General features: G+C 32.3%; 7 protein-coding genes across 17 annotated transcripts in view; 5 read left to right on the top strand and 2 right to left on the bottom strand.

Annotated features, from left to right (window-relative positions):
* Positions 1 to 60,506: 60,506 nt before the first annotated feature.
* Positions 60,507 to 179,963, top strand: LOC143085318 (protocadherin Fat 1-like). Of its 10 annotated transcripts, XM_076261598.1 has the most exons (39): positions 60,507 to 60,631; positions 66,770 to 70,122; positions 80,519 to 80,542; positions 82,883 to 83,197; positions 106,443 to 106,507; positions 132,276 to 132,581; positions 133,406 to 133,619; positions 134,150 to 134,289; positions 140,639 to 140,849; positions 141,579 to 141,854; positions 145,930 to 147,425; positions 149,177 to 149,351; positions 150,080 to 150,301; positions 152,145 to 152,165; positions 154,966 to 155,087; positions 155,497 to 156,316; positions 156,623 to 156,831; positions 157,114 to 157,243; positions 157,532 to 158,583; positions 158,992 to 159,154; positions 159,580 to 159,813; positions 160,302 to 160,450; positions 160,728 to 160,965; positions 161,338 to 161,552; positions 162,026 to 162,157; positions 162,443 to 162,577; positions 163,351 to 163,368; positions 164,441 to 165,491; positions 166,020 to 166,193; positions 166,571 to 166,734; positions 167,672 to 168,074; positions 169,535 to 169,681; positions 170,038 to 170,214; positions 170,724 to 170,921; positions 171,646 to 172,146; positions 172,706 to 172,819; positions 173,871 to 173,897; positions 174,751 to 174,786; positions 176,708 to 176,762. In XM_076261598.1, exons 2-37 carry the CDS (start codon positions 66,780 to 66,782, stop codon positions 173,888 to 173,890), a joined length of 13,374 nt encoding a protein of 4,457 aa, XP_076117713.1. In that variant the 5' UTR covers positions 60,507 to 60,631; positions 66,770 to 66,779; the 3' UTR covers positions 173,891 to 173,897; positions 174,751 to 174,786; positions 176,708 to 176,762. The 10 variants fall into 10 exon arrangements, with proteins under 10 accessions (XP_076117713.1, XP_076117712.1, XP_076117708.1 ...); XM_076261597.1 differs by lacking the exon at positions 174,751 to 174,786 and having other exon boundaries at positions 176,708 to 176,841; XM_076261593.1 differs by lacking the exon at positions 173,871 to 173,897 and having other exon boundaries at positions 60,508 to 60,631; positions 174,751 to 174,765; positions 176,708 to 179,963.
* A 17,478-nt stretch (positions 179,964 to 197,441) lies between these two features.
* Positions 197,442 to 213,944, bottom strand: LOC143085317 (small ribosomal subunit protein uS3). The gene is made up of 6 exons (XM_076261588.1): positions 213,821 to 213,944; positions 210,552 to 210,776; positions 209,857 to 209,951; positions 208,929 to 209,116; positions 206,441 to 206,630; positions 197,442 to 197,490 (listed from the first exon to the last, which is right to left on the bottom strand). The coding sequence occupies exons 1-5, from the start codon at positions 213,848 to 213,850 to the stop codon at positions 206,443 to 206,445; spliced, it is 726 nt and encodes a 241-aa protein (XP_076117703.1). The 5' UTR covers positions 213,851 to 213,944; the 3' UTR covers positions 197,442 to 197,490; positions 206,441 to 206,442.
* A 156-nt stretch (positions 213,945 to 214,100) lies between these two features.
* LOC143085316 (cathepsin O-like) lies at positions 214,101 to 224,454 on the top strand. Its single transcript, XM_076261587.1, has 9 exons — positions 214,101 to 214,280; positions 216,051 to 216,153; positions 218,019 to 218,127; positions 219,674 to 219,739; positions 220,362 to 220,518; positions 221,342 to 221,457; positions 222,867 to 223,030; positions 223,577 to 223,669; positions 224,008 to 224,454. Exons 1-9 carry the CDS (start codon positions 214,122 to 214,124, stop codon positions 224,043 to 224,045), a joined length of 1,005 nt encoding a protein of 334 aa, XP_076117702.1. The 5' UTR covers positions 214,101 to 214,121; the 3' UTR covers positions 224,046 to 224,454.
* A 7,342-nt stretch (positions 224,455 to 231,796) lies between these two features.
* Positions 231,797 to 237,820, bottom strand: LOC143085315 (uncharacterized). Its single transcript, XM_076261586.1, has 2 exons — positions 237,379 to 237,820; positions 231,797 to 235,270 (listed from the first exon to the last, which is right to left on the bottom strand). The coding sequence occupies exons 1-2, from the start codon at positions 237,784 to 237,786 to the stop codon at positions 231,812 to 231,814; spliced, it is 3,867 nt and encodes a 1,288-aa protein (XP_076117701.1). The 5' UTR covers positions 237,787 to 237,820; the 3' UTR covers positions 231,797 to 231,811.
* Positions 237,821 to 243,016: 5,196 nt separating this feature from the next.
* Positions 243,017 to 260,374, top strand: LOC143085314 (MSL complex subunit 3-like). The gene is made up of 11 exons (XM_076261585.1): positions 243,017 to 243,218; positions 245,073 to 245,155; positions 245,990 to 246,082; positions 246,773 to 247,007; positions 247,479 to 247,532; positions 250,603 to 250,689; positions 252,461 to 252,603; positions 253,869 to 254,012; positions 258,055 to 258,674; positions 259,724 to 259,808; positions 260,292 to 260,374. Exons 1-11 carry the CDS (start codon positions 243,120 to 243,122, stop codon positions 260,347 to 260,349), a joined length of 1,701 nt encoding a protein of 566 aa, XP_076117700.1. The 5' UTR covers positions 243,017 to 243,119; the 3' UTR covers positions 260,350 to 260,374.
* A 10,342-nt stretch (positions 260,375 to 270,716) lies between these two features.
* On the top strand, positions 270,717 to 274,104 carry LOC143085313 (ankyrin repeat domain-containing protein 16-like). Its single transcript, XM_076261584.1, is given in 3 exon segments — positions 270,717 to 270,790; positions 272,196 to 272,664; positions 272,667 to 274,104. Coding segments are annotated over 2 exon segments (1,179 nt in total). The 5' UTR covers positions 270,717 to 270,790; positions 272,196 to 272,199; the 3' UTR covers positions 273,381 to 274,104.
* Positions 274,105 to 275,149: 1,045 nt separating this feature from the next.
* Positions 275,150 to 283,207, top strand: part of LOC143085312 (glutaredoxin domain-containing cysteine-rich protein CG31559-like) — a 15,866-nt gene continuing 7,808 nt past the window's right edge. Inside the window, exons 1-2 of one of the 2 annotated variants that reach the window (XM_076261582.1) lie at positions 275,150 to 275,359; positions 277,101 to 277,524. In XM_076261582.1, coding sequence (XP_076117697.1) covers positions 277,105 to 277,524 — 420 coding nt within the window. In that variant the 5' untranslated portion in view covers positions 275,150 to 275,359; positions 277,101 to 277,104. Of the gene's footprint in view, positions 275,360 to 276,893; positions 277,525 to 283,207 lie in introns of those variants that run through there. The other variant, XM_076261583.1, reaches the window with a different exon arrangement.

Raw genomic sequence — 283,207 nt, 5'->3', positions numbered from 1 at the left:
TCGCACTAACCTGAAGGCCTGAGAGTAACTTTTTACAGTTTACCTTTATCGCACTAACCTGGAGGCCTGAGAGTAACTTTTTACAGTTTACCTTAAGCGCATTAACCTGAAGGCATGAGAGTAACTTTTTACACTTTACCTTTATCGCACTAACCTGGAGGCCTGAGAGTAACTTTGTACAGTTTACCTTAAACGCACTAACCTGAAGGCCTGAGAGTAACTTTTTACAGTTTACCTTTATCGCACTAATCTGAAGGCCTGAGAGTAACTTTTTACAGTTTACCTTTATCGCAATAACCCAAAGGCATAAGAGTAACTTTTTACAGTTTACCTTTATTGCACTAACCTGAAGGCCTGATAGTAATTTTTACACTTTACCTTTATCGCACTAATCTGAAAGCCTGATAGTAACTTTTTACAGTTTACCTTTATCGCACTAACCTGAAGGCCTGAGAGTAACTTTTTACAGTTTACCTTTATCGCACTAACCTGAAGGCCTGAGAGTAACTTGTTACAGTTTAGCTTTATTGCACTAACCTGAAGGCCTGAAAGTAATTTTTTACAGTTTACCTTAATCGCACTAACCTGAAGGCCTGAGAGTAAGTTTGTACAGTTTACTTTAATCGCACTAACCTGAAGGCCTGAGAGTAACTTTTTACAGTTTACCTTTATCGCACTAACCTGAAGGGCTGAGAGTAACTTGTTACAGTTTAACTTTATCGCACTAACTTGAAGGCCTGAGAGTAACTTTTTACAATTTACCTTAATCGCACTAACCTGAAGGCCTGAGAGTAAGTTTGTACAGTTTACTTTAATCGCACTAACCTGAAGGTCTGAGAGTAACTTTTTACAGTTTACCTTTATCGCACTAACCTGAACGCCTGATAGTAACTTTTTACGGTTTACCTTTATCGCACTAACCTGAAGGCCTGAGAGTAACTTTTTACAGTTTACCTTAATCGCACTAACCTGAAGGCCTGAGAGTAAGTTTGTACAGTTTACTTAAATCGCACTAACCTGAAGGCCTGAGAGTAACTTTTTACAGTTTACCTTTATCGCACTAACCTGAAGGCCTGAGAGTAACTTGTTACAGTTTAGCTTTATCGCACTAACCTGAAGGCCTGAGAGTAACTTTTTACAGTTTACTTTAATCGCACTAACCTGAAGCCCTGAGAGTAACTTTTTACAGTTTACCTTTATCGTACTAATCTGAAGGCCTGATAGTAACTTTTTACGGTTTACCTTTATCGCACTAACCTGAAGGCCTGAGAGTAACTTTTTACAGTTTACCTTTATCGCAATAACCCAAAGGCATAAGAGTAACTTTTTACAGTTTAGCTTTATCGCACTTACCTGAAGGCCTGAGAGTAACTTTTTACAGTTAACCTTAATCGCACTAACCTGAAGGCCTGAGAGTAACTTTGTACAGTTTACCTTAATCTCACTAACCTGAAGGCCTGACAGTAACTTTTTACAGTTTACCTTTATCGCACTAATCTGAATGCCTGATAGTAACTTTTTTACGGTTTACTTTTGTCGCACTAACCTGAAGGCCTGAGAGTAGCTTTTTACAGTTTACCTTTATCGCACCAACATGAAGGCCTGAGAGTAACTTTTTACAGTTTACCTTTATCGCAATAACCCAAAGGCATAAGAGTAACTTTTTACAGTTTACCTTTATTGCACTAACCTGAAGGCCTGATAGTAATTTTTACACTTTACCTTTATCGCACTAATCTGAAGGCCTGATAGTAACTTTTTACAGTTTACCTTTATCGCACTAACCTGAAGGCCTGAGAGTAACTTTTTACAGTTTACCTTTATCGCACTAACCTGGAGGCCTGAGAGTAACTTTTTACAGTTTACCTTAAGCGCACTAACCTGAAGGCATGAGAGTAACTTTTTACACTTTACCTTTATCGCACTAACCTGGAGGCCTGAGAGTAACTTTGTACAGTTTACCTTAATCGCACTAACCTGAAGGCCTGAGAGTAACTTTTTACAATTTACCTTAATCGCACTAACCTGAAGGCCTGAGAGTAAGTTTGTACAGTTTACTTTAATCGCACTAACCTGAAGGTCTAAGAGTAACTTTTTACAGTTTACCTTTATCGCACTAACCTGAACGCCTGATAGTAACTTTTTACGGTTTACCTTTATCGCACTAACCTGAAGGCCTGAGAGTAACTTTTTACAGTTTACCTTAATCGCACTAACCTGAAGGCCTGAGAGTAAGTTTGTACAGTTTACTTAAATCGCACTAACCTGAAGGCCTGAGAGTAACTTTTTACAGTTTACCTTTATCGCACTAACCTGAAGGCCTGAGAGTAACTTGTTACAGTTTAGCTTTATCGCACTAACCTGAAGGCCTGAGAGTAACTTTTTACAGTTTACTTTAATCGCACTAATCTGAAGGCCTGATAGTAACTTTTTACGGTTTACCTTTATCGCACTAACCTGAAGGCCTGAGAGTAACTTTTTACAGTTTACCTTTATCGCAATAACCCAAAGGCATAAGAGTAACTTTTTACAGTTTAGCTTTATCGCACTTACCTGAAGGCCTGAGAGTAACTTTTTACAGTTAACCTTAATCGCACTAACCTGAAGGCCTGAGAGTAACTTTGTACAGTTTACCTTAATCTCACTAACCTGAAGGCCTGACAGAAACTTTTTACAGTTTACCTTTATCGCACTAATCTGAATGCCTGATAGTAACTTTTTTACGGTTTACTTTTGTCGCACTAACCTGAAGGCCTGAGAGTAGCTTTTTACAGTTTACCTTTATCGCACCAACATGAAGGCCTGAGAGTAACTTTTTACAGTTTACCTTTATCGCAATAACCCAAAGGCATAAGAGTAACTTTTTACAGTTTACCTTTATTGCACTAACCTGAAGGCCTGATAGTAATTTTTACACTTTACCTTTATCGCACTAATCTGAAGGCCTGATAGTAACTTTTTACAGTTTACCTTTATCGCACTAACCTGAAGGCCTGAGAGTAACTTTGTACAGTTTACCTTTATCGCACTAACCTGGAGGCCTGAGAGTAACTTTTTACAGTTTACCTTAAGCGCACTAACCTGAAGGCATGAGAGTAACTTTTTACACTTTACCTTTATCGCACTAACCTGGAGGCCTGAGAGTAACTTTGTACAGTTTACCTTAATCGCACTAACCTGAAGGCCTGAGAGTAACTTTTTACAGTTTACCTTTATCGCACTAACCTGAAGGCCTGAGAGTAACTTTTTACAGTTTACCTTAATCGCACTAACCTGAAGGCCTGAGAGTAACTTTTTACAGTTTACCTTTATCGCACTAACCTGGAGGCCTGAGAGTAACTTTTTACAGTTTACCTTAAGCGCATTAACCTGAAGGCATGAGAGTAACTTTTTACACTTTACCTTTATCGCACTAACCTGGAGGCCTGAGAGTAACTTTGTACAGTTTACCTTAAACGCACTAACCTGAAGGCCTGAGAGTAACTTTTTACAGTTTACCTTAATCGCACTAACCTGAAGGCCTGAGAGTAACTTTTTACAGTTTACCTTTATCGCACTAACCTGGAGGCCTGAGAGTAACTTTTTACAGTTTACCTGAAGCGCATTAACCTGAAGGCATGAGAGTAACTTTTTACACTTTACCTTTATCGCACTAACCTGGAGGCCTGAGAGTAACTTTGTACAGTTTACCTTAAACGCACTAACCTGAAGGCCTGAGAGTAACTTTTTACAGTTTACCTTTATCGCACTAATCTGAAGGCCTGAGAGTAACTTTTTACAGTTTACCTTTATCGCAATAACCCAAAGGCATAAGAGTAACTTTTTACAGTTTACCTTTATTGCACTAACCTGAAGGCCTGATAGTAATTTTTACACTTTACCTTTATCGCACTAATCTGAAGGCCTGATAGTAACTTTTTACAGTTTACCTTTATCGCACTAACCTGAAGGCCTGAGAGTAACTTTTTACAGTTTACCTTTATCGCACTAACCTGAAGGCCTGAGAGTAACTTGTTACAGTTTAGCTTTATTGCACTAACCTGAAGGCCTGAAAGTAATTTTTTACAGTTTACCTTAATCGCACTAACCTGAAGGCCTGAGAGTAAGTTTGTACAGTTTACTTTAATCGCACTAACCTGAAGGCCTGAGAGTAACTTTTTACAGTTTACCTTTATCGCACTAACCTGAAGGGCTGAGAGTAACTTGTTACAGTTTAACTTTATCGCACTAACTTGAAGGCCTGAGAGTAACTTTTTACAATTTACCTTAATCGCACTAACCTGAAGGCCTGAGAGTAAGTTTGTACAGTTTACTTTAATCGCACTAACCTGAAGGTCTGAGAGTAACTTTTTACAGTTTACCTTTATCGCACTAACCTGAACGCCTGATAGTAACTTTTTACGGTTTACCTTTATCGCACTAACCTGAAGGCCTGAGAGTAACTTTTTACAGTTTACCTTTATCGCACTAACCTGAAGGCCTGAGAGTAAGTTTGTACAGTTTACTTAAATCGCACTAACCTGAAGGCCTGAGAGTAACTTTTTACAGTTTACCTTTATCGCACTAACCTGAAGGCCTGAGAGTAACTTGTTACAGTTTAGCTTTATCGCACTAACCTGAAGGCCTGAGAGTAACTTTTTACAGTTTACTTTAATCGCACTAACCTGAAGCCCTGAGAGTAACTTTTTACAGTTTACCTTTATCGTACTAATCTGAAGGCCTGATAGTAACTTTTTACGGTTAACCTTTATCGCACTAACCTGAAGGCCTGAGAGTAACTTTTTACAGTTTACCTTTATCGCAATAACCCAAAGGCATAAGAGTAACTTTTTACAGTTTAGCTTTATCGTACTTACCTGAAGGCCTGAGAGTAGCTTTTTACAGTTTACCTTAATCGCACTAACCTGAAGGCCTGAGAGTAACTTTGTACAGTTTACCTTAATCTCACTAACCTGAAGGCCTGACAGTAACTTTTTACAGTTTACCTTTATCGCACTAATCTGAATGCCTGATAGTAACTTTTTTACGGTTTACTTTTGTCGCACTAACCTGAAGGCCTGAGAGTAGCTTTTTACAGTTTACCTTTATCGCACCAACATGAAGGCCTGAGAGTAACTTTTTACAGTTTACCTTTATCGCAATAACCCAAAGGCATAAGAGTAACTTTTTACAGTTTACCTTTATTGCACTAACCTGAAGGCCTGATAGTAATTTTTACACTTTACCTTTATCGCACTAATCTGAAGGCCTGATAGTAACTTTTTACAGTTTACCTTTATCGCACTAACCTGAAGGCCTGAGAGTAACTTTTTACAGTTTACCTTTATCGCACTAACCTGAAGGCCTGAGAGTAACTTGTTACAGTTTAGCTTTATTGCACTAACCTGAAGGCCTGATAGTAATTTTTACAGTTTACCTTTATCGCACTAATCTGAAGGCCTGATAGTAACTTTTTACAGTTTACCTTTATCGCACTAACCTGAAGGCCTGAGAGTAACTTTTTACAGTTTACCTTCATCGCACTAACCTGAAGGCCTGAGAGTAACTTGTTACAGTTTAGCCTTATCGCACTTACCTGAAGGCCTGAGAGTAACTTTTTACAGTTTACCTTAATCGCACTAACCTTAAGGCCTGAGAGTAACTTTGTACAGTTCACCTTAATCGCACTAACCTGAAGGCCTGAGAGTAACTTTTTACAGTTTACCTTTATCGCACTAATCTGAAGGCCTGATAGTAACTTTTTACGGTTTACCTTTATCGCACTAACCTGAAGGCCTGAGAGTAACTTTTTACAGTTTACCTTTATCGCAATAACCCAAAGGCATAAGAGTAACTTTTTACAGTTTAGCTTTATCGTACTTACCTGAAGGCCTGAGAGTAACTTTTTACAGTTTACCTTAATCGCACTAACCTGAAGGCCTGAGAGTAACTTTGTACAGTTTACCTTAATCTCACTAACCTGAAGGCCTGACAGTAACTTTTTACAGTTTACCTTTATCGCACTAATCTGAATGCCTGATAGTAACTTTTTTACGGTTTACTTTTGTCGCACTAACCTGAAGGCCTGAGAGTAGCTTTTTACAGTTTACCTTTATCGCACCAACATGAAGGCCTGAGAGTAACTTTTTACAGTTTACCTTTATCGCAATAACCCAAAGGCATAAGAGTAACTTTTTACAGTTTACCTTTATTGCACTAACCTGAAGGCCTGATAGTAATTTTTACACTTTACCTTTATCGCACTAATCTGAAGGCCTGATAGTAACTTTTTACAGTTTACCTTTATCGCACTAACCTGAAGGCCTGAGAGTAACTTTTTACAGTTTACCTTTATCGCACTAACCTGAAGGCCTGAGAGTAACTTGTTACAGTTTAGCTTTATTGCACTAACCTGAAGGCCTGATAGTAATTTTTACAGTTTACCTTTATCGCACTAATCTGAAGGCCTGATAGTAACTTTTTACAGTTTACCTTTATCGCACTAACCTGAAGGCCTGAGAGTAACTTTTTACAGTTTACCTTCATCGCACTAACCTGAAGGCCTGAGAGTAACTTGTTACAGTTTAGCCTTATCGCACTTACCTGAAGGCCTGAGAGTAACTTTTTACAGTTTACCTTAATCGCACTAACCTTAAGGCCTGAGAGTAACTTTGTACAGTTTACCTTAATCGCACTAACCTGAAGGCCTGAGAGTAACTTTTTACAGTTTACCTTTATCGCACTAATCTGAAGGCCTGATAGTAACTTTTTACGGTTTACCTTTATCGCACTAACCTGTAGGCCTGAGAGTAACTTTTTACAGTTTACCTCTATCGCACCTACATGAAGGCCTGAGAGTAACATTTTACAGTTTACCTTAAGCGCACTAACCTGAAGGCCTGGGAGTATTTTGTTACAGTTTAGCTTTATCGCACCAACATGAAGGACTGATAGTAACTTTTTACAGTTTACCTTTATCGCACCAACATGAAGGCCTGAGAGTCACTTTTTACAGTTTACCTTTATCACACCAACATGAAGGCCTGAGAGTCACTTTTTACAGTTTACCTTTATCGCACTAACCTGAAGGCCTGAGAGTAACTTTTTACAGTTTACCTTAATCGCACTAACCTGAAGGCCTGAGAGTAACTTTTTACAGTTTACCTTAATCGCACTAACCTGAAGTCCTGACATAAAGCATTGTTTTATTATTGACATTTTAAAGATAAATATATAAAGTGATTATCCAAGAATTATAATTTATATTTGTATTACTCTTAAAGCTTTTAAATTTGATGGATTTATATAGTGTCCTTTTTGTACTGTGCTTTTATTTTAATGTGTAGAGGCAGGTGATCTTCGTGGAACGGAAACAATTTGAAATACGATCCTTTAATGAAATGAAACAACACTGCTACATGTTTGATGTGTCACAAAATGTGACATATTCCTAAATTTTCTTAGTCGGTCCTGCATTTCCAATGAGTGTGAGAATGAAATATTCACTCTGCAAAAAAAACAGAAATTAACCTCTATTATTGATCAACCTGTGTTGTGCTTTGTTGATGGTGGTTTATAAGTACTTTTGCTTTAATCAAAACTGTACTGATTGACGCTTTTTCAGTGATGTTCTGTTTCCTATTGTTTTTCAATATTCAGGCTTTGTTTGTTTAGAGCAACCGACTGACATCCAATATTTACAATTGTAGAAATCAATCGACGCAACCTATTTCAATTCTAATATAAAAAAAAAGCAAATTTCCCGAGTAAGAATCTGTATCCACATGTATGAACACATTCGTGAGTTTAATTGACCTGGATTTAGAAAAGTATTTTCGTACTAAGATTGACGAAAGTTGATTCAAATGAATAGTATTGTAATGGCGATCATCAAAGAATATTCATGTCGAAATCTGTGATTGGAATTTCAAGTTCAGCATGTAAATTCTTAACTTAATTTACTTTATTGGTCTTTCATTTTCAGTACTAACTAGAACAAACACGCGAAATCCCGGGCATTCAGAGCGTGGTTGAAAGTATGAAAGAGTTATAGGAAGAATTTTGTAAAAGATTTAATGACTGTAGAATTTCAGGAAAAGTATCAAAAGTCATGAGTCTTATGTAGCCGAAACGCGCGTCTGGCGTACTTAATTATAATCCTTGTACCTTTGATAACTATTAACACCACTGGGTCGATGCCACTGCTGGTGGACGTTTCGTACTCGAGGGTATCACCAGCCCAGAAGTCAGCACTTCGGTGTTGACATGAATATCAGTTATGTGGTCATTTTTATAAATTTTCTGTTTACAAAACATTGAACTTTTCGAAAAACTAAAGATTTTCTTATCCCAGGAATAGTTAATCTTAGCCGTATTTGGCACAACTTTTTGTAATTTTGGATCCTCAATGCTCTTCAACTTTGTACTTGTTTTGCTGTTTAACTATTTTGATATGAGCGTCACTGATGAGTCGTATGAAGAAGAAACGCGCGCCTGGCGTAAAATTTATCTTCAGACTTTTTGCGAAAAGGGCTACTGGTACATTTGATAAATATATAGGTACTTTGGGACAGGAAAATGTTTTTTTTTTTCATTCCTCCTCCTTTATTTCTAAAATTCCCATTTTTTTGTTTTCTATTAATTTCAGTATGAAAATACATTTAGTATGTTATGAACATACAAGACAGGAGCCTGTAATTCGGTGGTTGCTATTTGTTTATGTGTTAAATATTTGTTTTTCGTTAATTTTTTTTACATAAATAAGTCCGCTAGTTTTCTCGTTTGAATTGTTTTACATTGTCATTTCGGGCCTTTTATAACTGTATGTTGTATCAATTATATATGTTATGTGTATATGCTCCCCTGGGGACCTAATTTGGAAAATAAAATTTATCTTATCTTATCTTATCTTATCTTATCTTATCTTATAACTGACTATGCGGTATGGGCTTTGTTCATTGTTTAAGGCTGTACAGAGACTATAGTTGTTAATTTCTGTGTCATTTTGGTCTCTTGTGGAGAATTTTCTCATTTGCAATAATACCACTTCTTTTTTTGTAATCAATGAATTTTTGTATAAGATTTAATGACTGAAAAATTTCAAAAAAGGTATCAAAAGTCATAGGTGATCATAGATACTTTGGGACAGTACAATTATTTTTCTAGCCGGGCTCCTCCCTTTTCCCCCCTAATTACCATTTTTTTCTAATAATTTTAATATTACATGAATAATTTTCGTACTTATCTGTATATCATGACATAAAGTGTAGTTGCTTTTTACTATCAATTCTCAGTTTATTAATCGATCCACGGCGGTCATTGATATATAATTCAGACCCTCTCTATTCAATAAACTCTGTGACTGCCGTGGATAGTAAACTTGAAAATGATAGCAGATAGAAAATACACTTCATTCGAAGTATATGTATGTTAAAGGTATACAGAAAAAGGCTAAACCGGAAGTATAATCTGACTTAAAATTTCGTCCAATGACGGAACAATATCCAGATGCTTTTTTTTGTTTTTCTCCCAAAATAACTCAATCTGAATAATCATATGAATGGAGGACAAATGTGACTATGCACTGTACCTATATGACACAGAGGCATAATAATTAATTTATTGTGGAAAGAGGGGAAGTGACACACAAAATGAGGTCTTCTCGTTTAATAGTATAGATCACAAAAGACATTTACATTTTGATATTGAAACTATTCATGTATATCATTGCTAAAACCCCACTGGCCTGTTACATTTCTGCTCTTAAAGTGCGACCAGGTTAATTGATTCCCATTAAAGTATATGGCAATCTGAATAAGTGGTTTTGATAAATTACGATTCACGGTTCATTGCTATGTTTAGAAGTTTATTAAACAATGCCTAAGGCCCTTTTTATTTAAAAAAAATAAAATAACAAAAATACCGAATTCCGAGGGAAATTCTAAGCGGAAAGTCCGTTATTAATTTCATTATCAAATAGCAATATCAAAAACTCAAACACATCAAACCAATGGATAACAACTGTCATATTCCTGAATTGGTACAGGCATTTGGTCCGAGACCACAATTATTTCGTAGTGCATTTCTTTTAGAAGATAAATGAAAATTTAAAAAATCCCACCTGCGCTTTCTCAATGAAATTTACAGTGTGTTGTACTACTTTTGGGACAAATTATATCAACATTATAGAAAACTGCATCGGCTCTAACTCAAAATATGGACAATTTTATGTTTAGGGCGTCTTGAAATCTTTTGACAGCTTCCGAAGTGCTATTTTTCAACCTTTTGCAGCTGGACCAAATCACTACTTTCCTTTAAAATTCTGAACCCAAATTTTTTTACAGTGTAATTTCACCCCATTCTTGCAATTTGAGGCATTAAACATGGAGAAATAAATTTGGAAGAGGTATAAAAATTAATGGCAAGTAACCCATTGTCAACACTAGGGACTATATTTGTGAACAACGAAAATCAAGGGACGACAATTGTGGTCTCGCACCATTTTCTTTTGTAGAAAAATGTGGATTAAACATGGTTTCGCTGCTAGGCAAACTTCTCTCTTGTATAAATATTATAAGGTGTTTAAGGCTAAAATACCACATGTTTACCTTGTATTAATTGAATTATTATTTTTTTTTTTATATTTTAATTTATTTAAGTCAATGTGAAGTGTAGATAGAAGATTTCGCAAGCTATCAAAATTAGTTATAAGACCACATCAAGTTCATTAATAATTATTTGGTTTTCCCTCCCACATGTGACTTACAATAAAAACAAAAGTACATTCCAAGAGTTCCAACGTTCGAGACCAAGGTTGTGATTTAGTTTGTAATTTGTATGTTCATACAAGTTAGGGATGCATAATTGGTTCAATCACTTCCAGTCATTCTGAACAGTTTTAAGTGCATTGCAGCTTTCAGGAGCAAAAGAAAAAATACTGGTGAATGTGGTGACAGGTATTTGAAGGAAATATTTTTATGGTATTTTTTGTATCATTATTTTTCGTTTTTGCTAATGTGCTTTTTCTATATGAATTTTTATGTCTCTTTGTTATATAGTTGTTTGTTGTAATAATGATTAAGATTATAACAAAATGTTGACTCCTGTGCCTTTATTTTTGACATTTGTACCTTTTATGTCATTTTGTTTTGATGAGGTTTAGTTATCTATAAAAGCAGGTTTAATCCACCATTTTTCTACATTTGAAAATGCCTGTAAAAGTCAGGAATATTACAGTTGTTGTTCATTCGTTTGATGTGCTTTATATTTTGATTTTGCCATTTTATATAGGACTTTCAGTTTTGAATTTTCCTCGGAGTTCAGTATTTTTGTGATTTTACTTATTACATCGGTGTCTTGTTTTTCATTGACTTTCATAATCCTAACTTATTTTGTTCAGACCAACCGACTACGCAGGCAATATTTTACAATGTACACAAGGTAGCAGACATCAATCAATTAAAAAATCTTTTGAAGTTCAAGAAAAAAAAAGGAAGTATCAACAAGTATGAACACCTTCCTGAATTCAATTGCCCAGGACTAGAAAATGCACCCACGTATATGTACTAAGATTGACAACAGATTATTCTTGTTAATAGTATTTCAAATACGATCACTAAGGATTATCCATTTTGAAATCTGTGATTAAAATTGCAAGTTCAGCATATAAATTCTTAACTTAATTTACTTTATTGTTCTACCCTTTTCATTATCAAACACAAAAGATATTTCCATTTTGATATTTACATATGCATTATCATTGTTGAGAAGTCACTGGCTTGTTAAGTTCCTTCTAATTAAGTACGACCAGTCTTATAGATCTCCATAACATCCAAATAACAACATTAAAAGGTAATTTTGAAAAATTACGATTGACGTTTCATTGCCATGTATATAAGATTACTACCATATAATGCAATATGTTATGCATTTAAGCTATGTCTTCTATTTAGCACATATTTACATCTCCTCGTCCAATCATACTGCTTAAATTACACTCTAAGTTTTTAGTACATTCTTATTCCATGTACTAAATAACTATGCTTGAATAATCACAAGAATACGATTCTGTTGTATTGCAACCGGTTATATGAAGAGCAATTAGTACAACTAGCAATTTCGGAATGAAACTATGTTTTCCAGATTACATTAGTCTAATTTGTTTTCACAATTACTTTAAAATGTCTTACTGTTTAAATCGTTAATTTTCAAAACCCATTTTACAAACAAAGTACTGTTGCATACAATTGCTTTCTTCCACTACATTTTAAATTTGGTGGATAGTTCATAAGACACTAAATGACAGAGAAATTAACATCTATAGGTTACCGTACGATCTTTAACAATGAGCAAAGCCCATACCACATTGTCAGCTATAAAAGGCCATGAGATCATAAATGTTAAACAATTCAAACGAGAAAACTAACGTTCTAATGAATATACAAATAAAAAATGAACGAAAAAAATATATAACAGTAAATGACAACCACTGAATTACAGACTCCTGACTTGGGACTCGTCACTACTTTATATATCCTGTGGTGTTTATCGCTGATGGAATAAGTTCGTTGTTGTTCTGAGGTTTGCATATTGTATCGACTACTGTATTATTTGTGTATGTGTTTCTCTGCTTTTCATGTTCTTTTGTATGGTTGTGCTGTATTTCTGTCATGTAGTGTTTCAAACTTTTTAACTTTTTCATAAAGCGGAAGGGTTTGCATGCCATTAACCAAGGTTTCAACCACCCTTTTTTCTTAAAATGGCCTGTACCATATCAGGGTTATGGCAGTTGTTATCAAATAGATTGTTTTTATATGTGCTGGCGTTTGATTTTGTTTCGCTTCTGTTGTGCCTTAGTTCCCTCTAATAGTTGATGTGTTTCTCTCCATTTTGGTTTGTTATCCGGATTTGTTTATTCTCAATAAATCGATTAATGACTTTTGAACACCGGTAAACTAATGTTGTCTTGATTAACATACATACTGAACATGGTGGGGTTACCGGTTCTGTGATAATGTCTGAAAACATGTAATTTTATAATAAATTTATTGATAGTCGAGTCTTGAATGCCTTTGTCACTATCTATGAACGTCATCACGAGTTGGTTGACCGTTATGGAATTACCGTTTCACAAATGATATCGGATATGTTCCTTACGTCGTAACTACAATCCCCTTCCCTTTTATGAATGTGACCTACCGAATTAGACTGTTTATCGGATGTGTTATCATATAAGCAACACGATGGGTGCCACGTGTGGAGCAGGATCTGCTTACCCTTTCGGAGCGCCTGGGATCACCCCTAGTTTTTGGTGGGGTTCGTGTTGCTTATTCTTTAGTTTTCTATGCTGTGTCATGTGTACTATTGTTTGTCTGTTTGTCTTTTTCGTTTTTAGCCATGGCGTTGTCAGATTATTTTCGATTTATGAGTTTGATTAGTTTTCTCGTTTGAATTGTTTTACATTGTCTTATCGGGGCCTTTTATAGCTGACTATGCGGTATGGGCTTTGCTCATTGTTGAAGGCCGTACGGTGACCTATAGTTGTTAATGTCTGTGTCGTTTTGGTCTTTTGTGGATAGTTGTCTCATTGGCAAACATACCACATCTTCTTGTTTATATTGACTGTCCCTTATCTTTCGTCCCTCTTTTATATATGATGATATATCAATTTTCTGCGAAATATTTATTGACAAGGTCTTGATAGTTTTCAATTAACTGGGTTGTTTTTAGAAAAAGGACGCGACGTTCTTTGACATACCCCTGGTTCACCAACTTTCTGCTCAGACTGCACTGGTGAATTTGTACACAGTTTGGGTAGCAGCTGCAAGCTATTGAATACCGAATGAGTTCAGAAATGTATATCCCTTATGCAGGTGAACTGTGTATATTGCTGGTAAGGCCCCAGTCACACCTGATCGGATTGCGCCAACGGACGGTTAATGTATAACGTTCTTCTCAATTCATTCATGTCCGTCAGATGTACCACCCTGCTGTTAGATGTCCATCCATATAATTTCATATCCGTTCAGCGTCCGTTTTATCCGTCGACATTCGTTCTGTCCGGTGGTAAATTTTGAGCATGTTAAAATTTCGAACGGACATTCAGCGGATGAAGAGTACGTTGAACGTCCAGTAGGTGTTCGATGGGCGTCTGTTTTACAGTACTCGGTCGTTTTGTAATCGTTATTTGGCCGTTGTATATCTGTTGGAGGTCCGGTAGACCAATTCACCAACGGACTTTTACCGGACGTTTAACGGATAAACGAATGATGAAGGGATGTGAAACGGACATGAACGGAAGGATAACGGACAAAACAGATAAGTACCGTATGTTAAATGCTTAAAAGACATTTTAAAATGTTGCGTCAGAAACACCAATAATTGGTAGTTCAAATTTTTTGGGTCATGAATTTATCAGACATTTATGATGGAACTTTGAGTATAAGCACTTTGAATAATAAACTAAAACCAGTTATTCGGAAACTCATTAATAATTTTAAGGTCACCGACAGACTGCAAACGGATAAATTATTGTCAAATGATTCTTTGTTTGTCCATTCAGCGTCCGTTCGAGCTATCATGTAAGGTGTACCCACAGCTTAACGTGTGGGAAATTGATAATTTTAAAATTAAAATCGTCTCATTCAGATGATCCCTTACTAAGAAAATGGTGTATCTTTATGCTTGATAATCAAGAAAAAAAAGATCGCACAATTGCATTGATCGAAAGCACTTTACCATACTCTAAATAACAAAGATCAAGATAACTTTATAGATTTAAATCATCAAACAATATGAACTAATTTAATTTACAAATAAAGAAGTAATCTATGCTGTTCTTCATAGATCCAAAATTGATTGATGCATCAAATGCAAAATGAATCCGTTTTGATGTTCCTATTGTCAGAGTTATTTTGACCTCTTCTTATTCATTATCGAACCCTTAACATTTGCTCTCTACTATCAATATTAAGCTGTTATTTATCAAAAACAATGAAACGAACAGAAAGCAATACTTGTATCGAATTGTTTTCACATTTTTAAAACATCCAATACTTGATTATTTTACTTCTTTAATATTGCAGCATTCAAGCTGTTTTTATCTGTACAATAATGAGGTTAAATATACAATTAAAGCTGTACGGGCAGATTATTTTTAGAATTGGAGGGGATATAGAGATCATTTTACTTTTGGACAATTGTCTAGTGTACCTTCAATATGAATACAGATAATGTTGTTCTACAGTCAAATGCATTCATATTTTTTCCAATTGTTTTATTATTACTGTTTTTGAAAGAAACAATTTACCATGCAAACTGCCATTGGAAAGGTCTGTTCAGAAAATCGAAAACAACACGTTTTTTTTTTAAATTTTTTATTTCATGCGTCCGAAAGTCTTTTCTGGGTTTTCTTTCATCAGGAACGCTCAAACCAAAATATTTGAAAACCAGTCCATTTCCCATTTCGCTACTGCATGCAGATCTGCTTACAGTTTAAGGCGGCAACCCTGGGATTTCACTGGAATGTGTATGATACTGTCATCAGCAAATAATCTTAGTTTGCAATGAGTAAAAAAGGGGCAAAAGATACCAGAAGGACAGTCAAACTCATAGATTGAAAAAAAAAACTGACAACGCCATGGCTAGAAAAAAAAATGAGAAACAAACAAATAACAGTACACAAATCACAACATAGAAAACTAAAGACTTAGCAACACCAATCCCACCAAAAACTGTGGGTGATTCCAGGTGCTCCGGAAGGGTAAGCAGATCCTTATCCACATATAAGGTAGACAAGAAGGTCATAAAGATGAGTCAGGAATAGGACTGGACCTAAGACTGTTTCTTGTTGAACCCTAGAGGTGACTGGGACTGTGCTTGAGAGCAGGAAAGATCATTTTTTACTCTGACTGGCTATGAAGTCTTAACACTAAAGCCATATGATGTTGGATGTGTACTGATTGATAATTTAGTCTTAGATGCAGATATTTTTATATGTTGTTAATGGCTTTGAACTAGCTGTTGGTAACAGCGAGTACTCTCAGATCTGTACTTAATATCTTTTCGTTGTTGGGATATACAAGAACCCAGCCACGTCAACTGTGTGGTTTTGTTAGAAGTGTTTCTTTTTGTTGCTATCTTATGAGTTAAGCCTTTTTCAACTGATTTTTATAGTTCATTCTTATGTTGTATTGTTACACAACTGTCCACGATAAGGGAGGGTTGGTATCTTGCTTACATGTTTAACGCCGCCACATTATGTATGTATGTGCCTGTCCAAAGTCATGAGCCTGTAATTCAGTGGTGGTTATTTGTTGATGTGTTAAAAAAAATGGTTTTCGTTCATTGTTTAGTACATAAGTTATGCCGTTAGTTTTCTTGTTTGAAATGTTTTACATTACATTTCGGGTCCTATCATAGTTGACTATGTGGTATCAGCTTTGCTCATTGTTGAATGCCGTACGATGACCTATTATTGTTGATCTCTGTGTCTTTTGGTCTCTAGTGAAGAGTTGTCTCATTGGCAATTAAACCACATCTTCTTTTTTATACTTATAGCACGAACGCAAACTTTTAATTGAGATTTTTTAGTTCAATCAACTGTCATTTTTTGTCTCCAATTAATTTTTCACACAAAAGTAAGATAACAAATATATCAAACCCCGAGGAACATTTTAAACGGATAATCCCTAAGCAAGGGATATAATCAAAAGCTCAAACACATCAAACGAATGGATACTAAAACTATGATTTTGTGATTTTATTTGAAAACTGAGAAACATCCTTCTCGACAGTTTTTTACTCATGTAAAGATATTTTTAATAATGTAACTGTAAAATCCTAACTAAAATAAGAAATCACAAAATTTCGTAGATCGAAAGCAATTTACCAACTTATAAATAACTTAGATCACATACTGTAAGATCTCGTTTCTGATTAAAATCTTCAAACGATATGGTTTCACTTTGACCATTAAGTGAAATTTATGTTATATTTCATAGAATTATAATTAATTGATAAACCATGTTATCTGTACGAAAAAATTCGATTTACCTATTGTCATCTGAATGCAAAAAGTAATTTAAAACCATCAGCTTATCTATTATCGTAAAATAAACAATTGTCCTCCTTATGAAGATAATGATACTAACACATAAAAACCGTAACAGAAAAATAGTTGATCGAATTTCTTTTCAGATTTCAAAACATCAAATGCTGCAAATTATTTTAATATTACATCATCAAAGGTCTTATGCATGTACGAGACATTAGAGTAAGGTAAAAATTCAAAACTGTAAAACCAGGTCCGTTTTAGAATCAAAGATGTATTATATAGGTACCAGGATTATAATTTAATACGCCAGACGCGTTTTTCATCTATATAAAAAAAAGTTATGAAGCCAAACAAGTACAAAGTTCAAGAGCATTGAGGACACAAAATTCCAAAACGTTTTTGCCGAATACGGCTAAGGTAATCTATTCCTCGGATCAGAAAAAAAAATCAAAATTTGTAGCAGGAAATTTATAAAAATGACCATATAATTGATATTCATGTCAACACCGAAGTGCTGACTATTTGGCTGGTGATACCCTCGGGGACAAAACGTCCACCAGCAGTGGCATCGGCTTAGTGGCGTAAATAGTTATTAAAGGTACCAGGATTATTAAAACATTTGATAGTATGGATGAAAAGTCAAGCAAATTTAAAACGTAATTACACTTTCGGTGTTTTGCAGAATTTTGTCTCCGAATGACCTTACAGTCGGAAACCCGGTTGAAATAGAACAAAAGAATCCAAGCTCTTTGTTAGAGAAGGCGATAAATGTATACTGTATTGTTTACTGTAGTGACAAAATTTTAAAAAGTTAAAAGAAACAAACAAAATTACAATTTTCTTCTCAATTGCGAGGTGTTTTATTTTAAAAACACCATTTGCATAAGTTTCCAAAGCAGAACAATTAGATTTCAAGTCGACGACATGGGTATCTTTCAAGTTGGATGAAGAAAATGCATAACCTCCGATTTTTTTGAAAAAATTACCACGGACGGAAAACATACCAATCTATTAGTTCAAAAATTTTCGTGTCTGCCCTTCCATTATGTGACTCGAGAAAAAAATCAAAAAAATGGGTAACAATTGTATCGAAAAGAGAAAATCGAGTGCACCTTTTTATGTTAGGGCGTGTTTGAGTTGAATATTTTGTCTTGATATCGTACAAAGTAAGATTATTTCATACATCGTCTCGCTTCAGATTCTATTATTTTTATATATAAAAGCTACAGATTGACTTTATAACACAAAAAAATAACAGTACTAAAGATGAAATATATGGGTCAAGTGAAATACCTATCTAATGAGTCACAAAAACACAGAATCTGTGTTCGAATAGCTATTTTTTTACTGAAAGTACTTGACGACAGTCTTTCAAATTGGATAATGAAAATGCATATCTTTGAAAAAATATATTTTTTTGTGTGTGAAAACTAGGGTTTATAGTCTTTATACACTACTAAAAAAATCTAGTCTGCCCTTCCACGAAATTTTTAATTGGAATTTTTTTAAATATTTATGAATTTTCGAAAATTCCACCTGACAACCGATCAGACAATAGTTTTAAGTTGAATCAATGCAGACAAGATCATTAACTGATGCTCATTAGCTAGTTGATACATTTGTCTTTTAAAATACAACTGACATATAAGGATCGTAATGGTGCAATGTGGATAAGTTTATCGGTTTCCATGAGCAAAATTGGTAGCGCGTCATCCCTACAATGGCTTCCATTTCTACGATTGTGAAAATGAACTGGCGTAATGGGGAGATAATTCTGACGAAGTAGAATCCTAACTGCTTAGATCTGCCCCGAAAGACCTTCTGACGTTATGCAACAATCACTTTTTAATTGTGACCTCTATTTGATTTTTAAATTGAGATGTCATTGTTAACTGGAACTTGCGTAATTGCAGAGAAATTTGCATACAGTATAAATACATTAATTTTTTCCGTGGAACGGAAATTGGAAACCCGTAAGCGACGACACTTGATAATAGAGATATCGAAACGAAACTACTTCAATTCTTTACTAAGTAAAATTCGCTAGTGTCAAATACAACAATGCAATATGAAACAAATTTGAATCAAGAACACGTGGTATGATTGCCAACATAGGACAACCGACATACAGAGACCCATTGATGTATGGTTTTCTACTTAAATGAAAGAAACCGGCAATTCTGATTTTCAAAGTACGGTGGATTTTAATATGATAGTCGATAGATAAAGATCATCACAACGGTAGTATATCAGTGTCATAATTATAAATGTATTTGGTCGTCATCTACACATCACTACAAAATACTACTAATGGTAAGGAAACGGGAGGCCGAATAAAAAATATATCATTAGTCCTCGACATCTATTTAACCCATTTCAGGATATAGTAAAAATGGTGGATCCTCTGTGTCCCAATAATACAACTAGTTAGTCTAGAGCAACATAAAACTGCATTAACTTCGATGACTAGGGATTAAGTCACTGATTAATTCAGATAGATGACCTTTATCATACCGACCACTGTTTGATACCATGAAAGACTTTATGGAGTCAATGACTCTGTAATATAGTTACATTGTCGATATCCACAGATACTACAATATAATACGAAGGCTGCAGGGGCTCTGTGGTCAGTATAATATGCGTAGCTAACAGAAATCAGAAAAAGAATACATGTATTTGTTTGATACCAGGACATTGGTATTACAGGATATCAGGATATTGGTACGAACTCGTTATTATGTTTTTCTTTAGTTTAATGTTTCTTTTGCCTTTTGATGTGTGAAAGAGGCAGTTGGTTTCCCCCTTTGGTTTAATCTTTCCATCATTAAGAATGACATCCTATAGAAAAATGAAGTAATGTGAAATATCTGTACAAAAGATGACCATATGCAAATTTCATTTGTTGTAGCAGCTGTTCGTTTACCATAGCCAAATTTGACATTAACTATTTTTCCTGGATGACCTAGCTTATCAAACGTGCGGGGAGCATTTCATTTTAGTAGTATACAGCTGTACAAAAGTCATAAATCGATTGAGAGAAAAAAAATCCGCGTTACAAAGTAAATCCAAAGGAATCACATCAACTATAATAGGAAGACAACATAGAAAAAAAAGAAACACTGAAGTGTAACAAAATTTAAACCACAATGCAACCACACAAAAACGGACTAAAAGATAACAACTGCCATTTTTCTGACTTGGTGAAAGACAGAATTGAAGTAAAGATGAATATTGAATAGTAAGAAAATCCAAAAATTGCTTTGAACAGGGAATAGATGAAGTCTTTTTTTTTGTCAACATTGACCGATTGGGTATGCACCTTAGCATTGTTTTGGGCTACCTGTAGTGACAACTTGTAAATATTGAAGTTATACAATAAATCACTGTTCAATTACGTACATTAGCCAGAAACTTTGCAATATGAACACCTAAAATTAGAATAGCACTCTATAAATACCATCTTTCCGAAACGCTGGATTTGCCTTTCCCAGGAACGCTAAAACCTAAGCGTTTTAGCCCCGGGAAGTGTAAATACATAAAATCTATCAGGGCTATATGACCAACAGTGACTAACAGTACATACCAAAAATCACCTAAGGGCATGTGATTTATATTTCATAGTTTCGACTACTAAATGCCAATTTTACCATAATAATATATTAAATATGTTTTGGTTATTCAACCTTTTTGTCTATATAACGGAACTATTAAGAACTTGGATACAGGTGGGAGGTTGAGATAGCTATAAAAAACCGGTTTTACCCACAAATTCCCTAGGAAAATACCTATATTCCTAGTCAGCAAAAAAGGAAATTGTTTTTCACATGTTCCGATGATTGATAACGTTTGATTTTGTCTTTTTGTATTGCGTGGGTAGTTCGAATCTCAATTTTACATAATTTCTTATGCATGTTATAAACATACAATTTTAGTCTAATCAAACTCTATTAAAATCGTAATTCTTTACAATTTAATATCATCTAAATTGATTAGTATTTCCTCGTCCCGACAATTAGTTTACGTAAGACTATAATTGCAGCAAATGAAGATCCGTCTAAAAACTTTTGTTATTATACTGCAATTGTGCAATTCGTAAAGTGTCACTGTACTACATATGGAAATAATTTAATGAAAAACAACAGGTGTCGGTTAAGTATTATTTTCATGTGGAAAATGTCAAATTAATCAGTCAACAACGTGTTGGTTCTTATTGTTCTGGAAGTTGTTGTCCTAAATGAGGAAATGCATTATATACTTGACTAAACCAATTTGCATCTCATTTCAATTTGTTAAGAATATATGTTATATCGGACAGTGCAACTTAACAATTTATGAGAACCTTAATCTTTTAATATCACGCACAAAACATCGTGGAGAAAGAACTGCATACACAACCCAAACGGTTATATACAGAGTTATAAATGAATATTGGCGTAGGTACATTTCATTGTAAAGGTAATCAATCGAATAAAAGCATGTAAAAGGAAACATATGCATTATCTCAAAAACAGGACAGGCGTCTTCATAATTTTAAACTTGTTAAAAACTCCATGTATCGACATAAAAAGGGTGTTTGGTACTTAACATTAAGTCTCGTCAGGTCTTATAAAACTTGATGTAAATATCTGTATATTTTACTTTGGCGGGTAAGTGTAGTAAAAGGTAAAATAATAAAAATAAAAATAACAAACTCAGAGGAAAATTCAAAACGGAAAGTCCGTAGTCTTATGTAGAAGATGGTGGATTACACCTGGTTAAATAGAAAGCTAAATCTCTCACCTGTATGACATTTGCGTAAAATTCTATTATATTGTAAAAAAAAAAACAATATTGCATGATCATATACAATGTATTCAGTCAACACTACCCACCAAAAATACTGTTTTGTGTTGTATATCTAAACTCTATCTACAATATAAGTATAACAAAGATTAATTTTATTAACAGGAACACATCAGAAACAACTATTTAATCCATGTTCGCCGGGGAAAAAAGTTTTTCTTTTCCAAAACAAAAAAAGAAGTCTATGTTTTTGCAAATAAATCACACAAATTACCCATTTGCCCTTGTACCATAAAAAAAGATAACACATGTTGACATTTAGACAACTTTAATCTTGATATCTGACACCTGAAGATATTGGAAGGAATTTCCTACGTGTCGTATAAGTGTTCACAATGGATGGAAAACTAAAAGCAAATTCATTTTATTATTTACTTTATATCGATATCTACGTGAACCAGGACAGTTTTTATAGATAGCGATGACAAGTGACTTCAATACTTAAATATATTTATAGCAAATGGTTAAAGAGACAGATTACTTCTGGACACTTTTATTGTGTATCTCAAGTTTCTCTTTACAGCATTTTTGAGTAATATCCTTCACTGGGAAAGTTCGTCAATAAAAAGCTTTTTTGACGTTATTTACAAGATGGAGGGATCTGTCTGTATCTCTGCACTATATAAGGTCAACAAACGTCTCGCATCATATTTGTTTAATCGCTCGCTCATCATGAAAAGGAAATGACTATTCCCCTAAACGAACGAATGATGTTTACTAAGTTTTCAACGGAAATGGGCTTTTTTTGCAACTATTTTTTGTGCAGTCAGTACATTGAATTAGATTTAACACTTTTCAGCAATGGAACAGTTTATTTTTTAGAGGGATTGATAAGATATTGATTCCTCAATGGTCCAAAACAACCAAAATGGCATGTCTCTAGACCGCCTGTTCAAAATTTATACTCGAAAATATCGTAAAAAGATGTAGAAATAAATGTTATTTTTACTTAATATAAGTTCTTTAATAATTCAAAAGTATGTTTAGAGCCAACATATTTTAATAAACAGCTTTTAACATCGGATTTTTAATTTTAGAAGGTGTGTCTCTGACAAAATGTCCACTACGTAACGAAGTCATTAAAATTTGCTAATAAACAGTTTTATAGAATCAATGTAATTTTGTTTGCAAGAGAGATAAACATTAGGGTCTTTAATACAAAAGAAGTTATACTTTTATAACGGCAATTAAATTGTTGGTAAGAAAAATTGAGCACATCAAATGGACCAAAGTGTTTTTGTTAATGTCCACTACGAAACGGGTCAAATTTCCTTCAGTATCTGGTTTTAAAATTATAAAAAAAATATCAGTGTACAGCTTAATAAATGCTTTGATGAATACAATCAGTCTTGTTACTATTGCAATATAGGGATTGTTGGGAAAAAATTAAAACATGTGAATATGTTCCCTACGAAACGGTCCCCTACGAAACAAGTATGGAAGAAAAACGCTTCGTAGTGGACACTACCACTACACTGCAGTCTTTTTTACTCTTTTTTCAATTATATTCGTGCAAAACAAATAACAAGGGTTAGTTTCATGTAATTTTTATCATGTTTTTACTAACATATATAGAATAGGGTTGATGTCTACTACGAAACTTTTTGTCCACTACGAAATGGTTTTGTCAACTACGACACGCATAAAAATGTCCACTACTTAACATGAGTTGTACCCTCATATGTGAAGTACTGTTTAGTCATTGTCGATATAAAAAATGGTTCTCCAATTCAGAAAAATAATAGATTTTTCTAGTATATAAAGTAAACAAACTGGAATGTGCAATAGTATGAGTGTTTAGAAGCAGTTTCGTCCCCTACGAAACAGTACACAAATTATGAAAAAATATCATTTTAAAGAGTATTTAAGATTGCACTTTTTGTTTACAAACAGGTCTAAAATAGGGATATTCAAAATAACTCTTGAAATAGAATTTTAGACAAGTTGATTTTCCATTTTTTTTTAGGTCTAAAAGTCACGCTTTTATTGAACGCATGCAAATGACTCGAAAGTGGTATAGTGCAATACAGGAGTTTCAGTAAGTAAGTCACATATAGCTCTACATATCTTGGTTTCGATTTTCAAATGTAGTTCAACGTGTTCTAGATGCATACAAAATTTCAGGAAAATGGCCTCGAATATCACTGAAAGGACATTAATTGTCGAAATGTGCAATTGATGCAGTAAAATTTACACCGTTTATGTTGGAAATCAAATCAAGGTTTTATTTTGGTTAAATGCATGGTGAAGCATCTCAAAGCTGCGTCCTATAGCAGTTTATAAAGAACATTCACTCCTAGTATTATTATGCATTTGATATAAAACTTGAAAAATTTACATAAATTGTTCAATTCAGATTTGTTAGTGCAGACGGGTTCCGTCTAGTATATAATTCATTTCCTAATATAAAACAGCGACTGGAATAATTCAACCTATATTGCTATTTGTTAATTACTTTGATATTTTTACATGAAGTAAAGAAGGAAGTAACCAGCCCTTTTCGTAACGTATCTGTAGTCGCAATCTTGCATGAAATTATTTCAATGCGTAGAACTGTGACCTTATTGACACTATGCAACTGTAGCAGAATTTTAAATTGTTGTTGTAATTATTCTCTGAGCTAAACCAATCGAGTGCATGAAACGATACGAATTCAAACACAGTTGATGCTTAAAATGTAAAGAAGTCAATCTAATAGAATCAAATAAAACTAAAATCATAAGCTAACAAGCTCATATTGAATTATTTCTTAAATAAACTTTATAATTGTTCAGCATGCGGTTTTTACAGATGGTCACCAAATGAGAACACATAAAACTTTGAGGCTTTACCTACAAAGTCAAGTGTGCAGCTACATAAAAAGAATTTGAAATCATCCAAAACTCTTAGTTTTTATATTTTTTTATATTTATGATATAATATTCTGAAAATTTGCAAAATCATTGTCTAACGTTTCTTGACTCTTTTACAAGTAAAATGTGGTCTTCCATTCATATATACTACAATCAACTCGACTAGAACCATCTCTGAATGTATATGACCGTTTTACAGTTTGATCAAGACCAGTTAAGGAGGTAGTAAATGACAAAATGTACAGTTTACAATGGTTGTTTATGTATGATACAATTATTCATTTATCTTCAGTGACGGAACTAGAAGATTCCATCTGTTCAATATTGGATATGTGTAACTTGTCGCGAACTCTGGTGGTTTTACAACACCAGCCATTGACAATATTGCCAACAACTACGACTAGAGAATCATACACACACGTTGGACAAACATTGCCTTTACACAACTTAATCAAATACATGATGTTTTGATAAATAAAATATCTGATAGATTGTAATCACAATCGAAAGCACATAAATCACAGAGGGAATGTATAAAATTTATGTATGTCTTTTTTCCGAAATTAGCCAATTATCTTTATTGGTATGTATCAATTACATGTAGTAAAGGGTACACGATATACTCGTGGTTTAGTAGCGTATTAATAATTATGTGGAGGTCACACCAGGGTATACCTACTGGTAAATATAATATGTTTTTATTTTATAGAAAATTGTGTCATAAATATGACTTTAGTAAAATGATGTATATTTATGTCAATCTTAAAGTAAATATGAGGTGTACTATAGTTTATATATCAAAGCTAATAATATCATTAATTTGTAACTTTAATAATGGCTTTAGCAAATACAATTAATGTATGTAGTCTCAATGTAAACGGCATCGGTTCTAGGGGGAAAAGGAATAGAGTTATAGAATGGATAAAAGCACTGAAAAGTCAAATTACATTTTTACAAGAAACACATTTTGACGAAAATATCGAAAGAGAAATCAAAAATAAAACGGAATATGAAACCTTTTGCAGTAACGGTACAACAGCTAGTAGGGGTCGAGCTATTTCAATTAAAAAGTCACTGAGCTTTGAATTTATAAATAAATTTAGTGATAGTGAAGGGAGATTTGTACTTATTAATGTGCAATTAAATAATTCTATTTTCACATTTTCCAGCATATATGCACCGAACTGTAAAACTTCATTTTTAAAAAAAGTAAGCGATAGTTTGAAAGAACACAGTCTTGGTATACATTTACTAAGGGAGATTTTATTGATGCACTTAAACCAATTGATAGAAAGTTTTTATGTCCTGGTAAATTTATTCAACCTGTTAACGGATTAAAGCAATTAATAAAAACTAACAAATTAACGGATGTTTGGAGAAATTTAAACACAAATAAACAGCAATTTACTTGGAGAAGAAAGGATAAATCACAAGCTAGTAGACTAGACATGATTTTTATTGGGTCAGAATTTTTACCTCTTATAGAATGGTGTAAAATTAAACCGGCTGTTATACAGTCTACTGATCACCAAAATGTATTTTTAAAATTTAAGCCAGGGTTATCAGAAAGGGGAAATGGGTATTGGAAAATAAATAACTCAGTATTAAAAAAATAAAGATTATCAAGAACGTATAAAATGTTTAATTGATAAATATATATTTAAAAAAGACTCAGTAGATTGTAGGCTTTTATGAGATGGATTTAAAATTGAGGTAAGAGAAGTTACTACAACTTACTGTAGAAATAAAGCGAAGTTAACAAGAGAGCGAAGGCGTTGTTTAGAACAAGATCTGGAACAAAAGATGGAACTTATGGATGAGAGAAACAATAGTGAAAATCATAATTTGGAAAAAGAAATTAAAGATATAGAAAAATCATTAAGTAAAATTTATAAAGAAAAGGCAAAAGGGGCACAAATTAGATCTAGAGAAAAATGGGTTGAGTTTTGGGAAAAGAACAATTCCTACTTCCTCGGTCTAGAAAAGAAGAGGAAAGTGAAAACATCAATAAACAAACTAAAAGGAGAGAATGGGGAAGTTATTACTAATCAAGAAAATTTACTCCATAAAATAAAAAATTTCTATGAAAACTTGTATAATGTAAAATCTGCAAATAAAAATTTAACTGAAAAATATATCAATGACACAAAACAAGAAAACAAAGTAGACGAAAAGGATAAACTGATATGCGATTGAAAAGTTACAGAAGAGGAATGTACACAAGGCATCTATAAAATGAAACTAAATAAATCACCAGGGCTTGATGGTCTAACGGTTGAATTTTATAGACAATTTTGGGATAAACTTAAATTTTTAGTTGAGGATGTTCTACATACCGGCTACGATAAACAAAGGCTATCATACTCACAACGTACCAGTATATTAACTTTGATATTTAAAAAAGGATATCCTTTTCTTTTGGAAAACTATCGTCCAATTTCACTTCTAAATGTAGATTTTAAACTTTTGTCATATGTTCTAGCTTAAAGATTAAAAAAGGTACTTCCAAAAATTATTAATGAAGATCAAACCGGTTATGTTAAAAATAGATTTATTGGGTTTAATTTGAGGCAAATTCAAGATGTAATAGACTACGCAGACACATGCAATATTGAGGGGGCATCACTTTTTGTAGATTTTACAAAAGCATTCGATTCATTGGAATGAGATTTCATGTTTGTGACATTGAAATATTTTGGTTTTAACGATTCATTTATTAACTGGGTTAAAGCAATGTACACAGATATACAAACATGTGTTATGAACAATGGGTGGGTATCAGAAACTTTCAAAAATTCACGTGGAATAAGACAAGGCTGTCCTTTATCGGCTCTTTTATTTGTTTTGGCTGTTGAAATTATGGCCCAGAGATTAAGGAATAATAAAAATGTAAAAGGAATAAATATAAAATTAGATGGGAAAAGTCATAGTATCAAGATTTCACAGACGACACAACACTTTTTTTGCAAAGATAAAAACGATGTGGTAGCTGCAATGAACGAAATAGAAATTGTTGGTTCCTTTTCAGGTTTACTACTAAATAGAAATAAAACAGAGGGATTATGGATTGGGAAATTGAAATCTTGTAAAGATAAAATTGAAGGGATTAAGTGGGGAGATAAACCTATTACAGCGTTAGGGGTGTTTTTCGGACATGACAAAGAAGAATGCAAAACTTTAAACTGGAATGGTAAAATAAAAAAGACGAATAAATTATTTATGATATGGAAAAAACGAAATCTTTCAATTTTAGGAAAAATCCTAATTATAAAGACTTTAATATTGCCTTTGTTTACTTTCTTGGGAAGCGTCTGTCTAACTCCAGAAAATTATCTAAAAGAAATAGAAAACGGTAGCTACAAATATATTTGGGATGGGAAACCAAACAAGGTTTAAAGAAACATGATGATTGGTCCATATGAGAAGGGGGGGTCTAAACATGGTAGACTTTAAGAGTTATTTTGTGGCTTTAAAAGCATCATGGGTAAATAGATTGGTAAACGGTAAACTTGCGACTTGGAAGCTTATACCATTTAAATACTTAAATGTTTCAAACAATATTTTCTCAATATTTAATATGAATTTTAGTGATATTAAATCTTTAAGATATCTTAAAGATATTCCTGCGTTTTATAAAGAAGTAATACAGTCTTGGAATTTGACTGGCGGGGGCAAACAAACCAACCAGACACATTTGTCGATGTTAGAAAGCAAGTAATATGGGGAAATAAATCTATAAAATTTGGTAATAAACCAATTATATTTGAGAACTGGATTAGGAGTGATCTAATTTACATAAATGATATCTTAGATGATAAAATGTCATTATCGGAAATCTACATTCTAAACAAATTAAAGTACAAAATAAACTGGATGGCCGAATTTCAAAAATTTCAAAAATCTATACCAGCAGAATGGATTCAAGTTGTCCAAAAGGAGAATTCTGTCAAAACTACAGTTAATATTCAGAGAAATAAAATCATATGGAAAAATAATTTTATCCAGACTACATTATTAACAAATAAAATGTTATATAACTCTTTGATAAGTTTAAAACTAGAGTCGTCAATAGGCATAAACAGATGGCTTAGAATCCGACCAATACAAGAAACTCTTAATATGAATACATTGTACAAATTTATTTTTGAATATATGACTGAAAATAAATTAAAAATATTTAGATGTAAATTATTACATTATATTGTTCCGACTAAAAGACTGTTATTGCAGTGGAAAGTAACTAAGACAGATAAGTGTAATTTTTGTGAGCAAGAAGAAGTGGAAAGTAACTAAGACAGATAAGTGTAATTTTTGTGAGCAAGAAGAAGATTATGCTCACTATTTTCTGAAGTGTAGATATTTGAATAAATTTTGGCAAAAAGTCTATGAACTCTTAAAAAGAAGTAAAATAGATTTTGATATTAAATTACAACATCTGGTATTTGGATATAAAATCACAGATAGTAAATATTATTTTTTGAATTATATACTAACAGTATTAAGTTTTTCTATTTATAAGTCATACTATGTATCCGAGCAGAGAACAAAAACTGTTGATGTCTTTAGTATTTTTGAAAATGAATTTAATAAAAGAATAGATGCATATAAATCATGATGTCGAATGTTATTGTCAATTAGAAAGAATTTTTAGCATTGATAAATCTCTGCATAAGAAAACTATACATCCTTTATATTATTCTTTATAAGTTAATAAGTTGGATCAGCTGTTTATTTCCCGGATAATCAGTGGAGTATAACAGGGTAAATCAAGAGAAGCTTGGGCTCTTGGTGAAATTTGTAACATGCAAGATTAGATGAATAAATATTATTATGTTGTTAAAAAAAAAAAAAAAAAACAACAAAAATTGACTTTTTTCAGCTTTTTTCTGTCTAACTTGGATAATTCGTCTTAACCCAAATGGTTCGAAATGTTTGCATTTCTCTTATATTCTCTGATACTTTGACCAATATATAAGGTGCCAGCAGAGCTGATCGTACTATTGCTATGACATAGTAACAAGTAATATTAGCAAAGATTAAGAAATATCCTAGCACTAACCAAAATTAGCAATGCGTTTCATACTTACATCTAGTAAAACTGTTTTATGGATAGCACTCTGTCTTGCCAGAAAAACATGTATGTTAATTTGGTAAAACTAGTCAACTCTCTTTGTACATGGTATATATACACAAGTCAATAAAATGGTAACAAAGATAGGTTGAAGCAGATGGCAATGCAAATATTAAGTATGTCTTGACATCAGTCCACGCATTAAAGCCAAGACAAATAGCCATCCGCATTGAATAATGTTTCAGGAAGAGATCAAATCTGTTACTACGAATCGACATTCTCTAAATACAATCCAGCAATGTGTAAATTGTTTTCCTTGACATGTATCAATTATTATTTGTGATCAATCTTTCTTTGTTGGTGCTGATGCCAAAACGGAACAGTGGAACATGGTGAACATTTTGCTTTAGAGATATATACAGAGTAATGGCATTATTGAGAAGCTTACGTGATTTGTTAGAAAGCTGTAATTGAACATAGTTTTTCGTGAACAACAGATTCTATTCACAGGCGCTCATGCATCATGAACAAGATATATCCATGAAGTTACAGCATGTTTACTTCTCATTCTTATACGAAGATCCTCAAATAATTCTAATTGAGGAACGAGACAGTGGTAAACTATGTAACAGTCAAAGAAAAAATTAATTAGGATAAATTGAGTCCACGTCACCTCTACTGATTTGTAATATTAATTATTGAAGTAGACATTTTTACGAGCATTTTATGTTAGAAGGTTAAGATAATGTCCCTTCTAATGTATAAAAGTGTTATTATGCTGCTTATTCTTTGGTTCTTAGGATTTTCTTATCCCATTTATCATAGTGTCTATGTGATATAGTATGTGATATACCAGTAACTATACAGTTCTAGTGTTGTAAACGTCATTTGAAAAAATGGTATATGTAGATCAAGCAATGAGTTGAATTAAACACTTGTAAAACAAGAAGCCCGGGCTATCGTATTGAATGTTATTAATAATATCACACAAATACAGCACATACATAGGAAGTCTTTTACAGAAATGGATATATATCCTATTGGATATTTATCACAAAGGTATCAGCATTTTGTATGAGCTCATAAAATATGGTTGAAAGATATACTCTAGTGGTAGATAAAAATGTGGGATGATAATGATTTTATGTACATTTCTTTTTCAAATGTGGTGAAGAGTTGTGCATAGGCTAAATGGGTTGTACTTGGTACGCACTTTTAAAACTGCTGTGAAAATATGTTGTTGTTTAAATGTTAAAGAAGATGAGGAAGACACCATGAGCAACATGAACCCTCTCATAAAACTAGGGGATGAACTCAGGTGTTCAATGGACGGTCAGCATGTGTTATTGGTTAAATACCATGATGAGTCATATCCAGTAAAATCAAATTAATTTGGTATATGTTAAGTATACCAACATCTTTTTTTTATTTTTCTTATCTTATATTTGACTAAATTTGAAAGTTTGATATGAAATCATGTTTCCCATTTCCGTATGATGGATAACACTGGTTTAAAAACTCATTTGTTGACAATAAAGATATGAAAAAAATAAGGAACATATCACACCATTGACAATTTTTAAAAAAAAAGATACTATGACTCGGACAAGGAGATGTAGAACATGTGGTAGTGGCTTTACTTATTGTTAAAGGCCGTCTGGTGACTTATAGCTGTTAATTTTTGTGACATTTGGTCTCTTGTTGAGATTTGTCTCATTAGCTATCATACCACATCGTCTTTATTTAAAATCATCATTTGTGACGTAGGTGGTACACAGTCAAACAAATCATAAAGGCGTCATGAAAACGTTCGAATGTTTCCATTTTTTGAATATTTGATTAAAATATCTTCCAGCAAGGAATTATGGAAACACAATCCTTAGAACGTAGTATCAACTTTCAAATAGCAATTCGAAGAATGAAAATAATATCAACAGAGCCATGTTTTAGTTTAGATAAATTAATTTTTCACATTTTTGGCGGTCATTTTGAAATGTCCGCCATTTAAATTTTGTTTAAAGTTTAAAATACCACCATGACTTACTTTAAACGTTGAATCACATTTTGCATGCTTTAAAAATATTAGATTTAAATATTATTTGCTGTAATTTAAAAATGGTAACTGAGATTTTGACTGATTGGCAGCCATAGCTTAAATTGACTACCATGTAGATCGACCATTGTGCAAAGTCTATGCTTTTATCATCAAACCCACAATTCTTTTGAAAATATGCACGAATCAGCTGGACTATATGTTTGTATTGATGAGTCTTTTGTTTTCGTTTTGTTTCGTTTTGTGTGCTGTTGTTTTGTTTGTCTTTTTCTTTTGTAGCCATGGCGTGGTCAGCTTATTTTTGTTTGATAAGTTTGAATGTACCTTTGGTATATTTTGCCTCTTTTTCATGCCTTATCTCTTGGTGTACTTTCATGTCCAAAGCGAGAGGTAAATTTACCAACAGCCACAAAGGAAGCAAATACACCAGCAAAAATATAGCAATAGTATTTACATGTTTTAACGACTTTATCAAATTATTTGATCAGGCTTAAGAAATGCATCTACATTTTAATGGTTGGTGATAGTATTAAACCTGTTTATTTTTATCATGGTTGGTATCATACTAATTATGACCTTAATCTTGTGCATTATTATAATAATACACTGGCTTCACCCTTATGCAGATAAAAATTGCTATTAATAGCAGACTGGTTCCATACCAGACAAAATTGGCTTTTGCTAATGCAAAGGATAGCCAATTGAAAGTGGTGTGTCGGCGGTTCAACTAATATTTTACGAAAAACAATTTCTGAAGTCAAAAGTATTTACCTTAACAACAAATTAATGCAGTAATTAAAAGATTTGAAAACCTTAAAGATTACTCACATTACGCACAGGTAAATTTGCTGTTTCTGCTAGCTCCCCATTGTAAATAAAAATTAATGTCCCTCATAAGGGAGACAACTAAAAAGGGATCTCTAATAACAGGGTCAATTGACGGGAATTGGCAAATTGCCTATTGGCCTCGACGGTCTCCATATTTCCGGATTTGAACAAGTGTCCGCAATTAGGCGAATTTCCCTTATTACTCTGTATATAAACGTCTTTTCAGACCAGTACCGGTTTAGCTATCAATAATCAACTTTATTTTTATTTTGATCAACAGGATCAGAAGTCTATAATATAAAAAAATAACTCATTAAAGTAAAATCGCGTACCTAATTAAATTCTTCAAACGAAATGAATTCATAACAATGACCAATTAAGAGGAAATGTATGTTGTACTTCATGGAGTTATAATTGATTTATACACCATGTTATGTAATTACGGATCTATTTCTATTTTCAAATTGTAAGCTTAACGTCAAAAGTAATTATGACCTTAATCTTGTGCATTATTATAATAATACACTGGCTTCACCCTTATGCAGATAAAAAATGCTATTAATAAAAGAAATAGTTCCTTCAAATTACATTTCACATTTCAAAACATCCGACGTTGCAAATGATTCAGATGTTCATATGTCTTCCTTAATATTGCAACATGAAAGCTCTGATGCATGTACGAGAAGTATGAGAATGGTAATAATTAGGAAAAAATAAATGCAAATTCATTTTATAATTAAAATGGATATGGTGAAAAATCATTTTGTACCACTACCTAGTGTTTATTTAGCTTCTCCATTATGACCGTTAAACCACAACCTTCAACAGACAGTTCGATACATACGATCAACAGTTTCGTCGGTATCGTTCAGCACCAGTGGTTCGGTATACGAATTTTAGTAAACCAGAAACGATATGTGACACAGCCTCCGTCAGTGACGCTAGAGGCAAATCGATATAGATGACCTCATAATGTTCGACAGCTAATGAACAAAAACGGTTAAACAGAAAAAAAGCAAAATCCCCAAAGATAAATTCCTAGAGTTTAAATCACAGTTTATGTCGTTAAACATAAACTTTCGACCTAATTCTAATATGATGTGTATTGTTTAAATATATTAACCATCACAATGTACAGTGTTTCAAAACTATATGGAAATACTTTTAATAAAGCTAGTACCATCCGGGAAGAAGTTTAAGTTATGTCCAGCACATATCTTGACTTACATCTAGAAATTGACAATGAGGGTCGATTGAAAACAAAACTTTACGACAAAAGTGATGATTTCAGCTTTCCAATTATGAACTTTCCAAGTAGCAACATTCCAGCAGCACCTGCATACGGTGTATATATCTCACAATTGATACTATATTCCCGTGCTTGCATTTCCTGTCATGATTTTCTTGATAGAGGGTTGTTGCTTACAAGGAAGCTATTAAATCAAGAGTTCCAAATAGTGGAGTTGACTCTTCGTAAATTTTACTGACGCCATCACGAGTTGGTTGGCTGTTATGGAATAACCGTTTCACAAATGATATCGGATATGTTCCTTACGTCGTAACTACAATCCCTTTCCCTTTTATTAATGTAACCAACCAAATTAGACTATTTACCGGATTTGATATATCAAAAGCAACACGACGGGTGCCACATGTGGAGCAGGATCTGCTTAACCTTCCGGAGCACCTGCGATCACCCCTAGTTTTTGTTGGGGTTCGTGTTGTTCATTCTTTAGTTTTCTATGTTGTGTCATGTGTACTACTGTTTGTCAGTTTATTTTCGATTTATGAGTTTGACTGTCCCTCTGGAACCTATCGTCCCTCTTTTTAAGTTATTTACTGTTAACTTTGTATGAGCACATATTGTGAATGGAAGACCACATTTTACATTTAAAAGAGTCAAGAAACGTTAAATTATAGCAGGCAATGATTTTCCAAATTTTCAGAATATATAATATCATAAATATAAAAAATATAAAACTAAGAGTTTTGGATGATTTCAAATTCTTTTTATTTAGCTGCACACTTGACTTTGTAGGTAAAGCCTCAAAGTTTTATGTGTTCTCCTCATTTGGTGACCATCTGTCAAACCGCATGTTAAACAATCATTAAGTTTATTTCAGAAATAATTCAATATGAACTTGTTAGCTTATGATTTTAGTTTTATTTGATTCTATTAGATTGACTTCTTTACATTTTAAGCATCAACTGTGTTTGGATTTGTATCGGTTCATGCACTCGATTGGTTTAGCTTAGAGAATAATTACAACAACAATTTAAAATTCTGCTACAGTTGCATAGTGTCAATACGGTCACAGTGTTACGCATTGAAATAATTTCATTCAAGATTGCGACTACAGATTCGTTACGAGAAGGCCTGGTTACTTCCTTCTTTACTTCATGTAAAAATATCAAAGTAATTAACCAATAGAAATATAGGTTGAATTATTCCACAGTCGCTGTTTTATATTAGGAAATGAATTATATACTAGACGGAACCCGTCTGCACTAACAAATCTGAATTGAACAATTTATGTAAATTTTCCAAATTTTATATAAAATGCATGTAATAATACCAGGAGTGAATGTACTTTATAAACTGCAATAGGACGCAGCTTTGAGATGCTTCACCCTGCATTTAACCAAAATAAAACCTGGAATTGTTTTCCAACATAAACGGTGTAAATTTTACTGCATCAATTGCACATTTCGACAATTAATGTCCTTTCAGTGATATTCGAGGCCATTTTCCTGAAATTTTGTATGCATCTAGAACACGTTGAACTACATTTGAAAATCGAAACCAAGATATGTAGAGCTATATGTGACTTACTTACTGAAACTCCTGTACTGCACTATACCACTTTCGAGTCATTTGCATTTCAGTGTTTTTCAAAAAAAGCGTGACTTTCAGACCTACAAATAATGAAAAATCAACTTGTCTACCTCTATTAGAGACCTGTTTGTAAACAAAAAGTGCAATCTTAAATATTCTTTAAAAATGATATTATTTTCATAATTTGTTTACTGTTTCATAGGGTCGAAACTGCTTCTAAACACTCATAGTATTGCAATTTTAAATGCTCCCTATACACATTCAAGTTTGTTTACTTTATATACTAGAAAAATCTATTTGTAGAACCATTTTTATCGATAAAGATTAGACAGTACTTCACATATGAAGGTACAACTCATGTTACGACTCATGTTACGTAGTGGACATTTTGATGCGTTTCGTAGTTGACACAACCGTTTCGTAGTGGATAAAAAAGTTTCGTAGTAGACATCAATCCTATTCTATGTTAGTAAAAGCATAATAAAAATTACATGAAATTAACCCTTTTTGCACGAATATAATTGAAAAAAGAGTAGAAAAAAAGACTGCATGGTAGTGGTAGAGTCCACTACGAAACGTTTATTTCCCATACTTGTTTCGTAGGGGACCGTTCCGTAGGGCACATATTCACATGTTTTATTTTTTTCCAACAATCCCTATATTGCAATAGTAACAAGACTGATTGTATTCATCAAAGCATTTATTAAGCTGTACACTGATATTGTTTTCATAATTTTAAAACCAGATAATGAAGGAGATTTTACTCGTTTCGTAGTGGACATTAACAAAAATACGGCATCACTCTGGTCCATTTGATTTTTCTTACCAACAATTTAATTGCCGTTATAAAAGTTTAACTTCTTTTGTAAGACCCTAATGTTTATATCTCTTGCAAACGAAATTACATTGATTTTATAAAACTGTTTATTAGCAAATTTTAATGACTTCGTTTCGTAGTGGACATTTTGTTAGGGACACACCTTCTAAAATTAAAAATCCGATGTTTAAAGCTGTTTATCAAAATATGTTGGTTCTAAACATACTTTTGAATTATTAAAGAACTTATATTAAGTAAAAATAAAATTTATTTCTACATTTTGTTACGATATTTTCGAGCATAAATGTTGAACAGGCTGTCTAGGGACATGCCATTTTGGTTGTTTTGGACCATTCGGGAATCAATATCTTATCAATCCCTCTAAAAAATAAACTGTTTCTTTGCTGAAAAATGTTAAATCTAATTCAATGTACTGACTGCACAAAAACGACTTGCAAAGATCAAACACATTTTTTTAAAAGTGGCTGGGACAAGAAAGTACGTTTTTATTGGAAAACGCCAATTTCCGTTGAAAACTTAGTAAACATCATTTGTTCGTTTAGGGGAATAGTCATTTCCTTTTCATGATGATCGAGCGTTTAAAAAAATATGATGCGAGACGTTTGTTGACCTTTTATAGTGCAGGGATACAGACAGATCCCTCCATCTTGTAAATAACGTCATAAAAGCTCCCTTATTGACGAACTTACCAAGTGAAGGACATTACTCGAAAATGCTCTAAGGAGAAACTTGAGATACACAATAAAAGTGTCCAGAAGTAATTTGTCTCTTTATCCATTTGAATAATAAAATTAATTTGCTTTTAGTTTTCCATCCATTTTGAACACTTATACGACACGTAGGAAATTCCTTCCAATATCTTCAGGTGTCAGATATCAAGATTAAAGTTGTCTAAATGTCAACATGTGTAATCTTTTTTATGGTACAAGTATTATATATACCATGCTTTTTACGAGTTAACATATTTAAACAAACGAATCCGAAGGATGAGTTTGTTTAAATATGTTAATGAGTAAAACACATGATATATAAAATTTGTAATATAAATCAAATGATTGACAGCTTCAAGACCTTCAACTAATATTGGAAATTGATCACGTTACAGTTTTATCCAATTAAATGGAAGCGCGCGCAAGTCACTTTTGCGCTTCGTGTATGATCGTCTGTGTATTTCATGTAATAGAACCCCTGAATTTGCAGAAAGTAAAGAAAATGTCGGATTTTCCCGATTTTTTTTTTTAGTTTTGCGCCCCGTGTATGATTGTAGGCGTAGGTAATTTCATAATGTCATCAGACTGAGGTAAACAAAAATGTCGGATTCCAGCGACAAAGATTAAATAATTATTCTAATGACGGTAAAAATTGTTTTTTTTTTTTTTTTCAATGTATCATACAAATTAATCATATTTTACAGAATTTTCATCTAATTGAAAATGCTTTTCTTCCGTTATTTTATTAGATTATTTATTAAAACACAATTTTAATGATAAAAAAATATTTTAACAGTGGCGGATCCAGGAGCGTAGATAGTGTACGTCCCATAATCATGTTTTTTCACAGATATTTGTATTCCTTTTTGTATAGGTACCCCCCTTTTTAAATCGAAATTTAATTGAATTTTCGCAAAGGAAATGATAGTTTTACACTTTATTTTTTTCAAACTAAAAGAAGAAACATTTAGTAACTGAAGGGAATTCGTAACAATCCTATATAGTTTGAAAAGGGTTTCTTGAAATGTGGTACACATAATTTATTGCTTTTTCTTATAAAATGAAAACAAATGAAGATCTTGACCTTTTAGTACGTTTTACAGTTTCCTAAATATTTTAGAGGCGGATACATTTAAAAAAAAAAAAAGGTGGAGCTTCAGCCATGGAATAACATGAAAATGAATATGTTATACCATGGCTGAAGCTCCGCCTTTTTTCCTTTGGATTCTAGTCGAGTTGCATATTTAATTAGCAAAGTATGGTACAACATAAATTTGCATATAATATACCATGGTTTTCCCTCACCACACTTTTTAAGCAAATTATTTCATAAAAACATCAAAGGAAAAAATCTAATTTATGTTACAAGGGCAAATGGGTAATTTTCCCTCTTTGATTTTGTAAAGGAAAGGCTTATGACTATGATATGCATATGCATCAATAAATGAATAAAGGATTGATATAAGTACAACAAAACAGTTCTGTATTTGGCATTCAACAAGTTTTGTACATATCCCTGTTTATGCTTATAAATGGAAAGAATAAATATATTTCGTTTAGTCTGCACGTGAACTATGACTTCGCGTTCATTTTAGTCCAGTCTACTGTGACTTCGTGTTCAACAAGTGCTGTTTTATCAGAAATCACGCTTTCTTTTGGGATATGTATTTTATTCATAGATAATTTAATTTTGGATGTAACGCGTCTTCTGATTGGCTGACGTTATTTTGTTATGAGCCCATAGACATAATTTAGTCATGTGACCATGACGTCATCAACGTTTTTTCATGGTTTTCTACGGTTTAAAATACAATTTAGAATTAAATTATAAGAAATGACTGTAATTTTTTTTCTGTCTATTCGAAATAACATAAAAAAAAATGTGGTGCACACTGTTAAATAACCCGCTACGCGCGTTATTCAGTGTGCACCAAATTTTTTATGTTATTTCTTCATAGACAGAAAAAATATTAGTCATTCCTTAAATATTTTGTTTTTTTACGTACTGGTTTCCAGATATGATCTCTACATTTCATCTCATATGGACATGAAATGGGAATGCTAACAGTATAAATACAAATAGATAGAGGCGAAATTTGAGGGAGACCCATAGTGAAGGATATTACAAAATTTCAGTATAAGTTTAATAATTTTAAAAACAGTAGTATACCGCTGTTCGAAAGTCATAAACGGATTGAGACAAAATCAAATCCGGGTTACAAACTAGAACCGAGGGAAACACATCAACTATAAGAGGAAAACTCGTAAAAGATTGGGCAATATAAATGTTGAAAATATGCTGCTCAGCTCTGTTTTGACCTTTGAAAAAAATCTACATATCATCGTTCTATTCTAAGATATATTCTATCAACAACCTTCATTTTAAAGGAGTAGGTCCGGTCCGGTAAGTGCCGATTTTGTCCTCCAAATTCTGGTTCATCTGATGAAAGATTTTGGACACTTTTTAAACCCTTTTAGTGTTTACTTCGGTCGATTCAATTAGTCTATGTGAAATATTTTAACTGATTTGGTTATTAAAGACACTCAAATTCAAGCTTTAATAAAAAAAAAAATCTATCAAATATTGTGGCTGTATCCGTGTTCATTCTCAACCTTTATACTAGTATATGTTATAAATAATCATCAAATACTACTCACATTTCAATATTAAGAATGAACACACATGCGGCCACTTCCATTTCAGACGGAAACCGTCTAAAAATTAATCAAAATGCAAAAATTTAGGGAGATTTCAGTAATTTAGCAGGACTTAATGATGTTATTACCAGATTTATATTGTCAAAAAAACAGCCCATTTTTATGTAACAGAAGTATTCTACTTTCCGATAGATAGTTTAAAGTTTTCATTTTAACAATTTTGTAAAACTGCTATATGTTGGGGCCAAAAAGGGATCTTACTGGGTCTATTCCTTTACAGTTTTAGCCGTTAAGGGAGTTCCTATGGGAAAATAGCATTATCTGTATTTACAGAAGTGCAACCTTTAGACACGGTATGTAGTTGCTCTATTTTAACCCATGTCTTTTTTGCTCATATCCTTTTTGCGTGGCTCGGTATTTATACATCACGCCACTGTGTTATTGTGCTTTAATCATTTAAATATTCTTGTCTTTCAATTTTGCTTATGATTCGTCTATAGAGTGTCTACAAGTCATTTTAATTTTCTTTGTTGACATATAGTTGTTGGTTTTTATATTGAGTAAGATTATAACATAATGTTGACTGCTATACCTAAAACTATGACATTTTTCTGGGGTTTTTTTGTGCTCACACCCTATTTTCAGTATAATTGAAATATATGCAACTTTCATACAAGTGAGAGGTTTATCTAGTTAGAAAGTTTTAGATTTAGACATTTGTTAAGTGACTCTCCGTTTTGAATTTTTTTTGCAGATTAGTATTTTTATTTTACTTTTTAAATAAACAGAACACATTCTTTTTTTTTTTTTGAAAGAGTATAGTACAATATCAAAGATAAGTTTAGACGACTACAGTTACAGTGTGTATCTGAACGTTACGGGAGGGATTTCACTTGATATTCATAATGATGAAGACATAATATTTCAATCAGTTTAACAGAGGTCTGGAGTTGGCATGTCAATAACTGCTAGTAATCATTTGTTAATTAATGTAACATTGTCATTTTGTTTATGATATTCTCTGTTGTTACCTGTTCTGACATCGGACTCGGATTTCTTTTGAACTGAGTTTTACTGTGCGAATTGTTGTGTGTTTGGTTTTTTTCTACATTGGCTAGGGGTATAGCGGGAGGGTTGAGATCTCAAAAAACATGTTTAACCCCGTCGCATTTTTACGCCTGTCCCAAATCAGTAGCCTCTTGCCTTTGTTACTCTTGTATGATTTTTAATTCTAATTTCTTGTGTATATTTCGAAATTTAGTATGGCGTCCTTTATTACTGAATTCGTAAACATATTTGTTTAGGGCCAACTGCAGCACGCCTCTGGGTCCGGGAGTTTCTCGCTGCATTGAAGATCCATAGGTGGCCTTAGGCTGTTTGCTCTTTGGTCTCTTTGACACATTCCCCATTTCCATTCTCAATTTTATTATATGTTTTGAAATTTATGAGCTATATGAAAAAAACGTTGTATCAGACCTTCATTTTGTTTCATTTTTTTTACAAAATATAGGATTTTATTAGATTATGCATCGTTAGAAACAAAAACAACATAAATGACAACAGGCAAATACAGCACACAGTAAAATAAGTAGTGCAATTATGGCTATTAAGATAGGCGCCCACCTACAAAAGAAAACAATTATATTAATAATCTCCAAGCTATACATTCTTTTGAACAGTACATGTATATAGGTGTCATTTATAAAGTGTAAATAAATGATTCACAACAAACATAAAGTAAAGCTATAGTATTCAAATTAATCTGTTATCTTGAATCTACAATTTTCTTAACAGACGGACATTTTTTTATAGTTTGAAATATATAGCAGGTTAACGTTTGGTGTTCAAAGCATCTAGAAACACCTCTGTGGATTTGTGTTTTAAATGTGTAATGTGAATTTTGCATATAGTATAACAGGGGAGGGATGATGCATTTTATTTTGATGGGGAGGGGACCTGCACTATACTTTTTCGAGCACAGAATATTCTTTTTCGTTCTTTTTCACATAATATATACATTAAAGGATGTCGTGTATGAATTCATGACACAAATCACTTCATTGCCTTAAAAAAAAAGCATAATTAAGCGATTTAACTGGTTTTTTAAATCTCAAATTCATAGTGAGGCCATGAATATGGGATAAAAACGAGATTTTTTGATGAGTAAAAAAATGTATACGGACTTCCGAAAAGTATGCGACGTATACGGCGTTGCATGATCATTTCGTTCACCTTTAGAAAATCACTAAAACTCTCAACTCACTATACATGTATAAGTTTAAATGGCACTAGAGACTAGACTGGCCCGCTTTATCGGCTTTCATAGCTTATTCTAATACAGTGTTGTATATGAAAATTACAAATCTGCCAACAAGACTTTCGTTATGTTTTTGTATGTTTTTCTAAAGTGTTTTTATTTTTGTTGGGATTTTTTTTAAGGGTTGATCTTTTTGTAACCTCAAATCATTACAAGTCTAGCTATAAACTTTACTTAAAGGGAATTGAGCAAATGTTTTAGGAAAATAACTGATTGTGTTAGAATTGTTAGCATTGATGAATATATATATTCAGATTTGTTTAATCAAATTAATTATAGAATTATTCTTGCATGTTGATGACAATTACTTGAAACATATATTTTATTACCAGGTTTTTACTAACATGAACAACACGCAGGGTGCCATTTGTGGAGCAGGAGCAGGATCTACTTACCATTCCGAAGCACCTGTTCACCCCCATATTTTGATTGGGATTCATGTTGCTTAGTCTTTAGTAATATGTTGTGAAGTGTGTAATGTTTCTTTTTTCTTGTTTATGCATGGCTTTATTTATTTTCGACTTATGGGTTTGAATGACCATTTGTTATCCTTTGCCTCTCTTTTAAACAGATTTTAATTTGAATTTTTAGTGAAATAATCAATATTTATAAATACTTACAAGTTTGACCTGAATGTAAACCAATCTTTACAGAAAGCCGATCTGTCATGGTATGGTGCTCGTATTGTTATGTCACCACAACAGCCATAAGTCCCAGATAACCGGAAATAACAACAGTAAACTGGACACCATCTTGAGTCATGTGTCCGGCGGCCATACAAAAAACTTCGGTAACGGCAACATTCACCAGCTTCAGTTGGTGTTGCTAAACAAGAAAAGAAATGTAACAATTAAAGTGTGAAGACAATATTACGAAGAGATAGAACAATAATAGGAATATATAGTCAGGAACCTGATGTTCAGTGGTTGTCGTTTGTTGGTGTGGTTCTCTGTTCACAATTTTTATATAGATTCGACCGTTGGTTTTTCCCGTTTGAATGGTTTTACACTAGTCATTTTAGGGCCCTTCATAGCTTTCTGTTCTGTGTGAGCCAAGGTTGTAGACCGTACTTTGAATTATAATGGTTTACTTTTACTAATTATGACTTGGATGGAGAGTTGTCTCCTTGACACTCATACCACATCTTTTGATATCTATCTAATTCAAACTGAAAACTACAAATTAAAATGAGAATATGTCCATCGGATATGACGTCCAACGTTAACTTTTCAAAGCAAAATATGAATAATTACTATTTTGGAGACTTGCATTCATCATAATACTAAGGGACGACATCAAAAGATCAATGTAAGATAAAAAAAAACTTAATTCAAATAGTTTGGGGTGGGGTTGAACTGCTGCAAGATGTGGTTATCTGGCATTGGTTTATACATATATCTATATGGTTCAATCAATTTTGCACAAATTAAGTTAAGAGAGGGTTGGGGGGGGGGGGGGGGGGGTCAGTGAAAAAACTATGTGAATTAAGTTTTTTATCCTTCATTGAACTTTTGATGTCGTCCCTAAAGTCCTTTTTGTAGCCAATTTTGTTTAACTGTATGCGTATAAACTCTAACCTTTGTATAAACATTCAACTGCCAATACCTCACAAACTGTAGACGATATATCATGGAGCCAGGCAGAGCCAAAAGCTCTTACTACAACAATGGATATTAATCTTTCACATAAAATGTATCGACCGATGGTACAGTATTGCAGGTAATGTAGAGGGACATTGACAAGGCAATACAGATTCCATACGTTAGTGTTATTTGAACTTAATTAACTCATCATAGAAACCAGGATTGAAATTTTGTATTTCCGCCAGATGCGCGTTTCGTCTACAAAAGACTTATCGGTGGCGAATAAAAATTAAGTTAAAAAAGGCTTAATAAAGTACGGAGTTGAAGAGCATTGAGGACATAAAAATTCCTAAAAGTTATGCTAAATACAGCTACGGTAATCTATTCTTGAGGTAGAAAAGCTGAAGTAGTATTTCAAAATTCAAAAAAATATTCAAAACAGTTAATACATAATTATTACCAGATAAACGATAATTCATAAGTTCTGACTACTGGACTGGTGATACCTTTGGAGAATAAATATTCCACCAGCAGTGACATCGAACCAATGGTTGTAAATAACCTCATCATAGATACCAGAATTGAAATTTTGTATATGCGTCAGACGCGCGTTTCGTCTACAAATTAAATATAAGAAGGAGTGCCAATGAGACAACTCTTCATTCATGTCGCAATTAGTAAACCACTATAGGTCAAAGTACTGTCTTCAACACGGAGCTTTGGCTCACATCGAACAGCAAGCTATAAAGGGCCCCAAAAATCATTAGAATATAAACTTGATTGACTTCAAAATGAACCATAAAAGATGCAACGACAGAACAGACGATCACGATGTTCCACAACATAAACAATGATACTGCGCTACATAAAAAAAAGTTAATGAGGTTGGGCCACACACAAAAAACAAAAATAATACTGTACACCTAAAAGGAAAAGAACTGCACATAAAATTGAGAATGGAAATGGGGAATGTGTCAAAGAGACAACAACCCGACCATAGAACAGACAACAGCAGAAAGTCAATAACATGTCTTCAATACAGTGGGATATGCCGCAATACCGCAAACACACCCAGTACAGCTGATGATGATACAAACCGAAAAAGAACAGCAAAAAATTGTTATACAACAACAAAATCGAGAAGATAACGCTGTACACCAAATAAAAACAGCACACATTTTTGTACATCGAAAATAAACAGACGATAATGCTGTACATTAAAAAGGGCAAAAACGGACGATAATGCAGTACACTAAAGGGAACCGCAATGTATTAATGTATATCAAAATAAACACATGAAGTAGACTCGAGATTTCGAGTAATGTCTTTTACTGTATATTGTCCACAAACCATAGGAAAACAGCCCATGATACTGTACAATGACATTGGCAGTGCATAATGTTGAACAGCCAAACAAAACAAAAAAAAACACAAAATAGCGTGGTGTATAGCAAATAAGAAAAATAATTTAATGTTATATATCAATAAAAAAACACTTTGTTTGCTTTTTGGCCTTTAATGTTTGTCCCTAATATTTTATTAACTGTGCATTTGCATTCAGATATCGCAGATCAAATTTATTCGTTTATAGTGTATTAATGTACGTTTTTTTTATTGAGTTAAGCCTGCCAATTGATATTTTATCGTGTGTTTTTCTATGTTGTGAAGTTATGCTATTGTTTCAGAAAAAGGGTGAAGGTTTGGATCCATTAAAACGTTTAATCCCGCTGCAAATGTTTGCACCCTTCCTAAGTCAGGAATCTGATGTACAGTAGTTGTCGTTTGTTTATGTAATTTATACATGTTTCTCGTTTCTCGTGTTTTTTTTTTTTTTTTTTTTTTTTTAATTTATATAGATTAAACCGTTGGTTTTCCCGTTTGAATGGTTTTACACTAGTAATTGACCTATAATGGTTTACTTTTTTTAAATTGTTATTTGGATGGAGAGTTGTCTCATTGGCATTCACACCACATATTCCTATATCTACTAAATGATTTTTACCAGAAAGGAAATGATAGGTAAAATTAATAATGATGTATGATAAATACAGCTCACGATGTAGACCAAAAGTGAGCAGTAGGTTATGCGTTATAACCAATATAAACAATGGACACTGCTCTAGACCGAAACATGCACAAAAGATAATGATGTGGAGCAAAACATAGCGGAAGATCCTCTACAGCAACGACAATGTTACTATACACGAATATAAGCAGCAAATAATGCTGTTCACCAAATTTAAAACTAAACACGTAACTCCTAAATAATGTATCAAATACAGGGGTCGAATTTAAACTTTTTTGTGTACTGGCCAGCCGGACCAGTAGACTAATAACTCTACTGGTCCGGCTCCAAATCTACTGGTCCTTTTTTCACATGTTGTACAGTTCATTAAATTCCGAACTTCTATATAATTCAACCATTCGCGATCTTTTTCCCATGATTTTTGGTATTCGCGTTTCCTTTTGTCAATTTCATATACATGTACTTTATTTCAATCTTCCATTTGATTTTCACTTTTTTTAATTTTTTTGTCCGGCGGTTTAACTCATTCAAAGGGTTTTGTGATTTTTATCGACAAATTTCTACTGGTCCGCCGGACCACCAGCTGACAAAATCTACTGGTCCGACGCACATTCTACTGGTCCTGGACCATCGGACCAGCGCTGATTTCGACCCCTGATCAAATAGCATGGTTTTTAACCGTGAACAATTTTAACAAACAACGTGTACATATCTAGTTCTATAGGCTCTTTGATTATCCAAAATCTAATAACTGAGACATCTCTTAATTTTGGAAATCGACCAAACGATTTGATTTATCCTTTTTCTTAATAATACAAACATGCAGTAATTGTCACAAGTTCTTCGATGGAAAACAAATTGTGTGCACGTGCCTTTTATATGAGACATTTGAAACAAAAACAAGCTCATGCAATTAAAAATGATAATTAAGGTATCAAGATCAAAAATGAGTAAATTTACAGATGCAGTTGCGGAGTTGACTTTATAAACTACAAAAAAATATCCAGGTAAATTTAGGTTTCACTTTATAGGACTATAGCTTTATGATATCCTTCTCATATAAGGGCAAATAAAATTGAGAACGGAAATGGGGAATGTGCCAAAGAGACAACAACCCAACCATAGAGCAGAGAATGCAACGAGAAATTCTCGTACCCGGAGGCGTCCTTCAGCTGGCCCCTAAACAAATATATACTGGTTCAGTGATAATGAACACCATACTAGACTCCAAATTGTACACAAGAAGCTAAAAGTTAAAATAATACAAGACTAACAAAGGCCAGAGGCTCCTGACTTGGGACAGGCGCAAAAATGCGGCGGGGTTAAACATGTTTGTGAGATCTCAACCCTCCCCCTATACCTCTAGCCAATGCAGAAAAGTAAACGCATAACAATACGCACATTAAAATTCAGTTCAAGAGAAGTCCGAGTCTGCTGTCAGAAGATGTAACCAAAGAAAATAAACAAAATGACAATAATACATAAATAACATCAGACTACTAGCAGTTAACTGACATGCCAGCTCCGGACCTCAATTAAACTGATTGAAAAATTATGTCTTCATGTGAATATCAGGCACAATCCTCCCCGTGAGGGGTTTAGTATCATACCATCATAACATATATGAGAACAACATAACCCGTGTCATGCCAACAACTGATTGATTAATAATAAATGTGTTTAGTTCCGATGCAAAGACCCTATACTAGTAAGTGAATCAATATTAACGCCAAAATATGCAATCTTTAATGACCTGACAACAGTATCGTAACTATATCCCTTCTTAATAAGTCTATTTAAAGGTTTTGTTAGATTCTGAGGTGAATACTGACATTTTTGTGCTTTATAAAGAATATTTCCATAAAATATTGGATGTGAAATACCTAAACGTGTAAGAAGTCTGCATGTTGAGCTATATTTACGAATGAGGTCCTTATACCGATGATAAAATTTAGTAAATGTTTTGACTAGTTTGTGATATCGAAAACCCTGGTGTAATAATTTTTCAGTAATACATAAATTTCTCTCGTTAAAATCTAAAACATTGTTACATACACGAGCGAATCGTACAAGTTGAGATATATAAACACCGTAAAATGGTGACAAGGGAACGTCACTATCTAAAAATGGATAATTAACGGTAGGAAATGAGAAATCATCTCTTTTATCATAAATTTTAGTATTAAGCTTTCCGTTAATGATATATATATCAAGATCGAGGAAAGGGCAGTGGTCATTGTTAGTATTAGCTTTATTTAAAGTAAGTTCAACAGGATAAATTTCTTTAGTATACATACTGAAGTCGTCATTATTGAGAGCTAAAATATCATTCAAATATCTGAAAGTATTATTGAATTTGTGTATCAGATGTTGTTTCGATGAGTCTTTGCTGAATTTTGTCATAAATTGTAACTCATAGCAATACAAAAACAGGTCCGCAATAAGTGGTGCACAGTTAGTTCCCATTGGAATTCCGATAACCTGACGATATACGGAATCACCAAAGCGAACAAAAATGTTATCTAGTAATCTGTATCAAAGCATGTCCAATAGACCACTTTCGAGTTCATCCGTCACCGGAAAAAACTCGTCAATTATACGCGCCTTTATGACGTCATTTACCAGATAAAGGGGGTCGCCTGTATCCCTGCACTATTTACGTTCATCAAGCGTCTTAGTGATCGTCATTGTGCAGGATAAACAAGAAATAATGGTTGTTCTGTAGGTACTTAATGACAATTCCCTTATGACAGTAATGCTGATTGTCAATTTTGAGAATTCAATTTGCCGAATAATTCGTACAATATAGAATTATAGTTTTCCAACCACTCGCTCAGCGTTGGAACGGAAGTGACGACGCCCCTAAACGCACAAATGACGTTCACTAAAACCAGAGTTTTTGACGGAAATGCATCGAACTCGAAAGTTGTCTATTTATTTGAATAAAATATTGTTTAAACTAAAATAAAAATAAAAACTTTATCTAGTAAAAATTCAAGGGCAGATATAGTATCAAAGCATGTCCAATTGACATAGTTTTTTTGTTTATTGCTACTAAAAAATGACCTAAAAGAGTTTGAACATATATATTCACATTCTGACTTTTTAAATGCCTATTTAATTAGGTGTGTGAATTTTTTCTTAATGAGAATGTGAGGCAATGTAGTATATAGGGTAGAAAAATCAAAACTTTGAACAGATTCAAAATCACCAATATAAGCATGCAATTTATCAAGTACTTCCAACTAGTTTTTGAAAATGCATATAATGCACGTAAATCTAACAAAAAGGTTTGATTAATCCAAAACCCTCTTCTAAAGATTTCATTAAATGATATATATAAAATAGAAGATGTGGTATGATTGCCAATGAGACAACTGTCCACAAGAGACTAAAATGACACAGAAATTAACAACTATAGGTCACCGTACGGCCTTCAATAATGAGCAAATCCCATACCGCATAGTCAGCTATAAAAGGCCCCGAAATGACAATGCAAAACAATTCAGACGAGAAAACTAACTTATTTATGTACAAAAAATGAAGGAAAAAGAAATATGTTATTCCAAATATAATGTTCGTCTTACTGGGAACAAAAGATAAGTGTTGCCTGTGTAAAGAGTAAACATGTAAGAGTAATACAACTCTCATGTTTGCTTTAAAGCCTTTTTCACACTGTAAAGAGATTTTTGAATCGTTAGACTATTAAAAAGACGACAAACTTATGTTTATTAACCAGGAATCCTTTAAAAATCGTCAGCAAAAAGTAGTTATTGCAAAAACAAATTCCTTTTTTTGAAATTCAAATGAATAACCCCTTGAAAAGAAAGAAAAAAGATGACTATTTATTATTCTCATATGCAGGAATAAAGATACTTACGAAACAGAACTAAAATGGTAACGAATGAAAGAAAACATCCCAAAACTAAAGATTTAGCCTCCATAATATAAGTAATATTAAAAGCACATTATAACCAGAACGTAGAAATGATGATGTTACTGAACATGACTTAAGATACTCCCGCTAGACATGTTTGACAAGACAGTTTGTCTGACTCAATCTATGTACGCCACCGCCTTATTTATGTTTACAGGGTAAAGTGTAAGTGTTTGTTTACCTGTTTATCAATGCATAATTATTATATATGAACATCTTTTCATGCATTTAGTCCTTCGGGTGTTAGTACTTATATCTGTAAGCACTGTCATTTATTAAACGTAATTTTATAATTTGTGGTCTGCCACTATAAAGTCCACAATTATGGGACTATATGCATATTAGCTGCATAAAGAAGGATGATGATCCATTAAACACTATCCGTATCCAGATACTTCAAAGAAATGGGTTCGTGTATATGATGTAACTGGTAATATGAATACCTAGAACAAATATAACAGAAAAAATCCAGCGATTGTGAATTTATGCTTACATGTATATTAACTTTGAACTTATGATTTAATATAAATCGAAGATTATATAGTAGCACGATCAAGAACTTTATATTTAATTCCTTTGAACGTCAATGTGATAAAAAATATTAATATTACAAAGAAAATCTGAAGAAATTGAGACAAAACTCTATTTTTTTTCATAAGCCCTAATACTTGCTTTAATATATATTTGGATATATTTGCCAGCTTTTTTCCATGTAACGGGATATCCATTTTGCTCAAACGTTAGTTATTGTGAGTGGTTTTTTGCTGAAGACAGCATTCAGCAGCGCAAAGATTTCAACTGACGATAATTGAAAGGGAGCGCCACCCCTTCCCTTTTTTATTTGTTATAACTTGAATATTTGTTATGATTTCAAAGTTCATTACTTAATGCTATAAAACTTTATTATTATTTATTTAACAATTACAAGATTGATCGTTTATATAAATATACAGTGTTAATTTCCATTGTTTAACGCAAGCGTGCATTTTAGATAAATAAATTGAATGAAAACTACGGTTCCTTATTTGTGCAAATGTGATTAAAAATTCGTATGTATCATTACTTTCATTTGTTTACAACTCTGTCTTGTATTGTTCTGGTCGTACTATTGCAAATATTAAATTTCATGACTGTATCATGTGTTTCCATCAGTTTACCATAGAACTATCACATGGTTAGGTTTGAAATTAATGGTAAACCCTAGTTTTAGTGCTTACCGTTTTAATTAATTGACATAACTGCACGACTCGATTCTCAATTGATAGTGGTAAGATAATCGTAGCAAAGAATCCTGTTAAACTTTTGTGAAAGACGGTTTTAATTTTGCAGTGTTGCGAGAGTTTATGTTCTATTTTGAAGGAAATTGTAGTGACCTGCAATACAAGTACCGTTCCATTGAGTTTTGTTATATGTCTTGTGTTTCTGTCTCTGACCTAGGTTTTCTGTATTTGGCAGGTGTAGTGCATCATGACATAAGACATTGTTACGTGTACCATGATGAACTTTCGTGCATGACTCCTGTGTATATTTTTGACAGGGAACTATTGACCAGAATATGACTTTTTGACTCTTGACCTATGCACGTTAAGTGTGTCATCGGGATACACTTGTGTATATTACCTTGACCTCAAAATATAATTTTCAATTGACCTTGCTTCTGAATATGTGGCATGTAGATGTATTGTCATAAGATGGTGAGTCTAGTGGCAATAGACACTTCATGTGAGCTTGACCTTTGGCCTCAATGTACAACTTGTATATTTTGTTTGAATTAAATGAGGAATTTTCTGATTTGCACTCATACCACATCTTATTGTATCTATTTTAGATATAAAGATATATTTGTTAGTTTTGTGTAGCACGATAACCCTTTCCTCAAATCTGCTTTATGTTTTTTTATATGGACTCTTGACCAGACTATGACTTTTTGACTCTTGACCTCTGCATATTGGGTGTGTCTCTTGGTATGATTACCTTGACTAGTCAGAGTCTCTGTTTTTGTTGATCTTGTATGTTTTTAATTGTAAGTTCAGTTTTACATACTTTGTTTAGGGGCCATATGAAGCCCGCCTCTAATCGAGGGATTTTCACGCTTTGTTGAAGACCCATTGGGGATTGCTTTCAGCTCTTTTGTCATGTTACTGTCTCTTTTACACATTCCTCATTTTCATTCTCAATTTTTTAAGAATGTTAGGTTGAAATAAAAACTAAATCCTTTCCTTTCCGTGAAAAATTTGAGTGGGTCTCATTGGGGTCTAAGCGTGACGCGGGATTGTTGACTTTTTGTAAGTGTTACACGTGAAAGTCAAATTATTGTGCCTTGAAAACGGGAATTGAAGTCTAGCGGGACACGGGAATTTACAAAAAAAATGAGAATTGCTTATGTACATAGTGTAAGCGGGATACGGGAATCTGACAAAACAGTAAGCGGGTTCCGGGATCATAACCCCCAACGAGACCCCAATTAGAGAGAACATTTACTTCTTTAGTACAGTTGTGATAGATAATGCAAACTGTTTTAATCATTTTACCTTAGATTTCATTTCATTTCATGGACATGCAGATATGGATAGTCTGGTTTTACATCTTAAAAATTCACACAGAAGGTATACGCATATCAATAAACTGAACTCAATGAAAAGAACCTTTAAAGTACACTTAGACAGAGAGCTCAATCTAGTTAAACACTTTGTCATGCTGGTCACATGTAACTTAAAATTTCGTTGTCTGTTACCAAACTGCACCGAGATCCTGAAAAAATATACAAGTTAATTCTAGAAGTAGAATTCAATGGAAGTAAATAAGCTGTTTACTTAAATAAATGTAAAATATGTCAATGGGCTACAGATGCCCCTGCTTGTGAAAAAAAACATCAGTAAACTTCCACATATAGATGCAGGATTCACGTCTTGAGATAGTAAAATGTTAAATCTGTTGTTACCGTTCTTCAACTTCAGTAAGTCTTAACCAAATATTTTTAAACTTATACATAATGCTTATGGTCACAAAACGGTCAAAATAACGTGAATCCTGTTGACATTTGTATCATTGGTACTCGTACCACATTTTCTTACATATAATGACTCATGAACAGTAAAAGTGACGCCACCCAATATCGAACTTCATAGATCTGTGTTATCGGGTAATAAGCATTGAGTATAAGGTTTATAACGTTTGATTGAGTAAAACTTATTTGAGAGAACGGAAACGAAAAATTCAGCATTTTCTATGTTTTTATAGGGACACGAATTCTCATAAACGGTAAAAGTGACGCTACCAAATTTTAAATTTTATTTTGTGTTGTGTGGTAATAAGCATTGTGCCAGGTTAGGGGAATGGTGGGGATCCCGCCTTATTCGGTATGTATGTGCCTGTTGCATGTCAAAAACCTGTAATTCGGTGTTTGTCGTTTGTTTATATGTTACATATTTTGGTTCCTTTTATAGGTGACTATGAGGTATGACCTTTGCTCATTGTTGAAGACCATATTGTGACCTATAGTTGTTAATTCCTGTGCCATCTGATCTCTTGTGGAGAGTTCTCATGGCACTCAAGCCATATTAGGTAAAAGGTGGGGATCCCGTTAACAAATTTAACCCCGCCTTATTCTGTATTTATGTGCCTGTCCCAAGTCAGGAGCCTGTAATTCAGTGATTGTCGTTTGTTTATGTGTTACATTTTTGTTTTTGTACATAAATTAGGCCGTTAGTTCTCTCATTTGAATTGTTTTGCATTGTCATTTCGTAGCCTTTTATAGCTGACTATGGTGTATGGACTTTGCTCATTGTTGAAGGCCGTATGGTGACCTTTACATGTAGTTGTTAATTTCTGAGTCATTTGGTCTCTTGTGGAGAGTTCTCATTGACACTCATGTCACGTTTTCTTTTTTATATTGTGTATAAGTTTTGTAGTATTTCCCAATATTGGTTGATGCAAACTAAAGTTAGGAGAACGGGACTCATTTTTTGGGATGTTCGAGAAGTGGGTCTCATTGGGGTCTAAGCGTGACGCGGGATTGCCGATGTTTTGTAAGCGGGACACGTGAAAGTCAAATTATTGTGGCGTGAAAACGGGAAATGAGGTCTAGCGGGACCCGGGAAATGACAAAAAAAGTGAGAATTGCTTACGTATACATAGTGTAAGCGGGATACGGGAATCTGACAAAACAGTAAGCGGGATCCGGGATCGGAACCCCCCAATGAGACCCCCGAGAAGGACGGACTAGAGTAACACCTTATGCCTCTCCACTATGGCACCAACACAGAAGTTCTGACTATTGTGCAGGTAATACTCATCCCACTAGCACTGTCATTAACACACACACACACACACACACACACACACACAATTTTGTTATAAAAATATTTAATCTTAATTTTGATTTCTTTTTTGGGGGGGCGAATGATTATATGCATCCCCTTCACAAGGAGTCTCAAATTTGACAAATTTATTGTACATATACATTTTTGTAATATTTTATAGCTTATTTTTCAACTAGTTTTAAAGCTTACAAACTTAAATTGATCATCTCTTTCTTTTTATATGTCTTTTAACATTTTGTTTTGAACAAAACGATTTGTTACATATACTTCACATGTATTTCTATCAAATCTGGCATTATTACAAAGCCAATTAAAAAAAATTCAGTCGAACTTGAAAATGAATATGCAATCATTCAAATATATATGCAAGTCGTTAACTGGTCAAGTGGCTAGATGCACATATCGTCGGCCAATTGAACGACATGTCGTTTTAAAACTTCTAGAAATATTAACGGAAATAATTGATGAGTAAAGAAAAATCAATGAAAACAGTACGACTGAATTAAATAAAAGGTGTTCGATATACTGTATATTTCGGTTTATTTTTAAAATCTATACGATGCTTTATTTTTATCTAGTTTCCTAATGAAAATAATTAAAAGAGAAGATATATACCTTACAGCTTCCTTTACCGCCGATGCTGAAATGTTAATGTTATAAAACAATTTTAGCGTCTTTGACCTACTTTATCTTTTTATTCGGATACTTGCGATTATCTTCTCCAAGTTCAACGGGGACATTAGAATAATCTAGAATAGAACCCAGATGGAACCAAGAAGTTGGGTTGCTATAACCAAACAACCCGGATGTAGAACCAGTTACCATGGTTTCGAACCAAAGAACCAAGGTTCAGAACCAAAAAACCCAGATGGAACCAACTTGAAGGTTTAGAACCAGGGTGCCCGGATAGAACCTAATTGCATTCAGAATTCTCTTGACTTTTTATACCTTCAACGTATATTTATATATAATTTAAAGTATGCACTTTGAATGTCATATAAAATGTTTTGTTTTTATATTATAAAGACCTGTGTAAATTTATAGACCGTGCAAGGGCTGTATAGCCAGTCAAGGTCGTTAAAAACTTCCATTTGTTGAATTTATAGTAATTTTATTATTATTGTGAATTTGTATTGATGCGAACAAGCATACACATATGTTTCTTTATCAGAAAAATATAGGAAAACATGATACAACGAGCTAAAATCAGTGAGTGAAAATGTGAACTTTTGGAACTATTGAACAATAACTACACAACTGGATTAAGCGTAAAATGTACTGCATACTATTCAGAACTTTTGCTCCGTCAAAAGCATCACGAAAAATGGAAACTGGATACTATGAACATGCAAAAATTGCGAACTTTTAAATGTCTTGAATTTTCATTTTATTTGAAACACAGCAGTACATAACCACTAATATGACACGACAACAGAGATCGTCTTTAGCCAGAATGTGTTGTGGAACTTTTCTATTGGAATTAGAACTTGGGCGTTATCGGGGTATCCCGTCAAATAGACGTTTTTGTAAAGTTTGTGATGACAATGTATCCGTTGATAAAGCATTTTTTAGTTCAATGTCCTTTATATTTGTGTGAACAAAAACAATGCCTTTGCTGATTTTCAGCAACGTAACAACATAGACCTTTCCGTTCTTTCTGATAACGAAATAGTCATTAAATTGCTAATACTGACTGTAAACTAGTGCCAAACTATATATTCAATATTTCAAAAATCAGAGCTCAGTTACTTTCTCATCATGTCACATAAATAATCCTTTTTTTAAAGTTCTTGAAGTATAAATTTCATATTCTTAATATTAGTGCTAATTATAGATATTAAATGACAGTGCTTCGTAAGCCTTTGAAGGCTGGCTGATTGACTATTTGTGTACGTAAAAATGTTATATCAGGTTGCACTATAAATTGGCTTTTTATTCAAGAAAACCTAGAGGTATCGAAATTATTGCAATTTATATTAATAAAGGTTTTGAACTCAGAACACTTTATAATACAGATATGTTTTTATTTAACCTGTTGAGAATATTTGCCTGTTAATATTAGATATAATTGCTATGCTTTTTTTTACTAATATGTGAATGGCTCTGATCTGGCTGTGGTTATATTGATAACATATTTTTTTCGACATCCCCGGCAGAGTTAACTTCTTTTATATAGTCATGTATGTTATGGTTCTCTGTTTATAGACTTATTTCTGCTGTTTTCTGCTGTTCGGTCGGGTTGTTGTTTCACACATTTCCCGTTTTTGCTGTTTCCGCCCTTTGGCCGGGTTTTTGTCTCTTTCACACATTTCCCGTTTTTGCTGTTTCCGCCCTTTGGCCGGGTTTTTGTCTCTTTCACACATTTCCCGTTTTTGCTGTTTCTGCTCTTTGGTCGGGTTGTTGTCTCTTTCACACATTTCCCGTTTTTGCTGTTTCTGCTCTTTGTCGGGTTGTTGTCTCTTTCACACATTTCCCGTTTTTGCTGTTTCTGCTCTTAGGTTGGGTTGTTGTTTCTTTCACACATTTCCCGTTTTTCAGCTGTTTCTGCTCTTTGGTCCGGTTGTTGTTTCTTTCACGCATTTTCCGTTTTTCAGCTGTTTCTGCTCTTTGGTCGGGTTGTTGTCTCTTTCACACATTTCCCGTTTTTGCTGTTTCTGCTCTTAGGTCGGGTTGTTGTCTCTTTCACACACTTCCCGTTTTTTGCTGTTCTGCTCTTTGGTCAGGTTGTTGTTTCTTTCACACATTTCCCGTTTTTCAGCTGTTTCTGCTCTTTGGTCGGGTTGTTGTCTCTTTCACACATTTCCCGTTTTTGCTATTTCTGCTCTTTGGTCGGGTTATTGTCTCTTTCGCATATCTCCCGTTTTTGCTGTTTCTGCTCTTTGGTTGGGCTGTTGTCTCTTTCACACATTAGAACATTTCCATTCCCAAAATTCAGCTTAACCCGTGATTATGTCTTATTTATTTCTATATGAAACTATCTGAAACTTCTCATCAAAAGTTGTTCATTTAAGCTCGAAATAATTTTTATTTCCTCTATAAAGGCTCCATACAAAGCTCAACTCTTTTTTTTCTTAAATCTGTCTAAGCGGTGATAATTTATTAATGAAAAGGCAAGTAAACTTATACAAACAAATGCCAAATATATCTCTAGAATAACTGGAAAATGAACAAAATTTAAAAAAAAAATCCAGAGCTGTTATTAGGTAAAACTATGCCAACCACAAACAGTCTCAGCTATAGACCTCTAGGGGAGGGATTTTCTCGCTGTCACGGTTCAGTGGAGACCCATTGGTGGCCAACCGGGCTGTTTTCTGCTGTTTTGTCGTGTTGTTGTCTATCATTTGACACATCCTTAATTGCAATGGTGAATTTTATCTTATAGCATGTTCATAAAACAGTTACTGTGCATCTATCGAATATATGCTCGGTATCTAGAAAGTGGCGGACTACGATAATTTTATTCTATTAAAATCTAAATATTCAACGAAAGATAACTCTTAGACATAAATTGATTTTTCTAATATTTTGATTTGTCTGGAAGAGTCAGTACTCGTGAAATCGTTTTTGGCCATCAATATCTGAATGTGCCAGTCCTTATCTATGGAATCTTAAGTGTTTGTCCTTCTTGATTCGTTAAGGCTATTGTTATGTGCTTTGGCATTGTAAGGAAATAAATGGTAGCAAACAATGTTCTTGAGAACTAAAATTAAGTGATATTCATTCCTTCTTCATTTAATAATTTCCTGTAACATAAAGCCACGCACAATGTTCCTATGATGTCAATTATACAATGTAAGAATGATTTTTAAAAAGCCATGATAAAAAATACATTGTGTATATCATGGGGTTGTTTACAATTAACTGAGTGCATCTGCTGTACATGAAGGTTTATAAATAATAAATATTCCAAAAACTTCAATTTCTCATCCATAAAAATGATCCTTTTAGTTATAAATTTTGACATTGAACTTCTTTAACATCACAAAACAATGCGCAGTAAAACTAAAGCAAAAAGTCAGTGTATCATATATTTTTATTTTCTTGAATCTTAGATATTGTTTACAATTTTAATATTACTATGTAATTTTTACTCTTAAGGAAGTTCGCTACTCAGTTTCAAAATAACAAGCTTTTAATAACACTAGTACATATTGAAAGAGGATTAATGAAGGAACAAAAAAGGCAAAAGAAATGTATATACGATTCGAGATAATAGCCGTTGAAATTTTGGCGGGAAAATTTTCTCTCTTGATTTTTCTTAGCTTTTTCATTGACGGGTTTAAGTTCTCAAAAACTATTAAAAAAATAACAAGGATTTTATAAGAGTTTAACAAATGGCTAATAATTATACATGTAAAAGATTTATAAGATAAAAAGTGGGGGTCAATGGGCAATTTTTTTTAAGGCATTCAAATAGATAAAACCAGAGGATTCCAAAAATCTGACAAAAATCCCAAGCATGACAAGCGAATATCCTTAATATGCATGTTATAGAAATCTTGAGTTCTGATCGAAATCCATATATGAACAAAATATTTGTTCCGAAGAAACTGATAGTCACAAGAGCCAAAATACCGATATGAACTATATTGTATTATATTTCATCCAGTGTGTTGGACACTTTCTAATGCATGGCAATGGATAACATTATATATTGTGAGATGTCCATATATATAGAACTTTATTATGTAAGTTCTTTTGAACAGATGTATGGGGGAATATGTATTGCGTCACATATATTATTCGATAAATGTATTCCTTCCCATGATTAAGAGCTAGGCAAATTTTGCTCGTTTATTTATAATATTTTTTATGTTTTTTGGAACGATGTTGTGGCCTTGGAAAAAAATTATCATTCATATAAACACTTTTCATACTGAATGGGCAGTTCTTTTGGACGTAAGTCGTTCATCCTCAAAAACTGAATCCGCGTTTTGGTGAATATACCATTGCTTCTCCTTTAATCAACTCAAATGATCCCGATAAAGCATTTTGTCTCCATTTGGTTATAAAAAAGATGTGGTATGATTTTCCTATGAGACAACTCTTCAAAATAAACGGGCCAAATGACACAGAAATTAACAACTCAGTATATGTGACCGTACGGCATTCACCGATGAGCAAAGCCCATTCCGCACAGTGGCGGATCCAGGTGGGGGGGGGGGGTTCCGGGGGTGCGCACCCCCCCTTTATTTTTTCCGATCAATGCATTTGTATCGGGACATATGTTTTGCACCCCCCCCTTTGCCCTGGGTGCCCTGGGTTAGCACCCCCCCTTTCGAAAATTCCTGCATCCGCCCCTGCCGCATAGTCAGCTACAAAAGACCCCGAAATGACAATGTAAAACAATTCAAACGAGAAAACTAACGACCTTATATCGGTACAAAATAATTAACGAAAAATAAATATGTGACACATCAACAAACGACAACCACTGAAGTACAGGCTCCTAACTTGGGATAAGCACTTTGGTGGCACGGTAGTATTTGCATTCCAGAATTTAGGTTGCTCTTTTGTGTACCTACTTAGGTAAATGTATCTAAACAGTGTGATTGGACAAAAAATACAGTATCAACTGAACATACTTTTCCAAACTGAGGGATGAATCAGGTGTAGAAAAATATGAAATAATTTTACATACAGATGAAAATGAATTTTTGAGAATTTTTTTAAATTTTGTATTCACTGCACCATAAAATACCTAAAAGTACTAGTGACCTTAGGTTTTTAAAAATAGCAAAAAAAGTAAACGGTCATGATACATATTCAAATTTATTTCTGAATAGTAAAATGAAAGTACTTCAGTTAACTGTGAATGTAGAATTTTTTGCAGTGTTATAGAGTGGTGAAAATTCTAAAAAGGCTAGCATTATCCCTTATGGAGCAGGAAATACTACGCACGCACCCTTAATTACGTACTGAATATAAAACCTAGGTTTTAAATTTTTCAGTATACGGATATGGATAGTAAATTGCACATTGCTAGAAAAGAAAGAAATATTGATGTCATTGTCAAATACGTAAATAAAGTAATACAAATATACAGGAAATACTAAAAAATAAATAAAAAAGCAGTGATAAACAAAATTGTAATCTGTTACCGAGGCCCTATGATAATACTATAAGTAGTTCACACGCAACTCAGCGTAGAATTTTTATTTTCTACGAAAATGAGTTACCTTTCTTTGATCTTTTTTTCTCCAAAAAGTCAAGTACATTTCTTTCATTAGCACCAGATTGGAAATGTCTTATCCCTTTTATCATACACCCCCTTATATTAAAGCAACTTTCTTAGATTTATACCATCGAAAAGTCCCAGGGAGAAAAATGCACCTTTTTATAGTTAGCGGGAATTTCATTCATGAAAATAGTGCTTCCCTTTGTGGGAGGAGTCAGATATATTCATGCGAGTAAAAACGAAAGTAGCACACAAAGCCTTATTTTTTTGTAATGGAATTGAATTTCGTTATGGCAGTTTAAAATTCCTCCGTATGTAATTATAGGATAGGTAATTTTGTATTTTAAGAAACTGAACAGTGAAATCGATCAATAAAAAAGCATCAAAACATAACATACTTGGGTATATATTGCCGATTTACGTCTTCCGGAACATTGTCAGGAACATTCAATGTTATGCACAGGTGTTTGAAAGTCGGAATACACATTACAAATATAGTTATTGTTTATTTACACCAAAAATGGATTTGATTATTACTTTGAAGGGTAATGTTATTTATTTATTTTATATCTTGTATATTTATAGCAAAAGAGCATCTACCGGGATCGTTAAAACTGTCAAAACACGCTTGACGGTGACAAAAAAATCTAAACACAACAAGCTACCTTTACCGTTCAAATTTTGTCTCCGTTGAATAGGATTTATTATTAGATATTTCTTTAAGGATTTCTTTAAAAAAAAAAAACAGTAATTTTCTTTTAAATTTCGTATCCTATAATCTAGATTTTTTACAAAAAAAAAAATCGTTTTTCTAAACGCATTTTATAGTTATCCATTTCACCTAAGTTTCAAAGGTAAAATTATATAGATTATAATAAATGGAACGTTTCTTTAAGAAGGACAAAGAAGGTTAAAAGTTGTTTTATACTGTTCTTGATTTCAGAATAAATATTGTTTTGTCAGGTTTCCGATGCAGTCATTTAATTATTACTGAAATAAAATATTTCTTGAGGGAAAACAAATAATTTTACAATTGAGATTAGGACTTGTACTAAAAAAATGTATCTTAGGTTAATAAAAAATATACTAATAATAATTGGTAACATTTACATTATGATTTCCATTTTATCGATTGATTATTAATAGTTTTACTTTAAAAGTCAAACATCTTAGAAACAAGCATATATCATGTATACAGACAGACCCTTTCATTAATTTTCAATACACATTCAATAACCAGATATAAACCCTTTATTGTGTCGATTAGCTTATGAAGAGTCTAACTCAGTGGGATTTTGTTTAGGAGAAACTGGCCTGGTGAAAACCAGACCCATTATCACTTAGTTAAGATAATAATCAGTCTGTCCAGCTGATTTTTACCTGTACACTAGCCTTTTGATGTTTACCTGTGATGAAAATAAACCTTTCAAAACCTTATCTTAAAGTAGATTGTTATCTGTCTTGTGTAACACCTATATACATGTACCTGTAATGCTATGCTGTGTATCAGAGATTGTAAACATACAAGCATTTTGGTTGGTTTGACATATTTGTAAATGGATTATACAACAGTTTAATATTTTGGTAAGTTTAAAAAACCTTTTTACTAAGAAAATGGAAAAAAATGTTTTTTCACATATTTTTGCAGTGTTTTTTGAAACTGACAAATAGAAATAATATATCAGAAGTTGTGGGTTAGCCTTGTTAATAATTCAGTCAGTTAAAATCCTTTGTTAATACCGACAAAACCCTTTTGATTTTTAAACAGGCAAAAGTGAAAACCTCCCCCACCAAAAAACATGATTGGAAAGAATGCTACTTTTAAAAGATACTTTAATGGAAACTAGACCTACACATTAGAAAATATTTTTTAAGAAACATGTATTTTCCTCAATATGATATTGCATATGTATGTGACCCTTAATTGCAATACACTTGTACTTGTAATTTATATATGTAAAAAATATATGTATTTGTAATCCACCAAATTTATATTTGTTTAGTAAATTTGGTAAAGATCTCATCAAAGGAATTTTGATGCTTTTGTATATATATATATATATTTAAAAAAAAAAATGTAGGAGATAATACTTTTCACAATTGTTTGCAATCTATCTGTGAAACATATTTAATAAAGTCCTTACACTATAGTCATGAGAATAGTACATGCACTATAGTGTTAAAACAGGGTTACAACTAAATGAGGTAAGTTTGGTTAAATACAACAAATTTAAAAAAAAAACTTTCAACCTGTATTTTGTTTTTTTCTAATCCTTTAAAAACACTACCTCTAACATGTCTAAGTAAAATTTCTTACAAATTATCAAAACAAGTTTAAAGTTTTGAAAGAATCTTTCAAAAAAAACTTGATACTGTTCAACCCTGCTGTAAACGCAGAAAAGTTTGACCCAGAGTCCATTTCAAAATATATGACATAATGTTAGTTCCTAGATCTTATTCAGATATTGAGAATTAGCACGCAAACTAGATTGTTTTACTTTATACAAATAGTTTATGCTAACGCCCTAACTTGGTGAAAAAATAGTGGCAAAAATCCTGGAAAAAACAGATTTTGGAAAGGAAAGGAATCAAGTTAAACAATACAATGAAAAAAATTGTAGAAAAGGTTTTTTTTAATGATTATATTTAGAAAGTGGATTCATATATTTTATTTTATTACACAGTAAAATGATAAGAAAACCAATTAATTTCTTCAAGCTCTTAAATTTAATTGTGCAGAGTTATTCAAACCTGAATTTCGAATTTGATAACTTGTCTTCAATCAATTAGATGTACCTTTATATATATTCAGAATAGATATGTTCTTAAAAATTTGAAGGGGACAAAAAGATTGAATTGCCTTTGTAAGATTTGACCTAGACAGTTTTGAAATTGACTTTTGTTGTGTCAAAGATCTATTGATTTCTTTTACCTTTTTGACAGAAAACCTACTGACATTTTAATTAATTCACAAAGAGACAAAAACAATTATCCACTGAGTCTTAAAAGGGGAATCATACATGTAATTCTGTATAAGAAAATTGGGTCATTGTGGTTTAAATATATATTATTACATAGATTTTTTACCTAACCCTTGATGAGGAGGTACAAATGGAATATTGTAATTCTTACTGACCTACATGTAGTTTACTACATGATTTTGTTAACTAGTACATTTTTTGTACACACAATTGAATAATTACATTATATCATTAAAGATTTAGCCTGGATAAGTCCTATATAGATTTACTGGTTTCTGTTAGTACTTGTCCTCAATTTTTTACTCAGCAAATCAGAACTCGTATCAAGTATACCTACATGATAGATCAGAAGTACTGTGTTGAGAATAAGCTTAAGCAGATTGGACATGTGGTCATTCAAGTATACTATTTCTGTAAGCTAAGTTTGAACAAAAGTACAAATAGTACAGGAAATTTTTATCTCTGTGTCATGATCTTGACATTGGGGTCACTTGTTAATAATGGTTTTAGCTGACCTTGTCCAAATGCCAAAATATATCCTTTGTCAAAACTTAAAACTGTCATGCAATTGAACCTTTTCTATTTGTGATTTTAAAGCAAAAAGACCCAACTTTATACATATGTCATAGATTACACACAGGTGTAACGAAGGTCATTATCGGTGACAATCTATGGATTAAAAGAAACCTCCGTTGATAGTTATAAATGTATATAAATATGGATATATCTAGACCTTGAACAAAGCTAACTTTAATCGTTTGAATTTACTAATTTCATAGATACACAAATATGTTATTATACATTGTGAAAGAGATAAATCGTCTTTTTCAACCAGATAAAAAAATGCTTTATAATTATGGGTAAGGCTGACTACGTCATTTGGTCTCTGGTCACACTGGTGGAGATTTGTTCAATTTGGAAAATAGTCTCTTTTTTATCATGTTTATATTAATTGTAATATTGTTAGATGGAGTATGCATGAAAATATGAAATGTCCCTTTTTTATTTCTTCATTCATTTATTCAACCTATACTGCACTGTAAGGTGTAAATATCTTGTGACAAAATTTAGGAAAAATGATGTAAATTTACAGAACATGTTTTAAGGCCATGAAAGTTAAACATAACAGGAAGCAGGGGGACTGTCTAGGGTTAAATTTTAACGTTACCATAAATTATGCTGACTAAAGACATGTTTCATAATGTTATTTGTGACATAACGTAACAAACATACCTTGTATGTCTATGTAATATATAGCATTAAGGCACGCGGAAAGTATTTTAGGAAAAGTTCTTTTTGACCGATTTAAAAACTTTTTGCCAGATTGTATTCATTTATTTTCTTAAATGGGGACTTCAGACACTTACCAAGTATAAATGATAAACATAAGAATATGTACATGTAGTTATGTTGTATTTATAATTTCTGATAAGACAGGCTGGTGTATGACTAAATGAAGAACCAAAGATATCAGACACTACCAAACCAAAATGATTTCAATACAAAATTTTTTATACACAGTTTTAAAAATGGGATAGTTAGATTAAATAGGTAAAAAATGTAAACACAAATTTTTGGATTGCCAAACAAACACAGCCTCTTATCCACACCAAAATAAGTACAAACAAGACCTGACTGAATAAACTCCATAGAGGACAGAGATTAGCAAGTAATGAGGTAAAAAAGCAAAAAGGCAAGATTCGGACTTAAGATTCCTGACTAACACAAAAACACATACTACAAGACTTTTTAAGATCAGATTTGAATAAAATATATTTGTTATCTGAAATTTGAATGCAAATGCCTTTAGCTAACCGATTTACAAACTCCTGTGTAAAAAGTTGCATACAGATAATAATACTAGGAAAAGCATAATCTGTCTGACTGATCCTGCTGATAGGACTAAAAATGAATTGGAAAATCAGATTTTCATGTCATGCTCTAATACAGTTGTGATAAAATTTTTCAATGCCGTTTTTAATCGATTTTCTGTAATTATGTAATAGGTGCAGTGCATACATGAGTCATTAAATGTTAGTTGTATTATTGTCATGCCGAGTGGTTGACATGTATCAAAATGTCCGATTGTGTAGCGTTTACATTCCAAAAGGGTAACAGGTGTGCAGGATTGACAAAATAAAAGATCAAAACATCTTTTCTCCATATTTGCATTTTCAGCAAATTTATTGAATTTAACAATTGCATTCATGAAAATTCATTGTCAAAATGTCAAAATAGTCTTGGATCAGAGAATTTTTTAATTAAATGTGGTTTAATAAAAAAAAAATGTATTTTGATTTTCACTGTCTGCTTTTGAGATGATATTCCCAATCCTCTGTTTTTGTTGCATCGTTGGGTTGCTACCTCACTGACATATACCCCTCATCCCCTTTGATTAATGCTTGATGTATTATCTATACATGAACTTTAACAATTCACTGTAATAACCTGGGAACAGTATATGTTCCTGTAATAACAAATAATAAATTTTCAGACAGACAAGATGTCAACTAGTTTGGAATTTTCCTATATATACTGTTAAAAAGCGAACATCTTTTGAATAGTGTTTACATTTAAGGCTGGGTTATTTTGAATAATCCTTACAAGTCTAAAGAAATATCAATAAACTGCACCTACAGGTGTGCTCAACCTTAAAAATGTGTTACTTATTTAGGGTATACATGCAGAAAATGAAATCACAAGCTTTTAATATTGAATTAGTGGTTGTGTCTTCAGATTTTAGGACAAAAATTAGAATTAATAGGTAAATCGGATTAAACTTATGTCTGTTTCGTCACACCTGCATAAAAGGATAAATACACATAATAGGATTGGACTTAGAATAGATTATATTAATAAATACATACAGCAAACATACCCCAGACTAGCTAACATATAATATGGACGTTATTTAGTTCATCATTTTCTGGTCTGAAAATCAAACATGACCATAATTTACTGATCAAATATTTGATTACTGTCTATCGCTTAACAATATAAGATGGCAGTTTGGGGTTTGATTTTGAAGTATAGGAAATTGCTCTCTTATAATTTCAATGACATGCTCACTTATATAAGCTAATATTGTTTTGTTTGGTTTTAAATTTCTGAAGAGCAAACTCTTGAGATGATTATGACAGTTATAAGCGTTACATAACTTTATAACATGTGTGGGTCTCCCTTAAGCTATTTTTACATTTAGAATACTTGTAACACATTACCTTAATTGAAATAGCCATTAGTAGTAGATAGATAAGTCTAAAGGAGACATTGACAGGTAGAGTATGTTAATGTAATGTCTGTTTAATGCAAAAGCCTTAATTTAGTTCCAACTTCAAATAAAATCTTTACATATCCTTAAAGCTTAAACAGGCATTCTTAGATTTCATTCCAAGATCATGTATACATACAAAATAGATTGCTTGACCAACTTGTAGGGACCGTTGATAATTGGTATGATTTCTGTATTTGTTGTTCTATATAAGTGCCTACTGAAAAAAAGAAGAAATCTGTAATTGTTTGTTTGGAAACCTGCATTCTGAAATTCAAATCAAGTTTTAAAATTGATTATCTCTCACATGCAAAAAGCCTCATATGGTTCTTCCATTATTTTAACCATGTCTCCCCCTTTTTTGATAAATTTATATGAGTATTTAGATTTCCTTCTGACTAACTCATTGGTAAACTTTTATTTCTTTCCAGATATGTGACAATGGGCGAGAGATACAAGGGGGGATGGTGGAAGTCTTACCATGGCACCTGGCTGTATGTGTGGAGTCTATTCTTGCTCCAGTTGGCTTCCTCGAGCTCCGCCTTGGTTTTGAGTGACAACTTTAATTTTACACGAGACACATACAATGCAACTATCTACGAAAAAGCACCAGGAAAGACGTATGTCACGTCTTCTCATAAAATGGGAATTACTGTTTCCAACCCATGGCTATCCGTAAATTATAAAATATTTGATGGTGACAATTTAAATGTGTTCAAAGCAGAAGAATATCGGGTTGGTGATTTCTATTTTCTCAGAGTAAGGACACTTACAAGTAGTCATGGGATACTAAATAGAGAGTTGGAAAGTCGATATCATTTAAAAATTAAAGCTGTAGGTAAAATAGAGCCAGGAATAACAAAAACAGCAACATGTGATCTCATTATAAATGTTTTGGATGAGAACGATTTGCATCCATTGTTTGACAAAGAGACATATGATGTATCTGTCGGTGAAAACGCACCAGTACATTCCAGTATAGTACAGGTATCGGCCTCTGATGGAGATATCGGGATTAATGCAGAAATTTATTATAGTTTTATAAAGAAGACAGATTATTTTGCCATTCATCCAACAAGTGGAGTGATAACTGTTACTAAACAGTTGAATTATTTAGTTCAAGCTAAATATGACCTTGAAGTAGAAGCTCAAGATCGGGGACCAAAAACTTTAAGGAATGGTGATTTGAGAAAAGCTTTAGTTCGTATAACTATCACTCCTGCAAATTTCTTTGCACCCGATATAAAAGTAAAGAAATTGCCGTTTCATCATATGAAAAATATTGTTGGTACTTCTTTTGCCATTTTGACAGTGACCGATTCAGACATAGGAACAAATGGACTTATACAAAGTGTCAAAATTGTATCAGGTGACAAAGACAATCATTTTAAAATTGTTAAAAGTGCCATATCGGATGAGTATTTACTTATCTTAAATCAGTCTGTGATTATTAGTGACAATTCAGTGTCAGATTTAGACTTGACCTTGACAGTTGAAGCAACTGATACTGGTAGTCCTTCAAAAAAATCATCCAAACCAATCAAAATAAACATTGATTTAGGTCTAAATGGAGCTCCTAAATTTATCTCCGATTCTTACCAAGCATCTATTGAGGAGTCGGTACCCATTGACACATCAGTAATCCATTTAAGTGCAACAAAGGACAAATTTAACAGAAATTCGGAAATTATTTACAAAATTGTTGCAGGAAATGATGAAAATTGGTTCTCTGTCAATAAAGTAACAGGCTTAATAGAAACAAATGGAGATGTTGATGCTGAGGTCAGTTCAGAGGTCATCCTGACTATTTTAGCGAAAGATAAAATTAGTCACCAAACTTCAACGACCAATCTTACTGTTACAATACTAGATTGTAATGATAACCCACCTAAATTTGATATAAAAGAAACTGATATTTCATTTGAGGAAAATCTTACGATTGGTTCAATAGTTTACAAAGTTCATGCTATCGATCCTGACAAAGGTGACAATGGCATTGTTAGTTACTCTATCCGAAATCTCCAAAATGTTCCGTTTGAAATTGATCATTTTACGGGAGAAATAAAAACAACTAAAGTTTTAGATTATGAAACAATGAAAAGAAATTACCCAGTTTACATTGCAGCATCAGACTGGGGCAAACCATTCAAAATGGAATCTTACATCACTTTAAATTTTCATCTACGAAATATTAATGACAACAAACCACTTTTCGAAAAATCTTCATGTTCTGGTTACCTGTCCAGAGATGCACCAGTTGACACTTCTGTTACTGTTATAACTGCCGTAGACTTCGACAACAGTATAATAACATACAACATCGAAGAAGGTAATAATGATGGATGCTTTGAATTGATTCCAAGCACTGGTTTACTATCTTTGAATTGCTCCCTTTCAGATGACTCAACAGATAAACGTACTCTTAAGATAACAGCATCAGATGGAAAGTTCACATCCGAATCTGTCAAAATTGATATCACCTTGGTAAATAACAAAAGGAACTCTCAGTTAGCAAATTCTGATGCTAATATTGTTTGTGCTTCCACCAATGCCACTATGGAACTCTCAAAACTGATGCAAATCTCCCGCCTTAATAACGAAGGAATAAGTGAACAAATTATAGAAAGCCCAAATCTAAATCTTCAAAACTTTCACGCCCCAATCTTTAACTTATCAAATGTACAACATTTGAAAGTGGATGAATCTGCAGCAGTCGACACACTTTTAACACAGATTGTGGCTCATGATGACGACAAAGGATATAACGGATTGGTTGTTTATGTTATCGTTGCTGGGGACCCTTATGATCAGTTTACATTGGATTTACATAATGGAAGTTTGTTCATCAGTTCTGCTCTGGATCGTGAAAGTATTGCCAAATATGATTTAGAAATAAGAATTACTGATTCTGCCCCTTTGGAATTAAGAAAATCCGCCAGTATGAACATTACTGTAGAAATTATCGATGCAAATGATAACCCACCGGTCTTTGAAAAGGAAAAATATGAAACTGAAGTTTCTGAAAGTATTGGATTTAATGCAACTATCTTGCAAGTTTTTGCTGAAGATAAAGATGAAGGAGAAAACAGTAGAATTCAGTATTGGATAATGGCAGACATGCCTGAGTTCTTCATCAATCCTGGTAACGGAATAATCACAGTGAAAAAGTCTCTTGATAGGGAGCTTCATGATGTATATTATATCCCAGTGTTAGCTCGTGATCATGGATCACCATCCCACTCCGCTACTACAACTGTTACTTTAAATATCTTGGATGAGAATGATAATATACCAAAGTTTGTCCCAGAAAATTATGATCTGAAGGTGCGTGAGGATTTACCTGTCGGATCAGTCATTACAACGGTCAAGGCCATCGATGATGATGCTGAAGAAAATGGAAGGCTTGCCTATAAACTGGTTCACGGAACTGACGGAATGTTCGAAATAGAGGAAACAACTGGTACTGTACGTATTGCTAAACAATTGGATTTTCAGACCAAACAAGTGTATAACATCAGTGCTTTTGTTTCTGATGGTGGAAATCCACCTTTAAAATCGGCATGTTTTATAAATATAGAAGTGATGGATGTAAACGAAAATCTACAACCGCCAAAATTCAAAAATTTCTTTGAAATAGGATATATAAATGAAAATATGCCAATAAGTTCTGTTGTATTGCAAGTTAAAGCGATAGATCCTGATGCACAACCAGATGAAAGGAATCCAGTGGTGTATTCCATAAGAGATGGCAGTGGTCTTGGCAGATTTAAAATTGATTTTAATGGTAAGATAACATGATATAAAACATTATTCCTTAGTATTCAAATCAGTACTTTCAATTGCAATTATCACATGAGCACTTGTTCTTGATTAGGACATTTGTCAACTTCTTTAAACTGAGTCATTTTTACTGATACATGTACATGTATAAGACTGTATGACATAAATTTGAAGCAGTTCATCTTACATGTAGGTTAAAATTATGTAATTGGTTGGTTTATGGTATAAAGGTAACTTGATGAAGTCATCAACACTAAACTGACTTTGGTTACCATACAGTGTATCTATAAAGAAGTCATATTTTTATCATACAAGTACATCTCTTTGAAACATAACTTGTATTTTGTATTACCTCAAATCGTCATATTGAAATTTTGAGTTTTTATCTCCTGAAATTTGTTTAAGGTTTTGAATGGCACGAATATATATTAGTGAAAAAAATGTTATCTTGTTTTAAGTACATCTGACACACTTTCATATTATTGATATTTTTACATACATTTTTGTACATAATATATGGTAGATGCAGTCCTTACAAAAAGTCTACAAGCTGTTGCAGTCGGCAATAATGGATTTAAGATAAAGATACATGTACAAGAATAGAGTTAAAACTGTAAAGATATGATTGAATAAAACTTGGCAAATAAAATTGGTCAGGTTAAAAAAAAAACAAACATTTTCATGTTTTTGCAAGAAATTTTCACAAAACACTAAACAAAAAAATATGGTTAAAAAAGACTGACTGTTTGGTGAGGTCTTTGCTTTGGTTGATTTAAAAGACGCAAGGATTTACTGAGGTGAAGCTAAAAACCATAAATCACTCTCAGCATGTAAAACCAATGTATAACCACAATATCAAAGTTCTATTTATGCATGCCTAAGTTAACTGTGCTTTTCTCTGACCTCTTAAATTTTTCTATTTTATCTAGACAAAATGTAACTTTATATGGTTTTGTTTCAAGTTATAGCCCATAAGATTTGGTTTAACAGTTTTCTATTATGGAAATGACCTTTTGATGAGTCAGTTTGAGATTGATATAGTACTGTCGTTAATTAAAGTTATATGCTTGTTCTCAAGTTTTTTCTATTGAAGGGAAATTTTTACAGTTGACAGATGTTAAAAAAAATGTTTATCAAATGGTTAGCAAAGAAATCATGTAATTTCAAATTAAGGCTTTCAAAATCTTGTAAAACTATATCATGTATGTCATGTTTACATGTTTAACTGGAGAGACGAGATAAGTTGTCACAATGTTCTAGAAAAATGACCGCCATATATAGTCAAGAATTTTGTGCAAACTGTTCTTGACCAGTCTTTACACGAAACTTTTTTATTTTAATCTACAGGCCGGGAGCTAAATTTTTTTGTCAATTTTAGTTAGATTCTGTTAGCCTGTCATTTACAGGCCTGAAAGCAATGTTACAATGTTACAATCGTGAAGACTGCTTAACACAGTAAGGATACAGGAAAAAGATAAACAACAAAAGATTAATTACTTCTGATATACAATAAGGATATATAGTAAAGTTACATATCACATTTTCACTGTACCCCTGTGTTGAACATTTAGTACAAGTTTCCTGACAATGGTGGTTGTGTATTCCATTGTAAACATGAAAGTTTTAACATGAGGATGCAAAACTACAAGCTTAGCTTGACAAATGTGGCTGTGTCCTAAAATGGTAAACATTTAATTGTATGTATACCTGTATAAGTATACAATAGTAAAGAATGTGTTTATGTTGATAATAAAGAAAAGAGAAAGTTATTCCATGTAAACATTATGTAGACATGTAGATGTGACATGCCGAGACACAGGTCACCGTGCATGTTATTAGGTAGGACCTAGTGAGTACAAAGACATGTTTACTAATTAAAGGACTCATAATTAGACATCTTTACCTAAAATCTTATCATATTACAGATACACATACATTGTAAACCTTTTTTTCAGACCTTGTGTCTCAGAAAATGAAACAGAACACTCCCCATTCATAAATCTGCCCTATACTATGACGCTTGACAAGCATGGACAGAGCATGTCTCATTTACAAACCATTCATAAAAGTGTGCAGTATTGCACCATATTAGTTACATAAGTACTTTAAATATTCACAAGTTGAATGGGTTTTATATTTTATAAGTATAGATTTAAACTGTTTGTCTTAATTATAGTCATTTGGAAGATAGAACTAGTGACAAGACATTTTTGTCACTCCCAGTGGGGTTCAGTTTTCTGTGGTGTGTGTACATGTATTTTAAAGAATAGAAGGTCTCAATTTAACTAATTATTTTTTTCAATAAAAGACCTGGACATATAAATTAAAACATCAATAAAAATGAATTTTGTGAAGATACTGGTATAAGAATGATATAACATGTATATTTTTTTAATGTAAGGACTATTTAAAAAAATCAACAAGTTTTGTGACACAATTTTTTATTATTTTTTTTTAATTAGAACTTTGTCATACATTGTCATAAATTTCATTATTTTTTTGCACAATCAAGAATTTTTTGGAATAAATTAGAATTTTAAGGCACATTTATATAATTCTCAATCTCCCTTAAAGCTCTATTTTAATGGTTTTAATCTTGTACATTTATCATGTTTGTAAATTATTTATGTTTGTAAAATTTGAAAAGTGACATAAGGTAAAATGTCAACACTCTTGCTCATACATGTTTGATTAGACATGGGAAAGAGTCATTGTCTACCCTGTGGGGATTTTGTGGTAAACACTAGGGATATGATATAAAGAAAATTACCTTATTCTTGCCTACCCATGTTTAATGGTTGTTTTTTTTTTTTAAATAAGCATGGACCCTTTCCAACTTGATTTTTTTTTATGGAGATGTGACAAATTTTAATGACTATAAATTGCAATTGCTTTTTTGACTAAACCTCTGGAACCAGCAAATATGTTTTCCAATAATTCCTTGGGATAAGTAGTCAAATGTGAACAAAAAAATTATAAAGGAGACTCAACTTTCTTCACTTTCTAAGTGTTTGGAAGACTTGTCCTGCTAGAACTTGACCAATTTCGATATTTTGCGAAATGTTACTCAATATTGCCAATTTTGTCTTTCTCCAGAAAGTGAGTAATAAGACCATCACATGTATTGTCAGATCACTCGTCCATACCCTAGGATTTACTTTTTTTTATCTTCATTGTTAAGAAATCCGGCTTTAAAACCATAGAAACTATTTTCCATATAAATACAATGTATAATAGTACTCAATCATGTATAATGAGTTATTATGACAGGGTTAAATCTGAGTTCAGTTCCTCTGTGGGAAAGCAACCTTTGATTTTCTGTAGTAAAAGGACAGAGCCATTAGTAGTTAAATCATTGTATACAACTGTTTTATTGGTTATCTCTGTATAAACTTGCGTCACTATAAATTTCAGTGTATAAATCATAATTAAGTAAAGTGACAGTTACATGTATATGCAATCCTTTTTGTTTTTAGTCCTTATGAGATTAGTTAACTCAGCATTTTTTGTTGAATTGAATTTGTTGTATCTGACATTCTCTTAAACTTGTGAATGAAGAGCAATTTTAACATCTATTTCTCTTTACCACTCTTAAAATTTAGTTAAATATATATTTCTGTTAGAGTAATTAATACCAGAGTAAATTCTTTTTAATAAAAATTGTGAAAAAAGGTATTTGATCATGTTGATAGGTCAATCAGACTGTAACAGTTCCCCTTACACAATATTAAAAGAGTCCCTGCCCACAGAATTTCAATACAAAATACCCACTACCTGACTGCATAGTGTATCGATACATGCTAATCTTACAGACCATTTTTGAAGCCCTGTGCAACTTATTAATTGGGAGGGCTGCTGCTCATTGGAATTTCATCAATACAGTAAAATTGCAGCTCTATATATAAGTATATATATATAATGTATCAAGATTTTTTGCTTACATCCTCTCAGAATTATAAAGATACATGTAATGTTCAGGTTAAAAACACAGTAGAAATATTCAAAGGTTTTCTTTGTCATATTTTTAATATCTATAATATTACAATTCATTTCACTGCAATCTGCAGTGCAGTGTTAATAATTATTACAAATATGGCCATTGAAAGGCTTATGTTAGGTTTAATCTTATCACAATACCAATTTATATACCACAACTATTATATATCAGTGAAGTTAATATTAAGATTGATGTAACATATTGTTATGAAACTTCGTAAAACCACAGTCCACAGATGTGTATAACAACCAAGATTAACCGATTTATTATACGTAGGTGTTCCGATGACTGTACTGCCGAGACCCTGTTCATTAGTGTTCAGTAAAAACGTAATGCAAGGTAGAAATGAAAATGAAAGTAAACAAGGCACCAATATTTTAATCTTTTAAAGGTTACCTTTTGAAAGTAAACACCTTTGCACCAAATTAATGTTTTCTCAGGTAAAGACACATTCAAATTCATTCACGATTTTTTTACCAACTCATTTTTTAAGCAGATAATACCATTCATATGTTAATATGGTATTAATAGGTGTTTATATTAGGTTTATTTTTATTTGAACACACCAAGTATTAAAACCTTATATTTCATGTACAAATGTACCCCTCCTTTTTAAATCTAAAGGATTGCCTTCTAATTTAGAAATCATTATAAAAAAGATAAAATTGACTTGTCAGATGCGGATGTGTCTGGAGTTAGTGAATTTGTTAGTTCATCTGATAGTTTTAATCAAACATCCCTGTATACCTTCATTGGCTTCATCATTTTGGGGTTATTTTTTTAAAACTTTCAGTAAGTTTGCAAAATAAACAAAGAATTTACATTAGAACCGACTGGTCTAAAATATTACATGTCTCATTTTCCAGAGCTTAAAAAGTTACAGTCCGCTCGTTCTTCATTATTCATGCCTGGAGGTATCAAAAACTTTACTCTTCTTATTATGCTTTATGATAAGTACTTCTTGCTGTTTTGTAGGAAAGATTTTTGTAAATATAAATAAAAGGTGATGTTTAAGGTATATATATGCCAATAAGATTAAGACATTATAAATGTATAATGTAAATTACATTAAAAAAAATTCCCCAAAATGCACGCATTAGTGTCTGTAGAAATAATATGTTAAGATCTTAAAATTGCCTGAAATATAGAAAAGTTGTGAATAAATTGAAAGTAGACTATCAAACATCTGCCATCAACACCAAAATCTCCCTTAGGACAGAAAACATTTAGATATAACATAAGACAACCACTGACCAAGTTCCTTGCTAAATCGACAAGGACAGGAACATGTTTATGTGGAGAACAAACTTTTTGAGTTTTCAATCCTCCTTCACCATGATCATGTTTTAGTATTGATTTTAAAGTGAACAAACCTTAAAGGTACATTTATGAACTGTAGGCTGCCACTGGTGGATCCAGAAGTAGGGTTCCCCCTTTTTTTTGGACGATCAATGCATTTGAATTGGGACACATAGTTGGAACCCCCTTTGTTCCTGGGCAAGGAAACCCCCCCCCCCTTTCAAAATTGCTGCATCCGCCCCTGGCTGCTGAGATATTAAACATTTGTTCAGTTCTTAATACTTTACATTCAATAATTATAGACACTCTTTATTTCTTAAAATTATTTGATAAGCACCTCCTAAAATTTAAATGTAATCAACATGAAAAAAGATGAATATTATATGGACAAGATTGTATATTGTTAAGATGACCATATTTAGGTTCTAATATCATAAAATCAAGATGACCATATTTAGGTAATAAAAGTTAGTGTCAAATATCATAATCTATATCCTTTGTTAAACTTGTTAATTTTCAGCTCTAGTAATCTATGTAAATATAAGGGAAGACCTGTTTGTTTGTAGAGGGAATCGGATGTTATGTGAAACCTGAACATTGGACCGAAGGGTGACTGACTTACAATTAACAACAATTCAGATCATCATGACAAAATTTTCTACCTCAGTGAAATAACAAAAGATTTAAATTGAAGTTTTTGTACCTTAAGGAAAAGAAGTGAAAGATGTTTTAGTTTAAATTTTGTATAACTCCCTTCAGGTACAAAATTTTGGATATTCAAACCAGTGGTTTGAATGATAAATATTTCTTTAGTGTAAATTTCTCATGACTAAAACATGGAAATTTTGATAAGGATATAACAAAATGACCCAATTCCACGAAAACATTGTCCGACCAGGGGCATGAATAATTAGTTGTTAACTAATCAGTTTAATTCACCATTAACTTCCCAGCCTTGGCAGTTAATACCAACACAAATTGTACACCATTTGGTGAATACTTTTTAATTTTTATACTGCAGCAAGAATACTAAATCCTGAGATCATGTCTTTATGTACCAAAATTATTATTTTGTGCAATGTCGATTCCACGCCACATCAAATTTTATTTTTATGTAAACATTTTAATAACTTACAATAATCATGATCATGATAATTTTAGCCATTTTCAGCTGTACATCATAAGTATAAAAACATATTAGGTCAATGTCTGAAACATATCAACTTTTTGGAATTTTACATGGATCTTGAGAAGGGCTTGTTAAACACTGACCATTGATCTAATTTTGTCTATCTAAAAGCCGGCTGGCTTGTCCAGTAGGTTCTATTACAGCTATAAAAGTTCTACAAAACAAAACAAAAACATGCATGTTCATTTCAAACTCTGAGTCTTGCCTCAAATGTTTGCCATGTTTATTGCCATTCAAGGATGTGCAAGTACTAAAGGGTTAAATAAATGTATGGTTCTATATTGAATAGAAGGTGTTTGAACTTATATGTACTTCAAGTCAGTTTCTTCATCTCCATAGATTTGTGAATGAAATAAAAATCTCATTTCCACTTGAAAACTATCTTGTCATAAATCAGTTGTATTTACTCAATTTATAGAAAGATAAGTTTTTGTCATCATGTTTTAATACATTAACAGCTTTGATCCCTCACTGGACAAATTTTATGTATGATTTCATTTAAAGAAAAAATAAATTATGTATATAAAAAAGTATTTTGTAATTCAGATTAGCAGGATTAAATCTTAATGGTGAACCATATTATGTAAACATGTTTATAATTTTCTAGTGAACTTATATTTCATAATCATATAATAATTGAAAGGAGATTTAAGGTTAGATAAAAAATGCAAATTTTTTTTTTCTTCAAAAGAAAATACATGTAGCTAGGAAGTGTTAAAAAAAGTCGCTCATTGTCAATGGTCCTTGTTTCAAAACACTATTGATGTAAAGCCCACTTACACCCAGGGTATCTCGATCCAAAAACTTAGATAGATCGAAATCCTATGGAGAAATTAATGAAAAGTAGTGATATTTGCTCCGTTGAAATTGGATCTAAATTTTACCTACCCAGCTTTACAAACTTTTCATTAAGTATTCGTTTGGATTCAGATCCCTGTGCGGATTTCTAGTCTAGATCTACAGTGTTACACAATTATGAGAGCAGCTAGCTTTACATAGTTTTTACAAAGTTTGTGATTCGTGTGTGTGTCATATTTTAGACAATTCCTATGCCTAATTTAAATGCATTGCAGTTACAGGTTATTTATATTTTAAGTATGTGAGGGTTTCTTCAACATTCCAAAATTCAGATTGGTACCAAAAAAGTATAAATCAAGTCATTGTTAACAGTCGAGAGATCTGAAATCAAATTACTGATGTTTATACACATGTATGTACCGTCCTCTTAACCTTTCAGCCTTGTAAAGTTTAAACCTAAAAAAGCAGAAGCTAATTGTATTCACTGAATCAAGCATTCTTGTATTTATTTAAAAAGAAAACGATCCCCTTAGAGGTATTATATTCTGTCATTAGTTCAGATAGGTGTCTTGTAGGAAGCAAGCGTCTGTATTTATTCAAATCAGTTGTAATTTATACGTTTTTTCCTATTTGGTAGTAAAACTGTTTTATCATGGTTAAATTGATAATTAAGTCTCCCAAACAAAGTTTGGAGACTTATTGTTTTTGGTCAGTTCTTATTATTTTTATTATTCTTCCTCTTCCTCTTCTTCTTCTTCTTCCGCCACTTTAAAAATGAACTTGTCCGCAGCGGTTCTCCTAAACGGCTTGTCAGATTTACTTAGGATTTTACAATATGTTAGACTAACATGTCTAGGTGAGCCATCAATGTTTCGTTTGTGCATTGAGGTCTATTAAGGGGTATTTTGGGGGGTAGAAAGGAGGGAGGGGTTTACTATAGAACCCTATGGGATTTTATTTTTTAAAATTTTCAAATGAATATAACTTAAAAACTGTAAGTGATAGATACATGCAGTCTTCAGAAATGATTATAGGACAATAAAACAAATCACATGAAATATAGGGGGAGTCCCTGGGGGGTCATCCCCACCCCCTTCAATTTGAGAATATGCTTTTATCTTGTAAACGGTCCAGATCCCCACCCCTAAACCATATATATTCTTGAATGGGACGATAAAACAAATCAAATGAAATTAAAGGGAAGTCCCCGGGGGTCATCCCCACCCCATTCAATTTGAGAATGTGCTATTATCTTGTAAACAGTCCAGATCCCCACCCCGTAACCATATATATTCTTGTAGGGGACAATAAAACAAATGAAATGAAATAAAAGTGATGTCCCTAGGGGCTCACCCCACCCCCTCTTGTTTGAAAACTTGTAAACGGTCAACATCCCCACCCCTAAACCATGTATATTCTTGTATGGGACAATAAAACTAATCAAATGAAATTAAATGGAAGTTCCTGGGGGTCACCCCCACCCCGTTCAATTTGAGAATGTACTATTATCTTGTAAACGGTCCAGATCCCCACCCCTAAACCATATATATTCTTGTAGGGGACAATAAAAAAAATGAAATGAAATAAAAGGGAAGTCCTGAGGGAGTCACCCCACCCCCTCTTGTTTGAAAACTTTGTAAACGGTCAACATCCCCACCCCTAAACCATATATATTCTTGTGTGTAGGGGACAATAAAACAAATGAAATGAAATAAAAGTGATGTCCCTAGGGGCTCACCCCACCCCCTCTTGTTTGAAAACTTGTAAACGGTCAACATCCCCACCCCTAAACCATATATATTCTTGTATGGGACAATAAAACTAATCAAATGAAATTAAATGGAAGTTCCTGGGGGTTACCCCCACCCTGTTCAATTTGAGAATGTACTATTATCTTGTAAACGGTCCAGATCCCCACCCCTAAACCATATATATTCTTGTAGGGGACAATAAAACAAATGAAATGAAATAAAAGGGAAGTCCCGAGGGAGTCACCCCACTCCCTCTTGTTTGAAAACTTTGTAAACGGTCAACATCCCCACCCCTAAACCATATATATACTTGTATGGGACAATAAAGCTAATCAAATGAAATTAAAGGGAAGTTCCTGGGGGTTGCCCCCACCCCGTTCAATTTGAGAATGTGCTATTATCTTGTAAATGGTCCAGATCCCCACCCCTAAACCATATTTATTCTTGTAGGGGACAATAAAACAAATGAAATGAAATAAAAGGGAAGTCCCGTGGGGGTCACCCCACCCCCTCTTGTTTGAAAACTTGTAAACGGTCAACATCCCCACCCCTAAACCACATATATTCTTGTATGGGACAATAAAACAAATCAAATGAAATGTAGGTAAAGTCTCTGGGGGTTACCACCACCCCCTCCTGTTTGAATACTTGTAAATGGTGGAGATCCCCACCCGTAAGCCATATATATTCTTGTATTGGACAAAAAATCAAATCAAATGAACATGGGACCATATAAATGGCGAGTTATGGGAGCTTTGTTTGGGAGACTTCGTAACAGCATCCTGTTACAATTACTTCTTGTTTTCTTTGGTAATCATTAACTTATTTGTTACAGACCAACAGGGGGAATCTAATCTGTTGAGTCATAGATGACTTTCAATCATTTAAAAAGATAAAAGATTGCTCCTAAATGGAAAAAGTTTTAATAATCTTAAAAGTTAGTTTTTTAGGCTAACTTTTAAATGAATCAGCAGGATTTTCTCATTTATTTCAATTTGTCATATTTCCTTTTATATTCTATATCTTATATAACATTTTGATAAAAGATTGGTATTCTATTATCACTCATGCAGACCAATTTAGTTAAAAATATGCAAGTAGATTTCATACTGAAATTTTGACGGTTGTGCAAAGCGAAGTGATGGACAGAAAAGCGACATAGCTGCCCCAGTTCATGCTATCTGAGCCCTGCTGAAGTAAATTAGTTGTCAAATTTTATACAAAAGGCCTGAATTATTTTGTTGTTCAGGATTCAAATATTCTATGTAAACAATGATTAAGAAAAAAGAATAAGGAAATTTTTTAACAGCAATGATTTTATTATTTAGGATTCAAATATTGTATTTATTAATGACAAATTTTCCAGGCACAAACAGCAATGATTTTGCAGGTAATGTGAGTTTAGCTTTGGAATCCTGTATATATTTAGCAGACGAAGGGTTTTATTATTTTTGTGGTGCTATTATCTTGTCAATTATATTTATACATGTCTGTTTTGTTTTAGCAATATTATTTGCTTTCAGAAAGATTGACATATAATAATCTAGATACTGGTTTATTTCAGGCAAACCCAGCTTAAAACCCTAATCATTATGTTTTATCCTATCCCTGTTTTACCAACCATTAAATTTTCTATGCTATATGTTTTAAGAAAAATGAAGACACAATTCATAATTTGTTTTACTGCCTGGGGCCTCTATTTAAAGATGGTGTTGGATTGTTTATATTAGTAGACTGAAAATTAGAAATATAAAACATTGTATAATTCAAATCTATAATCTACATCTTTAGATGTCCCAACCAGAAATATGTAGATACCACAGTTACACATGTACTTTATCAGCTCAGTTATGAATGAACAGGCGTTTCATTCTATAATTTTAGATTCTTCCCAGAATTTAATTGAAAAAAGTAGTATTTGATTATAAATGGAATGCACATAAAGGATCATGTCATTCCCGCACTGTTTTGCATTAAGTGTGATAAAAGACACGGAATATACTAACATCTGGTGCTTAATGTAGCTGTGATAAATACAAGCTGAACAAATTTGTCTTGTTTTTATCAATGATAAGAAATTTGATTTATTTCTTTACATAATTGTAATGTCAAAATACTATCTGATAGGAGATGTTGGCTCTAAAGAGAGTATAGAGTTATGATATTGACAGGTAAAACCTTTCAATTTAAGGTTATCATTCACAATCTGATTAAAATGAAATCTACTGTTGCTCCTGTTTGAAGATATTTCCCCAGTAAATGATCTGAAGTCCTTGTCATCTTATGACCTACATTAAATTGGATCAATGAAGACAGACCAATGCAAACTTATTGCAAAATCATCAATGACTTATTGGATTTCACTTTTTAAATTATTTATTGTAATTGCACATATATTTATTAACATGTATAATTTATTTCTAACTGGTACCATTGTATTGTTTTTATTAAAAATCAATATAAATTTATTATACAATTATAGCCTTTGTGTGTGAGATTGATAAGAGGATAAGTATATCAACTGAGGGCAAAGTCAGAGGACGATATATCCTCATATCAACCTCATACAAAGTTATTATATTGCAAAATCAAGAATATCCACAAAAATGAAATGGTTTATTTTTCTTTTCTAAATTTCTTTTGTCGTTTATTAAGTTATTCTCTCGTTGCTTTATTCCTACATATCTTCCTTTGATACCGGTAATAGTAAATTTGTTAAAGTCCACGGTTGGTGTTACAATGTTTAGATCTGATTACAATTAAAAGACACTAGCCGTCACCCCTAGATATTTGGTAGGGTTCAAAGTGCCCATTCTTAAATCCTTTGTGTGGTGTTTCACAGATTGTGTTGTCTGCTATCATCGTCATTTAGGCATCAATTGTCCTGTTGGTATTTGTCCCATTAACCTCACATGTGAAATTGGCACAAAAGAGTTAGAAAAACAATGTTATAAATACTATTTTCTTTGTGAAATGTTTTAATTTCTTTCACAATAACAATAAGTACTTACCAGTATATAAACATGTTAAATGGTCATCTGAAAGTAACTATGAATTAGACAGACCTCTTCAAATCTCAAAGAGATTTATCAGAGAACAGGAGCAATTTTGTATTAAGTTTTATTCAGTGAATGTAAACCTATGTAAGTTTTTACATGGACTGTCAATGTTGTCTGTGCCTGTAATCTCAGTTCTTTTCCTTATTTTAATGTTAGTTAATATGGAGACAGTAGACCGACTTTCCTGCAATAAATATGAAACATAAAAAAGCTAGTTCATATAAAGCACATGGTAAAGCTATTTTATGGCTTGTTGAAAAATGTCAAGGTCTGTTTCATGTGGATTGAAATTAATTAATTATGCAAGCTTTAGTAGCAGTTTCCTGTTATATGATGTATACCAATTTACAACTAATTTTCTAATTTTCTATTTTTTTGCACCAATTTTAGTGAATGCACCTGGCACTTAATTTTGGTTTCAGGATGTTCACAGTTATAGATTTATTTGTACAACATGATCCAACATGTAGATCTATATAATGCAATATAAACTGTTAATGATCTGGGGTGTACACTTGACTCGACAGTGCATGCTTATTATAGTTATTAAAGCAGAAAAAAATATTTGCATAATAGTATCAAAAGCAATTAGATAGTCACTATAAATATAATCTTTAAGTTTAGGTTGAATTTATGAATGAAATATTAACTTTTTCACAACTGTTTTCCAGGAACTATAACCACAGCACAGGTTTTAGACAGGGAATCAGCCACTCACTACTGGTTGTCTGTTTATGCACAAGACCGGGGACTGGTACCCCAACATGCTCGCTTGGATGTATACATCAAAGTTCTGGATGTCAATGACAACATCCCCCAGATGTCACAACCAGTGTACTATATGGAGGTCAAGGAGAATTCTAAACAAGATGTTGTTGTTGGTCTGGTCCAAGCTACAGATAAAGATGAAAACCCATCAGAGCAGCTGACATTTACCATTACCAAAGGAAACGCACAGAAACATTTTCAGATTGATGAACATACAGGTAGGTGTATAGAAACAATTTTAGATTCATGAACATAATAATCTCAATAGAGATTGGGATCTCACAGAACATGTTTAACCCTGTGGCATTTTTGCACCTGTCCAAAGTCAGAAACCTCTGGTCTTTGTTAGTCTTGTATGTTATTTTGATTTTCGTTCATTTGTTAGTTTCGGAATTGAGTGTGATGTCCATTTTTGCTGAACTAGTATACATTTTTTTAAAGGGCCAGCTAACACTCTCCTCCACTTGCAGTATTTTCTCTTTCACTTGAAGTCCCATTGCTGGCCTTTGTCTGTTTTTTGCTCTTTAGTAGGGTTGTTGTCTCTTTAAACCCCTGATTTCAATCTGTCTAACAGGGAGGTTTGTTTTCCTTGTTGTAAGCTCTCTTCAGGAGCAGTGAGACAAGCTGTCTTAGTCATTATGATCTTTTAGGCAGTGAATAAAAGAAAGTTCTGTTTTATAAATATAATTTTCCCAGCTGTTATTTTGACATATTTACAACTACGGGGGCATCTGACACTTTGTAGGTAGTTTTCTTCTTTGAGGTTGATGCATGTTTATTAAATATAGATGAGTTATTTATTATCTAACACATTTCTAGGGTTCCTTACAACTACAGGCATTCAAAGTTCATACTTTTGTAACACACATCTGAAAGATGATATATTGCAAGCACAATATGTTTTTTAGATGAAACTTCAGTTTGGATATAAAAAGGATACATGTACAATACAGACCTGTGTAAATAGCATCCCTTGTAAAAACTATTGAACAAATGAAAATATCACGACACTCTTTAAAAAGGTTTGTGTGAACACAATCAACAATTAAGAAATTTCAGGATAAAAAAAAGTAGTTTATTTGCACAGAATTCTGTATTTATCAGATCAAAACTCTTTTATGGGTTATCAGAACATTTGCAGAAGTTTACTTATACCTATGCATTCTCAAATGTGTCTTCCTCACATGTTCATTTCTTTTACATCTCATATACTATACCAAGATGGCGTTGTGTCTTGTGTCTGTGCTGTGGGTGGTATGATACTCCACTCTTTAAAATTGAAGCCATGTAGATTGTTCTGGTCTATGGTTATTGTTCTGTCAACATGCGTGAAATATTTGCCACTGAACGTTAAGCAAACAACAACCATCCAGCTGTACAATTCTGTATCATATAAATACAGATGAAAGTTTTCTCTTTTAGGAATTCTAATTGTTTGGCTAATAAAAAGCATTTTGTAAGATAATTATGACACAATAATCTTTATTAAAGCATACCTTTAGTTACTTTGATATTGGAGCACATTTTTCATTTCGTTGAAGTGTTGATGCACACATTCTTTTGTTGCAGCAAATCTAAAAAAGAATGCATTATTTTGAATTGTATACTTGAGTTTTGTCAGTTTTTGAAATGAAACTCTTTACTACTTCTAATAAAGATTTTACAATAGGCAGTTGCAAAAGTAAGTACTGTCATCAACAAAAAACTGTTTAGTTTGTAATCTTGAGTGTTAAGAATTGGGTGTGAAGTTTTGATTTTAGTTGGGTTTTTTTAAGTGAGATACAGATATGTCATCTCCTTTCTTAAATGCTTATATTCTTATACTTCTATTCTTAAAACAAATGCCTAACTTGAATTCTTTTAAATCATGTAACACTGGTTATCAATATTTAAAAATAAAAAGCAAATATACATACAATTTTAGAATATTTGACTACTTCTATGCTAATGTTTACATTACCCCCTTCTTACTTCCTGTCTGTGACACAATCAGGTTTTGGCGGCATTTTATTGAATTTTCTCTTAGTTTACAAATAACTCAAATAAAAAGTTGGATGTTTAGTTTAAGTTGAGGAGCGAAGGATATGAAATATTTTAACTGTTGATAGTCAAAAAGTCTATCTACCAATAAAAGGTGAACTCAGAAAGCTTAACATTGCTGATCTCTGAATTATTTGTAAAGTTTAAATATATAGGGTGAACATCAAGTAGGTTACCATTTCAACAACAAGTTTACATCCAAAAAACTAATCAAGAGGTTTCTTGTTAAGTCATTAGTTTCTGAAACAATGTAAGACTATCAGTATATTTGCTTTACAAAAAAAAATATGTCTTTCGTTTTTGATTATATTTGTTTTCTATCCTGTCTGTTCATCAAGAAAAATGCAGAGAAAAAAGAAAAAAAGAATGTTTAATCATTAAGTCCGCACTTAAAGTTCCAATATTTAATGCCTGAAGTTATTCAGCAAACACACATCTGATTTGGAGAAGTCTGGAATGGACAAGAATGTTTTATTTTTTGAATTGGTGATAAAAAATCAAATTGACTTGGGGTGTTTTAAAAGGGTTGGATAGAAAATTTGAAACATGACTTTTTGTATTTTACAATTTATTTCATAGCACAATTTAATTTTTAAATCCGTAGATAAGAACATCATTTCAGTCTTTTTATATTTATGGAACAAACAGTATTGTGTGAAAGAAGATATAAAATATATATTTTTAAAAATTTTAATGTAACATATTAATCTGACTATAACTAAATGAAATGTAGTCTAAAAACCTGTGGTAAAAAAAAATTGTCTCCATCTTTCTGACACATGTCATTTAAATGATAACAATTTTTTTTCTTTTTCTTTAGACCACAAACAATTAGTAAAAAAATTAAACCTATGTATATAAGGTATTATATCATTTATCTTTATGCTTCACAGGATTTTTCCCTGTTTTGTTATATATTGTAATTTCTGTCTGATGCGGCAGACAGATTATTTGATACGATGTGTGAATGAAAAAAGTATTTACATCTAACTACCTAAGATTTTCCGTTGCTGATTTTTTCGTAACTGAATTATTCATGAGAGGAGATGTTGGATTGAATCCACATCACCAATCTTCAATAGAATCGTTGAAAAGTAGAATTTTATGATTGAGTACGAATTCTATCTGTAAAGTTTAATAGATTTGTAGATATCTTGATTTTAAAATCAGAACATTAGGATGAAAGAAGATCATTATATTAAATAATGTTCCCAAATATATTTTTGATGTGTAGGTGTGTTTTGTCAGAACATAATGTTTTAACATAGGCAGCTTAGACTATGTGACTGTTTACATTTTTTGCCTGGTTGATTTTCAATGAGGTTTCCAAACTTTAAGGACTTTTCCACTCATTGTCAAGTGTAATACTATAAAAAACAACCGAAAAACCTAAAATGAAAGGTTTAAATTAAGCCTTAAAGTTCTTGCTGCGCTCTGGAAGTCATATTAATATGGTTTTTCCATGAGCTGCGCTGACATTCTGTGTTGATTTTTTAGCCTAGTGATTTAAATCATTAAAGCCTATTGATTGGCTATCACTTGTTGCACTTTTAAATTCTTGATTTAGAAATTGAAAGTATCAAACTAACTATACCTTTCTCAATTTGTTCCATCTTTTTAAAATTACTGAAGTTACCATACTGAAAAAAGGGGTTTTCTTATACACATGCCAGAATACAAATTGGTATCTGCTTTTTATCAAGTATCTTTTTTTAATCCCTTGTATTCAGATGTCATTTGGTAATGATACATATAGGGTTAGTGAACTATGCTGATGTCAGCATATTAGATAAATGTCCACCCTACAACTTTGTACGCCATTGATTTTTAAATTTTGTTTCATGACAACATGATATTATTGATATGATTATAAGGTACAAAGTTCAAAATAATTTAAGCAATACAATAATTTCATTGAGTATTCCTGACTTAAGTACCAATTATAACATTCAATACAGGGTATCAAACCAATTTCTGTGTCAACGATTCTGTTTAGGACAGTAAATTGACCCAAACATGGAAGAACACCAAAGTATGCTTTATATTTATCTGCGGAATTGTCAGTTAATCCGACAGTCCATGTGTGATTCCATTGAATTAACACGACATTAACTTGTCAATACACTATTCAACGGTAGTGACTTAGGAGTCCTTATATTATTCAAGAGTAACTAAACATTACGGAATAAATCAAATTTACATATCAACTTTGATAGTCCACCATTGTTAAAGATTTATCTAGATAAATTTTGGCAATAAATAAGATATAGCACTGTCATAATGGCTTGTAGAACATGCACACCTGCAGAAGTTTAAATGGATTTGTTAAGAGGCAGATACCACTGATCCTTATTTGTACAAACAAATATGTTTCTGACCTCTATCAATTAACATTAGCATGGCATCTTACAGAATTAAGTGTGATCATTGCTCAAGCAAACAACTCCTATCAAAACACCTGCAAACTACATTATTAAAGTATATAAGTAAAGTTTTTTTCTTTAAATGTTTATAGTCGAAACTTAAAGGTGGTCTTATTTTACTATGACATGTACAAAACAGAGGAGGAACTACAGTATTTATATTTGATCTGCTGCAATCCTTTGTTCTTATAACTAACCACTTTGTAAACAATAATACTACAATAAAAGGAATAAGCTAAATATTAAGGCAAAATACATTGCTAAAAGTTAAAACAAGTTTCCTAAATGATTGTTACTGTGCGTGGCCCTTCTCTAGTCCTGTAGCTTAATGAATGGTAGTCTGACATTTCTGAAATCTGTCAGATTTGTACAGAATAACACATAGGAATGCATATATGCGCTTTTCATAGACGCTTTTTGATATATTACTGCATATACTGTGGAAATTTCAAAATGTGATGGGGATAAAGCAGAATGTAATGTTATATACAAAACAGAATGGAATTATGTTTTGTTAGCTCTTAAATGTTTTTATTAGGTTTTTGACAAACAATTATTGGTGTTTAATAGCATCACTGAAGAGACATAAGTTATAGAAATTTACAACTTTTGCAATAAGAATGGTTACCCTTAATGTTATTCTACCTTACAGTAACTTTACTTTTTATTCTAGATACATAAGTCTTTATTATACATAGTATGATCCTCTTATTTGGACATTAACCCATGGAACTGTGTGTTCTGTGAAGTTCGGTCAATTACATGCACCTCTGGTTGTCTAGTTTGAAGCTCCAGATTTAATTTCAAAAGAAAATTGCCTATGATTTCATCAAGATATCTCTAATTTGGTTTATGTACCATATAATTAACTGTTATATGAAACTGTCAAGCTGTTTTGGGATATTTTTAGCTTTATATTACAAATATCAAACTACAATCTTGTCATAAACTGAGATTTTTAAGAAAGGCAATAATTGTCCTCTTTGTACAGCACAGTACATAAATTACTTTAAATTTCTAAAATGACTTAATTGACATATCTGATATAGAATAGCTCAGATAAGACTACTTTTTAATAAGGACAAGTGATCTCTATTTTAAAAAAGGTTAAGCCTTCTTGGGGGTCCAACCTCTGCAGGAATATGTTTAGCCTGGGAAGGTTGTTTTATCAAAAAGTCATTGTTATTATGAGTTAATAATTTTGTTAAGTAAATGTCAAAATATATGAATAATGTCTGGCTGAGGGGTATACTATACAAAATAGATTTGTTCTTATGGCTTCAACACTTAAAACTATCCCAACTCAGGCTGTAGTTGACATCTGGAATTAAACATCTAAATTTAGGAAAGACAACCCCAGACTGTAAACAGATCATTATTCATAGTAGGTACTGTTTTTATGCCCCACCTACGATAGTAGAGGGGCATTATGTTTTCTGGTCTGTGCGTCCGTTCGTTCGTTCGTCCGTCCGTCCGTTCGTTCGTTCGTTCGTCCGTTCGTTCGTCCGTCTGTCCCGCTTCAGGTTAAAGTTTTTGGTCAAGGTAGTTTTTGATGAAGTTGAAGTCCAATCAACTTGAAACTTAGTACACATGTTCCTTATGATATGATCTTTCTAATTTTAAAGCCAAATTAAACTTTTGACCCCAATTTCACGGTCCACTGAACATAGAAAATGAAAGTGCATGTTTCAGGTTAAAGTTTTTGGTCAAGGTAGTTTTTGATGAAGTTGAAGTCCAATCAACTTGAAACTTAGTACAAATGTTCCCTATGATATTATCTTTCTAATTTTAATGCCTAATTATATTTTTTATCCAATTTCACGGTCCATTGAACATGGAAAATGATAGTGGGAGTGGGGCATCCGTGTACTTTGGACACATTCTTGTTCAGTCATATTTCCCAGTTTAGTCTTCAAAGCTTCCTTGTCCCAAAATAGCTACGATAGCCCAAATTAACTGTTACTTGACTGCCCAAGAGTAGTTATTAAAACTAAACTTCCTCAGATCATTTTCTCATAAAAACTCTCCTTAAAATGTTCCTTGATTGAATAGCCCAAAGATGTAATCACATTACGGTACCCAAATATAGTAAGGGGTAGAACTTCACTCAATCATAAAAGTCCCTATTATATTTCCCCTCGTAAGAAATAGCTGCTACTTCATTCTCCAACAATAGTTGCCACGTAATGCAATAAAAGTCTTCCCCATGACTCTTTCCCTTATCCAAGCTGTATTAGTTATCATCTTGATTTCATAGTAATTTCATTGTTCATTGTTGCAAGTTTAAGTTGGTCCTTGCCCACACCCTTAGACTTCTTGTTCATTCATTGATGTGTAAAGCTTGTCATTGATAACTTAGACAGATTGAGATGACTAATTTATTTAATTAAATGTTGCAAGATGTTAGGAAAATTTGTTAAAGACACTCGATATGGAAAAAAAAGTCTTAAGATTATATGTTGATTTTGAATGTTATCCAGTAAAATTTACGAGAGCTTGCTGACAGAGCTGTAATCTTATTACAAACAATGGATTGTCAAGTTCATTAGAGGGAAAACAAATTTACATTTAACATCAGAAGTGTTTTATAAAAGGCATGATTCATTAAGATGATTTCATTTGGTTAGCAAAATTAAAGGGAATAGTTAGTCATTATTTAAGATCCCTGTTAGAATTTTGTTTGTAGTAGATCATATCAATCATTGTGTTTGACAAGTGGATTCTAGTCATTCAATAAAATCAAGAACATTTTTTTAGGCCTTTCTTTTTAAGGTTTGATTTACATGTTATATTGCAGAAATTGAATTATGAATGCACTTTAGTTTTTCTTGTGGTTTGCAGGAATATCCCACAAAAAAATAGTTGTTAGAACTTCATCAAATCCTTATGCTTTACTGTAATCAAATATACCTAGAAATACCACAACATTTAGACTTTGAGTGCATTAGCTGACTGCTGTATGTTTCCTTAGTTTGTTAACTTATGTTTATTGAAATAATGTACATGAAGGTCTACTTAAAGCTCTCATTATGACAATCAACTGCAATAATTTTACCTCAATTATTTTCTTTTAATCTGCCATATAAAATTTAATGTTGTCTGTCCATATACTAAAACTATGGTCAAAGCTGTTTTCCTAAGTCTTTGATCTGTCCTTGCCAAAAAATCTCACTCAATAACAATGAAGTACACCACCCTTGATTAATCAACAATTTTCTTAATTCTTTATTCAAAGTGTATTACATAGTTATTTTTTGATAAGTATAAAGATATTCTTTAAGTAAGTTGAAATGTAAAGTTTGCATAGCCTGGTGTTAGAATAACCTGCAGGCTTTGAAAACAACTTAAGCAGACAGCCTTGATCAATGGGACAAAAGGATGGAAACAGAAAATTTCACAAGTTGGGGACATTGTACAGTGACTGCACAATAAAGCTAATCTTATTTGTTTATTCAATGGATTAAGTCGGATTTTAACACCAAGGTTGCTTAGAGAGATCAATGCCTGGGTCAATTTCTATATCAGTTGACCATTTCGGGTACAATGAGGACAAAAATAGGACAGATTGGTGAAATAATTAATTTGGAGACATAAACATTGATATTTCACTTTAGAGGGGATAAAGATAAATAATGTGATGCCAGAGTTATATTAGTTTTTCTATTTTTATTCAAGCCAGCTCAGAAAACACTCACTCAGTCTGTCTTTTTCAATCAAAAGACGTCTTTTTATACATTGAATAAGGCCTGGCACCAATGCATACATGTAGTACCATTGGATTCAATCTTTCATTTTGTTTGAAATAATGCTGGAAGAATCTTGAGATGCTCTAAGCTATTAGAGCTAAGACAATAATCATTTATTCAGGCGTCCATTTTGCGTAACACCTTGCGCCAAAATTTAATTTGCAAACATGGAAAGTAATAAATTACAGCCAGTTTTCCTCCTAATGTACATGAGTTATTTATGTTCTTAGGACAGGTAGATAGTATAATAATTGGTAAAGACTCCCATAAAACACATCTAACACACATCTAACGCTAATTCCAACTTCACATCAATGTAGTGATAATTTGTTTTGACTCCTGGAATAGTAACTATCATTCATTATCTCACAGTCATAAGGTAGTTACAGATTATTGCTTTATGATTAATGTTGAAGTATCATTTCTTGGTGTGCCATTTTCTTCTGTTTCTTTTTTTAACTCTTGGTCCGAAGTATTTTGGGATAAAATTCAAACTAAAGATGTCTGCTGATTGGTCTAGAGTCTTAATTTTTTATAAATCTTTTGTTGTTTCACTTTAAACTTTGTGGAACTAGTTGTATCTCTGTGCTTTATACTATCAACATGAAGTTTGAAAGGAATGTTTTCTGTTGAATGGAGTTCATTCAGAGTTATGCCCTTTTCGACTAATTATCAAGTCTATCAATGCATTTTTTTTTTACATCATATGCCAATAAAAACTCCATGCACAATGTCCCGGAAATACATGATGATTATATGAATAGTTCTGGTACATTGAGGTTTTACATCGATGCTGGGTTTTAGACATCCTATATTGAAACAGTCATCAGTTTTACCCATGTTAATTGTTACAGTGAAACCTTCTTTAAATTATGGCTTGTTCTATCTCATTGTCTCCAGTTGATGATGTAAAATGATGTACAAAAAAACACAATATGACATCAATGTACGCAAAGCTAAAGACCACAAATACATCATATTTATTGTTTAACATTCATAATACAAGAAACTTATTATGTATACACTATCATTAATTGTGTAAATAATAAAAAGAAAAAAATCATGACAAATTAGCGCTTCTAGAAAATGACAGGAACTTAACACCAGAATATTAGACAGTACGTCCTATTGACCATTGTATGATAGTTGTGTACCAGCCTTGGATATCACTGGTCATTCTTTCCTATTATGACTAATTTTATTACGCAAATTTCATGATTTTATGAAAAAAATATTGAGGTAGTACCTTGAGCTAAAGTATTGAAATAACATCACAGATATATTGTTTCAAATAAAATTAGTTGAAATGATGAATTACTTCTCAAGTTTGGATATTTTTTTTATTAACAAAGATTTCTTTTAATTTAATTTTATCGCAAGTTATAATAAGAAATTTCATATTTTGTTAATGATTGTAATTTAAGATGATGATTATGACTTTTTTTAGCCAAAAACCAAATGTCCTTTTAAGATTTGTTATAACTAAGGACATCATCTCATGTATAGCATAGTGGTTTGAAATTCTACTTAAGAAAAAAAAATTGTATCTTAAAATACAAAGAGCTGTATAGTTTCTGTTGGTTGTTGTTGCTAAAAATAGCTGACAGCGACAGATGCTATATTATATTAATTAAAAGATATCTTGATATAACTTAGGTTTACAAATTTACCATTGCAATTGTAAGTTTAAAGTAATATATGTATTCAGAGGGCATATTTTGCAGGAAGTACAGAAATGTTTCCTGCTTAGAAATGTACTTAATGCCTATTAATTTTAATTGCTTACAACTTATATTAATAAGCATTAAAAAGATAACCAATTTTGGCTGTTTTCTGCTCTTTGGTCCGATTGTTGTCTTTTTGACATATTCCCCATCTCCATTCTCAATTTTATCTATCCCCATATTATTTAAAAGATTTGTTACAACACCACATATTATTGTTTTATCCAATTGCATATAGTTACACATTTTAAATTATCAACTCAATATAAGTTTTCATATTTAAATATATTACAATTTAACTTCCAGACATTTATGATTTTTTTTAAAACTTGTATGTGAAATATATAAATATTTATATGGTAATTTTGTAATTAAGGAAATTATGGTACCATAAAGTACTCTTTCATTGTTAATTACCTTAATTTGTAAAGAGATCAAAGGAGTTCATTTAAGTAATGTTTAGTGAGAAGTTTTTTTGTCAAATGAAGAATGTCTTTATAGATAGACAGTGGTTTCATTATTGTGTCTCACAACCTCACAATTTGATAATCATGTTGTCAAAGTTTGATGATATGTTGAGGGTTGTGAAATAAAAGATGGCTGACATCCTAACCAAAATACCAAACCGTTTTGAAGAGGTTCTTGTCATAAATTAAAAAAGAAATGAACACAAAGAGGAAAAAAACCCACTTATTTAAAACAATTGAAGTTATAAGATGAGAATACAATAGAGTATGGCTTAAATATCCTCTTGCATTGTATAAGATAAAATTGATGCACTGAAAAAATAGTTAATTGTTATATTCTTTTCTGCTTTCCAACATGAAGGTTATGGTTTGATAGTATTAGATAACAAATCATTTATGTAATGTTGAAGTATACAAATAATTATGATAAACCAATGAAAGTCAGGTTATGTATCTGTTTTTGCCAAATAGGTTTTTAATGTGACAAAAACTAAAGCGATATGTAAAAGCATCTTTGAAAGCTAATCAACCTATCTGTGCATGTATTTTCTAAATAGTAACATATTTTTTTTACCCCTGAACTCATGTCTATTTTGCACATCTTCAAAGGCTTGATGAAAACATTTTAGCAGCAATTGATGATGTTATCACCAACTTATTATATCTACATGATGTAAGAATTAGATCTGGTATCAAATAATGTTCTCTGATCAAATAAAATCTTTATTATAACTGCAGAAACAGTATGAATCACACGCCACTAATCTCTTGGAATAGGTTTTCTGAGAGCCTTTTTGGTACCTTTGGTTATAGTTGCCTGGCTTATGTTGTTAATTAAGAGAAGCTTCTTTTATCATTCATAATCCAAACACCTGGTTAGAAAAAGCCACAAGGTTCAACTGATTTACACCTTGTTTAAAGACAACGTCTTGGCACATTGGTTTGTTTTTATGAATCCTTCAAAAGAAAAAAAGAAAAAAAATTCAAACTTTGAAAATAAACATCACTTGTTATTTAATGATTACAAGATTGTTTTAAATAAATTTCAATTTTTTTACCACTTTATTGCTATCATTTTCTCTGTGAGATTTATTATTGACACATTATGTGATAGAAAGAAAAAGTAAGACATTTTTTATTGATTCCCAAAATACATTGAAAACGTGGTTACTGATTTCAGCTATTGAAATATAATCAAAAATCAAGGTTCTTAATTTTTTGTAAATTTTCCAAACTTAAATTTATCAAGTTTAAGTTTTGGTAAGTTGCCACTATTTGAAGATCAATTATTACTGTTTTATGTGAGAATTTGTTTGAAGTTTTGATGGGAAAGTTTATAACAACTTTTGCTTAAAAGTAAATTGACTCTGCATTATGAATTTTTAATGTTTGATTTTTTTTTTTAAATTAACTGCATTTTGTGAAGTACTTTCAACTTGTTGTTAAATTCAATGAGCAGCAAGTGAGTCGGTTCATTCCACAAAAAAAAAATTGCAAGTCATGAATATGTCAGGATAAAATCATTCATTTAAATTTTGTCTTTAAGATTTTTTGTAAAAAGAGCCACAGAGTACCCTAAAAGATAGGTATGTGTTCATAGACAAAAATGAACAATGAATTGTTTTACATTGTTTTATCAGGGCCTTTTATAGCTGACTATGCAGTATGGGCTTTGCTCATTGTTGAAGGCCGTACGGTGACCTATAGTTGTTAATGTCTGTATCATTTTGGTCTTTTGTGGATAGTTGTCTCATTGGCAATCATACCACATCTTCTTTTTTATATTATATGCTTATATCGATGCTTAAAATGTAGATTGGTCCTCGTCTTTGGAAACTACTGATTCTATAATCTCTTTTACCAATTAAATTTGGTTTGTTGAGAAGTCAGATTGAGTTTGAACATGGATTGAAACATTTAGATATTGCAAGGGGCTCAATATGGAATTGCTTTTTATTCCATATTGAGCCCCTTGTTTAAAAATTTTATGTAAAAAAAAACCTGTTTTATTAGAAATTTCATGACAACCCATATCTATATTCAAGTCCAGTAATTATCAATATCTTTGTGACCACACAGTCATTTAAAACCACATGCTAAACTGTCCATAATTGACTTAATGATTGTGTAAGAACTTGTAAAAGATGAAATTTAAGTAGAAAAGTTGCATGGTTTTATCTAACCAAAAATATTTGTTATCAATATAAAAATAATCATTATTTGTATGGTTGGCAAATGACATAATGAGTCTACTATCAGAACTTGTTAGTAAGCTGGAGTTATTGATAACAATAAACATTAAACATAGGGAGATTTGAGAGGTGTCATTGCCAACATAAATATCTCTGCCGATCAGAAAATAAGTTATCAGAGGGTTGCCAGTGCTAGCTAGGTACAGCACTTTGTATGCCCTGTGATCATACCATAAGCTGTTAGATGTAGTCACACTTTCTGTGAGCATGGCATGCTTCTGTGGTCATACTGGTTTGGTCTGTCACAGGTAAGCATAGCATCGGAAGGTAGTTGAGCTTAACCATGTATTAAGAGCTAGTATAATTTGTGTGTTCTGATTTGTTACTGTTTGTACATGCTGATTTATCATCAGGTGCTTAATGATCATACTGGGCATTTGAAAGGAGTATGATTGTTCACCATGTATTTGTGAACCTTTTGGTGCTATTGGAAAGGAGCTGTTAAATTAGGATATTTTGTAATGCTCTTGGCATTATTTTTGAGAACATGATTATGCAACAATTCCTGTTGCATGCCACACTGTCTATATCTATCAATTGGAGTCCAAAGTTTCCTTCCTCCATTTCAGTTAACTCCCTTTTCACATTTTATCACTTATCTAATGTATAATTGTATAATTTGTTTGCCTCATTTATATCTTATATTGTCTGTGTTCTGTAAATTAATACCGTTTCTTCATCACATGAATTAACAACAAAATATAAACAAACAACACTGTATATAAAAGAACAAGTCTAATCTGGTGTATATATGTGATGTTTGGTCTCCTTGAGTATAACCCACATCTTCTTTTATGGATAAATTAAACCCTGAGTGTAACAGATCAGTCTAGACATCATGAGATGATTTCCAAGCCTCTTGTGACAAGTCTTCACACAACCTACAATCTAGATCAATACCTAGCTATTGTGACAGGGTGACCAGAAGGTTGACCAGACATTAGTCAGTAATTGGAGAAAAATGACCTGATGACTTTTGTCTCCTTGACCAGTTCAGTTTACCTGTTTTCACCTGTAGAATTGATTAGCTGCCAATACACATCAGATGATAGATCTAACACCTTTATCTGGTTACAAAGGTTTTACAGGTTATTGATATTTTACAACTATTGGAATCTTTTATGTGAAATTGTCTTTGAGCTATGCAGGAAACGCAACAGAAAAACAGCTGAGTGAAACAAAAGGTGAACTAGCTCCTACTGTAGGAACTAAGTTATATGGTCATACTTGCTGTTTTATATTGTTTTGTATACATGAAAATGTAACTTTCATTGATAGATAACACCACATATTTATAAATATTAGAGGTTCCCGGTTAATATTCAATGTAACAAGGCTTTAAGTTGATGGCCCCACATCTTATAATTGGGATACCCTTCGTGTCCATATTCATGTGTGTATCTGTGAGTTTCTTTTAGAAATTTTCATTTCATTATGCTAAAGGTCAAGTTCATATCATAGGTCTATTTGACCACCTTTACATGCTGTATTTTTGCCCACAATTTATATCACACTGATGTACTCTGATGTATGATCAAGGAAATTGGCATGTTGAGTTTGCTGTTAAGTCTGAGTTGGTCCTTGGGAGTAAAATGGTCAATATAATACTTCCATGATAGGTCAGATTCAAGTTTCTTTGTTAGAAATTCATTTCTTTTGTACTGTATTCCAGTTACACTTTGATGAAAAGGTTACAGTCAAATACACATCAGTAGGTCAGATTTGACTAAATTTTTACGATTTATTGCCTTTGGTTCAAGTTTACTTCTTTCAAGTCCATATTTTTTGTACTGTACTAGTATATGATGTATGAGCATCTCACATGCAGATGCAATTTGTTGTATCAATTGATCAAAAGGAATAAGTAGGCCTAAGTTTGACCTTTTCTTGTTTAAATAATAACTAACATTGCACCTACAGTTGATTTTATGATTAATTTACATGTACTGAATGATGTATGGTTTGGAGCTACATACACTGCAGTATATGACCATAGTTTTATGTAACTAATGTGATTGTACTATATTATAGTACATTTGTATAGATTGACTACAGTTCTACATGGTTGTTGAGAAACACACAAACTTATTACCTGACGTTGTGCAGACATGGTTAAGGAAATTCTTTTGTAACTCTGTTCTATTTATGTTGTTGTTACTTTATACCTCAATGTTGCCACTTCAATACAAATATGCAGCTTGTGACTATTGTTTCCTTCACAATATGGGTGGTTCTTTATTGTCCTGAACATGCATAAAGTATTTTCCACTGGACACTATGCCACCTGTTTTAACAACCAGTTAATGAATCGACTAGGATGGGGCTCCTGTTGTATTGTATTTTATTTGAAAAAGGAAAGGATGAAATGGAGATGTTAGATGTGGGTTAATAAGATAACACAACAACAATCCAAGACACAAAAACCACAAGACGTTGATCTTATTGTCAACATATAAAGTAAAGAAATAAAGGATTATGGCAAGCTGTAATGTTTAGAGTATAAAATCCTGGTTTTTGAGGTCCATGAGTTACTAAGTTTGGCACTAAATGTTGATTGCTGATTGAAATTCTCTTACAAATCAACTTCTTGCTTCCTTTATTTTGATTGGATATTTAATATCAACTGAATTCAACATATTTTTCTTAGATCATATATAGGAATTCAACATCAGTACTTTACAAAATACAAGTGGTTGATCCACAATAGCCTCTCTCCTTTGTTGATGGTAAAATAATTCATCAAAGGTTACAGTACTACCAAATATCTAACAGTTATCCTTGGTTTAAGTAGAACATTGTCATTTTAAATAAAGGTGTGAGAATAATTGATCTCTCTGTTCTGAACATGTGTTTGTAAGATTGCTACACAAGATGGAAGTACTAGAGATTGTAATTATCAATCATTGTATTCTTCAAGTTACAAGTATCTCTAGCAATCCTTTTAGTGCTTCTAATTTTCTCTGTAGTTGGTTCTGAAATTTCTGAAAATGATAACTTAAATAACAAATAGTTGTCCAATTTGTTTATAATAATTTCTACTTCAACATAATTGATTTATAATAGGTAATATTGGTCTTGTCATAATGATAATCGAATAAACACTTGTCCACATTATATCAGTTATGCTGCATACATTAATACATGTGGGGAAAAAACATACACATTCAGATTTTGCATGTTTTACTCTAGACTTAATTGTTACATGTCCCTTCCTAATTATGTTTTTTCTTTTTTTTTCAATTTTGCCCCTTTAATGATTTTACTGCTATAACTAGGATACTGACATCTGCAGGAGAAAGCCTTTCTCCAAGGGCAATCAGTAGGCAGCAATTGGCACTTATCAGTAAACATATAAATTAGTAAGAGAGAAATAATAGAAAGGAAATTGTAGCAAGTCTAGTTTTACTCTATTTGAAGGTTATATCAAAGTATTATACATGCTTTAAATACAGCCATAGGAAAATCTTTTGAATAAAACTAATTTCCCACATTTAATTAATAGAAAATCTTTGAAATTTGTTTCCTACTCTCTGGATTGCAAACATAGAATTATTAACAAAGTAAACAAAGAAATATTTTATGATGGAAGAGGATTGAGTTCAGCATTAAAAACTAAGATCCAGACTGTGTATGGTTTTCTCTTTAGAAACGCTGTGTTAGCCTTAAGATTAAGAAGAACATCTGTATAGTTCGATAGCCGTTTTCTCCGTGTTGTGCTTCTGGGTAATCATGTTTTTTTTGTTCTGTCAATCTTGACAAATCGCTCCCAATATCAAATTAAAAGAGGCCAATGTTGTGTAATTAATCTAAACCTAATTAGCGTTTAAATTATGGTTCACTAAAAAAAAGTAGAATTTCTCAAGTTGATTATCGAAATAGCAGGAAGAAAAAATAAAACATTCTGATTTATTGAATAAAAATTAAGAGTTCATATTAGTACAGATATTTATGTGTATCAGCATAAAAAACTGAAAGCTGCCAATTTTTTGTAGCCTCACTTTGAAAAAGACTTCCCCATTTCCATTCTCAATTTTATTATAATGTAATTTTGATTAAAATTTTAAACAGAAGCAGCTCTCATAGATCAAAGTGTACAAATAATTTAAGTTTATGATTTTCACTTCATAATGTAGAGTTTTAACGACCCCTGACAGGAATTAGATAATAAAACTACGATTTTCTCAGTTATTATCAGAGACCCTCACAGGTGCTGTATGTACCTGTAGTTTTATGATCGGTTTTAATAGTCTCATTATTTTGCAGTTCTTTTTAGATTCTGTTGTAACATACCACTTGATACCATCAAATATTAACAGTACAATTGATTTCATTATATTGAAATTCATTCTGCAGAAATCATGCAGCAGACCTCCACGATTATTTAATAACTCTTTAATTGCATGGTTTACATCATACTATTAATCCTACTTACATAACACAAGCTTAAAAGCAACAGTTAAAACATTTGATGCATTCAAGGAACTTTGCTTAATTGTACATCAACTTTAACAGACTTCATTTCAACTGCAAGAGTAAGAAAATAGTTCCATAAAAAAATCTGTAAGTACTGTTAAAATGAGCCTATTGATAGGCTTCTGCCCATATGTTTATAACATGTGGACTAAATGTAAATTTAGGTTAACTAAGAATAGCAAGACAAGATTATATATCCCTTAGTCATAATCATCTTATGCATATTTACTATAAGTTCACTGCAATGAAATTTGTAAGTATGGATACATTAATGATTAAATAATGTGTACTCCTCCTCATTTAAAGCCTGGTGAGGTTTTTATTTTCATTTTCATGAATGAAAACAGGTGCCCCCTTACACCTGCTTGTCTTGAATGTACATAGTATCAATATTTCATTTAGCTAAATAAATAGTTATGTAAACTGAAGGTGATAACATTTCATTTTAACAGGTGCATTTTAATGACATCAATTAAAGTTTGTTGAAAATTATAAATTAGATTTAGATACTGACATCTTTTTAAAGTGCAGATATATAACATCTTTTAAAATCTAATTTTATACTCTCCTAGTTTTTAGCATGCCTCTGAAAATTACATAATTGCGGTCAAGTAGAAATGAAATCTGAGTCATGTCCCCTTCTTGAAAAGTGCATCTTCAAAATCCATTTTCGTAATCTCCTAGTTTTTGCATTTTTTTGGTATACCTCAGGCTTTGAAAATTACATAATTGTGGTTTGACCATCAAGTAAATGAAATCATCTATAACTGATAGGGAAATATGCCATTAGCAGAAATATAATTGATCATTTATGTCTATAAAAATGGTGTGTTATTTCCTTTTCCTATATATGGTGATTTCACTCTTGTACTAAATGTAGCCATCTAGAGGATAAATTAATTCCCTATTTAGACGTCTGAGTGTGATTAGTACATTTTAACAGATATCTTGGTTTGTTTTTCTGGGAAAAACCAGACAATATTTTGTAACAAGAATACAGCTGCAGGAATTTTCCAAATGGATTTTCCTAATTATTGTAGAAACATCAGACAAATTACATAAAGAGATATATAGCTTGTTGTGAAACCCTAAGACTATCTAAAGATCAACTTATTTTCTATATTTCTTTTTTATTAGTAAGCTGTAAAAGCAATGATACTGTCAGCATTAATTTTCCTCCAAAAAATATTGTAAAAAATCTGGTATGAACCAACCAGAGAGCAATATATTACAAACTTTGCATAACCTAAATATATAAATATGAAAGTGTACAAACACTGGTAATTGCTCTCATGATGTGATAGGGTTCAACAAATCTTTCCAAGGTCTTCCATCAGAACACATTTTAAAGTCATCATGCACAAAATACACGGTTTTCAGTTATTTTTCTTTCCTTTTTTTACCTGACATATGTTGCTGTTTAAGTTCACTGTAATGGCTTCCACATTGCTTGCAATATTTGTGAAGAACAAACAAAATCCACCACAAGACAGTATGCAGAAACCAAAAAAAGCGTATATTGCTAATGAACAGAGACCAATAGAGTACATGGATGCATTACAACTATAGGTGATCATACGTGTAGCATTTAACAATGAGCAAAATCCAAAGTGTATATATATATAGCAAGAAATTACATGTCATAGAGACCCAAAATAGGAAACTGTCATTCAAACAAGAAAACCAAAAGACAGCTGTTATAGGCTAAAACAATAATTGGAAAAAAAATATGACACACAGTAACAAAAAAACAGACTTAAAATGTACAGACATATAAAGAATGGTGTGGTTAAACATGTTTGTGAGTGTTCAATCTTTCTCATATCCTTGAAAAATTGTTATAATCTTGTTTGTCAACTGATTATAGAACTTCAGACTCTTTTACTGTGTCATGCAATTAAATGATACTGTTCCAAGACACATGCCTGTTGCAGTATTTGTTGAATTTCATATAGTATACTGCTTTATTGAGTGAAAAGGGTTGTACTGCATGATACGGACCTGATCATTCTGTAAGGAGAAGGCTTTTTTAATTCATATTTGAAAGTTTCCAGTAACTTTCAAAATTTAGAACCACCTTAAAAGTATTGTTTGGAGTGAGATATTGAGTAATCTCTAATTATAATTTCATACGATTTTAGTTTCAAGTGACTCTATCCTATTATCTTTTATTATCAGGTTAAGCTCGTAACATGATAAAAAAATTACCTTAACCTCAATTCATAGCTCATAGTAGGTGTATTAGATCAATTAGGCAGGTTATATTTACTCAATATATTGAAACAGGTTTAGTTTATCTAATCATATTATTATTACACAGAATTATGAGCAATCCTATTACAACTGATTAGAATTATGCAAATTTAATGTTACATTGATTATTAGCTATTAAATTTATTATGTAATAAATAAAGGTTAGGCTATTGTCACTCTAACACAAAGGTGAGGGCTATTGTCACTAACTGTATTTGTCATTGGCTATAACAATAGTGTTTGTATTACATTACATAAGTCAAGCTACTTTGGGAAAACAATGGAATAGGATTTTAGTAAAGATTATGACAGTATTATATTTTTAATTGCGAACCATTGTGAATAACTGTTAATATTTCTGATAAAAGTGGGATAAACTCTGAAGTCTGCATTTTCAGTGAATTATATCTGCTGGCAATTGGTCTGATAATATATGTATTAAAATATTGGTCCCCAATTTGACTTCATTTGGAAAAAAAAATGAAATTAGAACAAAGTTATTTTCTTCTATGATTTATTTTTATTCAAACACAATTCTATTCTTATTCTGTTCATTGTTTATAGTTTGTGGTTCAACTCCCATCTCAACTTAGGCTATGATTGCCTAATATTCTTGCAAAGATCTGTGGTTCTAACATTCTCTATATGGTACTTTAGTTTCCTCTATCTTTATATTCTATTCGTCTATATTGGCCAATGTGCATCAGAGAGTGCTGAAATGGCTTTGAACACCAACAACCAATCAATTAACAAATAGATAAGTCTTCTGTTTATTTTCTGCAATGTTTTTCTAATAATTAGGTCATGAATATATGCACTTTTCATATTTATGCTATTTTAAATGCAGCACAATGAAAATAAACATCACATAATGATGAATTATTATTGTTAAGTTTAAAGTGTCGTTCAAAGCATAATTTGTGACTAAAATATGTAAATTTTACAAGTAAATTAAGAATTTGTATGAAGAATAACATTACTAGCATTCTTAAAGTGATTTTTATTATGAATTATACAGCCTGACATATCTTTGTAGCCATTGTTTACACTTTTGAGAGATTTTTTTTATTGTCTATTAATTGTGACTGGTTGTTGTCTGGTATGTTTATCTCTTTCTAATTACCCTATAGACTTGTATAAAGCAATAGGCTATTAATTTCAGATTTTATAAGGTAATGAACAAAAAGTCACAAATGATAGTTCTCACGATGGAGTCAGTTTTCATGAAAAAATAAGAAGTGACAGTTATGTAATAATTTTATATTATCTCCCTTGAATGAATAAGCATAAAAGATATTTAATTTAGTAAACACTGTAGGAGTGAGAATACTTTGACTTACTTTTAAGATATCATATTATATATTATTACATGATAATAAACAACTTGGGGTGCTAAGAGAAAAAAATATAAGCAAAGGATTAAAGATAAAGTACTTTCATCTCGGAACCCCTGTACTTTAACAGTGATGTTGATGGGCACCATAAGTTAGACAGACCATTTGAGGGCTGTGTAGGGCCAGTCAAGGTCGTTTAAACTTCCATCATCACCAAGTTAGAGCAAATTATTTACTTTTTATGCCCCACCTACGATAGTCTGGTCTGTGCCTCCGTTCGTCCCTCTGTCTGTCCGTCCGTCCGTCTGTGCCTCCGTTCGTCCGTCCGCTTCAGGTTAAAGTTTTTGGTCAAGGTAGTTTTTGAAGAAGTTGAAGTCCAATCAACTTGAAACTTAGTACACTTGTTCCCCATGATATGATCTTTCTAATTTTAATGCCAAATTATAGTTTTGACCCCAATTTCATGGTCCACTGAACATAGAAAATGATAGTGCGAAGTTCAGTTTAAAGTTTTTGGTCAAGGTAGTTTTTGATGAAGTTAAAGTTACATCAACTTGAAACTTAGTACACATGTTCCCTATGATATGATCTTTCTAATTTTAATTCCAAATTAAAGTTTTGACCCCAATTTCACGGTCCACTGAACATAGAAAATGATAGTGCGAGTGGGGCATTCGTGTACTATGGACACATTCTTGTTAATGACTGCATTTAAATCTTTGTTTATTAATGTGGATTTGAAATACTTTGATTAAAAATGTATTTATTTACAAAGTGTGTTAAGATCTGAGACCTTTTAAAACATTGTTTTGGGGACTTTAATTTTTTTTTTATTGAAGACTGCGGCAGACCTTCAAGATATATTCTGCTTCTTTAAGAATTCACCCTTTGCCAGCGGCCCATGCACCAGTCAAGGCTTGGTAAATTTTGATCGGGACTGCAAGAATTTCTACTATGGGCTTATAATTGGTTTCTCATTCATGTTCTAGATTCCTCTGTTATTCATATTTAACTTAATGATAAGGCACTGGTCATTTTAATTATATGAATTTGCTTGCTCAGCATTGACCTATTTTGTGACTATGTATACAGTTGATTTATATGAAATTGTGTATGAAAAGTGCTTGTTATGGGATTAAGATTTCACTAAGATCCTTCACACCTCCTTTTACACAGTGGGTGGTGTAAAATAATGTTTTATATATGGTAATATGTATCCTGTGCTTTGTTAAAAAGAAATCGGAGAAACTTATATTAGTGATACATTGTATATGAATCAAGTATACAATGTTACAAAATGTTTTTCACTCAGGTGCAAATTATAAGTTCTCATCTATGTTTTACCCTTAACGAATCTTTTTACATATATATAGACTAGGTTTCTGTTTCTTGAAGGTCATTCGTTGATAGTGGTCAAGACAATGCACACAAAATTATAATTTTCTACAGAATTTTATTAATAATTTCGGTTTAAAATTTATGTGACGACTAATCTCATAAAATATGTCTTTATGTCTAATTTGAATAAAGCCTTGGTTTGTCATTGCACTCATTTGTCAATGCTAAACAAAGACTGAAGTGACAGTTAGTAGCTGTAGTGGGGGTCGGAAGGTTTTACCTCAGTTTACCCCCCACTGGTATAGGTAAAAACCAAGCACCTGTCAAATAGATAGATTTTATTGAAAGGTATTATACTACTTTACTTTTCAATAGATTTCTGTTTTATATTTCTGCATATGTCATGTTCAATTTCATAATTCTTCTATTGGTATTGACATTTTGACAAAGTTTAAAATCATAGATTAGGAACACCTTCAAGTCCATGATATACATTAATATGAAGTTTTTGCTTGAACTGGGACACACATTTTTTTATCTCTTTATTTTTAGATCTTTCTGTAATTGACTTGATTTGATCAGATTTCCAGTGAATTTAATCCTGATTCATACTATTTGTTCATGTAGTAATTTCTGGTGAATACTTCATATTCCTTCCCAACGCTAAAGCAATAACTCATCTGCAAGCAAGATCATAGATCAACTTAAGTTTTTTGCAATGTTTACTATAAGATGTTAAATATGTTTGCTTTGAATGAAATTCTTGAAATAGATTGAAATTTAAGTATATAAGTTGTTGTTATATTGCTTAACCTAGAATGTTGTTGTTATATATATTTTTAAAATGTGATTTTCCAAATGATTACTCCTGTCATTCCCACATTATTATTTGTTGGTTAAGATCCAATATATAGATAATGTCTTTTTAGCATGTTGAAAATTTTTATTCAAATTTTAATTTTCATTGTTATGTCATTTTCACCACCTAAGATGTGGATTTATGTTTTTGAATTTGTTGTGTTGTTGTTTGGTTGCTGTCTCAATGAGCTCCTCTTATTTATTCAAACTTGGAAGTTGTTATCTTGAAATTGAATCAAAGTTACAATATTTTGTTGGCACACATCTTATAATAAAAGGTAACTACAATTGTATACCTATGACATATTTAGATGTGTTTGAACCTAAAAGTGCATGAAATACTTCCCACTGGACATAAACAAGCAACAATCAACCAATATTATTATCTACTTTGATGGAAATAATATAATTACTTTCATAGCTGACTTATGCTGTTTGGTACATACAGTTCCTACTTGATATAGACATATTGCTTGAAAAAGTTTGTTGTTGATCATCTCTGTGTATTTGTCTTTTTTTGCCTTGTTTATAATGTTTTTGTTTGTTTATTTGTAGGTGTTATAAGAACAACAAAGACTACACTGGACAGAGATGAGGGAGATTCACAGCACCTTCTGGAGGTAAGCAAATGTGTCCATAAATCCAATCAAACATTTATATATATATAACCAAACAAGGACCTACTACAATGTATGATTTGCATAATCACCAATAATTGGTAAATTTGTTTAGCAGAAATTAGCATGACTGTTGGAATACAAATTACTCCAATAGTCGAATCATCATCATTGACATCACCAGGCTAGGAGAAAGAAAGAAAAAATGCATTACAAAATGTTTGAAGTATTGAAAGGAACAACAACATTCCATGACAGGCAATCAAAGGAGGAGCATCATTAAGTCGGTGCTTAATCTAATTGAAGAATACTGGACCAAGTGTTTAAATGGGTTTAAAACAGTTGGTGTTACTTCATTCACGCCAAGGTGAATTTTCATTTACCCATCATGGCCATGCAAATTGCAGCCTTTGAATTTTCAAATATTTTGAGATTTTTTATTTTCGAAATGAACTAATTAATCCCTTAATTTATGAATTTGAAGAAATAAGTACTGAATTAGATTATGGAAGTTGAATCCCATATGAAATAGAACTTGTTTACTCTTTAATTACCAGGTACGCTCTGGGGATGTTCATAACTCAGGTGGGGAAAATGAAAACAAGGTCATATATTTAACCCTGTATGGATTATCAGAAACATTATAACTGATTAATTTTCTGATATTTATGATATAAAACATGCAGATTTCTAATGAACAATTATCGTTATTAAGTAACTGCTGAAATATGCAAATAATCCTTGACCTAGTAACCTGAACCCATTTTGAGGTTATTCATATCGGTTTTCTTTTCATTAGATCCGGTAAATTGACTTTCGTAATCTACCCTTATATAACTTTATCCTGAAATTTGATAAAAACACCCTGAATACATATTTATCTTTTGTAAATGAATTAAACACCACCTCAACGAACCTGAATACATACAGCATAACCACAATTTTAAATAAACAGTTTTAACTAGATTTGGCGTGATGAAATGAATGTTTTCTCGCTTTGTTAGATTAGACTTAAAAATATTGACACAAAGTATAGATGGGAGAGATAAATGTTTTGAAATTTGTTGTCTTTTTATTGATGAGTGGTGACAAGATTATCGTTTTGATCTATGTGTCCAAAAAAGGCTTAAGGCCAGGAGTGGATATATTTGCTTTTGAATATAATATATTCTCCTTGTAAATAAAAGAGCTAAGCTTCAGTGAATCCCTTCAGTTTGATAAATATTGTCCTTTTAACTTTGCTTTGCCCTTTTCAAGTTCATATTTGCTCACATTTAACTTCAACGACTGTTGACTGTTTATATTTAAAAAGAGGACAGATTGACTGTTTATATTTATAAAGACGACAGAATCTATAAAAATTCATGATTTTTTCTGTAATTTCATTTGAAACTCCGAACAGGCTTCTGAAGCTTGTAAAGTGTTGATGTATTACATTACAAGATGATGAATGGAAGTATTTATGGCTTCATGATTTGATATATATTTATATTGACAAGCATGCTTCTGTGTTTTCATAACCATAAGCTTTCTGTTATATTTCCCAAATCAATATTTTTTTACAATTACATATAAGATGACATAAGAACCAACATTGTCAGTGCGGATCCAGAAATTTTCGTAAGTGGGGGCCCACTGACTGCCTAAGAAGGGGGCCCGCTCCGGTCATGCTTCAGTGATTCCCTATATAATCTACCAAATTTTTCCCAGAAAAGGGGGTGGGGGCTGCCCCCCCTCCCTAAATCTGCCTCTAATTGTGGCATGCACTTCTGCAGATATTCCCAAATGAATATAAAAAAATATACTTGTATCAATATATCAGTGAAACAGCAATTAAATAACACACAAAAACCAAAGAGGTCAAAAACAGTAGATAAGGTTCTTACAATATATATAACTCATGGTCCCTAGTCTAAACAGTTAAAACATGGCCAATAGATTTTACAGTATTTCTATCAAAGTTCTTGCAATCAACAACAAATTCCAAAATTTTAAAATCACATTAAGATTTAAAAAAAAATGAAAACTGAATTAAAATGCAAAAATTAAAAGGTATCATTCGTCTGTTTACAAAAATCTTTTGACACTTATCAGTATGAAAGCAAGCTAAAGAAAGGGAAATGTGTATATTATCCTAAGGAATTTTTATTTTACAAGTCAATGTTTTTTCTAAAATAAACATTGTGTTATGTTAAGGGTGTCTGTTGCTTGTTTCGTGTGAGTTCTAAGTGTAATAACTATGTTGCGTAATAACACAACACCTGCAATCAGCTTAAAGTTGTAAGGTATGGGGAACAGAATGTGTTGGATGATAAAAATATTTACCGTACAGTTATTTTTCCGAAAAATGTTTTTGTATGAATTGATTAGTTATACAAGTCCTAATTGAAATAATTAACTTGTTATTGATTGCTTTAGGTCCAGTTGTCTTCAGAAATAAGACTGATAGTCTAATTATCTTCATTAAAATCATGAAAATCCAAAATTGAAGATGATTCAAAGTTTTGAAGGTAAAATAAAATTTGGCAAACAAAATCAGGAAATGGCTTTTGTTCTATTTCAGTAGCCTAAAAGTTCGTAAACAGATACATAACATGATATGAATCATTTAACTCAGATTTCCTTATGCAAATTAAGCATGTAAATTTTAATCATAATATTGTTAAACTTAATTCCAGGTATTAAATTTGACAAATATCATTTGGCTTAGATAAAACCACACACAGCCTGGTGCAGTTAAGTCATTACCTAAATGTATTGCATGCTTAGAAACTGTAAAAATGTTAAACATGAAAGTGAACTGAAGTTTATACAGATGTCGACCCCATAAAAACCTAATATTTATTGTTTTCTTTCATAATACTGAGTTTAGTGCAGTTTAAGATAGTGTGGTCTGTTCATAGTAAATATTGCAAATCTTTGAACTTTATTTTTTGCCATGAAGGTGTCAGTTTCTCTTTGAGTTTATAGTTTTGATTCCTTCTTTGAGTATCTCCTGTCTCACTTTAATCAATTAAATGAAAATACTTCTCTTACTGTCATATTTTAAATGACCTCTTAAAGATAGGCAAAAAAAAAACAACCTCTGTATCACTCTAAAAAAGACAGTATATTGGAAACTACTGACAATAATATGTTTACCTATCTGTAAAGTGGCAATACAGATAAAGAAATTTAAGCCATTTGCCTATCTTTCACAAGGCAGATGTTGATGAAGGAAAAGACGTAATCTTGCCACTTTGTTGCCCTTTTCCTAAGACAGATGTACATAACTATAAATGCACCATCTTGCCACTTGCCTTTCTATCATTATGCAGATAGAATATATGTAACATAACAGAAAGACTATCAGATTTCAGTCCATTATCACGTCCTGATTTGATCAGTGCCAACTTGTTTTGGTTGTGGTTAGTCTCTACCTCATCTGTCAGCTTGTTAGTAGTTCTAATCTGAAATGTCAGTGTTTCATTGCAGATGTTCTATTTATTACATCATATAGGGTGGCAACTGTTACAAAATAATAGAGAGATGACAACAGTAAGATGGGGAATGTTGATTTGCACAATATTTCTGCAATACAAAATACATCAACGAACGATTAATGCAGCTGATAACAATTCGTCAGATTCTCTCTGTCCGTGGAAAAAATAACACTAAACCAAAACACATCAAAGAATGTATTATAAATGAGCCTTTCTATACTAGTTGTCATCTATCTGTTGTGGTAATTAGTTAGACCACTGATTGATTTGAGAGCTCTTGATGCGGTATGATGACTTCTGATGAAATGATTACTTATATATGAAGTCCTTGTATAATTTTGACTCCCACAATGATAAATTGTCTTGTGGTTTTCGGAAACATTGACCAGAAAAAAAATTAATTAAAATGGGAGGTGATTTATCTTTGAAGATTGAACATATATTTTTGTTGTAGAAAATAGAAAATGAAAAGCACCCTTTGATCTCTTTAGGTTTTGGATATTAAAAAAGGGGGGCCAATAAATTGCTGATAACATTGTAATTTCTTGTTGTATTTTGAGTATGCTATGTTATGTTTTGACAATAGTTTGGTTGTTTTCCATATATTCCAGACCAATAAATGATAACACGAGAGACATGAGAGTCATTCTCTACTTTTGAAATGATTAAGATGTTTTATGAAATCTTTAATTGTAATCTATTTGGCATGATTTGGAAAACAAAACAATTTATACTCCTTGCTGTTTGAAAGAAATTTTTTTCCAGTGAATTTTTGGCATTACATGTACATATAAACAATGAATTTATTATATAAAGTAAAGAAATTATTGTCCAATCAGATGACAGAATTAAATTTAAAGACCAAGCTGAAGCAGGTGTATATTAAGGTTAAGTAGACATAAATAATGAAAGAGAACATAAAGTTATGAATTAAATAGTTGTGTTGACAAAAAAGAAAGTTACTGTTCACAAACATTAAAAGATCATTAATAAACTCTTCAAGTAATCCCCTCCCTTAGATCATGAGCCGCCTGTATATATTACTTCCAAATATATATAGACTAAAATACTATGGCTCGGAAATTATCAGATTAAGTATAAACGTCTGTATTTAGAGTTTTCTCAATGGGTTTTAGGAAATAAAGAAAACATAAGTATGCTAATCGCGGTTAAGTATAATATTTTGTCTTGGTGGTTTTATTCCTATTTTTAATCATCAGCTTTTTCAGCCTATTTTCAATATACATGTAGGTCTACTTCTGTGACTATAAAAAACTTGATTTATGGGCTTAATATACATAAATTGAAATATCATTGTTACATAAATTTGTCAGACTTCTGGTGGGAGACATGATCTAATGTTGACCTTTGTAAGGTCATCCAATTTTGATGAGATTATGATGAATTCGTTTATCTAAAAAAAAAAAACAGTTCATATTTTAATAAGATGACTTAAAAACAAAAAAAGGAACAAATTATTCCAGTGAGTTAAATGCCTTATATTTCATTGTATTACATGTACTAGAATACTTTGAAGTTTGTATTGCCTTTATTTGGCTTGGCCATCTTGCATAGAGCTTTTCAAATAATTGCATTTCCTCCCAATTTTTCGGAAGAGAAAAGACAACTTTTCCCTGTATCAAGTCTATAGCCTCATTGAGAAAAAGCCCACATCTCATTTTAATCATAGGTATTCCAATAATCTTCTGAATCTGTTTCATGGCTTATAGCCATTAAACAGACAACAGAAATTAAGTTAAAGATAGTTGTGGATCCTGCAAACGGAAAAAAAATAAATATAGAAAATCAGTCACCTGGACAAACTATTCCTTGACAGTTCTTGTTCTTCTGTTATTTATGCAGTACGTTCCATTTATTTGAAAATGATTTTAGGCAGATTTTCTTTGATTGCCTTTGAAATTTAAGACTCGACAATTAAATAAATTTGATCTTTTATTATTCACCATGGTTCAATGTCCTTTCTGTTAACAAACACTTTACACAAATGAATAATTTCCCCTTCATATAGACCCCTGTTCTCCCTGTTTTACCTGTCTCCACCTGTTTATTACCTTTGCACCTGTCGTTAACCTAACACCCAATAGATCAAGAGTATAGTGATGGACAGACAGAACCAATGTATCATCTCTGCAGCAGCCTGTGTCAGAGTTATCCATTATTCTGTAACTTTGTATTAATAAGATGCTGTAAATCTCTGGTTCAGTTATAACCAAGTGCTTGGATAGTTGCAAATTTTATTTGTAGCCTTCCTCCTGAGAAAACATTCCCAGTGATGCAAAATTACGCCCTAATGTTTGATATGTTTACCTTGAATTCCTGTCAGATTCTTTTGTACTGTTTTTTTTCCTGACTTGTTTTATTTTTGTGTTTTTGACATGTTATGGTATTTTGTATTGCAGTACAAACTCTGGTACTCCAAGATTGTTGAACTTTCTTAAACTGACAATGCTACCATCCTTTTGTTTATACCTCAGAAAGATACTTCAGATCAGGTTAGATAAATACTCCTTTCCAATCTACAATAAAGACATACACTCCATCCTTTAGAAAACTTTTTTTTTTAATTTTACCTGCTTGCATAAGGTAAGCACCTGTAAAGAAATATGAAGTGAGGTGTTGTGAATAAGGGATACTATAACATAATGTTGATGTTATTGTTTCTTGCTGTCAGAATTTAGGATAGACCAAACAAAGATGTCACTGTGGTGATAGATTTACAGAACAAACAAATAACCGATAATTTTGTTTTTTAACCCTGTTGCATGACCGATTTTTGGTCCTTAGTTTGTGTATATTGTATACATCTACCCACGGTTTTAACCACAAATGTCAGGACTTTAATAAGTTGATATACTGTAGAAAAAATTAGCATAAAATACCCCAAAATAAGATAAATCTTTGACAGATATGGACTATCTGTTTAAGGATTAACCAGTGCAATGTTAATTGTGTTATAATCGGGGAAATCTTTTTAGTCTTGTGACAAAGGTATAGGCAAGCTGTATTATGCAAGTGCATTAAAATGTCCTATAAATATCCACAATGATTTAATGGAGATATATCACATAGGGTACATATTTCAATGGGACGGCAACCCAGAAACATTTAAGAACTAAAAGACATCTAAAGAGCAAAATTATTAACACATTCTTATATAAGCAGTCTCAAGATCTAAAATGGTAAGAGTCTAAGAAAAAATTAATAGATTTAAAAGAGACTATCATAGATCCACACTCAACTCAGCAAATTCCCCGAATGACATTAAAGGGGGGGAAGGGTGTTATACAAGCCTTGAGGGTATGTTTCCTCTTTTAGTAGTGACTGAATCGTGTAAGAACAAAGCAGAGTTTTTGCAAATAGGGAAAACTTTCTACATGTGACAGCAATATATGCCTGAATATTTATAAGTATGTAAATCCAGAGAAATGTTTTAGGTATATTTGTTTTGAATGAAAAATCTACTCACAAGCAATAACCAATATTTTAGTATTATTTTGTATTTTAAAATTTAGGTTCTTATAATTAGATTTTTGGACATTCATGGTCAACTTTTAAGTCAATCTCAGTTAAAGTTCTCTACTAAAATTAGTTTTTAAGCTAATCAAGGTTGTAGTGCATTCAACATGAATGTCTAATTTAAATTTGAAGTAGGTCATCAATTTAATCGATTTTTAAATTTAAACATATTTTAATTGTATCTCAAATCTAGATCTGTCAAAAGATTAACTTTTTACCCTAAATACTTTTCATTATTCATATTTCAGTATGCCTGGATAGATTTTACAATGTATGAGCTAAACTATTCACTTATTGGTAGAAATCTATCTAAAAATCTTAAAATGAGAATTGGATGATGTAAATGTAATTGACAACAGGAAAAGCCATTTAATTCGTTTCTGTCTGTCGGGTTCATGGTAATTTTCAAATCTCATGATATTCAAAGATTTCAAACATTAAGACTACCAGCATTGGAACAGTTTACAAAATAATGTATGCATACCTTATGCCAGGCTACAAAAATTCACATCAGGTTTTGTTCATTGTTTGGTTGTAATAGATAGGACAGTCAAATCTTGCTGTGTTCATTATTAGTAGTTCTCTGTCTTGTGCAATGCATTTGAATGACCAATAATGTGTTCTTGCTTCGTAAATTAATCAAGGTAAAATTATCTACTGTAAAAATGTAGAAAAATTGACAGAGGTAAATATTTCCCAATAACTCTATATATATATGTTTCATCAGTAAAAAAACTAACTTTTAATATACATTGATATCTGGATATGATGTGAAAACTGGCACCTGACATTATACTCAGATAGCACCACATAATAGACTTTTTTGTTACAATTGTAGCTTATAGTTAATAAGCATGAGAAAACAGTTTTTGTCGAGCCTGCAACTTTTGTTGCAGAAAGCTCGACATAGGGATAGTGATCCGGCGGCGGCTACGGCGGCGGCGGCGGCGTCTACGTCCGGGGCGTTAGCTCACTTCTTAAAAGCTTTATATTTTAGAAGGTGGAAGACCTGGATGCTTCATACTTTGTATATAGATGCTTCATGTTACGAAGTTTCCGTCAGTCACATGTCCAATGTCCTTGACCTCATTTTCATGGTTCAGTGACCACTTGAAAAAAAAGTTCAAATTTTTTGTAATGTTGAATTCTCTCTTATTATAAGTAATAAGATAACTATATTTGATATGTGTGTACATGTACCTTGCAAGGTCCTCGTGTCTGTCAGACAGTTTTCACTTGACCTCGACCTCATTTCATGGATCAATGAACAAGGTTAAGTTTTGGTGGTCAAGTCCATATCTCAGATACTATAAGCAATAGGGCTAGTATATTCGGTGTATGGAAGGACTGTAAGGTGTACATGTCCAACTGGCAGGTGTCATCTGACCTTGACCTCATTTTCATGGTTCAGTGGTTATAGTTAAATTTTTGTGTTTTGGTCTGTTTTTCTCATACCATATGCAATAGGTCTACTATATTTGTTGTATGGAATGATTGTTAACTGTACATGTCTAGCGGGCAGATGTCATGTGACCTTGACCTCATTTTCATGGTACAGTGGTCAAAGTTAAGTTTTTGAGTTTTGGTCTTTTTATCTAATGCTATATGCCATAGGTCAACTATATTTGGTGTATGGAAATATTTTATGATCTTTATGTCAGTCGAGCAGGTTTTATTTAACTGTGACCTCATTTTCACGGTTCATTGCACAGTGTTAAGTTTTTGTGTTTTGGTCTATTTTTCTTAAACTATAAGTAATGTGTCAACTATATATGTTGTATAGAAGCATTGTTAGCTGTACCTGTCTGCCTGGCATGGTTCATCTGACCTGGACCTCTTTTTCAAGGTTCATTGGTCTTTGTTTAGTTATCTTGGTTAATGTTAAGTTTATGTGACAGTTGTAATAAAGCTTAGCTTTATACTTGGGACTATCAACATAATATCAATGATTAGTATAGAAGGCGAGACATTTCAGCGTGTGCACTTTTGTTTTAACGTAAGTAAGGCTGTTAGTTTTCTCGTTTGAATTGTTTTACATTGTCATTTCGGAGCCTTTTATAGATGAAGCCGCATACAGTGACCCATAGTTGTTAATTTGTGTGTCATTTTGGTCTCTTGTGGAGAGTTGTCACATTTGCAATCATACCACATCTTCTTTTTTTATAGCTCAAAACTCATTTTCAATACTGAATTCTTTGCTGAATGATGAAACAACTACTGTGTAATCAGAGAGACATTTTTCTGCATTAAAAAGTCATAAGCTAGAGAAGGAGAAAATTCACAATATTATGTGAAACAAGATAAACTAGTCATTTTAAGGTCATTAGCTTTCTTTGTGCCTGGAACAAGGAGCTTTTGTGAGACTTTAGATGTTAATCAGATATTTAAATTATACCCAAAACTGAAAATAATTGATTTTTGTACATGTGTATACCCCCACTTAGGGTTGAATTTGTGCATTTTATTGAGATTAATTATGAAATTGATTGAAGGTTTAATTACAAATTTAAAAAAGTATAATTTTCCATTCTTTGCCATAAAGTTTTCGTGATTGCATACAAGATCATACAATGCAAAACTGTTGTAGAAAAATGTGAAAAATTTGAATTAGATTTCGATGAAAGAATTTGAATGGTTTCAATCAAATTAACTTATTCGATAACAGTTTCATAAAATGTAATTTACCATAATTATGCAAGATTCAATTCATCATTTAGTATTTCTCACAAATATTTATTTTGTAGGTTTGAAAAAAGACAATGGTCTATTGATATTTAGTGACACTTTTGAAGAAATTCAATATGTTTGTTTTTATTCCTTGTTAGGTTTGATGACAGAATTAGCCTGTGTTGTTCATTCCAACAATCAATAACAATTCATGGAATATTTTACTTAGTACAATAATAATTCATTCAGCAAAGGTGTCAATTGTTCATGAGATAGGAAGGTGTAAGGCTCCCAATAATTAAAAAAAACAAATATTTTCAATCTCCCACTTTGGGGAGAGAAATCTCCCAATTTCTACCTCTTTCACCATTTTTTTTCATTATGTTTTGAAAACTGTCACGTAAAACTTGACAATTTAATGTCAAAACATTGTTCTTTTATACAATATCAAGGGCCGAAGCTACTTGACAATCCATGTATTTATAGCTCATTTATTGAATTTATAGTAGATTTTTTTTCCCTTTCAAATCAGACAAAATTCAGTATGAAAAACAATATTAAACATTAAACATTTTAAATCAAATGTGATATAATGAAAAATCAGTAAAGTAAATTCTACAGCAGATATCAAAACTTTCTTGAAACAGATCTTTGAATGGTATGAAAAGTTCACATTTATTAATTGTCATTTTATGTTTAAGATAATACTTTATCTCACTTTTCTCACAAATAATTACATTAGATGTATGTTTCATTATAATATTTTATTCTGATTGGCTAACTGCACATCACCTGTTATTCCGTAAGCAGTTGCATTGCTCAATACAACTTTTCACTCATGATAACACGTGCTCCAACAATAAAGTGCACACGTGAATTAAATAATAAAATATATAAAATTCGTGTTTTCATGATCATAGCTAAAAAATGTAATTATAAGTATTGAATGCTTCTTTTTGTAACTTTATAGGCTTGTAAAAGCGTTGACCGTGCGTACATTTTTAGAATGAAGCGCTTCATACAAAATGTACTTCGGTCAACGCTTTTACACCCCAATAAATTTACAAAAAGAAGCATTCAATTCTTAAATACATCTCTGTTTTTTACAATCAATATTCAAATGAGGTTACCTAATGACCCTTTTTTATTGTGTAAACAAACAAGTGTAATCATCATCACTTTTCAAAAAGTTTTGATACAAAATGTTGTTTGCTTTGCTTTATGGGGCCTTATGCAAAATGGCAATTAAATGTTGCAAAATTAAAGCTCAGTGAAATGTCCAGGGTTTCCTTAGCTGCATTATAGAAGCAGAGCATATGTAATGACCATCAGTTCCAAAGACCAGCTGCACACAGCATTGAAAATTAAATGTCTGTTTGATTAATTTAAATAAATATGAGTGTAGACAGATATGATAAATTGATGAAACAAGAATCATATTCTGCTCGAAATAATTTGTAGAATTTTTCTTACTTAATGTAGACGCCAGCAGATCAAACAAAATTAATGAAAATAAATAGTCTTGCCATCTAGCTCCTATTGATTTGGGAACTGGAAATTGATTAGTGGTCCATATTAAGCCCAGATAATTGTCATCTAGAGCTTAAACTAAATTTACATGACCATGGGGAATCTATTCTATGTTCAAATGGAATTGTTTCAATTAATGATGGTTGCCTTTATAACTGTTCTTGTGTCAAACCCTGAGGGTTAAATATAGACTGTAAAGTGCATACAGATGTCAGGTTCTCGCCAAAATATTTTGACATGTTTAGTTGAGTCATCTCATTAAAGTAAAAATCTTTTTTTTAATTTTTTGGCCATTATAATAGGAAATGAATTCCATTTTGTTAATTGGCAGCCTCTTAAGTGATCGCCTATTTATTGTTTAGTTTCTAAGCTTTAACTTTTCTGCAGGAGGTTATGTAAATGTCTTTATCAGCACATGTTTCAAAAGTGAATTATGGGATATCTGCACTGCCTTTAACGATACACAATGATATTGCAAAATCAACTTGAAAAATGACTTTTCTGGTATGACTTAAATGGAGTTTTAACTAAACTGATTCAATCTTATTGTACAAAGAATCCTGCTAAGTCCCAAAATACATGCACCCGAACTTTAGTAATAGGTCAGAGATATTTATCAGAGGGAACTAACATATGAACAATAGGTGTCATTTTAAAACACGGAACTTAATATAATATTGACTCTTTGCATTGACATTTAAAAAAAGATGGTTTTAAAAACCAAACAGGCGTTAAATGGATAGAGGGTCTTAAAGTGCAATTATTTTTCGGCTAATTAGTGCTGTGGACGAATTATGAAATTGTGAATTTTGAATCAGCTGATGAAAAATTGCTTAAAAAGTTTTCTTATTTGAGAATAAAAGCTTGCAACAATCCCATCGGTTAAACTAAGCAGAAATATTATAATACCCATTCATAACCCCACATTAGTGTTTAGTCTTCTAAGTCTTTCAGTAGAGGTATAAAACCAGAAACTCTCTTGACAAATAATAGCACATTAGTGTGGCAGTCTTTGTTTACATACTAAGTTGAAGAAAGGAAGGAGTTTTATCAGATTTTTAATTTGTCACCGAAATAAATCATTATTCAGCAATAACAACACAAAAAACCTCCACTGTAAAATAGATAAGACAGATCAATGGTGAATGAAATATACACAGCTTGGGTTGGGTAGATGAACTTACAGAAAATTTGAAAGACCTTAAAAGTTCAAAAAGAAAAGAAACGTGATATGCAATTTTGCCTGATCATATCCGGTTGTATCTTTAGAACATCCACTAGTCTTCAATGTACCTAAAGTTTGTATTAGTCAGGCTATTTTGCTGTTGGAACAAGGAAACATTAGGTATTGCTACAATTTTCAAATTTTTTTCCTAGGTTTATTTTTATGGAAAACTTTAGTTATATAATGAGGTTAATAAATGGTTTTAGATCAGTTTTTATCTTCCTTATGCAATTCAAAAGCAATCAATTTTACATAAACTCAGGGCATGAAATATAAGTCATCTTGACGAACCTTTCTGCTCCTCCAGAATCATTTATAATAAGAATACTTTCACTTATGAATAAGACATTTGACGTTTATTGTATAAGTGACTATCTCTAACTAAATACATTAAATTAAGAATTCCATTAAAGTATACATTCTGACATTGAAAAGTATCTCGAAATATCAATAAACACAAATATTGTGATATAAATGACTTGTGTCAGACATTTTAATTCCCAATGTTTTTGATAAAGATAAAACTTAATTGATTTTTCTAATAAATGTCATCCAAAATGAGAATAGAATATAAAGATAATTTGTTTACACTTCCTCTCAATACATTTAGAGGGGACCAAAATATCTAATTTATAATGGCAATTTGTCAAATAATGGAATAAAAATAATTAGGCGATTGTGGTTTGTGGTAGGTTCTTAGTAAGATCTCATCTCTCATGTTGCTCTTTTATTCTTATTGGAATTACTATTTTTATTTCACAGTTCTCTGTAAATTATATGAACTGTTTGACTAAATCAGTGTGAAATATATATCATTGTATGGTTGCACCATTTGTGTGGTAATGCCACTACCCTGTGAAGACCTACAAGATATTATATTTGATAATAAGTGAAAATTTCCCTTAAATGCCTCAGCCTCTATGGAAATCAGCAGTTTTTTTTTCAATTCTTGGAGGGCGAAAATGCCTTATTTTATCACTTTAATTTGTCCCTCAAAATTCCCCCAAGGCTATTTGAAGCAATACCTGTTACACATATCTATAAAAATTGCACTACCATGTCATTTTGACATGGCAAAAAAATTGTTTTACCGTAACATAGAAAAGTTGAAAAAGGTTTATTTTATCAACAAGTATTATAAAAACAGATTTACTATACAATATTTTGGTACAAGAAAAAACATTTGATCTTAATTATAATCAGATTTTACATAAGCAATAATCGTCTTAGATTACAAAACAATTTTTTAAGTCTGACTGTATTGAGAATTAAGAACTTTTGAACTGTCAAAGAGAGGTTAGATTAAGATGAAAAGCACTGTTTGACTGATTTCTATGAAATTTGATAGGTCTGTTTCCAGTGGTTCTAGGCTATGATAAATAAGCTTCCTTAGCAGTAGTACCTAGCCTGATAAATACTATTTTGCTAAGAAAACAAATTGATTAAAAAATAATTAATTTTGCCCAACAGAATGAAAATGATATGAGGTCCAAAACTAATTATTGAAAAAAAAAGAGATTGATTATTTTAGTGGAAATCATTTAGAGGTATTAGAGAAGAAAGATGTTTCTGAAGAGAAAGCAGAAAAAAATCAGAATATCTGTCTTTTAGTCTCTTTTGATGTCATCAATTTGCAACAACAACAAAAAAACAACATGTTTAAAACTTTAATAGTCTATGCAAGTATCTTACAGTAAGCCTAAATGACGACCAAAAAGCATGGTCTCATAGTCAAACTCTAAAAAATTACCACTTTATTAATAGATTTAAGTCTTAGGAAACACACTTGTTTTCAATGAGTTATAGTTGTATGGTTTTGTAAGCCAAGTAAAATCTGATATAATAAATATTTCTCATTTTGATTTTTATCAGCTTAATGCATGAGTTGGTATTCATAAGATATAGGGGAAACAAAACAATATTATGACTTTAAAAAACAAATATCTGACATAAAATAAAAATGTGAAATGGATAAAAAGGTTCAGTAATCCAGTTATAAATGTCATAAGCAGACAGAGTTTAGGCACCTTGGGACTGAATTATCTTATGTATTGGATCTAAGAACATGTAAATATAGATAGATAGTAGCCCTAATTATTCATATATCCATGAAATCTGGACACATTTTATTTAGATTTTATAGTTATAGTTGTGTATATTGTCTGTAGGTCTGTAGATTAGAACTTGTGAAAGTTTGTTCTTGTCAGGGTTTTTTTTTACAACTAAAATTCACAAATTAGTAGGCATTTATTGCTTTCCAACTTTTTATAGAATGCTGGATCTACTCTGAAGCATTTACTATTCGTTTTTGAAGCTAACAAAACTATCTCAGTCTTAATATTTTGAAAATTTTGCTTTGTTGTGTGTGATGATTATGTTTCTTGTTTTTTTTATCAATGTTTATAGAAATGTTAAAGTTTCTTCTTAAAATCTGCTATGATATTACTCAGCTTAGCTAAATCTGTACCATTTAAACTGTAAATTGTGGAGTCAATAACTTTATACACATCAATAATCATAACTTTTAAAAGTACAGTCTGAATGAATAACCCCTGATACACCAAGTCTATATAAATGTATGGATGAAAGGAGATGTTTTTCTGGCCTATCCAATTACGACAAATAAACTTTGATGTTAAGTATATTTTGTAGGTTGTTCAATAATCAAGCTAAATCATATAGGTTTGGACTTCTAATCTTCTTAAGAAAACTAATTCTGCATCAAGTTTCCAATTAATAAATACATTTTTTATTGCAATAAATGAGAATTCAGTTACAGTTACAGCTGTATGATGCAAATAGCTTAATCATTATACTGTGAAAATTATTATATCTAATTTAAAAGTGTTTTTCCATGGTTTGGGTTATAAGAAAAAAAATACTGCAATATTTATTGCCAGGGGTGACCTAAATGTCTTATATGAAACTTATCTGCCTTTTGAGTTAAAGTGTAACATTGAAGCATAATTTCCTTGAACTCTGAGGAAAGCATTGTCATTATGTGTTGACCTCTCCAAAAACTGTCTCTTCAACTCTTAAATTTAATGAAGCAGTTTGATATGCCAAACAGTACCATCACTCATAAATATTCCTTATTCAATCTTTTATCACGTTGTTAAGAGCCCAAAGTTTATCCCATATGGCCCAGGAATAGTTTAGAATCAAATATTGCAACACATATATACTGTTTTATTTGACACCCACAAAGAGAGCATGCATGGCCAACAGAGATTTCCCTACCTTCCATTCCATACATCAGATCTTCAAGTGAATAGCATTACATCTAAATATGAAAGATGACATCTCAGAGTCTTGGCAGAGATTTGGCAAAACTGTTTTACTTCTGTTTAGTAGTTAATGAGAATTACAGACAGCCAGTGTAAAACAAAAGTAGTCAATTAAAACTTGTTTGATGTTGGAACATATTATAAATTTTGATGAAGTTTCTACTAATTGTAGTAAGATGGTTCATGTTTTGGGGGATATTTATTGGGTTGTTTGTTATTTGCATCAAATTACATCAAAGGAAAACCTGTCTCTGTGACTCCACAGCTACACCAATAACTGTTCAATGATTTATTGAAGTTTAATAACTGCTTTATAAGTTTTTGCAGTGTAATATTAATTAACACCTGAATTATAAGTTTTCTTTGATGGTGAAGTTAAAAGAGTTTTGTGGTTTTGGGTGTAAATTAATCCTGAAACTAATACAACAATTACAGTTTCCCTTTAATCTTTTGGATTTTCATGTGCTTTTTGAGGGTTTGCAATTTTATCATGCATGAAGATTTTTTTTTTCTTTATGAAACATGAATTTCGAACTTTGGACATAAAATAAAGGCATTTTTGGGGTCCACATGGATGAAAGTTCTTATCAAATTAGTGCTTTATGAATCCTAACCTAAGACCAATAATGGTTTAAGACTACTAACAGTGTTGATATGTTCCTCTTTGACTTAAATGAAATGACAGCAGCATATGAATGTGTCATTTTAAGCAGGGGGCAGATGTGAACATGATTCTAAACATTTAATTACTGGTCAATTGTCTGTGGTCAGTGGGATAAAGTAAATCTTTCATCATTAATATACAGAAATAGTTTTGTACAAAGGCTTGTTAAACAGAGATCTGTCAGTATAAAATTACCCATAAAATTACCATGCACAGCAGAGGAAGTGATAAAATATGGGAAGTACAAAACCATAGTTCCTGTAAATCATATATCTTTGTCTTTGATTTCATAGATGACTGGAAAATTTGCAAGTAAAATAGATAATTAATTTTCTCCACAATTAATGAAGTTTTATAGTCTGTGGTTGTTAGTGCTGCCTGACTTTGGCTGTCTGCTTGTTTTCCAGTAAAATACAGATTTGAATGATTGCCATCTAGTCCTTGGCTGTCTGCTTGTTTTCCAGTAAAATATAGATCTGTAAGACTTCCGTCTAGTCTTAGGTTGTATTTTCTTGATTTCATTTGGCATTTTTTATTAAAACTGTGTAATTGTGTTTTCAACAAAAAGGCTAGTATTACTTTCTCACTGAAACAAATCAAAGATAACCTTGGATAAATTGACAATTTTTTGTTATCTTCATCCTTTAAGGGGAATAAAAAACAAATATGTAATTTTACTTAGTCTTATTGAAAGATCTTAATCAGACTTTTACTGTAAAACAAACCAGAAAAAACATCTTTTATTGTGGTGTTAGTTTGACCTTATCCATCCATCATCATCCATTTTCCAGTACAAATCCTTGTCCAGACATTTAATCTTTCTTTTATTACTCCCTTTATTGGAAAAAAAATCTTGTATTTCCTCAACCAACTGTTGATCTCATTCTAACAGATGAGCTTATTCCCAGTGCAGTTTATTAAAGCCTATAGACTCTGGTCAGGGATGCATCATCAAAATTGATTTTTTTTTCTGTGTCATTCCAAATCAAATATTTTCTGAGATGTCTAATGCCAGACATCATTAGATTGGAAGAAAATTAGTTCTGTCTTTAGTAATCTAATTGTCATTTGGACCTATGTGACAGTTACTTTATACTTCTTAATCGTTTTTGGCTAAACCTTCTTCAGACACGAAATAGGCATTAAGATCAGTAAATCCTGAATGTCTGAAATAATGAGAAAGGATTGAAAAATCCCGTTGACAGCATCTACACTTAGAAGAATTTAAATTAATTAATAGTTGCTTAAAGTGTCTTTCAGTACCATACTAATTGTTATATTTTTAAAAGCTCATAGCTAAATCTGTTTATTTGATATCCAATACTGTGCATAATCATCAGATGTCCTGGTTGCTGTACATTTTCGTTTTCGATGTTGTCACTAGTTGATAGAGTTTTCAGTTAACCTCTAGGTGAACTATGAACTTCTTCTACTTGAAGTGACTTAAGGACTGTACCTTTAGACCAGTTTTAGTAGAAAACAGAAGATTAGCATTGTGCATCAATAAATCAGTAATAAGCTTGAGTCATTTCCCTCTTCATTGTAACTAAGATTGGACTTAAGTGTCTTCAAATAAAAAAGAAAGATACAACTTGGTCTTGTAATATTCAGGAAAGTTAAGAACATGTGACGTTAATACTTAGTTATGGACTTACAATATGACATATAATGTATGTTTTATGACCAAGACTGTCCTACGCTTGTCGGATTATGAACATAAACCCTAAGATGACCATTAAATGATGTAAATATTTCACGGAACAAGCATGTAGGTCAACTACTTTCAAAGTTAAGCCCCTGACCTTTTTGTTCATCAACTTAGTGCAGTTATATAAGGAAAAATATATCAGTTATGTTTAATTTCTTTCATTTGATTTGTAACAAGTTTTTTTGCTATTAACATTTATTTATGTTTTACATCAAATGCAGCTTTATCTATAACTGGCAAGAACTTAGTGTAGTATGAAAATGTCAGTATCTGACAGTGAGTCGCCATAAATTGTTGAAATTTAAAAAAAATATATAATATATGAATGGTTCTATTTGGTTTTTAACTGGATGATTACATTTACAATATGTATATACCCCAGGTTCCTCAATCAAGAAGACTGTTTGCCATGTTTAAAAATTTAGTCTTAGGTAGCTAAAACAAAACAAATTTGAACTGTTGTCATGTATAGAATAGAAATATCTACCTTGTTAGAATTTGCAGTACAATAACATTGCTAATTTAAAGTTTAAGAAAAGAAAATACTCATAAAAGATCAGCTACAGATAATGGTTGTTTTGCCCTTTATGTACTTAGTGGTTTACATATATCTATGGTATATGGAATAATTTTCAAGTTAATAACACAGCATCATATTGTATCAAACTATTCATCTTAATCATCTTAACCTTGTCTGACCACCCAATTCATATTCTCATTTAAATCTCCTAACATGAAAAGTGATAATGATAGAAATCTTGTCATATTAGACTTGAACTATGGATACCCTTTCAGCAAATTGATACTATACAAGACTCAATCCTGTGAATTTGATTCAATGTCTATTCATCTATGACAATTTTACACAGCTATAATGACCATGTTGACCAGTTTATATGGTAGTGGTCACTCCTGGTAATTATCAGGCTTTATGACCGAATGACCATAAAAGCCATTAGCAAAGTCATATCTGGTCAAATAAATATGGACATGCTTTGATGTATTGGTCAGTCGGACATGGTTGTTTACTGGACAAATTAGTCAATTGTTTGATTAAAATACCACTGTATAAATCCTTAGGAGTTAAATCAATTGTTCTAAATGAAAATCAAACCATAGATAAAATCCTCTGGTGTCTAAATTCATTATCAACATTTGTCATCTGCAGAAAAGCCCATTCCATGTCATGAAGATGATTATTCCAAAGGTCATTCTAGGTGTCATGCAGAGCTTCTCATTAATCTAGACAATCAACAAGAGCTGAGCAATGCTAAATGAAACATGAAGATAGAAGATGGGAGACCATCATATAGTCAAATTAGCAGGCTTAATATGGAAAACCATCATATAGTCAAATTAGCAGGCTTAATATGGAAAAGCTTTATCGTGTTAAAGTAATAGGCTTTTAGAAAATCAAATTACCTAGCAACGTGAAGCAGGAGTGACCATTAGATGTAACCATGTTCATATAGGAAATTGAACATTTCTATGTATTTGATATAAAATAACTGCCTGAATCCTTACTATTTTGCTATTGAGGTTGTATAAACTTAATTTCATCTTACAATTATCCTACCAAGAGAAGTCACACTTTACTGATTTCTCAGTTGCAGAAGTGATCTGAAAGCTACAAAGCAATGTTGAATTTGAATACAAATGAGGTTACAAACTTAATGGGGAGTATATGGTAACAGCAGCTACAGAAAAGCTATAATTTATTTACATTATACCATTGTCCATTATTTTTACGCACATCTGGTCATCTGAGAGTTTACGTGGATATAAATGAATAAGATATTCATGATTGAAATTTTATGTAAAGATTATCATTAACATTAACGATAAAATGCAAAAAAAAGATTTCAAAAAGAAGGTCGATCAGCAGCTAGTGTTGATAAAGAAAGCATAACTGGTAAAATTGGTTGTAAACAAAAGTGTTTTTTTCATGCTTGAAACTGAGACATCATTATTCATTGGTAAAAAAAAAAAACAATTGTCAGCATTTTTTTTTTTTAATTTAGCATAATAATTGGCCAATTAATTTCCTGTTTGTCCATGTGCATACCGGTCCCCTTTTACAACCCTCATAATGTAGTGAAGATTATACTTAACTGCATAATTTTCTTGGCATCTACATGTATATGCCTTTAGAAAGTAACAAACAAATAAACATTTAATTGCACCGAGTGGTACCTTTATAATTAATTCTGTAAATATTGACAGATTTTTATCTAAGCTATAAATGGTTAATTTATATCTTTTTCACTGACTGTTATGAATTGCCTGTAGGTAAACATGTACTTCAGGTTGTGTTAAATCATAACAGTTATACTGTGTGGTTCTTGTTACATTCTGAGCGATAGAGATCTTAATGTAAATTTCTTATTGTCCCTTAAATAGGTGTCCACAGGGGTATGACGGGTGGGCTGAAATATCATTGAAACTTTGTCCCAGTAGGGGTCATCTGGAAAAGATTGAGGTTGACTTTGTTTATTGGTCTATGTTTATGTATTTGTTGCTTGAAGACCTGTTTTCTTGTTTCCGTGTAATTTGTCAGAGAAAGAAAACTGATACCAAATTAAAGCATTCATTCATCTCCTTGAATCTTTAGAGTTAATTTTACATTTGGGTGAATTTTCTGTAAAGCAGTTAAGAAAAAAGATGAAATTTAGCAACAAAAACTGGGTGTCAGGTTGTACCAGCACAAAGAAGGGGTAATTTAAAAGCATTCAGTGAATCAGATTTGTCTGTAAAGCATCTATTTAACTCAGTTCAAGCTTGTATACTGAATCAGATCTCATTTTAATATGAAGCTATAGTTTTTGTATTCCTTAAATGTAACAAGTTATAAAAGATTTAAAATTTTTATATCAAGTGCATGGACCCAAGACACGAGTCCAAGGGATTATCTATAAGATGAAAACGCAGACAGCCTTAATTGTTAAAAAATTCTATGATATCCTCCCATGTTTATGTATTGTATTAAAGTCAAGTAAAATATTCTTTTTGAATAGTAAAGCTGAAATTCAAGCACTCTGTTTGTGTATGATGTATGTAAGAAATTTCATTTACAAACATATTTAATCAATTTTGGTATGTTAATCTGTATACACAACCAACCAAACCAAGATACTTTGCCAAAAATAACATAAAAGATACTTTATAAAGGAAGCTTAGGTTTTAGTTAAATCAAGTCTCATATCATTGAGATTTTGTAATGCTGGACCAAGTTGTTTAAATATTTAGATTTTATTCAATTTATCATCCATTATCAGGATAACTAGAGTTAAATCAAAATTCTACACTACTTTATGAATGCTTTATTTGTGATAATATACCAAAGGTGGAATGCAAGTTAATGGAAGAAGAAGTCTGAGAATGATGCACGATTTCAAACAGAAAAGCCCTTAAAGTGCAAGATAGATCGAGTCATGATGAAAGAAAGATGCTGGATTGGTTTAGGGTCATTTTTCTGTGTTTCGTTATGTGTTGCTGGATTTTGCTTAAAAACTTGTTTTCATGTTTCTTAGACTTGAATTTGTGTGAGAAGGGGAAACTGATACCAACTTAAGGTTCCTCCTTGAACTTCTGTACTTATAATTTGTAAATGACCCCTATAAGAGTTTATTAACTTATAGCTGTTAACTTAACTATACATTGGATTTTATAATGGAGTTTTTTTCTCTGTAAATATTTGAATATTTTTTATTTACCAAGATTAAACTCGAGTATTGGTAATATTGCTAATTTAATTCATACAACGAGACAAAGAAATTCAATAATCGGATGATTTTACATGGTAAATTTCGTTTTGGTCTATCAATAGGCTGTTGACAGTGAGACATACCTCCGTCCCTTAGTGTTATAAAACTAGAATAACTATGTCTCTGTAATATAGAGATCTATCGTGTGTGCGTTAGAGTAGTCTGACCGCTCGTTGGTTAGATACTATCAGCTCTTCTGTGATAACTAATAACTAAAAATTGTAATGGGCGAAAATGGACATTGACAAATTTTTCTAATTAGCTTTAATATCTTGGTCCTGGACAATGTTGATTGATTTAAATGTTGACGCCTGGCGGGATTTTAAGATCATTTATTAATTTGTTGACTTGTTTTTCAGTGAAATTTCATGTAGACCAGGGTGTTTTAAGTGGATGTATTAAGTGTCAGATCCTTTGTAATAAGATTCTGATATCTTTCCTCCGTTGAAAAAGACACAATTTTATCTTGTACTGTAAGGAATCCTATTTCCTATTTAAGCAATGGTCAATAGTTGTCACTGATAACTGACCACTGTAACTGTGTTTCCAATTATCTAAGATTGGAAGTTTGGAGTTTACCATAAGTAAAGAGTAAAAAGAAAAAGATGTAAAGCATGGTCTTCTTAATGTCCAAAACAAAATTTTAGTGTATAAGGAAACACAAAGTCTTACTTTTTGCTTTTCCATCTATGGATTGTTTTGTGTTGTAATCTTGAAGAAGCACTTCCTCCCTTTAATATACAAATATATTTAATTATATAAAGCAGTGATTGAAGTATAGTAAAAAATCATGTAACAATTCTTAGAGGAAAACATGCTAAAATAGAGAGAGATATAATATGGGAGCTACTGTACTATTCAGTCTCTACAAAATATTGCTGACATTTTTACTGTTAATTCTTATATCAAGGAGAATGCATGTCAAGATTAGTCTACATTGAATTATGATTTAAGAAACTTGTGTTTAAGCATGGGAACGGAGTAAAACTATTGATTGGTTTGAGAAGAAAGCTTCAGACTGAAATTGGATTCTATGTGACACTTTGATAATAACAGAAAAAAATCAACATTCAAAATAGATTTAAAAAGATCTCAAATATATCTCAGCTGGTGGCTTAATATACTGAATTTTATAATGAAAAATAAATTTTATAATTGTCATTGTTATAAATGAAACCTTTGACATCACAGAAAATTAAAAAAAATGGCCATTGTTGAAATAATCATTAATAATTGGCATCTCATAATGAGAGATTGTCATTTCATGGTATAAGTAAAGTTCGTTGAACTACGAATTGTTGTCTTTGGATCAGGTTTTCCTTTAAGTGGAGGGGTTACATTGTATTCTTTGGTGCTTGACCCTGGCGCCTATGTGACAGATGTCATACAAATACCTTGATCCCAGTTCTGTAACGAGATACACCGCCCCTATTGATCCCACTGACCAAGTTACATCCAGATCTCACAATCATAATAGTATTATGTATGCTGTATTATTGTAAACAGACTTGTTTGTGCTAATAGAGCTATAAAAAGCATTGAATTTCCAGCCGATTACCCAGTTATTAATAAATAAAAGCTTTTCAAAAAGATTTTTGGGGTAAAATAAGAAACTGTATTTAAATGGCCATAAAATAAATGGCTCATGATAGAGTCTTTATTAAATTTGGATGATTCACTTTTCTTTTCTTATTTTGTTTTTTTTTTGTGATAAAAGTTCAAAACAGCTATGGGCTGTTTAAAATTCTGATGACGCTAGGGGAAATGGGAAGAAACTTTATCAATCGACTTAACGTGAAACTGTTTACCTGTTTTTGTGTGGCAAAACCACATTTCAAGTGTGAAGACATTAAAATCTATGAACTGTAAAATATTATCAATTGTTATATATTATATTATTTTGATAGAATAGCATGTCCTTTTACCACAACTTTTACAAGATTACAAAAAAATACATCTATTTGCAGATTTTAGCAAATGCCTGCGTCAGAAAATTATAAGTCAGCTGAAGGGGGTTTAATAACAAACAGTCACTATATAATCATGTATATATTTTGAATTTTCAATGACAGATTTATAAAAACAATATAACAATGGTTGCTGCAATAAATGGAGCTATTTAGGGTTCAGAAATTAGTAGAGTGTTGTAAAATGATGGTAAAAAAAGTGTTTAACAGATAAGTCCTTTAATTAATATTAATTATTAATTAATATTGAAATGACTAGGAACAAAAGACTCTATTCCTCTGTTGTACATACTGAGTATAATAATTTCTAGGCTAGCTACAGTATTTAAGGGAACAACCTGATCCATATAACTTCAAGGGTGCATTATGTTTTTTTCCTAAAATAAATTCTGACTCATAACCCATACCCCCCCCCCTTTTTTTTTGGTGTAAAATAGTTGCTACCTAAGTAAGAATGTTGTTGGTGTTTTGATAATCTTACAATAAGAAACCCACTTGCTTTTGCTTCAAATATTTATAACTTTGAACTCTAGTTGGTCACTACTTAATTTATTTTGAAAGAACAACAATGGTACGCCTGATTTAGCTAGGTTACGCCATTAACTTATTGTAATAGTACACTATTTAGTTTAACTTTCAATGATTAGTCCTGTCTTTAGAATCGTTAATTTTAATTTTGTTTTAAGTCTGACATTATTCATTATTATGAGGCCACCCAGGTCATATGCTAATCTATATTATATTGAAACAGTGAACAGTAATGTATTATAATCATATGTATAGAGCTTAATATAGAACCAAGTACAGATTTATTTTCTTGTCAAATTTTATAACTAACAAGAATGATTAGGATTTTATAGATGGGGGGAAAAACATTTATAGCATTGTACTTAGGAATGTTTTTGTTTTGTATTTTGGTCTGAAAAGTACACACCAATACATGAGGAGAAAAATAAGAAGACACAAAATGATAAGCAAAAATTTTAAAGGAAAGCAGTCTTCATGATAGACTTTTGCAGCTACTGGACCAAAGATCATTTTATGGAAAATTTTGTATATATTTTGTTGCCCTCATTAGAGATTCTTTAAGCCCTCAGTAGAGATTCTTATTAGCCCAGTAGAATTTTTTCAAGACTGGACTTTACAAAGATGGGACTGTAGTCAAGAGTGACGGCAGTGAAAACACAGTTGACAAGTCCAAAAAACACTTATCCTTCTGTAAATTACGTAAACTTATTATAAGTTGCATCATGTTAAGATCTATTGAAAGTGGGTCTCATTAGGGTCAAAGCGTGATGCAGGATTTCTGATTTTTTGTAAGCGTCACTGTGACATGTGAAAGTCAAATGATTGTGCTGGTAAAACGTGAAATGAAGTTTAGCGGGACACAGGAATTTACAAAAAAATGAGAATTACTTATGTACATAGTGTAAGTGGAATATGGGATTCTTACAAAACAGTAAGCGGGATCTGGGATCAAAACCCCCCCAATGAGACCCCCTTGAGAAGTCATGTATGGTTAATTAAATGATGAATGATGAATGAAGGTAGGAAGAGACAGGGATTGTCACAACTAGAAACAGAATATATCTGGTTTAACTTTTCTTTTTTTTTTTATATATTTTGCTATCTTTAATGCTCAAAGATCTGAGTAACCAATACACAACATGAAGTATGTAACCACATCAATCCCAAGATAAATGATAGAAAAAACCCATCACGATTCTTCTCAAATTAAATATAAATAATTATTATGCTACTACTGAAATCTAGTAAAAAAGGAACATCATGATTGATCTACTGAAATGATATAGAAATAAACTTCAAACGGTTCTTTATAGTGTATATGTTACGGATTTTAGAAATGACTCAAACAAAATTGTGTAATTGAATGAATGTAGTAAAGACTAAATAAAATAACGTTTCTTTTTATTTTTAAGGTTACCGTCAATGATAATGGAGTTCCAAATCTGTCCTCTACAGCAAGAGTTCTTGTCGAAGTCCTGGACCAAAATGACAACGCACCAGAGTTTCAAATCCATTCCCATAAGGTTAGAATCCTCCGACCAAAGACAGGAAGTAAGCAAAATCCTGTCTATAGAGTATATGCCGTGGACAAAGATGAGGGTCTTAATGCTGAGTTATCATACAGGATGCAAGGAAAGCGAGCCAGTCAATTCTATGTGGAGAAAACCAGTGGTCAAATCTATGTTGATGAAATTGAGCCTGGATCATATAGTTTTAGGGTGTGTACATAACATGTTGTAACAATTATGTTTGAATTGAAATTGAAATTAATGAAAACTGTATGCATTTTGGATTTAGTACCTATCTATAGATACCAATTTTTGTGGATTTCATGGTTAAAGCATAAATTATTGAAGAAGTAATATTGCAACTCTCTGAGGCAAAGTTGACCTTGGTTATTCTTCAGTCCAAGTCTCTTTTAACCATATAACTCCTCCACTTTTAACACATTCCTGTCTTTCAAAATTTTGTTTTTGAGAATTCCTGATGAAGGCAATGCCAGAAAAGGGATTTGGAGCCATCAAGTTTATATAGTGTTAATTTATTATTAGTGTTCAACAAAATGAAAATGGCCTTGTAGGCTTGTATGTCCACAACATCAAGTATCCATGAAAATACAATCTTTCCTACATCCATCAAATTAATGGATACAGTATGTAAATAAGTTAAACTTATAATTAATCAGCATACATTTACATTTTCATTCTATTTTATTATGTTTTATAATTTTTAGTATCATTACTGGTCCATGTTTCAAATGCAAGACTAACTTTTTGTTTTCACTTGTTTTTGTATATCTAACAAATGTGATTAAGGCTTTTCAATAAAAGTTTCAAATGTAGTTGTATTATAAGTAAAGTTTTATAATTCACCAGACTTGAGAATATATTTTGCAATTCACTCAGAACAGTTAATAAACACTATATAAACTACATGTGACTAAACTTTTTGAATTTTAATGTACGTTATAAGTATGTCTGGCCTTAGTCTGAACAAATTAAACCATGTATAAGAAATTCATGATTTTCTTTGAATATTATAGGTTAGAGTATATGATCGTGGAGACAACAGACAGAAAGACTCATGTAAAGTAATGGTAGAGGTGATCGAGGGACCAAAAGCATCAGCAAGCCAGCCAGTATTTGAAGAGTTGACTTACAAGTTTCAAATAGAGGAAAATGCTGAGATAGGGGGCTTTATTGGAATGATAGAAGCTACAGATGCTGACTTTGATAAACTATGGTATCATGTTATTGGTAGGTTCTCTACAGGTTAAGCATCATCATCTACAGGTCTAAATGTGAATGGTTTTCAAACTGGGAGTTGGTTTTCTATCAAAAGCACTATCTTCTTAACATCAACTGAATTATGATTATAAATGCATACCTTTAAAATAACCTTTATTTGGAAATGACACAAAGCAATTCAAAAAGTCTAATTAAAAGTAAAATAAAAGAACATGCTGTAGTGAAGATCCCTTCAGTTTTAACCAATTTTCTTGGCAATTTTTTTTCAGATTGTAACAAAAGTTGTTTAGATAACAATAGCTTTTAAAATTACAAGTTTAGGGAAAAGGCATTTGATTCTTAATTTAATGTTCTATACAGTTTTAAGCTACAATTACTGGCAACCTCAGTGGAATTAACATCTTACCATTGATTGGATAAACAGGGTAGAAAACCCTGAACCCTGTAAAGGTTTAAGATAAGGGTCCATGATGAACCTTTTCTGTTTATGTTAATGATATAGAAATATACATGTATAAAAGAATCTAACTTGATTGTAGATGGAGATGAGGACAATCAATTTGATGTGAAGACTGAGTTTGGTACTCTCCTAGTGGCTAAAAAACTAGACTGGGAGACAAAGAATCATTACAACCTTACAATCAGTGTTACAGACGGGATACATGTTACACTCACTACAGTAAGTCTTGTCACAAAGAGATTTCTAACATAGTCATGATGAGTAAACCTAAAGCAGATCTGTTACAATATTCAGCCACTTTAAAGTATTTTGATATAGGCCTTCAAGTCCTAGTTATTTTGTTTTCTACCATTAAAGTCTGTATTTTAAAGCCATATTTTACATATATATATATTTTGACTTAAAATGGGCCAATTTCCATCTCTTCCCCTATTTGTTTGGTTTTCTTTCTTATTTAAATGCAGAAAAGGTACATTAAGGTTATTATAACAAATATATACAATAAATTTCAGCTCCTAAATATTTCCTTCGCTTCAGTATCCGATCAACAAAATCTTTTAAATCCATTTTATACTGGAAGTACAGAAAATAACATGCAACTTGAAGGCCTATATCAATATATCTTAAAAGATGCACTTCCAGAGAATTGAAGTGGATCAGATCTTGTGGTGTCCATCCCATCTTTCGGGCTTATATGTACATTTGTCTTGATTTTTGGCTTCTGTCTGATATTGGTTTTTGTCATAGATTCTTATTTCAAGTACTTCCAAAGTGATGTTAAAAATCTGAATTTTCTGTTACTTAAGGGGGTGACCCAGAATTCTACAAAGGTTTTTTTTCAAGGATCTACAAACAAGAGATGACCTTTTGATACACCTGAATTACTATGTTACAAAAGGTTATAGAAATGTAAACAAAACTGTGATTTTTATAAATACAATAATTAAATTCAGATATTGCCAACATCTGATATCACTTGTATACAATACAATAACCCAGAGATGGATTTGAAATGCCAGATTAATATAAATGTTATCATATAGGTGGACATAACAATAAAATAAAGCAGAAATACTAATCAGCTAAGTATGGAACCACTTCATATAGATAATTTCTAGTGATTCACACTTATATTTTATTTTCTACTTGTACCACTACAAAGAAACCATGTGTTTGGTTAATTAATCCAAGTTTCTTCATGGTCTGCCTCAATGCTTTAAAGACTGTAAGATGGATTTTTTTATACAGTTTAAAACAATTCTGTGGTTTGTATTTTGGGTACATATATCCTTTTCGGGTGAAGTGATTATAGAAAATAACTTTGAACACATTAAATTTATAGCGTGTTGCTTTAATTTTTTCAACTCCAAAAGTACCTACTAAAAATGTACTGTGAAAGATATTTACATTAGTCCTATCAATTTAAATATTGCAAATTTTACTGATAAATCATGGCAAAAGACACTAAAAAATGCTAGAATTTCAGTGTACCTAAATTAAGAATACCTAATTTAAGAATTTATTTGAAAAACAGCCAAGGTCACCTAAGGTTGAAGTGATTTTTGATGGCATGACACTTTAATAAAATTAATATTTTATAAAGCATTAAAACAAAGGTACAATAAAGTGTGGGCGTGTTATCCAGAAGACAAGTTTTATCAGTGGTGACAAAAGAACAATCCTAAGGCTTTTATCTTGTCAGGAAGTTATTGTGGTAATTAATTTGATAATATCTTACCAGGATTTGGAATATTAGTAACACCAAAAATATCTAGATGACATTTGATGGTGCAGTGCAATCCTGCACTATGGTACACCATATATTTCTGAGTGATATTGTCTATAATAGTTGTCATTGTGGCTGTACAATATATCAAAATTAGACAGGCAAGACTTGTTACCAGGTTACATGTACTTCAGGACAACTTGGGGGAGGGGTCGGAAGAAAAATTACCCTTTTAGTAAAATATCTTTTGAAATAATTAACCTCTTTTGTGCATTCTAATCCTCATAGGCGGATCCAGGGGGGGGCCCGGGCCCCCCCCCCTTTCGTGGGAAAAATTTGGTTGATTATGTAGGGAATCATTGAAGCATGACTGGAGTGGCCCCCCCCCCCCCTTTAGGTCAGTCAGCGCCCCCCCCCCCCCCCCCCTTAGGAAAAGTTCTGGATCCGCCACTGATCCTATCTAGTTAATGGTTGCTACTTAAGGTTAAAGTCAAAAATTGGTGTGTAAAAAATATAAGGTAATACTGAGAATCTGAGATCTAAACATTTTTTTATGGCCCTGCAACAAAGTTGTCGGGCCATATAGTATTTTGTTGCAGGGCCAAATATCTTAACCCTTGTCTGCCATTCCGTCATTCCTCAACAAACCATTATACAGACTTTTTTCTAAACACCTTCAGATATTGGGCTGATTTTTGGTATGCGAGTTAACCATGATGACTTACAAATGAAGTTTAAATTTAGTTCAGCTCCATTCGTGTTGGAACGTCATTCTGGCACATCTAGTTTTATTTTATAAATTGTTTTAGAAAATATACTGAAATGAGGGCTTAAATACTTGTGCAATACAAAGTATAACTTATAACTTTCATGGATTTGTCAGCTAAATTTTTTAAAAGTTTTTGCATTGTAATGCAAAATTTAAAGTTTTGATACAATTTTAAAATTACAGAAAAATGAACTACTTAGTATTCAGCATGTGGCATGTCTTTCAAGACTTTTAAAAATTTGTATATTTAAAAAATAATCAGTTGAAAATTACGACTTTGAAAACAAAAAACCTTCAAACATTACTGTATCCTGTTTTTTTGTGAAGATTTATGGAAGTAAAATTAGATCTATTAGCAGTTAGATTTTCACTTGAGGTTTACAGTGATGTATTTTAAATGAGAGAAATATGCCACTGATGTAGCATTAAAACAGATAAAGTTTAACTCATTTGAACTTATAATGCTTCATCTTGAGAATAAAATAAGATAGAATCTTGAAATAACACTTATTAGTGAGTAGAAAAACAACTATAAACCTACCAGAATGATAATTCTCTGTAAAAAATATAAAACGTTGTGGTATTTTGGAATTGTGGCATTTTATAATGAAATTAGATGAAGCTTCTATAAAATAACGTAGATCAACCTTATTTAATTTACAGCTAAACTGAATTACTGAATTTTTATAGAATAAAGGCTTTTAAAAAACATGATGCATTCATTACCTTAGGAAATCCAGTCAACATTCATAATCAAGATTTCCCTGTTTGGAAATTGAGGTTGATCATAAGTATCAATTTCCAATACATTATTAGATCTACCAGTAAACCTATTTTAGTTTCAACTGGTATTTTGTAATGAAACAGCATGTCTAGGGGGGACTTTACTTTTGATTTGCTTGAATTTCAAATTATAACACATCTTGCATATTTTTTTAAAACTGCTGTTATTATAAATAAAAATAAAATTGTTTGATTGCAAGAAATTGGATAAACACGTGTATGATTTCAGTTGTGAGATTTCAAATTGACAATTTTATGCTGTCCACAGTTTTCTTTAAAAAAGAAGATCCAACATGACATGCTAAGCTAAATATATCCAATATGTCATGTCGAGCTCCTTCAGGTAAACAACTTGCATGGTTTTCATTGAGAAGAAACATAAAAGTTTGAATCTAAGCTGTACTTCAGGGTGGCATGGAAAAAATTGTGCAGATTTCACCATGGGGTAAATTGCATTGTATGTTCCTCTGTGTACTGAAGGATTTGTATGTAATAAAAACCTACATAGTACTTGAAATGGGCATTGTTTAGCTATAACTTAAGACAAATTGTTTATACATGTGTGTATATAAATTGAGGGTGTGATGTTCTTTGGTACTTATATATGTCTTGGTTATTGGATAGCAGATGGAAAGGGTCGATTCAACAGGTCAATTAATGGCTGTCATTGTAAACTCTGAAAATTTAGAAAGATACAGTGTTATGATAGCTAATAATAAGAAGATGTGGTATAATATTGCCAATGAGACAACTCTTCACAAGAGACTAAATGACATTGACATTAACAACTATTAACAACCATTCTAATAACAATACGAGTTAAAAGATGTATAATAATGAGACTAAAATCAACCATCACAATATACCAAAAAGGACATCATGAACTTATCGTCTTCAACTAACGACAAGTGTCTGCACATGGCTCAATATCTTTAATTGTTTTTACATAGGCGGTAATGGTAACGTTTTTTCCTGTAGCTCAGTCCATATCGTAAACTTGGATATGTATGATAGCTCGTTTCGAAGCTGTGACATTTTCACATATGTGGTTAAATTTTCGGGGTACGAAGTGAGATTACTTTTTCCGTAAATTAGCAAACCCCGAACATCCTTTTGTGATGCGGCTCCTTGTGGTAAAATATCCCCTTTTTAACACAATAAGTTCTTTGAAAATTTAATACTTTGAACACATTCAATAGCTCCATAGTTTTTACACATTTATTCTATGTTCCTCTACTTTCCTAATCACCACATATAATTAAGTTCAGTCATTTGTTAAAAATAGAAACATGTCCAATATCACTACACAGAGATTTTTTCTTTACACGTGACTTTTGAGTTCCTCATTTCGAGGCGCATTAGGGATGTTGTCCCACATGGCAAGCTATACATGTCCTCTAGAAAAAAAACTGCAAAAACAAGCAAATATTTGCTACAAACACTTAGTCATTCAAGGGACAAGATTTCTATAATTATTGATCACATTCTTTTACAGTTTGCACTTTGGCAGTAATGAATGTATCAATAAGGCATGTTTAATTAAATATTGACTCAATTGATTGTGAAACCATGCATCTATAAGCTGCATAAGCTAGAGAATGCCACACATCTTCCATTTGATTTTATATAGGTTGTTTTATTTATAAAATTACTGATCAATCATTGTCACTGGCCTTTCCGGTAGATTTCATTGAAAAATGGTTTAACCTGTATTTACTTTTATGTATTTTTTGCTTCAGGTAGCCCTATAATTACTCCAGCAGGTGTTTCTTAGGTTCTTGACACTAGAAATAATGACCACTAATAATTTTATTTTTGTTCGGACATGTCACATACTGAAAAAATGCCTGAACAACAAATTCAAATTAAAAAAATTGCATTCCTGCAGAAACAATGTAAATTTCTTCTAGTTTCAACATATTTGTTGCCATTATTTAAAAGGTCATTGAACAGGCAGGCACTTCTTGAATATGTATATATTTGTACTTTAAATGGGTGTACTCTTAAGGTTAAATCGGATTAAAAGAATGATTTTATTTTGAAACCTTTTGTACCAGCCTGTGTGATAACAGTTTGTCAATATAGGAATCAAGTTTGTGTCTCAATGTTATAAAACAAAAAGAAGGATTTATTTTCCTCTTTGATGACTGAGGGTCAGGACCTGTGTTTTGATTAAATACACATATATTTTGTAACATGCCTTTCTGTGTTGCCAGATCTGAAACATCATAAGTTTTCACAGGATGAGGTGAAAAAGGTCAATCGGGTTTTTTGTCACGAACTCATTGATAAACTGGGTATGGGGTTCTTTTTTCCTCTGGATCAAAAGACGAAATGTCTGATAGGAAATAAATATGTTAATGTGGAAATTTAAATTATTATGATGTTAGGCCGAAGTTCATCATTGGATCTTTAGATCTCGGTGATAACGATGCTCTTACAAATTAACGCTCGGCTTATGATGTTTAGTGTAAACAAATTTATATTCTTTATAGTTGCAAGGGTATACAATTATGTAACCTTGCAGTGTACCCGTAGAGCCAAAATATATCAAAGTTAAAAACCTCTAATCACGTAACTAAACCATTTTAATGTCTTTATAACATTACATGCTTTTTTCCCTAGTCTCCAAAAGTCTGCAAAGTGATGTATGCATTTGTAAAAGGTTTTTCATTAAAATCATATAGTTTTTCGGTCATTTAAAAAAGATTTAAGGGATGTTGATATGTATGTAATAGTGCAGTAAAATATCCTGTATGAAAGTTTATTTAGACTTGAATAGATAGCATATCAGCCAATCCTATAATGATTTACCATTTAGCTACGTTAAGTGGGCATATTATACTGTACTACCAATAGGTTTTCCGTTAAATCAGTTGTCGTCTTGCAAAAAAAGTAAATACAAAGAGAATAGACCTTTGTTGTCTCCTTGACATGTACCTCGCAACTTCTTCTATTATATTATCATAAATTTCAAATTTATTGGTTCTACCTTTTATCAAACTTCATTCATTAAAATATCAAATATAGTGGTATTGTTTATATGTAAGTTGTTAAAGTTACAAGAACTATAGTTTTACAAGACATTTTTTACCATGGCACATACAGTCCTATGCTGCATGGATAATAGATGTATACTGTAAAAAACCATGACCTGCTTTTCATCTCCTTGTGATGGTTTATAAAATGTCCCAAATATATAGTGAAATAGATTTTCTTTATCTCAAGAAACCATTTGCTAAAGATTTAAGCTTTTATAATTTTTGATTGTTATATGTTTTGTTTTTCAGGTGTACATCAATGTTATAGACATCAATGATAACAGTCCGTTGTTTCTCAGTCCATCTTACGAAACAACTATTCCTGAAAACATGGATGTCGGCATGAGTATAATGAAAGTCTCGGCCATTGACAAGGATGAAAACAATCGTCTTTTCTACACCATAACAGCAGCAGAGAATGAAATCAGCATCAATAAATTTGACATTGACTCTAGAACAGGTAAGTTAAGGTCATTTTGAATAACCATGGTAACAGTATTATGATTTATTTCCATGTTTGTTTATAGATAACCCCCAGACATTTACAAGACAAAATTTAATTTAGCTTGTATACTTAATAATTTATGAATGAAGAAGATCATAAAAGAGTCACATGTATATAAAAGTCTCTAGAAATTATGACATCTATTACATAATGTCAAAGTAGATTTCAAGGTCATGTTGATCCTGAATGATTTACGTTATCTTACCAACACAAATATTATCAATGGTGAGTAATACAAAATAAAAGTCACATAAACTTATACCTGTGCATATAACTGTCTGTTGTGTCATCAGAACTTAATTTCAATATACAGAAATAAAGTACCATGAGATACACTGCTGACACTTTTCTGAGACCATATTTTTGCTGCTCCCCAGCCCTTGTTCACATAATAAGAATATAAAAAAAAACAAATGTCATAAAGCATAAGTGTGGATTCATTATTCATCATTTTGTAGCATATTTACTTGGTTTCCATGTGTATTAAGAAAAGCTTACTATAGGCTTTTTCTAAAACAACATATATTGATATCCATGAAATAAAATTTTCTTAAAACCATGAAAATTGGTTCCTACAAAATAGATAAATCTACAGTATCATAAGCAACTGGTGTTAATTTTTCTTATAAATTCATACACCTTTTACTGTTTTGTTGTCACTAAGATTTCTGTCTTCTTTTTAAGGTGTGATTACTGTAAAAGAGGAACTAGACAGAGAAGTGATTTCTACACATGAGTTGACTATCATGGTTAGAGATCAGGGTATCCCATCCAATCGTAACTTTACCCGGGTTAGAGTCATCGTAACAGATCATAACGACCATGCTCCAAAGTTTTTATCCAGTACCATAGAAGGGAGAGTATTTGAATCTGCCGCTGTAGGGACATCTGTAGTGGAAGTTATTGCCCTTGATGATGATAAAGGAGAAAATGCTGAGATAGCCTACAGTATTCAATCTGGTAGGTGTAGAAGTGTGACTGAAAGGTGTCCCCCTTACACATTCAGCTCTAATATGGTTATAATGATTTTTTTTCCTGCTTTTACCCCACAGTAAAGTGATGCATTCATTATTAAAACTTGAAGTTACATGGAACTTGGTGTAATACAATATTTAGAAGCAGAAATTTCTTATTCAATGGGTTAGGTGCAAATTTAGCACCAGGTTTACAGTCTTATCTCTTCTGCATACATCACACTTCTAATATAAAATATATGAACCGTCATTTTCTTTTAAGTTTCAAAAAGAGTAGTGGGGGAAGCGATTTAATTTAAAGATAAACAAAATTCTAAAATTTCTCTGCAAAATTTTGATGAATGAATACATCATTCCAATGTTTTCTAAATTACTCTATTGAAGGGTGTTAATGTGTTGGTGTACCCCTATAAATATATGACAAACATTTAATTGATATTTAATTGGGAGGTTATCAACATGCTAATCTGAGACCATCAAGTACTTGTACAAAGTACTTGTGGTTAAAACCATCAAATTTCCTTTGATTACAAGGTGAATGAGTACTGTTTTATTACCTTGTATTGAATGATAGGTACTAAGTGAATTTTTATAACCCTCTGAAAGAGGTTCCTACAGGTTTCGTAAGATTTGGACAACATGTTTTGCATAGGAATTGATTTTAAATTTGTCATTTCATCACAAAATTGGCAGCTGTGTTAGAAAGATATAAAATAATTCATTTATGATTTTTTTAAGTACAAACTTTATGTTCATTGAAATACAATGCAATGAAAATACCTAATTGAGCCTCAGAGGTGGTGTGGACAAAATGGTCTACAAAGTGACAAAGTCATAGGAGCAGAAAATTTGAACAACTATCATTAAATCATTATTTATTCATAAACACAAACCCTGGCTTTACCTTTTATGGTAATGGTAGAGTGGACGCTAACATAGGCTCTTTTATTTCACACATTCTAATTGTGTTTGTATATTTTATTAAGAAGTTAAATGGAAATTATGTTTATTCTTCACAGTTGATTTTAAAGTTATGAGAATTTGATGATTTGACTTTAAAGTGGCTTTCACCTAGCACTTTATTTATAAATTTAATTTTATGCTTATTATCCTATTCAAAGACATATTTATTGAAAATTTTACACAGATGGACAGTGAAAAGTACTTTAAAGTCTAGTTAAACAGTTCAAGGGTTTTATATCATACTAAACATGGCCGTTAATCTATACCCAAATTTAGCAAAGTGGTTCAGTATACACAATATGGACTATAATATCCAATAAAAATTGACCAAAAATAAATTGCTTTTTACCCAAATATACTTAAGCATATTGATATCAATATTCTGCATGACAAAAATCATTTTTCACAAGAGAAAGTGAGATTGTGTATATATTGATGAAAAAAATTAAAAGAAAATATCTGCATCAAGCAAGTATATCTTTCACAAACTATTTTTTTTTCCGTGTTTCAATTTTGCCCCTGACATTAAGTTCTCGTACTGTACATCTGAATTGCACAGAATCACACAATCCAACCATTAAGCTACTGTAAGCCGACCTTTGGACACTTTATAGTTCTATATAAGGCATTAATGCCATGTTTAATTATGTCAGCTGCTGCATATCTGACCTCAGATTTTTGTTCACTCTTTAGAAAGGTCAAACAAAGGTCAGATGAAACATGGATTTTAATGACAATTTTGAGAAATCGGAACCAAACGTATACTTAAAAGGAAGATGAAATTATATTATGTATTTATTAAAAGATATTTAATAGCCTTTCTTTTGTATTTTGAAGTACTTTTTCAAGGTTAATGTTACCTAAACTCCTTTCAACATTGTAACCTTGGACATTAATTTCTAGTTTATATGGAGATTGGATATCAAATGTGTGTGTTGCAGTCGATGCAAACAGAATATTAATGTCCCTCTTTGGGTTGAAAAGGAACCATGTTTGTTCAGTAGGGGAAAAGGACACAAGAAATTGATAATTATGGTTACATTTATGTACCTATAAAGACATGCTGCATTATTTTGAAATAGCTTTTTATTTACATATTTTCATACAGCTGCTTGTGAATTTTTTTAAAAACAGGACATTTATGTTTGAAACTACCCTGTTTTTACCTCTGATGGAGGTTTCTGCTAAATGAATTGTTAACCTGATAAAAAAAAGTTAAAGATTAAAGCATATTTTGTAAGATATAAACATTAGACACAGATATTCTTGATCAATCCAGCGTAAAAATAAATAGAAATAGTTCTGTGCATGGGTGTTTTTGTAGTGCATATTGTGAGAAATAATTGGCGATGAAAATGCTGCCTATTAATTAATTTTTTGCTGAGATGGTTATATCATATTGAAAGATGTCGTTTGACATGAAACAATTATATAACTGTTGCTTACTTTGACAAGATGTTAGACATACCTTTGATATATCTACTACAGGTTACATTTGACCTCCAAAAAAGGCATTCTTCATGTTTTGACAAATCTCAAATTATGTCTGATATAGTTTATTTATTAATTTAGTGATACAGTTTTTCACATGCTTTTCTCATGTTTTATATATGTTTTTTTTTTTTAAATAGATTTTAGCTTAACCTGCTAACTTCTCAGTTCTCTGTGTTGATAGGAACTTGAAATGAAGTACATAATTTGAGCTGCATCAGATAGAAGTCGACCTTATGCAAGTGAATGTATACATTTACATGCATATGAATTTGATTGATTTTGGAACAATCAGTTAAAAAAAAGATAAATGTTGGTCTGTTGTAAAAGTTTCGTATATCAACTAAATTTTTAAACATTTACTGACTTTGCATGGATGTTGTATTCTTTGCATTTTTCAACCTGATTTAAATAATCATAAGTATTGATATGTATTTGCATAAGGTCGATTTCTATCCGAGGCAGCTCATTTGATGTACAAAGTAATATGCAAGGAATATAATTCAAAATAGTGTGCCAGCTACTAAAATCATCTAACATAACCCTATCATCGTGTAACAGTGCCTTTAACTTATAAATATAATACAATGCAACAATCAAATCTTTCTGTTAAATCTTGGATATTTTTTTATGTTGGAATGAATCTGTTTAGTTAAAATAGTTTAAAATTTTATCTTTAAAAGTTGTTTGTTCAGTTTGCATCTAGTTCTTATAACTTAAAGCTTGTTTAAATAAAAGAAGAAATCCATTGAAGTAAAACAAATTAGTTGCCACTGCAAAGAAATTCTGGTGCATGTTATGAATAGTGATTTTTTTTTCAAATCATTTAGCATTTATTTATGTCTTGTTGTAAACTAGGGGCAAATATTTATATTTCAAAAGATTTTAGATATGAATTAATGTACTATTTTATAGATCTTATAGTTTAATAGGAACTGAAAAATCCATTAAAGAACTTTTAAAATAAACTTCACAGATATCACAAATTGGTACCTATTCAAATATGAAAAGTTACTATTTAAGAATTGTAAATTGTTCATGTGAAATAGAAATAAATTAACCATTAAATACATTTGCAGAAATGTTAAATTGCATTTTCTTGCTTATGTGTCCCATAAAATGTTTTTAATTCAAAGTTAATAAGTTTGTAAATGTTTTGGTGCAATATGAAAATTGTATTCATGTAAAAAAAAAGGAAAGCTCTTCAAGGCTAAATCTTTTATGATTGGCTATTGATGAAGATAGATAAGCTTCAATACACAACTGTCAAAGTTTATAAATAATGAAATCAAATGTCTATTATAGTTTATTTTGAAGAGCAAGTTACATCTGATGAGCAAGTACAGTCAAAGGGGGATAACTCTATTTCCTTTAATATTTTTCTTCACTTGGCTTTAGTATAAAAAAAAAGTACAAAGAAGGCCATCTGGTTATATATGAATAATGAGTTTTACATTTTAAACCTTATTGATTGTTGAGAGTCTCTGGAGTCTGGACTTAACTGATTAAACTCTCAATACTAAACTTAATAAATCTAACTGATTAAACTCTCAATACTAAACTTAATAAATCTTTGTAAACTTCATTCTAAATCTCATTCTTTTCAGGTAACATTGGAGACATGTTTGAGATCGATGAAACTCTTGGATTGATCAGTGTCAAAAGACAGCTTGACAAAAACCAGAGAGCAGAATATAGTCTCATTGTAAAGGCATCTGATCAAGGAAGACCACCACAAAGCAGTACTGCCACAGTCAATATATACATCACAATTTCAAATAATGCGCCTCCAAAATTTACTGGCACTAACTACATAGCAGAAATAAACGAGGATATTAAAATTGGATCTAATGTTGCTGTTTTAGAAGCAAAGAGTCAGTCATCAGTTTATTATGAAATAATCCAAGGAAACGAAGGCGACAAGTTCGCTATTAATCCAAATTCTGGTGTGATTTATGTGAAAAATAAAATAGATTATGAACAAGTGAAATCGTATGATTTGATGGTATCAGCTGCTAACATTGTTGGTTATTCTGCTTTGACTACTGTTAAAATACACGTTATTGATATCAATGATAATACCCCAGAATTCAGTCAGCAGATTTACGAGGGAACTATTTCTGAAGCAGCTCAGATTGCAAGTGTTGTTGTAACAATAGACAATAAACCGCTTGTCATTCACGCTACTGATCTGGACGAAAATGATAACGGCCGACTAAAATTTTCAATTATTGATGAGGAGGCTAAAAAATATTTTGTAATTGATACAAATACAGGAGCAATTAGAACTGCTGTTCTTCTGGATCATGAAACAATGGATAAGATTGAATTTAGTGTTGATGTATCTGACCAGGGAAGTCCAGCGTTAAAATCACACCAACCGGCCAAAGTTATAATACATATAGAAGATGTAAATGACCATGCCCCTGTATTCATGCCAAAGGGACTCTCCGCAATCCTTCTGTTACCTACAGCCAAGGATGTACGTGTCACGCAGGTCACAGCAACTGACCCAGATACAAAATCATCAGAGAATGTCAAGTATCGAATTTTACATGACAACAATGGTGGCAGTCATTTCAACATAGATCAGTCCACAGGATTAATTACTGTGACAAATACAAATGAACTTAAAACAAGCTATAGTTTAACAGTGGAAGCTTCAGATGGAAAGTTTCAAACAACTTCATTTGTTAATATTACTGTGAAAACATCACACAGTAGTGGATTAGTGTTTAGTTCACAAGAATATCATGTGACCATTCCAGAAAACAAGGAAATAAGTGACAATCTAATGGTTGTTCAAGTAGTGAATTTCGCAAACGATCCTCTGGTTTTCAATCTTTTGAATGGGAATGATATGTTCACCATGGGGCAAACATCTGGTGTTCTCCAAACCAAACAGAAAATGTTTGACAGAGAGGAAACTTCTAATTATGATCTAGTTATTAGTGTTGAGGATTTAAGTGACCCACCTCGTAAAGCACATGTTGTAGTAAAGGTCAATATTGAGGATGAGAATGATAACAGCCCTGTGTTTCTCAATCAGCCATATGATACAGTGGTTGCCATTACTGCCAAAGTTGGAACACCTGTTAGACAGGTAGGCATAAATTTGTTATTTCTGATGTCTTCTCAAGTCAACAGTGAACATAAAAACATAGATTTGTATCGAAAGTTTGGTGCATTTCTATCAAACAACTTTAATGTCATTGCAAATTATGAGCGCTAACTAGTAACACAAAACCCACAAATTTCAAGTATTACAAGTAAAAAACTCAAAATGGTTGTCATAAGCAGTTACTTAGATGCACAATTTTCATGTTGCTGTGATCATGTGTATGTTTTCTTTTAGAATATTATAGGGTTAATGCTAAATGTCTGTACACCAACCCATTATTATAAAGCACCAATTAGAATATTATACAGTTATTGCTTAATCATGTTAATGTAAGTACAATATCCCATTAATTTATCATAAGTACCAAATAGTTTGATTTACAAGTGATTTTTAAAACATAATCATATACACTCAATTCTTCCAAACTCCCTTTCCTCAACAGCTGCTGTTCTGTCATATTTATCTGAAGTCTCTTTACAGGGGCTCTATTATTTTATGTTCTACTTGTAAAAAGGCTTGTTGGAACTCTTTAAAAGAATAACATGTAAAATTATCACTGAAAATATCTTATTATACCTATGCACCGTAATCCTCAAGCAATATTTGGTACTATGTTCATGTTGTAAAAATGAATGTGCACGACACCAAAGGGATCAATTACGAGTGAGACACTTCACATTTATTGATTAATTATAAACAATAAACGATGTGTTATGATTCCCAATGAGACAATGTTTCATGAGACAAAAAGGACAGGGTTGTAAATTACCATAGGCTTCTGAACAGACTTCAACAATGAGCAAACTCATATCATATTGTAAGCTGTAAAAGGCACTAGCATGACAAAAAATGTGAAACAACTCACAAGAAAATCACCTAACTTATGCTGAAGACAACATTAAAAAAAAACAAATATGGAAGACAGCAAACAGCAACAATGACTGGATTAATATATATTGAATATGATCACTGATGATAATTTAAATATTTTAAAACCCCAAATAGATTTTAAATGTTATGTAATAGAGTGACTTCATATTTAGTCAGCCTCTTGGCAGTGATGAGTTCTATTTGTAATGTGTGAGCGCTTTTTTGGATCTGCCAGACATATACTTCCTGTTTACGAATACTTTGATTTATAGATGGCAGTATGCTTAGCTATGACAACATGTGCAATACTGTAAAGAAAAAAATACTGTTTAAATTTATACTTCCTTTACTTATTTAGAACTGTCAGACATTCCAGGATATATTGATCAACAAAAATAGTTTTATTACGTAACAATAGTCTATGTGCCAATATCAATTTGACTCTGGTTTAACACATTTTTTAACACAGATTGTGTCCCTTGGTGAATTGTAAACTTATTCTATGCCCGACAAATTGGGCTGCTGCCCATGCTAAAAGTGATCTATATAATAATATATGTATACATTAGTGTTTTAATCAATTTTTATCAAAAATTACTATTGACATCAAAATTTTTTAGATTAACAAAATATGAAAGGGAATGTCATGATGTAAAGTAAAAATTAAGCACACACACAAATTTAGAATTTCTGCTTGCCCTTAATTGTCAATGAAAATGTTTGTCCGTTCTAAGGGAAGTAACTCAAGAAGTCTAAAATTATGGATCAATTATTGAATTGGCAAATAGACTATTGAAACATTATTTTGTCTCAACTCAGGACAAGTCTTTAGCATGTTGACATATTTATATCCTGTTTTGTAGTTGACTGTTCAGGATAGAGATAGTGGAGATAATGGGAAGGTGGAGTTTACAATGGTCAAGGGATACAAAGATAAATTCTCTGTGGATCAAGTGGATGGACAGGTCATGTTAATGAATCCACTAGAGAAGTCAGACGAAGGACAGATATTACTGTTTGTAATGGCCAGTGATTTAGGTAAAACATAAGAAATGAAGCATACTTAAAGTATTCATAATCTTTTGTAAAATTTGTTGTTAAGAAAAGTTGTTTGTTGCATCTTTTATAAATATATTGTAAAAAAAAAGATTAAAAGATTCATGCTCACACAGGTCAACAACAAAAAATTTGAAAAGCAGACAATACCATGGACAAAAAAATAAACAAAAAAGAGACAACATTTCAAATACCCAGGTTACAACACACAGAAAAACTAAAAATGGATCAAACTAAACTCCCCCAAAAAACTAGAGTTGAATGTTGGTGAAAAGGGAGGGTAAATTGTTCCTGCTTTACTAATGGCACCTGTCATGTTGCTGATTAATGGCAAGTTAAAAGAAATAAATAAGTGGCATTCATTGAAGTCACAATTGAGGAAAAGAAAACAGGATTTGGGCTACAACATGATGATTATAGATCAACTATCTTATGTAAATGTATATGTTTCCGTTATTTTCACATATATTCCTATAAACATCAACAACTCACAAACAAACCTGCAGTACTACTAAGGGGTTTTAGAATGATCTTGACTATCCAAGAGGGTTTAGCATGTTCGGTACCCCTACAGCAAAAGTTTCAAGGTATTTAGAGCTGGACAAAATCATTAGTATTGCATGCATTTTAACAAAAAATGTATTTCTTTTTAAACATTGAACAATAACATTAATATACTAAAATGCTATTCTTGAATCAAATTTATTTAGGTTCTCCTATGAAAAGTTCTTTTGTGAATGTCACCGTGACAATAGTTGGCAGTGAACATCCAGTATTTGAGAAACGGTTCTATACCACCTCCATCAAAGAAGATGTAGCATTATTTACTCCAGTCATCAGCATGAAAGCCTCGAGTCCAAATGGTCACAAATTGATCTACAGCATAACTGGAGGTGATCCGTACAAAGAATTCGCTGTCGACTACAATATTGGTAGGTCATTTTAAATGTTTCTATGGAAACACATTCTTTTTTTGTGCTAGTGTGTCCTATCACAATGCACGGTTTTCCCAAATCTTCAAATAACTTTACTAAATAAGACTTCACTATCTTCATTAACATTCATACTGTAAGTTTCTGACTAATTATTAAAAACTGAATCAGTTGAATAGGAATCTCAACATTTGAAATTACCTTCCACTGGGTATATGAAAGATTTTCAACCATCCTTTTTTAAAAGGGAAATAAGTTACAGAATATCAGATAAGTTATAACAGAGAATTTAGCTTATGTTACGATAAAAATACATGACTATGACTATAGAAGACAGTTATAAGGCATGATGTGGGTTTTGTTGGTTTATACCTATATACATTTCACACAGGTTGTACACTACACCAAACTTGAAGGGGTTTATGTGTCTGCTTGCTTAAATGTTTTGTGTCACTGAGGTTGAAGATATAAGAAAGTTTGTGATGACCTGGACCCTAATACATGTATTTGTGAAAAGCTTTTCATTATGATTATGGGAGGTTATAGCTGGAACCCCCCTTTACTCTGGGTTGGGAACCCCCCTTTTTAAAATGGCTGGATCCACCCCTGGTCCATCAACAAATCTATCGTCAGAATAATAAAAACTTGCAATGTAAAATTAAAACAATAAGATGTTAAATAGGCCAGTATAATAATATGATTTGTTGTTAAGTTTAGAGCATGTAAAATGGCAGACTTTGTACAGAAATAATGTCAGTTCTGTAATAATGTCAAGGCTAAGTTAATATAATATTAAATTTAATACATTTTGTACAACATTAATGCCCACTCTTTTAAAAAGGAACAATATGTCTTCAATTTAAGTTTTTCTAGGTATTGTAATTCCCATATCAAATCAACTATTGTTACTATTTATATATATGCTATTGAACCTTTTGAAAGACTTAATAATTTTGTATTTCATCGTGATGAATAAGCATGATAAGCATAAAAAACATATAGAAATTGATATGGCCTGAATTTGAATTCATAAAACTTCAATTGCATCATGACAATTGATATATATATTGACATAAATGTGCATTAAATATTTAGACTTAATAAATTGTTAAAATCTCATTGTTTGAAAAGAAATTTATATTGCAATAAAAATTCATATTTCTTGACTTAGGAATATTGATATGTGATATTAAACTGAAGATATTGATTTTTTATATTGTTCATAATTCATTAAATTGTAGATCATAATATTTTTTCTCTTGGTCAGAATAGAGGACAAAATTGTGTCCAGAATTTAGGACAGTTAAGATCAAAATTTGTCACTAGGGTAGAAATAAGAATGTATGTCTAAAAGATGATTAGGGAATAAGCTACTGAAATCGATATAAATCCTAGATATAATATATACTTGTTCTTACCTCGGGAAAGCTTGGAGAGACGACAACCTTGCTTCAGAAGTTGAAAAATAGCATTAAGAAAAGGAAAATAACTGACCAGGCAGGCAAATTGATCATTGGTAAAGCCTACTGTGTGCCACAGGAAGGGAAGACCTTTTATTTTTACCCCTGGATACAGTATAATTGTATGATTCCATAAACAATCTGAAGATGCTGTTCTAATACAACTGGGGATAACAACTATGTATTCTTCAAATTGTTACATTCATTCAACGTATAATAATATATATTAGTTTAATACTTGTATCATAAAATCTAACTACCCTTGTGTCCTTTTGTGGAATAATTGATTTTGAAGAACAAAATATGCTTGTAATACATGTTTTTTATCATTGTTTTATCATGCTTTTTGTTATTATTTATGATTTTGTTTACTCCTAAATAAGGCAAAGATGTGCTGGGTCCATGTGAGTATCCCACATCAGACTTGCTTGAGTTATCTCCCCTTTTTAGTTTCCTGTTTGCTGCATGTTTTGGTGGTTGTTGTGTGCGCCATTGCTTATAATTTGACAGAAATAGTTGTTGTGTTTTAACATATCACTGAATTTTTCAGTCTCGTGATCAAAGGCTTTAGTTTACATTTCTCTTACATTTCTGTCTCTGCCTTTGCTACAAATAATTGTTAGTAAAATATATGAATAGAGAAGAAGACCAATTATGGAGATAAAAGTTAAATGTTTTGTCCGGTAAACAAATTTTTTTTTATATGCTTGTTCTAGACAAAGAAATAGGTCAAAGAGTTTTATAAACAAATAAATGCTGTTTTTGAAAGACTTGCACGTGATAGATTTTGCTGCTATTAGTTGTAAGCTTTTAGCTACATTTATGAATATTGTGAATGTTGGAAAATTCATAATATGATTATTATAAGAACTTTATAAAGTGCCATTATCATAACTTTATACAATTTGCATTTTTAATCTTTAATGCATCTTGGGCTGCAATGCCTTAAAGCTGCATTGAGTTGATTTCATTATTCATTTTTATAGCAAATTTGAGAAGAAAACGAATTTCATAAATATTTTTACAAGATAAAATCCATAATTTTTACCTCATACTTATTTTTAATTCCAAAAATGTAGTCTTGTATATTTTAATATAAAGAACCATTTAAAAGCCTGGCAGAGGTTTGAATTGTAGATGTTAAACTATTGTTTTTGATTCAGAGACTTCTTATGGGATATTATTAATAAAACATTAATGTTAGAGATAGGGAGGAAAAATATTTGGAAGTTTGAAAATAATAATTATCCCAAACTCTACTAAATAGTTACAAGGTTACAGAAACATTAAAATTAATAATCACGCTTTGATTAATACATTTTAAAATTCTGTGATATTATTCTTGATACTGTTTTTTTTTTTTTTTTTTTTTTAAAGACTTAACTTTTATTAGCTTGTTGTTGAGTGTTGTAGATATACACTTTACTACAATACGTTTTTGTTGAGCGTTGTAGATATACACTTTACTACAATAATTTTGTCACTGTATGGAATATGATATTAGAGAAAATGATTGACTACGGTTTCTTAACTTAGAGTTGCACTACAGCTTAAGTAAATTGAGCATTGTACTAGCTAAATATTTTCTTTTGCTATTAGGTAACTCTTTGGGTGAAATGTTGGTCAGTTGTATTCTTGATCTTCATACTCTTAGTGTTTTGATGTTGTTAATATTGTTATTGTAGTATTTCTACCTAAACCTAAGGACAATTCTGTAGAAAAACACATACCTTTCTGCATGTTATTCCTTTATAAATTGTAAATGGAATTAGTTCAAGATTCATTAAAAAAATGTTTGTCCATATTCATGTTGAAGAATAGACCGAGATAAGGCTTGGATCATGGACCACTCTTTACAACTTTTTTATAAGAATTTGCTGTAAAGTTGTTGAAGTCAACAAAATTAAGATAATTATCGTACATGGCAACGAAAGGCATAAGGGAAATAATTATCTAATATACATGTGCTACTCTGACCAAGAAGAGTTATATACTGGATGTTTGCCTTGTGATGTAGCCATTAATTAACATTTTAACATAAGATAACTTATTTGGACTCCCAACTCAATCACTTTTCTGTATTACAGCACACAATGGCTTCAGGCTAGTTAAGCATTGCTTTTTTCTTTCTTTTCTCTAATTTTTTTTATGCAGATTGTTATAACTTAATATTCAATAATAACAAGATGATGTATTAACCATGTTAATCAAGAATTAACTAATATTTTTTTACATTACATTTGGAAACACAGTTATATTTTGCTATGCATATTTGGTTCATTCTTTAAAGGTTTATTATTGGCAGTTTGGTAACCATAATATACATAGTTTTACCTTACTGACCAGTTGACATGTTAAAAATATATAACTTCACATAAAACTTATTTAAAAGTTCAACACCTAGATAAACAAGAATTCACCATAAATGATATTAGTCAGTGCATGGAAAAAATATTAATATATAAATTGAATTGAATGATAGTACCCAATAATAAAGACCAAACTGAGACAAAGCTTCTAATTAGATGAAATTTTATAGTAGAAAAGTTTTACCTTGTGTTGTTGGAATTATGCCCTTGTAAAGATTGTTTGCTATAGAAAAATTTAGCTATTTTTTGTTGGAATTGCCGTAATAAAGATTATTTACAGTAGAAAAGTTTAGCTCTTTGCTGTTGGAATTGCCCTTGTAAAGGTTGTTTACAGTAGAAAAGTTTAGCTCTTTGCTGTTGAAATTATCCTTGTAAAGATTGTTTACAGTAGAAAAGTTTAGCTCTTTTTTGTTGGAATTGCCCTTGTAAAGATTGTTTACAGTAGAAAAGTTTAGCTCTTTGTTGTTGGAATTGCCCTTGTAAAGATTGTTTACAGTAGAAAAGTTTAGCTCTTTGTTGTTGAAATTGTCCTTGTAAAGATTGTTTACTATAGAAAAGTTTAGCTCTTTGTTGTTGGAATTGTCCTTGTAAAGATTGTTTACAGTAGAAAAGTTAAGTCTTTTGTTGTTGAAACTATCATTGTAAAAATTGTCTTGATGTTAAATGTTAAACAAATTCTTTTTTATTTTACCAGTAAATGTTTTTGTGTAGAGTAAATAGAAAAGTATTTTGATTCAGTATATACCTTGTAGAATAATGATGGTATAACAATCATTACTATTACTGATTTTTATTTCCACCATTTTTATGACATGTTTTACCTTTTGAATTACAGGTGTTGTTTCGGTTGTGAGCCCTCTAGATTATGAGTCAACAAAAGGATATGATCTTACATTAACAGCTAAAGACGTCAAAACTGGATCCGTAGCAGAAACCAAACTAAGAATAAGTGTTGTGGTAAGTATTCCTTTATTAACAAAGATATATTGGAGTGTTTGAAAGTTATCATGGGATATCATATACTGTAAAAGGATCAACTTTGCTTAAAAAAACAACATATTCATTAATTTTTTCACTGAATATTATCTAAAAAAACCCAGTAAATTAGATAGTTCTGAAAATGTTTTGGATTGAACAAACTATGGTACTCTTTTACAATACATTCAACAATCAATGCTATTATAATACTGTTAAACAAGATGTAATAGCTCTGTCGTTACTATTTTAACTCTCGAACATCTAAGTGGGTTCAAAAAGAATTATGCAGCATGTTTTTAAATAACCCTATTGGTTTTAATTTCCATATAGAGTATGCCACCAGTCTAGGTAAATTGTTTTATAAATTATCTGTATTCATCTATTTCAGGATGTGAACGACAATAAACCAGTATTTTCAAAGTTCAAATACACTAGTTTGCTGTCAGAATCTGTTCCGATTGGTTCTTCTGTTGCTATGGTGACTGCTACTGATGCAGATGTTGGATCCAATGGGCTTGTGTACTACAGCTTAGTACCAGCACATATAGACAGTGAGGATGTCAGCAATTTTGAAATTGATTCTGAATCTGGTCACATAGTAACCACCAAGATGTTAGATTACGAGGAGCAGCACGAGTTCAATGTCATTGCCATAGCAACTGATGGTGGGTCGAACAAGCATTTTACAACAGCACCATTACACATAATTTTACAAGACTTGAATGATAATCCTCCATACTTTGTACAGAAATCATATGATTGTACAATATTTGATCAACCAAGCAGTTCATATGTTGTCAAGGTAATGGCATCTGACCCTGACCCTTGTAGTGAAGGTAATTTACAGTACAGCATTGTGGGAGGAAATATTGATCAGGTTTTCCATGTAAATCAGCAGACAGGATTGATCAGTCTATCTAGCAGACGTACTGGCCAACTCCAGCATGCTTATATTCTAAATATATCTGTCAGTGACGGTGTTTTTACTGCTTTCACTCAAGTAAGCCTGTCGGTCAAGAGTTCCAATAACCATACACCAATGTTCACTAGACAGTTATATAGATCAACCATTCTGGAGAACCTTGGGAAGGGAATGATTGTCACTATGGTAACAGCATTTGATGAGGACCCAGGAACCAATGGAATGTTGACTTACACCATACCTAGTGACGAGATGAAGCAGTACTTCAGTATTGATGCTGATACAGGTATGATTTATATCTGAACTAAAATTAGATATATTTTAATCAATGTATAGAAATTACTAAAATATAAAACTAATTCTGTTGTATTTTACAGTAGTATTTTTAGATTGAAATAATTCATTGTTATAACTTTTGCCTTGGCCTTGAGAAATTTTCTTTTGTACAGCATAATATAACGTTTTGTCCAATAGTGTTTATTTGAGCTACATGTTAAATGTGAAATTTTCATACACTGATGTTTTTGTCTGAACTTAATATCTTTCCAATAATGGTGAATAGTTTTAAAGAAGAACATATTGTCTTTTGCAGGTGAAATATTTTCTGAGTTTGACTTTGATCGAGAGAAGCGGGATTTCTATCAGATACCAATAGCAGTAACAGACAATGCTGGGAGAATAGGATTTTCAATGGTAGAAGTTACCATCAGGGATCTCAATGATAATCCTCCACGTTTCCTTAGGAACGAATATAAACTGGTTGTCTCCCCTGGTGCTGTTGTTAATTCTTCCTTTGCAAAGGTAATTTTTTTCAGATTTTTAAAGGTATTATAAAGTACTTGGAAAATTTTAACATTCTAATTATTACAGGCCATATTTGGGTTTTAACTCAATTTTTCATTAATAAAATGGGAAATAACTTATGATTTTACAAGAACTAACCATATTTTGGCCTGAATTTATTACTGAAATCTTTTCCTTTTTAAACTATTCGTATAAATAAAATTGTATGTATCATTAGTTAGAAGAGAAACAGTATTTTGAATTGAAGATTTGATACATATTTTCTTTCTAATTAAACAGATCGAAGCTGTGGATATGGACAAAGGACCAGGAGGCCGAGTGAGATATGAACTTGCTAAACCAGAGAAACTGTTTAACATTAATCCTTATACTGGTGATCTCATTGTCAAAATGGATTTGAAGGAATTTGGTAATAATGAATGCTTTAACACTTCATTTAATTAAATTAACTTCTATATTTGTCCAAGTGCTAAAAATATGTAATACTTGCAATTTGACATTAGGCACACAAATTATGAAAAAGATTCAACTCAGTTTTGTATAATGGAAGAAGGAAAGAAAAATGGAAATATGATCTTATAAGAAATTCATATTTGAAAATAAAAGCCAACACAAAGAGAATTTGACTCAATAAAGTATACAAGTGCATTTAATTAAAAAAAAATAATAATTATAATAATATCTTTCTTTTTTTCAGCAAATCAAGTGTACCAATTCTTTGTTCATGCTATAGATGAAGGTGATCCTATACTAGACTCGTCAGTTGCTGTTCAAGTTTATGTCATGGGTAAAAATGATATTGCGCCAAGATTCCAAGCTTCCAAGAAAATGATTTTTACAATATCTGAAGACGAAACGGTATTTAGTCGACTTATTGTTGCAGAGAGCCATAATCCAGTGAAGTATTACATAATTCATGGTAATACTCCCGATACCAACTATCCTCCATCATTTGAAATCAGTCACAGTGGTAAACTGAAACTACTTAGGAAGTTGGACTATAACGATGTTCAGAAATATCATTTATCTGTACAAGCCAAGACTACGAGTTCTCCATCATTGTATGATTACGTAGAGGTTATAATTATAGTAACAGATTCTAATAATAAAGATCCTGTATTTGAATCTAATGAGTATCATACAATGGTGATAGAGAATAGTAAACCAGGTGATCATGTTATCCAAGTTCGTGCCATGGATGAAGATTCTGACTTTGAAATTAGATACAGTTTTGGGGAGGAAAGTAGTGGAATGTCTAAAATATTTGACCTTGACTCAATATCTGGCTGGATTTCATTGATTAATCCATTAGATAGGGAAACGACTGACCAATACAATTTCACCATTGTTGCTACAGACATTAAAGCTAAAACAGAACAGAAGAGTTTGACAAGAGTCCTTGTGGATGTAACGGACCAGAATGATAATCCACCTATCTTCTCTCGTCCATCTTACATTGCAGCTGTAAATGAAGGAGCTGACTTGGGTACCGTAGTTACAGAACTGTTTACCACAGATGAAGACATAGGAGCTAATACTAATGTAGAGTATATAATTGTCGATGGGGATAAACTTGGAAAGTTTCATGTACGAGGAACAGGGGAAGTTATTGTGAATAAACCACTGGACCGTGAAAATGATTCCCTATATACACTGGTTGTAGCTGCTACAGATGGAGGGATGTCTACAATGACAAAGATTACCATCGAGATACTTGATGATAATGACAACGATCCTGTCTGTGATGAGGTTTGTATAATACATGATCATACATTATAAAGATAAATATTGGGTTGTATTTTAATAAGGAAGATTCACTGTACATAATGTTACTGTGCTTGTTCTTCCGCCCTTTTTTGTTGGAAGGTTGTAGTTCAACATTGTAAGACTGCTGATATTGTTAGTATAGATCTGTTCTTCTCAAATGAATACTACATTTTCAAGGAAATACATGTATTTAAATAAAATAAAAAATCTAGATGCATATAGATTAAGTTGTCTTGAAAGGAAAATGAAAGGTAATACCTAAAATGAAAGGTAATACCTTTCATTGTCAAATCATCAGCTTACCTTGCTCTACTGTAAGTGCATATAAAACCATTGCCACAAAATTATATATTGATAGGAAATCTGACAGATATTCTTATTCTATTGCAGCCTATTCATCCATTAATCCTGTCAGAAGAAAAATCAGTTGGAAGTATAATTGTTCGTGTCAAGGCTACTGATGCAGATGATGCAGCAACTGTCCATGCAGAAATTAGCTATGTCATTAGGGCAGGCAATGAGAAACAGAAATTTAACCTGGATAAAAGTACAGGTAAGCAAAGAGGATTCAGATTTATTTAAAAGTTGGTTCTGTTTTGTTACGTGAGTTCGTTCCTTCGTCCCGCTTCAGTTGAAAGTTTTTTGTCGAGGTAGTTTTTGATAAAGTTGAAGTCCAATCAACTTGAAACTTAGTACACTTTTTCCATATGATATGATCTTTCTAATTTTTATGCCAAATTAGAGATTTAACTCCAATTTCACGGTCCAGTGAACACAGAAAATGATAGTGCGTGTGGGTCATCCGTGTACTATGGACACATTCTTGTTTTTAATTATTTTTTAAGCAATTTATGCAAAGTCTAACTGTATTAGTTTAAAAGAATAAAGAAAGTTGAATAAACATCATCTTTTAGATACCAGACATAAAAAGTTACCCTAAATCTATAAAATTAACTTAGAGATATGTTTTGTTTTTAGGGATATTGACTGTAAAATCAGAACTTGACAGAGAAGAAATTGATAACTACCACCTGTCAATCAATGCAGTGGATGGAGGAGGCAGGTCATGTGACATTGATGTATTTATAGATCTGAGTGACATCAATGATAACAGTCCACGGTTTATTGACATTCCGGAGACTTTCCAGGTGATAGAATCCACACCAGCAGATACATTGTTAATGAGAGTGAGAGCAGTTGATGATGATTTAGGTAAATATGACAAGCACATGAGTGAAAATATTAACTGTAATTAAACCCTTTTTATGCCCTTTATACTTATATTCAATGTCTATTGCTGCAAAACTCAGATCAAGTACAAATTTGGGTAGCGTCCCTTTTACTGTTCTTCAATTATATCCCTTTATAGCTTTATATGATATTCGAGAGGGGGCATCATTATATTTAAGGTGTTTTGACCTCTGGATTTCTTCAGTTAAGAAATTGTAATGTAGTTTAGAACGATAGTCAAGAAACTGCAGAAACTGCTTGACATGATTTTAGAAAATGGTTCAATTACTACAATAATGTAAAGTGTGATCCCTTTTGGAATTTGTAAATACATGTATGACTAGATAAAGAAATGATTTCAAGGCCAGGACAATGAAAATACTCTGTTTACAGGTTTTAAAGAATATTTATTTTGATTATCCAGTGGTCATTTTATGCACATTTAGGACAATTCTGATTTGTATTTTCAGGTATAAATAGACAAGTAAAGTACAATCTGAAAGATGATGCTGATGGCAGCTTCACACTGGACCCAGAAACAGGGGTTATAACTCTTGTGAGTTCCCTTGACAGAGAAAAGAAAGATCTGTACAAATTAATGTTGGAAGCCTATGACATGGTGAGTGATTGATGTGTTGAATTAGTCTTTTTGATTTCACCTCAGTATATATATATATAAATTGCCATATTATGGAAAATATAACTATTTATCTAAATAAGTCATAAGGATTCTACATGTTGCCATTAATAAGGTGTTAAAAATGAGCCATAATAATTATTCTGTCTGCTGTTATAAATGAAAATTGTCTAGATTTCAACAAAATAAATGTTGACAAAGACAAAATTGTAAAAGTGTTTTTAACTATAAAATTTTACAATGGAAATGCATATTTTAGGGAAATCCAAGCAAGACAGGAGAAGTCCTTCTAAAAATAGCCATACAGGATGAGAATGACAACCCACCAGAATTTGTACGTAGCAGCTACATTGTATCAATCAGTGAGGATGCTGCTGTTAATTCTGACGTAATCGCAGTCACAGCTACCAGTAAAGACATAGGAGTCAATGCTAAGATGTTGTATATGATCTCAGCTGGAAATGTGGATGGACATTTTAATATTGATACTGATACTGGTAAGTCAGGGACTTGTTTTTGTTGTGCTAGCTTTTTATGATCATAAATATAGTTCATCTCACCCCAGTGATTCATAAAAAGAACCATTTACTGAATTTAAGGTTAACAAGTTTGGGACTTTTTGTCACATTACTTGTAAAACAAATAGCTTTCATTCTGGAAATATTGTTGATGTTAGAAAATAAAGAAGACTTGCATAAAAAGTAAAATGTTCATGTCAGGGTAGGGAAAAAATGAAGAAAAAAAACTGTGTTGAAATCTTCAGAAGAAATTTACTACATGATAGATTTAGGATATTTCCCAAAGTCAAAACGTTTGTTTTGCATATGATCATGTAATCGGGTGTAAATCATTTATAATTCAATTTTCAGGTATGATACAAGTGGCCAAGACCTTGGACCATGAGACAACATCAGAATACATCTTGACCATCATAGCACATGACAGATCCTCTGCCCCACTCAGCAGCTCTACATTTGTTACTATAAATGTGACTGATGTCAACGATAACCAACCAGAGTTTGTACAGAATCCATACAAACTTACTCTCAAGGAGGATGTCCCTATTAATGAAGTCATTCTACATGTAAGTCAAGAATATTTGAAGCATTGGTTTTATATTGTTTTAAAATTAGGCTTTTCCGTTAAACATTCCTAAAACCAGAGTTTAGAAGAAAATACAAATTTCATAATAAATGCTCAAATTGATTTGATTTATCACAGGTTCCCCCTATTATCTTTGCCTTGGTACCATGTACCAAATTTGAATCAGTGATAATGATAATGGAAATTTATTTTGTACATGTATTTGATTTCCTATATATGAAAGCTTTATGAACAGCATTAAGTTACACCCTCATCACATACACAGATTCCACTGTACTCTTGCGGCTCTAGAGTGCTACTCCGAATAAAGGAGGAATCTTACCAGTATATACATACATACATTATCATTTTAGGAACCAATTTACACATTTTTGAAACATTGATTGATTGGTGTTTATTGAAAGACAGATATGTCAATATCATTCATATGATTTTCCCAATATTTATTTACAGTTGACAGCCTCTGATGCAGACACCAATTCCATCATTCTGTATTCTATCATCAAGGGGAATACCATGGATAAGTTTGATGTCAATCCAAAAGATGGACAACTTCTGATAAAGAATGCACTAGACAGAGAAATGGTATGGCAACTGTTTGATATCATGTCAGAAGTAATAAAATCATTTGAGAATTTTTAAAGAACACTTTTTGATATTGAAAGAAGGTTTTAAGTTTTAAAGTTTTAAACTATTTTCTACATTTTCCAAAATTGTAAACAGTAAAAGAAAGAAAATCAATAATCTTTGATATATTAAATGAATGAAACAGGTCTTTTTCAGTGTAGACTTCAGGTTAAGTTTAAAAATATGATGTTCCCAATCACTGGAGTGTTCAGATTAAGGATTAAAATTGATAATGTTTTTCAGGTAAACAATTTTGAGCTGACCATAAAGGCATCGGATGGACTATTGAGCAGTGAAACAGTGGTCATTGTTGATGTATTAGATGTTAATGACTGTCCACCCAAATTCTCTGAATCCAACTACTCAGCTGTAATACAGGTAGGTCTTGTCAAGCAAGTGAACTAGATCGACAAATAGATATCCACTTTCTAGCAACCTAATAAAAAGAAAATCCTTCATGGGTCATAGTACTTCAATTAGATTTTATACTGCCGTTAGGGAATCAGCAACATTTACTCAAGATTTGCAACACATGATCAATTGCCTTCATAAAACATAAACCTTCGCTCTATAGGATTGGAATTTTTCTCTTTTGCTGTGAAATTTATTGGAATGCCTGTGATATTTAGTTATGACAATGAAATAGTGGTCAGGATTTTAACAGGCATATTAAGGAGGTTATTTAAGATTAGTAGCTCTGTTGATGAAAATTCTTGAAAGAAAAATATTTTTTTTATTGTTGCCTTACTCTCATGAAATACTGTTAATTTTATTCGGTATATTTATGCTAAAAGATCAGGAGGTTATTGAATTAGTGTAATAAATTCAATCTTTTTGTGTGTTTAATTTGGTGGAATAAAAATAAAATCGAAGAGTTTTCGTAGTTATAAAATTTATATTAAATATTCTTTATTGGTAAAATTTATTCCAAATTCATTTATGTATGAAAGAACCTACCTTGAAATTTTACCAGTGAAATTTTCTCTAAACTATATTACATATCTATCAAAAATGTCTATATGCATGTGTTTATGGGGTAAAGTCTTTGTCAATTGTTATCATATACTTAATTAAGACTTCACATTATCATGTAGTTTCACCATTCATTATTGCTTATTTGCATAATATTATGCCATTCACTGCATTCACAGAGGCCACGTGAGGGGAATGTAAGTAGAATGCCACGCACAGAATGTGCATGCCACGGCATGACCAAAACATTTCATATTTGCTTTATTATACAATTTAAGACAAATCATCACAGTTTGTTTTGAATAAAAAAGATCTTGTTAACTTATGTTGCCCATATTTTTTTGTATTGTTAAATGATGTGCATACTTGTTGTAGTAAACCTTGAATTGTTCATTATCCTGAGTTAGAATTTTTTTGCTTTAAAATGTCCCATATTTAATCAAGAAAAAAAATAATGACAGTTGAAAATTACTAGAAAAATATTATTGAAATTTTGAATGAAAAATCGACAATTAAATAAAAGACATTATGTGTTCCCCCTTTTTTTTTTTTTTTTTTTTTTTTGAAGTAAAAAATATTGAAGTTAACTTAAGTTCAAAGGAAATTATATAACAAGGTTTACTTTATATCTGTTTTGTATTGCTTTCTATGTTTACTGTTAAATTTTTAAATGTATATTGTATAGTACCAGAAAGTGTTGTCACAGGATGAACACAGCACTAAATATTTGACTTAATTTTAATATTGTTTGCCCAAAATGAGCATGAATCTGATGAGTGTTCTGTGAACCTAGTTTTCCATCACCACAGAGTTTGCATGAATATAAATCCTTTTACCAAAACAATCAGTATAAAGTCATGTTTCAGATTTATATATGCATTGTTCTGTGCATGAATAAATAAAATGATTGTTTGTTAGTTGTAATCCCAATATTGGTAAATAAACATAGATTTAAATTTTTGGCATAAGGTAATGAAAATGATAATGAGGCAATGTCTATGAGATGACAAAATACAATCCATACTTAGAAGTAAACAAAAAAAGCACTGAAAAAAAAGACACATAGAACCTTTAATCTTATATTTCTCAAAATTAAGTTAAAGAACAAAAATCAAGTTGGAAATTTGTATATTTAATAGAAATCAACAGGGCACAGGATTTCACACAAAAAAAACAGAAAAATGCCAGCAAAAAATACAATTATTATATATGCATCCTTATAAGCTACTCCTGATTGTTTAACTAATAAGGTATCTTGTATTTGAACAGGAGGACAGACATGTTGGATATGAAATTCTGTCATTCTCTGTAACGGATGATGATCTACCACCAAATGGTGAACCTTTCTCCTACGACATCGTCAGTGGTAACAAAGGAGGTGAATTCATGGTTAACTCTAATGGTGTATTGACCACTGCCAGGAAGTTCAACCGTCATGTCCAGGACATGTATAATCTGGTGGTCAGAGCTTATGATTTCGGAAGTCCTCTACTTCATTCAGAAGTTCCAGTTGTGATCGAGATTATTGAAGAAGGCAATAATCCACCAAAAGTTTCTGATATTGACATTTCTGTGATGTCATTCAAAGATTCTTTCCCTGGTGGTATAATTGGAACATTGAATGCTGTGGATGAGGACATATTTGATGAGCTAACTTTTGAAATTATTTCAACAAATAAGAATCTTTTTGATATAGATAAATACGATGGTAGGATAATGGCATTTAAAAACATTGATCCAGGAAGGTATAACGTTAATATAAGCGTGACAGATGGAAGATTTCAAAGTTATGGAATTGTCAGTGTTGAAGTGGTTGGAATTTCAGATGACATGATAAAAAATTCTGTAACAATACAGTTTCATAGCCTTAGTGTGGAAGACTTCTTTAATAAACATCTTAAAGATTTTAAACGTGTTTTGAAAAGAGAACTGAATGTTAGGTCAAGGGATGTTGAAATCATCAACGTACAAACATCTAAATTTGCATCATCTTCATTTGGTAAAAGAAGGAAACGAGACGTTAGCCCTGACCTTGATGTTCTCTTTGCCATCAAAAGAAACCAGAATACATTCATTCGTGGAAAACCTCTTAGCAAAAAAGTGGGAGCAGCTGTTCCAGCCATTGAACAAGCCCTCCAAGTAAAAGTCATCAAAGTGTTTGGTGACATATGTACACACAGTTCGTGTAAGGAAGGCACATGTGAAGGTTACATTGAGTTTGACTCTGACAATCTGACGCCAGTACGTATGGGAAGTAAGAGTACCGTCACAGCTCGTCATCGATACTTATACAAATGTGTGTGTCCTGATGGGTCAACAGGTAGGGATATAACATCTTAAATTTTATTGATAGGAAATTTATAGATAAATCAAATTCAAAAACTCTTTATACTGGGATTACGGTTTACAGTTCAATGATTTTAAAATTTCATGACAAGCAAGCATCACTCTTGCTAAAATTCAAAACATAAATGCGGGGAGATCCATATGACTTTATAGCTTTCATTGTATATCTGTTTAAAAGTAAACTTATTTTAAATAAATATATGTTCATCTTCATATCGAATTTCATCCACTTGTTTTATATGATATTTGAATAGATACATTCAAGGGGTTTATTTTTCAAGGCAATAAAATTTTGCAATTTCTAGAGCCAAACCTGGTCATGTGATTTCAATTTAGCATATTTCTTGTATATGATTCTGATCTTTTTTAAAGGCAAACTGTAGACAAGGGAACATTCTCTGTGATTTTTTTTTCTGTTAACACCAAGTTGGCATAAAAACAAACTCTTTGTAAAAGTTTCCAACTTTTCAGTATGACTAAGTAAGGTGACTTTATGTTTCAGATGACAGTTGTGATAAGATACCTGCAGTTTGTCCTTCTGATGCCTGTCCAGATTCTAAGATGTGTAAGATGAATTCTGACCAGAGAGGTTACTTATGTGTGTGTCCCCCGGGGATGTCAGGACAACACTGTGATGAGGAGGAGAACTTCTGTGCAGACTCTAGCTGTAGAATAGGTAGGAGTCTCACAAAGATTGTTGTACATTTTTGTCTGCTTCCACTTCGGAGAAGAGAGAAAACATGTTTTGTGCTAAGAATCTAGAGACAGTCAAAATTATTAAACATGCTTAGAGTGTTGTAACTGAAAGGGGCATTAAAAGTTAACTAAGTTGTTCAAGTTCAACTTTCATTCTGATTAAATTAATAAAAGTTACAGGCTAGTATTTATCAAATTTAAGGAATAAAGTATGACCAATGTAAAAAAAGAAACATAAAAAATAAAGGACAAAATGATGAAACTAAGATAAATTTGGACTACATTTATAATACATGTTTGTTCAAGACAATTATTATGATGCCACTGTAACTAAGTTTAATGTTTGTGTCATTTCAGGAGATAAGCCAATGACATTTTCCGGTAAGAGTTATGCCAAATGGACCTTACAGGATGCCTTTACAATAGAGCAGAGACTGACATTGTCCCTTAGAATAAAGACTAGGAAACAGTTGGCTACTATCATGTATGCTAAAGGCAAAGTCGACTATAGCATCCTAGAGGTAAAGAAAATTACATGTTTAATTTGTTCGAGTGATTAAAATGAGACTCTACAAATATAGGACAGGCCATTCATTAGGAGGCGGTACCCGGTACTTTTACCCTCCTATGCTAATGACAAGTACCGCCTAAATGTAGGAATTTTTATATAAGATATTCATGGAATGAATTGAAAAGTACCACCTAGAAACGTGGAAAGTACCAGTCAACATGAAAGATAATGAAACCCCTGATAGGAATGTAATTAATATTGTTCAATTAGAAATCTAGTTAATCTAACTATATTGGTCGAAACAATGTATGAACAAATGGGAATGCGTTTATATTTAATTTTTACCCTAATTTACTAACTTGAACATTACCAAATCATTGAAAAGATTTGGATGAGATGTAAATGACAGCTCCCTGAAAAAAATATGGAGGGGGAATATAATAGAACGTATAATTTTTTCACAACCAAACATTCTGAAGAAATCTGAGCTTTTTCAATTTAATTTTGAAACAATACCATCTTAGTGTTCACAAAAATTGAGGCAGAAGTGATGATTTGTTAAATATTTGTGTTTGCATATTTTAACAACTCTGTAATATGTAACCCCGCCGCATTTTTGCGCCTGTCCCAAGTCAGGAGCCTCTGGCCTTTGTTAGTCTTGTATTTATTTTAATTTTAGTTTCTTGTGTACAATTTGGAATTTAGTATGGCGTTCATTATCACTGAACTAGTATATATTTGTTTAGGGGCCAGTTGAAGGACGCCTCCGGGTGCGGGAATTTCTCGCTACATTGAAGACCTGTTGGTGACCTTCTGCTGTTGTTTTTTTCTATGGTCGGGTTGTTGTCTCTTTGACACATTCCCCATTTCCATTCTCAATTTTATCACTCAAATAATCCAGAATTTGCCTTGTAATAAATATCCTTTTCCTTGTGTTTTCCTTTTAGATATACAATGGAATGTTACAGTATAGGTTTAACTGTGGGAGTGGTGAAGGGATTGTTATCATCCCATTGTTGATCAGCGATGGAGAATGGCACACTGTCATGGTGGAGAGATTTGGTAAAACAGCTGAGCTCATTTTAGACCACACCTACTCTAGTATGACCATGTCGCCAGGAACTAACGATATCCTTGACCTTAAATCTAATAATGTGTTCTTTGGTGCTGAGGTTGAGATTTACAATGGTTACTCTGATATCAGACGAGGGTTTGAAGGATGTATGGAGAACATACGTCTGTACAATGTACGACTTCCATTTGATGGAAGCAATGCTGTTGCCTTAGATCAAGAGTTCAAGTATCTGCAGTTCCACTGTAAAGACACTTACCAGAGCCCTACAGGAACAAGTATGTATATTTTAGAATATATCAAGTTATTTTTTGTTGATTTTTTTGTGTTGTAAGCATTTAAGTATAAATCTTTGTAGTCTAAAAACAATATTTATTATTGAAATATATTTATACCCCACGCAACGAAGTTGCGGAGGGTATAATGTTTTTGACCCGTCCGTCCGTCCGTCCGTCAGTCCGTCAGTCCTGTTTCTTGTCATCGCAACTCCTCTCAAACCACACAACAGAATTTCACGAAACCTTTTCAGATAATAAGGACATACTATGTAGTTGTGCATATCGACGGGAAATTGCGATTCAAATTTTTTTCTAGGAGTTACGCCCCTTTGAACTTATTTACTTTAATGTACTACTGCAACAGTTTGTCATCGCAACTCCTCTCAAACCACACAACAGAATTTCACGAAACCTTTTCAGATAATAAGGACATACACTGTAGTTGTGCATATCGACGGGAAATTGCGATTCAAATTTTTTTCTAGGAGTTACGCCCCTTTGAACTTATTTACTTTAATGTACTACTGCAACAGTTTGTCATCGCAACTCCTCTCAAACCACACAACAGAATTTCACGAAACCTTTTCAGATAATAAGGACATACTATGTAGTTGTGCATATCGACGGGAAATTGCGATACAATTTTTTTCTAGGAGTTACGCCCCTTTGAACTTATTTACTTTAATGTATTACTGCAACAGTTTGTCATCGCAACTCCTCTCAAACCACACAACAGAATTTCACGAAACCTTTTCAGATAATAAGGACATACTATGTAGTTGTGCATATCGTCGGGAAATTGCGATTCAATTTTTTTTCTAGGAGTTACGCCCCTTTGAACTTATTTACTTTAATGTACTACTGCAACAGTTTGTCATCGCAACTCCTCTCAAACCACACTACAGAATTTCATGAAACTTTGTAGATAATAAGGACATACTATGTAGATGTGCATATCAACAGGAAATTACGGTTCAATTTTTTTCTAGGAGTTATGCCCCTTTGAACTTATTTGCTTCAATGTACTTCTGCAACAGTTTGTCATCTCAACTCCTCTGAAAACACACAACAGAATTTCATGAAATTTTGTAGATAATAAGGACATACTATGTATATTGACAGGAAATTATTATTCAATATTTTTTCTTATACTTATTTAATTTCTCCAATGACAATGTGGGGACGTGGGGTATGTGAGCGTGCTCACTAAGGTTCTTTAATTATTTTAGATACTGTCAGTCAGTCAGATGAATTATGCTTTGGGAGTTTTATTTTATGACTGCCGTGATTAAATCTTTAATTTCTCCCAAGAGTGGTAAAAAATAATAGCAGTTTATTTATTATTTCTATATGAGGTGGTATGAACAAATATGAGAATTGTTCCAAAAGATTTAAATGACTTCAGTATTAATAACATTAACTAGCAGTCATTTCTTATTCTGATGATATTTTTATTCCAGATATCTGCAGCACCTTTCCCTGTGATAACAATGGTAACTGTGAAGTGTCAGGCAGCAGTTATATTTGTACCTGTTCTGATAGATTCTATGGTTCTAGGTGTGAAATAGATAAAGATCCATGTGCAAATAGCCCTTGTCAGAATAAAGGTAAGTGCCGCACAAACCTCAGACATAGAATATGGAAAAAATAATTTCAATTTGTATTCTTGAAATTTTATTTAGGGGCCAGCTGAGGACCACCTCCGGGTGTGGGATTTCTTCCTGCATTGAAGACCCATTAGTGGCCTTCAGCTCTGCTGTCTGTTGTCTGCTCTTTGGTTGGATTGTGGTCTCTTTGACATATCCCCCCATTTCCATTCTCAATTTTATCATATAAATTTATGGATCTGAAACATGTTCACACTGTATTCATGTTTTCAATTCATTCCTAGAGTAGACTTGAAATTTGATTAAAAAATATGTAAACACAAATGCTATATATTTTCATATTGTATGTATTTTAGGCCAGTGTATAAACAAGAAAGACATCCCCAATGATTTTGAATGTAGATGTCCTTCACCTTTCCGTGGTAAATTCTGTGAATATGGCAAATACTGTTCTGAAGATACCTGCCAAAACAATGGCAGCTGTGTGGAAGGACCAAAGGCTATGGTCTGTAACTGTTTAGGTGGATTTGAAGGTGAGAATAAACTGAAATCAAATGTAATGGAATTGCAAAGTTTGATGGAGTAATGAAGTTGTTTCTATATATTATACAACAAGGAGAAAACTGGATTTATGATACAGCTATTTTTTTGTGTTGTTTTATTTTTGTAAAGACTAATTATGATTGTTACTTTGGTCAAGAAAAGTTGACCAAAATTTGAGACATATATTTGCATATACACAAAAAGAAACAAAGAGAGAAAAATGCAATTAAATAAGAAGCGAAAGATGGAAAGATGTAACAATTTATATGAGTTTTTCCGTGGTGGTATTATTTCTGATAAGTTTACATGAAAATTAAGAAAAAAGAGTTTATATATCAATGTTTAAACAAATTTTAGAAAATTGACTTGGTCTCAATGTAATCATATTATATTGAATATATTATGTTATTTACATATCTTATACTTTCTTTTAACGGTAGGATTTGTAAGGTGATAATAAATGCATGTAGATCTAATATTTTTGTTGCACTTTTTACAGGTGAAAATTGTCAGAAGATAGTGAGTGCATGTAGATCTAATCCATGTATGAATGGAGCCACTTGTCACAATGCAGACAATACCTACATCTGTAACTGTACGGAGAAATCAGCTGGGCGGAACTGTGAGGAACTAATCACTCCACACATGATCTCTAACTCAGCTGGTATTACACAGGAGGAACTCTTTATTATCATTGGTTAGTTCAGTTTTTGAAAAATAAGATAATCTTTATTTCAAACATTTGTTTCCAAACAGGATGTTATAAGATAATGATATAAAAAAAATACTCGATCTGTGACCTACATATGAATATATCTCAGTTTTCTTTTTTTAATAATCGAAGTATTATTGTAGATTTATGTATTCTTTTTATGGAATTTATAAATTTATAAAATTTAGGAAGTATTAAATTTTAAATAGATCCTTTTAAAATGTCAGATTGAAGAGTTTCACCACTAAGCTGATTATTTTTACATTATAATTTGCTGTAAATGCATATTTTTTTTTAAATACATACAATCCATTATATTTCTAAAAATTGAATATAAAATAATTTTTAAAATTCTAAATAATTTATTTTTTTATTTGAAATGGATATGTTGAAAAAAAGTCCTAATTACAGGGTTAATTAAGTGTTGTCAAAACAAGTACCAATTATTTGAAAGTATAACATATGGCCTGTTTATTTTAAACATGTTAAAACCTTATTGTGTTCTTGTGATTGGTGGAACATTTAATTAATGCAATTTCAAAAAAAAAATTCTGCATTTCTGTTTGTTGTAGCTACTGCAAGTAACATGGATGATGAGTTATGTATAGGTAGGATTAGAAATAAACTTTTCTTTATGAGTAAAAAATTATATATAAGATTATAATATAATTTTGTTAAAGTCTTTTAAAACTCTTTCATTATTTTTCAGGAGTTGCTGGAGGAATAATTGTTCTTGCTTTCCTATTTGTTGCCATCCAATGTATCAGACGTCGTCAAAACAGTCGCTATGGTAACATCACATTAGGAATTCCAACCGACGAAACAGATGTAATGTTACGTTCATTAAAGGAAGATAATTGTAAAAATGGCATAAAGAAAAGTAACGTGGATATCACTCATCCGCCCCCAAGTCCACGCCCACCTCCAGTGCCTGACAGACCAGCGTCTTACACTCCCAGCAACCACGATTCTCTGAACACTTTAAATAACTTTGACAATGTTAGAAATTACGGAAGTGCCGCTGACGAGTTAGAAAACATTCAAAACATTCCATATTATGCAGAATATTTACAAACATTTGCACCACTACCTCGAATGGTTGCTAGTCAGGCGCCATCTCTAGCACCATTGCCTTCATCCAATCCTGCATCTGATACAGACTCTATACAGAAGACACCATGGGAGATGGATAACATGCTGGAACATACAGGTATACCTGGTTTATTTAGCATTATAAAAACATTCTTTGTTGTCAATTTTCCTTTCTGAGTTATGGGATTTGGTTGAATAAAGACTTTTTAATATGATTTTTTTTTCTCATTGATGAAGAATATAGTTACCATTTTAGATTTTTTTTTCTTTGTTGCCTTAGAAATAAATAATAACATTTACCTAGAGTTCAATGATAGATATAAGGTGTTACAATGTGTCAAGCTTTTAATAATAATCTAGAATCTATGAATGTTGTGCATAAATTAAAGAAAATCTATCAAAGATGAACATTTCTCAAATCAAACACAAGTTTTAATTGGTAAATAGTATTCTAAAAGTGAAAACTATCAATAATAGAGTAAGATGATACCAAAGACTTAATCAAACTGACATAAATAGATGACAAACAGAAAACATCATGGCAAAAAATGAAAGACAAGCAAATGTACACAAAACATTATCTTTGTGTAACAATTACCTAATGTTTTGTATAAGTGATATAATTACTATTTAAATTAGCTATCCTTATTTTTAAATGACCTATTTCTAATTACCAGATAAAAATCATCCCGAGAAACTGTACATTAAGAACATCCCTGGTCCACAAGTAGGACCACCAGATAATGTCTCATTTAGCAGTTTACCTGTATCAGAATCAGAGGATGAACCAGGTGAGATTACCTATAATCATAATTATCATTGTTATCATGTGTATTAATCATGATTATGATCATATGGGATGGTTTGACTTGATGCCACAGCTTGTTCATTGTATGCTAGGCTTACAATGGTTTCATCGAAATAATTATTGATAATATTTTATATATATATATTTTGTCACAATTTTTATAGAACTATGGTATCAAAAGTTTTTCATTTAGGAATTAGATCTTGTAATTTCTTTAATAATAAGTTTTCACTTTCATATTGCAATTCAAATATTATACCAATATCAGTGATTTTTTAAAAAAGCTTTAATTCAAAGTTTGACAATGCAGTTCAAAATTCACTAGGAAATGAATGTTGATAAAATTTAGAAAATATTGAATAAAAATCACTACACAACTGGTATACAGATTTGCAATCAAAACTTTTTTATACTTTTCTTTGATAAAAATTCACTAAAACAAATATGTTTTCTTCACTAGTAGATAAATCTGAACTATAATATAGCACACTGTTTATCAATAGGTCAACACACGCTTTAGCTTAATGAATTTAGCTTTAAAGGAACTTTTGAATCATCAGGGCTAGCTCATCGTATCATTGTAATCACTGCACACATATCATGTTTCATATATTGTATTACTCTGTGTAAAATGTAAGTTTTTGTTGCTGTCTAAATTGAAATATAAGTGAAATGCATTGCTGGATGTTATTTATTGCCTGAAGGTGGTACCTAACACTACAGGGAGATAACTCGGTAAAGTCAGCTAAACATTTTAATTACATTGTGTTGTGAAAGGAATATTAAGCTTCTCAATGATCAAAATTGGTGTTTGTCAAACTGCTATATAACCAGTGTAATTTTTCTGACAAAACGTTTGGTTCAAAATCTTTGAAATTTTTATATTTTTGTTAAAGGGTCAAAGTAAATACTTTGACAAAATTTTATGAAAAATGAACGAGCCAAATTAATTTTAGTGAAAGTGTTGGGTACCACCTTAAATATTACGAGCTTGTCATTTAAAGATATTTTTTTATTTCTCATGTATACAATAGATACACCACTTCTGGTTTGAACATTTGGTAAGAAACAAAATTGTGTACAACTAAATTTCCAAAATTTTGAATTCCTTTTGTTTTATTTATTTATTTAACTGTTTTGAGGGAGGGTTCAGCTTTTGCATGAATTCATTCGCAGCTTTGTTGGTTTCAGAACTTTTGGTGGACTGCAGGAAAATGTGTTTAAATTCTCCTTAATTATGATTTCTCCCTCAAATGTATACACATATGTATATTATTTATAGGGTAAACTGACAGCAAAAACAAACAGAGTGTTATATTAAATCACAGAATTTTCCCCCTAGTTTAGATATTATTCAAGTAGATGAATAGTTGTGCTTAACAGAAAAATATTTTGTCTGTTCATTAAGACGTTTGTATGATACATACTCTGAAAAAAACTAGGACAAAACCTAAATTTTCCGAGGAACAGATAGTAAATTTTATCACAAGTTTAAAATTTGATCAGTTCATCATTGCACTCATCATACTTTGATTAATTTCACTTTATGATGATTGATATATTCTGTGAGACAACCTAAAACCGTGTTTGCTAGTACTCCACCTGGATATGGTTCTTATAGAGACAAATACTGAATCTTGTCATGTGTAGAATGATTTTTTGGTTAATAAATTAGAAAGGAATATATTGGTGGTTTTTTTTCGGAAAACATTACAGTAGAAAATAATGCCGTATTTTTACCAAGTTAAGGCATTGTGTGATGGAAAAACACAATCTTTGGCATTTGTCCTCTTACATTTTTTTCCAAAATTTTCAAATATTTTAGAAAGTTAATATTTTCTGATTTGATATTAAAAAGTCATTCTGCATGATATATTGCCAATGTGATAACACAACACTTCTTTTTCCATGCAGCTGCATCAAAATCAGGTAGACGAAAGAAGCGAAAAGGTAGCCAATCAGAGCTAGGCATGCTCTTTACGCTTGGCTTCATCCATGACATAAGTCAATATCTGTTGCTTTTGGAAAACCCCAAAAAGAATAAATAAGAAAATGCATCAAAATTACAGCCATACTTAAATAATAAATATCTTGACATTGAATAGATTATTTTAGGGTTATAACTTAAGCAACAGATTTGGCTGATGTCTAACAAAAGCTATATTGTATTTCTAAGCAGAATTTCCATTTTGCATGTTTTTTTATTTATTACAATTCTTGTAACTATCTTGCAGTATTTATTTAAGTTCTGCCTTTATTATGTTTTCTGTGTATATTGCATGACATTATATTTTCACACATATCTGGAAATATTACATTTTTCTATAAAATGGGATTTTCTATATATCTCTTGGTGATTTTCTGCTAGAACCATTTACCTATGGTAATCCTGAATATTTTGGTAAATGTTTTTTTTTATGTTTTCATTGAAGAGGTATGTGTTATCATTTCTGCTAGAACAAACTGCTAGTTTTATCTTGAAAAAATGTCTATATCAGGTTTTTTAAATGAAAAAATATTGATAGCATGATAAGAAATTTTGAATTTTTATAATGTATGGAGAAAATACTGTCATATTTCTAGAGCAAAAGTAGTAATATTTTACAACCTCTTGATATCTCTTTTACATTTAATTTAAAAAAAAATACTAATGTTTATGTAACATTTATAACAAATTATATAGAAACATGTGATGCAATGAAGGGACTATAGTTACTATAGTTACCTGTATGATGTTGTTTATTGAAAGTAGTTTAGACTATTATTTTGGAATGTTTGTAAAATTAACTCCTCAAGCACAAGATATTAATTTCTTTGTTCAATTTTCTTTATTATAAAATCCAATTGTCACTTATATACAATAGTATGAGATAGCTGCAGTCATTAGAAATAATAATATCCCTTAAAAACTGCATTTCTCACTTCAAATCTTAAACCCCCATTATATTTGAGTTAAGAAATTGTATAGGTATTAAACTTTGATAGCTCAAATATTCAAATCTGTTGGATTAGTACCAACAAAAACAACAAACAAAAATCCCATCATATATGTCTAAGAAAACTCAGTAAAATACTTGGCTATATTTGACTTCAGTGTATCCTAAAAACCAATCTTGACTTGACTTTTATACAAAATCTCTGTATATATGCTTGTTTCCTCAAAAAATGAATCTGGTTAACTGAAAGTGTTGAGTTTCCTTTCTTTTCATTTATTTGGATATTGTTTTGGGCGAAACTCATTGAAATCTATTACATTGTATAAGCCACTGTTTGCTAGACAGCAATATTTAGACCAAATTAATCCAGTTGTATATTATAAGTTTGTTGTCTAACATTATAGTATGCTTAAAAAATTCCATTACAATTGATATTGTTTATTAAATTTTTATTAGCTGTTGCCTAAAACTAATTGCATCGCCTGTAGTCAAACCTTAATTTAAAAAAGGCAAGATTCCTATCAGTAGCTATGTATAAAAGTCCTGCCTAGAGGCTATTTTGAATAAGTGTAGAAATTTAGAGTCAAATCAGTAGCTGTATGATTTCCTGCCTAAGAAAATGCTAATTAAAATATTTATGTGCCACAATACATACTAAATAAAATTTCTTGAATCATTCAGTGTTAATGTATAAACTATTCAGCTTTCACAGATACTTCATTTATAAAAAATCAAAAAAACAGTTCTGTTTCAATTTTGAATTAAAGTATCAGTATATTCTACAAGACTTTAAAGCACCCAACATATTTCTGCTTTGTGAAATGTTATGAAATATGATATAATATGAAACCTGCTTGTTAGAAAAGAAATATTCACAATTTTATTTATGACATGCCAAAACTGTTTCAACATCTTTTCTTCTGATTATTTTTCAGATTATCACTGGGACGCCTCAGACTGGGCACCTCGTCCATCTTTACCGAATATCAGTGAAGTACCAAACAGAGAATGTCCAGATTCACCAAGTTCTAGTCCCCATAGTAACGAGTCTAATGAACATGCTGATTGTCTGCAACACCATTACAATAATGACGTTTACACAGACGGAGAAATGATCGAATCTGAATACGTTGGTGATTCAGAATATGCGGACAATGAGGGTGACACCGACCATTACTTAAATCCACCAAATTATCAAGAAATCTTTTCTCAGTATATAAACAATGATGATTCAGGAAACCAAGACATGAGTTACGAGCTTCCAGAACACAATTTCGGTATGCATCCAAATAATTATTTACCAATGTACAATTTAAATGATGAATCTCGAGATGAGTACAGTGACAATGATAATTTCCCCGATCCTCCAGAAGAATTTCGAGGAGGAGAAAATCGTGTTTGTCAGTTAAGTGAGGATGACTTAGATGACAATGATGAAGTGGTACATTATGGGTTTCCATCTCAACAACCATTACTTGGTCTCCAAGGAAACATAACAGACAGTGAATACAATGTGCGATCATCCATGATTGATTCTATAGGAGGCTATACTTCAACAAATGCTTCAATGTCAGACATTTCAGGACTTTGTGAAATTGAAGATAGCGAAGTGAACTTTAGTGATGAAAGTGGGGATGAAAACAATGAAAGAACACCATTGAACATTGATCGTCTACATACACAAGTGTAATCCAAGGACAAGTTATATGACCTTGATATTGTGTTCAATATAATGGTTACCATGACCACCTTAGGTTGTGATGGACCAATCAGAAGTCCTCCATTTTTTCATTTATTTATAACCACTGGTTGTAAAATGTTTGCTTAGACAAATAGTTATAAAATTTGGTGCTATAAATACACCTTTCTCATCAGACACAATAGCCTTACTTATAGGGCAGAAAGATCTGTTTTTACCACGATTGTCAGTCTTGCATTTGTTTTAATATAAAAATGACTTTTTTATGGTTCTCATTGTTTTAATCATTCAGTTCATTTTTTTTCATATTGTTTCATAAAAAGTAATTATTATGATGACCAATTTACCTCATCAAAATAAATCTTACAGCTTTTTGACATTGCTTTAAGATAATGTCAATGAAGCTAACTGCCAGCAGGTTGTTCTATTAATTGGTTTTGTATGGTGACAGAAGTTGCCTTTGTGATCATGGTTGTAGAATCAGTCTTTCACACATTTTTTATCCATTTTGTATGACCTCGATTTTTTATTTATAACTAATTATCAAATTTTGCTTTGTCATCATTTCTGTTGATACAGGATGTTCAGCTTAACCTGTAAGATTTAAAAGATTATAATACATGTACAGTAAAACCCCATTTGTTTTAAATAATTAAATTAAGGTAAAAAAAAATATTAATACATGTTTGCTTACAATAAATGAGGCTCATATGCTAAAATGTAAAAAAAAATAAGAATAGAGAATAATGGACTGAAAAATAAACAAAAGAGAAAAAAAATAAGAATACAGAAATGAAACGCTACATTTAGTCCTTAAAATAAGGATTTACTGTATGCTATCTGTGACAATACTAATATATATTTTGCCAAAATTTGTTTATACCTTTGTTGTGTTATTCAACTAGATATAGATGGTTGTTTGACTAATTGTCTTGCGACTTATTGTCAGGTGACCTATTGTCATGTGACCTATTGGGCTATTGTCATGTGACTCATTGTCATGTTCTGTTGTTAGTGATCATTTTGGTTGTTTACATTTTATCAGATGTATAATACTGTTGTTTTCCTCTGCTCATGCAAATTTATTACCTCATTTGCATAAATTTGTATATTTAATCAAATGCAGTTGTTACATTACAGTTCATAGATTGTTGTTTTCAGGAACTGATTTCATTTTTGTAATTTAAATAAACAATTGGACATTTTATTTTGAATTTCTGAACACTTTTAAAAAACTTGCAGTGATTTATACAATTTATACAAAAAGTTTGTGCTTTTATTGAAACAGCAGAAAAACATTTTTTTTACCCACATTTTCATAAAAAATACACTGGAAGGTAAACTAATTTTGGGCAGAAAAAAAATGGAGGAAAGTTTAATTTAATTCTAGATGTAAAGTAGAAACACGTTAAGTGCAATGGGCAAAAGGTTTTATTGTTTAAGTGCTTAAATACTGTGATAAAACTTAACAAATTTCTACATATTTTTTCTAGAACAATTATATACCAGGATTTTCCATATTGAGAGAAGGCTTTAAAACAAATTTATTTTGATAACAAATATTTGACAGGATAAATTTTAACATGACACAAATTGATTTAGTTATATGCATCCATATGATATATAAGACAGCAGGGTTATATATGACCTGTGTTCAAGCCAATGGGAGTTAATGTCTCATTCAAACATTGGTAATCGTAATGATTTTACAATGTACATTGTTTCTTTCACTGATAGATTTTCTTCTATAGAACTGTTAGGCCAAATAAAATAAGATGCGTGTTTCCTATTCCCATACCCTCAATATTTTTTTGGCTTAAAGATAGCCTACCCTCAAGTTTTTTTAAGCACTTTTTAAGTCAGAATGTCCCTCCCATCCACTCAATGTTAAAGAAAAAATAATAAATTAAAAAAAAAAATCTGTACCTACCTACCTTTTTTTTCAAAAATGTAACAGAAAACACTCATATTTTTTTTTGGCCTTATAGAAAGTAACTTTGAAGGACTTCCTAAATAATAAATAAGCATACAACATCCATAAATCTAGATCAGTGCTTATTAAATTGTACACTAGTTTTTTTTATTAATATTTTGTATTCATCTGTTAATGCCTCATATAAACTTTACTTCTGAATTAGTTACATGTGGTTGCTTGCAGTAAAAGGCCAGTGAATGTAAAATATATTTAAGAAAGTTGTTCTGATTTATTAAAAATTTATAGGGAATTTGTACATACAAATTTATAAATCCTATTTTCATTATGATGATTTCATGACATTTTTACATTCATAAGATTTGTACACAGTGGAGAGTGTATTTTATGTTGAAAGTTTCTCTTGTTGAATGTATGTTTTAAATGTGATTAACATTATTTTTACAGATAATGTGTGAATGATATTTTTAAGTTTTGTGATTGTGAGCTTCAGGTTATGAACCTTAGTATTGTGTTGATGTAAATAAAAAATGACGAAATTAAAATTTATAAAACATGAGGTTTGCATCTTAATTATGCCAATTTTTGAAAGAGAATTCATTTTTTAGTACTTTGTTCTCTCTATCTGTTTAAAAAAACAGACTTTATCAAGAATCCACAAAATAGTTTTTTTTTTCTTTTTTAGCTTTCAAATTTCAAACACTGTATGAATCACAAATAAATTATCAGTTGTCGAATAACCCTTTCTTAAACCACATTGGTTTTCGTTTAAAATCATAAATTCTTCAGAGAAAAGATTTAGTCGCCCGCATAAAATTGCCGTAACAAGTTTCCCATACAACTAAAAATGGTAATTGGTCTAAAAATGTTGGGGTCCAACTTGCTACCTTTATTTTTATAAACAGGCTTAATGGAACCAATTAATTATTAGCCAACTGCATGTCAGGAATAATACCAGTGCGAAATATAACATTAAATAATCATCGGAAGTTTTCGTATAATTCTATGAATAAGCTAGCTGTAGACTTGACATATTCATTTATTATACGGTCATCCCCAAATGCTTTATCATTTTTCAAGTTTTTAATGCCCTTATGAATTCCGTCTCCATATGCTAAATTATGGTTCTGGGCAAACTTTCATAGTTGCTCTAAACATAGATAAAACAAGTTAAATACCACAATAGTAGAGGAGCAGTATGTTTTCTGGTCTGTCCCGCTTCTGGTTAAAGTTTTTAGTCTAGGTAGTTTCAATACTTGATAGGAGGTAAGGGCCGATTTTGACCTCAAATTAGAGGTTCATATGACAAACGATTTTGGACACTTTTTAAACATGTAAGTGTCAATTTCAGTTAATTCAATTAGTTTATGTAAAAGATTTTAACTGATTTACGCATTAAAAACGCTCCGATTCAAGCTTATATATGAAAAATCTATCAAATATGCCAAAAATGTCACTTTTCAGATGTTTTTTTGTCAAAAATGAATGCGTGTTCATCCTCAACCTTTATATATGTTATGTATTATCATCAAATACAACTAACATTTCAATATTAAGAATGAAAACAAATGCGGCCACTTTCATTTAAGATTCATGTGGACCCTATGGCTAAAATGGCCGTATTTTCACCTCAAAATTTACTCTGAGTACAGGCAAACCTGTGCTTCTGGAAAAGTTTTAAGGCATAGCATGCCCTAGATAAATAGAATTCAAATGCATTGTATGATTAAGAAAATTCATCACTTCACTGGAATTTGCCGTACACTTTTTTTCGTCCCTGCAGAAGATGATAAAATTAAGCTAAGCTTTATTACAACTGTCATATAAACTTAACATTAACCAAGATAACTAAACAGACCAATGAACCTTGAAAATGAGGTCAAGGTCAGATGAACCATGCCAGGCAGACATGTACAGCTAACAATGCTTCTATACAACATATAAAATTGACCCATTACTTATAGTTTAAGAAAAATAGACCAAAACACAAAAACTTAACACTGTGCAATGAACCGTGAAAATGAGGTCACGGTCAAATAAAACCTGCGCGACTGACATAAAGATCATAAAATATTATCATACACCAAATGTAGTTTACCTATGGCATATAGTATTAGATAAAAAGACCAAAACTCAAAAACTTAACTTTGACCACTAAATCATGAAAATGAGGTCAAGGTCACATGACATCTGCCCGCTAGACATGTACACCTTACAATCATTCCATACATCAAATACAGTAGACCTATTGCATATGGTTCGAGAAAAACAGACCAAAACACAAAAAATTAACTATAACCACTGAACCATGAAAATGAGGTCAAGGTCAGATGACACCTGCCAGTTGGACATGTACACCTTACAGTCCTTCCATACACCGAATATACTAGCCCTATTGCTTATAGTATCTGAGATATGGACTTGACCACTAAAACTTAACCTTGTTCACTGATCCATGAAATGAGGTCGAGGTCAAGTGAAAACTGTCTGACAGAAATGAGGACCTTGCAAGGTACGCACATATCAAATATAGTTATCCTGTTACTTATAATAAGAGAGAATTCAACATTACAAAAAAATTGAACTTTTTTTTCAAGTGGTCACTTAACCATGAAAATGAGGTCAAGGACATTGGACATGTGACTGACAGAAACTTCGTAACATGAAGCATCTATATTCAAAGTATGAAGCATCCAGGTCTTCCACCTTCTAAAATATAAAGCTTTTTAAGAAGTGAGCTAACGCCGCCGCCGCCGGATCACTATCCCTATGTCGAGCTTTCTGCAACAAAAGTTGCAGGCTCGACAAAAACGAGAAATATATTTAGTAACTAATATGTCTCTTCTAAAATATATCCTATAATTACTTAGTGAAGTGGGCATATATTTATAAATTATAAAAGATTTAGATCAATGAGACGGCAACTCAACCAACACAAGTGACCAAATGACATCTAGTGAGAAACATACAGTTTACAACAATTCAATGTCAAATTCTTAATCTTCCTGGTATAAAATTTGGAATTAATCAAACAGAAAATTATCATTACAAAATGTTGATTTGACAGTATGGATTAAAGTCTCAAGCGTCTATTGAAATTCCGGCGACAAAATAGACCAGAAATTTACGGTTCATTCTCGAACCGTTTTGACCAAAAATTGTCCTACACATCTATATCAGAGACCTATATACGTCTCTGTCTATAGTATGAAAAAGGCTCAAGAAAGATCAAACTAGCAAACTGTATCACCGACTATCACTACGACAGATTGGTGGATGATCTGTTCCTGCATGATTGCCGCATTACTATGTACAACATATGTGTTCTGATCACTGTTGTCTTGCCGGCAATCATGTCTTTCAATGGCACACACCTGGTTTCAATGTACCAATTTCTTGTTGTTCTACTCTGAGATTACTATAAAACTATCTGGGTACTAGAGAAGTGTTTGGGAGATGAAAATCATAGTCACACTTGTGATTACTGAAATTTTATGCTCCCAGAGTCAAACACCTCTAGATAAAGGAAGTATAAAGTTTGGTGAACAAATTATTTAATTTTGCTCTTTATAGTAAATTTTAAACAATTTTCGTAACTTAGGTAAATATTTGTAAACTTTTACAAAATATTTTCCTTTAAAACTACTCGGAGCAAAGTTCATTATAAATAGAGAAAATTGTAAACTGCAAGAATGTTCAGTAATGAAGATTGACAAACACACATCATCATCACCAAAACATAATTTTGTCTTATAATTCTATTCTCATCTATTATGAATGTCCTTTGTTATGTATGAACATAGACCAGGTGAGCGTCACAGGCATTTTTAGAGCCTCTAGTTTTGTAGTGAAATGTTTGCATTATGAAATATGATGCATCGTTTCTTGTTTAATGAGATGACCAGTGTGTTATTCTCGAGGATCACAGGATTGATATATGTGGCTTTCAGTTTCAATTTTGTTTATATAATAGTTATTAAAATTCATTGTTGTATTTATTTTAGAAAAATAAAGGATAAGGGGTATCTTCTTCTTCTTCTATATGTATATCCTTCCAGTTATGGAACACCTCCTCAACGGATATTATCCAGTTGGGGAGTTAATTAAAACTTAAATAGGTTGCACTATACGTTTTTCACAAATAAAGTGACAAATTGGTATTCACCAATGAGACTACTACCCAACACAAAAGTTTGAAAAAAAACCACAGAGATAATTGGTGTGTGTTGATATTAGCATTGTGTATAAGTTTCATAACATTTGGTTGAGGCAAAATTTAAGTTAGAGAACGGAAACTAAACACCTAGCAATTTTTCAATTTGTGAAGGGGCATAACTCTAAAATGGTAGACGGACGGACAAGGATAACATTTAATGCCCCCCTTCCGGTACGACGGAGGCATACAAAATGTGGTTCATTGTAGTTTCTGGCTAAAAGTGTGTGGTATCTAATATACACCACATGAACGGCATTTTTCAATCCTCTGGTAAACCAATCAGAGGGCTGATATGGACTATGGTGTCTGTGGAGATACCCTCACACTTTTTCAATGGAAATTCAAACAAACTATGGTACATAATAATAACAAAACAACTTATAACGTTATATCAGAGTACGCCGTAACACAGCCGTGGCGTTCCATGAAAATCCCTCCTTCATAATAAGCATTATTCGCGATCTAGTATTCCATAAATTATCGGTCTATATAAATACCATTTTCACTGAATCTGCTATGAATTTCTGATGTAGAATGATAAATAAACAAATTCACGACTTTATAATAAAAAAAGAAATAATATACATATAATATGTACTCTTTTTATAAATTCATGATATAGATAAGAGATGCAAATGGGTTTTCATCGTGCCTATAGAGCCATCCAGGTTAAATAAAACTGCTACGCTGAGCGCAACTGGATACGCCCACAGAGGTCCAACCCTGAACAGTTGGGGCAAAAATAGACCCAATATTCAAGATTTTTTGCTGTTGTGCCATGCAATGTGCTTTAATAGTAAACTAGAACACACCCGCGAAATCGCGGGGAAATAGAGCGTATGTAAACTGTAAAAAAAATATACTGACTGGAGAACTTCAGGAGAGGTATCAAAAGTCAAAGGTACTTAGGGACTGGGCACATTTTTCCAAATACCGATTTTAAAACCATCTGTTTTTCTGTACTCTATGAACATCCTCCCTCCCCCAAGATAACCATTGGAATTTATAGTAAATTATAACAAATACAGTTATTCATAGTAAATGTATGTAAGTATACAGATCCGATGCATCGTGTAAAGAGAGGGGTCCGTAGGTGGCCTGTTGCAAGGCAAAATTTCGGTCCCTATCCAATATACCCTCCTTTTCCAGTGGCAGTCCAAATTTCCCCGACCATCACCCCAGATGGCCTCTATCGTATCAACCTACCTATTGCATTTATTGTGAACTTGGTCTCGTCCTGAATATGCATGAAATATTTGCCACTGAACGTTAAGCAACCAACAATCAATCAATTAATGTAAGTATACAGAAATATATCCGTAATGACCGCCGTTGATAGTAAACCATAGGCGGATCCCAGGGGGGGGGGGCGTGGGGGCCCTGACCCCCATCTCGTTGAAAAAAAAATGTTGATTATATGGGGAATAACTGAAGCATGAGAGGAACGCCCCCCCTTTTTAGGCCAGTCAGCGCCCGCTCCCTTATGAAAAGTTCTGCCGATCCGCCACTGTAAACTAATAAATAGTAAATTAGCAAATATTATTAATTTTCGTTTTCCTCCCAAAATAACCCAGACTGAAACACGTTAAGCAAGGATGATACATGCTAGAACTCAAAATGATAGCAGAAAGCAAATTTATATACTTTATTCATAGTCTTTGTATGTTCAAAGTACAGAAAAACACAAACCGGAAGTCTAATCTGACTTAAAGTTTTGTCCAATGACTGGAAAATATCCGGACGCATTCTTTTTCGTTTTTATCCCAAAATAACCCAAACTGAATGATCATAAAAATGGATGACAAATGCGACTATACATGTTACCTATAGGTCACAGAGGCATTGTGATTAATTAATTGTGGAAGGAGGAGAAGCGACACACAAAATGAGTATTCTCGTTTAATAGTATAGATCTGTTGTCAGACTATAAACAAACAAAGTTTCATAAGTATTATTGAAAGCATTTTTAAGTATTTGTCCCAAAACTGGAAAATCCCTTCTTTATGATGAATAAAACCCCATAACTTAGAAATGTAAAATCTAAAATTCATAAAATTCTAAAGGGAGCTTACATCAGTAGATATAGTAAAGTTTCATGAGAACTTCTGTATAATCATTTTTGAGTTATTGCCCTTAAACTAGAAAATCCCCCCTTTTTCAACGACTAAAACCCACAACTCGGAAATGTAAAAAATAAATTTAATCAATCAAGTCAGAATCAATCATATTATGTACTTTGTTTAACCTATATATAATTTACTTTACATTATGTTTGAAAATTATATTATAATTATTCTGCTCATTTTGGGCGCCGTCGGGATTGGCAAATAAAATATTTGTTTGTTTTTTTGTTTATAAGGGAGCTACCATTTGATTTTCATGGGGGGGGGGGGGGGGCTAGGAGGAAAAATTTTGTCCTGCATTTTTTTTTAGCTATAATCTCTGTCCTGCCTTTTTATTTTTCACTCTGTTCGGTCCTGCCTTTTTTTTACCTAAATTGTAGTCCTGACTTTTTTTTTGCAAGTGTCTCATCCTGCCTTTTTTTTTACTGAAAACTCCTGTCCTGCCTATTTTTTTCAAATTTCATTCCATCAAACAATTAACCAAAGTTTTATGCAAATTGGTTAAAGCCTTTTTGAGTTAATGTCCGACATGTTGACGATGGACAAAAGTTTACCATAATACGTCCCGTAAACAGGCGTATACAAATTCCTTATCAGAAATGAACGCACTTACAGTAATAATTAATTCACGCACTTATAGCTTAAAAGGGATCGGATTCAGAAATCAATATGGATTCTTCTGCTTTACACTTTTATTTAACTTTATCCGGTTATACATTAAAAAGTTACATTCTAATGACATTGTGTTCAAAACTACTTTCAAATCATTTATTTTGTGTTTTCAAAACGTACAAACAAACACAGCCCATCCCTCTCCGCCTCGTATACATACTCGCATGCGACAGTGAAACTGAACTAGTGGTAACTGGATTCGCACTTTAAATCAGACTAGTACACTGCTTTATGAATTATGGCCGTGTTGTTTATTTGTACTACGGTATTATTAAACCGTCCAAAAAGGTTTCAAATTTCAACATTTTTTACTTTTGGTCTGAAAAAGAAAAGAAAAAAAATCATATGATTGTTTATTCAATCTAGCAGCAGTCACTTTTAAGGAATCATTTAGACACGCTTGATTTTTACTGCTGAGAAGATAAGTGCACAAATGTAATGATAGTTTCAAATAAATATGCGCCTAAGAATCCCCAAAAGAAATAGAAATCCATGACGGATAAAATTTCTTCGGATTTCATCTTGTATGGTGTATCATCATTTTTCACTTTTATCCCAGCTACGAAGATGAAAATCTTCCAAAAACGCTTGGAAATGTTTAACTCTTTCGATTTAGCTGCCAGTTTATACTGATATACACTCAGTAAAACAATTATAGTGCCAGATACAATTTCCACTGTAAGGTATATACTGATAACTGGTATTGAATCCGTTCTTACTGAAAATTCTGTTCCAAAAAGGGTGAGATAGACTACATATGTAAGCCATGCGGTCACGGTAAAGGCGATTCTATCGCCGCCGACAGGTACAACGAATGTAAATTTATTCAAGAGTGCTAATAAGACTATAGGAACAATCATATTTAAGACGTAAAATGCAGGCTTTCTCTGAAAGATTAAACCAATTACAACTTCGTGCGGTGCGGATTTCTTTTTAATGTTTTCAGACGCAATCGCAGTTATATCCCAAATACCATGCCGGTCAAATCCGTCTCTAAGAAGAGTTGGACCGAAATCACGATCGAGCCGTACGTCATCTGTATGTATACTCCAAACTATAAATTTGAATAGGCAATTCTGAGTATCATACGGGTAGTAGGTAAAATCTAGGGTACAGGTAGTTTCAATCAACTGGTATTGTAACCAATGAACAGTTCCGTTATAGAATATTTGGGCTAACATATCTTCTGAACCGAGCGGTGTTAAATCTTCAATCGCATTTTCGAGAAATAAATGAGGTCTCCATATCAAATTCATCGGAACAAAAATTTGTCGAATTCCTCCATAATCTTCAGGTGACCATGTCAGTAGTTCATCTGTCCAGTGAATATCGACATATCCCGTAGTAACAAGTTTACCATCGGCTTCGTTTAGCTGTACAAAAGCAATAAGAGACAAGGACATATTGACATCGACAGGTTTGCTTTGGTCCAGTCTCGGTCTAATTGTTGCATCGTAAGCTTGTACTGTGAATATATTACTCCTTAAAGTCTTTGTATCGTTCAATGTTTGAGAATATAAACTACTGACAAAAATGAAGTAAATAACAAGAAATAACATTATTTTGTGCATCTTTCACTTTATGCGGATGTTGTGAAAGAGTAAATATTGAACATTTACTTTTATCCGTTTGTTTTACATATCCTCGTTCAACTATTATATGAAAATCGGTTCCGTTTTCTTAATATATGCAATTTGAAAAAAAAAATCTAAGCTCAATTAAGCTAAAATTCCTGTTTTACCAGAATTTATTATACTACGACAAGTTCATTATTGGGGTTAAGGCCCGGAGATGCCGGCCAAAAATGTCTATTAAAGGGAGGGGTTCGGCAGTCAACTATTCTATAGTAGTCTCAATCCACCCATGCTGCATGTTTTTCTCACTAAATCCGAAGACCGGTTTGAACGTTTCGCTGGTATATTAGTTTGATAGCGCAAATGTTTCTTCTTCTTCCTTGCTAAGGACTGGATTCTTTAAAAGAATGTTATACGTCCACTATAGGCGGAGAATGACAGTAATTCTCTTGTAACTATTTACAAATAAACGTTCCGAATATATACAATTTAAAACTATGTACACTTGGCTGCTGTCTATGGTGTTGTTTTCTGAGGTACACTGGTGTTGACTAGTGCACTCTGGAACCCCTATATTGTCAGAACTTCAGTTGTAGGTGTTGGAAGGTGGTTCCACTCTTGTATAGTCCGTGGAAAGTATGAGTACTTATATACTCTCTGGTTTGCTGGTGGTTGATATATAGGCGTTGTTTGCCTCTAGTATGCCGATCGTTTGGACGCACGAACTGGCATCAAAGTCCACTAGCTCATGAAGTATCTTGTAAAGCATGACTAGTCGATGGTTAATTCGTCTGTTAGCTATTGGTTCCCATCCTATTGTCTTAACCATAGTTGTAACACATCCAGGTGTTTTATCAGTGTAGTTTGTTACAAACCTGGCGGTCCTCCTTTGCACTTGTTCTAAGCGGTTTATTTCCTCAGTGGTATGAGGGTCCCATGCCGAACTTGCATATTAAAGTGTGGGTCTGACCAGATAGATATAGGCTGCATTTCGTACATTCTTGCTGCATTCTCGAAGGTTACGCCTAAGGAATCCAATGGATTTGGGAGCTTTTTTTAACAGTCACGTCAATATGATGTTTCCATTGTAGGTCCTCACTGAAATTTACTTGTAGCTATTTGATGGCTGGTACAGTTTCGATAGTGTGGCCATGTAATTTATAGTATGTCTTTTTTTTTTGATTTACGGCATGTTTGTGCTAATGCAGATGACAGGCAGTCGTCAGCGAATATTTTGACAGTTGAATGTTGAACTGTTTCTGGTAAGTCGTTAATATATACTAGGAAGATTAAGGGTCCTAACACAGTCCCTTGTGGGACCTCTGAAAGTACGTCTCCCAGTGATTACTTACAGCCCTCAACTACCACCTGTTGTTTCCTGTTTTGGAAAAGATTTTATATATTTTATTCATTTCAGGTTTTTGTCTCTAATGCTATAGTCGTTCAGTTTGTTGAGTAATCTGCAGTGTGGGACTTTGTCAAAAGCCTTTGCAAAATCGAGTTAGATTACGTCCACTTGATCTTTCCCTGATTTCAGTTGTTTGGCAATTCCTTCTATTGTTGAAATTAGTTGCGTCTCACAGGATCTACGAGCTCTGAATCCATGCTGACTGCATGTCTGTCAAGATGTTGTTTTTCCAAAAATGTGCAATCTAATTAAAAACCGATCTCTCATCGCTCCCGTTTTTTTATATGTCGCGTGGGAGCTTCCTCGCCACTGTTTTCTGATATGTCGCGTGGGAGCTACCCACGCCACATATCAGAAAACGGGAGCGACGAGAGATCGGTTTTAAATTAGATTAAGGATTTTCTCTGAAGTTATTGCTGACAACATATCGGATTTACTTTATATGAGATTTTCTCGTCTCCTTTTGGGTGTTTGCTTTCAGTCTTTTGTAGTTTTTCCAGTCGCTTTGGTTATTAGTACGTTTATAGCATTGGAGTGAGCTCTTTGTTTTCTTCTCATTGCTCTTCTTGTCTGGGTGTTTATCCATGGATGTGTGCCTGTTCATTGTTTGTTTTGTTGGTACATGCTTTTCGATAAGATGTTCCAGGATTGTATTTCTTGCCTTCCACGTAGCCTCCACTGTCGGGTCACCAAAGTTCTTAAGCGAAATTTTAATTGCTTTCATGTTGGCTTTTTTCCACAAGAAAATCTTTCTTAGTGTTGGCTTAACTCGATTTGGTTGTATATTTGTGTCGTACGGTACAGTACTATATCATGATCACTTTTTAGTCCAATAGGTGGAAGTGGCTTACAGCGCATCATAAATGAAGGATGACTTGTAAGTAGTAGTTCTAGTGTGTTTTGGGGTCTTGTTGGGAATTTTGCCATTTGTTCTAATGCCATATCCTGTAAGATGTCGAAATATGTTTGGCCGACTCTAAGAGGCTATAATGTTTTGATCCTGAAATTGAGTTGCTTTCCCCATGAAATATTTGGAGCATTAAAATCTCCAATTATATGGATTGTATTTTTATTGTTAGTTTTCAGGTCTGTGATTTCCTTATAAGAGTTGGTTTGTTAGGTAAAGGTCGTCAGTTCTCCCCAGTGGTCTATAAAGTACATAATCCTCGATAGCAATCAGTGGCGGATCCAGAACATTTCCAAGGGGGGGGGGGGGGGGGGGCTCTGACTGACCTAAAAAGGGGGGGCCTCTCCAGTCATGCTTCAGTGATTCCCTATATAATCAACCAAATTTTTCCCACGAAAGGGGGGCCTCCCCCCCCCTGGATCCGCCTATGGCAATAAGTACTTCCCATGGGGGTCTGTTTCTATCGTGCCTGTAAACTTGATAACCTAGATCATTGCTGAACAATTCGGTGGTTTTTTTTTATATCATCAGAAACCTGCGTCTAAACCACACCGACACAAAATGTTTGGACTTGATGGTATCTAATATCCGGCACGGTGACGGAACATAATCGGATAGAGAAAAGGTTGATTTGTTTATTTATTTGTTATTTTTATGATACCGAAGAATGTCACTGTGTTCACATATATAAATATTTTCTACAACCGTTCTATATTAACGGAGAAATAAGTAAAAATGCATGTCAAAATGACGAATTGAGTGAACCTTGCCTCAAATTTGTTTAATATCTCGTTAAGGTTTATGACCCCTTCTGTGTCCTGTGAATTATGAACTTTTCAAACTGCAATAGTATCAAAACAGCAAAGATAATAAATAATTCGTACATATACCAGGGGGAAACTTCGTGCAAAGCACAATTATTTATAGTTTCTTTGCATTTAATCGTAAAAGGGAATATGGTGAAAATTAAATGAAGAATTTTGTAGAAAATCCACACACTTTAATAGAGATTTTTGTTATAAACTTTGAAACATAGTTTACTCACTTGTTTTTGTCGAGCCTTCGACTTTAGTCGAAAAAGCGAGACTAAGCGATCCTACATTCCGTCGTCGTCGGCGGCGGCGTCCACAAATATTCACTCTGTGGTTAAAGTTTTTGAAATTTTAATAACTTTCTTAAACTATACTGAATTTCTACCAAACTTGGACAGAAGCTTGTTTATGATCATAAGAAAGTATCAAGAAGTAAATTTTGTGAAAATAAAATTCCATTTTTTCCGTATTTTACTTATAAATGGACTTACTTTTTCTGCGAGGAAACATTACATTCACTCTGTGGTTAAAGTTTTTGAAATTTTAATAACTTTCTTAAACTATACTGAATTTCTACCAAACTTGGACAGAAGCTTGTTTATGATCATAAGAAAGTATCAAGAAGTAAATTTTGTGAAAATAAAATTCCATTTTTTCCGTATTTTACTTATAAATGGACTTACTTTTTCTGCGAGGAAACATTACATTCACTCTGTGGTTAAAGTTTTTAAAATTTTAATAATTTTCATAAACTATCCTTGATTTGTACCAAACTTGGACAGAAGCTTGTTTATGATCATAAGATAGTATCAAGAAGTAAATTTTGTAAAAATAAATTTCCACTTTTCCGTATTTTACTTATAAATGGACTTAGTTTTTCTGCGAGGAAACATTACATTCACTCTGTGGTTAAAGTTTTTAAAATTTTACAGTAATAACTTTCATAAACTATCCTTGATTTGTACCAAACTTGGACAGAAGCTTGTTTATGATCATAAGATAGTATCAAGAAGAAAATTTTGTAAAAATAAATTTCCACTTTTCCGTATTTTACTTATAAATGGACTTAGTTTTTTTGCCAGAAACAAAACATTCACTCTGTGGTTTAAGTTTTTAAAATTTTTATAATGTTCTTAAACTATCCTGGATTTCTACCAAACTTAGACAAAAGCTTGTTTCTGATCATAAGATATTATTCAGAAGTAAATTTTGTAAAAAAAAAAATCACTTTTTCCGTATTTTACTTATAAATGGACTTAGTTTTTCTTCCAGTTAACATTACATACAGTCTGCAGTTATACAGTCTGCAGTTAAAGTTTATAAAACATTTATTAGATTCATAAACTATCCTGGATTTTTTACCAAACTTGGAAGCTTCTTTCAATCAAAAGACAGTATCGAGAGGGAAATTTTTATTGATGTTTTTCCTCATTTTTGTTGAGTCTGTGATTAACAGCAAAAGTAGGCGAGACACTGGGTTCCGTGGAACCCTTACGAATCAGTGGCGGATCCAGAAATTTTCATAAGTGGGGGCCCACTGACTGACCTAAGAGGGGGCCCGCTCCAGTCACGCTTCAGTGATTCCCTATATGAGCAACCAATTTTTTTCCCAAAAAGGGGGGGCCCGGGCCCCCCCCTAAATCCGCCTCTGCGAATTTTTTTTTTTTATGATCAGCTAGCGTTTATTGTTTTCAAAAAGTCCTAAACAACCTTTAAATTCCAAAACACCTCGTGCTGAGTCACTAAAGTCGAGCGCACCCTAGAATGTGTACTTGAGTTAGTCCATATTTATATTTATTTTAACCAATATCTAAATTCATAAACCTGTTTAAAGGAAATCATTGCTAGCACTGCATACAATAATCCTCTATCTATCAAGTACTGAATTACCAAATATGAGAGCACAAGGGGAAAGGCTGTGGATTTTCTATAAAATTTCCATGTTTAGCATTGAAGAAATACAAGGGTACACGATCCTTAAATTGTTCATACTGTACGAGAAGAAAGGTATGAAAAGAAAGATATTGACACGGAGATTACAAAACTAGCCACTTTGAGCGCCTCAATACTTATATATCTGTGAATGGAATGAAAGACTCACTGAAATGGGTCATGTAAAAATGGAAGAGGCCGGTTTGGTCAATATTGTTTGCTGATTCTTTACTCCACAATCATCCGGTTTTGTCTATGTAATCAGTCGGATTTGTTTTTGAACCCAAAAAATTATGAAAAGCAACACTAACACGGATGTTAATAACATTGTCCATCGAATGAAATTCAACATAAATATGACCATATGACAGTTATTGTAAAAAAAAAATCATTTGCGTTTTTCAACAAAAATAAATACTACATACAAAGTATTATTTATACAAGAGTGTATGCACTGACATGTAGCGGCTGCTTGAATGTAATTTTGAATATATTTTTAAGATCTGCAAGATAAATAATTTAATAAAAGTATCAGAGAAACATTACAATTGTTGATGGAAAAGGTATGGTAGAGTGATTTACTGCGTTACAGCTCATACAACTCCAAGGCGCTGATGAATTTGCACAATTAAAAGTAGAAGAGCTATTTTTTCTTATATAAATTGCGCGGACCAGGAATATTTAAGATTGAATTTACCGCTCGATACAAGTACACAATTTGCCTCTATTTTCACGATCATTGTTCTGTTAATTTAAAGTTGCCAATAGGATTCGGTGTCCTAATTTATTATAAATGTACTGTGTGTTGTCTACTCTTTGGTCGGGTTGTTGTCTAAGGTTCATCATAACCTTTTGGCTAAAATGGCCGCACTTACACCACAAATTTTACTCTGTGTAGACATACCTATAAAATTGAGAATGGAAATGGGGAATGTGTCAAAGAGACAACAACCCGACCAAATAAAAAACAACAGCAGAGGGTCACCAACAGGTCTTCAATGTAGCGAGAAATTCCCGCACCCGGAGGCGTCCTTCAGCTGGCCCTAAACAAATATATACTAGTCCAGTGATAATGAACGCCATACTAATTTCCAAATGGTACACAAGAAACTAAAATTAAAATAATACAAGACTAACAAAGGCCAGAGGCTCCTGACTTGGGACAGGCGCAAAAATGCGGCGGGGTTAAACATGTTTGTGAGATCTCAACCGTCCCCCTATACCTCTAACCAATGTAGAAAAGTAAACGCATAACAATACGTATGCATCTGCAAAAGTTTTTTAAGGGATGGCAGGAACTAGACATATAAATTTTAAATGCATTTCGTGTTTCAGAAAATTACAAAACCCAACTAGATTTGGTTATTCAGTTTTTTTTTCATTCCTGCAAAAGGTGCCAAAATAGACTAAGATGGCGGAAAGAGGTTTGAGAATCTCCCCTCTATAATTGATGTTGTGAGTATTATTGATTTAATGGGCAACAGACATCTGCAAACAATAGGTGTTTTAAACTGTGTAACTGAGTGGGCCGTATCAAATAAAACTCCGGTGTTTGTTTATTTTGCCATCTTCTGCAGACTGGAAAAAAACTGCACATCAAAATCCATGCAAGTTTTGATCAGTTTTTAATGTTTTGAAACGTATACTACATATAACTTTTATATTTTTAGTTCCTGCCATGCTTTTAATCTTTCCTAGATATTTGAACTCATAGTAAAGTTTTAAGGTGTAAACACAGCGATATTTTTTAACTTCTTATGATAACCAGAACATATTCCCCCGTTTCCAATATCAAATCAGGCGCGGATCCAGCCATTTTAAAAAGGGGGGGGTCCCAACCCAGAGTAAAGGAGGGGGGGGTTCCAACTATATGCTCCCATTCAAATGCATTGATCGGCCAAAAAAAGGGGGGTTCCAACCCCCGGACACCCCCCCTTTCTGGATTCGCCACTGCAAATTATTTTTATTGTTCATGTCACAAGTCAGCGAACCAGATTTGTCAACCATAACAACTGGATTAGTAAAACTTGTTTTTGCTTTTGCAACATCTTTTCAATCCACTACATTACAAATGCATGGAAACGATCAAGAAGTGCAGATTATTAAATGATAAATTCCATTATCCTTAGTTCTTTGACACATTAAATTAGTTCTGTATATATGCATCATTAGTTGACCGACATAACAAGCCTTTTGATTTTTTTTAACTTCAGATGTGTCCCATGGATTTAATGTTCGTTAAAACACCATATTGATTGTTTGTTCCGTACATGATTAATCAGACCACTGGTTTCATCTTTTGAGTTGTTTTACATCATATTTCAGGGCCTTTGTAAACTTACTTTATGGTATGTGTTTTCTTCGTGTCAAGTCTTAACTGCGACTTTACATTTGATCATATCCAAGTTATTTGGTCTCTGGTGATTGGTAGTTTCATCAACAATCATACATTTTAATTTTAAATCTAACCTACACTAGGTAAATGTCCTTCTGGACAAATTTGGTTAAAATTGATAGTGGTTTCATACTTATTTAAATGACGATGATGCCAAAAGATGGCTTACGGATTCCTTTTGTCAAGTAATATAAGCTATGTAGGGCTGCATAATGTTTTTTTAAGTGCAAAGATTCTATAAAACCTTCAATCAAGACAATAGTGATAAAACTTGTGGATAAAAAAGGGGAATGTGTCCAAGTAAAGTTAGACTATGGAAAATAAAAATTCAGCAATTTTTCCATTCTTGAAGGATTACAACTTTAGAATGGTTATAGTAATATGCCACCGAAATTCAAACTTGATTTGTGTTTTGTAGTTTTGTATAAGATTCATAACATTTGGTTGAGACAAATTTAAAATAGAGAACAAAACCAACTTTGGAACGTTTGGACATACAGACAGACAAGGGTAAAACTTAATGCGACCTCCACTACAGGGGGATGCCTCATTTCAAATTTTAGTCTTGTATTTAAAGTCATTTGTAAACATTTTCACTACGTATATGGGCCAGTGTTCTGCTTATCCTTTTGGAAGTTTAATACTGACGATTTAACGATTAGCCTTAAAATACTATTGAAACTTACAAGTCAGCGAACCAGTAGTTATTGTAAATCACGACAACTGGATTAGTAAAACTTGTTTTTGGTTTTTCAATTTCCCTTCAATCCACTACATTATTACAAATATAATGCATGGAAAACAATTAGGAATTGCATCTAATGATAGATTTAGTTGTTTTGGATTTTTCCCTTGTACAAGTCTACAGAATTTACCATACATAGTTTTGGAAATAGTGCATTTGCCAATTACCTATTTGATTCTGTTATTACTTTTTAAACAAATTACTTCCCTTTGTCAAAAGTAGACTGGTTCCCTACCAGACAAAATTGGCTTTTGCTAATGCAAAGCATGATGAATTGAAAGTGATGGATCTACGGTTTAACTAATTTTTCATGAAAAACAATTTCTAATGTCAAAAGTATTTAGCTAAGCAACAAAGTAATGTAAATTTAAAGATTTTAAAACCTTATAGATTACTCAAATTACGCTCAGGTCAATTTGCTCTTCCTGCTAGCTCTCCATTGTAAATAAAAATCAATGTCCCTCAGAAGGAACTTAAATAGGGATCCCTAATTACATTGTCAATTTCAGGAATTGGCAAATAGCCTATTAATCCTTAAAGACTTTGATAAAATTTTGTATGTATTTTGATTGATACTTCTAGACATGGTAAACTAGAAGGTGTAACAGACACAATGTCAGGTTACAATATTTCACACAAACATAAATGATAAAGACACCAACAACAAAAATATTGTAAGGGAACTAAAATAATAAATATTAATTTGTGATGCTTTTTACATGTATTCTGAATTTCAATACATTTCTACCTTTCTTTCATATTTTTTTTAAATGCATTTTATCTTAGTTTATATCATAGAATTTTTTTTTTATTTTCAGATTTTGTAAAACTATTTCTAAATGCATACAAAATCTAACAAAAATCACAAACACAGTCCCATTAATCTCAATAACTGATTCATTCTCAATATTTGCTTTATGCTAACACAAAAACACCTTTAGAAAATCCATATTAAAACAAGCCACCATATAACGACTACAGACCTGTATAATATCAGAACTTTGTTTGCCTTGAAATAAGCATATAAAAAGTTTTCAGCACTTCTTTTTATCTTAAGATCTCTAATGAAAGAATACCTCAAATTGTTTTGTGATTTTTTTCCCAATTTTAAGCTAGTTATAAAAGAACTCCTACAAATTACCCAGCAAAACATTTTGGCCTATCACAAATAAGGTAGTATCAGGTCCAGTAGGACTACTGTTGGTGTTTGTTTGACACAGATAAATAGGGTTTGAAATACAAAAGAGATTAGGTTCAGTCTTTTTTTTTTATTTACAGTCTTTATGACTTGATCTGCACAATCTGAAAAAGAAAAGAGAAATATTTTATTATCCTATTACTGTTTTAAATAAACTAAGTCTAAAAATATAATTTTCTTCTCTTATATTACTTTGTGTTTTTTTTCATTATTGACACAATTGTGTTGAAAGGATGCTGTCCCCTTGAAATTTATTACTAGTGTCTTATTTGTATAAAGCACAATGTTGAAGAATCTAAGTTTCAAATGTTCTATTTTTGGCACTGGAAAAGGGTGTTACTTTGTTCACACGGTTAGTTTTTCTTCATGCCTGTATGGTCTATTTGTTGTTTAAAAGCAAATGTTGATAGAAGGTATGATATGTAGGATAAAGCCAGTTTTCAGTTCCTTAAATTTGAATATCAAAACGTATTTTCAATGTACCAATTAACCTACTTCAGATAATTAATAAGACATTAAACTTATAGTATTTCCATTTTTTCAAACTTCAAACATTTCAAATATAAATAGACCTTTAATGTCAAATATGTCAATTTCAAAATATTTATAACATCATAGGGAATTCACATTATTAACATTATGGAAAATCTACATTATTAATGTCACAAGTCAGCGAACCAGTAGTTATTGTAAATCATAACAACTGGATTAGTAAAACTTGGTTTTGGTTTTGCAATTTCCCTTTAATCCACTACATTATTACAAATGCATGGAATACAATCAGGAAATGCATCAAACAATGATATACAGGTTGGAATTACCGTAATGTTTTGTGAACGGGAAAAGCCAAATCACATCACTTTATTGAATAGGCAATATAATTTCAAAAATTTAAAGTTTTCAAAAACTAGGATAATTACAATTATTAAGGTCTTTCCCCTACGTGGGGAAAGACCTTACTGTTTTTCTAATGTTTTTTTTTCCAACATTTTTTCTAAATGCCTTCCCCCCGTTTCTATTGATGTCATCAAGACCAAATATGGACCATGGGTAGACCTCATCATGAGGTATTAGCAGATGAGGCTGTGTAGGATTTCATCATCCCCTTTAGAAGTTATCTCCCTTTTAATGATTTTTTTCAACATGGCCCCCCCTCGTTGTTTTTTAAGATATTATGACCTTATTTGGACAATAGGTACATCTCATCATGATGTATCACCATATGAGGCTGCTAAGGATTTCATTGTCCCCTATGAGAGTTATATCCCCTTGAAACAATTTTTTTCCTTTGCATTTTTCTCAAAAAGTATAAGAGATAGAATCGATTTGAAATCGGCAACATGTACAAGAACAGATGGCAATGTTAATGAACATGTACAATCATTTGTTATTAACCCTTATAAGGAGTTATTCCCCTTGCAAAATTGAACATAATTTTAGAAAAATTGTATTTCGAGAACCAGAAGTCGTAGAGACTTGGGACCTTCACCAATAATCTTTAATTCATGTGACCTTTAATATGCAGTCAAGGTCAAAGGTCACTGAGTGCAAAAAAAAATTACGCTGCAATTTCAAGCTTACATATTAGGAAAACGATAAGACTTTGCTGCATACATACAGCGTATAAAATGTTCCTCTCGACGAGCTCTACATTTTAGCTAATAAGCCCAAAAATGTCCGACCGTCTGTTCAAAAGTTACAACGGGATGATTCTTAAAAGTATAGTATTTTGTGTATATCTTTCTAAAGGTAACAGATATCAATCTACTATAAACTACAAAGATGATCAGTAATTCAAGAACTTCAATTTGAGGTCAATGTCAGGTCATGATGAAATTTCACCTTGACCTTCACATTATACTATGACCTTGACCTTGTGATATTTGAAAGGTTAAGTGGTCCAGAGTTGAATGGTGGTAATCCCATGTCTCTACGACTTCCGGTTCTCAAGTTTGGTTTTGCATCATATATTTGATGATTAATTGTGACCTTGGTGAACTTTGAAATTGTCCCAATTCTTTTCTATAATGTTGTCCTTTAACTGTAGATCATTTACCATTTAACAGATTTGAGATATCTATTGTCGTTTTAGAGATATTGCAGTTTGAAATTTTGCGAGCGGCGGCATGTATTTCTGAATCAACAACAGCTTACCACTTAAAATGTTTAAGAAATTGAAGAGGTTAACATAGTTATATGTTTGACCAAATACCAAAAACATTCCATGCAAAAAAACACCAAAAAATCATTTTGAAATTTTCATGTTTTGCATTGACTTTGTAAATTTCATAACTTCTATTTATATCGTTGATATTGCATCATTTTTGGCACTTTGTCAAATGGGGTCATCTGATATATCAAATTGAAGGTCTCAATAAACTCTACTTAAAAATGAAAATTTTAAACCTCTTTTTCATCCCAGGCAGAAGGGTGGGGTCATTTCGTGCAAAAATTCAAATTTCTCAGATGGTAAGGTTGTCGCATATCAAATGAAAGAACATAAAGCGTACATTTCAAATTTCAAATTGACGTCCCCCAAAAATGGGTTAGATGGGGTCATTGAGTGCAAAAAATAAATTTTCTTTTACTATAGGGTTGTTGTATATCAAATGAAAGGTCATAATGTGTACATTTGAAATATCAAATTCCCAACCTCCAAAAATTGGTTGGATGGGGTTATTAAGTGCAAAAATCAAACTTTTTAGAACATGGCGTTGTCGCATATCAAATGAAAGCTCATCTACCCTGTGTTACATATATCATACTTCCGATCTCAAAAATGTAGGCGGATGAGGTCATTAAGTGTAAAAAGCGAAAAGTTTCAGAAGGTATGCTTGTCGTATATCAAACGAAAGGTCGTACAAAACCTCATCATGAAGTATTACCAGATGAGGCTGTGTAGGATTTCATCATCCCCTTTAGAAGTTATCTCCCTTTTATTGGTTTTTTTCGAAATGGCCCCCCCTCGTTGTTTTTGAAGATATCATGACCTTATTTGGACAATAGTTAGATCTCATCATGATGTGTTACCATATGAGGCTGCTAAGGATTTCATCATTCCCTATGAGAGTTAAGTCCCCTTGACGCAATTTCTTTCTTTTACATTTTTCTCAAAAAGTATTCAAGATAGAATCCATTTGAAAACGGCAACATGTACAAGACCAGATGGCAATGTTAATTAACATATACAATCATTTTGTTGTTAACCCTTATAAGGAGTTATTTCCCTTGAAAAATATACAAAATTTTTGAAAAATTGTATCTCGAGAACCGGAAGTCGTAAAGACTTGGGACCTACACCAATAATCTTAAGTTCATGTGACCTTTAATTTGCACTCAAGGTCAAAGGTCACAGAGTGCAAAAAAAAATTACGCTGCAATTTCAAGCTTTCATATTAAGAAAACGATAAGAGTTTGCTGCATACTTACAGCGTATAAAATGTTCCTCTCGACGAGCTCTACATTTTGTACACTGACCTCAAAAGAGTCCGACTGTCTGTTCAAAAGTTACGACGGGATGATTCTTAAAAGTATAGTATTTTGTGTATATCTTTTTAAAGGTAACAGATATCAACATACTATAAACTGCAAAGATGATCAGTAATTCAAGACCTTCAATTTGAGGTCAATGTCAGGTCATGATGAAATTTCACCTTGACCTTCACAGTATACTATGACCTTGACCTTGTGATATTTGAATGGTCAAGTGGTCCTGAGTTGAATGGTGCTAGTCCCGTGTCTCTACGACTTCCGGTTCTTAAGTTTGGTATTGCTTCATATATTTGATGATTAATTGTGACCTTGGTGAACTTTGAAATTGTCCCAATTCTTTTTCTATAATGTTGTCCTTCAACTGTAGATCATTTATCATTTAATAGATTTGTGATATCTATTGTTGCTGTAGAGATAATTCAGTTTGAAGTTTTGCGAGCGGAGGCATGTATTTTTGAATCAACAAGAGCGTACCTCTTAAAATGTTTAAGAAATTGAAGAGGTTAACATAATTCTATGTTTGACCAAATACCAAAACCATTCCATGGAAAAAAACGCCAAAAATTCAATTTGAAATTTTCAAGTTTTGCATTGACTTTGTAAGTTTAATAACTTCTATTTATATAGTTGATATTGCATCATTTTTTTGCACTTTATCAAATGGGGTCATCTGATATATCAAATTGAAGGTCTAAATGTACTCTACTGAAAAATGAAAATTTTAAACCCCCTTTTCATCCCAGGAGGACGGGTGGGGTCATTTAGTGCAAACATTCAAATTTCTCAGATGGTAAGGTTGTCGCATATCAAATGAAAGAACATAAAGCGTACATTTTAAATTTAAAATTGACAGTCTCCCAAAAATGGGTTGGATGGGGTCATTGAGTGCAAAAAATAAATTTTCTTTTAAGATAGGGTTGTTGTATATTAAATGAAAGGTCATGATGTGTACATTGGAAATATCAAATCCCGACCTCCAAAAATTAGTTAGATAGGGTTATTAAGTGCAAAAATCAAACTTTCTAGAACATAGAGTTGTTGCATATCAAATGAAAGCTCATCTACTCTATGTTATTTATATCATAATTCCGATCTCAAAAATGTAGGCGGATGAGGTCATTAAGTGTTAAAAGTGGAAAGTTTCAGAAGGTATGCTTGTCGTATATCAAACGAAAGGTCGTACAAGGTACATTACGAAAACATCACTTTTACAGGAAAGACCTTTCAATTGTTTTACAAACAATTGAGATACTAGATATCATTGAGATGGGAGCCATCTCTGTGGGCCCCGCTGTGAATAATGTGCATTAAAAAATTGTATCTTTACCATAGGACATGGGTTTGTCAACTGAAATCAAAGTTTTTGACCTTGACCTTTGACCTAGGAAGTTGTAAATAAATTATGACACACCCTTTGGTGTTGGTTTATAAACATGTCAAGTATAAACTTTGAAATGATAACGGTTCTCAAGATATAGAGCGGACACGATCTTTACCATAGGACATGGGGTTGTCAACTGAAACCAAAGTTTTTGACCTTGACCTTTGACCTAGGAAGTTGCACATAAATTATGACACACCCTTTGGTGTTGGTTTATATACATGTCAAGTATAAACTTTGAAATGATAACGGTTCTCAAGATATAGAGCGGACACAATCTTTACCATAGGACATGGGGTTGTCAACTGAAACCAAAGTTTTTGACCTTGAACTTTGCCCTAGGCAGTCGTTCATAAATTATGACACACCCTCTGGTGTTGGTTCATATACATGTCAAGTATAAACTTTGAAATCATAACGGTTCTCAAGATATAGAGCGGACACGATCTTCACCACATGACACAGGGTTGTCAACTGAAACCAAAGTTTTTGACCTTGACCTTTGACCTAGGAAGTTTTACATACATCATGACACACCCTCTGGTGTTGGTTAAAATGGATGTCAAGTATAAACTTTGAAATCATAACGGTTTTTAAGATATAGAGCGGACACAAAGTTAAAGTGTTACGGACGGACGGACGGACGGACAGACGGACGGACAGACTGATCACTATAGGGCGACCCGCCTAAGTCGGCGGGGCCCTAACTAGTTTTTCTCCTGTTTTTTTTTTTTTCATCCAGCATTTGTTTGACATGGCCTCCCCTCGTTTCTATTGGAGTTATCAAGACCAAATATGGACCATTGGTAGACCTCATCATGAAGTATTACCAGATGAGGCTGTGTAGGATTTCATCATCCCCTTTAGAAGTTATCTCCCTTTTATTGGTTTTTTTCGACATGGCCCCCCCTCGTTGTTTTTAAAGATATCATGACCTTATTTGGACAAAAGTTAGATCTCATCATGATGTGTTACCATATGAGGCTGCTAAGGATTTCATCATTCCCTATGAGAGTTACGTCCCCTTGAAGCAATTTCTTTCTTTTACATTTTTCTCAAAAAGTATTCAAAATAGAATTGATTTGAAAACGGAAACATGTACAAGACCAGATGGCAATGATAATAAACATATACAATCATTTTGTTGTTAACCCTTATAAGGAGTTATTTCCCTTGAAAAAATATACACAATTTTTGAAAAATTGTAACTCGAGAACCGGAAGTCGTAAAGACTTGGGACCTACACCAATAATCTTAAGTTCATGTGACCTTTAATTGCACCCAAGGTCAAAGGTCACCAAGTGCAAAAAAAAATTACGCTGCAATTTCAAGTTTGCATATTAAGAAAACGATAAGAGTTTGCTGCATACTTACAGCGTATAAAATGTTCCTCTCGACGAGCTCTACATTTTATACACTGAGCTCAAAAGAGTCCGACTCTCTGTTCAAAAGTTACGACGGGATGATTCTTAAAAGTATAGTATTGTGTGTATATCTTTTTAAAGGTAACATATATCAACCTACTATAAACTGCAAAGATAATCAGTCGTTCAAGACCTTCAATTTGAGGTCAATGTCAGGTCATGATGAAATTTCACCTTGACCTTCACATTATACTATGACCTTGTGATATTTAAAAGGTCAAGTGGTCCTGAGTTGAATGGCGATAGTCCCATGTCTCTACGACTTCCGGTTCTCAAGTTTTGTATTGCATCATATATTTGATGATTAATTGTGACCTTGGTTAACTTTTAAATCGTCCCAATTCTTTTTCTATAATGTTGTCCTTCAACTGTAGATCATTTATCATTTAACAGATTTGAAATATCTATTGTCGTTTTAGAGATAATGCAGTTTGAAGTTTTGCGAGCGGAGGCATGTATTTCTGAATCATCAAGAGCTTACCACTTAAAATGTTTTAGAAATTGAAGAGGTTGACATAGTTATATGTTTGACCAAATACCAAAAACATTCCATGGAAAAAAACACCAAAAAATCAATTTGAAATTTTCAATTTTTGCATTGACTTTGTAAGTTTCATAACATCTATTTATATAGTTGATATTGCATCATTATTTGCACTTTGTCAAATGGGGTCATCTGATATATCAAATTGAAGGTCTTAATAAACTCTACTTAAAAATGAAAATTTTAAACCCCCTTTTCATCCCAGGGGAACGGTTGGGGTCATTTAGTGCAAACATTCAAATTTCTCAGATGGTAAGGTTGTCGCATATCAAATGAAAGAACATAAAGCGTACATTTCAAATTTCAAATTGACGTCTCCCAAAAAATGGTTGGATGGGGTCATTGAGTGCAAAAAATAAATGTTCTTTTAAGGTAGGGTTGTTGTATATCAAATGAAAGGTCATGAAGTGTACATTTGAAATATCAAATTCATGACCTCCAAAAATTAGTTGGATAGGGTTATTAAGTGCAAAAATCAAACTTTCAAGAACATGGTGTTGTCGCATATCAAATGAAAGCTCATCTACTCTGTTCCATATATCATAATTTTGATCTCAAAAATGTAGGCGGATGAGGTCAATAAGTGTAAAAAGCGAAAAGTTTCAGAAGGTATGCTTGTCGTATATCAAACGAAAGGTCGTACAAAGTACAATACGAAAACATCACTTTTACAGGAAAGACCTTTCAATTGTTTTACAAACAATTGAGATACTAGTTTTAATTTCATTTTGTTATAAAACATAAGGTTTATATAATCTTGAGTCATTACAGAAATTTCACTTGTGATGTCATTAACATGTTAAAATAAACATCTTAACCTAAAATGGGACATCTTACACCTAAGTTAAACAAGAGAGAAATGAACTACGCCAGAATATTTTTTACTCATATCTATATATTAATTACAAGATCTAAAAAAAATGTTCACTAAATGCAAGAAGTTAGAATTTCTTTAACATACAGTTATATATATTAAGACAAAAATTACATTTCAGTGTTTGACGTCTGATTGGCAAATGTCTTATGAAAATCAGAAGAACTTTATCTGGTAGATATACTTTTGATTTTCAAATTGAAAGAACCAAATACATGCAATAGACTAATTAAAGAGTAGGAGTCAATTCCTTGATCATAAACTTGGCAGCTAATGTTGCTTTTAGTAACATTCATATGACTTTCTTTTTTCAATTTATAGGTAACATCCACTTTCCTAGATACCACAAATTATTTTTATTCAAAAATGCTAAGCCAACTTGCACAATTTGTTGATAAGTTGTTGTTTTGTTGTTTTCTGCATTTAGTTTATTAATTAAATGGTATGATTTTAACCTACTACTATGGATTTATTCATTTTTGTGGGTATCAACTTTTTTAGTAATAAGTATTTCTTTTTTCAAACTTCTTGCATTTCAAATATAAATAAGCCTTTAATGCCAAAAATGTTGATTTCAAAATATTTATAACATCCTAGTGCATTTCCATCCAATAGTTTATGTATATGTATTACACATCATCACTTTGGAAATCTACATTATTAATGTCACAAGTCAGCGAACCAGTAGTTATTGTAAATCATAACAACTGGATTAGTAAAACTTGGTTTTGCAATTTCCATTTAATCCCCTACATTATTACAAATGCATGGAATACAATTAGGAGTTGCATCTTATAATTCTATAATAGATGTACAGATTGGAAGGAATAGTGATCTTCTATTTTAGAGATCGTTAAAGGGAGATAATTCAAAAGTTATGAATTGTGTGGATTTATTCATTTGTGTAGGTATCATTTTTTTGGATTTAGGAAAACTGTAGATATGGATAATTGATTTCATGGTTTTCCCTCTGTGTATGTATAGAAAATGTGTACTTCCTTCAAAGCTCAAATTTGTGGATAACAAAAAAAGTCAGTAAAAGTTAGTATCCCGAGATTGTTAATAATGATACTGTGGATTCATTTAATTTTGTGGTTACCAATTTTATTGGATTGACGAAAATATGCCTTTTTGTAGATATTTGATTTCGTGGTTTTGTGAAAGTCTGCATACAACCTTATTTTAAATCTGTTATTCATTTAACATTTAAATTCGTGGTTCAATTGTACCAGCAAAATCAACGAAAATTGGTATCCAACGAATATATTAATAAATCCACAGTATATTTATTGTCAAAGTTTTTGTAAAGTGTCTCTTCTCAGTACGAGTGTATACCTACTTTTATAATGCAACAGGTGGCTGGGCTGGATCTGTTGGTTTAGATCCCTTTTGCTCAGAGAATGGTCTTGAAGGAACAACCTCATCCTTAGGTTCCACAATAATAACATGATCTGGCAATGGTTTCTTGGGTCCGATCTTACCACTTGGATCCCATGGTAACATAATCTTTACTTTAATTCCAAGTACACCTAGTTTAATGTAAATAAAACAATAAAATTTAGATTTATTTTTATAAGGACCATACCTGAATAAAATGATTAAACTATTTGTATTAATTATTAAATCAATATCTTTGTGCATGAAAAAAGTGTGAAAAACTGATTAGCAGGACAAACTGATGGTCAGAAAAAACAGAGACTGACTGCAATATAGGGCTGTGCCACATATTTTCAACATTAATATGCCCTGAACTTTTAAGAATTTAAATTTATACTAATATTCTATACTACATTGTACCCCTACCCCCACTTTAGGACCTTTAAGAATTAAATTTTAGGTGCTACCCTGATTTTCTATACTGGTATGAAGTTACCAACATTCCCAAGTTAGTTACGTCTCTATGAAACACAGAAATCATGTCTGGGAACCAGCACCATAACAAATTAACATATCTATGAAAATTATATATATCTCCCCAAAAGAGGATTGACTTGTGAAACAGCTGTATTTACTAAGTGCAACCTAGATATGATGATGGTTTAAACTTTATCTGTATTTTTTGGTTATAAGCATTGTGTACAAGTTTCATAAAATTTGGTAGACAAATTTATTTTGGAGAACAGAAACTAACTATAGTTGTTAATTTCTGTGTCATTTGGTCTCTTTTGAAGAGTTGTCTCATTAGCAATCATACCACATATTTGGAACATATAGGCGTACAGACAAAGGTAAAACTTAATGCAACCTTCGCTACAGGGGATCTCATTTTTTATTTTAGCCTTTTCACCTATGGTCAATGTTCTACCTATTTTACTGATTAGCCTTCAATATTCAATTAAATACTATTCAAAATGTACATGTCACAAGTCAGCGAACCAGTAGTTATTGTAAATCATAACAACTGGATTAGTAAAACTTGTTTTTGCTATTGCAATTTCCTTTTAATCCACAACATCATCACAAATGCATGAAAAATAATTAGGAATTGCATCATATATTTTTAATACAAAACAAGTTTTCTGATTTTTTTGCATGGCAATATGTAGTCCCCTACCAGTTAAAAATTCACTGTACCGAAACAAAACTTGATCTGTAACTTGTCATGATCTCCAAGCAAGACAAAAAAGTGTGGAAAACTGATTTTTTGAGGGATTTTTTCAGTTTAAGAATCATAACTCTGAAGAAAATCATAAGATGGGAACAAAACTCAAACTTGATCTGTAATTTGTTATGATTTAACCTTTTGCATCAATTATTAAATCAATATCTTCGTGCACGACGAAAAGAAGTGAAAAACTGATTTGCAGGACAGACTGATGGTCATCAAAACAGACAGACTGAAAACCTCAAGTTCCCTTTGACTTTGTTGGAAGGGGAATAATAAATTGAGAATAAACGATTCCAATGATTGCATACAACAATCTAATGGGACAGAACTTTAAAATGGTAAAAGTGACCCTACCCAAATTCTTACTTTTTGGTTTGGTAGAGGCAAACGTAACTTAAGAGAACAGAAACAAAAATTCATTATTTTATCTACATGTATTTGTAAAGAGGCATAACTGTAGAACAGTAAGAGTGACTCCACCAATTTTCATTTTTAATCTGTCTTTTGTAGTAATAAGTATTGTTAACAAACACACTAAAGTTAGAGAATAGAAACCAATTTCAAGATGTGCAGACATTTAAGAGACAGACAAGGATAAAACTTAACGACTCCTCTGCTGCAGAGGGGGCATTAAAATTGTAACAGGTAAACAGATAATTTCTGAGGCAATTTATATTGCTCTTATTGTACCATAACTTGCTAGGATTTTTTTTAAGCAAACAAACAATTGTTATGGTTCTCTTTCTGAATCCTAAACATTGTTTTTTTTATTAACTCATATTAATTAACCCTGATTTAGATTTAAAATTATTGTTGTCCTTTCGTTTTTCCAGTGTTCGCTAACAATAGTCTTTTCATCGAACAGGTTCCATTGAAAATTATGCATCACCCAGGGGTGTGGAATTGCTATGTCCCAACTTGTACATTTGAACACATTTTTTTTTGTCTGGATTACCAGTGGACGAGTAAAAAAAATTACACATGACAAAAATTTGATTGAAACACATTTTTTTTAACACATAAACCAATATCACAATCATATTGTGATATAAACCCATTATGAGGTTCATAATAGCTTACAATAAATTACTTCAATAATTATTGGGAAATTCAGGGAAGTTACTTTTTTCACAGGACAAATTAAATTTAGATTGGCATGCCCAGGGAGAAGGATTCACAACAAACAATTCTACATTCCTGCCATCAGTAACAACCATACCTTGTCTGAGAAGGACGTGTCTAACAGCTGTGTCAACATATTCATTGATTGGGTCACCACTGTGAATCATGAGACCATCAACAAACTTCATGGATTTGGCTCTCTGTCCTCTCAGTTTACCGGAGACAACAACTTCACAGCCCTTAGCTCCACTCTCCATGATGAATCGTAAAACACCATAGCATGCTCTATCAAAAAAAGAAATTTAGCCCATTTCAATATTATTAATCATTAACTTGGTCATTTACTGTGTGTAAACACAGAAGTCAATAATTTTATTACCCTATGAATTGCAGATTTTTTTTCTATTAAATGAATTTTCTGTATAATTAGTGCTAAGTGATAGGTTGTGAATAAATATTTACTTGACAAATGAACTTTGCCTTGACCTTAAAATCATGATGTTTTTTTAAAGGACATGAACAAGATAAGTTTTGCTAATGATTGGAGATATTATTTCAAAAGTTTAATGACAATTTCTGTTTTAGTGGTTTTAGATGTAAAAAAAAACCTGAAAAGTTTGCATCAAATATTTGTCAAATGATGGTTTATTGCCAACATTTATTTTTTTCTTAATCAAAGGGATATTATCAAACTTGGCATTGATTCAAGATTTGCTTCAAAAGATATCTGAAAATTTAAAATTGCTCCAGTTGGGATGATGACCTTTGATCTTATGAACAAAAATCTAGAGGCAAACACCATACAAACCCAAATAAATGTCCCAGTTTGATCTATCAAAAGCTATTTTGACCTTGAACCTTGACCTCAAAATCAATTAGGACCTTCTTTATATATAATTGGACATAATCAAATAAACTTTGGTATTTCATTTTTAGCTCAAAAGAATAAGTGTAGAATGTGTATTTGCAAATTCATTGATGCAAACATTTCTTTTCCTTATTTTTTCACTAGTGTCAAAATTTACCTTCTTACAGCAAGACCACCAATCAGTTTGTATCTAAGTGATTCACACTGGGCGATAGCACACAATCCTCTCTGTGCAACCTTCTCAGCATACAACTGAAACAGATATATTCATAATGTAAAGCATGCATAGTTCATCAGTATAAATTGAATTATCTACAATACAAATGAATGTTTAATTCTTGTACAATATCATCTGCCTGCTTGTGGTCCGTTATTCAATCTTGAGGACTTATTTCAGTCAATTAGAGTAAGTCAGATTTATTTTGTACATGGTAGGACTAAAATGTCTGTCTGACATGGCAGGGTTTTCTCCAGGATTTGTACAATTTGTTGTGTCGCATTGCATCTCATCATTGTTTTCTTGTTAGTTTTTGTGTCATTACTTTTTTGTCTTTTGTTGTGTTAACTGTGGCATTGTGTGATGTAGACTTTTGGTTAGAAAATTATTGGTAAAAACAGAAGTGTATTTTATCAAAGTTGTACAAAATTTCAACATATAAAGGTGATGTTTGTTTATAGTTGACACATGTGTGGTTAATTATAGTAAGGTCAGTTTGATTGGAATATTGAGTTCATGCAATTCAAGTAGGAAGCTCAATAATTAAGAAGCTGACAGTACCGGACTGACCTTAACATTTTTCACTGAAAATTGGAAAAATAATATTTTCACCAGTATTATAATAATTGAAATACCTCCACTGTGCCTTCAGGGAAATTGAATCTTTTCTGTACAACGGAGGTCAGTTCTCTGATTCGTCTACCCTTCTCACCAAGAACATTTTGTGTTCTTGTGGCCAGAATAATAATTTCTGTTCGTGTTGGGGTTACCCTGACTTCAACACCACTGTAACCATCTTCAGCCAGTTCCCTTGTCAGGAAGTTGTTCAATTCTGCTTTGAAAACTCCATCTGCAACAAACTACAAAACAGAAAAACTTAATTTACCTCTAACTAGCTATAAAGAGTACTGTTTCTTGAACCTACCATATTGATGGAGCCATTACTCAGAAATTTAATGTATTTACATCATAGATAAATTAAGGATTAGTAGAATGTTCATCTAGCCAAATAAATTTTAAGCCGTATATATTTTTTATTTCAATATTTGGCATCTACACTTGTTTTTAATTTTAATGATGATACAGATGGCAGTTTATGACAAGCTGAAAATTAAATGCATATTATTAAGTTATATAGTACAATTCAATATGATTATGAATCCTGTATAAAATTACACTGAATTCTGAGCCATATTATGTATTATTGCTAATTTCGCAAGGTATTAGGCCTAAAATAAAATTTCATTTGTTTGGCATTGCCGCCCGACCCACTGAAAAACTTGCCGCCCAAATAATTTTATTTGCGTTTCAGAAATTTATTTTTTTTTTATTTAAAAAAAAATCGAAATTGTGCCGGAATTTGATCGTATCCGCCGAGTTTGTTCCTGGCTTTACTTATTTCAAATCACGATCTTAAAAGCGCTTGCCTTACACAGTATTGGGAGCAAACATTTAAATGACATGGAATAGAAAAAGTTTGCAAAAAGTAATGTCAAAGAGGCCGGCAGGGGAAAGCATCAATGCATTGGTTAAGGGAGATCAAGGATTTGTATAGTATATATAGTACTATACAAATCCTTGGGGAGATGGATTTTATCAAAAATCAAATGTTCAGCTATTCTTTGAAAGAAACGTTCTGAGAGACCTTGTAGAGGACTCAAGTTTTATCTTTTGTAAAGGCTAAAAGCAGAAACAGATGATTTCTGCTCGACTTTGTCGCTTCATGAGATAGAAGTTTTTCACCGGGACATCACAGAACAAATATGCGTGGCTCTTACATTTGTTGAACTTATTAAATATTTGAAATGTATCATTGACAAATTTTCCCTTGAACCAGAGAACAAAGTATCTACTATAGTCAGAACCACAATGATGCATTCAAGATAATTATGGCTGTAAGCACTAAAGCCCATAGACCAAAACGGTCCCAGATTTACAGGTTTATAGTAGTTTTGTACCAGTAGATGCTAGCCTGGTACAAAACATACATATTTTAAAGACTAGCATCTTGTGTCAATTGAAGTACTTCCCCCTTTTCTTGCCTTTCTTCTTAACATGAATAAAATAATTCTTAAAACATAAAAGATACTGACAGAAACATATTTATAAATGTATCTAGTGTACTAGTGATGAATAAAATCCCTTCCTTTTCCACAATTCTAAGGGCTCATTAATTTATCTGTATTCATGTAATGCATGTCCAGATTTCTGTTAATCAATCAAGCATTACAACCCATAATTTATTTATCTGCTAAAATTGTCTGTCCTGCTGCATATTTCCATTTTGAATTTATCATACGTTTTAAACCTATAGCCCTGAAAAACCTTGCACTAATGGATAATATTAGTATAAACACCATGTCTATTTGTGCCAACCTTCCAAATTTTTAATATTTTGCTATCCTTATTTGGTACAGATCCTATATCCTCAAAACTTATCAGGGGCAGTAGGCGTGTTTGTATGGTAGTTCGTCACACCTTTCATGTATGATTACTAGCATCTAGGTATTGGTTTGAGCCCTAGTTGGGCAGTTGCAAAATTAAGGATTGATTTTCATGTCATATGTGATAAGGTTAGTCAGTTTCTTCCCGCAGGTTGCCGCCGTTTTCCTTCAAGTACTACGGTTTAATAGTATGCCAACAAAACTGACTGCCATGAAATTACATACGGTGTAGAAAGTGATGTTTATAAAACCAAGGCAAACAATAAAAGTTTTAAATCTTTGTCCATTTGTACAAGGAGCCGTAGTGGTTGAGCCATTTAACTTATGGTAATTTTACCAAACTGTGACCACAAGATGTGACATCAGGCCTCTGTTCAATTGGCAGTCCCACAATAAAAGTTCAATTTTCACGTCATACATTGTACATTTTATATGGTTAATTTGTCAGTTTCCTGCCTCAGTTCTGTGTTTTTTTCTGGGTCCTTTGGTTAACTCTGCCAACAAAACTGACTGTCTTACATGAAATTATCCATATGATGTAGAATGTGACATTGACGGTTGACCCCGTTCAAAGAAACCACCAGCATGTACACACAACAATGCTGCAATGCTTTAGACAACATTGGTCTAGAGACTTCATGATTTACATGTATAAAGCTTTTAAATGTAAAAAAAAAAAAATCCCTACCTACCTACCCACCTGCTGATAGTGTGGGTCGGCAATGCCAAACAAACAATTTTTTAAGGGTGGCCTTAGTATACAGCAAGAAATGTCACTCTAAAATGGCTACATACATTACTTGCAATCAAATTATTCAGAATTCCAGTTGACCAGCCTTTGCTCTTACAATACAGTTGAATGCTCGGTGCTTAGCAGTGAAACAGCAAATGCCAATTGTTAACTATACTGTATTTTGGTTCGAACCCACAACCTCCAACACTCGAGGCAGACTGAGACATGCATGCAATCAGAAAACCCACCTATTCATTTATAGTGGGGATTGGCAGAAATATTCCAAAAATCATGAATTTCGGGTGAATAAATCATAGAGCTCTTCACGATTTTTTTACAACCTTAATAAAAGTCTACTTCTAGTCCTCAGTTAGATGAAAATTTAATTTATCTGAAGAAGAAAAATCATGGGCAGAGTCTGAGATTTCAAGGAAAAACTGCAGGTTTGAAAAAGTATGAAAGTTATAGTTTGAGATTCATGAACTTGCAAACGTGAATACTATACGATTCAATCAGTCCTATGATTTGAAATCAGAATAACACTCAATTTAACTATGCGTAACTTTAAAACGAAAGAACATACATATCCATCCGTTCAATATCGGGCAACAACTTCGCCATCGGTAACAAAACATTATCAAAATGGAGACTATAATGACTTGTGTTCATGTTAGGTTCGTTTGCTACTTTATAAAATGCAGAAGACTAAGTGAAAATGGAATCTAACCTTCCGTTTCTTGCTTATTGGGTTAGCCATGTTGACGGCAATTTTAAAGAGGAAGTTCGCAGTGAAAAGAAATGTATTGTGGGAGACCGATCTCGGATTTATTTCCGCATGATATTTGCAATAGTTATACACTTATTTAAGGAAAGTTAATTTTCATTTTGTTAAATAATTTAGAACAAATAATTTATCTTTGATTATAAATGTTCATTTTAAATCTGTACCTAACTGATAACAACTAATGATATGATTAGTTCCGGAAAAGTGTTCTACACGGAGTTCCGGTTATATTTAGTTTTGCATTATGTCAAGTTTCACTTTCACTTTGTTTTTGGTATTATATTTTCTTCTTTTATTAGTGAACAGCAGCGAGATTAAAGAATTCAGTATTTACCTTCAAAAATTTAACAAAGAGAGCATTTCAGAAACACCAGTGTTCCACAAAAAATATCAAAACTACAAGGTAAAAAACTAACCATGTCCTGATCACTGTTTTCAGCTTATCAATATCACAGTTTTTTTTACTCCATATTATATTTCTAGTAGTGTTGTTCAGTACACTTTATTACTGATTACAAGTTCTATAAAGTTAGTTTTCTTTAATCCATTTTGATTGATATCAGAAGATATTATTTTACTATGGAGTATGGTGTACTATATTAATTATTACTATTAGTATTAGAAATGACAAACAGGGCATCAAGCTCAGAACCTGAAACATCATTACATGTAGAAAGTTTATATGTATGTAGTACTCTGAACTGCAATGGTACTTGGATCCATGATGCCCACACTGAAGTGCAATGGTTTGAAGCTTAACTGTGTTTTTGGTTACTCTGAAGTGTGATGTAGGCATTGTGACGTTATCTTGTTCAAGTTGCTGATAGCTACGTACACCCAAGTGCATTGGTGGTAACACTGATGCAAAAGTCTACATAAAACACATTTTGAATTATTTGCATGTCTATATGCAGAAGTCAATTGTTTGTGGAAAGCAATTTTTCTGGGGCTTTAACCATGTTAACATGTTTAAGTTAATAAGGCAGTGTAATGGGCATCTTAAATTTTAATACTTATTTTAAGGGAAAGATTATCTTCTTTAGCAGATTTTTGTTAAAATCTACCAAAAAATCTTTTTTGAGAATGATGGAGTGTGGCATATTCTACATACATATGGTCAGCAGCAAGAATCTCCATCATGTGACATCTATATATGAGGAACTCATGAAGATAGAAAGTTGAGGCAGAATGATGTCTGCATGTAGAAAATCAGAGAGGATAATTTTTCATTTAGTATGAAACTTTAACTCAGGACATACATATACAATAATGGATGTCAATTTATAAACTTAATATCTGAGAGTAAAACTACCTCTGATTATAATAAGAAAAAAATATAACAAATTGTTTTGATATACATAAAGTTTTAAAATAAAACCAAGAAATATATAATACATATATGTACCTACATTTTTACAATTTTCCATGTAGATTTTTGTGTTGTTTTGTTATAGGATATTTGGTGAACACTATTGGATTTATTTTAATTTGATTAAGAGCTTGCCATATATACTAGTCTGATGTTGTAGATGCACAGTAACATCTAGACATATATGTTATGGCTAAGTTACAGCTTTGGTTAATTAGCAATTTAGATGTAAAATTGAACAAGTTTAAATCTAGTGCACAGGAATAATAATACCATCAACAAAAACTGCTTTTTAAAAAAGATTTATAGATTAAATCGTTTGTTATCTCAACGAGATTGATTTTCTCGCTTGAGCTGGTACAGCAAAAGTGAGAAAAGCAATCGAGTTGAAATGACCAATTATAATCGGTATTTTACCTATGACGACGTTGTTAATTTAATTCACAACGGCATGTGTGCCCTTAGGTTCTAGTGATAATTTTTTTTATCACTCAACTCCTCTGAGAAAGAAAATTATCAGTCAGCAAGATCAAAGGAAAAATTTGTAAATTAGCGATAATTAATTTTTATCCAAAGAACAGCAATAAAGCTATTAGTATGTGTACTAAATAAATTAACTTCTTGTTTGAAAATAAAAATAATTGAAAAGTTTCCTAATCCAAAGGAACTGTTAAAAAAGTATATGCTACTCTTTCATTTGTTTTTGTAATTGAAGTTTAGAAAGAAAGATATTTTGCTGTTTTGTAATTTTGTTGTTTATCATTTATCTTGATTCACTACTCTATAAGTTTTTTATATTTTCAGACCAATTTCGAATTTCAGAGATTCCTAAATGGAACTCACAAACATTTAAGTGCCTACTATGGACCTACTAAATTTTCTGATCTTTCACCTGAAGAATTTGAAGGTAGGCTTCATTTTAGTTATTGTCTAACTGCCTACCGTAATCAATGACCAATAATATACCATTGTTGTGTTAATTGTACATGTATTGTAATTTATAACTTTATAGTATAGCTCTCTTTTAAGTGTTTCAATGTTGGCGAAATTGAAAATTGAAACAAATTTTATGAATTTCTGTTTTCATTTAATAGTGATGGGAGACATATATTTAACGAATGGAAAGGGGAGACAAATCTATAATATCTAAGTCAACCATTATTTTTAGCAGAACAATTGATAATGAATTTTTATATGACCGCAAAAATTGAAAATTTTTGGTCGTATATTGGTATCACGTCGTCGTTGTCGTCCGAAGACACTCACTTTAGTAAAAGTAAAAAGAAATCTATGAAATTTAAACAAAAGGTTTATGACCATAAAAGGAAGGTTGGGATTGATTTTGGGTGTTTTGGTCCCAACAGTTTAGGAATTAGGGGCCAAAAAGGGCCCAAATAAGCATTTTTCATGGTTTTCGCACAATAACTTTAGTATAAGTAAACAGAAATCTATGAAATTTTAACATAAGGTTTATGACCACAAAAGGAAGATTGGGATTGATTTTGGGACTTTTAGTCCCAACAGTTTAGGAATTAGGGGCCAAAAACAGGTATCAAAATAAGCATTTTTCTTGGTTTTTGCACAATAACTTTAGTATAAGTTTTAATAGAAATCTATGAAATTTTAACACAATTTTAATGACCACAAAAAGAAGGTTTGGATTGATGTTGGGAGTTTTGGTCCTAACGAATTAGGGTCCAAAAGGGTCCAAAATTAAACTTTGTTTGATTTCATCAAAAAATGAATTATTGGGGTTCTTTGATATGCCAAATCTAACCGTGTATTTAGATTCTTAATTTTATGGTCCCGTTTTCTAATTGGTCTTCATTAAAGTCCAAAGGGTCCAAAATTAAACTTAGTTTGATTTTAACAAAAATTCAATCCTTGGTGTTCTTTGATATGCTGAATCTAAAAATGTACTTAGATTTTTGATTATTGGCCCAGTTTTCAAGTTGGTCCAAATCGGGGTCCAAAATTAAACTTTGTTTTTCATCAAAAATTGAATAATTGGGGTTCTTTGATATGCCAAATCTAACTGTGTATGTAGATTCTTAATTCTTGGTCCCGTTTTCAAATTGGTCTACATTAAAGTCCAAAGGGTCCAAAATTAAACTAAGTTTGATTTTAACAAAAATTAATAAATTCTTTGGCTTCTTTGATATGCTGAATCTAAACATATACTTAGATTTTTGATTATGGGCCCAGTTTTCAAGTTGGTTCAAATCAGGATCCAAAATTATTATATTAAATATTGCACAGTATTCAGCAATAGCAAGAAAATTTTTCTTTTTTCAGATTTCAGAAATTAAAAAGAAAATTTCTTCAAATATTTTTGTTTTTTGAGAGGATTATTATTCAACAGCAAAGTGAATTGCTCAAAAGCAAATAAAAAATTTTAAGTTCATTAGACCACATTCATTCTGTGTCAGAAACCTATGCTGTGTCAACTATTTAATCACAATCCAAATTCAGAGCTGTATCCATCTTGAATGTTGTGTCCATACTAGTTCCAACCGTTCAGGGTTCGACCTCTGTGGTCGTATAAAGCTGCGCCCTGTCTCCAATTTGTTTTTTTCATTTTACTTACACTTTTGTCTGCATGTATGTATTCTGACTTATTTTGTCATTTAACATTGCAGAACATTTGTGTAATAGTGAATATAACATATATATATATATATATATACATAGTTTTATATACCTTAGTAAAATACAGAATTTTCAATGCAAGATAAAATATCAATAAATTGACACCATATTAATTTGTTTTAGATCAGTATTTATCAGACTTGAAAGTTTCAAGAAAGACAAAAGATGAAAACCAGCATCATACTCCAAGTAATTTCTTCAGAAGATTGGATATACCAAAAAGAGTTGATTGGTAATTTCCAGGCTATGTGATAATAATTTAACGTTCATTTTTTCTTGCTACTGAGGTATAGCAAACAACCATCAAAAATATATCACAGACTTTATAGTAACTCATTTAAATAACTAAAAAATTGAAATTCTATGTTTCCTAAATACATTGCTGAACTGCCTACATCAAAAATGGAATAATCTAATACATGTAGTGGAATAATCTAATACATGTAGTGAAATAATCTAATACATGTAGTGGAATAATCTAATACATGTAGTGAAATAATCTAATACATGTAGTGGAATAATCTAATACATGTAGTGGAATAATCTAATACATGTAGTGGAATAATCTAATACATGTAGTGAAATAATCTAATACATGTAGTGGAATAATCTAATACATGTAGTGAAATTGCAATGCTTTAGTTATAGATGCACAAGTATGTCAGTTTGTCCATTCATTAAAGTTTGATATTTATTTTACTTCCATGGTTCCTCCCTGTGCACATGTTTGGTTACTAGTTGATAATTAAAGTACTACTTCTCGAAATTAAAAAAAATTATAACACTTTCTTCTTCTTCTTCTAGGTAATGAACCGAATTCAATTTTTGAATGCATGAGGTCACGCGAAAACTAACGCAGTGTCGGACAACACAGAAAGTTTTCTCTTGGCTATTTACAGGATTTAACGTTCTTTATATATATATACAATTAAAAATATGTACAGGATGTTACTGTCTAAATTTTAGCAGAGCATGCCTTCTTATTTTAAGATAAATTTCAAGTTTATTTGAAGCCTTTGATTTCCATTATATTCAAGAATTGTGCTACTTGGTTAATCTAAAAATTGATATTAGTTTTGGTTTCCAATTAAAAAATAAATTTCAGATGATAAAAACTTTTTTCAATTTTAACAATGTTATGATCCATAAAATACATATCAGTTTTGAAGATTTTGGCATTTAGAATTCAAGAGTTATGCCCCTTAATCTTTTTTGAAAATTGGGAATTTTCTATTTCCTCATTAGAACTAAACTTCCACTAGACAGATTTTTTTAGAACCTATAAGAACCTTGATAAGGAATGAATTCTGATTTTTACAGATTTGACATCTTGATCAGAATATACCCATCAATTTTCTTTCAAACAGATATGTCTTTTTGTTTCTTTATGATAGTTAATGTTCCTTTTGACAAAATATTTAACTTCAAACACATTATCAGTGACCATAGTCTATAAGTTCCTTTATGACAAGTCCATATCTTAAGTTGAAGAGTTATGCTGCAGGTCTGGTGTAAAGGTGGTCATCTGTTCCTTATTATTTGTATAGAAATTTGACTAGACTGTTGATTTTGCTGTTTGAATGGTTTTACACTAGTCATTTTTGGGCCTTTATAGCTTGCTTTTCTGTGTGAGAAAATGCTCTGTGTTGAAGACTGTTCTCTTACCTATAATTATTAACTGTTCATAGCTTGTGACTAGAATTGAGAGTTGTCTAATTGGCACACATACAACATCTTCTTATTTAAATCATGACCTAATTCTAGTTTTTGTATTACAGGAGAAATTTTAGCAACATAAACTTTGTGACTCCAGTAAAGAATCAGAAGAAATGTGGAGGATGTTGGTAAGTGCAAAGATTTGTATAGTAAGACTTACATATACAAATCCTTGGTAAGTAGAACTGTACAGATAGATAATAATCCAAATGTCAGTACTTATTAGACATATTTAACACCTTTTCTTAATTGGTGTGAGTTATATTTTACATTTTATTAACAAAGAACATTGTATTATCTGAAAATTTTACCTGAAAATAAAACATGAACAACATCTCAACATTATCTGTATCTACATTTTAAATTATTTATAAGCTACACACTAATAACTTTATGAGTAACAGAAAAAAACTTAATTCATTCCATTTTATCACGACGCATGTACTTCTGAAGCCAAACAGACAATGCAAATCTAGTCATCTTTAAAATATTGAGTTATCTCCCATTGTCCAGAATTGTATTTGAATCAACTACAACCAATGCTTTATTGACACTGCAATCTTTAATTTTACTTCCCACTGATAAACTAACACAATCTTTACCCTTCAGTGTTTATAGGTACTTTGATTACTGTGTTATTTCTGTATTTACAGTAATAATTGATGTTCTTCACAATTCTGTGGGAATTTTGCACATTTTTGAATTATCCAGGTAAACATAATACAATTTCATCTATATTTATATTGCCAGGGCATTCAGTGCAACAGAAACTATAGAAAGTATGAAAGCTATACAGACAGGATTACCTCCCCCTAGACTGAGCGTACAGGAAGTTATTGATTGTGCCACATATAACGATGGATGTAGCGGTGGTGATCCATATCGAGCAGTAAAGTGGCTTAAAGATGTAAGTCATTCAATGTCATGAAGTATAATATTTTATTCTATTCAGATGGCATGGTTCATCAGATCATCTTTCTACAAAAGAGTGATAAACAATTCAATAGTTTCTTGTATATATTTTTTGGTTTAGTATGAAGTCCATGAACTAGTATACATTTTTGTTTAGGGGCCAGCTGAAGCACGCCTCTGGGTGTGGGAGTTTCTCCCTGCATTAAAGACTCATTCCAGGTGGCCTTCGGCTGTTGTCTCTTTGACCCATTCCCCACTTCAATTCTCAATATTAATAATGAACTTCTACAGCAACTTATAGTTGTTTATTTCTGTGTCATTTGGTCTCTTGTGAAGTCTAGTTGTCTCATTGGCAATCATACCAATTATCTTCTTTATTCTATTCTGCATATAAATGCCTTCAACACCTTACTTTAAATCAAAAACATTTAGTTAATTAAACAAGAAGTATTACTAAGCTTCATGTTGAGTAGGTCATTGAGTTTCTTTAATATAAACATTGATAGTTTTCTTTTTTATACCTTACAATATCGCAACATAAACACTCCTCAGATGATAGTTTCTGGCTTTGTGCAGCTTTTTGATTTTCATATGGTTCCATAAAAACAGTGTTTGCATGGGTTTTCTTTTAAAAGTAAAACAAACAACAACAAAAATTTGAGCAAAAATTTCTTTCTTCATAATATCAGTATGATAGCTCTCATCTTGTTTGATATTCAAGATTATCATTCACCAAATATTGTTGTCATGTATATTAAAAATGCATAAACATGTAAATAATGATATTTTCTTGCTATGATATTGGAATTTGTTTTCAGACCCAGTCTCCACTAACAACTGAGAAAAAATACCCACTGACTGACACATCTGATTCCTGTCGTATTATAGTCAATAACAGTGATGGAGTTATAGTCAAGTCAGGTAACTTTCAAAGGTAGGCATAAAAGTTAGTGATGTTACATAAAAACATATACATTTATGTCATAGGAATATTGTAACCATTCATATATTTCCTATCAAACATACAATATGTCATATCTTATTTAGATTTTAACCATCATTCAAATTATTAAGTAAAAAGATCAGTGTAAAGTTTTGACAGACATCTTTAATTAGATCCGTGAAATTACTCCCCACTGATTTATTAAACATTCTCAAAAAGTTAACCATACCAGCAACACATGTGTGTATAACTTTTTATCTTTCCTCCTTTACATTTCTATGAATAAGATTGATTGTTAGACCAAATATTGAATATTGGAATACATATTTTTAAGTCTGTTAATTTTACAATAATTTGATGAAACACAACTACTTCACTTGAATTAGATAATGTAGTAAAAGCTGGTTTAACATTTAAAAATCTTATCTAGTTATGATATTTATATATAATCATAGATTAATACATTCACAACCAATTTCTGAAGAAGAATAATGCATATGTTTTTTTTTTAAAATAGATATAAATCATAACATGGCATTTTCATATCAGCCCTCCAGCCAGCAGGCTCCAGGGATGAGTTTGACCATGGGCTGATAAGGGGTCTGATTTGAAAAATTACATGTTATGTTTTTTTAATCATACCAACAGAAGACATACAGACAAACCCTATTTTATAAAACTTTATGTTTTACACAACAACAAAAAAACGAACGATTGATGTGTACTTTTTGGAATTGATGTCGAAATGTCATGCTATAATGTTACGGCATGCGATAATAACCTGAAGCAGTTGAGATAAAACAGAAGCAGTTGATAACAAAAGTCATATCACACGGCTAAAGCAATTCTTCAAATTTAATGAATAATTATATTTCTCTAATTTTTGTACTATTTTCACATTTCTTGAACCGTGTGAGAAAAATATTTCTCCTCACTAGTGAAATATCTGTTCTTGGCAATTTAAATGATTAGTTGAAATTTGATTATGACGTCAAAATGTTTTGTTTTCTTCTGAATTTTCCTATTGTGACGTCATGCAAAAAGGCGACTATGCCTGATGACGTCGCATATGAAGAGCACAAGTTCTGAAAATCTTTGAAATTGATGGATAAAAATCATCAGAGAAACAGATTCCAACACTACAACTCGTGTATTACAAATATTTCTCCACTATCGACAGTTAAATTTTAATTATTTAAAAAGCTTGGCAAGCCTTGCACTTTAAATGATAAAATTTAACTGTCTCTAGTGGAGAAATATCGTAATACACCTGTTGTAGTGTAGGAATCTATATGTACAAGTAAATTTTATCATAGTGTACAATTATACCATTATTTTATATAAATATATGATAAGAAGGGATATGGTAGATTTGTAATTGAGACAATGCTTCCTTTCAGACTAGTTGGGAGGGAAGATAAAATTTTACTGTTATTGAATACTTCACCAGTTAGTGTGGCTGTAGATGCCACTACATGGAACAATTACTTAGGTGGCATAATACAATATCATTGTGAGACACATATCAACCATGCAGTACAAATAGTAGGATATGATATCTCAGGTGAGTGATATTATCAGATTATTACATGGCATTTGTCAACGCAGATGAATTATCAGCCTTTAGGTTCAATATCAGCCCAAGAGGAGAAAATGGAATCAACTTAGACTGCAAATACACTTGAACATAACAAGTCTGATTTCACAAAATGATAATTAAGGTGTAATACCACCAAATCATAGTACATCACATCTGGTTTCATACGGAAAAAAATATTCCCTTGAATTTGACAGTTGTAGGTAATTAATCCTACATTTAAATTCATTGCAGTAAAAAAAATTCTGGGTCTTAAACATATATCTTGGGTATTTCAAAGCACCATGATATAGCCAATATATAGTGCTTAAGTTAAAGTGGCATTTATCACTAATCACTCCAAATAATGTTCCATCTTTTTCTTGTCAATAGCTGTTGGTAGATGTTCTGTGTAGATGCTTTTTTTGAGTCTTTTATAACTTATGAAATTTTGTGTCTAAATCAAGTCAAATTCAGCACAGTTAGTGTCATTATTGTCAATATATTGTTTTTTCTTCCATATTTTGATTTTAGGTGATGTACCATATTATATTGTAAGAAATTCCTGGGGAACAGATTATGGTCATAAAGGCTATCTGTACATTAAGATTGGTGAAAACTTGTGTGGTAAGCTTTCTTTTGAGTTATAACGTATTTTAAAAATTATATTTTCATTATAAATATACATGTACTAGTACTGTAGTATTTAAGACCTATTGGCATTAATTTAAAGATATTTTACAATAAACAATTAACAAAAGAAAAGTGTTCATATCAAGCAATTTTTTTCAGGACTTACTACCGGTACGTGTATTTAATATTAAACACAGGATACATTAATCTTTAGCCAATTTTTATTTTTATTTTTCTTACAAACAGTTCAATTTCTGGAGCATTAAAAACCTTTTTTTTTTCTTTTTTTTTAAAGATATATAAATGTTTAAAATCTGATAAAAATATTGTAGGTATTGCTGAAGAGGTTACTACAGTGACAGTTCAATGAGAAGATAGGAAGCAAAAGGAAACATTGGTGCTACATGTATTTCTTTTTTGTCTTTTTAGTTAGAGCTCCTTAGCAGCTATTCATACTATTTTCATCTTGACTTTTTTTTGTTGTATGTAATCATTAAACACTACACACAGTCACCCACCATGTTTGGAATATTCCCATACAAACTCATTTGAATTCACATGGTCAAATAGGAACAAAAAGCTGATGTCATCATCCCCCTTTTAGAGTTGGATATTTAAACTGTGTGTTAATGTATTTGAATATTTGCTGGAGGAAAAACAGCAAATATATAATATATATATATATATATATAATCTATAATGTATAATTTATAATGTTTTATGAAATTGTTAAAAATATATTTTTCTATAAAAGAAATAAAATCTTGTTTCATGAATAATCTTATTTCTTTCTAGTAGATACTACACGTATTATCAATCACCTTTTATTCTAAAATTATTTATCTTGACCATTCATACACAATCATCTATACAGTTTATTACTAGGAATGTGAGATATTAATTAGAGAAAAATTAGCTTATTTGATAAATCAAAGATGTCCACTAGATATGTCTTCAATTAATATCAAGGTACAGCATTGCACCATTCAGTTCGAAGTATAAACAAAATCTTATCAAACCAAAGATTTTCTTTCAATAAAAGACATATGACTTAATTAACCAAGTATCATATAGAAGGGAGTGTTTTTATAACACTAAACCAGGAAAACCTAGATAGTATTGACTAACATCGTAACATTGTAACTACAATCCCCTTCCCTTTCATAAATGTGACCTACCAAATTAGACTATTTACCGGATTTGCTATCTCATAAGCAACACAACGCGTGCCACATGTTGAGCAGGATCTGCTTACCCTTCCGGAGCACCTGAGATCACCCCTAGTTTTTGGTGGGGTTTGTGTTGTTTATTCTTTAGTTTTCTATGTTGTGTCGTGTGTACTATTGTTTGTCTGTTTGTCCTTTTCATTTATAGCCATGGCGTTGTCAGTTTATTTTAGATTTATGAGTTTGACTGTCCCTCTGGTATCTTTGGTCCCTCTTTTATAAAAACTAGAATATATAAAATATCTTATATATTATTTGAGATATCTGGCAAATTAAATAAGATACAGGATATATTGTGTAAGATATCTCATAAAAATATACAAGATATCTTACATATTATATAGATAACTCATATAGTTTATAAGCTACCTCATGATCTTTAATAAAGTTTTTAAAATATCTTATAAACTATGCAAGATAAATGAGATATATTATCAACTTTATATCTTATATAAAACAAGAACACACCCGTGACTGAATTAAAGTATATAACTATGCGTAAGACTAATTTTAGTATTGGTATTGTCATCTGATAAAGTCATGCTGATTATAAGATGCACAGTTTTCTCTGCTTTCAAAATCTTACTGTTTGAACCCGTCGAACCTTGAACTTATCAATTATTGGTAACATTAAATATTTAGAAATCAAAAGGGCCTGCAATTGAGTATTTTTTAATCAACAGCATTGTCCTATATTAGTTATAAATAAAGTTGAATTCTTTGATTCGATGTTGTACGTCATTCCAGCTAACAGATTGAAAATTGTACCTATACGGCTTATTTAAAGTCCAGATTTTTAGTATTTGTATTGTCATCTTAAAAGTCATACTGACTAAAATACTACAATAGGGAATAATGTGATTATGATTGAAGTTAGTAGTGTCTTCTGTCTATTCGAAATAACATAAAAAATGTGGTGCACACTGTAAAATAACCTGCTACGTGCGTTGTTCAGTGTGCACCAATTTTTTTATGTTATTTCTTCATAGACAGAAAAAATATTACAGTCATTCCTTAAATGGAAAGTTATGTTATGGGAGATATCTTATAAACTATATAAGATATCTTTAAAAAAAAAAAGACAAACAGACCAAACAATATTACACAAAAATTACAACATGGAAAACTAAAGACAAAGCAATTGCAGGTGCTCCGGAAAGGTTAGCAGATCCTGCTCCGAATGTAGCACCCTTTGTGTTACTAATCATCAGTAATGTTGAAAAATCAAAGAGCTGAATAGCTCTGAGGGGAAAGACGGCCCTTGTTTCTATTTCATTTTTTTTTTTTTAGGGGGGGGGGGGGGGGGGGAGGGTATCTTTTGATAGTCTTCATATAAAGAATGAAAAAAAAGAACAGCTAGAACATGTGGAAGGTTGACACTATTGAAATCAATTGTTGTTTAATGTAATTTCGTTTCTTTAGTTTAGGGTTCAATTTAGACCAATGGAAGAGATCTGCATCTTCTAAATCTAAACATTCAATTAAAGTTGATAGTTAATTATCTAAAATTCAACTAGTTGAATTCTGTCATTTAACAACAACTACAATTATTTTTGAAATCTTAATAGTGTACGACTGAACTGCAGGCTAGGGCCATTTTCCATTTTTTGTGACAGTACTCTTAAGATTTTAAATTTTTTTCTTAAGAAAGTTAGGACTGAAAAATCTATTCAGTTTTAAATTTCCATTGATAAAGTTCCCAGTTACATCTCTCATCACAGGGATACAGGTACTAATAAAAATAACAATATGATTGATGTAAACTGTGTGAAGCTTGTTTCCAAATCCTACATTTTGAAATATTTGTAAAATTTCATGAATAAATAGGTTTAAACTACAAAATTTGTAATTTTTTTTGTAACTATTACAATGATTATGTTGGTACACAAAATTTAGTTTTAATGGAAGACTACTTATCATATACTAAATGTCACATTTTAGGTGTTTATTTTAGTGGATAATTAGCTTATAAATTGAGGTGCTCCTGAATTGGAGGAAGATTCTCAAAACAGAGTTTTACAGAAAAAAATGGAAAAGATCGTTTCTCTCCCCGATCTCATGTAGCCCCCTGGACTTCCTGTTTACTTTAAAAGTTGTTGACCTACAAATTAAAGTATTGCATGTTGATGTTTGAATCATCTACAGCAAACATCATTATGTTTAAATTTAACAAATACTATTTTTTAATAAGTGCACAATCTTTGAGAATGATTTAAATAACCAGTGAAGGATATCCCTGCTTATGCGTAGTGTGGCATTCCAACAATGACGTCACTATAAAATATAATGTAGGTTGGATATATTTAGCATATCTCGTCATACTGATTTTTCCGGATTGTAAAAAAAACGTAAATAGTGTAAAGGAGAGCTCATTATACGATAATTTTGAGAGAAACAGAAGGGAAATGTGTAAAAAGGTGTTTATAGTCAATTTATTCATTTGTTTCTCCCCATTCGAGACAAAGGGACTGGCTTGTTTTTACGATATTAGGAACATATCGGCTATCATCTGTGAAATGGATATTCCTTAAGTGGTCAACCAACGTGTAATGGCGTCTGTAATTAAAATAAATTTTAATTACAGACGCCATTAAATTTATGATGGGATAATTTCAACTTCATGATTTGGAACTCTTGGTTTAAAACTTCCTTGTGAGCAGCAATCCTTTATCAGGGAAATCATGATAAGGAACACAAGCCCGAGAATATCACTCCCGTATGCAGGTGCTGCTGAAATCAAAAGTTCACAATTGGGAAGCTGAAGTCATCTCTTTTGTCGCCGTAAAGTTTTGTCTTCAACCGACCCTCATTATAAATTTCTAGATGAAATTCAAGATATGAGTCAGACTTAACTGTATCTGTTGTATTCTTTATTTCAAGTTCGACGGGGGTAGATCCGTTCAACATAGTCACCAAATTTTAAATTATTTAGTGAGAGAACATCATCTTTTACGCGGGAAAGTAAAGTTAAAAGATATTGCTTACTTCTTTTCCTTCTTCCCAAAAATTCCTGTATGAAATCATACTCATAAGAATAAAGGAACATGTCGGTAAGAAGAGTAGCACAGTTTGTTCCCATGGAAATGTCGATATTTTGTTGAAAAACACGTCCTTAAAACGTTACAAAGTATGTTGTCAAGTCAAGAAAACAAGCATCTTGGTAACGTCAGTTTCAGAGAATTTCTTGTTTGAATCAGAGTGATTTTTTTCAAAGTATCTCGAAAGCCTCGAAACAAACTTATCAATGTTAGTGTGTGTTTCTTTAATATTATTATTAGTAAACTCTTGGGCTCTTGTAATGCATTGATAATGTATTGCTTGTGTACGTATGTCACTGGTCCCCAACATTCATTGTTCAATGTTTATAAGCATGCCATGTATCTATTATATGGGTCATGTTAAAAAAAATGTCGAATTTTCAGTACACCCATGCTAAAATTTTTATTTCTAATGGAAATTTCAGTTGTAATGGTTTAAATGAAAGCTTGTCGGATTTGTTGTTCAGAACATTAATAATAAACACACCTAGCTTACATCTATTTTGATACGATTAAATGGCATTTAAGTCCGATTTTGGGGGTATTTGTGTCCGTACATTGTCAGAAAAACACATTTCAAATGATTTTTTTCCGATTTTCTGATCGCCTTGATATCTGCAAAAGGGACTTTTTAAGAACGTTAGTTATAATTCTAACGAAAAATCGTAGCTTTTTTTTTTATCATTGTATGTAACAGATTATCTACAAACTAAATTCAATCAGCGTACAGGAGGTTCATGTCTATCCTATTACTGCTACTTAAAACAGTCGTTAAATTATTCTCCCTATGAATATTGAATCAGTCAGTGTTGAGTTCAAAAATGCAAAGTAATCTTTACATTTAAAACGCCTCGTTTCTTGAACGACAGTATAGAGAAAAGAAATTTCAAGTTCAGTTCAGTTTCTTGTATATTCCTCCATTAATTGTGGAGCACTACCCAAAGGGTATAGTTTTAGCAACTATGTACACCTTAAAACATAAGGAAACAATTAATTATAATTATACAGATGACTGAATTTGGTTATAATAATCACTAAATGATGAATATCATAGTTAATTCATAGGATTGTCATCATAAAGTTTAAAAAAATATATAATAATTCATATGTGCTGGGTTGTAAGAAAATGTTAAGAGACAACTGTATATATTTACAAATAAGAATTAAAATGGTCTCAAATTAAAATTACTTATAATTATTAGTTAAGAGTGCTATATATACATCGGGAACTATAATGAAAATTATATTTTATAAGACTTATGTAAAATGGTTGGGTTTTGGAAAAATTTAAGCTATAATATATACATAAATTTTCTTCACAGTTTAATTTGCTATATGGGGATCTTGTCATTATTCTTTCAAGACATTTAGTGAAAAAAATAGAGCGTACTTTTTTTCATGTCTATGCTGTTACCAACCATTTTTATTAATTACACTAACAGTATGGTTGTAAAAAGTGCAATAACGTGTTTGAAACCAAATTCACAATAGAAAACCGTAATCACTTCACCAAAGGGAGTAGTTATTTCACAACAGCAATCAAAAACGAAGAAATTTGTCTATCCTGTTATGTCTATCCTGTTACTATGGTTGCTATGGTTACAGTAACATGATAGACAATTATTGACAAAACTGACGTCGTTAAATTTTTTATCTCAACATGTAGGTGGAAAACGAATGAAATATTTCATTGTTTGAACTCATCTTAAGGTTTTAATGTCTTAATCTTCCCAATTAAGCATTTGCAGGTGCAATACTGATATCGGTAACAGGATAGACAAAAAGGTAACAGGATAGACTTTTATATAGTGATATATCAGAAACGTACGTTCCTGTTACCAACGAAATAAAGAGAAAAGTAAATTAACTTATGAGGGATTTACTTGATGTTGGGTTTAATTGAAAGGGTGAAAAAAGGCCGAACAATATAAATTGCTATCTTAGACTTGCATTACTGGTGGTAATTTTTATAACCTTTGAAAACCAATTTTTAGAGCCATTTTTCAGTACAACCTAGAAAATTGGCAAATAATCTATTATTTTACAGAATGAATATATATAGAAGTTTATTCTCTTGAAAACCATCTAATTGATTGGTAACGTAAAACAAGCTTAACATTTTATCTAAACCATTTCTTAATAACCCAAAATTTCTTTTGAAAATGGTAACAGGATAGACAAAATATTGTACCATCGATCAAAAAATGTTTCAAGATATTCTTGTTTGACATCATTAAGATTGTATCTTTTAATATGTTGTTCTTAAAGTACTGTTTGTTTTGATTTGCTTATGTAGAGGGTTGTTTGAATAAGTAACTTTTAATAAATTTTTCAATCGGCAATTTCAAAATTCGACATTTTTTGAAAATGACCCATATACCAAATTCTAAATCATCCAAGTCTAGAAAAGCAGAAAATAAATTCAAATAAAGACTTCCAGTGATCAACACAAAATTATTCTACAAATAACATCATTAACATAAAGACATTATAACTACCCTGACTAGATTTCGCTTGGGACAGGCATATATGATGACGTGTGGGGCATGAGTGTAACTTAAGTTTTATTTGATTTTCTTTTGACCTTGTATGCATTACTTTACTAGTATTTTAGATCTATTAAGGATCCGTTTGCCATATACGTCCAATGTATAGGCCTTGTCTTCATTTTTCTGATTCAGCGACTGACTGACCAATATGTATGTGTTTGTATTTGTCATGTGAATTTCTCACTAACTATATATATATAAGTAATATGATAACTCTATTTGGTATAAAGTTTCCTTGCAAGGTTGATACTAAAAGCATTATAGGTCAACTTTATATTTAGTGTATGGAATGAATGTTACATGTACATGTCTGACTACAGGTTTCATCTGACTTTGACCATATTTTCATGGATCAATGGTAATTTTTTTTCTTCCGATTTTGTGTATTTTCCCGCTACTTTAAGCAATAGGTGAACTATAGTTGATGTATAGAAGGATGTCTGTCTGTCTGGCAGGGTTTATTTGGCCATGAAATTATTTTTATGATGCATTAGTTAGTGTCAAGTTTTTACGGTAATGTTTTTATGTTTGATTTAGGATACTATAAGCAATATGTCAACTGTTTTTGGATGATTGCATGGTGAGAGTGTTGTCTGGCATGGTTCATCTGACCTGGACCTCAATTTCATGGTTCAACAACATCAACATCAACAATCTAAGCATATACCAGGTCGTTGGTTTTCTCTTTTATATTGGTGTAATTTAGCAGGTCGATCGAAACTCGTTAAAACGGACTAGACGATGAAGCTTTTTGCTCATTGTTGACAGCATTTGCTTTTGGTCTCGAGTGAATAGTTGTCTTATTGGCAATTATACCACATAACCTTTTTACACGTCCGTTTACGGGTGAATAACACTTAAGTGAATTGTTTATATCTATCCAATAAAAGTCCATTACTAAGGTACTCTAGTATTAAATTTCATTCAGAGATGCAAAATTATAAGAACCGGGATTTAAAAAAAAACAGAAACTCATGTAAGCCCTGTGACTTGTTCTGGAACGAAACCTGTAAACCACTAGAATTAATGGACAACGGCTTTGCAGGGGAAACAAACTATCATAAGATTAGAATTGAGAAAAATCGATGTACGAGCATGTTTGCTTGCTTGTTGGATGGAAATATATATATAGACTTGATAACTAGCCTTAACGTCAGGTGAAAGAAGAAGCTGAACAGTAATGCTATGTGCGACCATCATAACCAGACTGACGTAAATTGAGAATTATAAAAGAATAAAAATATTATTGTCGTCAACTTTATAATAACTAGCTATTAAGGTGACAAATAAATTTTCAAAGATATTAAATTGTGTATATGTCTATTAAATTAAAGACCCAAATGATGAGTGCAAGTCATAAATTATAACGTTTGTCTTGTCGTATGCCACCAAAAATCGGTTCAAAGTTTCATTAAATGCTATAGCTTTCGGGGAGATAAGCACATTTATTATCTTCCGGCTTTGTTTCCCATTCGTTCCAGAAATCTGCCAGACATTGTTTGAATCAATGCCAGCTACGTATACATTTCCTTCAAAATCAGTTGCTAATCCCTCTGCTCGTTCTAGTGCCGGGTCTTCAAAAGTGAAAATCTGGTTCCCTGATTTATCAATGCAAATTAAGGAAGACTTGTGTGTGTAGTAAATTCTGTCCTCATGACAGGTCAGGTACCCTGCGAAATCAGTCTGAACACGTATAGTGCGCATGACTATTCCATTCAAGTTCATTATTATAATGCTTTCACTGCAGCGGATGATTAAATCTTTGACTTGGTATGTGATTCCAAAGCAACATTCGCTGACGGGGAGGGATTTAATTGTCTTCATTTCTATCATGTCCACTAGACTTACGGATTTGGCATCTGGAAAAGTGACAGCAACAACATTCTCATTTATAACAGTAATATCGAAAGGTTTGTCTTTGAAGTCGAGCACATCTTCACATTCTGCGGCACATGTAAAAATGTAAAGTTTCTGTTCATTTCTGTCTATCAAGAGAACTTTACCTCTGCTATTGAACACCCCGCCAGATATAAAAGTATCTCCACTTTGGACATTAAAGTCGTTTCTCGATCTTGCCTCATACGGAACCATTTTCTGTTCGCTTTTACACTGTTCTATTTCCTTTTGTGTATTTCCTGTATTTTCGACTTTCGGTACATCGATTGGTCGCTTTCGCGGGTTTGGACTTGCCGATGGACTCCCCTTTGTCTGTTTTCCATCTATGTTTAATGTATGTTTATCGGTATCCTCTGTGTTTTTCAAACCAAGTTTTTCCTTGTCGGGAGCCGGTTGGTTTGTTTTCAGACGATTCTGTAGTTCGCCTAGAAAAGCGACCGACATACCAGGCATCATACCTTTAGGCATTGGTGGGCGTTTTTCTCCTACAGGAGGTGGCTCTGGTTTTTGCATTTCTCCAGATGGAATCACTAAAGTTTGATTTTCTGCAGGAGGAGTCGCCGGTAGTCGCTTTCCTTCTCTGCTTGGCACTTGTGGTAGTTTTATCCCTATCATTTGGACTTGTCGTTTTCCCTCACTTGCAGCCTTGTGTGCTTGTTTTTCTCCACTATCTATGTTTTCGTCGGTTTCTGGCGTCAATGGTATTGTCTGTTCGTCCAGTATTTCAAAATATTTCACTTGGATCTCTTCAGTCTCGCTATTGGTAATGTTATCGCCGTTCCTTTCCTTCTCGATTCCAGACTTTTCTTTAATCTCATTTTGCTCCTTTTGCTTTTCTTTACTCATTAATTGAAAACTTGTTTCATATGGATTTTCGTCTCTGTCTTTTAATGTATCTTTGTATCCTTGATATATAATTTCGAAATTTTGCTCATATGGACTTGATTTTCTCCTTTTGGGCGTGATTTCATGTGCTGCTTTTCTGACCGTTCCTGCGTATATTGGGTCGTTCATTGGGTCGTTTTCAAATATTTTGTCTTTCGTTGACTGTTCTACGTCAAACTTTCCGTTCTTTTTATGAAACCTTAACTTTTCTTTTGCTTTACCAAAAAAGTTCTTTTTATTTGCGTTTTTATTTTTCTCCGCCTCTTTCTTTTTGCCAGCATTAGTTTCCGTTGCTTTCAATTGTGATTCGGGTCTATAAACCTCAAATTCAGCGCTTTGAACTTTTAAACTCGATACATCACTTTCTTTCGCAGTGCTATCTGCAGCTTTGGTTGTTTCTACAAAGGCCAATTCCTTCTTTGTTTTTGATGTAATATCTTTGTTCTTTTTCCCCGGAGAATTCATTGGTATATACGTGGGATCCAGAAAGGGACTGTCATAGTCTATCTGATCATAGTCGGGGTCCTCCGTTACTTCATCGTTCATTGCAGCCTGAAGACTTTTCCTTCGTGTTCGTGACCCACGTCCCTCGGAACGGTTCAGTTGGTTTGTACTTGAATTGTCGTCTTCTTTAATTATTGTAGGAATATCTGGTGTTGAAAAGTAGAAACTTTTGGTGTTGGATAGGGAGTTACTAGCAGGCTCCTTCTTGCGCAGATAGCTCGATATTAGCGCATTTAGTTTTTCCTTTTCTGGGTCCAAAGGATCGGTCTTTTTCTTGACTGTTTCCGTTTTTTTATGTCTCGTTTTGACAACATCATTTGGATCATTCGATTGTTGTTGATGTGATCTGTTGTTTTTGTTTGCATCTTCAGCTCTGGTTTGTTCTCCGTTTTTGTCCACCTTTGCATACTGATCCTCTATCCCAAATACCTCGTCATCATCTGCATAGCTATAGATGTGTTCACGTTTTTTCTTTTCAAAGTCCACACTAGAAATATGTTTATCGACAAAGAGTTTCAGTTTTCTCTCAATTTCTGCAATATTATCAATTGTTTTTACAGACTCTCCTCTTTTTGGAGGAGGAGGGCCTTTCTTTTTTTCGCGCTTGACGCTTTTTCTATCCGAACTTGGAGAATCCTCGCCAGTTTTACTCTTTCGGTGCTTTGCTTTCGGTTTATCGTTCGGCTCCTTTCGTCTTGCAGGCTTTGGTGACACTGCAGAAGAAATACGTTCGGGTACACTCATTTCACTTTTTGCAGTAGTTGTCATTGGGGGTCTTTTTTCATCATTATTTGTAACCGGTATATTTAAAGAGATTTCACTGCCATTTCTTAGTTTCTTTTTATCAGAAACGAGATGACCAAATGACCGTGTTTCCTTTGTAATACCTTTCAAATGCTCATCAAATTTAATGTAAATGATCTCTGGTTCTTTATCATTTTCTTTTTCTGTTTTGGCTAACAATATACGAATTCGCTTCATACTTGTCAGTAGTTGTACTGATGTACCGCTTTTAATCAGTTTTTGTAAATACATCTTACAAAAACGAATAGGGGAGTTTTCTTTGTTTTTGTCGTTCTCAGTTGTTTCCATAAACATTGAAATTTCGTCTCGCAATTGTTTTTCTATCTTATTCAGATGCTTATCAATTTTGGCTCGTATTTTAGTAATCTCATCGTTCAAAGCTAAGCATTTTACAACATCAAGTTGTTTCAAGTTTTCCTGCTCTGCTCTTCTATCAAGTTCTTGGAGAAGTTCAGAAGGTTCTTGTGCATTTTGTGTCTCTCTGACCCATTTGTCGATTGGAATAACGTCATCGCAGTGTCGGTGTTTATGTACCTCACATCGTACACAGCATGGTTCGTCGTGCGAATAACAGTAAGTTTCGATCTTTTCTTCAGGATGAATTTCACACAGTTCGAACGCCTTTGATATGATCTCTGGGTGTTCTTTAATTTCCTCCACACTGTGCAGCTTATGACTTGCAAGATTCTTGACCTAAAAAATAATAATATTATATATTCAGCGTAGAACAATTAAATGTATCATTGCTTTGCGTAGCTACTTCCATTAACGGAACGACCATTTAATTTCAAAAAGTGGGTTATAGTTTGTTCCTAAAATAGTATGATGATCCCAAATTAAAAAAATAGTGTGGTAGCGCAGATGACAAAAACATCTGAATCTAGATTTCCCCTTACTTTATAGTGTAAGAGGTAAATTTGAAGAAAAAAATATTTGTTTGGGAGAGTAGAAAAACTTAAATAAAAATGTTCGCGCGAGAAAAACAATCTAACTCAACGAAACCGTACCCCTCCCCCTTTTTTGACGTTAAATGGTTGCTCCCTAAAACATGTTACTATTGTTTGACACAACTTATAATTTTTAAGAGTATTACAATATTGACATTTGATATATCTTTAATGCCCGGAAGGACGAATGGAAGTGAGTGGATAAATAACACGAAGCAACAATTCTATAGATTAAAGACATTCAATTATATGTTAAAAAGGTGCATTGATACCTAGATAAAATTGAGAATGGAAATGGGGAATGTGCCAAAGAGACAACAACCCGACCATAGAGAAAAACAACAGCAGAAGGTCACCAACAGGTCTTCAATGTAGCGAAAAATTCCCGCACCCGGATGCGTCCTTCAGCTGGCCCCTAAACAAATATATACTAGTTCAGTGATATTGAACGCCATACTAATTTCCAAATTGTACACAAGAAACTAAAATTAAAATAATACAAGACTAACAAAGGTCAGAGGCTCCTGACTTGGGACAGGCGTAAAAATGCGGCGGGGTTAAACAATGTAGAAAAGTAAACGTATAACAATACGCACATTAAAATTCAGTTCAAGAGAAGTCCGAGTCTGATGTCAGAAGATGTAAGCAAAGAAAATAAACAAAATGACAATAATACACAAATAACAACAGACTACTAGCAGTTAACTGACATGCCAGCTCCATACCTTATTTTAACTCCAGCCTTCATGCCGACCATTCTTTATTACTAACTGATGGGTATATATGTGGAATATTACCAATTTCCAATTTCAAACTTAACAAAGGGAGACTTGTCCGGTCAAGCAACAGCTTATGGATGTTCCATATGTATATGTTTATTCCGATGTTTATTTGTAAATACGACTGTCTTTTAAAAAGTTATTTGTGTATTGATGTTCATATAAAGGAACTGTCATTGATGAAGTCATGTTGATATAAATTGATAATATAATATTGTGTCTTTCTTTGTTGTGATGTTACACTATTGTAAGTAAGAATGAAGGTAGGTACCTATTAAAACGTTTAAACTCGCTGCATTTGTTTGCACCTGTCCAGAATCAGGAACCTGATGTTCAGTGGTTGTCGTTTGTTGAGTTCCTAAGTGTTTCTCGTTTCGCGTTTTTTTTATATAGATTAGACCGTTGGGTTTCCCGTTTGAATGGTTTTACACTAGTCATTTTTTTACCCTTTACATCTTGCTGTTTGGTGTGTGCCAAGGCTCCGTGCTAAATAAATAACTTTGATCTATAATGGTTTACTTTCACAAATTGTGACTTGGATGGATGGTTGTCTCATTGGCACTCATACAACATCTTCTTATATCTATATACATTTTGTTATTTCAGTGTTTTTAATAGCTATACGGTATGTGTTATGCTCATGTTATAGGACAATTCTAACTCATAGCCTTTGCTTACATATATAGACTACCTCTTTTGGTTCCTGCGTGGAGAATATTCAGTGTTATCATTGATACTTTCTATATAATAGCATAACATGAAAAATGGATTTAAGAGACATTTAAACAATAGTTTAATTTAAAACGCCCACGTTTACATGGATTTCGAACATAATTTGTAGGTTTTGTGTAACTTGAGCTTTCAACACTTAAAGTGTTGCCTTCCCTTTGAGGCAATGCCTCACGTGTAACCTCCCTTTCAGACAATGCTTCACTTTTAACCTCCTCTTTGAGGCAATGCTTCACGTTTTCAAGACCTTCCCTTTGAGGACCTCTGCATGGCTGGTGCAAATATGAAAGCACCGTTGAGGCTTTCTAATACTAGTATCATATAGTAGATAGCAAAAGATAATTACCTTTTTATGAAAATTAGCACAAGTGGCACAAAGCAGTCCACTACATTGTTGACACCAGTGGGTGGCGGACACTTTAACAGAGTCAGAATCAAAACATGGCCGACAGAAATTTTCTGTTTCGTTAGTAACTGTTACTTTTTCCCGCTCAACTAAACTGGATATAAAATTGTTTCTAGGCATATGATCTTTCCATGTCTTAGGATCAAACTTGTCCTCAACACTGACAGCTGTAAACAGTTTACATGTTTTACATTCAATGCCATTATCATTTGGTTTAACAGTTTTTGCAATCCAGTCTTCAAGACAATTTTCACAAAATGAATGCAGACAAGTTAAATATCGCGGATTTTCAAGCCAATTATTGCATATTCCACAATGTAGAATATCAATTTCGTCTTCGGCTTCCATTTCAAATAAAACTATACCATGTAAGTAATGAAAAGCGTGTATGAAAACAAGGGATTAGAGATGAAGACAAACAAATAGGATACGATTCATACAGATTAAAATTACATCCTTCAATATTCAGTAGGAATTATTAAGATATTTCCTGGTTGATTGTGGTAATGCGGTGAATTATAATACATATTTTGATATTGTAGCTCGATGATATAAAAAAAATCTAAATAAATTTATGATCTATATTTTTCCCCCACAACGGCTTTTACCGAGCCAAATCAAATACTTTGTTGATTATTTTCGTTGTGTACATTTCGTAAATAAAATTTCTGCAAATCAGGATACATTTTTTTGGACTCTAAGCAACTGAGATCTTGATATATTGATTACGTCTGTCTATTAGTGAAGGAATATGTTGTCCGCACAGGTGTTATATGTCGTGTTTTTTTGTTTTATTTTTTTGTTTATTCTGGGTTGGGGTGGGTTGCTGTCTTATATTGACATATAATCTACATTTCCTTTTCCAATAACACCACGTTGTGAATTACGGCGGGCAACAAGAGCAAAGAGCAGTGTCACTATTTCATGTAGACAAAATATGTTTGGTATCCAATAATAATAGAAAAACACGAATCTGAATCACATTTGGAACATAAGCAATGCTAAGCAATTTAAACATAATAAAGAACAATATAAAAAAATGCATCAGACAATTGTTTTTTGTTGAACTTTAAAAATAAATCTCGAGCATAAATATTTCTTCAAGCCCATTTCGGTCATCAGAAGGTATCTAACTGTCATGGAAATGAGACAGATTTTGAAAAGTGCATTGCATTCGGCATAACTAGTTAACAGTGCAACTGCATCCAACGTCTATACGGAATATACTTGGTTCTGGCAAACTAGATATATATATATCGCCAATGGCAGTCAGCAGGGTTAAAGAACATCAGTTGTTCGACCTGTTAGTCAAATGCGTTTTGTTTAAATATACTTTTTCACTTTTTTGGTCTTTTGGAAAATGTTGTTTGTGCTGTTTTTAGACCCTTCTACAACGAAATTTGTTTTACATGCACACGTATAAAAATTGCGGTTTTTATCCAACGCAATCATAGGTTTGAACGTAGTTTTCAATTTAGACTCGTTTATATTTTTTCGTCTGGACTTGTATCATATTTTCCCTCCGGTTTATATGATCCGTTCATCCTACATGTATATTGACTCTTAAAATTCAAGAGTCTATCTAAAAATGAGGGTACTTTTTATATATATGGCCTTCCAAATACCGTTTCGATCCCTAACATCACTGAAGGGACATTTATTGTCGAAATCCGGATCTGGTGTACTAAAAAAATATTGACACCGTGGCCACAAGTTAAATTTTTTTCTGTTTAGTATTAAATTTATATTAAGATCCATTTTGTTACATCTTGTGATCAATTTTATTTGGCAATCGCCAATGGAGCTGGGTTAAAGAACATCAGTTGTTCGACCTGTTAGTCAAATGCGTTTTGCTTAAATATACTTTTTCACTTTTTTGGTCTTTTGGAAAATGTTGTTTGTGCTGTTTTAAGACCCTTCTACAACGAAATTTGTTTTACATGCACACGTATAAAAATTGCGGTTTTTATCCAACGCAATAATAGGTTTGAACGTAGTTTTCAATTTGGACTCGTTTATATTTTCTGTTTCTGAGGTTTGTGAGGTAGCACTGTATATGTGATAACTTTTATTATTGTTTTAATTTCAGTGATAAAAATGCTTTTACTCTTATACATCGAAACTGTTAACATATTAAGAATGAACATTTGCCATTGTTGAACAAGATAGAGGTTACAGACAATATTGACCTGCAGTTAATTTATCATGATTCCCATTCACCCCGAGAGTAATCGTGTATAGGAATAGGCCACAGATTCTCTGTGTGAGGATATGTCCTCCTCACAAGTCGTCCCACCCACCCCCGAGAGTAACCGTGTATAGGAATAGGCCACAGATTCTCTGTGTGACGATATATGTCCCCCTCACAAGTCGTTCAGATCCTCTTTTGTTGAGTATATTAATGAAAAGGCACAGCCACTTTCTGTTAAAAAAATAGAGACTATATAAATCTGACTTCGCTTGCAAGAAATGGGTTTTTTTATGTTCTTTTAAAATAAAAGTTCCCTTTCAACATCCTTTTCAGCTAGGGGACCGTAGTCGTCCCGCGATGTATGGAAAATGTCTTTGCCTCCAACATGTCAATATTTTCAATTTCCTGTCAAAAATTTCCGGCCAACCTTCATCCTGGTCAAACCATCTTTATCAAATATATTTATTTGTAACTGGTACTGAACTTACTATTTATGAAATATACGCCACTGGACTTGAAATATAATCAATACATATTCACAGCAGACAGAAGGCACCAAATGGATATTGGTAAAAGAAAATCTGAAAATATCTTGACAAAACAAATAAAAAAATGACGAATAGAAAAACGAGTCCACAAATCTATACATATTTAATAAAATGCTGTACAAAACAAACCCTATTACAACCGGGAATATATTAGCTGCTCCACTGAGCCGGGAGATGTTTTCCATTCTCAATATATTTCATTAAGGTCTTTCCTTTTACTAAAGGGAAAGACCTTACTGTATTTCTTCTGATTATTATTCTTCTTGTTCCGCCAAACTTTGACAAAATTTCCCTCCGTAACCGTAAACCATGTCGCTTGCATGTTCACACTTTGTATTGGTGTCATGAATACCTATCCGGAACTCACCCTGTGAGTCGAAATATTTTGTCGGTTCGGAGTAATCCCTCCGAAACCCAAAAACCTTGTTATCGTTCCAACACCGTAACCGTAATAGGTAGAAAAAAAATGAAGGGTGAAATTTGTTCAGGACCAGACCCGGGTTCTTCGTTACATTTGGATCGAAAAGATTCAACGACTCATTGGTAGAGTTATGCCCCTATGAAAATTAACCGGTGTCGGTTGGCCACCAAAACTCAGAAACCGTAAGTCGTAGACACATAGGATCTTCACCAATCATCATCATTTCATGTATCTTTAAAAAATATCTCAAGGTCAAATTTGTATGTTGACCTTGACCTCTGACCTAACAGCTTGTTATGGGATAATCTCAGAAACCATTATACTTACAGAAGTTTTAAATGGTGGAAAATGTTTGGGTCATTATGGCGCAACTTTGTTACATTTTGATCAAAGAGATTTGACCTTTCTATAAGGGGCATAACCCCTGTTTTAGGTTTTTGAAAAGACAAAATCAGCTTTTACTATATAACCAAAGGTCCTAGACCCTTGGGGTCTTCAGTAATGGCATTGGGGACCAATGACCTTGACAAAGGTCAAACGGTCAAAGGTCAAGGTCATGTCCCAGATAGCGAATTTAGTGTTTTTAACCTTATTTAAAGGATTTTTAGTGTGTTTTCAAGCTTTTTAAGGTTGACCTTGACCTTTTCAATACATTCTACGTCTGTTGGAACATGTATTTTACATTAAAAAAGGAAAGACCTCTCAATTGTTCAAGAACAATTGACAGTTTAATTAATTATATATCTGTTAAGCATACCTTGTCCCAAATGTGCATGGCACCCGTCGAGTTGCTCGTGGCAAGTATAAATTCGGATGATAAAGCGGATGGAATTATATGAATGGTCAGATGAATGTGTGATTTCAATTAAAAAAATAGAATATATTCTTTTGGGGGGAGGGGGACTGGTTTTCAAGTTTTTAGTTTTTTTCACGGCTAGATAGGTGCAAAAAGTTGGGGCATTGTTGTCACGAAAAAGATAGTAATAACCACAGGTACTTGTTTCAGAAAAAAAATCCTATATACCGGTACCTTAATGGTAACACGGGATGTAGGGGGAAATCTGACTGACAAGTGCCTGTGGTAATAATATAAGTTCCAAATGGGAAACAAATATATTCTGAAATATCATTTCAACTGGAATAAGTATTTCTCTTCATGGAAAATAGTTTATAAAACATTGAACGTAAGAAAAATGAAGGTATATATTTAACGTACTTTATGTTCAATTATTTTATACGATGTTACAAGGATTTGTATAGTTATTTAGCTATACAAGAGGGTCTGGATGGTGGGGGTCTGTTATTCTGTAAACACCTAATTTTCACCCCTTTTTTCTAATCCTTAAAAAATTAACCCGTTTTTTCTCTAATCTTCAAAAAATTAACCCCTTTTTTCTCTAATCTTCATTTTTTTGCCCGTTATTCTTTTAAGTTAATCATTTAACCCCATACAAATCCTTGGATGTTATAACTGTAGACGGAAGCAGGACAAGTCGCCCCACTGGCAAGTCGCCCCACACCTAGTCGCCCCACTTTTTCACCAACTCGCCCCACTTTAAAAAAAAACCGCCCCAACCTGGATCACCAACTCGCCCCACTTTTTAAAAAATCGCCCCACTAGTGAAATTGGTTAAATCATGTTTAATATTACTCCTGCCAACTCGCCCCACTTAATGGAAAACGGTAATATTTAGATATAAAATTAAAATATAAAAACTCGCCCCACTTAAAAGTAATTTTCGTATTATTGAAGAATAACTGTATTTTTTTAAGATTAGTTATTTGCATAACAATTGAACGGGATAACATCTTTTTCCATAATTGGGGCGAGTTGGCAGGAGTAATATTTACGGAATTTAACTTATATACAACGGGATAACATCTTTTTTCATAAGTGGGGCGAGTTGGCATAACTACATTCATCCTGGTTAATAATATAATATAAATCTAGATATTATCGTTTTCTATAAGTGGGGCGAGTTGGCAGGAGTAATGTTTACGGAATTTAAGTTATATACAACGGGATAACATCTTTTTCCATGAGTGGGGCGAGTTGGCTTTACTACATTCATCCTGGTTAATAATATGTTAATCTAGATTTTATCGTTTTCCGTTCAGTGGTGCGAGTTTTCAGGAGTTATATTAACGGGATTTAACACATTTCACAAGTGGGGCGATTTTTTAAAAAGTGGGGCGAGTTGGTGATCCAGGTTGGGGCGGTTTTTTTTAAAGTGGGGCGAGTTGGTGATCCAGGTTGGGGCAGTTTTTTTTAAAGTGGGGCGAGTTGGTGAAAAAGTGGGGCGACTAGGAGTGGGGCGACTTGCCAGTGGGGCGACTTGTCATGGATTCACTGTAGACGACCGATCTAATACGGATATTTTTCGTGACTATTCCTGAAAATAGAACAATTTTAACTGCGCAATTCCACTTCCTGTTATTATGAGAAGTGACGCGGGAATGAATCCCTGAATAGTTATTTAGCAATTGAGTGTATTTCTTATCTTCAAATGGATATCGTACTATGTCCATAAGAGGCATAAAGTTCATCTATTCTGTAGGAGAACCCGTCCTCTGTTTTGAACCAGATCCGACAAAGGCCCGAGTACTTTATGATGCAAAGGTTCTTACCTTATCAAAACCTACATTGTATTTTTAAACATTGTTTACACCCTTAACTTTCAGTTTCCACAAAGTCCAAAACTTCTTCAAACAAAAACGTTGAAATAAACGTAAACAATCGTTTGTATAAATGAACATGTACATGGTTATTTTCGTTCAATATGTTGTTCATTGTTATTGACGATTTAAGGTTCATGTGGACCCTTTGGCTAAAATAGCCGTATTTTCACCTTAAAATTTACTCTGTGTACAGACAAACCTGTGCATCTGGAAAAGTTTTGAGGCATAGCATGCCCTAGATAAATAGAGATCAAATGCATTGTATGATTTACTTAACTGGATTTTGCCGTGCACTTTTTTTTTGTCTACTCTTCCGGCGCATCAAGAAACCAGAAGATGCAGACTTGCTGCAGAAAGATCTTTCCTCGCTGGAAGAATGGAAAAAACAGTGGCAAATGTGTTAACTGTTACGATATTTCCCGCCATATAAAAATCTCATGCAGTCGACAAAATCGATCTTTAATATCTTTTATTAGCATTCAATATAGTGAGTGAAGTCAAGTTAAAGTTCAACCAAGTGCACACGCTGTTGATCACTGATATGTGTATCATGGAATTGTCTTTTCACGGCAAATATTTTTTTTTAGATTGCTGTCAAAAATATAACATATGGGTTTCCAAGTTTACATGGATTGTGCGTAAATTAATATTATGCAATTATGTTCGGGATTTCGGGATTGACCCTTTCGGGATCTGGAAATTCTTTTTTCGAGATGTCAGGATTTATATTTATTTAAATTCGGGACCTTGGGACTTCGTGTTTTTAAACCCGGGATTTCGAGATCCGGACCCCTCCTACCCCTAATGCAGCTCTATTAATTTAGCATAATGAACAAACACGGAAATATTAAAATAAACTTATGCCCGGAAAGAATCAATATCTTCTTCTAGTGTTATTATTTGCATACTATTTAAGTTATACATCTCCAACTTTCGGACAATGTTTTGTTTAATACAGTAAAAAGTAAATTCACAACTATAAAGAATCATCAAGCTACTAGTATACAATAATTATTTTCATATCGGAACTGACCCAACACAGAATGAATATTAAATACAAATGTAGTGTGATTAATATAGAAATATTTTGCATGTGACCGCGTCAAACTAAAACGTATGCAGCAGTACTTGGACAACATTCTGCTAATCACTGGATTTACGTGGAAAATAAATCAGTAAAACAAAAATAACTTTCAGATAAAGAATAAAAATATGTTTAAAAATTTTATGCAAACGCATATGAAAAAAGATACAAAAAAACAAACAAGGAACATAAAATAAAAATAATTTTGAGGAACAAAGAAAATAAATAGCAGTTGAAATATAAAAACCATGATTAAAAAATTTAGGCTATTTTTATTAAAACAAAGTTTTCTCCATTATTTCACCTGTAAAAATATTTTATGTCAAATATGATGTAGAACTAATATAATCAATAAAGTGACTGACAGGTTAAAACTACAGGTAACCTGATTCTGAAATCAGTGAACCGTAATTTTAGTAGTACGGATTAAGATGAAAGGACAAATATATTACCATTCACACCTACCATAAAAATGTTGGATTATTCATATCCGACTTGACGGATTAAGACATCCATAAAAATAAGTCTACCCATACTGTATGTAAGAAACTATTTATGATTATTGCATAAAAATTCACGCACAAGATGACGGGCGTATCATGCAATCAATGCAGTTGTTTATTGTATTGTACATGTGTTATTAACTATCTAAGTATTTCAAGCAGACTTTGTAAGATAAGGTTTTCATTAATTGTTTATTTTCATTTTCAGATATTAGATACAGATGTTACACACAGTAAACATGGCCAGAGAATTCCTGCATATCACATCCATTTCCAGGGTTGGAATAACAGGTTAGAGTTACATCCCATAATGCTAGATATATGTTTTTTTATATAAGCCCAAATTTTTTGGGTTCATACATTTGTTATGTATATTGCTATATATGATGTCCTTGTAGTCTTCATCCAAAGACGCATTTGGTTTCCAGACAATAACTTAGGTTAAGTGTATGGATCTCTATGAAATCTAACCATAAGGTTCAATACCACAAAAGGAAGTTTGGTATGTATTGTTTTTGGGATACGATTGCTTTCAAGCAATCTGTAGACTTATACCATTGGCTCAGGGCCATGCCCTCATGTCAACCGTTTTATTCTAAACATTAAGGACCGTCTCAGATTCTTATGATTGTCTTGGTTTAAAAGGTAAAAACAAACAAAGGGATTGAACTTAAACAACTTCCCTATAATGTTCTTTTCATAATCTTCATGTTTGATATTTCCCTTTAATTACAATTGTCTGGGTGGCGGGTGCTGACAAAAACTGCCTTCCAACCCCCCCACCCCCCATACATTTTTTTCTGGAATAGCCCATAGATAAATCAAACATTACTGAGACTCTTTTTGAAAGAAAAATCATGTTACATAAAATAAGATACATTAACACTACAAATTACTATTTAATGCACCAGGGATTGTGTAAGCTTGCTCACATTTCAAACAACGAAGATAATTCTTTTTGAAAGAAAAATAAGATACATGTACACTACAAATTACTATTTAATGCACCAGGGCTTGTGTAAGCTTGCTCACATTTCAAACAAATTCTTTCCTATATTTAATCCTGAGTTATTCATGAATATTCAGAACCTTTCATTAAAACATGTTTTGACTGGTGTATTACAGCTGGGACAGAGTAGTTGCAGAAAATTCTATATTGGAAAACACAGAAGAAAACAGAATACTTATGAAGCAGTTGTCAGATGCTACTAGAAGGTTGTAAGTATTCCAAAGTACTTGTATCATGGCGACCAAAACAGGAGATCAATGATATATTTTGTATTAAGTAGCATTGCTATCAATTCATTTCTGTTTGACAGATATTTTAAGGCCCTGTCCCGTAGGACATGGTAAATGACTTTGTATTAGTTAGCATTTTTACAATGTTCAGGTATCTGCTGAAGTTAGTTTGAAGTTTCATTAATGTCAGTCGTACGATTATTGTAGGGCACCTGCTCCCTTGGTCATGGTCCAGCCACTTTCAATAAATAAAGAACATTTATTGTTACAGTTTTCTGCTTAAGTCTGTTTGACAAATGTTTGATAGGAACTGCTTGTGAAAGATCAATGATATTTTGTATAAAGTTGCATTACTATCAGTACATCTCAATTTGTTGACCATTTTCTGAATTGTCCTGTAGGCAAGACACAAAATGTGTGTGAACAGTTTATTTTTAGGTTGCTTTGATGTCTCCTTTGCACATGATTAAGCTTTTGATTCATGTTACAAATGTTTTAAATGATGTTATGTGATATATTTTAACAACATAATGCAATTGGCAACATTAAGGAATCCCAGCAAGATCCACAGTGTCCTTAATACCTTCTTCAAAAATAGAATCAAAAACTTTATTTAGGATATCAAAGAAAATAGAATGACTGTGTATTTATCGCTTTTAAATTTTTCAGTAGTTCAAATAAGAGCAGAAATAAACATATAGATGCCATTTTAAGAAGAACATTTAAGGGGAGATCACCCTTGGCAGAAAGTGATGATGATCAGCAGAATGTGTCAGATGAAGAAGATGATGACTTGGAAGAGGAAAGTGGAGATGAAGAGGAAGCCAATGGTAGAATAGACGATGATGATGAGATAGAAAATGGCGTACAGAATGGGGAACATGACGAGGATGAGGACAGTCAGGTTTGCAACTTAACAATTTAAACATATAGGTGTAACAAGGTGGTTGGTTAAAGTAAGAATTAAGTTTCTAAGTAGGGTGATAGGTCTTCTTATTTATGGCATGTTCAAAAATATCAGATTCAGGAGTCTGTTACACAAAAAAAATATAGCTGAGATTGATCGTAAGTATTTGGATGACCAAGTATTAATCTTGTATAGTTTGTTAGTAGACTTTTGACAAATGTTCAGGATTTTTATTTTTTTTTACTCATAGACATGTAATCATTCTGAATATGCAATTAAAATTTGCAAGTGTATGTTCAACAGGCCTAAATGAAAAATCTTCATTTGCGATTAAAAACGGCAAGAATGAGCTTCATTTATGAATATATGGGATCTCTCATATTTAAATTATCTTATTGGTTTTCAATTTTGAATAATTGTTAGATAACTGAAAATAAACATATAAAAAAAATAGTTGTATCTTTACAGAGCCTAGAGGGAAGTGAAATTAGTGGGAAAAGTAATAAAAGTGAAGATAGAAAGGTAAAAACTGTATTTTTAGGTAACAGTATCAGTTATCATAATTTTCATTCGTTATTTACAGTACGCCCAGAGAGTTTGTAATCGCGAACTTTTATCACCGATTTCCGAGTGTAGCGGTGTGACACCGCGAATCACGGATTCTACTCCCAATTTCCTCCAAAGATTCTCTCCCAACACTGCGTGGCTGTTAATTGGTTTATTGCCCATCGGATGAACTGAAAATTAATGACGCGTGACAACATAATCGGATTAGCCAGATTTATTACCTTTGTACATTTAATTGATCTTGATTGCACCTGTGTGCTTTAAAATACGTTATTTAAATGTCCATTCATTGTCAGATAAAAGTGTGACATTTTTATTTAAAATAAGATAATTATTCTTGTATGTATATGCCCATGTCATTGTCACATTAAATAAAACGTAAAAACGTATAAAAATATGAATAAAACACTTATTTAGTATTTTCATTATAGTCCGATCAGGTCATAATTTTTGTTTTTTTCAACAAAGTTTCAACAAAGATGATTTTACCACAATTAGAACCTTTTATGACCTACTCAGTGAATATCCGGTTCATTAATATTTCAATATTATATAATTAATATCAACTGGCTAAAAACAAAATGATGTTTTTACGGTAATTTGTCCAATCTAAATCAAACCCTAGAGTTAATTTATCGGACCAACAAGTCAAACTCTGTTACTTTCAATTTATTTTGAAATGTAAAAAATTATGTTTCACTACCTCGGTAGATTACCGACTTGAAATATTTGAATTTAAAAAAGAAACTGTAAAGTGACAAATAGTTTTGTATGCAAAAGCAGCAGCAATGTGGCAGCCCTATATTCATAAATACTGAGATAATTCCCCGCCCAGACACAACACAATCATCACAACCTTATTTAATTATATGAAGAAATAAAATCATGTGTTTTTTATCTGTTATGATCTGTTATTGATCTTTTATTATTTAAAATAAAATTGGATTGGCGCAATCCGTATTTTACTGCTCCTCGGCGAAATATAAAAAGAAGTATTTCAACAATTTATACTATAGAATATTAAAATGAAATTATATCGTACAAGAAAGAAATATGTAAAAAAAAATGTGGATCAGATTTTTACGATCGACACATTTTCACAGAGGATCTCTACCAACGCCCATCAGGAACTGAACGACATGCATCCTGTTTTCATCTACCATTAATGTATAGTGTTGTTGACTATGGAAGTATAAATAATGTCCAGGTTTATGTCCTCTGTTGACTGAGAAACGTATAAATAAAAGGCTGATGTTCGTTTATTCAGAAAAGGAATAAAATTTAGAATCCGGTTAATCAATTGTAAAAGGACCTTCTAGAGCCTCAATCTTAACGCACACAAATGTCAATCATTACATGAATTTTCCCACGGTTATCCAGAAAGGTCACCTGAGTTTACTGTTACATGATACTATTTCCCGCCAAATAAAAATCTCGTGGACAAAATTGATGTCACTATTTTTAGCATTCAAAATTGTGAGCGAAGTCAAGTTCAAGTTCAACCACGCACTGTTGATCACTGAGATGCGTGTCGTCTTCCCACGGCAATTAAATGTTTTAAAAATATTTAAAGATAACTGTTCTAAATACAACACAAAGGTTTACATTCATTGTGCGTAAATGAATATTATGCAACGACAAGTTGATGCAGCTATAGAAGTATTCCTGTTGTAGCCGAAATGTATTATATCCTAAAGTAATGCTAATCGTGAAGAGAAAATGCCGTAGACTTATTAAGCATAACGAATGGTGAATAGTATTTTCTTTTTTACTTGCATATACAAGTTTTAAGACACGTAATTTTCTTTAAACTCACTGCTCACATTTTATACCTTCAGCGTTAGTTTCCGTTTATTTTCACGCAAGTATGTCTCTTTTCGTAAGTTATATCAATTACCGATAAATAAAAAACGAGGTCATAATCAAGTATAGATTTTTTTATAAAACTTTAATGCAATTGAAAGCATTAACAACAACGTTTTGGATTTTAAAACTTTTATTTTGTAATCGTAAAATGGAAATGGCGTAGAATTATTAGCATAACAGATAAGGAATAATATTTTCTTTTTTACTTGTAGTATAAAAAACTTTGAGACGTGTAATTTTTCTTTAAACTGCCCTCATTTATTCAGCGTTAGTCTCCGTTTATTGTTGCACAATTATATCTCTTTTAGTGAATTTTTACTGATAAAAAAACGGAAGTCAAAATCAAATATAGTTGTTTAAAAACTTGATTAAAATGTACAGAGTAATTGAAAGAATTAACAACAACGTTTTGCTTTTTATTTTAATCTTTCATTTGTTTCAAGCAATCAGATATAACCTGATAATCAATAGACAGGAAATACAATTGTTTAATTACATTAGAAATCTCACATACCTTGACTGTCGCGTGCCGGCATAGATCAGACGGATTAGGGCAATTAATTACCTGGTGTCACACCGCGTCACACCAGACTGGGAGAGATGTCGCTAATACAATAAACAAAAGGTAGCGGATTTACGCGGAAGTCGGAGGGAATACTCCCAAATTTCTCCGAGAATTTTGGGAGGGATGTCGGAGTTTCCTGGTGTTACACCAGGAAAAATATCGGAGTATGGAGTTTGGGATTACAAACTCCTTGGGCGTACTGTATGTAAAAAAAAAATTAGATGCCATTCAGATGTTAAGTTTATTGAGCAGGCAACAATCAATTGATTGATTAATTAGAAAACAAGGTGTTGTGTAATATTTTGCCAATTTAATAACAGCTTTTTGTGTCCCAACAGTTTTATATTTCACATGTAATAACAATGTATAATATCACATACTTAGATATATTGATTGGCATTGGAGTGATTAAATAATGCTAAATGAGCAATAATTTTTTTCTGGGGATTTTTTTTTCTACATTTACACAATTTGTCTCAATGATATTTTATTGTCTTTTTCATTACAATGTGATGTTTAGGAAACTTTTAAAAATTTTACAGGTCAGCCTGTTTAAAAAGATTTTTGAATACAAGCTAATATTTTTATTTTCAGAAAAAGTTACTGTTAGAATTTGAAATCCCAGAAGTATTGAAGGAAGAGTTGGAGAAAGATTACTTATCCATCAATAGAGATGATATGGTAACATTTTAATCAATAAATATTTCATGGTATATTACCAAAGAACACCCATAATGTGTTACTTTATTGACGTCCTAAACAAGAAAAGTAAATATGAACTGATTATGATCTAAGTCTCTAAGAATTTTAACTTGCATTTTATTTAAAAATTGCCAATAACAAACATACTGGTATTTATATGCCCCATTTTGGGGCATTTTGTTTTCTGGTCTGTGCAGATGATGCATCCGTGTATTGGGGACACATTCTTGTTTAATATAAACTTATATTCAATCTTATTCTATAAAATGTTGGTATAAATCAAATAGTAATATGTACTTAATTTTTATCCTAGGCCAACATTAAAAATATCTTTGTTTCCCCTCCCCGACTGAGGTTATCAGGGTATGGGTAGGTAGGTAGGTAGGCAAATTATTTTATTTTATTTCTTGATATAATTTTTCTATATTGAATTTTTACAAAATTCAACAGGTAAGATAAGTCAAGAAAAGTCGGGTATAACCTGTTTTCAGTGTAAACCCCAGTTTACTGATGTTTAAAACAGTATACAGGGACCTCCTTTTTCCTATTCATTTTATGGTATGAAATCTACAAAAGCACATATCCTTCATATGATCATGATGATAACAATATGTGTAATGAAAAATCAAGCTTATTTCAAGTCTAATTTGATGCATAACTCACAAAAAAACAATTCCTGTTTATCAATTCATACCTTGATCATCAATTATGAGATGACAAAAAGATATGTTAATGACTTGGGAATTAAAATTTAATGAATAAAAATTTTCAATAGCAGTGAACATAATTCAGTTATGTTCAGTTGCACCTGGATCATGCAGCTTGGTCAATAAATTCCTAAACAAAAGATTTGTATGTTTTTTCGAGTTCTAGAAAAAAACAAGGCTTCACTTATATGTTTTGTTGTTCCTAGAATACTTTAAGTATTTAAAAATTCAACTGATGCAGTTATAACGTAAAATGTGCCCTTTTGTAAATTTCATGCCATAAATTGAGAAAAAAAACCACATTTAAACTGGTCTTGTTTACACAAGAGGTGAAAGCAGGGAATTCACGTATCAAACATTTTCTGACTTGTGCCCAACCTGTTCAAAGTCGAAGACAAAATAGATTGATTTCAAAGCGCGATTCAGACCATTTTAACTCAAAGATTTTATCCTTTAAACAGGAACAGAGGTAAAAGACAAAGCCAATCAAGGTGCACTCAGTGGGTTGAAAGATACTTCAGATTTTTTTTATTTTAAAATATCACCCTTGCACATAACACAAATCGTGTAGCAAGGTAGTTTGTTTTCCTTGATTCCAAATCATATAGACGCTTCAATGCAAAAATGCCTTGATTTAAAACGCTTCTTGATTACAGCATCGGAAAGGTATTACAAAAAACCAACACACGTTTACTACAGCATCGGAAACATATCACCAAAAACCAACATAGCAAAAAAAAATTTGGGCAAGACTGGCCAATTAAATTTTTCGAGTCGCAGCGATTCTACCGGGTCGGTGGTGGGAGGGGAAACAAACAATATTTTATTTTTGGCCCTATTCATTAGGACATCAATCTTTAAAACCTCATCTAACATGTGACTATGACTCTATTATAACTTTACAAATTAAGAAAATGACATAGAAATCATTAACATAGAAGGGTAGACTACTTTAACAATATCCCTCCTATTATTTTCAGCTTTTTTCACTGTCATATTTAGCAAATATATAGAATTTACAATGTCTCCATGAATATTTTCAGCTTGTTTCCCTGCCTGCAGAACACAATGTGATCAACATTTTAGAGAGTTTTGTGAAGACTTTTTGTGTAAATCTGATGTGTGGAACACCAGGAAAACCTAGATATCTAGATAAAGAGGGGAATAATATACCATTTGAAAAAAAGTAAGTCATTAAAATTACAGGTATAAATGTTAATGATTGATTTGTTGTAATCTGATAAATGTTCAGTGGGAAATATTACACACATACTCCAGAGGATCTAGTTATATATATTAGGTTTTGTTAGATATTCATGACAATCAGATGACACTAAAGATTGAAACAACAGAAAGTATAAACCAAACTCAAAGTGGGTGCTTCATCACATCACTTTCATCTATTTGTTAGTCCAATGAAAGTACTCTTCACAGTTTTATGAGGAACCACAGAACAGAATGACTATATTTTGTAAGCAGCTTTAAAGTGATGAACACTTAAAGGATCAAATGAAACACATCACAGACTCTAAACAAAATGAACAATGGAATCACAGGTTATATCTCTTATACATCAACCAGCTCAAACATTGTAACACACTGATCTTGTCATCCAAGAGTTTGGCAAAGTATTTGATAAAAAAAAAGGTGCTACTCACATGTTCTCTTTACAATTTAAATCACTGACGTTTCTGATGAGGCAACTAAATGGTCAGATCATTTCTCTCCAATAGAATCCAAACAGTCACCTATAAAGCATCTGAAGAACTTTCAGTAACTTCAGGTGTTCTGGGCCCTCTTCTAAAACCAATAATCTTTCTCATCTGGCATATTACCTGCCAAAATGAATGCTTTACTTCTAAAAGACATTGAAGCAGCTATGCAGTGGTAAAAAGACTGGTTCATGACTTTCCTACTGGAAAAATGCAATATTCTTTGAGTGTCTCAACAAAGAAATAACAAACACATATTAATTCATATCATTCATTGGGAGAAATTTAAAAAAGAACACAAATCAAATAAGTAAAGGAAAGAGTTAATCAAACTATCACTCCCAAGAATTTTAAAATAAAAGAATTGGTATATTTACTGAGCATTTATTTGACTAAAATATGTTTTTACTTTGTTTCAGTATACCTTTTGTAGATGATAAGTAGATACATATAGAACAAGATTTGTTTGTATTACTTTGTTTTAGAATTTGAAGAATTGTACTTTTATCCATTTCAGTATACACTTATGTAAAGAATTAGTAGATGGACTTAGGATTTGTTTTGACTATACTGTTATTTTCTCTGTTTCAGTATACACTTATGTAAAGAATTAGTAGATGGACTTAGGATTTGTTTTGACTATACTGTTATTTTCTCTGTTTCAGTATACACTTATGTAAAGAATTAGTAGATGGACTTAGGATTTGTTTTGACTATACTGTTATTTTCTCTGTTTCAGTATACACTTATGTAAAGAATTAGTAGATGGACTTAGGATTTGTTTTGACTATACCTTACCATTAGTTTTGTTGTACGACAATGAGAGACAGCAGTATAGCAAGTTACAAACTACTTACAAGAACAAAGGGGAAATTAAAACTAGGTAAGGTTTCTTCACATCAATTGTGGTCTGAAATTGCATTTATATAGGTTAAACTTTGGAAATACAGCTATTTCACAAACCACACCTCTGTACTGTTCATAGATGATAGGTTTTGTTTACCTACTGGTTCCCAGTTGTGATCTTTATGTTTCAACTCGTAGACACACAACTTTGGATAACAGCCAAATTGAATTATGAGGAAGACCCAAAGTGAAGGGGTAATATACAGAATTTTATTATATTAGTTTAAACTCTTAGAAGTTCGTGTCATATACATGTTGAAAATATACTGCACATATTTTGACCTTTGAAAAAGAGTACATGTGTAGGGCTTATTTGTACCAATTGGTGGTAAGATAAAACATTTTTAAATAGAATAATTATGAATGATGACCCAATGAATGCCATTTTTATATAATTATTTTTTTTTTGAAAAATCAGGACAAGGACCAATTGTGAGACATTTTAATCAAAGATGATTGAAAAAAACATCTTTTATACATGAATGACACTTATAAAATAAAGAATGGCAGTAAAGGTATTCAGAATTTTTTTTGTAAGAATGCTACTTATCTTTTGCTTAAGTGATACATTTATGATCCTAATTTTGTTAGTGCAAACAATATTTTATTTTAGAAACAAATAAATAAATATGTACACCAATACAATACACTTGTACAAATTTCTCTCAGATCATTTATTACCATAACGAAGATTATTTGAATAAGTTATAGACTAATGCCTTTGGTAATCCATGTAAACGATACATACATATACACTTTGAAGCTTTTATTTGAAGTTTTTGGGGAAAGACGGCTTCAAGCCGTCAATTCCCTAATGGGGTTGGTCAGAGTATCATTCCCTCACGTCAATCATTTTGTTTTGATAGTTTGGAAACCCCCTCGAAATGTCATACTGAAATTGATGACAAGGAGAACAGATTGACTTTAAATACATTTTTTACACATTTCCCTTCTGTTTCTCATGAAATTATCGTATATTGAGCTTTCCCTTACACTATATACGTTTCTTTTACAGTCCGGAAAAATCAGTATTACGAAATATTCTATATATATATCTAACCTAGTGACGTCATTGTTGGAATGCCACACTACACAGGGATATCCTTTATTCATTATAAAAATCATTCACAGTATTTGTATACTAATTTAAAATCCGTATTTGTTAAATATAAACCTAATGATGTTTGCTGTAGTGTAGATGATTCACACACCAACATGCAATGCTTTAATCTGAGGCTATAATCAGATAATATGTAGGTCAACTTTCGCGGTAAACAATGTCAATGGGGATTCATGAGATTGGGGAGAGAAACGGCAGTTTTCTTTGTTTCTGTAAAGTTCTGTTTTAAGAATCTTCCTCCAATTCAGGAGCACCTCAATTGATGAGTTATTTTACACTAAAATCAAAGTAAATGTTTCTGAACATTTAAAATGTGACATTTAGTACATTATTAGTAGTCTTCTATATAAAAACAAAATGTGTATCAACATAATTATTGAAATGGTTAAAAAAAAAAAATGTTGCTTTTTGTAGTTTATACCTATTGAGATTGGGGAGAGCAACTGCAGTTTTCATTCTTTCTGTAAAGTTATGTTTTTAGAATCTTTCTCCAATTAAGGAGCACCTCAATTGATGATTAATTACCCACTAAAATGAAAGTTAATGTACATGAACACTAAAAATGTCACATTAAGTATATATATGATAAGTCATCAATTAAAAAAAACCAACATAATTATTGTAGTGGTCTTTTTTTTTTTAAATTTTTTAAATATTGCTTTATTTAGTTTAAAAGCTATTTATTCATGAATTTTACAGATATATCAAAATGTGGGATCTGGAAACAAACTTCACACAGCTTATATCAATCATATTTGATTTTATAAGTACATGATCCCTGTGATGAGAGTTGTAACTGGGAACTTAATCAATGAATAATTAAAACTGAATAGATTTTTCAGTCCTCACTTTCTTGAGAATACTGTCATAAAAAATTGAGAATGGTCTTAGCCTGCCGTTCAGTTGTACATAATTAAAATTCTAAAATATATTGTAGTAGTTGTTAAATTCAATTGAATTTTAGATAATTAACTCCCAACTTTAATCAAATGTTTTGATTTAGAAGGTGCAGATCTCATTGGTCCAAATTGTCTCTATGATGAATACAACAATTAGTTTCATTATTGTCAGCCTTTCTATATGTTCTAGCTGTTCTTTTGCTCATTCCTTGTATGTAGACTATCAAAAGATACCCCCCTAAAAATTGAAACAATGGCCGTCTTTCCCCTCAGAGCTCTTCAGCTCTTTGATTATCTCAGGTACTGTAGTGTGCCAGAAAATCATGGATACTGCAGAATACATCAATATTTATCGTTCTGTAGTATGCCAGAAAATTACTGGCAATGCAGTATGGTAGAATATCTTTTGACTGTCGCATGCCCGAAAATCTTGGGTACTGCAGTATGTCAGAAAATCTCTGGTACTGTAGTATTCCAGAATAATATTTACTATGGTATGCCAGACTATCTGGGTACTGTGGTATACAAATATGTTCTGGTTACTGCAGTATCCCAGAAAATAACTGGTACTGTAGTATGCCATTTTTTCTCAGGTTTTGTAGCATGTCAATTTATATCAGGTACTGTAGCTTGCCACAATATATCTGGTACTATAGTATGCAGGAATATCTATGGAACTATAGCATGCCAGAATACCAGCAGTAATGTTGTATGCCAGAAAATATGTGGTACTGCTGTATGCCAGAATGACTCTGGTACTGCAATATGCCAGAATAACTCAGATAATGTATTATGCAAGACTATCTCTAGTACTGTTCTATGCCAGGATATATATGGAACATTAGTATGCCAGAACATCAGGGGACCTGTTGTATGCCAGAATATCTGCGGTACTGCAGTATGCCAGGATATCTGTGGCACAGTAGTATGCCAGGATATCTGTGGCACAGTAGTATGCCAGGATATCTGTGGCACAGTAGTATGCCAGGATATCTGTGGCACAGTAGTATGCCAAAGAATCTCCGATACTGTATTATGCAAGAATATCTCTGGTACTGTACTATGCCAGAATATCTATGGAACATTAGTATGCCAGAACATTTCCGGAACTGTTGTCTGCCAGAAAATATGTGGTACTGCAGTAATCAAGAATGTGTACGGCACTGTATTATTCAAGAATATCTCTGGTACTGTACTGTGCAAGAATATCCATGGAACTGTAGTATGCCATAACATCTCTGGAATTGTGATATGCCAGAATATCTGGGGTTTTGCAGTATGCCAGAATGTCTCTGGTTCTGTAGTATGTCAGAATATCTCTGGCACAGTAGTATGCCATTATATATCTAGTACTGCACTATGCCAGGACATGGCAAGAACTGTAGTATGCCAGAAAATAGCCAGTTCTTTGGTTTGCCAAAATATGTCATACTGTAATTTGCCGGAAAATACCCAGTTTCGCAGAATGCCAGAATATTTCAGGTATTGTAATTTGCTAGAATATCTTCTACAGTAGTATATATTCCTTTCGGCAGTATGTCAAAATACTTTATGTACTGTAGTATTTTAGAATATCTCAAGTACTATTGTATATCAGAATATCTCAGATACTGTAATGTGCTATACCAGATTGTCTTCAGTATTGTAGTTTGCCAGAAGATTTTAGATACAGAAATATGCCAGAATGCCTTTAATACCTAGTATGCCAGAAAATCTCTGACTATCTTCATAAATTAGTAAGGATTAGTGCCAGAGAAAAATTACAGCCTCAAAGAAAGCAACACAAGTATCCTTGATACCCAGCAAAGAAGATTTTATAGGTAAAAGTGGTTTGGCTCAATTGCGATATAATTGCCAGACTTTTATTCTTACAGTATATATATTGTATAATCATAAGTAGATTATTATTGTTATTTGATAAACTGTATAACAGGCAATATTATATTACCTAAATTTTAACTTACATCTTTTCTTTCATAACTCTCATCGAATATTTTCAGCATGCAGTCCCCTGGAAGACCACCTGGAAGAGGTAGACCTTCAAAACATCATGCAACGGCCTCCTCCTGTAATGGAGAACCATCACCAAAGTTACCAAAGCTTTCACCAAAAATATTTAAAAAAGAAAAAATAGATTTTACACAAGAAGAGGAGATAACTCCAAGAAGATTGACCAGACAATCAATACACGAAGTTGTGAAAAAAGACACCGATAAAGTTTCTGGTACTGAATCATCATCTGCAGACGACAATGAAAGGGATGTAGACAAAAAATCAGATAGTGTTGCCTCGAGTCATAAAAGAGGTAGAAAAAGACGTAAATCAAGTGGAAACAAAGATCTGTCAGAACTTAAAGAGGAGGAGATACCTCCTGAGAAGCCTGGACCATCTAAGCGTCGTGGAGACAGGCCTCCTCCATTGTTATTACCCAGTTCTGTTTCGGGTCAGGATAAAACCCAGGAGTCAACAGGAAGTAACGAAAGTAGTGACAGTAATACAGCAGCAAATAGAGAAGATGTTATAAACAGTGTGTTGTCGTGGCAACTACTCCCACCAGAAGCTTATCAAACATATGCTCCATCTTTAGTGTATGGGGCACAGCATCTACTTAGAATTTTTGGTAAGACTATGTTTAATAATGTCACATGCAAAACATTTTTAATAGTGCACAGATCAAAAATGTTTTTGTGATTTTCTTCAACTACCAAAAAACCTATGTGCATGGATGTTCCAAAAATCATTTAAGACGTACATTTCATATCATAAGGTTCACATGACATTGAACATATTCCAAAAGTTATTACAATGGTGTGTTGATTAATGTTTTCAAGATAGCTATAGTAAAGACTAGTCTGCAAGATTTTCAAATTCATTTTATTTTCAGACATTATAATTAGGCTCACTCTCAGTCTGCATCAAAACTTTTTCAACTAGTCCAAAGACCAATATTCTGACATTTTTCTTATTGGTCTAAACAAAGTCTTGCAAAACCTTACTAGTCCAATCATTTTACAAGTCGGGGACATGGGACTCGTTTCTAACCGTGCAGACTGCACTCTTGTGTATTTAAGAGCTAGCCCTGGCAGAAAAGGAATTAAAATCTCTATCTTTTTGCACTTTTAAAAAACAGTATGTTTATAAAAATAAGGAGATGTAGTATGATTGCTAATGAGACAACTGTCCACCTGAGTTCAAATGAAGTGGATGTAAGCAATTGTGAGCAACTATACAGCCTTCAACAATAAATAAAAACCCATACCATTTAGCCAGCTATAAATAGACCCCTACATGAAAATGTGAAACAAGTCAAACAGGAAAACTAACCCCCTAATTTATGGCAAAACAGTTTACGAAAATATATGTCACAGTCTCGAACAAACAAACAAACAAAAACGCAACTATTTAAAAAAATAAAAGGAACATTCACCACATGTGTCAGCAAGATTATTGGTTGAGTACCTTAGAATTACATGTTTTTTTTTCATACTGATAATATATCGGAACTAGTTTTTAAGAACATTTTATCATTGTTTATTATTAGTTTTGCAGAGTACTGAAATTTGACTAAATAGTTCTAAAATTAATATTGAATGTCAGAATACATGAGCATCTGACACTTTGCTTTTATCTCATAAATATGAACTTAAGATTTTTAATGTATGCTTTCAGTAAAAATGCCCGACTTGATCATGTCCATGGATATGAGTGAATCTAAAGTACAGGCTTTAGTCAGTTTGCTGGAACATTTTCTTGAGTAAGTATAAAGTAATGGTGATTTGAGCAATTTTTATTCTTTAAAACAGAAATAAAGGAATTAATTTACTGACAGAATTTAGCATTTGAAGCCTCCTTGGCATGAAGTTACAGATATTAAGGGGATCAAGCTGTAGGAAATTTAGAAATTCTCAAAGAATTAAATTCAATTAGTATGCATAAAAGCTCCGTGTTGAAGGCCGTACTTTAACCTATAATGGTTTACTTTTTAAATTGTTATTTGTATGGAGAGTTGTCTCATTGGCACTCACACCACATCTTCCTATATCTATTTTAATAAAAGCTGTTTGTAACTTTTGCTATCATAATGTATCAGTGAAGAAGGTTTATGATTTTCTGAATTTACATTTATTCATAAAATTGCAATGGATTGTTTCATTTCATATATTGCAATGTTAACGCAGAAGTCAATTAATATTCCAGAATTGTAAATTTAAATATTAATTATTATGTATATTTGTAGTTATTTAACAGAAAGAAGAACAGAGCTATTTACATCATCATCCTACAAGAGTGCATGAAAGAATTGTTTGTTGAGAAATAAAATTAGAGTCATTTAGTAGGGCATACAGTTTAGAAAATATATATGATCGAAAAACAAAGACTTAACAATATTTATCTGCTAATTATGGAAGTTATGAAAGGATTTTACTGTAACAAGTGAGGCTGTTTTGAACCCATTTCTTTGACAATATAAAAAGAAGAACTATGTGAAAGTTGTAAACTGTTAAGGAAGGAAGATATATTGCTCATAAATTGCTTCATTTAACACATTTATCTATTCATGTCATTATGACATAGCCCAACAGACAATCTATCATATCACTTTGTCATTAAAATATATATTGGGCTCATTTTCATTGAAACTGATTTTATGTGGCCTTGAAAAAATTAGTTTTGAGAACATTTTATTTCTTGTTTGAAGTAAAATATATTCGATTTTGATTGAGTAATGATCCAAATAATTCATTGTAATATATTTTTTTTATGCATTTGTCACATCTTATCATACGTATATCAGTAATCATTATAAAATAGTACAATGAAAAAAATCTTTTCTGAAACAACTTAACCAATTTAAACCGAAAGTTGTCAAGAAAAATCATAAAGCTGTCTTGGTCAAATCTTTATTCAATGATGAAGAGAACATAGTGTTACATTTATGCTAATTTTGAGTCAGAAAAATGTGAAGCTGCCAGGGCAGGATTGAGACATTTTTACCTTTAAACTTTCCTTACTTTAAGTTTAAAGGGTCCTCAATCTATGTTGCTCTTACCTGACATACATTTCTTTGTTATTATATTTGTGTTGTTAAGATTTAGTGCATGCCAGAATTTAAACAGTAGAAAACAATACCTGAGTTTTACTCCCCACCTATTTTGGAAATGGGTTTTATATTTTCTGATCTGTGTCCTTCTTTCCAAAATTCTGTTTATCCTTCTAATACCTGGTTAGATTTTAAGCAAGGTAGTTTTCCATGATATTGCAGTCACAACAACTTCATTCTTAATTCACATGTTCATTACGATGTAAAATTTATGAATTTGTTTCTGGATCTAATGAATTGTGGGTATATTCATTGTTGGTATTCAAATTGTGTCAGGTCATTTGTTAAATTTCTATTGTTTAGGATGTTTTTAATCAATCAAAACATTTTGGTGTACGCTACTGAAAATATTACCCAGAAGTCATTAGATTCTGAAACAGTGAATTACATAACACCAATTACCCAGATCACTGAACAAAAAAATGTGATAGTTGGAATTTAGTACATTCTAAGGTTAAAGTTTTGGGGTTTTGTTTATTGTGAAATGAAAATTAATAAACAAATTACAATGTTGACCCTGATTTCATGGTTCAGAGAACATATTTGATAGTACATGTATGAGCAGGGGATGGTGTTCTTTGGACTCATATTATTGTTTGGTTTATTAACCATTTGTTGTTGTTAGGTTTTACAATGAATTTTGAAATTAAAATAGTTAAGCAGGAAACATAGTTTAATGTAGTAGATTTGATTCATATATATGTCAGCAATTGGAGTAACGCAATGTTTCATTCATTTGTAAAATAAGAATATTTTAACCAAAGGTATATTTTGTGTGTGCTTTTTTACTCTCTGAAAGTTTTACATCCATAAATTAAATTAAATTTAATGCAAACAATATTATTAGAATTGCAAATCTTAATTTCAAGTAAGAAATTATTGATTTTTTGTTTTATTTATATCACACTCATATAAGTTTTTCAGATCGTGTGTCTAAGCATGGTTTACTAGGATATGATGACACTCAATTTTACTTTCTATTCTGGTAATAATTACATCAGCCAATGAAGTTTTAGCCTTCAAATTCCTGAAGGTGTGTATTAATCCGATAAAACCAAAGGATCCCAAAAGTTCTGTAAAACAGGAAGTAGATTAGAGCGTTTTCAGGTCATTGTAAGGAAAGCTGAGACACATGATATGTATTTTAATTAGATTGACATGAGATATTTATTTTGTAAGTTTGTAAATGTAAGATGTTTGCAGCAACTAAGTACATAAAACTCCATTGTACAATATCATACAATGTGTTGAATATTTTTGTAAAATATTTGTTCCTATTCTTATTCATATCTTTAAATGTTGAGTTGTATATATTTTTAGAGTTCATATGCTTGCATGATTTTAAAATTTAGTGTTCATGTAGATATATTTAATAAATGTGTCATGTTCAAAAACTCATATTTACTTCATTCGATGGAAGTCTGGCACTATTTAGATACAGCCAAATAGAACCTCAGAGTACCGTTTAATGACACTGATTAGATACTACTAAACAGAACCCATGTTTACTAGTGTAGGACACTTGTTAATTACTGCTAAACAGAACCCAAATTAACTAGTCATTCACACTATTTAGATACAACCAAATAGAACCCTAGTTTACTGGTACCAGTCAATGGCACTATTTAGATGCTACCAATCATAACCTTAGTTTACCATTCAATGGCACTATTTAGATACAACCAATCATAACCTTAGTTTACCATTCAATGGCACTATTTAGATACAACCAATCATAACCTTAGTTTACCAGTCCAATATATATATATTCAACATTGGAAAACATGGCCTAACCTTACATGTCAATGACACTACAATACAAAATGTAATGCCAAACAAAACCTAATTTTAACAATTAATGACATTTATTAGAAACACCCAAACAGAACTCAAGTTTTCTAGTAAATTACACTAGTTAGATACTGCCAAAACAGCACAAAAATTGACCAGTCAATAATACTAGTTAGATACTGCCAAAACAGCACCAACATTGACCAGTGAATTACTCTAGATAGATACTGCCAAAACAGCACCAACATTTAGCAGTCAATTACACTAGATAGATACTGCCAAAACAGCACCAACATTGACCAGTCAATTACACTAGTTAGATACTGCCAAACAAAACACTAGTTTAACAGTCAATGGCATTAAGAAGATACTTCTAAACAGAACAAAAGTTTGCCATGCAATGACACTAGTTAGATATTGCCAGACAGAACACAAGATTATCAGGAGATGATACAAGTAAAATAACAAACAAACAGATCAAAAGTTTACCAGGCAATGACATAGTTATATATATTACCAAAGACATATCAAATACTTAAAAGACAGATTTCAACAAATTTAGAAACTTCAGACAGTTGGGTTACCTACATAGATAATCTTCATAATCAATATGTTCTTCCTAGTGCTGCTAAAATGGTAAAAAAATCCGCCGTATAAATTAACCTGGAAAAAAAGTGAAAAACTAGCAATTGATAAATTTGGGACTTAAAAACAAATCTAACCTGCCTTACTGCGTTCTATCAGGTTTAAAGATTTGAATTGTTTATGATCTCTGGTCCTCAATTGAAAGTAATATTAAAGATGTCCGCCTTGGTGGTATAAAAGCTCATCTAATCACAGGAACATATGTACTCCAGTCCAACACAAGTAAATTTAATCAACATTAAGTCAGCGCTGTTTTTCCACTTTGTCAATATGAAGATGAGGATGTAGTACCTTTTATTTTAAAATGTAACGCTCTATTTAAATACAGAAAGTCATACATAGAGGAATTAAAATTAATAATAAACAGCATAAATAATCCAAATGCGTGTTCATGGAAGAGGCTAATTGGAGACATTTGTCTATTAACACAATTGATTCTTAACCCTAGTGTTTTGGTAAGACAGAATATGTTATCATGTAGTGAAAAGACTGCTAAAATACAGGATTGTTTATGAAAACTGTGCTCCTTCCTCCATTGTGGAATCATCGATTATAAACTCAGAACATAGATAATAAACTCAGAGCAGTTATAATAAACTCATAACATTGATAATAAACTCAGAACAGTTATAATAAACTCAGAACATTGATTAGAAACTCGGAGACATCAAGGTTGTACAAAATTTCTTTGGCCCAAAATTCAAATTATTTCATTGAATTTTCCTATGTAAATACTTATTGATAAGATTAATCCCTAATGTGACTATACATTTTATTAATGAACTTTTACCAATTTTGGGGTGCACCAATATAGTGGTGGATTGTACAAACTAAAGAAGCAGAATGCCATTGTTAAATACTACCAAACAGATCACAAGTTTACCAGGAAATGCCATAGTTCAATACAACCAAACAGATCCCATGTTTCTAGGAAATGAAATAGTTTGATACTGCCAAACTGAAAAGAAGTTGACCAGGCGATATCGATGACACTTATAAGATGCAAACAAACCAAACAGATCACAAGTTTATCCGCCAATTACAATAGTTAGGTACAACCAACCAGATCACAAGTTTACCCGCCAATTACACTAGTTAGAAACAACCATACAGATCACAAGTTTCCCCGTCAATTACACTAGTTAGATACAACCAGAAAGATCACAAGTTTTCTCGTCAATTACACCAGTTGGATCCAACCATACAGATCACACGTTTCCCCATCAATTCCACGAGTTAGATACAACCAAACAGATCACAATTTTTCCCGTCAATTACACTAGTTAGATACAACCAAACAGATCACAAGTTTTCTCGTCAATTCCACTAGTTAGATACAACCAAACAGATCACAAGATTTCCCGTCAATTACACTAGTTAGATACAACAAAACAAATCACAAGTTTGCTCGCCAATTTCACTAGTTTGATACAACCAAACAGATCACAAGTTTTCCCGTCAATAACACTAGTTAGATACAAACAAACAGATCACAAGTTTACAAGGCAATGATAAAGTTAGATACAACCAAACAGATCACAAGTTTACCCGTCAATTACACTAGTAAGATACAACCAAACAAATCACATGGTTACCATGCAATTCTATGGTTATAGACAACCAAAAAGATCACAAGTTTACCAGGCAATGTCAAAGTTAGATACAATCAAACAGATCACAAGTTTACCAGGCAATGCCACTAGTTAGATACATACAAACTGATCATCACAAGTTTACCAGGCAATGACAAAGTTATATACTGCCAAACAAATCACACATTTTCAAGGCAACGGCATAGCTTGGTACAATCAAACAGAATACAAGTTTACCAGGCAATGACACTAGTTAGATACATCCAAGCTGATTATCACAAGTTTACCAGGCAATGACAAAGTCATATACTGCCAAACAAATCACAAGTTTACAAGGCAACGGCATAGCTAGATACAATCAAACAGATCACAAGTTTACCAGGCAATGACACTAGTTAGATACATACAAACTGATCATCACAAGTTTACCAGGCAATGACAAAGTTATATACTGCCAAACAAATCACAAGTTTACAAGGCAACGGCATAGCTTGGTACAATCAAACAGATCACAAGTTTACCAGGCAATGGCACTAGTTAGATACATCCAAGCTGATCATCACAAGTTTACCAGGCAATGACAAAATTATGAACTGCCAAACAAATCACAAGTTTACAAGTCAATGGCATAGCTAGATACAATCAAACAAATCACAAGTTTACAAGGCAACGGCATAGCTTGGTACAATCAAACAGATCACAAGTTTACCAGGCAATGACACTAGTTAGATACATCCAAACTGATCATCACAAGTTTATCAGGCAATGACAAAGTCATATACTGCCAAACAAATCACAATTTTACAAGGCAACGGCATAGCTAGATACAATCAAACAGATCACAAGTTTACCACTAGTTAGATACATCCAAACAGATCACAAGTTTACAAGGCAATGACACTAGTAAGATGCATCCTAACATATCACAAGTTTACAAGGCAATGACAAAGTAGTATACTGCCAAACAGAACACAAGTTTACCAGGCAATGACATATTAAAGTACTTAGATACAATCAGACAGCAATGCCACTCATTAGATACAGCTAAACAGATCACAAGTTTACACCAGGAAATGACATAGTTTGATACTGCCAAACTGTAAACAAGTTTACCATGCAGGCGATGACGCTAATAAGATACTGTTAAATCACAGTTTACCTAACAAATATGTTGTTGTCCCCGTAGATCAAGTCAAACACATCAGTTTTTTTGGGTGTTAAATCACTATACACAAACTGGTTGATAAATACGTTAGGTATTGATAACTCTCAGGGTCTTGAAAACTCAACACCTACCCCTACGACACTTAACAAGGAGGAATTCAGTCTATTCTATGTTCCTTTTAAATGTGAACCAAAGATGAAACTTGAATTTCCTTCACTGTATTGGATACCTAAACTACATGATAGTTTTTACGAACAAGCTGCATTACTGGGTTCCGACCTCTTTCTAAATTGTTAACATAAATAATATCAGCAATCAAAGCCGGGCTTCAAAAAACTATAAAACTATACTAGAGGTGGCTTGAATCAGATGTGGGTACTTGAAAAGTCCAAAGATCTTTTAGAGCAGAATCAATCTAAAACTCTTTCCTCTTGCATGACAATATTAAAACATCTGACTTTCTACACTTTACACAAGTATCCACATTCCAACCTAAACGACAAATTGAAAGAGTTGGTCATGTTTTGTTTTATAAAAAAGAATGGCTTACGTAGGTTCAAGTTTCTCTTCTTAGGGAGGGATAAATCATACTTTATAAAAACTGACATAATCAAGATGCTTGTTTTCCTGATTTACAAAATACTTATTACTTTTGGAGGCCGTGTTTTGTAGCCTCATATCGGCATTTCAATGGGAACCAACTGTGCCCCTCTTGCCGATTTGTTTCTTCATTCATATGAGGCTGACTTCATATAGGAACGTCTAAAGGAAGAAAGTAAAGAAGCTAGCAGAATCCTTTAACTTTACTTTCCGCTATAAAAATGATGTTCTCTCACTAAATAATTCAAAATTTGGTGACTAGGTTGAACGCATACATTCCATCGAACTGGTGATAAAAAATACAACGGATAGAGTGAAGTCTGTCTCATAACTTGAATTACTCCTAGCATTTAAACAATGATGGGTGATTAAAACAAAACTTTTCAACAAAATATATGAGTTCAGCATCCCAATTGTGAACTTGCTTTATGTACTGTTGTTTGTCTTTAATTTCTTTTTTCTTTTTTGGACACGGCGTTGCCAGTTTGTTTTCGGCTTATAATTTTGAATGTCCTTTTGGTATTTTTCGCCTCTCTTTTACCTAAGATTACTTAGTGTATAATTTACACAGTGTACAACAGGTATGATTTTCTGGCTAAAATTACAATGTAACGGTATTGAGAAACACTGAGCCTGTTGAGTCTTTTTTATTAGATATCCATGTAAGTTTTTATTATATGAAATGCTGTAATTGTTGTTTGATATTCAACCCACAATTCTTCATTTTACATTAGAAGTTGTAGGAAATAATTTCGTGTACACATCGTCTTGAGAATTGTTTAACCAGTTGAAGTACAATGTGGCTTGAATATTTATCTGGCAGAACTAGGACTATTATACTAACTAGTATAATAGTCCCAGGGCAGAATACCGATGGAACACGGTCAACTTCGATAGTTCTTGGACATGAATATTTTCATTTTAAGAAACTACAACATATATTACTAGTATGCTCTTTGTTTTTTATGTTTTGCTATTGCTTTTAGAAAAAAGGGGGTGTCATGAAATGATAAACATTAGCTTTTAGATAAGATAATATTTTCAATGTTTTGTAAATACGTACAGAAACAAAGTTTTGATGGAATCGAGGAGAAACACGGTCTAATTGCAGTGTAAGAGGCAGACCCAGCTTTTAAGAATCTTAACACTGCAGAAGAAGCAGCTATCGTGATTACACCCAAACATATTACAGAACAAAGACCATTGAAAACAGCTCTTTTAAGAGACACGTTATCTTTCAAAAAGAGTCCGACTATTGTTGATTTAAAAAGAAAAACAACATATAATCTCTAAAGAAGGTTTTTTCTTTTCTTTTCCTCTTCATTTTGTTTTTCTCTTTTTGTTTGTCTCCAAAAAAAAAAAATAGAAAGACTTACATGGAGCGTGCTTGGATGTCTGTGCAAATTTCTCCAGCATGGTGTGTGTTAATTGCTGGTGACAAAAGAACGTACAGGAAAGTAGTACATATTTAAAACAAAATAGTTCTACGGATAGGTGTAAATATAGAACTATGTATAATATTGTTTACTTATTAAGTTAGCATATGAAAGGTGGAGGACTGTGGATCCTTGTAGAACACACATTGGCTTGACAATTCTGAGTAATACAAAAATGTATGAATGAATTCTAAAATTGATCACGAGTGCATATTATGCCTGTTTCTCAAATATGAAGTACCTGGTTTGGTGTATCCAAAGTTGCGGTAACCAGTACGGTCTGATGTTTATATAACGGTATATTGATCCCGCCCTTATACAATTTTTGGAAGAAATAAAATCAAACCGGATAGGAATGAGGGCCAATAAAGATGGTGTGCCTGTCCCAAGTCAGGAACCTGTAAGTCAGTGGTTGTCGTTTGATGCTGTATATCATATTTGTTCTTCGTTCATTGTTTTGTAAATTAGACCGTTAGCCTCACGACGATACTAAGTGAAACCAGTAGATACATTCAGTCGACGAGATTTTATTTTCAGATGCCACTATTCCTCTCTCTCTTTTTTAAGGCTGTAAGATAAAAGGGGGGTAGAAGAGATACAAGAAAACAGGTAAAACCATATTATCAAAGTCTACATAAGTTCGAAAGTGTTCTCGCTCTATTGTCAAGTCTATTTCAAACCGTTCCAATAAACTCTGATATAAATTGGAGGCTTCCAACGCATCTGTTGGTAAACCAAGTTTCAGACGAAATAAACGTAACTTCTTCAGGAGTCGATAAAAAAAACTGAAGGTTTGTGTCATTTTAAAAAAAGAGACATTGAAGCCCCTTACCATGCGTAAGGTCAAAGAATTTAACGCCCAGTATATTATTATGTACGCACATTTTATTTATGTTGTGTGCACAATATATTTGTTTTTCTTTGCATGTCCCTATCGGGGCTCTGTAGGTTTTCTATGTTGGCTTGTGTACAGGTGTTTGTCTTTTTCATTTTCTTTTTTTTTTTGGCCACGGCGTTGTCAGTTTGTTTACGACTTATAAGTTTGAATTCCCTTTGGTATCCTTCGCCTCTCTTTTGCCTAAGATTACTTAGTGTATAATATACATTGTATAACAGGTTTGATTTTCTGACTGAGTTTACAATTTCACGGTATTTAGAAACACTGAGCCTGTTGAATCTTTTTTTAATTAGATATCCTTGTAAAATATAAGGTTTTTGATATGAAATGCTGTAATTGTTGCTTGATATTCAACCCACAATTCTTTATTTTACATTATAACTTGTAGGAAATAATTTCGTGTACACATATCATCTTGAGAATTGTTTAACCAGTTGAAGTACAATGTGGCTTGAATATGTATCTGGCAGAATACCGATGGAACACGGTCAACTGACATGAATATTTTCATTTTATGAAACTACAACATATATTACTAGTACCAACGTGCCTGTCCCAAGTCAGGAGCCTGTAATTCAGTGGTTGTCACATTTGTTTTTCGTCTGTTCGTGGTTTTCTGCTTAAATCAGGTCGTTAATTTTCTCTCTAGTTTACATTTGCTATGTCGGGGTCTTTTAAAGCTTACTTTGCGGTATGTTTTTACTCATTGTTGAAGGCCGTACGGGGACCTTTTATTGTTTACTTCTACGTCAGTTGGTATCTGACGGAGCTGTATCCTTGGCACTAATACCACGTCTTATTTTGGCATATCAAAACATACAAATTAATGCAGTCAGCCTACTCTTGGGTATCCAGACTGCTATATATAGCATTTCGGATTCATAAATACAAGGCTAAATCTTATGCCTGTAGCCCGTTGGTTTGATGAAAATCTCGGTAACAAATGACTAAAACCAAAAACGATCTGACTGCAATGAGCGAGGTTCCGCTCATGATTGATACCCTTAATAATCAACTAATATTTTTCTCCAAAAAGGGAGGTCGGGTAGCCTCCCCCTCCTGAATCCGCATCTGACACATATCGCTTGCCATTACGGATCCTCATTCAATCGTGTATTCTTCTGAATTTTAAATAGAACTAAATGTGTATATCTATATACATGTATAGGTATCAAAGGTATAGTATAGTATAAATATAAATAATAAAGGTAACGTTAAAGCAGTACCATGTTTTAAAATCACAATATTTCTTTAAATGAATCACTGACGGATTATATGTTATTGTAAAGTTAGGATTTTCTTATGTCATCCTAATCCACTTTGTGAGCAAAACGATTAAAATTATTTTTTTAAGTTGTGAAAGGAGAAAATCCGAAATATAGTTTACAAGTTTAAAATACTAACTTGTTATACTTAACATTAAAGCGTTTTAAATATAGGTATACCTATACATAACATTAAAGTCTTTAAACGACTGTGATGTGTAAACAAGGACGCTTTCTGCAAAGGTGAGACTGACACTAGGCTGACTCGCACGTGAACTCTTTATAAACCAGGCTACTGAGGCTCGTAGGCTCGTAGCATTTATTTATAGATGTTTTCATTGTAAATATGCGCCAGTAAACTGGTATGCGTTCTGGACAGTCACATAGATAATTTTGGACTGTATATATCCCCATATACACAATCTAAAACGCATACCAGTCGACCGGTACTTATTCCATCACCAAGCGTGCCCTAACCAGCTAATACAGGAAAAATTATTTGTCAGAAACTTAAATCATACACTAGAACATGACAAGTTTGTGTCATGTACTTCGTTTTCTTCTTTAGGTATAACAATATTCCATCGACTTCGATGATTACATACTGTTAGTGTATAGTTGGGGAGCAACCATTTTTAAACTTTAAAAGGGTGTTATGATCTTTTGTTTAATTCCGCTTGACCACATTATTTTTTAGGAAAAAATATAACCCCACCCCAACTAAACCCTTTGAAATGGTCGTTCCCTTACGTACGTTTCCCATTTCCTTGCGGAGTATATTACTGAGAATTTTTTTTTTTCGCATTAAAAAGTACAAAAAGACTGCAGTAAAAAAAAATATTTTCGGTAAATGTTAGGTACATGAAAAATATGTTCAGCCCATCAGACCTGACCCGTTAAACAATTGCCATCACTTGACATGTACGTTGTTTATTTCAGGGTTTTTATTTACTAGATTTTTTTTAAAAAGTCGAATCTAGATTTTTATATATATTTAACATATGAGCAAATCATCAAAGATGTCCAAGGAAAAGATGCAAAGATGTTGAAAGTTGCCTTTATATCTTGGAGCACTTTTGTATAGCTTCTAAATATCCAAATCCTTTAATTTTCTTCACTGCCTAATATTGAAATATCACCTGTCCTATGGTCCTACTTAAACGAGGGGCGTAAAAGGGGGAGGGTATCTGCGCGGAAGAACGCGAAATAAAATTGCCATTTCACGATGAACGAACAATTAAAAATTTCTTGCACGTTGATCTTTTTACCGATTACACGAAAACGGTGAAAAACGAACCTTGTTCACGGCTGCACGTGGAATAAAAATGGCAAAACACCGGCGTTGCACGAAACCCTTTACCACCCTCTTAAGCGGCTACACCATTATGCAAGAGTTCGAATATATTACCAGTCTTCAAGTTTTTTGGGGAAACATTTTAACAGGCTGATTTAGAAAACAATATTTTGGCTATTCGTCATGACATGTTTGATATTTTATTGATAACCAAGGAAAAAATGATATACGATTTTTCCTTACCATAAAGCTTTGTTTAAAAAAACCCAGAAAGCAGCACTCTGTCATATAAATGTTTAATTCCCTTAGAATTTATAGTATATTTTAGATCTTTACCATTCTATTTTCTTTCAGATAAATGGAAGAACTGTTGCACAAAGCTATAGAAAATGGAGACGAGAAAAGAGTTCGACACCTCATTCAAAAAGGTGCTGCTATTGACAAACTCATGGGATTACGAGGAACGGCATTATGTGCTGCAATATCTGACAACCAAACAACCATAGCATTTTATTTAATCGATACCGGATGTGACGTAAATGGAGAGGATTATGATAGAGAACCTCCTTTGTTGCTTGCAATGCGAAAAGAACGTTTTGAAATTGTAAAAAAATTGATCGGTCATCCTAGATGCCTTTTGAATAAACCAGATGATTTGACCAAACTTACTCCTCTTTGTTTTGCCGCGAAATCAGGGCAGACTGAAGTCGTTGATTGGTTGGTCAATGCTGGGTGTCATCTGACGGGGAAAGATGCAGACGGCAACTCGGCACTTCATCTTGCAATAGAAAATAGCAACTATGATATCGTTCAGCGTCTTGTTGATTTGCGCCAATACATACACTTGCAAAAAAAGGGGATTGTAAGAGTCTGGTCATAATAATGTCTAAATGGGTTCATATTGAAAACAGAATTCCACAAAAGTTTTTCAAACTTTATATTTCAGAAAAGGTCCAACCAATGGTTATGCAGACCGTTAACAGCGTGACAAAATATGGCCATGAAACACCATTAATTCTCGCTGCAACACGCGGGCATTCAGACTTGATAAAATTACTTCTTATGTGTGGAGCAAATCCAAATGTGGGCGACCACTTAAAATCGGACCTTGTATGTGAGGATGGTCCAAAGATTTACATTTCAACACCGATTGCACGTTTGTGTTCAAGCTATCAGAAAGGAGAAGTAAAGCTAGATGTGTTTACGTGGCTTTTAGATGCAGGTTGTCGAGTTGACCAGTCTGCTTTAGTAACAACCCGAATGGAAAGACTAGATATGACACCTTTACAGTTTGCTGCTAAATATGATCTACTAGATTTATCAAAACTGTTGGTAAGTTATGGAGCTGAAGTAAATTTACGGAAGGACATAAATGATAACACGCCTTTGTATGTAGCAATTATAAACAATTCAGAACGGGTAATGTGGTATTTTCTCAAAGAAGTAGTATTAGATACGAAAATGCTGCAGGAGTTTGGGCCAGACATTATTTCCATGCGGCTGTCTCCTTACCGGAGAAATGTTTGGCACTTGTTTTAAACCACTTGAGATCGACAACGTGTAATGTTAACGGTATTGATGATCACCATAAAACTGCATTATTCTTAGGAATAGAGAAACAAAATTTAACATTTGTACGCAACATTCTTGATCTTCATGCGGATGTTACGATTTGTAACAAATACCTAGATAGTCCCCTCCACAAATGTGCAGAAATAGGATCGGTTGAAATTACAAAACTGCTATTAGCGCATGGAGCCGAAGTAAACAAAATAAATTCAAGACAAATGATCCCATTAGATATTGCGCTTGAAGATATGGAGGACAAGGATCACAAAGAAATTGCAATTCTTTTATTACAGAATGGTTCGCGTGTTTCATCTATGGCGTCTAACATATTGAAAGAAGAAGAAAAAAGCGACAATAGCAAGTGTTATATTGATAGTGACGATGATAATGATAGCGACGATGATAATGATAGCGACTCTTTACTTAGCACTGATTCTGAGGACAATGGCGACTTGGATGGAGTTCTGAAACAATTACTTTCGGACCAACGTGACAAACCAGTATCCCTATATATGCTCACTGTCGCAACTATTAGAAGTCATTTCAGAAACAATTCTTTGCCATTTTCAGGAATGTCTTCCTTACCCTTACCAAAGATTGTAATTAATCGCATTTTATTAAATTAACTTGCTTTTTCATCGTGGGGCCAGTATTGCGATTTAAATGTGCCAAAATATAGAATCTTATACATGTATTTACTTTGTTGCATATTTTATTTTTTGTTGTTGAAGTACATACTTTACCTTATATATGTTTATAAGGAATCATAGTTTCGATCCAGGTTCCTTTATAATATGACAGTTAGAAGAAAACTGGTGCTATTATAAATATTATGTAGAGATCCAATTCAAAGATAAACGTCTAGTTGCAAATAAGTAAGTAGTAAGTAAGTAATTTTTTTTTATTATAGTGACATGTGTAATCACATTTCAGTAAAGTACAATATATTACATACACAATAAAATACACCCGACCCATTGGGTCTATAAGTCACTTTCAAATCATATAACGTAATTCTTTTATCACGGATTTCAAACAAAATAATGAAAACAAATTAAGCTAAATTAAAAATAATTAATTAATAGTGAAAAATTCAAACTTATATAAAAGAAAAAAAAATAAGTTATTAAAGATCGTTTCAGTAAATGTCCAGTTGAATGCATAATAAATTAATATTTATAATAAAAAAACTGGAAATATTCAGATTGACCATGAAGTAACCTTTTTATAATCATCAGTAAATTAAAGTTTTCGATAATTAATTAAACTTGTCCGAATACGTCATGCCTCTTAATCATGCAGATTTCAAGGTAATAATAAATCTCATATGTATATATGCTATGAGTGGGCCGACTGGTATGACTTTCGAAGAGCAGGAAGTTTGGAGTGTCTTTATAAAATGATGACAATTCTTTAAAAATATTTATTTCAAGTTTCAAAATTATAGAAAAAAAGCATTTTTTTTTGCTGGTTAAGCATTTGTCTAATTTAAAAAAAAAAATCATCGATGACTTTCATAAAAAAAAATATGGTACAAATAGTCTTCATACGTCTTCAAACCTAATTTTATTTTTTAATTAAAGAGGGGTTCATGAACTCGTTTTCAAGTTATAAATATCAGTCTGAGACAGTAATAATTTAAAATGCTAGTCGGAAAATGCATATTTTCCCAATATGTCACAGTTTGACGTTATGAACGTCATTACCTCCCCTGTCACTGTAACGTTTGCCCTTAGTTACACTTGCATCACTTATAACATCACTTGCTTGTGCGAAATAGACGAAAACAGCTTTTCCTTGATATTTCTGTATAATAGACGTCTTGTACATATGTATGGTAATGTGCTGCAAGACACCACTAATGTCTTCTTAAGAGGTTCGTAGGCTCGTGCTGTCACTGATAGATATGTGTCAACAGAGAACTCAACTTAGGACAAACTATATAAAAGGTACAACTATATTGACAGTTAATGTACTACTAACGAGTGTTATACAAGCAATACACATTCATTTATTGGCAATATATCATCAAATATGCATGAAACGCATACAAAATGCATGTAGAAATTATTATTGTCAAAATAATTAACATAAGATATATGATCAATTAATTTGGTATTCATTTGTATACAACTAATAATTTCTGATATATATAGGTTGTCATGTACTGGTAAAAATCATAAACATTTAAAGTTTAAACTTGCTCTTAAAATATATTCATCAAACCCTATGTATACATGTACATGTATCTTAATTTCTAATATCATTAATTATCAAATATGACAACTGATAGCAAGCGAACAGTACACCATTTACCGGCAATGAACATTTTAGCGAAATGACAGGACATTTAAGCGAGAGAAAAAAAATTGCCAGTTTTCATGTCGGTTACCCCTTCTCACCACTGGGATATGGAAGAAGGGCATCGAGCAGGATCAACGCAGAAATTTAAAGCATCATTTTTTAAATTGTTAAAATACATTTGAATATAACAGGGACAGTCCATATACTAACACAAACACTCCTTTCAGCCATTTACTGATATCTGAATCTACCTCTTTGTATTTTTGACTGAATCCAACTTTCTAAATTACTCGGATGTAAATCAAATAAAATATATTTATTTATGAAACTTTTTTTTTCTTACTTTAAAAAAAAGTAAATACAGATAAAAGTATTACAGAAAATTGCACTCGAAAGTCCAATTTGAAAATGTCCTGAGGTTGGCCCTCAAATCGCATCATGCTTTGTATTTTTTCTCTCAAATGTTCTATATATCACAATTTGCACCACTTAGCAAATTAGACAAAAAATTCAAATCTTAGTTTACACAATGTTTTAAAAGAATACATATTTTCTGAATTAATTCTTCCTTGAATGTTGGAAGAGTATAGCGTATTTATTTCCTTGCATACTATATACAATATGATTATTCATAAAAATCATGAATATCTAGTGTAATTGATGGAAAGGCTAATGTGTTCCTTGTCACTTGACCTGGTCCTGCTGAGACTACTATATAAAAAAGAAGATGTGGTATGATTGCCAATGAGACAACTATCCACAAAAGACCAAAATAATACAGACATTAACAACTATTGGTCACCGTACGGTATAACACGTCTCAGGGTCCTGTAAATGCAACTGAAGTTGATGTTTTGATTTTCTTTGTTTACCTCGCCCATTGACAATTCAATAAAATTGAATATTTTGAAAGATAATCATTGTAAATAAAAGTCAAGTTTTCCATTTTTAACATTCTTTTTTGGAAAACAAACAAAAATATTATGAAGGGCAGTTCTAGTCACTGTATCTATGTAAATAAATTAAAACCGTTGTTTTTACATTAAGGTATCCTGTTTTCATCCTAATAATGTTGTTTGAAACATTAAACTCTATGTACCTATTTGTAAAGTTGTCCATTCTGGTATTTAGCTAATGTTTAACGATCAGATATCAGATGATAGTCACGTGGTTAGACTCAGGTAAGATATTTACCTGTGGAAAATGACAGTTGCTTTTGCAGTTGTCTGTTGCGCACATCAGGGAAATATTTTTTTTTTAATTGATTGTATCGACCACACCTAAAGAAAGATACACAATATGAAGAATTCTTATGTTTAGATTAGTGACGTTGTTGTTAAAAAAAAAGTATAGGCGTTAATTTTATACCATTGTTAATTATTTAAGAAAAATGAAAACTAACAATTTGGATTCTTCTGGAGTCTGTGTTACACCTCTAAGCAAGCATAAAAAATTCACTGGATTACAGAGAAGCCAGTCTGAAGCTAGTTTTAATTTGGATTACAATAGAGTGGACGAAAGGAAGTACTGTAAACTTGGGAGAAATGGATATACTGATGCCGAACTGGAGAACCATGTTAAACATTTATCTCTAAATGGAATTAATGGTAATGGTACCTTACCATTTTACCTAGACCTAGAGAGCGGAGATGGTTCTACAGAGAAAACGTTTGCTGGCAGACGTAACGTACTAGATCCGTCTTCACTTCAGGAGAAGCAGATCCTTAGTCGGAAAGGTTCTGTGCGAGGATTAAAAAACAGGGTTCGAGCTGGGATCAATACGTTTATGAGAGAAGCACCAGATAACACGGTGAGATTTTAATGTTACGCAGAAATGGTCTAGTTTGAGGTCTACTGTATCCAGTGAGGGTAGAGCATATAGATTTTATTTAGATATTATATCTGAATGATATGGTAGTAGGCTAATAGATGAAGTTCCCAATTGCTGCCAAACCCACCCACTAAACATCTACCATGATATTTGCATTCTTGAGAATTTAATATGTGATGATTTCGATAACTTTATTTAAAATCATTATAAATCATAATGATACAATAGGCTGAACTTATCTATATATTTATACATTATACAATACAAATGGAAATTCAGTCAAATTACACAGGCATGTCTAATTAAAATAACAATTCGTAAAATTTAAAAACCGTTCATTAGTAAGCACTTTGTTCGTCAAATTATGTCAAAAGTTAATTAAATTAACCAGCGGCCTTGAGATGAGAATGTCATTTTGGTAGAGATGTCCGGGTTTTGACATGACTTTCAGATTTCCCTTTCTATATTATACAATATTAATTTGTTAATTTATGTATTATATGTCGATTTGTTGATCGATTGATGTATTAGTTGATCTAATAACAACAAAAGTTCGAAACCTTATGTCACTGTGAAAAATTAGTGGTATCGATAAATTGATTGTGAAAAACATTGATGACTTTTGATTGAATGGTATTGATTTGTTATTGTTATTAGAATAATTTTGCAGGAAGAGAGAATAATTTAATGAAATTTAATTAAACATACAAAGTTTACCTAACACTGATAAGCAATAAAATACCTGACATGTGGTCTTGGGTTTTATTGTTAAAAATAAAGTTTTTGCAAAATTAGTTCCGAGTACTATTTTTGATGAATAAGGAAAACCAATAAAAATAACAAATATAATGATTTGGTAATATGGATCACTTCCTTGTTCAAACATTGACAAAGTTAATCTCTGGAATTCGTTTTGTCATATATCTGTATATGTATGAGTTACTATCTCTAAACCTTTGATTTCTTGATAAAGGAGGTCCTCCCGATGTGTATTTCATCGATCTCTTTATCTTTCAAAAGCCTGTTATTTATAATGACTACATTTGAATTATCTATAATTGAAATGTTAAATTACACGTACATGTAAATAACTTTTAAAATCCCTTTTAATCTTGGTTTAAAACTTTCTCATCTTTAATTAGAATTAATGCGAATGTTTAAGCCAAACTTACTCATCCTTGACATTGTATTGACCAGACTGGTCAATGGATCGCTGCCGTACATTGTATTGACCAGACTGGTCAATGGATCGCTGCAGTACATTGTATTGACCAGACTGGTCAATGGATCGCTGCAGTACATTGTATTTACAATTGTATAAAGCTAAGCGCTTTTCCTGTACTGCTTTTTATAGGACGTTTTTTTTAATGTACCCCGACTTGTTTCGTTCTTCCGGATTAATAGGCTGAAGAGGGTTGGAATCTGAAGATTAGTTATCCCTGCCAGTCTTTTAATTGTATGCTCAAATTAGGAACTCAATTATAGTTGCGTTTGTCTTTTTCTATGAATCATGTAAATATATTTATAGTTAATGTTAAAGAAGCCCAACAGAATTAGAGCTAGATGTATTGTTTAGACCCTTGGCCATCACTGACGACTGTATAAAATGAATTGTGTGTGTGTGTTTGTGTTTTTGTTGTGTTCCGAGCATAAACATTGCAATTAGAGATTAGATTAAAGATTATGAGATAAGAGAAAACAGAAAAATAATAAGAACGAGAAAATAGTACCCAATTTGATGCTTTTGCGTGAGAAATAATCAGGTTTTAGATTAAGAATGCGAGAAAGGTACCACCCAGTCCTCCCAGTTATGCCCCTCTTGCATCTACTAGTTTTGTTTTCCCTGTGGGTATGTATGACGATGTGGGATATTGTATAAAAGAATCCTTAGACAAGACAGAATCCCTTGTGCTTATGGAACACCTGCCAATTTACATCAAGTCTTATCAACTATACATGTAAATTCTGTCCGATATATAACCAGTACATAACAATGACGACCTGAACATATGTAAAAAGCTGACGAACTTTATTTAGTGTATTATTTAATGAACTCGGGTTTTTTTTTTTGAAATAATGTAAAATAGGGCTAATGACAGTGATGGAAGTCTTACTTGTGACAGTGAACATGAAAACGACATGATAAATTATTCACATCTTTTTTCGTAACCTTTGTTTTACCGCATGAAAGTAACAAATATTTGTATGACATACACGTACATTTTGTACCTTATATGTAATAAACACTTGTTAACGTCTCAAGTTTGTGTGTACTGCACATAAAAATATTTACTACTTAGCTTATGGACAAAATCAGCCTTTAAATAAACATTTATGTGCCCATAAAACGATTTGACTTTGAGTTTTCAAAATATTTATATATTGACTTGAAGGCTGTTTACAATAGTCAATTGTTGTTTAAAATCAATGCTTAAATAGAAAAAAAAAAAAAAAAAACAATATACAAAAATACTAAGCATCACGCAAACACATGATTTGTGGATGAAAGAAACTTGACGATATTAACCCCCCTGCACCGAAAGTCCTAAATTAAATGCCTGATCAAATTGAATTTGAATTCAGGACCGTCAAAATGACTTTTAAAATTAATCCTGAAAAAATGGATATTACAATTGTCACTTAATGTTATGTTTCAGGCGGATGTAGGCATTTTTTAATATTAGGGGGTTTCAACCACAAGTACACATACAAAAGCATTAGTTGTAAAAACAAATGGGGCCGGGGGTCCAAACACAACAGAGGCGGATTTAGGGGGGGGGGGGGGCCCAGGGGGCCCGGGCCCCCCCTTTTTGGGAAAAAATTTAGTTGCTTATATAGGGAATCACTGAAGCGTGACTGGAGCGGGCCCCCTCTTAGGTCAGTCAGTGGGCCCCCACTTATGAAAATTTCTGGATCCGCCACTGCACAAGAACAACCCTAGATCAGCCACAGCTGGTGTTTGATTTTGCAGTATACATGCAACCGAAGGCGTCCCCAATGAAAAGAGAAAGAAATGTATTAATAGCAACGATGCACGCGTTGTCGAGATAATAATGCATACACCACTGACTCGTAAGTAGGTGTCCAACAGATCCGAAAAGCACACCCACATTACATCTCATTGCTTTTGAATTGCTGACCATTCTATTCAGTAGTTTTGGAGAAAAGTATGACGAAAATATTTGATGGGTGAACGGACGGAGAAGGCAATATAGCTGATATAATTAAACAGTCAATGGGTTTTCATTAAAATTATGTGGGAAAATGTATAGCAACAAAATGTGGTCTATTGTCACAAAACCATAAAAGTAAACACATTTCTCATCGTGTCGTGAACTGCAGATCTTATTTCTTTGTTTGGTAGGGAAGTAAATGTGTAAGGATGATGATAGATATTTTCACAAAACTAAATTTAAAATCACCCTTCATTACCAGAGCTATGATTTTAAAAGAGCCAACTAGTCACGAACACGGAAGAATGAATTCAAATTCACTGTATATAGTTCCCTTTTTTTAAAGCAAGGTTTAAATCTAAAAAAATATGTAGATAAAAACAAGTACAGTAAAATATCTACGTTAACATCGGATGTATTGATCATACAGAAATAAAACAAGTTTAATCAATTTATATTTGCAATAAACTGTTGTTACTTTCAACCTTTGACATATTTTATATATAGATAAGATAACTTGTTGCAATACAAAGATTTAGCCAAGGGTCATAAGTAATAATGTAGGATCATACCTCGTATTATTTGGTCATATATTTTATAAAACATGATAATGTAAGTTTTACCCCACCTAAACATGCAAATGGTGTTAAAGCACCTGTTATATAAATCACTTTGTAAAATAGTCACTTTTATCGATGACATATACATAAATTTGTTTGCTTTTCATAACAATTCGAAATCACGTCATTCGCTATATATATATGAAAAGTAATATACAGTTACGATTGGGAAATGAAAATGGTCTTGAAAATTGTAAATTCTATACGGGGTCAAAGCGAAAAGTAAAGAATTGGTTGCGTTTGGAGCATTTGTTCACCAAGAATTTTCTCAAAAGCCAAGACGTGGAAATACATTCACGGCAAGTTTTATAAGGACAATGTTTCTAAAACGAATCACTGAAACTGCCACGTTCGGCTCGATGCAGTTACAAATTTGGTTTCAGTAAAACAGCTAAATTCACAAAAAAACTATCCATTGTAAGTCAAGTATTGACAAACAGTAGATATACGCTGTAGTATGGACCCATTCAGGGTATCTCAAACGTTTCAGGAAAGAAGACTGTATACACACGGAGTGTATATTTTAAAACCTAAGGCAACCGATAGTCAATGGTTAATGATGGGGAAGCTAAAATAAAGGCAGTCAGTTTTGAAAAAAAACTGTATTTCCCATTAATAACTATCCTGATTGATACATACACTGCGGCTTTACATGCTATGTTAACGTCACCTGGTGGTTACAAAAATTTCAAATGGCCTTGATCAGAAGGTCGACATGATTTTTCATTTAAGTAAAAATGTATTATAAATTTGATAAACTTAGAGATGTAAGAAGGAACGATTCAAAATGCTATCAATTGTATTTTAACAATACCAAGTATTGAACGGAAAAAAATATATTTGTGAGTAACCTTTCTCTTCCTTTCCCTTCCTGGTTTGTAAAACTACACCTTGGTTCCCTTTAAACAATAATCTTATAAGTTTGAAAATTTCAATCGTCATCTTTTGTATAAGTTACATTTTATTACGTTTCAAACAAAACAATTTGGTACAAGGAAGCATACTTTTGTTAGAGTTTATAATATATTATATTACATTAATGTTAAAAGTAGCATTTAAACGTTTTGTGTATATAATTTATGATAAATTGAGACAAAAACTGTATATGTGCTCGGGGAAATGAGCAAAGTAAAAAAACACGGTTCCGAAACCCTTATTTGGAGATACCTTTTTTGTCCTATATAAAGTTTGATCAATATTTAAACTAGGCACATTGAGGATTAGCATCGATAGAAAAGTTTGCAAAATATCTCCCGACATTTTATATCACTTTAGTTAGGATGTCACCAGTCGTCTTTCTGTTTCCATCCATGAGCCATTTGTGAGTCTTATGTATTGTTGAATACGTATCATGCGCACTAAAGTATAAGCATATTATCTTCATTAGGTCTGAACAACCGTTGGGTCGATGCAACTGCTGGGGGACGTTAATTAATAATTCCGAAGAATAATGAAACTTTCCATTTAAGGTAGATTCATGGTATACCGCCATCTTGGATTGTACAATTTCAGTACAAAATCGGTCTAGTTATTTGCCTAAATCTGCAAATTTGAAAACAGATTTGCAATTCAATGGTTATACTGTTTTTTCTTTTTAAAGAAAACTTGTTATGTAATGGTATTATTCAAATATTTTAACTAGATATCTTTTTTTTTGGTTTTAAAATCATTTTTTTTTCAAATGAGCCATTTAAGGGGAGATAACTCTTTTAACACAAAATTTATACTGGGCTAATATGGAAATTTTTTATTTTTAGTTCTAGCAAGAAAACAAGTTCGGTGACACCATGTTTTATTTTTATTTTCTTAAAACATATTATGAAACCTTTCTTCTCACAATTTATTTCAAATTTCTATCTCATAGAGTTT

The sequence above is a fragment of the Mytilus galloprovincialis genome, chromosome 8 (genome assembly GCF_965363235.1).
Source record: "Mytilus galloprovincialis chromosome 8, xbMytGall1.hap1.1, whole genome shotgun sequence".
In the NCBI taxonomy this organism is placed as follows: domain Eukaryota; kingdom Metazoa; phylum Mollusca; class Bivalvia; order Mytilida; family Mytilidae; genus Mytilus; species Mytilus galloprovincialis.
Note: the sequence above shows the minus strand (reverse complement) of the source record. Positions and strands in the feature narration are given on the sequence as shown.

What these genes read in the sequence shown, in the direction of transcription:
- LOC143085318 (XM_076261589.1), top strand. Translation starts at nt 66,780, where the DNA reads ATGGGCGAGAGATACAAGGGGGGATGGTGGAAGTCTTACCATGGCACC. An exon ending in ACTATGGTATCATGTTATTG is followed by an intron (nt 133,620 to 134,149) that starts GTAGGTTCTCTA and finishes ACTTGATTGTAG; the next exon opens with ATGGAGATGAGGACAATCAA. An exon ending in AGCCTACAGTATTCAATCTG is followed by an intron (nt 141,855 to 145,929) that starts GTAGGTGTAGAA and finishes CATTCTTTTCAG; the next exon opens with GTAACATTGGAGACATGTTT.
- LOC143085317 (XM_076261588.1), bottom strand. Translation starts at nt 213,850, where the DNA reads ATGGCTAACCCAATAAGCAAGAAACGGAAG. An exon ending in GGTGGTCTTGCTGTAAGAAG is followed by an intron (nt 209,117 to 209,856) that starts GTAAATTTTGAC and finishes TTTTTTTGATAG; the next exon opens with AGCATGCTATGGTGTTTTAC. An exon ending in ACACGTCCTTCTCAGACAAG is followed by an intron (nt 206,631 to 208,928) that starts GTATGGTTGTTA and finishes ACATTAAACTAG; the next exon opens with GTGTACTTGGAATTAAAGTA.
- LOC143085316 (XM_076261587.1), top strand. Translation starts at nt 214,122, where the DNA reads ATGTCAAGTTTCACTTTCACTTTGTTTTTGGTATTATATTTTCTTCTT. An exon ending in ATACCAAAAAGAGTTGATTG is followed by an intron (nt 218,128 to 219,673) that starts GTAATTTCCAGG and finishes TTTGTATTACAG; the next exon opens with GAGAAATTTTAGCAACATAA. An exon ending in AAGTCAGGTAACTTTCAAAG is followed by an intron (nt 221,458 to 222,866) that starts GTAGGCATAAAA and finishes GCTTCCTTTCAG; the next exon opens with ACTAGTTGGGAGGGAAGATA.
- LOC143085315 (XM_076261586.1), bottom strand. Translation starts at nt 237,786, where the DNA reads ATGGAAGCCGAAGACGAAATTGATATTCTACATTGTGGAATATGCAAT. An exon ending in GTGCTAATTTTCATAAAAAG is followed by an intron (nt 235,271 to 237,378) that starts GTAATTATCTTT and finishes ATTATTTTTTAG; the next exon opens with GTCAAGAATCTTGCAAGTCA.
- LOC143085314 (XM_076261585.1), top strand. Translation starts at nt 243,120, where the DNA reads ATGTCCATAAGAGGCATAAAGTTCATCTATTCTGTAGGAGAACCCGTC. An exon ending in GAGTACTTTATGATGCAAAG is followed by an intron (nt 243,219 to 245,072) that starts GTTCTTACCTTA and finishes TTTCATTTTCAG; the next exon opens with ATATTAGATACAGATGTTAC. An exon ending in ACGAGGATGAGGACAGTCAG is followed by an intron (nt 247,008 to 247,478) that starts GTTTGCAACTTA and finishes GTATCTTTACAG; the next exon opens with AGCCTAGAGGGAAGTGAAAT.